Here is a 288358-nt window from a genome sequence, read left to right on the forward strand (position 1 = left end):
AAAAAGGGTGGTGCTGCCAAATCTAGAGCCCCCGGTTATCCAGAAGCATACAAGCCAAGATAAAGCAGGAAAAGAAAGCTTATAAAAACAAAAAACTGCGCTTGGTGGAAATCTAAACAAAATCTAAAACAAAAACAGAATTACCTGGAAAAACTCAGCAGGTCTGGCAGCATCGGCGGAGAAGAAAAGAGTTGACGTTTCAAGTCCTCATGACCCTTCGACAGAACTGATTGAATGTTAAAAGAGGGGTCTGCTGCCAAAGAAAGCTTATGACAGTCACAAAAGATTCAATACTGTAGAAAGCCTAGAGGAGTGTCGAAAGTACAGGGGTGAAGTAAAAATGGAAATTAGGAACTCAAAGAGAGGATACAAAAAATATTGGCAGGTAAAATAAAAAAAAATCCTAAGATGTTTTACCAATACATTAAGAGCAAGAGAATAGCTAAGGAAAAGGTCGGGCCTATCAGAGATGTACATGGTAACTTGTGCGTTGATTTTGAAGACGTGGGCAGGGCTCTCAATGAGTACTTTGTCTTTGTCTTCACTATGGAGAGGGATGGTGCAGACATTCTAGTTAATGAGGAGGAGTGTGAAACATTAGATACAATAAGCATAGTGAGAGAGGAAGTACTGGAGGGACTGACATCTTTGAAGGTGGATAAATCACCAGGGCCAGATGGATTGTATCCCAGGCTGTTAAAGGAAGCCAGGGGGGAAATAATGGATGCTCTGAGGATTGTTCTCCAATCCTCACTAGATACAGGCAAGGTCCCCGAGAATTGGAGGTCTGTGAACGTTTGTATCTTAAAAGGGTGCAAGGGATAGGCCAGAAAATTATAGGCCGGTCAGTCTGACTTCAGTGGTGGGTAAATTACTAGAAACAATTCTGAGAAACAGAATAAACTGTCACTTAGAAAGACATGGATTGATCGGGGATGTATTGTTTTATTAGGGAAAGATCATGTCTTACTAACTTAATAGAATTTTTTAAGGAAGTAACAAGGAGGATTGATGAGGGTAGTGCAGTGGATGTTGTCTACATGGATCTCAGTAAGGCATTTGACAAGGTCTCACATGGCAGACTGGTCAGGAAAGTGAGATCTCATGGGATACAGGGGAAGGTGGCAGGTTGGATCCAAAATTGGCTCAGTGACAGGAAACAAAGGGTAATGGTCAATGGATGTTTTTTCGAATGGAACACGGTTTCCAGTGATGTTCCACAGGGCTCAGTGTTGGTGCCCTTGCTGTTTGTTGTATATATCAATGATTTATACTTAAATGTGGGAGGCATGATTGGGAAATTTACAGATGACGCAAAAATTAATCATGTAGTTGATGGTGAAGAGGATAGCTTCAACTCCAGAATGATATCAGTGGTTTGGCTGAGTGGGCAGAGAAATAGAATCCAATCTTGAAAAGTATGATGTAATGCATTTGGGGCAGGCAAACAAAGCAAGGGAATACTGAATAATGGGAAGTTATTGAGAGGGGTTGAGGCAGTGAGAGACCTTGGAGTGCAAGTCCACAGGTCCCTGAAGGTGGCAGGACAGGTGGATAAGATGGTAAAGAAAGCATATGGAATGCTTTCCTTTATTGGGCAAGGTATTGAATACAAAAGCAGGGATGTCGTGATGGAACTGTATAAAATGCTGGTTAGGCCACAGCTGGAATTTTGTGTACAGTTTTGGTCACCACATTACAGGAAGGACATAATTGTTCTGGAAAGGGTACAGAGGAGATTTATAAGAATGTTGCCAGGGCTTGAAAATTGCAGCTATGAGGAAAGATTCAATAGGCTAGGGTTGTTTTCCTTAGAACAGAGGAGGCTTAGGGGTTATCTAATTAAGGTATACAAAATTATGAGGAGCTTAGATAGGGTAGACAAGAAAAACTTGGTTAAGGTCAATTACCAGGGGGCATAGATTTAAGGTGATTGGTAGAAGGACTAGAGGGGACAAAAGAAAAAGCTTTTTCACCCAGAGGGTGGTGGGTGTCTGGAATTCATTGTCTAAGTTGGTGGTTGAGGCTGAAACACTTAACTCATTTAAAAGGTGCCTGGATCTGCACATGAAGTGCTGTAACCTGCAAGGCTATGGACCTGGTGCTAGAAAGGGGATTAAAATAAGTAGCTAGTTTCTTATTTTTCTTTTCGGCTGGCGTGGGCCCGATGGGCTGAATGGCCTCTTTCTGCACTGTAACTTTTCTGTGGTTCTATGATTCTAAACCAACCCTAGCTTTGTTAATCTATCCTGGCCACTGAAGTCTCTCATTCCTGAAACCTTAAATCAGTCAGATGGATGTAACTGCACTCTTCATAATGGTATTGTCCAGTGTTTTTTTTAAAATTCTCACTCCCAGAGGGGAGTGTGCTCTTTATTGAGGAGGTATTTCAGTGAAGCACAAGCAATTTGTTGAGATTTACTTCAGAATGAAGGATATCGGTGAGGTTATGGTGAAGAATCCTTGATGAAATATGTGCAGTGGTACCAGGAGCTTCACACACAAGGAAGACCATCATGAGAAGCAGCGGTTCATTATTTTCAATGAGTGATGCTATTTTATATGGTTCTCCACTACTCGATGAAGTGTAATGTTTGATTCTGCAGATAATGAAGGTTGTAACAACAATAAGGGAGGCTGCAGCCACAGCTGTGTGTTAACTGACGGAGGGTATCAGTGCGAGTGCCCTCGTGGATTAATGCTATCAGAGGACAATCACACCTGTCAAGGTAATTCCAGCCACACTGGTCTCACTTTTACATCAGAGGGCATGTATAGTATGTTGTAAACTAGCTACACACGGAATGGGATTTTAGTGAGCACAGCAGTGAAAGGTTGTGCTTATTTGCTTTGCCTCAGTCCTTCTTCCACACCTTAACCCAGGGGTTCCCAAACTGTGAGTTGCAACCTCCAAATGGGGTCGCGGGATGAGATTTTGCAGTTACGAGCTCCAAGGCAATGATGGCGACCGTGAAGCTCAGACTGAGTCTTGACAGCTGTGAGGTCCCTTTAAAGGTCTGTTTATTTGTCTGTTGGTGGGCATGGCTTAATCATCAACTCCCCTTGTCACTCCAACAACCCGGCTGCCCCCGGCTGGTCAGCCGCTCATCTCCCCACCCCCAATCACCAGCTTTCTGTTCCCATTCAACAATTTGCCCCACACCCACTCAATTCTCTAACCCTCCCACCACCTGCCCCCCAACAAATGATCAAACTGGGGTCACATGAAGTTTGAGGCATTAAAATGGGGTCACATTGGGAAAAAGTTTGGGACGTGCTGCCTTAACCCAATGCCATGATCTTACCTCTTGTTTCTCTCTTGTCTCTTTCGGTTGCCAGTGCCTGTGCAGTGCAAGTCAGAGTCAATTGAAGTGGCTGTACCTAAGGATTTGGTAGGCGGCTTGGAATTGTATCTACTGAATGCATCATGTAAAGCACTTTCCAATGGGACTCACGCCAACATCAACTTTAATCTCAAAAGTTGCGGCACAATCATTGAGGTAACAACGGGAAGAATGTGGCGCAGTGGTAATGGCACTAGACTAATAATCCAGAGGCCCAGGATAATTCTCTGGGGATATGGGTTCAAATCCCACTAAGGCAGCTGGTGGAATTTGAATTCAATTAATAAACCTGAAATATAAAACTAGCCTCAGTAATGGTGACCACGAAACTATCATCCATTGTTGTAAAAACCCATCTGGTTCACTAATGCCCTTTAGGGAAGGAAATCTACCATCCTTATCTGGTCTGGCCTACAGCAAAGTGATTGTCTCTTAACTGCCCTCCAAACTAAGTGGCTTGTTCAAGGGCAATTAGGGGCGGCCTTGTCAGCGATGCCCATATCCCATGTAGGAAAAAAGTGCAAACTAAATCCCTTTCACAGAAATGATCAGGTAGACCCTGTACTGGGTTTATATATATAATGTATATTATATATAAACCCACTACAGGGTTTATATAAATATTTTCTTTTCATCCCTTTCCTTACAGCTCTATATTGGTATTGGTTAACCCATACCTAACCAGCACTACCTGTGCTCCAGATCCCAGGCTAACTGTGAGCAATGCCATGGGAGATCCACTAATTCCATACCTAAGTAGCACAATCTGTGCTTCAGATCCCAGGCTACCCATGAACAATGTCACCGATGATCAGCTTTGAATTTTCTTTAGGGAAAATGTTTGGGCTATAAATGGTCGCAGAGGGAGGAAAGTATTAGTTGTTTTAAGGTTTGTGTTTTTAACCCTTTCCTCTAGGTTGTGGCTGATAAGATAATTGCAAGAAACACACTGACCGGTATTCCTAAACAGACTCCAGGCAGTAATGGGGATGTAATCATCCGGACCAGTAAACTAGTGATTCCCATCACCTGTGAGTTCCCCCGCCAGTACACTGTGTCTGAGGGATATGTACCCAACCCTGCAAATTCTCCACTGCAAATCATGGGCAAAAACCATGGGCTCTTCCCCTTTGCTCTGGAGATCTTTAAATCCAAGGATTTTGATGAGATTTACAAAGAGACACCTCCAGTTCTCAAACTCCGAGACTCGCTGTACTTTGGGATCGAACCTCTCATGCATGTGGATGGGCTTGAAGCATTAGTTGAGAGCTGCTTTGCCACCCCCACAGCTAGTAGTGATGATATCATGAGGTACTACCTCATCAAGGATGGGTAAGTACCAGACGGAGCCAAAACCTTTTACAAGGGTCCTGATTTTCACACGACTACCAGTCAATTACTAGAAATGGATGAATGTTCTTAACAATGTTTCTAAAGCACCACAGTCTCTACGGATTTTAACAATTATCAGGTTATCTATCTACGAAAGGCTCTGAAGAAAGGGCATGGGAATGGGATTAAATGGATAGCTATTTCACAGAGATGGCACAGGCACAATGGGCCAAATGGCCTCCTCTTTGCTACAAAATTCTATGATTCATTCCTCCTAAGTTGAATGGGCTCTTATAATTGGGAATAATGTTGTGGATGTTCATACTGAAGGAAAATGAAAATCTCCCTGATAATGAAGTGAAAAACGACTTGCATTTTTCTTCTATGTAATAAGCGTCCTGAAAGGCTTCCAAACAGACAAAAAGGGGCGTTTAGAAATAAGAAGAGTTGAGCAAAATGCCAAAAGCTTGAAGAAAGTAGCTTTGAGGAGTTCTTAAAGAGAGGAAACGAAGGAGCAGGGAGAGGGGTTTCAGAGAGTGAAGCAAAGATGGAGCCACTCATAGTCAGGCTGGGGTTGGAGGATAGATGGGTGGGGTCACAGGGGCCACAGTTGGAAGTTGGAATCCCATGAGCTGGAGGAGCCTGCAAGGGTGAGGGGGAGTATGGACAGATTTGTAAAGTTGACAAGGATTTCAATTCAATATACTGGGGAACTGGGGGCAATGAAGGTTGGAGAAAACGGTGAGCAGGCCTACGTGTGGGACAGGTGGAAGCAGTGGAGATCTGAATAAGTTAAGTGTTTGTGTAAGGTGGAGCTTAGGAAGTTAGCCACGTAAGCGTTGGAGTTAGACATGAGAAAACGAGAAGATAAGAACTTCCCCCTTGGAGATTAAGCAGATGGAGTAGAGTCCATGTTAGGGATACAGATGATTTTACATGGGACACAGAGGAGCTTGATAGATTAAATGATAGTTTTCCTGTACCCTTAAGAGACAGGTACGTAAATTCTATTAGATCAGTGGGGATCCGTTGAAGCTATGGGCTTCCTCATCAAGGTAAAACTTGGCATTTTGATCATTCTAAATCAGCCAATGCGTGTTCTGATTCACTGTATAACTTTGCCCTGATTAATTCAGCTACTTGGCTATCGAAAGAATGTTCTTCCATTGCCGAACAACAAATATCCCATATTCTCCAATACAAGCTCTAACAGTATAAAATCTGCCAAGTCATGGGAGGCCAACTCTACAAACTCATCCACCAAGCTCCAGACTAACTCTACATGCCAAACCCTGAGGGCAGATTCTATACACCCACCTGTTTGGCCAAATAACCCAGACAACCAACCATGAGTAAGATGAACTAGATTTAAGTCCATGAGGCTTGTTAGCCTGAGTATAGCAATTGAAGACAGTTGGATAGTTTTTTTTTATATACTAGAGTCTAAACAAAACCCTTGTTCCTGGTTTCATAGCTGTATCAATGATGATACCGTCAAACAAGAGACATCCACAGACCATCTAGCAAAACATTTCTACGTTCCTGTCTTCAAGTTTGTGGGAAAAGACAATAAGGTAATAGTTTTGCTCACAAGAAATGTGAAGGTTTAAGATGCACCCTGAGTTTTAACTGATGGAGGATAATACATATCCTGAACAACCAGAGGAGTGTGGAGCCTGTGACATCCTGTCACACTCACTCAGTCACAGGAGGAGAGTGTGGAATCTGTTACACTCTTGTCCCATTATTTCTGGTTAAAGAAGGTACGGATTTTGTCTGTGAGTGAGATCAGGATAGGGATTGCTGATTTCAGTGAGGATCATGATGTGGATTGTGATTTTGACAGTGACATGGTTCAGATCGAGTTTGAGGCCTGCAAGGCATTGCTAATTCTGAGCCAGGTTGTGTTTAGGGCTTTGCACACCTCCCACTCAGTCTCACATCATGGGAGACCAGATTGGACACTCAAGCAGGGAAGACAATGTGGCCAACTTAGATCGATCCCAATTATTGATTATTAAAATTAATAACGAGAAAATTGGTGCGGCCCCTTGAGTGAATTGTGTACAATTGTGTACAAGGAATGATCTCAAGGCTTTAGAAAGGGAGCAGAGGAGATTTACTAGAATGGCAGCAGGGATGAGGGACGTCAGTGACTGGAGAAGATGGGATTGTTCTCCTTAGAGCAGAGAAGGTAGAGAGAAAATTTGACAGAGGTGTTCAAATTCTTGAAGGGTTTTGGTAGAGCAAACAAAGAGAAGCTGTTTCCAGTTTCAGAAGGGTAGAAAGCCAGAGGACACAGATTTAAGGAGGATGGTAAAAGAACCTGAGGTGACATGGGGAAGAGAAAATTTACACACCGAGTTTTTTTGATATGGAATGTACTGTCTGAAAGGATGATGGATGCAGATTCAATAGGGGCCTAAAAAGAGAGAATTGGATACATACGTGAAAGGAATAATTGTAGTTCTTTGAGTTAGAGCAGGGAAGTGGGACAAATTGCATAGCTCTAACAAGAACACGATGGGCCAAATGGCCTCCTTCTGTGCTGTATCATTTTATGATTGTATGGATTCAGGCACCCAGCCCTGTGCATCTAACTCACTGATCAGTCCTCCCACTGACTGAGGCTCCGCCGGAGGGAGAGCCCTAACTCATGAAATCTGCTCCCACAAATGGGTCTAGAACTGAGGTTGTGGCTATGCACTGACGCTTGATCTGCTCACTCTGTAGAAAGTGTTCCTGCACTGCCGAGTTCTGGTGTGTGGGGCCTTGGATACTGCTTCGCGGTGCTCACAGGGCTGCCGCAGACGGATGCGCAGATCCATCGAGAGGGAGGATTCAGGTCACCTGAGGGATCATCTCCTCAGTGGAGGTCCAATAGTGATCGACACCGAATAATGGAACTTGGAGCATCCGGAACATTCTGTTTACTCCTTTGAAGAGCTTTTAATTTGTGCATTATACATAAACAGCAAAAATGAATCATTGCTTTTTTGTAGTGAAACATATCCACTTTGTTGTCTGGTATTAATGAAAAATAACTTTCTTGTAATACGTTCAGGACACTAAATGAATAAATATCACACTGCAGCATAATGTTTAACAGTAAATTTTGAATACAATGCCTCAGTGATAGTCAAGTGTAATTGCATAACTTTAATAAAGTCACCCCAGTATGTTACTTCAAGCTGTATTTGGAATCAAATTCATTGATAACAAAACATCTTTCCTCTCCTTACTCCCAAAGCTCAGACTTCTTGCTCTCTCCACCTGATTCCCACTATACTGATAATCACCCAAATTCCCTTTCTGGCCCTTGTGTTGTGAGGTTCCGGTCTTGCCTATAAGTCATAGCCAGAGATTCACTTGTATTGGCTTCTCCTCCCATTCCTGCTCCATTACCTTGGGAGCCCCTCATGGATTTATCCTTGGTCCCCTCCCGTTTTTGACCTACATGCTGCTTTCTAGTGATATCATCCAAAGACATGACATCAAGTTTTACATGTATGCTAATGGCACCCAGCTCTACCTCATCACCACCTCCCTCAACACTCTCCTCTGCTGATTTTCCAACGTTCAATCTTGAAGGAGATGAAATGTCTTCCAATTGAACATTGAGAAGACCAGAGCTACTGCCTTTAGTCACTGCCGCAAACTCTATCTCCAAACTATCAATTTCACCTCCCTGCCTGCTTACAGCCTCAGATTGAATCAGACTATTTGTAACCTTAGTGTCCTATTTAGTCCTAAGCGGAGCTTCCAACCCCATATTCTCTCCATCACCAAGACTGCCTACTTTCACCTCCATAACAATCATATGTTTTCCCTTTTAGGGTACAAATTACCATAAGCTCTGACCTTGTTTAAATGTTTAACCAAGATCAGCACCCTCTCTGCACCATTTAACATGTGCATTGATTATCATTGCAACCTTTTTATTTCTGCCAATAATTACTAAAATTTGATGGTCAGAATGTGCCCTAGATATTTTCTGAAGTTTAGATAATGTTTCCATTCACATGGTAACAGTAGGAAATCTTTGTGGCCTTGATCTCATAATGTATCCATAACACATAGGTTATACAGCAACTTCATGTTCTCATTGCTCACACACACACTCAGGCTAACATGCTCACACATACAGGTGCACTCATTCCCAACATCACCGCTGGGTGGGGATATACCAAGACAGAAGAAATGTCCCAACACAGAATAGTTTCAGTGTTATATAGGCGCATTGTTCCCATTTCAATAGTATTCCTGTCACTATTGTATTGAGCCACATTTGCAAAGATTTAGTTAAATGCCAAAATATTTGGTTTGGCATAATTTTGTTCATCCTTAAAGGGTTGCCTCCACCTACCCCCTCACTCATCATTACAATATTGCAGCTTTGTGTTCCAAGCCCAAATAAATGGCATGGATTTGATGGGCTGACTGACCTCCTTCTGTATCTTAATAATTTTATAATGACTCTATGAAACCATGCAGGTGAAGACGGTCTGGAAATGGAAGCCAAATCATGGTGACCAACCAACCTGCACTGTTTTACACTCAACAGGGAAGATGATTTGTAACACACACACACAAAAACACATGCACACGCGCACACATGCATGCGCACACACGTATGCACACATACACAAATACACATATAGGCACACAGACACACACATGCACACAGATACACACATACAGGTACACACACATATAGGCACATAGACACACACACATACAGGCACATAGACATGCACACACAGATATACACGCACATACAGGCACACGCACACATACACAAACATAGGCACATAGACACACACACACAGACACACACGTTCTGTGACACTCAGTAAAACAAGTTTGTTCCTGTGGCTTCATGTTACAAATGGCATGTGATGTATCCTGTACAGTAAACTGGGCTCCACAGATCCTGGAGGGGTCCACCAGGTCGTCAGGTTTTTTTAGGCAGGCACATTTAGCATATCGAGAATTCTACCTTCTTTGTTTGTTCATATCTGTTGACTTTTCAAGCTGCTTATTTCGGCTGCTTGTGTCAGCTGACAGCAGCCACTGTGGGATTAATCAATTTACAATCCTCCAATCTATCATCTCCGTCACGCAGATATTGTTCCGGTGCAGCAGCTTGGTTATGTTAAAGAAGTTGGGCAAATATAATCGGATGTTGTTAGAGTGCCTTGTGGCAAAGGATGGGGCGATGACATGTGGAAGCCACTCACTGTGCCATGAGGTGAGTGAATGTGGAGTTGTCCCCATGTTCCTCATATACCATTCCCAGCCATGGCACGGGCACAAATTAGACTGACTTCCAGGATAACCTTGGATATTGCCTGAAGATATTGATTAATGTCAGAGGGCACAAATCAGAGAACAGTCTACACCCACACTCTTGGAACAGTGCATGGCACAAATAAGGGGAAGAGGAGAGAATAATGTTAGAAGTGGAGGCACAATGTGCATGTGAAAAATCAAATAGCCTTCCCTGACAATACTGGTCGCTAAAAACTGTTCCAAAACATGTGGCAGTAGGTAGTAATTGATGCTTATGAATTGACATGGAATTATTGTAAATTATAAACCTGCCACATATATGATGGGCCAAATGGCCTTCTTCTGTGTTATATCATTCTACGAAAAAAACATGAAATAAATAATTTACATTGTCAGTAGGTAGCTCCAGTGTTGTATGTACAGGTGACAGTGAGGACAGTTACAACATATGTACATGGAAAGTCATGTAAAAAATATGTGTAGTCACAGAAAGGGAGAGTCACATTGTATGTACAGGCACAAACATACGGCATCTTTATCTTCAAAGCTCGTCTCTTTCCTCCTCATTGCACAAGCAGGCTGCCCTCTGACTGTTCATGAAAGGCTTGCAACCCAGGGTCCAGACTGCGTTGAACATGGTATCTGCCACCGATTCACAGGCTAAAAGAAAGAACTTCCATTTAATTGGTGCCTCTCATGACCTCATGATGTCCTGAAGCATTTTACAGCCAATGAAGTACTTTTGCAGTGTTGTCACTTTGTAATGTAGAGGACAGGACAACCAACTGGTGCACAGCAATGTGCTGATGACCAGATAGTCTATTTACTTAATGGTGTTGGTTGGAGGAAAAATATTGGCCAGGACAATGGGGAGGACTCCCCAGCTCTTCTTTAAATAGTGCCGTGAGCTCTTTACACCCACCCAAGAGGGCAGACAGGGCCTCGGTTTACCATCTCATCCATCAAAGATGGCACTTCCAACAATGCAACACACCCTCAGCACTGCACTGGAGTGTCGACCTGGATTAGGTGCTCATTCTCTGGAGTGGGTCTTGAACCCATGACCTTCTGATTCAGATGAGCATGCCACCCACTGAGCCATGACTAGAGACAGAGATGCAAGAAACTGCTGGAATTCTGAATTATAAACAAACAGAAAAGTTCTTGTGAAAAGTCTACGCCCAAACATTGTTGATTGTTTACTGTTCGTATTCCAAATACTGTCTGTTTTCTACACCACTGGTCTTTAACACCACACCCAATACTCCCATAAGCATCTTTGTGTCACTATCGTAAATCTCTGCAGTGGCTGAATCTAGTTGACATGTTTCCAATGAAAATACTGACCTTCAACCTTTGACACAAAGCCCAAACTTTTCTTGAGGTCGGAGCAGATTCCGTAGAGGCACCAACGGAACTTGGCGTCACACCGGTACTTGTTGGCTCCACAGGTGTCGTAGCAAAGATCGAGCTGGTTACAACACTTGGTCATGGCTGGTATTCCCAAATCGAGCTGGATAAACGGAAGGAAAATAATAGTAGGGTCAGCTTGAAGAGTCTGAAGCAAAAATTCTGCTTGGACTTCCCACAGCCAGGAACTCAACATCTTGTGAGAGCGGTTGAATCTTAGCAACAATATGTTCTGGAGCCACATCACTGTCAGCTGTTCTCACTAGAGCATGGGTCAGTCACAGAGTTAAGGATCTCAACAAGTGATGCAACTGTATGTATCCATCGAACTCCTCATGTCTTAGCCAGTCAATCTGACCACAAGCGTACAAAACCGACAGGTCCATCAAGCCTTCCCCACACATAATGGTCAAACCGTCATAACTAAACGCTAAGAGATACTTCAAAACCTCACCGTCTACCTCCAACACCTGCAGCCATGTAATCTCCTGGGAGTCTAGTGGAGATATTTATCACAATCCATAGTTGACCAGGTCTTATTCTCTATTTATGGATGTAGGCCACACCCATCTATTTTTGATGAAGTCTGATGAAAGGTCATTGACTGAAAGGTTAACTCTGTTTCTGTCTCCAGAGATGCTGCCGGACTTGCTGCGAATTTCCAGTATTTTCTGTTTCTAATGACACATTTACTTTGTACACTTCCTCAGTGACAAAATTAAAATGAAAATATTCCCTTGAGGGTGGCTGGTTCTGTGGACACAGGGACACGTGTCCAACACTCAAAATAATGCCTCTGCCTCCATTGTATCATTAGGAGTTTGTGAACTCTGTCTCCCAGTGCTCTAGAGCAGATGCAACATTGAGAAATCCTCTACATCAGTGCAACGGTAACTAGATACATGCAGGGCACCACTGCAGCCAAAGGTGTGGGAACCATAGTTGTTGTTACAATTACATCTATCCCATAATTCACAGCTTCATGCTGACGTGCCACCGGGCACACCTCCTCCATTGGTGATGGGCTGTGACTGTCTCTGGGTCGGCTGGGAAGGCCAATGGGGAAGGTGGCTCATTGTTCCAGTGGCGAGTGTTATAGCCCTTGGCGGGAGCCTTTGCCATTTCCTGGGGTCAGGGGAAGCGACCACTGTCATGCCTTCCCCCTCATGAGTGGTGGTGGGGGGGAATGGGGGTGGGGGCGTGGTGGGGGTTGCGGGGTGGAAACAGGCACCCTGTGCTCCCGGTGTGACTGTCGACCGGGGTGGACTGGCCTCTGTACGCTCCACGACGCCGAGTCAGAAGCGCCACAAGTTATTATTTTTTTTCTTTTTATTCTCGTTAGGCGAGGGAATCAAAGGTTATCGGGGGTTGATGGGAATGTAGAACTCAAAACACAAACAGATCAGCCATGATCTTATTGAATGGCGGAGCAGGCTTGAGGGGCTGAATGGCCTCCTCCTGCCCCTATTTCGTATGTTTGTAAATACTGATGGGCACAACTCTACTCAGCCTGCAAGAACTGAGTGAATTTGACCTCAGCACCTACTTCCTCTGATTGGGAAATCCAGAACTGGGGGGACAGACTCTCGAAACTAGAGCTTCACCATTCAGGTGTGAATCAGGAAGCAGTTTTTCACATATATAATAAAAGCAAAATACTGCAGATGCTGTGGGAGATGTGAAATAAGAACAGAAAATGCTGGAAACACTCAGCAGGTCTGGCTTACCTGTGGAGAGCGAAACAGGGTTAACATTTCAAGTCCAATATGACTCTACTTTGGATCTTGCCACTTCTTAAGGGTGATGAAAATCTGGAATTCTGCTCCACAAAATTACTGGATCAACTGAAACTTTCAAGACTGAGTCTAACAGGTTTTAATTAAGTTAGGACATTAAGGGATTATGGCTGGATGGATATTAATTGGAGTTGAGGTGCAGATCAGCTATGATCTAACTAAATGGCGGGGCAGGTTCAAGTGGCTGAATGGTCTCCCCCTGTTCCTGTGTAACTACCAAACCAACCAATATTTAACCTAGGAAACCAGAAATGGGCAGTGGTTATCACAATGACAACCTGGTTACCATCAGAAAACCTTGATAGTTATTCAATGACAGAACAGAACCTGATTATACTGTTGAAATTTCATCAACATTATCTACCCAGAAATGTATATTGTGAACCAAAATACACAATAGCAACATAAATGGGTGTATATAACACATCCATTGATATATATATGGAGCTGGTGTATACAGCATCGAGCCTGCTGTATATAATGACCACATTTCCATGGCTGCATGTACCGATCCCTGCCTGGGACTGGTGGACACGGTGAGAAGAGACAATCCACATATATATAGAGCCTTCCACATCCCAAAATACTTTGCAGCCACTGAAGTACTTTTGCAGTGCGGTCACTGTTGTAATGTAGGAAACACGGCAGCCAATTTACACACAGAAAGCTCCTACAAACAGCACTAAATGACCAGATAATCTGTTTTAGTGAATTATTGGTTGAAGGTTAAATATAAGCCCAGCTACATGGGATAAGTTCCCTGCTCCCCTTTGAATAGTGCCAAAGCAATCTTTTGTATTCACCTGAGTTGGGAGATGGAGACTTGGGGTAGAGTTGTCTCAGAATTGCACTAAGTGAGGTAGCGGGTGTGAAAGACAACATTTTACCTGCTGGCTGCAATGGCGGGTTTTTGTACTGTACTGTCTGCTTCCTGCCGCATTAATTATGCAGCCACAGGAAACACGCCATCTCACTGGCGGGCAGACTCTGAATCGCCCGCCACACCGTTACCTCACTGCTTCCTCACTCTGGGTGCCATATCTAACCTGCAGCCACCCACTCAGTTCTCGATGCTTGCAGCCCAGGGCTGCTCCAGTGAAGACATGGCCCTGAAAGCCAAGAAGATTTCAGTGACCCATCACTGGGATGCCTTTTGGAAACCCATCGTGATGTCCTCCACCCTCGTTCAGGCCGCAGGGCGTCCAGCAGTCTCTCCACTCCAGCTTGGTAGGCAATGGCAGTGGTGGTTAGTGCCAACGCTGCAAGAAGAGGTTGGCCATCCAGTGCAGAAACCGGATGAATGATCACATCTGTGCCGCCAGGGTAAGACAACCAGCTCATCACTCCAAACTCACACACTCACAAGCCCATCACACACTCACTGACATCTTACTGCCAGCTCAAGGGACATCGCTACTCACTCCCTCACACACGCACCCTCACATGTCCATCTGGCCTCATCTCCTCTGGAGACTGCTTCCTCAGCCCTCACAGATCAATATAGAAACACAGAAACTAGGAGCAGGAATAGGCCATTCGGCCCTTCGAGCCTGCTCCGCCATTCATTATGATCATGGCTGATCATTCAACTCAATAGCCTGCTCCTGCTTTCTCCCCATATCCTTTGATCCCTTTCACCCCAAGAGCTATATCTAACTCCTTCTCGAAAACATACAATGTTTTGCCCTCAACTACTTTCTGTGGTAGCGAATTCCATAGGCTCACCACTCTCTGGGTGAAGAAATTTCTCCTCATCTCAGTCCTAAATGGTCTACCCCATATCCTCAGACTGTGACCCCTGGTTCTGGACTCCCCCACCATCGGGAACATCCTTCCTGCATCTACCCTGTCTAGTCCTGTTAGAATTTTATAGGGTTCTATGAGATCCCCCCTCATTCTTCTGAACTCCAGCGAATATAATCCTAATCGACTCAATCTCCTCATATGTCAGTCCCGCCATCCCAGGAATCAGTCAGGTAAACCTTCGCTGTACTCCCTCTATAGCAAGAACATCCTTCCTCAGATAAGGAGACCAAAACTGCACACAATATTCCAGGTGTGGTCTCACCAAGACCCTGTACAATTGCAGCAAGACATCCCTGTTCCTGTACTCGAATCCTCTGGGTATGAAGGCCAACATACCATTTGCCTTCTTTACCGCCTGCTGCACCTGCATGCTTACCTTCAGCGACTGGTGTACAAGGACACCCAGGTCTCATTGCACATTCCCCTCTCTCAATTTATAGCCATTCAGATAATAATCTGCCTTCCTGTTTTTGCTACCAAAGTGGATAACCTCACATTTATCCACATTACACTGCATCTGCCATGCATTTGCCCACTCACTCAGCTTGTCTAAACCACACTGAAGCATCTCTGCATCCTCCTCACAACTCAGCCTCCCACCCAGCTTTGTGTCATCTGTAAATCTGGAGATATTATTTTTAGTTCCCTCATCTAAATCATTAATATGTATTGTGAATAGCTGGGGTCCCAGCACCGATCCCTGCGGTACCCCATTAGTCACTGCCTGCCATTCGGAAAAAGTTTATTCCTACTCTTTGTTTCCTGTCTGCCAACCGGTTTTCTATCCATCTCAATACACTAACCCCAATCCCATGCGCTTTAATTTTACACGCCAATCTCTTATGTGGGACTTTGTTGAAAGCCTTCTGAAAGTCCAAATAAACCACATCCACTGGCTCCCCCTCATCAACTCTACTAGTTACATCCTCGAAAAATTCTAGTGGATTTGTCAAGCATGACTTCCCTTTCGTAAATCCATGCTGACTCTGTCCGATTCTGCCACTGTTTTCCACGTACTCAACTATTAAATTTTTAATAATGGACTCTAGAATTTTCCCCACTAGCAACGTCAGGCTGATTGGTCTATAATTCCCTGTTTTCTCTCTGCCTCCCTTTTTAAATAGTGGGGTTACATTAGCTACGCTCCAATCTGTAGGAACTGTTCTAGAGTCTATAGAATCTCGGAAGATGACCACCAATGCATCCACTATTTCTAGGGCCACTTCCTTAAGTACTCTGGGATGTAGATTATCAGGCCCCGGGGATTTATCGGCCTTCAATCCCATCAATTTCCCCAATACCATTTCCCTACTAATACTGATTTCTTTCAGTTCCTCCCTCTCACTAAACCCTGTGTTCCCCAACATTTCTGGTATGTTATTAGTGTCCTCCTTTGTGAAGACAGAATCAAAGTATGTATTTAGATGGTCAGCCATTTCTTTGTTTCCCATTATAAATTCCCCTGTTTCTGACTGTAAGGGACCTACATTTGTCTTCACCAATCTTTTTCTCGTTACATACCTACAAAAACTTTTACAGTCAGTTTTTTATGCTCCCCACGAGCTTATTCTCGTACTCTATTTTCCCCTTCTTAATCAATCCCTTGGTCCTCCTTTGCTGAATTCTAAACTGCTCCCAATCCTCAGGTCAGTTGTTTTTTTCTGGCCAATTTGTGTATCTTTTTCTTGGATCTAATACTATCTCTAAGTTCCCTTGTAAGCCATGGTTTGGCCACCTTTCCTGTTTTACTTTTGCACCAGACAGGAATAAACAATTGTTGCAGTTCACCCATGTGCTCTTTCAACGTTTGCATTGCCTATCCACCATCATCCCTTTAAGTAACATTTCCCAATCCATCATAGCCAACTCGCGCCTCATACCATCGTAGTTTCCTTTATTAAGATTCAGTACCCTAGTCTCAGGATCAACTATGTCACTCTCCACCTTGATGAAGAATTCTATCATATTATGGACATGTGTCCCCACACACGCCCTATGATACCTCCTTCCCCAGTACAGCCCTCGCTCCGCAGCCTGTCCCTTGCCTGAGGCCACTTCTCCCCTTTCCCCAAGCAAACCCTGGCCCTGCAGCCATTGAAAAGACACCTTCGCCTTAAAGCTGGTCTGGTAGGTAGAGACCTGCTAAGAGTGATGTGGTGCTGTCTGTGAATCCTGGCGCTAGTGACTGTGAGTGCTGCCCGAAGCAAGGTAGGCAAACAAACCTCAAAGTCCCGAGCGACGTCAGCCTGCCAGGTGCATGTTGCTTATAGACAGTTGTGAAACATGTCGGTGCACAATCACACCAATATGCCCAGGTGATCTAGCATGGAGGGATGATTCTGACAAGCAGGGCTTATAATGAGATGCTAAAGTATTGAAATTAGGTTCCTGATGAGCGGAGGTGGGAAGCGAGGTCCACCATTGGCGGTTGGAGCAGAGGGTCGCAAACTGATTTTATGATGATATAAAACTGGATTTTTGCGAGCTTTTCTGCTATTTTCCCCGATATTTTCTGCTCCCACCCGCTATGACACCCACCGCAAAACAGGAGCAGATGATTCCGTCCTTAATATATCATCTCATTCGCTCCGAAGTACAGCACTCCCTCTGTACTGGCACAAGATTCAGGGTTATAATGCTGCCAGAGCGCACCTACTTAAAGGCTTTAATATCTAGTCCTGTAACCCACCATCTCATGTCCCCACATGATTCATTGGGACCATAATAAATAGTCACCAATGCTACCTGAGGCATTTAGACATCCGTTCTTAACTCAAAGAGCTCTTGGGTCAACTCAATCTGTCCAAATCCAAGTCTTCTTTCTTGACAACAACACAAAACATTGCTAATGAAGTGAAATCACTCATGAAAGATGCATTGATATAAACTTCTGGAGGTCAGCTGTGAATTTTAAAACTAACATGAGAACAGTCCCGGTTGGAGAGGGAGGGCAATGAAAATTCAAAGTGGTGAAATCTTTATTGAAATCATTTTAAGGTTGAAAATTCAGAGTGAGTACAAACATTTTTTAAATGTATTTTGTAATAAACAAATCTGGGGTTTAACAAGAAGCGTGAGCATGGGAAAAATAAGGCTTGACTTTAGCTCCTTCTAGATTCCTCAGTTCTCACCCAAAATTTACTGATCCTTAAGATGTGGCAGAACTGAATGATTGGATTGTTCTGTCTAATTCCTCAATAGCAATGCTGAGTGTTTTTTTTAACATAAAACACCAGATTGACAGTTATAGTGCACATTTGTATAAAAGGTGACATTAGGGGGTGTATCATTCACGTATTGAACATATATAACATGGGAGCTGCTTGTCACGCGGGTAGGAGGTATACATGGTGTGAGTGGCCAATATATTCTTGCTTCACTCAACTTAGATGCCAGAAAATGGAGCAACACCTTATTCCTGCTACCAAAAGAGCCTGTCCAACAGTCCCGAAGATTAGTAGCTCGGAAAATTAATTGGCTTTTCCATAACTTTGGCTCCAGCCTTACCCCACTTCCAATACCTCCTATTTTACCTCCAGCACCTCCTATTTAAAGGCTGCATGGTAAACTCTCCTTTACTGTTTGGCCACCTGTCATAAGCCCCGCTTGATTTTTCTATCCACTGATCTCAGTGGAACCCACTCCACTGATTGTAGGATTGGATTTTAATCCTCACTACCTATTGGAGCTACTTGTTTCCAGGAGTAACACGTGCAGGGGGATATCACTCGTTAATGGCAACAATCGGAACTGGAGGAAAATCCTCTCGCAAGCACATTGAGCTGCGTGACTTGTGGCGCAGCCCTGGGACCATGGTGAATAAATTCTCTCTGTTATTATGTGGGGCACAAGGGCAAGTTTGGCCACGAGTTCCTGGAGTTTGAGTTCAGGTCGGACAGTAAGAGTTGACTGGAACGTCTGGAGCTCGCAGTGTGGCTGTGAATCCGGAGCCGGTGGAGGTTAAGAGGTGACAGAGGGAAGGCCAGGCCCAGGGACCCAGGGCTCTCAGTGCTGCTGCTGAGTGTTACTGAGTCACTGTGCAGCAGCAACAACAGCAGTGACCCTCCTGTACAGCTCCCTGGCTGTTTAAAAAAAATACAGACCTTAAAACTCCCTGCACACAGCTTTCTCATAAACAGGGTAGTTCAGGGTCTTTGAAGCTCAAGGTTCCTGGGATCTAAAGCTGCATCAATATCTCCTAACACCCTGTCACGTTTGCCTACTGAACATTAATTCCTCGGCAGTGATGGCCTGAGGGTGTGAAACACAGTATCGTGTTTGTATTCCCTGCTGACATCTTTACATGGAATTTACAGCACAGAAACAGGCCATTTGGCCCACCTCATCTATGCTGGTGTTTATGTTCTACACAAGCCTCCTCCCACCCTTCTTGATCACACTATCAGGGTAACCTTCTGCTCCTTTCTTCCTCATGTGTTTAACAAGTTCCTTGAAAGTATTTATACTAGAATCATAGAATAGTTACAACACAGAAGGAGGCCATTCAGCACATTCTCTTTGCGTCAGGTCTCTGCAACAGCAACTCAGCTAGTCCTACTCCTCCACCTTTACCCTGCAGCCCAATAAAAAAAAATTCTCTTCAGATAATTATCCAGTTATCTTTTGAAAATCACAATTGAATCTGTCTCAGGTAGTGCGTTCCAGATCCAAACTACTTGTTGCATAAAGAAGATTTTTCTCATGTTGCCACTGATTCTTTTGTTAATCACCTTAGGATTCTCGATCTTATGTCGATGGGAACAGTTGCTGCCCGTTTATGCTATCCAGACCCTCATGATTTTGAACACATCTAACAAATCTCCTCTCAACCTTCTCCAAGGAGAACAACTCCAGCTTCGCCAATCTATCCACGTAAATGGAGCCTCTCTTCCTTGGAGCCATTCTTGTAAATCTTTTCTGCACCCTTTCTAAAACCTTCACATCCTTCCCGTTGAGGCTGAATCAGTGTTTTATGAAGGTTCAAAACTTATTTGCTTTTGCACTCTGAGCCCCTATTTATAGATTCAGCGTAATTCATTAACTGTTTTCTCAACCTGCCCTGCCACCTTCAGTGATTTATACACACATACACCCAGGTCCCTCCTCTCCTGCGTTTCTCTTAGAATTGGACCCTTCATTTTACATCCTCCTCTCCTCGTTCTTCTGACCAAAACGTATCACTTCGCACTTCTCTACATTAAATTTCATCTGCCGTGTGTCTGCCCATTCTACCAGCCTGTCTTTATCCTCTTGAAGTCCATCAAGATCCTCCTCACAGTTCACAAAACTTCCAAGTCTTGCATCATCTTCAAATTTTGAAATTGAAATTTGCAATCTAGGTTATCAATATAAATCAAGAAAAGCAGTGGTCCCTCTATATCCCATCCCCCAGTCAGAAGTAAGTAAAATTTTCTGTAATTCGTGTTTTCAATAGGCTTGAATTACATAATTAAACTGTTGCATAATGAAATTTTAGCAATACTAAGACTAATGATTCAAAATGCCACATGGTTTGAAATAAAATGTCTACTGGCACTCATATTATCACTTAAAAAGCATAATTTTACTGGAGACTCAAATGATTAATACATAGGAAAACAATGTAATTGTAGATTTAGAAATGATATGGCCAACACATTTTCTTGGAGTTTCTGCATCTCAAAATTTGGCACGACACTCCTGATTAGATTATGTGACAGAATAAATTTATGAGTAATCATTGCAAAGAGATGAGTATAAAATGGAAGTTGTGTTTTTAGTACATACAGTGTCTGGTACCTTGAGTCCAAGGAAAGAGGAGCTACAGCCATTTGGTTCAGGGGCTTTATAGTCAGGTCTTGGTAAAGGTGCCTTCCCTGGATGGAGAAAGAATGTAGTGAATGGTACAGTTTATACAACTAGGTAATCTTCGCACACTTATAGCTCAGTTCAAAATCCTCTCAGATCCATTTTACCTTCCTCCTCATTGAACAACAACTTGCATTTATATAGCATTTTAACATAGAAATATGATAAACAGAAAAACGCCCAAGGCACTTCATAGTTGTGTCGTCAAACAATTTATGACACCGAGCTACATAAGGAAATATTTGGACTAATGACCAAAAGCTTGGTCAAGGAGGTAGGTCTTTAAAGAGGATGGAGAGGTAGAGAGATTTAGGGTGGGAATTCCAGAGCATAAGGCCTAAGGCAATTTGAAGGCAGGACTACCAGTGTTGGAACAATTAAAATAAGGGATGCACAAGACATCAGAATTAGAGGAGTGCAGAGATCTCAGGAGGTGATTACTGAGGCAGAGGAGGCAATTGAGGGATTTGAAAACAAGAAAAAGAATTTTTGTTTCAAAATGTTGCCAGACTGGGAGTCAATGGTCAGCGAGCACGGGGATGATGGATGAATGGGACTTGATGGAAGTTAGGATTTGGGCAGATGAGCTTTGGATGAGCTCAAATTTATGAAGGTTGGGAAGTGGGAAGCTGTTCAGGAGACAAAAGGCATACTTTTTATCGACAGAATAGAAAAGAACTGAAGAAAGACTTCCATTTATGTAACATCTTTGTCACGTCAAAGTAATGCACACTAATACTGATGTAAAATGTTATGACTGTTGTCAAATGTGGCACTCGTGCACAAAACCTCACAACCTACGTTAGGATGGATGTCCATTAATCTGCTTTTAGTGGAGGAAGGAATTTTGGCCAGGATATCAGGAAAGCGCAATTTTCTTTAAGTAGTGTCATGGGATCTTCAACATTCACCTGAATCACCAGAGGAGACAGAGCCCTGATTTAACTTCTCATCTGAAGGACAGTGCTTCTAAAAATGAAGCTCTCGTGCAGCGCTACAGAGTCCACGCTGATATGTGCTTATGCATCAAACAGATATATACATCCAGTACTTATACAGTCACAGGCACTCTCACATACACAGTTGCAAACACAGATGTCTACATGTGCACATGTATTAAACTAAGTCAACATGTTACTCATGTATAGATAATTATTCTCACACACACATTTGCACAAACATAAGCACAAACTCAGTTCCTATGCTTTTCATTAAGAATATTTTGCACTTCTCAAGTGATTTCTCACTTTGCTTTCTATAATCACATTTTATTAGTATTTTGTAACATTTCCCAACTTTTGATTTATCTCATCTTTGGGTTCTTTAACCCTCAAACACAAATGAAAGCCTTTTCAGAGAGGTTAATGATTAATCAAAAAATCACAGAGAAATTCCAAACCAGAAAATGAAGGAAGAGATCAAACACAGAGAATTGCATTTTTGTTTGGTTTTTAATTTTTCTGTTGAATTATCATTCTCTAAAACACAGTAATTCCCAGAGCAGTACAGATCATTTTGTTTCTCTTTTTGATTGTTGACTTTCTGTGTCTCACTGCTGTTTTATTTGGGCAGGTTTCTCTTCCCTAGTTCTGCTTCTGGCTTCCCATTACTTTTCTAATGTTCCCTAAATCCTCTTTCATTTGCCTTCCTTGCACTTTCTCACCTGTAATGATGCCCGGGGCATATTGTTACCTGATTACTCTGCCTCACACTTACCATACCGGCACTTGTACTGGCAGACTCCATTCTTGCCACCAAGGAGCTCCAGGAATGAGTCAAAGTATCCGTTTATGGTCTCGAAGCTGTCTCGGATAGATCCAATGCCCCAGTCTGAGTTGGCGCTAGAGTCATCCTGGTTTGCAGTGGTGGCGTTATTGACATCCTCAGCCACAGTGAGGGCCAAGCACAGTACCATCACTGCTCCTCCTCTCATAGCTAACAAAGCTGGTTAAACAAAGAGGGGTGGAGAAGATTGAGACAAAGCACATGCAAAGCTCAGAACAAGACACGTATGTTCCACACTACAGCACAAACTCTTTCTAGTCACTCTCCAGGCTGGACTTTTAACCTTCACGTTTTTATCTGGGATGAGCTCACTGCTTTAATAGTCTAAAGGGCGCTCTGAGTGGAAGTTTAGTTGGAATTTGGTCCCAACTCAGACACCTTGGCTTCATTATCATGGCCTGTGTACTTTAAACACCAATAGGCAGGCCCGTATCTCATTTGTGTCCAAATTTCTAAATATTAATTACCTTACAAACAATATGTAGCAATATGGGGCAAAGTTACCTCAAAATTCCAAACTGCAAACATTCTTTGTATTCATTCAAGGGACATGGGCAAGTCCAGCATTTATTGCCCGCCCCTGCTTGCCCTTGAGAAGGTGATGGCAAGCTGCCTCCTTGAACCACTGCAGTCCATGTGGTGTGAGTACACCCACAGTGGCAGCTTGATGCAACTGTGGGTCAACCACATTACTGTGGGCCTGGAGTCACATATCGGTCAGGCCGGATAATGATGACAGATTTCATTCCCTGAAGGACATCAGTGAGCCAGATGGATTTTTACTCTAATCCACGAGTGTCATGATCATGAGACTAGTTTTTAATTCCAGGTTTATTAATTAATTTAGATTCCCCCAAAGATTCACCTGTTCAATCCTTAATGGACAAGATCACATCAAGGAGTATTTGAATTTCTGTTTTGACTACCCAGTTGTGCAACGCGCAGGGAAACATTACCAACCTGGTGTTTCCAAACCAAACACACTGAGAGATTTTCTGTTTGCATGCTGCTCTGGAGAAGTTAGGTACAGGTTGACAAGTAGGCCAAGTGTGGCTCCATGAAATAATGTGAAATTCAATGAGTGGAACTGACTCAATTATTGATCCACAGGCACTTTAGACAGGAAATGTTCGAGGTGTCTCATTATTCCTGGCTCAGGCATCTGTAGCATGGGATCTCAATTGATGCTGGGCAGGTGCCAATTTCTGGGTATCCTAATGAACACATATAAACTAGTGTAATTGAAGCACTTCTCTGGAGGGAAGGTTTATATAGAATAGGGAAACCAATAGAACAAGTAAGCAATTATAATATTGAATTGCTGCAGCAGTGTGAACATTATCGTGGCAGTGTCTGTATTTATAAATTAAGTTTTTAAGCGATGTTAGATGCCCAACAGTAGCATTGTTAGATGCCACTTCTGTGTGGCAATACCTCAAGTGATTGCATTGCTCTGGATGGTTGATTTTAATATTACACTCAGTCGCTCAGGCTGTGACTAAGAGGATGTATGTGACTGACTGGGCAAGCAAAGTGCAAAGGTGTGGTGAAGTGCTAAGGCCATAGTTTGAAAGAAAAAACAATCAGTACCCGTTAATTAGGAAGCCTTGAATGAATAGATTTCAGGCTTTGGATAAGGAACACCTATTGACACAATGCCAGCAATCTTGAACTCCTTGACTTGGAACCCAATTCACTTCTCTCCGCCCATGCAGCCCAACTGATGTGGCCAGGGTTGGACCTTGCTTTCCTACCTCCCTCGTCTGCCATTAACATGGTAAACAGATTCTAACCAAGTGATGTAACGATCACTGCTACAGGTTTTCATGTCTGGAATCTATATTGGTATCTTTCCAGCTTTGCCTTAGTGCTCCTTTTTGACTGGATATAAGAAGCTGTAAGAGAACAACTCAGTGTAACCCATTTGCTTAGCATTTCAACATAAGGTGAAATCAGAACTTGTGTGCAATGAGGATTGCTTCCTATCATTTTGCAACAAAGTCTACTGGGAAACTTTCACCTTAAAAAAATAGTTCCCAGGATGTGGGTGTCGCAGCTAAGTCCTGTGCAATTGCTCATCTCAGAGTGGCCCCTAGAGAAGATGGTTGTGATCTGCACTCTTTTTGAACTGCTGCAATCCACCTGGTGAAGGTGTGCTCCCACAGTGCTGTTATAGAGAGAGTTCCAAGGTTTTGACTCTGTGACGATGAAGGAACAATGATATGTCAGCTTGGTCAGTGCATGACTTAGAGGTGGTGGTGCTCCCATGGACCTACTGCTCTTTTCTGTCTAGATGGTGGAGATTGAGAATTTGGAAGGTTTTGCCCAAGAAGACTTGTGATGTTTGAAAATGAATGCATATGGGGTCATCCCCAGATGCTACCTTTATGAATTTTGAAGCATTCTTATCCTCAATGTAAACCTTAGTACCTGCTGTATGAACAGCATCGCCTGATAAGCACAGTTCTAAAAGGTAAGGCACCTAGTCAGCACTTGCAAACAAAAAGATCAATGGAATTTGCACCCTGCTGCTTTTCCATTTTACAGAAATGCCCTATCATATTGAGTACAGCTGTCATTAAGCCAAAATCAACAGCAACTTTGGAATTAAACAGGGTTAGTTTAATTGCTGTACACTCTAGAATGGACAATGTTCCAGAAAAGATATACATTAGATTCTTGTGCTTTACATAAATGGTCATTGGAGAGAAGGACATTTTCACAATCATCTTGTATAAGTTAAGTTAGGCCTCAAATCGAACACTTTTAGGCAATTTTACACACTGTGTTTTAGAAAGGATATTGAAGCTACAGAAAGTATGCAGCTTAGGTTAACTCCAATAATACTTGAGATACGAGTATCTAGTCAGTATGAGATATTTAAGATCATTGGATTGCAATCATGGAGCAGAAGGAATTTGGGAAATTGTCAATGAGAACAGTTCAAAATGTTCAAAATTATAAAGTGATAAATAAGCCCAGAATTAGCATGAAAATTTCAAAGGGAGAGTTAGAAGATCTTTTTCACACAGAGAAATTAGAATATAGAAAGAAACATGCGGCCACTGAAACTGAATCAATTAGAAAAGTTATTTTCCCTATGCTACAGTACCATGTATCATACCTCATTATGTCCATTATAAGTAATAAGGTTTGTATATTGACATTCTGATAGCATTGCTTTCCTGGTAATATGTCCATGATCATTGGATAACCTTGCAATAATTACGTCACAATTGTTAATTCTTCAGTCATGTTAGTGATATGCCTTAACATCAGAATTTAGTAATCACCAATAGCATTGGTTGGAAATGGGTTAGCACTTCCATTGCAATAGCTAAATGTCACATAAACCTGGTAAGATTCTAGTGCACTAGTGACACAAGGACTGCTTTCTACATCTGAGCGTCCTTCCCATTGTTTGCTACCACAGTGACTGCTGTCAAAAATAAACTTCTCCCAACTGAAGTTATGTTGCAGAGTATGATCAAATCAGGAGAGATCCCAAAGCAGTAATCTGAATTTGAGCTTTAGATGACAGATTATGATAATTAGCTATCTCTGTAACCTCCTCTAGCCCTACACCTTCCAAGACCACTGTGCTCCTCCAATTCTGGACTTATGTGCATGCTACCATTTTCATCGCTAGCAGTGCCTTCAGCTGCCTAGACCCTAAGTTCTGGACTTCCTCTAAATGTCTTTGCCTCTCTCTCCTCTGTTAAGATTCTGCTTTAAACCTGCACCTTTGCCAAGTTTTTGGTTGCCTGCCCCAATACTTTATGTGACTTAGTGTCAAATTTTGTTTGGGAACACTCCTTGGGATGTTTTACCATGTGAAAGCCATATTGTTAAGGCTCGGCATTAATTGTTGCTCAGGAATCGTAGTCTCTGAACTGCGAGTAGAGATTGTTGGGATTTGTCTGACGCAGGTCAACACTTGGACTAATGATGCAATCCAATCTCTCATTGAGATCAGTGCTTGGCTGTCTCAGGTCTCCATTGTTCACTGGGTCTGCTATGGGAATACGGCACACAATCTTTCCACCTCTGGGATTTGTGCTTGAATCCAGCCCAAACTGATGAATGTCTCCCCTTCGTCCATTAACTCTCAGGAATCCCACATGAAAAGAGCTTGCGGTAGGGCCAGGGGAGCTACTTGCAGGCTCTAACCCAAATTAAGAGGATAAAATAACAAGTAGGACATGCACTTTGTAAAACAAGAATACCTGAAAGGACTTTGTACTTTAAAGTTTCAATTAGTTTAATTGTTGTTTATTGCAGGGTATGAAAGAGAAGATAAAATACTGCTGTAGGTTGAAACTTATATTTCAACCACCTAGTAAAATTGACCTTTGACAGGCATGCCCATGTTAGCAAAATTCTACTTGCAATGGTAGCAATTAAGATAATGGGGACTCCAACTCACCTTAACCTTCCCATCCCCAGTGAGTGCACCTGGTCTCCACTTGATGGCAGAGTTGAGGTTGGATTCAGGATCCTTCACTATGTGATGAATGCCGGATTAGGTATTATCACATGCAATGTTTCCCGTGTTACAAAAGTGACTACACTTCAACATTGGCGATGAAACACTTTGGGATATCCTGAGGTTGTGAGAGGCTGTATAAATGTAAGTGATTTTAAATGATTTAAAAGAAAATTGTCAGTAAATTTAGCAGAGATCATTAAAATTTGAAGTCAACAATATACATTAATGTACCCTAAAACATCTCAGGACTGTTTAAACGGAGATCTGTTGGGCAACAAGGAAGAAGCAGGCGCGAGTTGGGAAATTGGTGTTTGAAAGCATTGTTAAGAGCAAACTTTGAGGAGGTGGGGAGATGTGACATGCAACGAGCATAAAGGAGCATTTCAGAGTGATATGTTCATGTGAACAAAAAGATTCTATCACTAATGTAAAGTGGATAGGGAGGGAGAGAAAATACAAAAATTAGAGGGTGCAGTGATTTTGGAGTGGAAAGGTTTTGAAGACTAGGACAGTAATTTTGTAATCAAATCATAGAAGATCAGGAGTGGACACTGCTAAAGACGGAGGCTGGGATCTAGGGTTGTCAACTGTGATTAAGTATATTCCTGGAGATTTCATCACATGATTTGCCCCTACACTCCAGCCATTATGTACCCAACACATCAAATTTGTAACCCACTGCCTTCCTATGCCAATTGGAAAGCGAAAAGGCACCTTTCCCGATTGGATGATGCTAGAACAACCTTCATCCACCACCCCTCCCCTCGTTTTCAATATTTCTATCTGGTAAAGAGAAATGTTCAAAAAAAATGACACAACAAAAATCAATCTTTTTTAATGTCCCAATGATTGTTCCTGAGGTTTGCAGACATCAATCCTGGTGATTGACCTTCAATTCCTGGGGACTCAAGGCCAATCCCGGAGGGTTGGCAACCCTACTGGGATCTTGTGCAGGCTCCATCTGCAGTTTGTCATGGTGAACAGCACAGCAGGGGAAGTATTACACTGGACTTTGATACCAGCGTTATTTAAGCTGCGCACAGCCTTTTGAGGTTGGCAGAATTCCCTTGGGAATGGGGAGGGAAAAGAAAAATAATCATTTTATTTCACACTTCCGTACACGTAAAATAAAAATTATGCAAAGGATTTTGCAGTTGACTAACCTAAGAAATAGTAGTTTTCTCCTTCCCTCTTCAATTCTACTCCCCTCTTCCACCACCTTGCCATCCTGTTAAGTTTTTCAGCATTACAACCCATTGGTCTAATTGATTTCACTCAATTGGTGGCGTTTTTTGCCCCCACATCAGATGGTTGTTGGTTCAAACTCTGTCACATGGATTTGTTCACTAGGCCCAGGCTTCTGTAGGAGTGCTACATTTTGGATTAGATGTTTAATTGAGACCCTGCAGGTTAATTAGCTATCCTGGATCCCGTCACATGATCCAAAGAAATGCTCTGAACAATTTCCCCCCCCTCAGCAAAAACTGATTTACCAAGTTACCCAACTGATGATTGTGGTTTTGTGCCTTGTGCTGTCTTTATCTACATAAGTCTCACAGTTGAATAAATATGAACAAACTTGGATTCATGTAGCAACATCTACATTCGTCGGGACACTCCAAAAGTACTTCACATACAGCCGAGAACTTTCTTTTGAGCAGTCATTGTTGTTTTGCTTGATGGCAGAGTTATAGCCAATTGACATACAGCAAGGTCCCACAATGAACTGAATGACCAGCTAGTGTGTTCCTGGTGGCATTTTTGAAGGATAAATGTTGTCAAAGATGCCAGGAGAAATCCTGCTCTTCTTTAATAGTGCCAGGGGATCTTTTATGCCCATCTAAGAAGGCAGACGAGGCCTTGATTTAACACCTTAGCTGAAAGATAGAGAGTAATTTATAGCATACAATGTGCTTTGAAAACTTTCGAGCATGTGTTAAGATGCTATATAAACAGGGGTTTTTCTTTAGGGTGCAGCCGAGGCTTAAATGTTCTGCATCAGGAGCTCTGCAGGATGTATGAACACAGTTAGAGGTGAAGAACTGACCACTGCAATTACTTTCCACTCCAATTAATAAATTGTGATTTATTGTTGCTATGCCGCTTGTGCTGTGAATTTCCTCCATCTTGAGTCTTTGGAGTATGTGGTTATGCCTTGTCAAAGGGAGAAGACAGGACTCGTGGCAACTCTCAACCCTGCAGACAGCTCCCTTCTGAGGTGTGTACTAATAGATTTGCTTAAAAGGCAGGATAGACTGCCAGTCCACTGGAATTAGATGGGTTAAATGGCTTTGTCCATGATTAATAGTTAATACATCAAGCCCATTGCATCTACAAGGGGCAGGTGGAAACAAGGTACACATGCATAGAGGAGGCTGGAATTTCTGTGCAAGTCAGTAGCCAAAACCTGCTGCTTTAATTAATTTCCTAGCAATTAATTCTAGATCAGGGTTAAGTGGACATCAGCACCACTGATGGCTGCCACTCTTACCGTGCAAGCTGTACTGTCCGATGTAGGTCTTGAAAGAGGAGTGTCATGGATGGCACTCTTGAAGATATCTGTGAGCTAGGATGTTCCTTCTGATAGAGGTTAGCATCAATCTGGAGAAAATTATGTTTAAGTTTTAAAAAAATAGGAATTGTTGTTGTCATGAAGTGGGCCACGTTGCATTTTATGCTAGTAATACTTTGTTCAAGTTATAGCAAAATAATCTGGCTAAGATCAAAGTAAACCTTTTTTTTGTTCCATTCCTTGGTACACAGCCCTATCCACACGGTAACTGTCCAAACAATCAATTCCAAATTCCCAGGAATGTGAGACTCAGCAGTTACAACTCGCTGCATTTTTACAACCTCTGCACTTTAAGTTAATAGAGCCTCCCCTAGAGCTGTTCAAAACGCAAAATGAAAAGTCTGTTTGTCAAAAGTAGCAGCTCAATGTGCTCAAGGGTCAATAAAAAAAACTCAGTAAACTAAAAGGGAAAATGTCACCTCTGCAGTGATACTTTATTGAGAACCTTATTCAAGTGCAACAGAAAGGAAAATAAATTTGAGAGAGAAGACACTGAATTCAGATGTGCAGGGGCAACAATTGGTTAATGTTCTAGAATGTGAGAAAACAAAACACACATCTATCTTTTAGACAACACTGACTTGACAACTTTTCTCACTTCGAAAAAACCCTCAACTGCATTTCATGGGAAGGAGGGAGGGAGCGCAGGTAGGAAAATAACCTGTAAATGTATGGAGTCAAAATTCCAGTGGCTCCTCTTCATTGGCAAAAGAGAGATGGAGCAGGACCCAGGTGTGCTCAAAATCAACAAGGAGCCTGGACTAAATTGATGGGACAGGGCAATTTGCACAGTTGCAATAGGTTGTTGGCACCTGCAAGGTTTACTTCACTGGTACTCATTTGATGGGTCTTTGTACAGTGGATCAATCCACAGCCACTGTACCATAAACCACTTGGGAACATCATACCAGGTCCATAGGGGGTTCGGGTAAAATACAGGAGGGAAAAAAAAGTCTTTTGTTTCCAAAAGGAGCCAGTTGCTCGGACAAAAACGGGAACTGTCTACTCCTGGATTGGCGGCTACCTTCTCCTAGAGTATTTCTTGGTCCTTTCAAAGAGACAAGTCAGGACTCGTGGCAACTCTCAAACCTGCAGACAGCCCCTTTCTTGGTGTGAGCATTTGGGGAGAAATTTAGTGGCAGTTGGACAATCTGACTGTGGGCCCTCCGGCCTGTATAAGGTCAGAATCTGGAATCTGCACCCCTCTTTTCCTCACCTTGGGACTTCTCCTTGGCACCGACAGTTCTCCTGTTGCTGCACTGAGCGTCTAACCCAGGAGTAAAATCAAATGAGTTTTTGTTTTTTTTTTAAAGTAAAAGGTGAAGAAATTGTGCTGATTTTAAACGGGCTGTTTCCTACTTTTAAAAGTTATCTGTGAAACATCAGCTTGTGTGCTGCTCCCTGTATAGATCCAGTTGCTTTCCCTCTCACATCCTGTCCACCTGGCAGGTTTGGCACCCACCTCACTTGGATCAAGCAGCTCTGGATTGTGTTTCGTCCCTAAAGCAGCAGTTTATGTGGTGTGCTGAGTTGGACCCACGTCACCAAAGCCAAAATAAGACAATAAAGAAAATGGTATTTTAAGAAAACTGAGATAAGGGCTGATTTTATTTTAAAATAAAAGATATATAAATACACATTTCTCCAATTGACAGTACAGAATAAACGCTTTTCCTCTGAAAAAGATTCACCTGGGAACTTGATTGTTGCATTTATGCTATTCCGTCATTCTATTCTTCACCCCCCCCCCCCCCACCCCCCACCGCCACCCCCAACCAGTTCTTCTTAAACTTTTCACAGTTTAGAAGTTCTAATTTTCATTCTTCTTCACACTTGTTTATTTAAAAAGTTTACCCAGTGGCTGTTCCTTTTAAAACATGATTATCTGGGTAAATTAGGAAAGAGAGGGAGAGGAGCAACAATGCTTGTGAAATGTATATTTAAAAAAAAACAGAAAAAAGATACATATCCAGTAACAAATCAGTATTTCTAGTAAGTACACAATGATCACATCTTTACTGAATGATTTCAAAGATGCTTAAAGCAAAGGCACACTCATGTTGAGGACCCAACTGATTCTTGATGTTGGAATAATGAATCGACATTGTCACACGACACAATTCACATGTTTCAACGGGTTTTGCTGGAGGTGGTGGTGAACAGTTAGAAAGAGCAGCAGTAAGTGACAACGAATCACACGGAGAGAGCAAATGTTAGCAGTGATGTAGCATTCTGTGCAAAACTGCATCAAGTCTTGCATTCTTGAGTATACCACACATATATTACTGGTATCCTCAAACATATGGTGGAATGCAGTACAAATACAGCCACCTTATTTAAATAAATAATTGCTCAGCTATCTCCCTAAGTGTGAAACTGAAAATCTCCGACATTACCTTTTCTTCAAAAAAAAACCCCCCTAAATCAATGATTCATTGGAGTGCTCAACAGTTTCTTGAAAAGCTTCAAGATTCAGATGATTTTCTTACATTTAATAAAAGGGAATTAGGTACTGCTAAATCCAACACTGGGGCTTTTCAGTGAACCGTGTGACTTCAGAGGCCCCATCTACATCATTGTACGTACACTAAACTAGCAAACATAACTACAAAAACTCAAGTTTGGAAAACGCTTGATTAACCAGGATACCTTGTGAAGCAAAAGCCCTGCTCTTTCAGTGAGTGATGCATTTCATAAGAGCAGGCCAAATTCTGAGAAGCAGTTTCAGATAGAGTTATTTCTGAAAGCCACATGATGCAACAGGTGCCCAAAGAAAGCATACTCCCGAGGAATGACTGCACAATCTTTGCTCTCAGCAATGATCTCGTGCGTGCTGAGGGTGCAGCTTCACATTGGAATCTCAGGATTGTGAAATCACCCCTTAGAAATCAATTTGTTGAAAGGAACCGAGTATCTTTAGCAAAATTCTTTTTTCTTCCAAAGACCAAGGAGAAATACAGTTTAAGTGGAAGATTTAATGAATGCAAGAAACATTTCCAGTCTTGTAACCGGCCTGGCTTGCTTGAATCAAACCTGTCAATGGAAAGGGTTATAAAACATGAACCTTTCTGCTCAGGTTTTCATTATGGTGGTGAACAGAAAGGTCTTCAAGTCGGGCTAATTCTTGGCGGGGTGGTGGGGCAAGAACAGTGAACAATGTTGAGTCGAAACAGTAACTGAGCTGTAGTGTAAGTGGTGTGGACACAGGGAGGATAATTCACATACACTGTAAGGCATATCAATCAAACTCTGACAAGTTACATCTTCTTCGGAATTCCTGCCCACGTTCATGGATCCACTTATTTGACACTGAAAAACAGCCAATTGGACACATGTCAGTAAACATACTGCCCATTTCCTCACTGCTCCAGCAATTCAGACCCACCCTCAAGGGACAAACTACCTCTGTTCATCCCATCATTATAGGCTCTATTAAAAATCTACAAACAAGTAGCCATATGTGTAGATAACTCTAAAACAGCCTTTATAAATAAAGGTTTAGTGTGTGGCCCAATAATTCATGTAGTGAGGCCCCTTTTTAAAAAAAAACACAAAGCAGAAAGTTCAAAACCCAAAATGCAGTTTTGTTAAACTTATTCAATGAGGGCTCACTTGTCCTTTTGTAAAAAAAAAATCATTCATGAGATGTAGGCAAGGCCAGCATTTATTTCCCATCCCCAGACAACTTTGCTATCTAGCTGCAGCCACTGATATGATGTTTCTGTTGCCTGACAGTTCATTTACACATGATAAAATTTAAAAAAAACCACATGTAAACAATAATTCTATTATACATTTGATAATCTAATCCTTTTTAGCTTTTCATCCATGAACATATAGGAGACAAGTACGAACAGAATACTCAGTGGGGAAATACGAAATACAGAATTTGACATGAGATGTTTCATAATTACCTCATGAACAAGTCACTGAATTGTTCTCACTCTTAAAGGCTGCAATTCATATAAGGAAGGTGACAGAGGAATGGTTATACACCTAGGGTGTATTTTTACCTCATGTTAATCTTAGAAACCACAAAACTATTCAAGAAAATGTGAATTTGCTTTCATTTATTTGAAGAATTTTATCTTAGTGGTAAGTTGTCTGAGTACATTTTCACATACACACTGTACAGTGTATTCTAAAGGATACAACACTGGGTGAATTCTTCGCAGCATATTTTAAAAGGCGTTCACTCCAGATGTACAGTAGCCCTTGACAGAGCTGCTACTATATTTGCCTATGGTTCATAATTCATGGCTGGTCCAGCTGTGGGAAGTTGACAGGCTGGGCTGTTTTCCCATCTTCCAGGTGGTCGACAATACATTGACCTGGATTCTGGTTTGGGCAGTGCGGTGGGGCTTGGGGGGTTGTGGGGAAGCAAAGCAATCAACATTTGCAGACAACACAAAAACAGGGAGCATGACCTACTGTGACAAGGGCTGTAAGCAACTCGAAGAAGCCAAGTACAGGTTAATACATTGGGCAGATAGATAGATGTCAGCTAAAATTGAATGCAGATAAATGCAAGGCGCTACACTTTTGAAGGAAAAATAAGGAAATGTAAAACCATAAAAGGATTGGAAGAACAAGGACAATGGCGGGGGGGGTGCAGTTATTCAGACAGACACTTACTAGTTGCTAAAATTGATTTAAACAAAACATATGCAGCCCTTTATTTTATATATGGGGAATAGAGTATAAAAGTTAGAATACTGCTTCCAGTTTTGGAAGCCATACTTTAGTAAAGATATCAAATAGAATAAAAGAATATTTGTACTGTAGAAGGAGGCCATTTGGCCTGTCATGTCCATGCAGACTCTCTGCAAGAGCAACTCAGCTGGTCCCACTCCCCTGTTTTCTCCCCTTAGCCCTGCAATATTTTCTGGTTGGAAAGAGTCTATAAGAGATTCACCACAGTGATAATTAAAACCTATCAGGATCGACAGGAGAAACTGGGACACCTTTTTACTAGAAGAGAAAAAGCTTAGTGGAGACTTGTTCGCAATTAAAAGAGGCTCTGAAATGGCAAATAGGGACTAAGAAAAGATTCTATGGGTCACTGAGTGAGTGAATGGGTAAGAGTTTAAAATCATCAAAATATAAGAGGGAGAGATCAGGAGAAATTGGCATTTTTACATTTCCCAATATGTCACAGGTGATTGTGGGGCCAAAACGGACCAACCGCAATGGCTCCAATTACCTATTTTTGTGACCCAGGAAATGTCAGGTTCCAGTATGCTGAGACAGGGAGCTCACTGTTTTTTTGCTACTGTCCTGTGTACAATCAGCCAACAGCATATCATCGATATATATAAAAAAAATACATGGACTTTAATCTTCTGTTTCTTCCTTCTGTTCAAAATGTCTGGGATGTACTTGAAAACTGGTTACAGTGTGATGACTGAAACCAGGAGCTCTGGGGAAACTGTAGGCACTGAACTTCAACCTGGCAGTCTATGATGCAAAATTCATGAGCTGCTGTTTCAGATTCAACCCCATTACTTCTACCTCCCTTTTTATTTCTCTTGACCCTGTTTCCTTCCCTTTTTGTCACAGTCAGCTCATTCAAAAACTTTTGTTGTGCATACCCTGGTCCACTCGCTTATTATTCTTGTCCTTGCTGACCTACATTGAGGTGCTGTGGGACCATGAGTGAAATTGTTTAAAATCTTCTATAACCTTGCATCTTCCTGGCTTGGTGACCACCTCTAGCTCCACCACACCCTGTTCCTCCAACTCCAACACTAACTTGTTCCTCTTGAACTGCCTCCCTCCCTTTGCCCCATGTTCTGGAATTTCTTTCCTAAGCCCCTTTAACTCTCTGCCCCTTTTTTTGGCTTAATGTCCTTGTCATGAAGAGATATTAATGTCTATAATGTTATTGGAAATTATTTTTAAATTGCAATTGTAGTAGGGTCTGTGTCCATTTGTGTGTGTGTGTGTGTGTGTGTGTGTGTGTGTGTGTGTGTGTCTTAATTGGATTAAAGCCAGCTAGTCTGGGTGCTTTGATGTATAGTAGTTTTGAAATGTTAATTAGATAAAAGTAAGGAGGAAAAGATAAAGAAAATTTGCATTTTTAAAGAAACCATTCAAAAGAATGGGTGAAATCTTGCACCTAGCTAGGAGGTGCCAAGCAATGTGTTTATATTACTAATAAAATTGGTGGAATGAAAGGATTATTGTTAGGAGAAGTAAAATTTAAAAACCCAGTAATACAATGAAAATTTACATTCAAAGGGGAAGCGAGGCGTAAACAGAAAGGAGTTTGTATGTATAAGGCAGAAGTATGTAAGGTCTAACCAGCCTCTAAGCCTACAATTGTGCAAAGGAACCAAATTACAAAGTTTTTGAATTTGTAAGGTTGAATGTGCTTTGCCTGATGTCTATTTAGAGTTTGTGGGTTATTGTTGCCTTGGTGAAGATTTACCTGGGAGTGATTAATTTGGGGATTTGTTTAAAAGTTATGGTAGTAATTTTAGACATGTATGTGTTTAATTTGTTAACTTAATAAATGTTTAATTTAGTTTTATATAAAAACCTCTTGAGGCTCGGTGGTCTTATTCCTGAATTCAGAGCTGCATCTCAAACATACCAATTGAAAATATAGGTTATGACAGTTGTTCAAGTTTCACTCAGATTTAAACAACTCAACCTTTACCAACTGCTGTGTCATAACAGACCTGCTTTTTGTACAACACCTCCTTGAGATGCCTTTGATGTTTTTCTATGTCAAAGACACTATGTAAATACAAGATTTTGTGATTCTAGAGAAAAAGACTGCTGGGGTATGTGGCCTTTGACAAAATAGTTGTTTTAAAGGAAATGACTATGGTGTAAAAGTATGTGCAGTGTTTCACAGTCCCTTGTCGAGTTCCCACTATTACTTTTAAGTATACAGTAAAACCTGGGAATTATTCAGAACGGCAGAATAACCTTTGATAATTATGCAGCATAATATATATGGCTAACACTCAGCCCAGCTCCTCCAAAATTGATGTGAAGCATACTCACCCCATTTGTTTCCAACTAATACTGGACAAGCTGCATGCCGGGTGCTGTAATCACCTTCCCCACTGGGAAAAAGGTTGTACCAAAATACTGCCGTGCCCTGCAATATAAGCACCCAAAAGTGTCACAACATTAAAAGCAAATGAACTGATTAACATACACTGTGAGCACAACAATGGTCTAAAAGAATGCCTACAGATTGTGCTGAATACACTTGTGAAGGGTAGCTGACGAATTCTTTAAACAATCTTGAAATCAAGATAGAATGAGCCCCACCTGGACTTCACACTCTTGCACTGTTTTGATAAAAATCACATCCAATTTTTGACTGAGTGAGCAAATTAAGCAGATTGGTCTGAATTTTGATTACTTTTCCATGAAGGAAAGATCAGCAGTATCAGGACTGCAACAAAGCACACATCATTTCTCGACACACTTGCAGCACCAGTGTCAGTTTAATGATCTGTGAAGACTGCCTTGCTCTTTTTAAATAATGAAGCAGGAATGACTAAGGGGGGACGTCTCCACCACAAGCAAATGGCATCAATTATATCTGGGCTCACACTTGCCTGCACTTCTGAGGGTGTACACCATTAGTGGAGATTTGACTTAGATGCCAAACTAAACCTCTGCCTGCTGCAGTGGATCAAATGAATGTTAAAGATTCCATGGTGCCATTCAAAGAAGAGAGAGTTTCCCGGCATCTTAACAAATGTCACCATCAACAGCATGAACTGGCCATTCGTTCCATTGCTGTCTGCAAAATGCCTCCACCTCTTGCTCCATTAATAGCCAGTGCACTTCAGGTTGGTACTTTATAGATAAATTCCTTTGGAAAGTTTGAGATGATTGAAGCCTCTAAGTAAATGCAAGTCTTTCTTTTCTATTTATGTTTAAATACCCAGTGCGTGCTTAAAAAACCAAAAAACACAAACTGGTAAAAAAGGGAATTATTTTAATGCTAGAAGAGCAGTTCCAACTGACATTGAATGTGCTAATTAAAGGTCAGCCAAACATTGCATTGCAAGAACAGTTATGTATTCAAAGCTGCCTTGAACGTTCCTCATTCTCTCTCCATATTACTTCCTCTGATGTTGCCCCTTACTTAAGGGAGAACTAAATTTACTTTTGTATAGCATTTTTCACATCCTCAGGACAGTCCAAAGCCTATAAATTAAATACCAAGCCTGGTCACTATTGTGATGTAGACAAATGCAACAACCTGTGTGTGCAAGCAAGGTTCCAGATTATCTGTTTGCTGAGTGTTGACTGAGGCAGAACTGTTAACCAGGATTTTGGGAGACATCCCCGGTCCTTCCTCTTCAAATAGGCTTTGCATTCACCAGACCAGGCAGGTGAGCACTGGTTAAGTATCTCAGCTGAAAGGCAATGCCTCTGATAATGCTGCACTCCTTCAGTGCTGCTTCCATTATGTGCCCAAGTTCTGACCTGGAATTTGAACTCTCAACCTGCTGACTCAAGAGATGAAAATGCCACCTCATGCTCTCCAACTCTTGATACCTTGAATAAAGCATGATTTTCTTGGCTTAGTTCACACAATGCCACATCTTTGCCAATCATGTTGTGATAATGAGTAGGGTTGAGAAGAAAGTTTAACTGGCTCACTAATGCTTCCCCCACACCAGCCCTGCAATGGCCTGGATAAGAATACAAACTCATCATTTGGAAAAATATATCATAAATCTAAGCCCAAACACTCCGTTATCATCCTGCTATGTGTTCTGTTCCTTAATTCCATGGTCAGGTTATTTTTCAACATAGTTTCTTTCATCAGTGCTACAAGAATTGTAGTCCAAACCAGTACCTCTTTCACTGTGACAGTTTTCCTCTCTGAGCTTACTGTGATTTTAAAAAATTCTTTCATGGCATTTGGGTGTCGCTGGGGAGGCCAGCATTTGTTGCCCATCCCTAAATGCCCTTGAGCCAAGAGGCTTGCCACATCATTCCAGACAGCGGTGGGTCTGGAGTCACTTGTAGACTAGCATATTCCCTTCCCTAAAAAGGACGTTAGTGGGCCAGATGGGTTTCTACAACAATCGACAATGGTTTCATGGTCACCATTAGAGACTGCATTCCAGATTATTAATGAATTAAGATTGCATCAGTTCTTAATGTTTACAAAATGCACTCTTTTACCAATATTATTGATTAATTAAAGAAGTATCAGATATCAATTGGAGGGTCAAAAGGCCTCAGTTTGTTTGCTATAGGTCCATTCAGAAATTTGCTTTGTGGAACCCGTTGATCAGTAGGTTCCCTTTAATTACACGAATCCAAAATTCTACTCATCTCATTTGGATAACATTGAGTTAAACAGTCAAGGGTGGTGAACGCAGGGCAGAAGAGAAGACAGACCTCAAATGGCGCAACAGAATTAAGTGCAATGAAGAGGAACAGTCTCCAAGTGATTGAGAACGTGCTCAGGAGAGAGTGTGGTTATGTGCATGCAAGCATTGTATTGTGGAAGGAGAGATAGAAATCAAATCTAATACCTTCTGTGGCCACACTGCTGCTCCTACTTCAGGAAAGACTGTGGCTCCTCCAGCTGCTACATCACTCATCTAGCAGAATAAAATCAAAGTTAGAGCATAATGACTACAGAAAATATCTCCTGAACAGCACCAAATTCAATGAAAGATATTTAATAGATTGTATAATTAGTGTCAAGCCACAAATAAAATCTATTGAACAGCCAGAATGTTATCTCCATCTCAGATGTCTGATATTTCTTAAAGCATCAGGATCACTTGACGTGTCCTCTATGAAATAGCAATATAATTACAGAATGAGGACTGAAACCTATCTGCCTGCTCTGGTCCCACTGTCCCATGCCCCCCAACCTTTAATCACATTCATTAAGAAGCTATATCCGACCATGGCTCTTTAGGCTGAAAGCCATATGTTGCACATATACCACATTACCTATTTTCCTCCCTTCCCCCCACTTTCACACTCAAAAAAAGAAACAAGCAAGGCATGATGCTTTGTACCTGGTTCTGCATTTGATGAAGGGGCCTGTAACACTAGGTTTCAACTGCTACTCAAAATGAGCTTTATTGCCAAACACTGAATTTAAATTACCTGACTTTGCACAATTCACAGTAAATTTTGCCTGGAGGTCTTAGCAAGTTTACTTCTTAGAAGTTGAAAGGATACAAAATGTGTGTGTGTGTCTAATGTGTTACAGGTTACTGTGTGTCAAAGTGCACATTCTTGCTGCCTTAAATTTATTAATTGCCATATGAAAAATACTAGTCATCAAACTACTAGTCTGGAGGCTGGATTAAAGCCTGCCTGACACTGATGAATGTCAAATTGGTGCGTCCTCTCTTCAATTCTAGAGTATGTTCCCCTGTTGTCTTGAAAGAAGAACAAAGTTGCATTTACATAGCTCCTTTCAAGTCCTCAGGATATGCCAAAGCACTTCACAGCAGTGAACTGCTGTAATGTAGATAAACACAGCAGTCAATATGCTCACAAATTGATAAATTAGATGAACAATCAGCTAATCTGTTTTTCCCTACCTCCTGGGATGGTTGATAGGTAAATATTGGTCAGAACACCAAGAGAGCTCTTTCTGTTCTTCAAATAGCACCATAGAGTTTTTCACTACCCACCTAAACAAACTATGGCAAAAGTATAATAATTTTCATAATATTTTTCTGGTTCATTGTAAAGTAGGTTTATGGGTGTGAGTATAGTTGGGTCTGTCTGTGTGATTTAATTACATTTGGAGTCAGGTTGACTGCAAGCTGGAAATCATCAAAAGAAGCTAGGTGCAGAAAGGTGCTTGAAATGCTGAGTAAACATGGATGCTGGCTTAGCGTGTAAGGTGTGAAGAGAATTTGCAATTTTAGATAAATGAAAGGATTGTTTGGATTTCAAAGGGATCTTAGTCTGTTTACAATTAGCTAGCTAAGTAAGGCTAAGGAATTGGGTTTATTTTTCCCAAAGACAATAGTGGCAGCATGAAAGTTTTTATATTATGAGGAAAATACAGTTTCAAAGACATATGGAACAATAGAATTTACAAATTAAAGAAACATATATAAAGGAGAATGAAAAGCTATGTGAGGAGAGGGCCATGTAAGATGAGGGGAATAGACAGAGTGGACAGGATAAAATTGTTTCCCTTGATGGAGAATTCTAGAACCAGGGGACATAGATTCAAGATAAGTGGCAGGAGTAGGGGGAACATGAGGAAGAATTTTTTTACGTATTAGGTAGTGGGTGTCTGGAATTCGCTGCTCAAGTCAGTGGTAGAGGCAGAAACTTTAAACTCTTTTAAAAAGTACCTGGATCTGCACCTTAAATGCTGTAAGCTGCAGGGCTATGGGCCGGGTGCAGGAAGGTGGGATTAGAAAAGGCACCTGGGTGTCCTCGGGCTAACGTGGACAAGATGGGCCTTCTGTGCTGTAACTTTTCTATGGTTCTAAGATCTAACAGGAGTGCATGAAACAGCTTTCAAGAAGCTTCCAGCCATTTGTGCATAAGTCTGCTATGTAAAGTGACTGAAGTTGGGGAGTGACTGAAGTTGGGGAAGGCATTTGAAATTCCACTGTCACATAGGTATTGTGTTAACTTGCTGGTTTTGTTTGAATCTAAAATCTATTTTGGACGGTTGCCTTAAAGGGGGTGTATATATAACTGGGGGTCAGGTCAATTAGGAATTTTAGGATTTGTCATAGTAGTAATTCATTCTAGTTTATGTAAGTTCTTGAAATTTTTTTATTTTATTAACGGATATTTTAATTTAATTTTACGATCTCTAAAGGTTTTGGTGGACTCATTATTTCTGAATTCAATGCACACATCTTCTTGTAATAAATACAAATTACAAAACCGTGTTGATAGCGCGACCAAGTCTCTGTCGTGGATTTGGTCCACCTAGCACACATAACAAAATACATGGGGCTTTGGTTTAACACCTCATGTAAAAGACAGAGCCAGCTACCACTGAGCGAAGCTGCAACAATCCCTGGCCAAGAGAGCAGTCATTTAACCTTTTAGGCACTTCTTAGGGGCACAGTGCAGAATGATGACTCTGCCTGTACTCTTTAGGAAATACATGTAGCCTGAACTGGCGCCAACAGTGGGCTCCTTAAGTTTACTCTGCCTTACCTCTACAATCTCTTCTGGCCTTACATCCCAGCTCTCAGTTTCTTCCAACTCAGATTTAGCTATTACCAGTGTAGCCCCTGCACTCTGGAATTCCCTTCATGTCCTTATCTCCTCGCGTGTCTTACTTATATTCATTTTCAAAAAGGCAACACTTCAGCTATACCTCTCATCAATTGCCCAACCCTCTTACCAAACGTTTGCTTGATGTTGAATCCCTTTTTTTTAAGTCTATCTTGGGATAATAAGGTGTCCTAGAAATGCATACTGTAGAAAGTTAAGGATACAATTTGTGTCCTCACGCTGGAGCACTAACTCCCTGCATATCAAGAATTCCAGAGACCCATCCTAGGATCTTAAATGCAGTTTTGCACTTGAAGGAACTGGCTGCACTGTTGAAACATAAAAGCACCTACAGTGCAGTAGGATTCTGCTGAACTTCTGATCTCAGCAGTACCTCTGTGGGAAGGTGCAACCAGAACCAGGTGTTCTACTGGATGAGGTGGGATGAGGGAGAAAAATAAAAGATTAAAATAAATGGTCAATCCTTTCCCACAACTGGTTAAAATGCCAAAAACACTTTTTTAAATGCACAAACTAAATATACAACAGCTATTTTACAAGAAAACAAACCCTTGCTTGAAACACAGACAGCTTAATCACAATTTTTAATCTTGTGACTCCAAAGCAACACACAAACTAGATCATGAGACCATAAGACATAGGAGCAGAAATTAGGCCATTCGGCCCATCGAGTCTGCTCCACCATTCAATCGCTGAATTAATTGTTCTCGTTCAAATCAAGTGAGTATCAGAATGAATTTTACTTACGTAAAATAACCAGGTAGCAATCCTGTTCCCAGTCCCCAACTCTTTGAATGCATCAGGTTCATCTTTCTATTTAAAAAATAAGAATGTTTCTGTTGATGCAATGTCAGTAACATCGGCCATGAAATTTTACTGTGCCAGTATTAATGATGACATTGCACTTACGTACAATTCTTTTCTCTGTTATTGTAACAGAAGCACCAACCCATAAATGCTTTGACAAATGGATTTGTCCCTCCAACATTAACAGCAGACAAAGCAATTCCATAAGCATATTAGATGTTTGCACATTAATTTTTTTGCAGACCTCAATTTGTGGGTGATTGTGATTCTTCCCAGTAGCACATTACAGAGCAAGCCAACTCTAGCCATGTGTTACATCTGGTATGTTTCCAAGTAACAGTCAATACTAAATTAAAGTAAGGTTTGATTCTGCCTTTCTATCCTATCTGCCTCTAAGCACTCTACATAGTTTCCAAATCTCCCCTAATGATGAGGATGCATTGTTTTTAACCTTATTATTTTTCCTTGCACACTTCTCATTCAAGTCAAGTCAACTGTGCACTTTAATTTCCCTTATGCTGAAACCTTCCAGACATGTTGCAGGAGCTCCATTTCAATCCAACTATGGGCATCTTCAACAATCACAATAGTTTATTGGCCTTAGTGTCTAAAGTCACTATTTTGGAGACATGTCAGAGAAGTGTCCCCTGACTGGAATACGCAAGATAGCCATCAGGAGTCTCATGCCCACAACAGATAATCAGCAAAACAGAGAATGGGGGGCTATACAGAGCTTCAGCCTCTTACTGTTAGTGCAGCTGGGGTGTAAAATACAAGCACTTACATGTTAATAGCCTCCTTCTGTGAAATATACCATCCGCACTTTCAGCAAATGATAATTTCACTCTGCAATATGCAAATTCCATCTTAATTTCCTGCCTCTACTTTCTATTTCATATTCATTCGATTCAAAAAGATAAACACAATTGCTCCATATAATTCTGAAATCTTCCTTCAAATATATTTAACGCACAAATTATCAACCTACATTTTTTTTCTGCATCACAAATGACACAAAAGGTCAACTAAATATTTTTTCAATGCTTGTTCTAGCTCAGAAATTGTACCAAACACCCAGAGTACAACTTTCTTCAATTCAATACAAATATTCTTCTTCACCATAACATGTTCACAGCTATTCAGTAGAATATCTTAATATATTAAAAATAATATATTGTCACTCTTTTCCTCTAAGGATATTGGGCTCAATAAATCTTCTACCTGAATATATCAGAACAGTACACCTAGTGCACCCTGACACATACTCTAGACGCCACATCTTGGCACATCTGCAGAACAAATCAGCAAAACGTCTGAACTGCAGCCTGAAATTTACCAACATTTTTCGCAGAACAGGGATGGGAACAGAGCATGTGACTAATGTGCTCCTGCATTGTGTTGCAGTTTTAAGGGAGAACGTCCCAGTCATATACATCCAAAACAAAAAAAGACCTAAACGAGCAAGATCATAGGAACGATAGCGCAAGTGCCTGAATTCTAGCCAAGCTTTACTTTATCAATGTATTAATCACGTATGTGAGCATTGATACAGGATGGATTTATTGATCAATATAAAAGATCTATCACTGAGCCATGAAAAATATCTCATCAGAAAAGCGAAGCTTAATATAACTGTGAAGAATCTTTTGATAAACAGAGAAGTTTAACAGATCGTAAGGGTCAAATACTGTATTTATCTCATTCTTTGGTCAGACTGCATTGGGTTTTAATTGTCAAAGGGCTTCTCGACAAGTTGCAGTTCTCCTACACACGTTTACCACTAAGACATTGGAGTGTCAATGAAGTACCTTCAGTACTGCTATAGTCAGAGGTTTGATGTGCAGGGATTGATAATACATATCAAAATACTCTCATAAAACAAGAGTTATGTCAACTTTATGGCTAATACTAAATTTGAACTTATAGACATTTCCACTTTACTGCAGCAAAAGAAAATCAACAATCTACACGCTTTTCTTTCCCCTAATTTCATGGAAAGATTCCTTCCCTAATTTACCAAACAATCTTGTGCGCACTGAATTTGTTTATATTGGTTCTTGAATTTTGTGATGGTAAAGCCATCACTCAGCATGCAGTGATTTAAAATAATTATATATTGATCAATCAATAAGCTTTCCCCAAATGAGATTCCATGACGGAAATGAGGTGCTGCCTTATCATGCAACATTAGGGCTAGTCTATTCACGCAATCCTATTATAAAAAGCAGAATGTTTTGGAATAGTCGTAACTTGCCCGAGCAAAGTCATGGTGGGGCTCATACTGCCCTCCCACGCCATAATTAGCCACCTGAAAAAAGAAACAGACGGAGGAAAAAAGAGAGCTGAAACAGCAATAACGCACTTACCCGTCCAAAGTCAAAATGAGGCTCGTACTGGCCCCCAACCCCATAATTGGCCACCTATAGCAGAATGAGAAGTCAGACAGAACTAGTCAAATGCTCAACATTTCACAAGCACTGAGTACTATTCAGAGGTGTACTGTACAACGAAAAGGAAGTGTATTCACAGACCACATCAGCAATAATGACCTATGGTTTGGCCAACAGTGTGTTCAAATTGAAATTAGGACTTTTATTTTGCATTGTGTTTTAATTCCACTAATATTAGCAGGTTAGAAAACTGTACAAACATAATCCAAAAATGGCATTAAATGGAGCAGAGGATATTACACATGTCCAGGGTTATATCATGGCAGCAACTGCGTCTTAGCTTGGCTTTCTTTTGTGTCAAAAAAAAAAATCAGGAATAGGATAAAAGACAAGCTTATTCCTTGTTAAGCGATCCCAAACAAACTGCAAAGAAGAACATTGAAGTCCTGTCAGAAGACGCTGAACCAACCACGGTTTAAAACATTCACGATAATGATGGATTTGGGCTTGAAGCAAAATAAATTCACAAGAGATGAGCTCTTGCTTTCTCATGTTTGAAATTACTGTATAATCTTGTTTTCCCATTTATTTTAAACAGTTTAACACTGATTGGAAAATCTAATCCACATCATCAATGCACCAAAATCCTTACCTGTGTGTTGGCTGTCATTGATGAAATATATCCTCCTTCCATCCCTTCTCCTTTCAACCAGGGCATTGCTATCAGCTGTTGTCTTGCTCCTCCAGCCAGTGATATTTATATGGAAACTCACCCTGCAACTTCAGTCCTGGCTGCTGTTGCTAGTTTTAAATCTTCTTGTACCTACCTTGCTTGGCTGCCCCTAATTTTAAAACCATCAACAGGAGCTGGGGCTAGGTGGGAGCACTGCTGTTTAAACATCACAGTGCTGGATGAGCAGGGCAGGAGAGAGCACCAACAGTTAGGAAGGTGCCACTTTTGGGTAATAATGTTAGCCCACCCACTTTACAGAAGTAGTTCTGTTAGAACGGAAACCGGAAGGAGACATGTCCCATGTACAAGGCAACCCTTACCTTCAGGGATTAACAGAAAGCATTTGCATGCTCAGGGAATTAAATTAGAATCTAGTCTAGTAAAATAAGTGTTTCTTGAGGTTGTATAAAGAAGAATATTTACAATTTTTGTTACCACTTGTAAGTAAACAATCCTAAATAAATGCTATGAGCATGGGATCAGATGTTTAGGTTTGTAAGGGGCTTTCATGAAAAATATAAATTTCTGTGGAATTCAGCTTAAGCCACTGTTAGTTTATAGTTTGAAAGTCTTAGACTAGACTTTTGTTACTAAAACTAGGGACAAGTTTCCTCCACATTAGTAATATTGTACACTTAATGGAATGATTTCCTGTTTCTGGCAAAACCATAGCTTAAAAAAGACAGTAAAGGCCTTGCCTCTTTGTTGATGTCGCTACTAACAAGAGTTTCCCTTGTGGGAACACTGAGCCACATGCCATTAGAGATGGCTGCTATAGATCGGGAGTAAGGTAGTATAATTAATATGAAAGTGAAGGGAAGTGAAATCATTATTTTACTTAGTTTAATTCTAAGTAATAATCTGGGTTAACTTCTTCCAAAACCTTAATAATCTGCTTCTTTAAAATCACCTCCTATATGGGCTGAAAAACTTAAGCTTCTTCAATCCTTTCTCATAGTTCAGACCTCTCACATTAAGGACTAGCCTATATGCTTTCTCTTATTTAAGGCCTGGATCATTAATCAAGGTGCAATGTGCGCAATGTACTATATAGTTTAATCATACCTCCTCTGGTCACTATTCTGGCTGTATACTTGAATATCCTATAGGCCTTGCAGTGCCACATTGGTTGGACATGTTTAGTGTCAACTCTACCAAGACATCTAGGTCTATTTCAACTTCATGCCTAACCATTTCAACAATATCCCTGAAGCAGGCATGCCACCTGTTTTCCAATAATATGTGTAGCATTTTACACTTGGCTGTATTACATTTTGTCTAATACCATTCTGCCCACTTACATATTTTGGTCATCTCATTGTGTAATTGCTGAGATGCTGCTGCCTCACATTGCACAGCTCCTCCTAGTTTGATATCATCACTTGACGATTTTGCTTTGAGCTTCTGAATCCAGATCATTTATGTACATTGGAAACAATTGTGGTCCCAATACCTTGTCCTGAGGCAACCCACTCAGTTCTTCCTCACCTCCAGCCCACCCCAACATTACTTCTCCAAAGGATACATGTAGTTTCCTGCCTTTTATCCAGTTTCTTATCCATTCCCAAAGTTTACCTTGAATCCTCACAGTTCCATGAAGGCAGTGCGATGCTTTAAGGATTCAATTAGCATACCTTGATCAACCAATGTAAATGTGGTATTACAGATAACAAGATTCATTTTAAGTCTATTTAAAAGACAAATTATTTTCTATCAGGATTACATGGAGTTATAAGGTTCATTTAGGGAGAATATTTGGTCTAAATGAAAAGTTTAATCAAACATCTCTTCTAAAAGCCTTCTGCTGTCTTAAGTGCACTTCCTTCACAAGTGGTTTTGGTTTAACTAACAGAATGAAATTCAAAGTTTACATAGAATCCAATAAAGTGCAATTTTATGATAGTAATTTGCAGAAGGATAAAAATCTGGTCTGAACAGAACTTCTACCCCTCCCAATTTTCACCTCATTCCTGCTGAAACAAGTTGTTCAAGCATTTCCTATCAAAAAAATCACAAGTAACAGGTTGTAGAATCCATCGCTTTTCTAGCTGATATTAGAAATCATGCCTCCCCTTGAATGGTTGCATCAAAAATGCTGAAATTGTGTGTTAATTTCTTGAGCCATGACCTGCGTCACAAAGTTTTGTGCCCAAGTTCAGCCACCAGTGTGGTTGTAGTGATTAGCAACCTACTGTGTAAAATCAAGGGGCAGACTCACCTATGGACAGTGCAAGACCTGTTGGAGTAAAGGTGTAGAGTAATAGAGGAGGCCTCCAAGCATAGGGGAAAAAAAAATACTGCTTAATACACAGAACTCAACTTTACAAAACAGCAGCTGTCATTTGGACTGCACAGCTTAAAAGGACGTATGAAAAATCCTAACTCCACCTATCATCCTGGCTACTAGAGCTGGGAAGAGAGGATGATACCCATAATCTTGGTTATTAAATTGGGAGCTCTACCCTTCATCTTGGCTATTAAAAGCAGGTGCTGGAGAAGGTGGGCAAATGCTACCTAAGACATTAGCATTGTTGTAGGTGGGGAGAGCAAGGACTCCTTAGCAACTGAAGTTTGCACCACTAGCTAAGATCATATCTACTGAAATGAGAGAGATGGTGGAAATACTCAGCAAATCAGGCAGCATCTGTGGGGAGGAAAACAGGGTTAATATTTCAGATTGATGACCCTTTGTTAGAATTGGTCTGGTGAAAGGGCAGCTGCCTGACTCGCTAACTTTGTTCTCGCTCAGCAGCTGTGGCAGCATGCGTGGAGAACTTCCACCATTTTCTCTCTTGATTTCAGTTTTTCAGACTCTGTAGTGTTTTGCTTTACCTTAGATATTGAAATTAGGGGACCTAAATCACAGACAAAAGGCTCTGCCACATTTTTGAAACCAGGTGTTGCTCTACAATGGAAAATTTGGATTTGTAGTATTATATTCTGCTTTATTTTTCTTAGATAGGCACACACTCCACCTGGCTATAATGGTCATTTCGATTGGGATAAATGCCCGCCTCTCTATTCATTAGGGTCCAATTCCATTTCCCAAAAACGTTTTTGCAAACACCTACCTGCAGCTCCTCTGCTGTGGAAACATCAAGGCCTGTGAGGTCTTGTATTCTCTGGTTAATACGATTAATCACTGGGTCTTCATATCCTGACAGCCATGCACTGAATGGAGGAAAAAAAAATGGTTTATCCAAGGTTGTACATTATGTAACCTCAGCAGATGCCCTCGATGTATCTGCCACGAGCATTCTGATGTCCTATTTAAAGCAACATCTTAAAGTTATATATCCATGAATATTTGTACTACATAGGCTCAGTCTGCATCTGTCCTAAATGCGTAACAGCACAAAAGTTATCAAATGGAGTAGTTTCATAAACAGTATCAGCAACACTGCACCCAATAACTTAAGATGTCTCCGGTATACTTTTTCTTTATTGGCCACTGCCCCACCTAGGGGGTGGTTTGTCTACAGAATGAATGCAGCTGCCAATTCTTTCCCACTCACCCACGCATTATTCCACAACTGGCCAACAAGAATATGGGTTCTTGAGCAATAGAAGCCAGGTGGGGTCACTTTCAAACACGCATATGTCTCAAGAATAACAACGATGTTTCATTCTTAGCTTGTTGCAACCACAGATAAGATTCAGCCAATACTTAAAAGAATAGCCTGGTAATGTTGTAGTGTTAGCCAGGTGGTCTTGAATTGTGGGGTCCAAAATAGATTAAGCGCTATAGTAATCACCCCTCTAAATTAACATTGCACCAACCAAATTAATTCTACAAACCATTACAATTCCTTATCATGGAAGAATTAATTGTTCTTTGTTAGTATTGTTCAGCAGTGAAGTTGCTGTGTTGCTGCTTCCCAGTCAACATTACAGAATATATCGAATCTCAAGCAATTGGATAATACTCGTTTTCTGGCTATATGCAATAGTAACAGAACCTGCTTAAAATTAATGTTCAATTACAGTTAAAAAAAAACAAATTCCATGCAAAATACTTACCTATAACTACAGTCGAAATGTAATTAAGTTACTCTCTACTTCTGCACAATGAGCTGCATGTGTTTATTAACTCAATTGCAAGATTATCACCTAGGCGTCAACCTTGGCATAGAGATAGCATTCCTGCCTCTGAGTCATAAATTTGTGACTTTAAGCCCACAACAGAGCCTTGAGCAATAATAATCTAAATTGGTACATCAGTGCAGCATTGAGGAAGTGCAGTGATGTTGAATGAGGTGTCAAATCAGGGCCCTCTCTACTCTTAGAGGCAGACATAAAAGATTCTAAAGCACTGTTCAAAGAAGAACAGGGGAGCTCTCCCAGTCCCTTGGACGATATTTATCCATCAGCTAACATCACGAAAAACAGATTATCTGTTCAATTATCCCACTGCTGTTCGACAGGCTTTGCTGTCGGAAAATTCGCTACCGTGGTTCCCATATTACAACACTGACTATGCTTTAACAGTACTTGTTTGATTGTGAAGTGTTTTTGAGACATCCTGAGGACTAGGATCATGCAAGTTCCTTCCTTTACATATCAATGGAAACTAATACCTCAACTGAAACAATATGCAGCCATTACCAGCACAATGACCAAGCCTCTTAGGCGCTATGGGCTGGATTTAATACTGTCTGTCGCAACAGGACATGGTGGACGGGCCCGCTTAATCCCTGGGGAGATCAGTGGTCAGTGTCCCAGCGGCCAGAAAACCTTCTCCGCTTAAGTTGGAGGGCAGAAAAGGCTGACACAGGATTCTTAGCTGCTGCCACCAATTGACAATTAGGCTAATTGGTAAGCCAACTGATATCCATTATCCCTGAGCCCAATCACGATTAAATGAGGAAAAGCAAATTACCGTAGATGCTGGAAATCTGAAACAAAAGCAAAAAATGCTGGAAAATCTCAGCAAACCTAACAGCATCCGCGGAGAGAGAAACAGAGTTAATGCTTTGCGTCCGTATGGCTCTTCTTAAGAGTCTTCTTAAATGGGGCCTTCGATGGCTTTTCCACACCCTCAGAAGGCTGCCCAGCAAACCCTACTGGGTTTTGTCAGTGAACCTCTGAGATGAAAGTGAGGCCCTCGTAGTTCGGCACTCTGTGTCCGATCGTGGGACCAGGCACTGGGGAGTGGGGCGGTGCTGAAAGCCACTCTTCCCACCAAACTCCCCTGCTTCCCACTCCCGTGACACCTAATCCAGCAACCCCCATCCTGCTTTGGCTTATCTTTGATCTGTGGTTCCCTGGCAGTCCTTGACCACTGGTGGTTGCATTACCATCAGCAGCCATTGCGCCTGCTGGCAGCATGAGGAGCTGCCAGCCTCTGATGGGCTGGCAGTTCTCCCCAGGCGGAACTTCGGCTGCCAGGGACCCCAATCTCCCGGTGGTCACTTAAATGCCTGACGACCTCTTCCTTCTCATCGGTCTCCTTCACGGGACTGAGGCGAGTTCCCCGCCAGCTTCCCGGTCAGTAGGCAAGACTCCGATCAGCCCGACAAAATGCCAGCCTTTTTTTTTTAATTATAAAAGAACACGTTCATTTCACACAGCTATTTTGCATTGTTCACTCTGAACCAGACTCTGCCCCTTGTACCGTCCTAACAGAGACATTGCAAAACAAAGAAAGACAGGCAGCATTAAATATTTTGATTACATTAAAAGATGCATTACAGGCAAATATCACGTAAAAGGTATTTGTAAGAGGAGCTTCTGAGGTACTAGGAGTTTATAGTACACTGGTCTTATCTAAACTAGAACCACTGAGGATAAAACATTCAAAGGCAACCGTCAAAAATGTGTGGATTCTGTACAGTAAAACACGTGCTAATATAAATAAATAGCTACTTCACCTCCATTTTGAATTGACCTTGGAACTTGAGTTACGTGTGGTGAAAATCTGGGGGCTGGTTTGAGGGGGGTGGGTCAGGCGGCCTTTGGATATTTTAGGAAACTTCATCCACGGGCGGGATGAGGTTTCCGACGTTCATTTTTTAAAAAAATGTACGGACAGAATTTTCATCTTGTATATGTTCAGGTGGCTGATTCTGATGCGTGGGCACTTATCCCAGAATTCAAAATCTGTTCTTATTGCATTTAAATTCTTCGGCTCCCTGAGGCAGCTCTCTGCCTTCAGGGAGCTTCCATTCCGCGCTCGCCCACGCAGATGACAGCGCTCACCCTCCTCCCACCCCCAACCCGGCAGCGCCGAGCTTCTTAGTGCATGTAAAATCGCAGTCAGGGGCCAATCGGGGGAGGGGGGGGGCTGTTTCCCGGCCGCTCCTGAGCCCGCCTGCCATGCCCACTCAACTACCCGAAAATCCTTCCCATGAAGTAGGTTAACATTTCTATTGAAATAGGACTTGCATGTCCAAGCTATGTCCAAGGCTATTAGCTTGGCAGTCCAGGCTATAAAGGCTAGATTATACTTGTCAACTCCGGACTATATCTACTTTTTTTTCCTCGCTCACATTGTAAAGATCTATTGGCTTATTGATAGATAAATCCACAACATCAGGACCTCCTTGTATACTCAAAATTGAGGTACAGCATAGATTCAAGCATCAAAAGTAGCCCTGAGGACAACTTATATTGCAAGTAAAAGTGGTTGTGGCACACAAATGAATTTAAAGCTGTGTGTTGGAAGGAGGAAGGAAAAGTAGCAAAATTAACATAGCCAGAGGAAAGGAAATGCATATAGCAGGTTTCTTTTTTCAACAGATGCCTACAGGGAAAGCAGTCTATGATCCTATAGACTCAAACTATAAATAACACTTGAAGGGGGAAGGAAGGTTTAGGGAAAACGCTTTCCATTCAAGTACTCTCACAGATTGTTTACATTTGCAAGAAAACAAAATCGGAATTCTATGTCTCCAACCAGTGATGCACATGGTTAGTCAGGTCTTTCCATCTGACCAGTTCAAAGGTGCAGTCTAGAGGTTGGCTAGATGGTGGTGCAGGAGAACGCCAACAGTGTGGATTCAATCCCCGTAGCGGCTCAGCTAGTTCTTGGGGTCTACCTCCTCACCTTGCTCCACAGTAATATCATGGCTTGAGCCATGATTAGCAACTCTTGGATAATGAGGATGCTACATGGAAAGAGAGACATAAATGTAGTTACCCCTGTTTACTACGGAGCTTGTGTGGGATTTTTGCAATCCGTGAGGGTGAATAGGCTTGAGGCATTTCACAATGCCAAGAAAATGAACACACCTTTATCAGAAAATGTTAATAAAACAATAATCAGTTTAGTATTTTTCAACATGGAATGCAGGTATCCACTAGACTTTTTTTTTAAAGACAGCCGTTTTAAAAGGCTATGGGTTCTATTTCAGTTACATTTAACAGCTGTTTAAAGTACTTCTTATGCTTCCACAAAACCTGAATTGCCTGTATATAGCAGAGTACAAAAAAGCAAAATGAACTTCTGCTCAAATTTTTCTGTGCCAACTGCAGTGCACAATGCTGCAATACAAATTAAATTATTTCCCATCTGTAACATACATGCAACAGACAGAAACTCACACATATCAACAGTCATCATACGTGGCAAATTATTCACCATCCTGAAAATATATTCAAGCACTCTTTGCAATGAAGTTAGAGAGCAGCTCATAAAGGCGCCACAGATTCAACTGCATGCAAGCACTTAAATGGAGGGACAGGATGAGACAGGTCAAGAAATCTGAATTTAAAGCAGTTGTAAACAAAAAGTAAAGGCTCTAATAAACTGCTGGGGTTCTGCTGAATTCTTACTGGTAAGCTACCAGGAAATGGTCTAGTTGCAGCAGGTCTCTGATGTTACAAAGCAAGTCATTAATTGGCTGTAAGGAGGTGGAACCTACGCTCATGTATTATCAGGTAAACGGGGTTAGGGAAAGAAGAGCCAGGAGTTCCCACTTCCCTGGCTCATTTCTGAGCTAATGCATTATTGAAGATTGGTGTGCCCAGTGAGATGAGATGCAATGATCAATGCTGAAAGGACAGTTTAACTGTTTATGAGCCTGACAGTAATGTGCTCTGATTGAAAGGGTAATGGGTGATGGTATGTTACAGATCACTCAAGGGGCTTGAGCTGCTGTGGCAACATGCACTTTTACTTGCATGTTGCTGACTGGAGCTATGGATAGTGATGGTGGAGGCTCCAATTATCTTTCCATCACATGGCTGACTAGGAATCGCCTCTACTCTTACTGCCTGCCATTGATGTATGTTGGGAGGATTTGCAGGTTGATAAATCAACTTGTTTGGCCATCAGGTCCTGCTGTGAGACTTGAATCCAGAACTTCTGGCTCAGAGACACGACCCACTGCACCACAAGATTTCTGTGGATAACAGGTAGCTGACTGTAAATACAAGGCAGTAATCTCATCAAAGAGGTCTGATGGCCTCCAAACTGAGACTGCAACTTAAGTAATTTATAATTATCTACAGAATACTGAAAGGAGATGTTCTCCTTGAAGATACTCAATAGAGGATATAGTAGTTTGTTATATTTTGTGTTATCCAGTAATTTGACAGATGGTTTTATTCTGGGATCTCATGGTAAAGGTGGTTGTGGGTGAACTTTGTCATTTCTGTCACATTAAAACACTGATAAATTACTGCAAATTTACATAGAAAGTTTATTTATTTTTTAACATGGGTTACCAGGGCAACTGCTTTGTTATGAGTGACTTAAGCAAATTTTGTTTTTTATTGCATGGCGTTCTGTGATTTTAACTGGAGTTTTTGGGTATCGTGTTCAAAGATTCTTATCCTTTTCATGAAACGTACAAAATCAGTGGTTTTGACGACTGTCCCCAGGTGCTTTTCCCGTTCTTCAACTTCTAGTGCTGGTGGGAAGTGAATGGCAGTTTGTTCTAATTTCCCCTCACCTCATCATTTTAAAACAAGCTTTTGGCTTTAGAACTCAATTTGGGTGGATGACTGCAATCTTGGAAAATATTATGAGGAAAGCAATATTATGAGGGGGGGGGGTGTGTGTGTGTGTGTGTGTGTGTGTGCGCGTGTGTGGTGGTGGTGGGACAAGTAGAGCTGGATAAAGGGCCATTGATAGGTGGAGATAACCAAAAGATGTCACAGACAAAAGGACAAAGAGGTGTTGAAGGTGGTGATATTATCTAAGGAATGTGCTAATTAAGGATAGAAAGATACAGATAGCCCTAGTGGGGGTGGGGTGAAGGAATCGATAAAGGCTAAAAGGTACAGATAAAACAATGGATGGAAATACATTTAAAAATAATGGAAATAGGTGGGAAAAGAAAAATCCTTATAAATTATTGGAAAAAAAAGGGGGGGGGGGGAAATCGGAAAGAGGGTGGGGATGGGAGAGACAGTTCCTGATCTAAAGTTATTGAGATATTCAGACCGGAAGGCTGTAAAGTGCCTAGTCGGTAGATGAGGTGCTGTTCCTCCAGTTTGCGTTGAGCTTCACTGGAACAATGCAGCAGGCCAAGGACAGACATGTGGGCATGAGAGCAGGGTGGAGTGTTAAAATGGCAAGCGACAGGGAGGTCTGGGTCATGTTTGCGGACAGACCGAAGGTGTTCTGCAAAGCGGTCAGCCAGTCTGCGTTTGGTCTCTCCAATGTAGAGGAAACCGCATTGGGAGCAACGAATGCAGTAGATTAAATTGAGGGAAGTGCAAGTGAAATGCTGCTTCACTTGAAAGGAGTGTTTGGGCCCTTGGTCAGTGAGGAGAGGGGAAGTAAAGGGTCAGGTGTTACACCTTCTGCAGTTGCATGGGAAGGTGCCGTGGGAGGGGGTTGAGGTGTAGGGGGTGATGGAGGAGTGGACCAGGGTGTCCCGGAGGGAACGATCCCTGCGGAATGCCGCCGGGGGGGGGGTGAAGGGAAGACGTGTTTGGTGGTGGCATCATGCTGGAGTTGGCGGAAATGGCAGAGGATGATCCTTTGAATGCGGAGGCTGGTGGGGTGATAAGTGAGGACAAGGGGGACCCTATCGTGTTTCTGGGAGGGAGAGGAAGGTGTGAGGGTGGATGCGCGGGAAAGCCCTTCTATGTTCTAGGAAAGCACTTGATTAAGTCTCTTTGAGGCCATGCTTTCATATTGCCAGTTTGGCTGGGACAAACTTTGCCTGGGTGTTAATGAAGAGGAAGCAGTTGATTCTGCCGAGTCCTACCTTTTCAATGCCCTGTTCAAAGTAGTTCCATGTGTGGGATAGGCATGCTTGGCAACATGTGCATAACACGGCTTCTCGCCATATTAAATGGCATCTGCTATTTATAATCGCACAGACTAAGCTTCTCTAAATCAGCCCGGGAGCTCTTAATCTGTATCTTATTGCCAACCTTTGCAGACACTTTCATATCATTTGAAACTTTAATAATGGCATAATTAATGTTTTTCTCTAAATCACTAATAAAAGTAATTGGAAGTAAAGGCTAAGGGCATAGAAAGCTGCACTTAATTTCAAAGTCCAAAGGCCGTGGATTGAATTTGAGTTGGTTTGTCATTACAGTGCATGCAAACACCACTCATATTCAACAAAAACTTGCATTTATATAGTGCCTTTAACATAGTTAAATGTCCCAAGGATTTTCACAGGAGCATTATCAAACAAAAGTTCTCTCTTTATCTGCCTCGGAGTCATTAGCACAAGTGAACAAAAGTTTGTTTAAGAGGTAGGTTTTAAGCTAAACCTTACAGGAGGAAAAGTGAGGGAGAGAGGCAGAGAAATTCAGGAAGTTGATTCCAGAGCTTTGGACATAAGAAGTGCATAGTGTGATTAAAATATGGCATGTATAAGAGGCCAAAGTTGAAGATCTCAGAGGGTTATAGGGCTGGAGGACGTTACAAAGATAGGGAGGTGGGAATCAAAGGAATTTGAAAACAATGATAAGAATTTTAAAATTGAGAAATTGCCAGACCAGAAGCCATGGTGATGTGATTGATAGAATTACCAGAATGGTTCCTGGGATGAGAAACTTCAGTTATGAAGATAGATTGGAGAGGTGGGGACATTTCTCCTTGGAGAGAAGAAGGCTAAGAGGAGATTTGATAGAGGTGTTCAAAATCACGAGGCGGCTGGATAGAGTAAATAGGGAGAAACTGTTCCTGCTCATCAAGCGATCGAGAATGACAGGGCACAGATATAAAGTGTACTAAGGGATATTAAGGCAAAGGTGGGTATATGGATTTATACCACAGATCAGCCAAGAACTCACTAAATGGCAGAATTACAGAGAATCACAGAATTGCTACTGTGCAGAAGGAGGCCATCATGTCTGCACCAGCTCTCCAAATGAGCACCATGACTTAGTGGCATTCTCCTGCTTTTTCCCTGTACCCTTGCACATTGTTTCTATTCAAATAATCATCTGTTGCCATCTTGAATGCCTCGAATGAACTTGCCTCCACTACACTTCCAGCCAGTGCACTCCAGGCTTGAACCACTCGCTGTGCAAAAAAGTTTTTCCTCACATCACATTTGCTTCTTTTATAAATCACTTTATATCTGTGCCCTGTCATTCTCGATCGCTTGACGAGCAGGAACAGTTTCTCCCTATTTACTCTATCCAGCCGCCTCGTGATTTTGAACACCTCTATCAAATCTCCTCTTAGCCTTCTTCTCTCCAAGGAGAAATGTCCCCACCTCTCCAATCTATCTTCATAACTGAAGTTTCTCATCCCAGGAACCATTCTGGTAAACCTCTTCTGCAATCTTTCCAATGCGATCACATCCTTCCCATAGTATAGCACCCAGGACTGTACACAATACTCCAGCTGAGGTCTAACTAGTGTTTTACATGAGCTCCGCATAACCTCCCTGCTCTTGTACTCTATGTCCCTATTACAATGCCCAGGGTACTCTATGTTTTATTAACTGCTCTTTCCATCTGTCCTGCCACCTTCAATTATCTATGCACATATACACTCAGGTCTCTCTGCTCCTGCACACCCTTAAGAATTATTTTATTTTGTCTCTCCATGTTCTTCCTACCAAAACAAATCACCTCACACTTCTCTGCTTCATCTGCCACTCCACCTTGTCTATGTCCTTTTGAAGTTCTATACTGTCCTCCTCACAGTTTGTAATGCTTCCAAGTCTTGTATTATCCGCAAACTTTGAAACTGTCCCCTGCACACCAAGATCATTAACATATATCAGGAAAAGCACAGGTCCTAATACCGACCCCTGGGGAACTCCAGTACAAACCTTCTTTCAGCCTGAAAGATATCCATTAACCATTACCCTCTGTTTCCTATTACTCAGCCAATGGTGAACAGGTTGGAAGGGATAAATGGCCTTTCCCTGTTCCTATGTTCCTATAAGTGAATGAGACTTAAGATACGGTCAGCATTGCTTAGGATGAGCTCAAGTTTACTTCTGATCCTTTCAGGTCTGCCGTGTTGCCTCCATCACAACAGTGGGTACACTTCAAAGTAACTTATTGGGTATGAAGCCTTTGCAATGCCCTGGTGTCATGAAAGGCGCTACAGAAATTTAAACTTGTCCTTTCTCGAACAAATGAGGTGATATGTGTGTGAACAAGAATCCAGGCTTCAGAAGGGACCAAGGAGGAACGTTGTGATAAATGAACAACCAACATTAGAGAATGCGAAGCTACTTTGGTACAGGTATACTCTCTCAAAACTGGCACCTCTGGGACTGAGGCCGTGCTAGATTTTGCTGAACTTCAGGTCGGGCACTTTGGGCAATGGGTGGTTCAGGCCAAACCGGGTTGGGTGAGGACAACGGTCGCTTAGAGCATGGGAATAGACTGGCGTGTAAGTGGTGAATGGCATAACAAGTCCACCGCCATGTAATGCCTAGCCGAATTGTCCAGGTAATTTCTTTTTAAACTGAATAAAATATTTTTAAAAACGATGCATGGCACTTTCTAAAAATGTCAGGTTTTCTCTGGATTTTAGACAGCTGGTCTTGAGAGACTGTACCTGGTAATAATAAAGCTATATGTCAAGTCACAAGACACCAGGAAGAGAGAGAATGGCAAGAAAAATTGTTCACATCACTGAAGGCAACGCTGCTATAAGTTAAACTTCTTCAATGAACTATTTTGTTTACTTGCTTGTAAATGTTATTTTTAGACCTGACCCTTCCCAAGCAGACTCCACACCCTGTAATTACAGTGCATGCTATTCCTCTGGCCTGTAATATAAAAAAAGAATTCACAGAGCTTTTCCACATTTTTCAGCTACAAAAGCCAAGCTCTACTTTAACAAGTCTGATCTAGATTTCATGGAGCTGCTGTGCAGAATTTTGATGCAAACTTAAAAGAAATAAAAGAGAAAGGAAGCTGGTCATTTTATTCCCATACATATGAAGTTCAGGTGAACTATTGGCAAGGCAGCTCCAGCTTATGACTAGCTGCAACAGAAGGTAACTAATTTCAGCTGATGAAGTCATAGGTTTGTTAGATTGCCTTAGCACTCTTGCCTAGGCAGGATTGGGTGTGGGACGAAGAAGCAAAGAACAGCAATGGCCCCTACTTCTTTCTCCATTTTCAGAGTGCAATGTAGAACATTTGTGGCAAACTTTGCAACCCAAAGCAGTGGTTTTCAAACTAGTTTCTGCACGTGGCAGCTGCCTGCAAAGATTGACACACTCCCAAGGGATCCACTGTACTCACCTCTGAAAGACTGTCTGCCAGCCAACAGAAAGCTGTCCTTTCACAGCAGAAAGCATTACGGTACAGCACCAGAGTGATAACTGGAGGTGCTGTGCGTGTAGCACATAGTACATCCAATTCCAGGCAGACAGAAATCTGATCACTTTTCAAATCTTTTAGGATCTCTTCTGTCCTTTGTTCTGGACACAACCACAAATGCAAAGAGTTTTGCCATACCATATTTTAGAAAATCTTTTACAGGTCTCCTGTTAATCTTATCTTTTTAAGAGAGAAGAGAGTTCCAACCTGCCCAATCTTTCCTGATAAGTTTGATCCTCTTAATACTGGTAACATGCTTTTAAATCTTTTCTCCACTTTCTTCACAATTCTTTTTGTAGATCGAGATCGAGACTAGAAAGGTATGCAACATTGCAAATGTGGTCTAGTTTTAGATAAACTTAACATTACCTCCCTTTGTAATCTATTCCTGGGATGAGAAGGCTGTCTTATGAGGAGATATTGAGTAGACTGGGCATTTATTCTCTGGAGTTTCGAAGAATGAGACGTTTCATGGACATGTAAAAAATTCAATGAGGGAATGACAGTGTAGATGCTGAGAGGCTGTTTCCCGCAGGTGGAGAGTCTAGGATGAGGGGTCATTGGCCTAACCCTGACCCCTTTAGATCTGAGTTAAAGAGAAATTTCTTCACTCAAAAGATTGTGAATCTTCAGGATTCTCTAGTGTGGCTGTGGATGTTCAGTAGTCAAGTAAGTTCAAGGAAGCGCAATAGATTTTTGGGTATTAAAGGGATCGAGAGATTACGGAGACAGGGTGAGAAGAAAGTAGAATTAATGTAAAAGTTCAGCCATGATCTAATTGGATGGCAGAGCAAACTTGAGGGGCTGTATGGTATACTCCTCCTATTTATGTACTCATTCCTCTAGCAAAAAACATGCCAGGCATCTTAAACAAGGTTAATCATTTGTTTAGATGTATATTTAGCTGATCTAACAGGAGTGGTTGTGTGTGGGGAAAACTCAGCTTAGACTGAATGCCACTTTTGCTCCAACCTCTCAAACCACCACCCTAATAATTTTCCACTCAAGTTGGACTACATGTGCAGGGAGTCAGCAGGAAAGTGGAGATGAAGTTCAAGATCAACTGAATAGCGGAGCAGGCTCGATGGGCTATATGTTCTATTCCTGTTCCTATTTCTTGTGCACTCACAGCATTAATTCTGTTCTCAGCAGATAGGCATTTTAAGACGACTGCTAACAGCTATAACAAGCTTCGGTGGACAAAAAACAAATTCCAATAATTGTAAAGCCTGAGCTGTGAAAGAAGAACACTTAAAATTAGTGCCCCACAAAAATAAGCATTTTGAAAACTACATTCTTCCTTCACTGTAACATAGTACACAAGAGCCAAGGATGCTGCATTTGAGGTGTACATTATAGGGCACAATTGACCACAATATACCAGTAAGGGCAACACGATGCAGCAGGAAAAACACAGTCTTATAACAATATGCAGATATTCATGTTTGCATGCTGGTTGTAATCAATCTGTAAACACATATGAAAACACATTTGCAGATTTGCTACAAGATTAGAAAATATCAGATATTAAAAAGAGTTAAATAATAGCAAGGTACAGTGGATTACATAACAAGAGGTCAGAAATGCATGATTTATACCAATATTGTTTATATAAGTGGAGTCATCTCACTATGCAAACACAGCAAGTGGCATTATTGCAGAAAAATAGTTAAAAATATTAAAGGGAAAAGTGAACCCCATTGAGAAACTAGTTCTCAGAATGTATTTATATTTAAAGTTTCAACTCACTGATAAGCAGCAGTTTTAGTTTCTCCAATCATAATTCACCTTTATTGAAATTCCACCTTACAAACAACTATTTTCTTGCATCCTGTCCTGACATCCCTAATGCTCATGTGGCTCTGGAATCTGTTATTCCTGGCATTGGATGCAGTTACTATGAAGGTCAACAGGGCTTTCAGTAGCTGGAAAAAAAATCTGCACCATAAATCACAGAGGTGCTGGAGCTGCTCACGCCATCAATATATGTGCTGAAGGCCTATCCCAGGTCGTTGAACTGTTAAAGTGTACCTCATAGCTTCCCCTTACCTTTTGGAGACTCTGTAGGTTGCAACAGTCAACTGGCCAGTCAGAGGGTCATGCACTGTGGCACGCTTCAGCTAGAGAGAGAAAGGACAAATTTAATCCTGGAACAGCCAGATCACCACTTGTTAGTGGAATTCTGGAAGCCTCCGATTGGTCAGGATATGGGAGAGAAAAGGAAGAAGGAGCAAGTATTATATCTGGGACTGAGTTCCAATTCAATGTCCTTTCATTTTTAAAGGTTGGTTTTCTTCAAGTTCAAGGTGAAGATGGAGGGGAGAATAATGGGTGATTGCATCTGTTTAAGCTGCTTGCATATACTAGAACCACAGGTTCTAACTGCATGTTTTGCATTTCATCGACGTGTTGACAATTCAGCCCTGCTCTTGGTAATCACCTTTTCCCCAGCTACACGTCGGTGGATGCCAGTTTCCAAACATGCATGGTTTGAACAAGATGCAGCAGCTTCACTGTGAAGAGGAGCCAACACAGCTCTCGCTTACCTTTTGCTTATTCTGTAATGAGCTGTCTCCAACACTCCAGTTATTGGGTTAGAAATGGTGGCTCGTCTCAGCTGTGAAGCCAACCAATCAGAAAAACAGAAACATTATTACCAACTTGACGGAATGTAGAACAGGACCAATCAGAATCCTTCCAGTGAAAAAAAATAGTCTATTACTCTGGAATGATCACCCTTGGGTCATTCCTTCACAATCTCTGGCTTGTGTGCATGCAGTTAGTGGTGGCAGCAACAAACATATCTTTGTAAAACTGAAATTCTCAGAAAGCCAGTTTGGAGCATGACTAACAATCACAGCACTTGTGCTTCTCAAATGACGTGAATAGTGGTTGGCTTAGTAATTTTTCAATTCGCCCATTAGTTTACCATATAAGCATGCACCAAAATTCTTTTGGTAACTAATACAAGGGCAAGTGTGATTTCATGTTCAAATGAGGCTAATGTGCATCAAATATGATTTGTGAACACATTTCAATTTCTTTTGACCATTTAAACTACTTCAAATGTTGCATTATCAAAGATTTTCCCTGCCTCTTGGCTCAAAAGTTCAACAAGACAGTTCAAATCCAATCCTTAATGGCTACTGATTTACAGTACAAATCATTTTTATTAAATTCATGGGCAGGGTGTGGGAATCACTGCTCATCCCTCATTGCCACTGAAAAGGTTGTTGTGAGCCACCTTCTTGAAGCCAACTGAGTGGCTTGCTAGGTAATTTCAGAGGGCAGTTAAGAGTCAACCACATTGCTGAGAGTCTGGAGTCACATGGAGTCCAGGCGGGGTAAGAATGGCAGAGTTCCTTCCCTAAAAGGCATTAGTGAACCTGATGGTTTTTATGATAATCTGATAGTTTCACAGTCATCTTGACTGATACTAGTCTTTTATTTGAGATTTATTTAATCAGCTAAATTAAAATTCCCAGCTGTCATGGTGGGACCTGAACTAATATATTCAGATGATTAGTCCAGGCCTCTGGATTACTAGTCTGGTAATGCCTTATACTATGCAATTACTATGTCCTATAGAACTGCAATTTATTCTGCATTAATTGCCATTAAATGAGCAGTCTCATTAAGGAAGGTCAAAAGATGAAGGATTTCAAACATGGGTTTTAAAGCCAAGGTTGTATGATTTTGTGGCAAGTACATATTTCTTCCTGCAGAATAGAAAAAGCCTTTCTGTGCTGTCTGAAATGGTTGCACAGAGACTGACAGAGAATTAAGAAACATCACTCCACTCCGGACTTGTGCAGATCCTACACTATTCCATCAGTTACACAAATAGAAGCCAAATGCTCACCTGCAGGGTCTTAATCACATAATCTAACACAAGAGGGTGAAGATCGGTCGTTTACTAACACTTATTGGGTTGAATTTTGGGTGCGAGATACTGAAAATGTATGTTTCACTGTCTTTGTTAGGGATGGGGTTAAAAAATATATTTAAAACAATTTTCTGTTGCATTGACGCCATTTCAAAGACAGCACAACATCTGCACTGGCTTGGCCAAGTTCATTGGAAGGATGATGGCTGTATACTCAAAGATCTGTGTGGCCACTGGGTCACAACTTTCTTGGCTTTCTTACTTCCACCACAAGGACACCTGCAAGTAAGACATGAAGATGGTGGACATTGACACTGAAATTGAGACACAGTTGCTGACAACCGTGACTCCTGAAGGCTGACTATTTGGAAGGGCATTGGAAAAGGAAATGAAAAGCTTAGCTGGCTGACAAGAGGCTCCAGAGAAAACAGAGGCCAGCAAATCATGCACCTCTCAGTGCCCTGGTCTTCCTCTGCAGCAAATGCAGCAGAGGCTGCCATGTCAGAGTGGGGCACCTGAGCCACACCAGGCGATGCTTAACACAAAGTTGATCATTACAGCACAAACCGCTGTCTCACAAGATGGAAGGTTGCCACTGAATGCTCTCCTTCTCAGGTTTCCCCATACAGTACGTATCACTGTCCAAGAAAGCAGGGCAGTGATCTGCACCCAGGTCTTGAATCAATGTAGCTCTGATGTCCTGTGCCCACATGGTTAGTTCAGAGCAGCTGCTTTCAGAAGTGGCCAAGGCTCAACTTGACCTGCTGGTGGGGAGCGTGCAAACAATGCAGGAGGGCCTTCCAAGTGGGGAGTGAAAAATAACACACAGTAGATTTTGTTTAAGGGCAGATCACCCAAGTTTGCAATTGGCATTCTGCAACAGAGCTGGTGAACTAACACACTAAAGACACCTCAGAATAATGTGATGTCTTACCCTTGGCTTTGCTAACTCTTTCACTCGCTCAATTTCCTGGTCAGAAATGATATCAATATAGCGGATAATTCGAGGTTTGTCCCATTCATCCTGCTGTTTCACAGGCTTCAGAACGTATGAAGGATTTCTGTTTGCATCTGAATAACGGCAAAAGAGACTTTTCTGCCTTCGAGGAGTCTGCATGGAAACAGAAGACAGGCATTTGTATAGGGCCATGTAACATTTCTTGAAAGGTCTCAAAGCGCTTGATACCTCGATTTAATTTTAAAGTGTGGTAACCATTACAAAGAGAAATACAGGACCATTTTGTGTCATTAAACTGACAAGAAGGAAGGACAAGGTCATGAAAATTTTGCATCAAATACAAAACATTTTGGAGATTGATCCATTCTTTGGGCCATAACTTCTGTGGAGTGGCAATCAGTTGGATTGCCACTCCACTCCTAGTTACTTATACTGAAATGCAGCTGCACCTTTCTCAGCCGACCTTCCGGCTTGAGGCCAGGCAAGAGAAGTGCAGTGCAGTGGGTTCTCGAGGCCTTTAGTCGAGTACAGTGGAATAAGAGGAAAGGAAAACACGCCCCCTTTTTTACCGCACTGGCTGCCGCAAAGCAGGTAATTTTAAAGGTCCAGCCATGTTGAGAAGCCAGGGAGAAGCTAATTGTGTAAGATAAGTGGGTAGACACAGGTGTCAGGTTGCAGGGGTTGGTCAATGGGATGGGTGATTGATAAGTGGCGGCGTGGTTGGTGAGGGTAGTCAGGGATGAAAAGGGCAGTCGGGGTGGGGGTGTAGTCATGGGGAGAGTCCCATGGGAGAGGGAGGATGTATAGGGTAGTTAAGGAGAGAGTCCCATAGGAGGGGTGGGGGTAGAGTAGTCAGGCGTCCCGGGGGGTCGCAAAGGCAGTTGGAGGTGGAGATGGCACTTGAGGGTATGAGGATAGTCAGGGGTGGGGAGAGTAGTCAGGGTTGGGGAAGGTAGTCGGTTGGGGGGTCCTGTGGTGGGTTCGGAGGGTAATTGGGGTCAGTGGAGGGGGTTACAAAAGTTAAGCAGAAGTTAGAAGTGGCTTTAATTTTCTAACTTTTCCTGGTAACTATTCCTGTAAGACAGTCTGAACCACCCAATGGCTGTGATTTAAATCAGAGTATCAGATGGATCTCAATGCAGGGCAATTGCCCAATGGAAGTTTGAGCTTCCCAGGCAATTGCTATGCAATCCTGAGGCGGGGACTTCCATGGGGTGTCCCTCAGCACACCTTTGGGGTACCCACCACTCACCTGGCTGTGACGCCCTGGAGATTGGAGGTTATGGGCTTTTAAGACTCCAACAACAGAGGAGAAACAATGCTATATACATTGCCTACACAACCAGGCTAATTCTCCAAAAAAAGAAATAGCAAAATCAGGCATATCACACAGCCTGGTGCTACTCCAGGGGAAGCTTGGCACACTGACTCAGCCAAAACACTGCAATGTCCCAAACTGAGCATTTTTCAGCAACTTTGTTTCCCCACTTTACTCCTCTATCCTTCCAGCAGTCTACTGATGCTTTGCCCAAATGACCATTCTTCATATGAGTCTAGACAGCAAGTCAACAGCTTATTCAATTGGGGGCAGTAACACAGCTAGGCCCCATCTAATTCTCAGCCAACATCCACACGTCACTGGATAATAATCAGTAATGAGATTCATGGCCAATTCTTCCCTTTTATAGCTTGGCAATAGTGACACATTTGCTGAAAGTTCTGTAGAATACGTGCTTTGCATTTGAAAATAATTGAAAGAATTATTTTCATTTATATAGCATCTTTCACTGCTTCAGGATGTCCAACGACCTCAAGCACTTTAAAACCAATGATGTACTTTTAAGCGTTATCATTGTTGTAATATAGGAAACACAGCAGCCAATTTGTACAAAGCAAGGTCCCACAAATGGCAATACAATAAGTGACCAGGTAATCTGCTTTTGGGTGGTGTTGGTTGGAGGATAAATATTGACAGGTCACCAGGGAGTGCTGTGGGATCTTTTACTTGCTACTTGAGAGTGCAGATGAGCCTCATTTTTTAACATTTCATCTGAAAGATGGCATTGCTTCAGTACTCCACTGAAATGCCAGCCTAAATTAATGTGCTCAAGTCTCTGGAATGGGGTTTGGATACATGACCTTCTGATCCAGAGGTGAAAGTTACCACTAGGCCACAGCTGAAAACGTCCCTTATCTCCTTCATCCATTTGATTTCCTCATTGGTGGAAATCATGAGGAGAATCTGTCATCTTCCTCATTTATTTAGCTTGTGCACATCATGTAATACATTCTATGCAAACTTAGAAGCAAAACACAGGACCTGCAAGTAGTAAATCTCCAGCATCCAGGAACCCTCCTCATTCAAATAATTCACCTACCAGTTTGATACCTTCTCCTCGGCACAACTTTTCATATTTCTGTCTCTCTGGCAGGTAATCCTTTGGGCGCTCTCTCTTTGTTTGTGAAACATCCCCTGATTTGTTTTCTTCGGTCTTCTGGGCCAAGCTTGACTTTTCTTTTTTCTGGTCAGCCATCATATACTCAAAATACCTCAGGTTTCCATTTGCTCGCTGGTGCTCAGGATCTACAACAGAGGTCGGTGTAAGATGGTTCACATAAATTTTATCTGCTACCCAAATTAAGTTAAATACAACTTTGATGAATGAATTTAAGCTCCGCTGTCTAATGATTGCTGCAATTTCACCCCCACCCCATGCAGGAAGCTTTTAAAAACAAACAGTCTTTATTAAAACTACTTGCCACAGTTATATCAGTTCTTGCACCATCGATTAAAGCAACAAGCAGAAGACAATTTCAAAGACATGCAGCTCATGATACCACATTACTGTCCTCTGCTTTTGGGTTTTGCTTCTATGATATATGCAAGGCAGGGCATAAAAGCACAGGATCCATAGTAGATGCACTGGTGTGTAATGTTTTGCACACACAGGCCCGAGTGGCAACTTGATACTTCTAATTATAACTCTTTTACACAGAAAAGGGGAGCAACTGAACCTTTAGGATGTAGATATATGAGTATATTCAGTAATCCTAGAGGGGAGCCATGTTCAAATTGTGTGTGTGTTGGAGAACCAGATGTTGCTTTTGTTGTTTCTCCGATCCATGCTCCCCTTGAATATGGCTTCCCTGCTAGCAACGGTGAATTTAACTCTTTGATTCTTCAAAATATTTAAGTAAGGACTTCAAGACAAAGGTTCAAGCGTTAGAGCTTTACGGTGGTGGTGGTGGTGGTGGTGGTGGGGGGGGGGGGTTCCACATATGTTCCACCCTGTCCAAATAAGTTAAGTCCAGCTACATTTCTAACTGTTTTGGTCACCACCCAGGACCTTGCCAAAAGTAGCGATTCTACATGCATCAACTTTGTCAGAGCATGTTGGAGGTTACTTAACTATAGAGAGGGGATATTTCATCACAGCCCAAGTTTGTCCTTATCGAATGCTTTCTCAGACATACACCTAATAGGAGATATTAATTGGAGCATTTCTCCACATGCCATCCTTTTTTAAGTCCTTTAATAGAACAAAAATCAACTCAATGATGCAATTAATTCCTTAATTCTTCTGGGTGTTTGAATCCAGCATTTCTTTTTTTGCAGACTCCTGTCCTCCTTTGGACTGAATGGTACACACAGTTGATAATAGAGCACAGATTGGTCTTGCCTCAAATCTTAGCAGTCCTTACCTGATGTGGCCTACATGTGACTCCAGAACCAGAGCAATGTGGTTGACTCTTAACTGCTCTCCAAAATGGCTTGGCAAGCCACTCAGTTCAAGCGCAGTTAGAGATGAGCAATAAATGCTGACCTTGCTAGCGAGGCCCACATCCCATGAAAAGAATACGTTTTTAAAAAAATATTGCTGTATGGGTGTTTGCGTTTGGCTTATAGTAACGGCATTGAAATTTATAAACTGCTGTTGGGCATAGCTTACCTCTATGTCAACAAAATACACATTAGCTGTCTCATGCTGACACCACTTTAAAAAGGTAGACAAGTCACCTCTATCTAGAAGAACCACTTAACAAATGCTAGCTGCAAAATTCACATGGTGCTAGAAACAGTTGATAATGAATACTTCTTCCAAGATGCAAAGCAGATTCAGTTAGTTTTTGATTGCAAACCCAACAAGGAATGAGAGTTCATTCTGGCAGGCATTTTAGTTAGTGTCTGACAACTCTTACCATCACAGTTCACCTAAAAAAGACATGCTCTCTTTTAGCTCTACTACAGCATAAATAAATGGAGGGCTCTGTGAATTTGTGATATAAAAATGCTCCTTGAAGAACACGGGTTATTTAAGGTGCTGCAGAGAATCATATGGTTGTTCTGCACTTCTATTGTTTTGTAGCAGATTTTGGAAGCTATAATTTAGGTATCTGACCTGGTTTGACTCTTTTTTCAGTTAATTTTATTTCTTATTAAATCAGACACGCAGTTATATATTATCTGTTAGGTTGAAGAGATCTAGAGTGTACAGTGATAACCTTGGTCATTTCTAGTATACTTGAATAGTCTGGTGTACTAGATTACTTTGGCCACATGAATTATGCATTTAGCTTATATATTAGTCATATTTCCAATTGTTAAGGAAATGAAAGTTACAGATATTAAGTTGCCATTTTTTTCATTGGTATTTTATGATTATAAATGTGTGAATACAGCTTTTCCCATAAGGTGATTTTCAAATAGCTGTAATCCTTTACTGGGTTTCACTTCAAACTCAACTTTTGACAGGACTGTGTCCCATCTTATCTTTACAAACTGTAGTTCTGGAGTTCCTGCATAAGGAACCTTTCACATCATATCCTTACCCAGTTTCAGCAGTCTCTTTGTGAGCTCTAATGCCTTGTCCAGATCACCTTGCTGATACACTGCGTAGCTCAGGTAGTCCAGTACGGTGATTTTGTCAATGGTAGATACCTCGCCAGCATCCAGCTGTTTCAGTGCCTGCTCCATCCACACTTCTGTGTGATAGTAATCTGTATCTGTGTAGGCTACTTTGCCCAGCTCGTAGCAATCTTCTGCAGTGAGTGATGTTTTATGCTTCACACCTGAGAGGAAAAGAGAATCATGCCTTTGCCTGGCTGGGTCAGACAGACAGCGAATGGCATTTGCAAACCGGTTTCCAAACTTCAAATTTAAAATCCTTATCCTTGTGTTTAATAAGCTTTGCATGGCCTCAACCCTCTCATTAGTCACCTCTTGAAAGCTTAAACTTACCCCTCCCCAAACTCTGATCTGCTGATGCCACATCTTTTGTAGTCCCCTCCCCCTGCTTCATCACAGACAACTAGCTGTCTAAGTTGCAATCTTGAATTTCTCCCCTATTTCCTCACCTCCACAAGATGTTCTTTAAAATCTAACTCTTAAATCAAGGTTCCCATTACACTTTGACATTTCTTCCTCCACTGGTTCACTGCCCAATTCCTTTACATCTCTGTGGCACACCTTCGGAGCTTCAATGGTAAAGATGCAATGTAAATGCAAGCCCATGCTTACTGAGAACATGTTGACCATCAATGAAAACAATAATGTTGGTCAATAATACAGAAATACCAGAGAGGTTAAAGAGAATTTCCCATTCGTTTGAGGGAGAGAGAAGTGGATCTAAGACTAGTGTTTTAAATTTAAACGAGGGCAATTATGAGGGCATGCAGACAGAGCTGGCTAAAGTGAACTGGGAAATTAGGTTAAGGGGTAGATCAGTAGAGATGCAGTGGCAGACATTTAAGGAGATATTTTAGAATACTCAGAAAAGATACATTCCAGCGACAAAGAAAGATTCTAAGGGAAGGACATACAATCTGCGGCTAACTAAAGAAGTTATAGATAGTATCAAATTGAAAGAAAAAACATATAATTCTGCAAAGATGAGTGGCAGGTCAGAAGACTGGACAGAATATAAAAAAGTGAAAAATGACTAAAAGGTTAATAAGGAGGGAGAAATTAGAGTAGGAGAGAAAAATATCTAGAAATATAAAAAGATAGGAGTTGCTAAAAGACCATAAGACGTAGGAGCAGAAGTAAGCCATTCAGCCCATCAAGTCTGTGCCGCCATTCAATGAGATCATGGCTGATCTGACAATCCTCAACTCCACTTTCCTGTCTTTTCCCTATGACCCTTGATTCCCTGACTGATTAAAAATCTGTTTGGTTTGAAAGTTCCATTTGAAGACATACTTCCTGACATCACCTCGCATGGCCTGGCTCTCATTTTACAGTTCTCCAACTGCTCCCCCAGCCCCACCAGAGGAAACAGTTTCTCTCCATCCACACTGTCGAATCCTTTAATCGTCTTAAACCTCTCAATCAGATCAACCCTTAATCAGTCTGTGTGACCTGTCCTCAGAATTTAACCGTTTTGACACCAGAAGTCCACTCGACCAGTGTATAGGTAATTAAAAAGGAAAAAAAATAAAGTGAGCCTTGGACCCCTGGAGAGTAAGAATAAGGAATTAATAATGAAAATGAAGAAATGGCAGATGAACTGAATAGATATTTTGCATCTGTCTTCACTGTAGAAGATACAAATAACAACCCAGAAATAATTGTGAATCAGGTGGTGAGGGGGAGGGGGAACTTAAAACAATTACAATCACCAGGGAAAGGGGTCTGAGAAAATTATTAGAACTAAAAGCTGACAAGTCCCCAGGTCTTGATGGACTTCATCATAGGGTCTTAAATGAAGTGACTGCTGAGACAGTAGATGCATTAGTTGTAATTTTCCCAAATTTCCTAGATTGTGGAAAGTCCCATCAGATTGGAAAATAGCGAATGTAACTCCTCTATTCAAAAAAGGAGACAGAAGGCACAAAACTACAGGCCAGTCAGCTGAACATCTGCTGTAGGGAAATTACTAGAATCTATTACTAAGGAGGTTATAGCGGGGCACTTAGAAAATCTCAATGCAATCAAGCAGAGTCAACATGGTTTTGTGAAAGGAAAATCATATTTAACTAATTTATTTGTGCTCTTTGAGGAAGTAACAAGCAAGATGGATAAATCCATCCTGTGCGCTGTACTTAGATTTCCAGAAGACATTTGGCAAGGTGTCACATCAAAGGTTACTATGCAAAATAAGAGCTCATGGTGCACGGGTAACATCTAGCATGGATAGAGGACTGGTTAGCTAACAGGAAATAGCGAGTAGGGATAAATGGGTCTTTTTCTGGTTGGCAAGACATAATGAGTGGAATGCCATAGGGATCCGTGCTCAAATATTTACAACTTATGTCAAGGACTTGGATGGAGGGACCAAATGTATGGTTGCTAAATTTGCTGATGACACAAAGATAGGTAGGAAAAGAGTCGTGAAGAGGACATAAGGAGTCTGCAAATGGACATATGTTAAGTGAGCGGGCAAAAAATTGGCAGATGGAGGATAATTTGGGAAAATGTGAACTTGTCCACTTTGGCAAGTGTACATTTTTGGTCTCCTTATTTAAGAAAGGATATAAGTGCATTAGAATATATTCAGAGAAGGTTGGCTTGGCTGATACCTGGGGGATTATCTTACGAGAAAAGGTTGGACAGGCTGGGCCTGTATCCATTGGAGTTTAGAAGATTGAGAGGTGATCTTATTGAAACATATAAGATCCTGAGGGGACTTGACAGGGTGGATGCTGAAAGGACGCTTCCCCTTGTGGGAGAGACTATTATTAGGGGACACAGTTTAAAAATAAGAGGTTTCCTACTTAAACAAAGATGAGGAGAAATTTCTCTCACCGGGTCCTTAGTCAGCGGGTCATGAATCTTTGGAACTCTCTTCTCCAGAGACAGTGGGGGCAGAATCATTGAATATTTTTAAGGCTGAGTTAGATGCATTCTTGATCGAAAGGAAACAAAGGGTATAGGGATGACAGCAAAGTAGCGTTGAGGCCACAATCAGATCAACCATGATCTTATCAAAGGGCGGAACAGGCTGGAGAGGTGAAAGGTCTACTCCAGCTCCTAGTCTGTATGTTTGTATGTATGTTCATATTTTTATCGTAATTACACTTAGTTCTGTGCAAATGTTAACTTGGCAGTATTTTATTCTGACCTTATTCAGCCACTTTTCACTTCTCCCATCAGGAGGTAAAACTGCTTTTTATTATGTTTACTGGCATGCTAGTGCCGCCAACTCACAACTAACACATATTCAGACAATACAGACGTTCCCTGCCACACATCTTAGCAATGCCCGCAAAGTTACTTCGAACTTGCTACCATCTGCACAAAACCTGCTGTGTCGTGAGCCAGTGGCACCTACCAAATCAAAACATAAGATTGCTGCATACCTGGCAAGTTTCCCCGAGAAATAGTCTCTGCATCGAGTTTGTATGTGTCCTGGAGGCGTATCAGAGCCTTGGCAGCTCCAGTCTGATCTTCATCGTTTGGCAAGTGCTGTCTTTGAATGGTGAGGTTAGAAATGAATCCTGCAGAGACATAGGGCATCATAATTTACACCAGACCAAGTACCTGTAACATGATATTCTGTTCTGGTTCAGTAGAGGGAAGCAGGGAATGAGATGAAATGGCAGGTTAGCTTATTCTCATTCCCCCCTCCTCTGTTCTAATTTGTAACAACTTTTCTTCTGTGAAGGATTTTCTTCAAGTGCTAAGCTACATGCAAAGGCAGTGCAAGTTCATTCATTATCCGTTTTACTTTTCTTCCCTGTCTTCTCCTTCTAAGGCAAGATTTCACCTTTGCTTGACTCTTCAGTGCAGGTTAATGAATCTCCACAGTGCTTCAGTTCAACCATGTCTTTATGACACATTGCCCTCCAAGTCTCAAATGTGCTTTCTGTACTTGGGCAGTTCTTCCTTGTGGAGAGGCCTGGGAAATCTCCACAAATATTATCAATAACCTGCCTGGTTCAACTTCTTTAAAAGGTGCTGTTGCACCGAGAATGGATTCTCCCTCCCTACTTTTGGCTGAACCCCAGATGAGTCAAGAGAGACCAGCTGCACGCTGTCAGGAGAAAACAGCAGAAGTATTAACAAGTTGCTGGGAATTAAAATGGGGGCCTGGTTGACCTCCATCCTCTCGTGCTTGAATTATAGTTTTCAAACTAGAATCTGAGAGATTTCTGCTTGTTTGGAGCTAAGCATATCATGTATAGTGGCCACTCTGGCTCAAGAATTCAATATTTTATATTCTTTTGGGTTTTTACCTACTAGCATGTTTTTTTTTCTGTTGCTCTATATCAATAAACTTTAGTGAAATGATTTCCCGCAATGATACCAGGATTTCCTTTGGGTTGTTGGGATTCCTTTGGGAGTTGGGACAGGGGACTGCATTGAAGTGTGTCAATATTTATAGGGAGTTCGCAGTAAAATCACATTTCCTATAGTCTTACTTGCTGTCTTGTTCCAGAATGTAAAAAGTCAGTTTGGGGCAGAGAACTGAGGCCTCACTATTCCAATGGATTAGCATGCTGGATTACCAATGCAATGTGTTAACCTCAGGTCAAACTGTCCACAGTTTGTACTCTCTTGTTCCTTCAGGACCTCCATTTATCAATGGTAGTTTTTTTTTCTGGATCCTCAGAAGTTTCATTAAGTTAAAATATATTAAGCACTCTCTAGTGGTGAGAGGGCTTTCAGCCAACTTTTGGGTGGGTGGCTCAATTGTTTGTGACCTTGCTCACTTCTCAGCTAATGTCACCCCAAGTCCGTTAAGGAAGCAAGTGCCATATCTCAGACATCAGAATGTGGGAAGCCTAGATACAAAGCAGGCTTGAAGGCGCTTCAGGAGTAAACATGTTCGTTTTAAGTCAACCATGCTTGCGTATGTGGAACTTAATAAGCTTTCGATAAGGAAAGATTGGAATGCTATCTCAACTTTGTTCAGCAGTTGAAGCTGCTCAATGCCTGCTGACCTCAATCACGTTTTTTAATAACACTTCCATGAAAACACTCCATCGCTACAATTCTTCAAAAATATTTTACGGCCACCCAGACATTTTCGATTGAGAAATAAGAATGAAAAGTTCAGACATTAATCTTTCTTGTTAAGTCTTGTATTTGCTCATGCCAGGCTTGCATCCAATTTACAATGTGGTTCGGTCCACTGCCTTTTGCTGCGTAGCCATCTGCCAAATGAAGTTAATTGAAAAGTTTAGTGCAGTAAAACTGCTGGCTACTGCACAGTTGAGTTTGAATTGCCCCCATCACATTTAGAGACTCCTAGCTTTTCTAGTGTAACTATTTTAATATGAAACCCAGCTGTTTTTAACTGGAATTTATTTATTGAATGAAGTGCAGATGTGAACTTGACGTGTGGAGTTGGAGACAAACAAAATAAGGTGCAGGTTCCTTAAAGTTAAATGTTATGAGTTTCTAGAATACACTCTCCTCTAGAGTCCAGACAAAGACCTGATTCAGTCTTGGATGATAATCCTTCAAATGCACTAATGATGAAAGAGGAACTGAAATGAAATTTTGGGCTTATTCCAGTCAGGAAACACTGGTGGGACACCGAACCCATTTATTAAAAATAACCTTTCATAACCTCCTTCTTCTATGACACACACATTTCAAAGCCAGTCATAAACTAAGGATCAAAAATAAAGTTAGTCTGATACATATGTGTGTGTCCTATTCTCCATCAATGCAGAGAGAGAGGCACAGAGTGAAGAGCAAGGTTGTGGATATTGGGCAGGCAGCATTCATCAAGGAACTGAAAAAAAAGCATCATTGGTGGCAGGTCAGCAATATTGATTTCTTTTCTGCAGGAACTCTGGGTGCTAGCAGGCAAAAGGAAGTTGCAAAACATGTGCACATACCTGTTTTTAATCAAATAAAGATGTTTTGATCAAACACGGAAAACAAAATGCCGACACCAACTGGTGCTGGATTTAGCACTGCTGCCATCACACCATGAAACTGTAGGGCATGACTACCTGTGATCTTATTGATTTTAGCTGTGGCATCATGATGAGATTCCAAATATAAACAAAAGAAAGTACAACTAGTGCAAATGTCCTCCAAGGTAACCCTCCCAGCTGCTTCACAGAAATGCTGGTAAACTCCAGCAAAGGAGGGGAAGATGCTTGTTTAAAAAAATGTGAACATTTCACCTTCAAGCAAAATAAAAGTTGCTTTGACCACGTTTGTAACCCTCAGACTTACAGTTTACACTAGAGGTATCAAAGTATTTAACAGATCTGTAAGATAAACACAAGTGCTTAGAATGTAATTGATTTTCATACTTCAGTTTTTGCCAATAGTTTTTATTTTGCCTATTGCGCACAGGTTGTCTGGGGAAGAAAGGGTTGAGGTAAGTGTCCTAATACAATAGGTCGCTGTGAAGAGATTTACAGATTGGATTGTCCTGCTCTCCCAGATGATAGGGATACCAAGAATGTGGGTTTTGTGGAGAAAAATATAAGGGGAAATGAGTGAAGGGCCAAAGAGGAGGAGGAAATGAGGGGGAAAAAAGGACGTTGTTCATTAGTCTGCTCAGAAAAAGTTGATTAGCCACTGACCATCTGACATGTCCTTGAGAACCAAGTTTTCTAGCTCCAACCATTCTGTGTTCAGTCGTTTCATCAATTTGAAAGCATTCACTGGGTGCCCTAGGAACCCTTCTGGATCTTTGGTGGCTGTCTCAGTAAGTCTGTCCAACTTTTCCGCCCACCTAGTAAGATTGGGAAGAAACTGTTAGGACCTAATTAAACATTTATTGATATTATTATACGTTAACACACATCCCGATGGTTTGGTAAACACATCAGCCATACACAGGGAAGAGGAAAAGAAAACAAAAGAAAAAAATAAAGCACTGGAAGATTGGGAGCGAAATGCTATTAAACAAAGAAAATTGGTTACCGTTTGATTTCACCCAGTTTGCTCTCTTCTGCTTTAATGTAGTCTTTCAATGATGTCACCAGATCTTTCTCGGTGTATAGCAGATCCGTCATCTGGCCTGCCCAAAGACAGCAAAACAGATTTACCCAGGAAACTTTACATAAAAGAGTAATTTCATTATCCGAGCAAGTTAACAAGATTTTTCTATGAAACTGAAAATATTCTTTGTTTTTTTTTTAAAAAGTTCACACTAAATTATTTTGTAAACCATTATGTTAAAAAATACTTTGATGCATGCAGGCATTTTGAAAGCTGCAAAAAGGGCATTCACTATTCAAAGACAAGGGACAGATTGGCTAATTATCCAACTCACCCCAGACTGCCTGAAAAAGCAGTGCTGCTCCCATTTGCAATCAGAAGGATTCAAAGATATTTTCCTGTGATTTTCACATTGCTTCTCACCCCACCCAAACTGATGCTATTTCCTCATTTGGAATAATAATATGGAATACTGTCATGGTGTCACTGTTCACAACCATGCAATGCTCTGGAATCTTGATATTCTCTGTTTTCAGGCTTGAGGCTGATAGAAATTCTTCTTTCATAGGAACATACGAATTGCAAGATGAGAAAAGACTAAGGTTTACCTAATTCACCTTCTACTATCCTGGTGGTCGCATGATACAATGATAATGGAGTAATTGACTAATCACAACAATCAATCTCTATCAATTAATCTATAATAGATCCAGACATGACATGAGACAATGAAAAGGCTTGGCCTAAATAGCCAAGTGGTTATGGTACTGGGTTTGTAACCCCAAGATCAAGAGTTCAAATCTCACAATGGCAAAACTATGAAACATGTAACTTCATCTGAAACAGATGGAAACAGGTTTGTACTCGAAAGAGTATCAAGAGTTCAAATCTCACAATGGCAAAACAATGAGACAATGAAAACCTCCAGTGGTGGAAAGCTTTGAAACCATAGTCACTTTTTCCCCTCCCAAGCATGCTGGGCTAGTGCATCATTTGTTACATTTATAAGTCACACCCAATGAAGCCTAAGAATTAACATTTGGCCTCGGATTAACAGCTTTTTTTTTTACATCGGGGATGAATTAATGATGGGGCAGATGTCTCAGTTTGACACACCTTGCTCTGCAATTAATTTGACAATTCCGTAAACAGTGGCTGCAACTTTTGCTTGGAGTAACAGAACAATGATGGCACCAGAAATATGGAAGTACTCAAAAAGAGAGGATCCAGTAATGTTGTTTCCATCACACTTCAGGCCAATTTCAATGCTTTGAGATTTGCACCATCCCAGCTAAGCAATCACAGATATACAATCCATTCCCAGGCTGCTTCTAGTGGCACTTTGTAACCAGCCACAAGAGGTACCCAAGATTTAGTTCAGAGCAATTCCCTTTCATTTGACACATCAATCCAGATGGTGTAGGAGGTAATAGAATGACTTTTTTTTAAACAATAGTGAATTTATTTTGTTCATTACCTGGATAAAGAAGTGCTTTAAATTCTAGCTTCTTTCAGATAACACAGACTACTGTTTTGCTTTAAGTTCTAGGACTGTTTCTTCTTGTCTTAGTTGTGCATAGCTTATATAGCAACTCTGCTGGTTAGAGTAAATGCACTGGGACAGCTACATTAAAAATGCAGATTCTTCAGGTCTCATGTACAAGTAGATTAAAATTAAAATGAGATCGCCAACTCTGTCCTATTACCCATGGCTCAAGTATTAATTAAGCAATAACACCTTTTAAAACAACCACTACTTAACCCAAATAGGAAAGCTTGCACTTACCGATAGATGTGAAGAAATCGTTATGAGCTCGTGAGAGAGAAACCAGGGCTCCTAGCCCTAAAATGCACCAAATCTTTATATATGCCATGGCTTGGTAACTGGGCACTGTACTGCTACTCTACAATGGATAAAATAAACAAAAAAAGAGCATAATCATTTTAGAGGAATCGAACAAATCAGAACAATGGTTAGCATGAGTGAGCTTTAAGTGATATGGAAGTTATTTTTGTGCACAATAGGTTGAAAATTTGTAAAATGAAAGCATCTCCCTTCCCATTTTCAATGATACAGCCACAAAGAGATCAGCGAATCACACATTTTGACATCAGTGCAATTCATAGAACGGTACAGCACAGAAAGAGGGAGACAGTCTGCCAATTATGGCTATCTAGTTAGTCCCACTTCCCTGCTTTCACCACAGCTCTACAAATTTTTCCTGTTCAAGCATTTATCCAACTTCCTTCTGAAAGTTGCTACTGAATCTGTATCCACTACCCTTTTAAGGCAGGTCATTCCAGAACATTCTTCTTTTCTTCAGGAGCTATGTTTTACAACATGGGTGATCATGGCTCTCCAACTTTCACGGTCCTTGATAGCAGCCAACACCTTGGTGTTGCTCTCAAATCTTATACTTGTTCTGCTTCTTAAACTGTCAGTGTATTTCTTCCTTTGTCTTCCTCTTGCTCTTCTACCCTGGATTTTGCCAGTCACTCCCAGTTATTCTAGTTTCTGTCTCCTAAGTACGTGCCTAGAGAATTGCAGTTGTCACTTGATGATCATCTGCAGAAGTTCTTCTTGTATGTCTGCTTTCCTCATCAGTTGTGTGTATCGTCCAACTAATCCTCATCATGCATTTCAGAAACCACATCACTGTTGCCTTTAATTAACAATTGCATAAATGTTTTACTCCTCATATTGCACCATCACCCTCCCCCATTCTTTTCCCAATTACCTTTAACTTACACAAGTGTTTCTCAAAATGAGATACAGGATATTAATTTGATTCAGTTGCTGGCATCCTCGCCTTGAAGTCAGTCTCACTTGAACACTTTAGTGATCACTGCTTTAAACTGAGGAAACTTCCCTGCTTAACAGGCAAAGGCTAAAGATTATTAGTGGAATATGAAGAAAAACCGACAGTAGGAAAGGATTAACAGGCTTCAGGACAGTCTGATTAACCTGTTCTTTACAAAACACAAGGAGAATCTCAGTTCAATAGTTAGGCTCACACTTGTATAGTGTGTTACATTACTGAAGTTCCAGGCTTTGAATGAAATGTTAAACCTAGGCCATGTCTGCTTTCTCTGGTGGTTTCAGGTAGATGTTAAAGAGCCCATGAGCACTATGGAAAAAAAAAGCAGCGAGTCCTCCACATTCAATTGGCATCACCAAAAATGTGTAAGTCTGGCCGTTCAACATATGCCATGCATAAATTGACCCAATTGCTTATATAGCAAGCTTATGCTTTTCAAACAAATGCAGACTGGTTGTGCTTTGAGAGATTTAACAAAGCTGTATGATAGTACACAGGTTTACAAGCCAGAAACTACAAGCAGGAGGGTTGTGTTACAACAGGCGTTCGTGTGCACAGGACAGCATGTGATACAACACTTACTGAATGACTGCCTTTTCTGAAATACACAGCTATAAAGAGAGAAGCAGCTGCAGTGGACCATACATTTTGTTCACAATGCATTCAATCATCAGATATTCAGCTCGTTAAATTATCCATGTAATGCTTTCTTGTTGAAAGTGTTGATAAATAACTAAGTCCTGCATTGGGAATTTGGGGCATAAACTGGTGATATTGCACTGCAATAACTGGAGGTGCTGCCGTTGGGGTGATATTAAATTGAAGCCCTGCTAGCCTGCATACTTAAACATTTAAAAGATCTCGTAATACTATTTGAATAACCTGGTTATTCGTCTTATTGTGGTTTCCAGGATCTGGCTGCGTGCACAATAAATAGTTGCCATATTTGCTGAATTTTACATTAGCTTTTATGTAGTAATTAATTATATACAATATATAAAAACTTAAACATTATCTAGTGGCTTGATCTTATGAACATGAGTATATTTAATAACTCCTTTATCTATGCCATACTCCCAGAGGTTATACTTATCCCTTAAATTACTTGTACTAGGATAAGCGGTTTTCACTCCGTTTTGCCTATAATTCTCAATCTAAAATTACTCAGAAGTGATGACAGACCTTAAATCTCACTTCCCACTCTTAGGAATGTAGCAATTATATGCTCAATATCGAAATGTTTAACCTCCTTATACTTAAAAGATTCGAATCAAATTTCTAATTTAATTTACCGTAAGTCTTGCATTATGTAAACTGAATTATTTCCCAGTAAAACATTACTGGTCAGGGTTGAACCAATGTTCAGAGATTGTACTTGAAATAAGCCAACCCCAGTTGAAGGCTAATTGCTGCTGCTCCAGAAAGTTTTCCTGTAGATTGAAAGCTTCCTACAAAAATCTGGCTCCTCTCCTGGAGAAAGAAGGAGGGCAATCTTTCTTCCTCCTTTTTAATGCACGCATTTTCAAAAATGTTTTTCAGGAGTACTTTATTGTGGTTTTCCATATATATTTTGCCAAATCAAATGCATCTGTGGCATGCACTTCGCAGGTGTGACACACGGAATTGTGACAGAAGTAGTCAAACCAAACTTTCATTATCTGGTAGCACCCTCGCCTCAGAATGAGAAGGTAATGAGCTTAAATGCCACTCCAGAGGCTTCAGCACAAAATCTGGGCTGACACACCAGTGCCATCCTGAGGGAGTGCTGCACTATTGGAGATGCCTTCTTTCAGGTAAAATGTTAAACCAAGCCCATCCTGCCTTGTCAAGGAGCAGTAAAATATCCCATGGCACTATTTCAAAGAAGAGCAGGGGAGTTATCCCTGCACCCTGGTTAATATTTATGCCTCAATCAACATCACTAAGTTAAACAGATTATCTAGTCATTATCACATTAATACTTGGGGGAGCTTGCTGTGTGTAAATTGGCTGTTTGTTTCCCACATTACAACAGTGACTACACTTCAAAATTACTTGGAAACGCTTTGGGATGTCCTGAGCCTATGAAAAGTGCTACGTAAATGCAAAAAAATCAATAATTCCCTTGAACAAATGATGTTCAGAAAGTAGAACATGCAGTACTCATAACTGTTTTTATTCACACACTCACATTTGTTACTGACACAGTGAGCACCTAAAATTGTAACAGAATGCATCACTAATAATTACTGATAGCAAGGAATGATTTTAAAATTAGAACACACAATGCCATTTGAAGCTCTCCATAATATTAATCCATTAAAATTACACTCAAGTATCTATTATTCTGCATGGAAATTGTAATTCACTCCTGTCCACTCAAACAAGTATGAGATTCACAGCATAGTTTAGCTGAGAACATTGTAGATCATGTTTACGGGGCTGCTTTTTATAACGCCAGTAATGCACTTAACAAATGAATAATTAACTGAAGCATTAAATGGTGTCCTGAGGATGTTATGTGCATTTCATAAATGTAAGAAAAAGGACAAGCATTTATATAGTACCTTACACAATCTTAAAGCCAAAACATTTTACAGCTAATTAGGTGCTTTGATTTAAGGACAATCACTGTTATAATGGATGATGCGCAAATACCATCTGTTGTATGAAATAATGCATGTTTAATAACGGGATGAGGTTTCTTAGCTGGTCCCAAATATTTCTGAAACACACCACCAAGAAACGGTATTAAAGCTAGGAGTCAAAACCTTCATCAGAGCTCGTAAGATAAATAACTTTTGCTTTCTATTAAAAAAGTGACAATTTACAAGTCAACCCAACTATCATTGCTGGGAACTGATTTTGAGTATTGGATTTGCAGATGCAATACAACTAAAGTCAGAAGTTAAATGCTGTAATACAACAGGCTCAGTGTCACAGACATGTAATTGTCATCAATCACCACAATCGAGATCTAGGTGGGGATTCAGGGCTCAGTTATACTGCCACTTTTGAGTCGATTCAAAACCATTTGCATCAAAGTCAAGGAACAAAAGCTCAAGAATATTCCCTAGCAAACTAAAGCCCAGACCTTCCCTGATGTGATTTTATAATGGGTGCAAGATAACTCCTGCTTAAAACCATTATTTAAAAATAGGAACAAAGCTGCAATTCCGCAATATCACAAGATTTTTGTTTAGTCAGGGAGGATGTTAACTGGAGATCAGGCAAATCTACAGAGTTGTGAGAAATGAGATTAAAAGAAAAGGGGGGTACATTATTTTGGGGATCCTGTGCACTTTCAGGCAGCCAAGTGCATACACCTCTGCCAATGGAACTCAACATGAGGCAGCCAGAGTCACTATCCCCGTTTTTCTCCCTAAACTTCTTGGTCTCATTCTACAGTGAAGATAAGGAAACAACCACATGTGGAAATTGACAGTTTTGCGATCCCCATGGGGAAAACTGTAAATGAAAATAACCAAATTTACTAAACAACCCCCAAAAGAAGAAATTACCAACAAGGTTTCACTTTTTGTAAGTTATATTTTAATACTATTCAGAACCATTGCAAATTAATCAGGAATTAACAGGCAAATGATTCTTCAAATAAAAAGGTAAATTTCACTTTAAATAATTGGTACAACAAAGATACATCTTACGCAACCACCTGCATCACTGCCCACACAAATGTGCCACTACAAGACTTTCTAACTCAACTGATTTGTCCCTTGAGTCGCATTCAGTGGCAGGTACATTCCATCTGAGGTCCCTGGATTTGGTTAGCACTGACATTGCGCACATCCAACAACCCTCTCTTCCCTCGGGTCATGTCGCTTTCCAGAGTTCTTTTACAGCCAGCCAATTGATGGCACCCAGTTCTTGATCTGGTCCTCTGAAACAAACTCTCAGCTCTTTCCCATGTCTGAGCTATTCGTAACACTTTTTAGGATTCAGTCCCTTTTAGCTTGCTTGTAAATAGCTCCCCCAAGAGCTTTTGGAATTCTATTTTTCTTCTTACTACCAAACAGAAAACTGACCTTTTCGTAGCTTTGCTGGCTTCTCTTCACATGTCCCTCTTTCTGTCTCTGTCTGCTTTCTCTTTGTGTTTGCATCTTTATGTTGATCACCTTCACCCTCCAGCTCTTCTACTTGTAGCTCTCCTGTGCCTGGCCCCACAGATTTTGTATTTTAACTTCCTTCATATTGGTTCTGCTTCCAGGTCAAGGGTTGCCAGGTCACATTGACCAGTTTTACTTATCCAAAAAAATGACAATTGATGCAAACTCTTAAAAAAGTCCTTTTCAAACATTCTTTAAAAAATTCTCTATAAAAAATTACAAATTTTCCTCACTATACTGCTTCTGGGTCAAAGGTCGTCATACAGTGCCCATCCTTGTCCACATCTAAATGGCACAACACAGTGAAATTCTAAGGCTGTTGGAATCTTAGACACTAAGGCCAGAATTTTCTGGGTGGCAGGTGCCACACATCAGCGCTTAAAATGTCGTGCGCCGACATCGGGCGAGCGTCCTGATGTGTCCGCACGCCATCGCGATATTTAGCTGGGTGGGCACACGATGAAGTGCGACGTGCGTCCGCCATTAATTAAAGGGTTTGTTAAGGCCCTTAACTCAACAATCGACTGATTTTGAGGCGCCCATGCAATCTTCGGCTTGGCGCACAGATGCAACAGGCAGGCGAGTGAGTGACTTTCTAACAAACCTCATCCACGGGCTGGATATGTGGGCTCAGTGGGGTTGTCAATGTTTTATGTGAAGTATTTATTGCAGCAAGTATTTTAAACTTGCCTGTGTGATCTGAAGCAGTTCAGAACCAATTCCAGCAGCTTTCTCTGTACTTTGAAGCTTCAGCTCAGCACTTTGCAGTCGGGAATCTTTACCGGGCCTGGAATTTTCCGGAGGCCTCCCTTTAGCCTGGGTATGGGTTCTGACATCTCCACTGGAGGCAGCTCCTCTGAGGAGGGAGGGCTAGAATAAGGAGGAGGCCAGGAGTGGACAATCAGCCTCCAGGGGAGCCACCTTTGGGAGGCCAGGCGCAGGCACAAGGGGCGCAGGGCCAAGAGGTTGTCCAAGGTGGAAGGGGCCGCAAAAGACACCACTATCCTGCTGCCAGGGTTTACAGGCGGCGAAGCAGCTACCTCAATATGACTGAGGTGCAGTGCCAAAGGAGGCTCCGAATGTCAAGGGAAACAGTCAAGTACATCTGTCAGATGATTGGGCCTGAGATCTCCCCTGTGTGGGTGAACACCCCATGCCAGCAGCTCTGAAGGTCACAGTTGCCCTCCACTTCTATGCATCTGGCTCCTTCCAGGGCTCAGTGGGTGATCTTTGCAGTGTCTCCCAATCAGCTGTTCACACTTATGTCAAGCAGGTTACAGACGCTCTGTTCAGACGTGCTTTGACCTTCACCCATTTCCACTGCGACCAGGCCAGCCAGACACAGTGAGCCAGAGGCTTCGCAGCCATTGCTGGCTTCCCCCGTGTCCAGGGTGCTATAGACTGTACACATGTGGCCATCAAGGTGCCAGCAGGTGAGCCCGGTGCCTTCGTCAACAGGAAGGGCTTCCACTCCATGAACGTGCAGATAGTGTGTGATCACAGGATACAGATTCTGGCAGTTTGTACAAGATACCCAGGCAGCTCCCACGACGCCTACATCCTCAGACACTTCCAGATGTTGGGGCTCTTCAGTGCTGCGCCTCGGCTGGATGGATGGCTGCTGGGTGACAAGAGCTATCCCCTCAGAAGGTGGCTCATGACACCTCTCCGCTACCCAAGAACAGAAGCTGAGGAGCGCTACAATAGGAGCCACGGCTCCACAAGGGCTGTGGTGGAGAGAACCATCGGTCTTCTCAAGATGTGCTTCCAATGCCTGGACGCTCAGGGGGCGCACTCCAGTACCCCCCAGATCGTGTCTCTGTGATAGTGGTTGCATGCTGCGCTCTGCACAATCTTGCGCTGGAAAGGGGGGACACAGTTGAAGATGAAGACCTTGACATCGTGGATGCGGCTGCACACAATGACCCCAGCAGTGGCTCAGAGATTGAGGAAGCACAGGGCAATGATGAGGGGCAGCACGCCGACCCGCAACTATATCAAGGAGGCAGGGACACCCAGGACACTTTAATCCAACGAACCTTCAGCTAGCTCCTCACACTTGGATCAGCAGGAGCAGCATTGCCTGGCGCATCCATACACGGCACTTAAGTGCTACATCTTCCACTTCATCAGCTGCAACTAAGTGCTTAGCACAGATGCAGCACAAAGGAGACAAATGTTGACTTTATTCCCATCCATCAGATGGTGCCACAAAAAACAAAACATTACTCTGATGTTGACAAATATAAATTCCCTGATCTCGGGGCAACAGAAAAGCACCAGTGAGAAACCTGTGGTGTGCCTAACGTGCCTTATGCTTATGTTTGCGGATGCCTCGTCTTGGTGCCGCCCCATCGCTCGGAGTGGCTTGTGAGACAGCTGCTGACTCTGCTGTCCTGTTGGTGTCGATCACCTTGGCGGACGTTCTGTGGCCTGTGGAGCCTGAGCTGGCCCCACCTGGGCAGGGGGGGAGAGAGTGGCCCATTCCAGAGCTGGCACCTCCCCAGTTGACACAGCCTCAGCGAATGCAACAGTCACTGGCAGAGGGGCAGAGGAGCTGCTGCCCTCATCTGGAGCGCCCTGAGAGGAGCTCGTAGTGACGACAAACAGCTGCTGCTGCACTGACATGAGGTCACATTGAATCTCCCTGCTCACTCTAGATGGATGGGCACCGAGCTGGGACACTTGGTGCCCAGAACATCTCCCACATTGCCAATGACCACCTGTGGCCATTAGCGCTGTGAGGGCTTGCAGATCAGAGCGTAACCCCATCAGAAGCGGATCAATCCATTAGAAGCCCCTCTCCATGAGAGTCGCCAATCTCTCAATGGAGGAAGCCTGAAGCTCTGTCCTGAGGTTCATGCCATCACTAACACTCTGCCTGGATTCCTCCACCACAGGGACCAACTGAAGCACACCCTCATGCAACCCTGCCAGATGCTCCTGCGCATCCTGCTGCTTTTCCTGCAGTTGCTGCATGGCTGACATCTCCAGAGGCACATCATCACAGCCGGACTCAGCATGTGCCTGGTCCCCTGCAATCCTCCAGCTGCTGGCACCATTGGCACTCTCTGTCCATGCCATCCCTTCCAGCGATTGTGAAGTGCCCTCTCCACTGCGCCACAGGACACTAGCTGACGTTACATTCCCCACTGATGTGGTAGTCGCTGCGCTGGTGTCTGGCTCGCTGAAATGGTGTAACGCGCGTGCCAACTGATGCCCCTCAGGTGTGGAAGGGGGACTCTGGATGTTCTCCTGGCGGCCATGCGGTGGTGATGCTGAAATTAACAACAAGGACAGCGGATCAGTTAGTGTTCAGTCAGTAACACCTTTCTTCCCTTTCCCCCCAGCCTCATAATGCGCTCAATCTTCAGGAACCTAAGGAGACGAACATTGGTGGGGTGGTAAATAGTCAAGAGGAGGCCCAAACATTACACACGCATACAGACAGGCTGGTCAGATGGCCTAAGGAATGCCACATGGAATGTTATGTGGATAAGTGTGAGATTATGCACTTGAGCAAGACAAACAAGGTACAGGAATACAGGAGAAATGGTAGGACCGTGGAAAGTAAGGACGATTACAGGGACTTTACTGCGCAGGCCCATTAAGGTAGCAGAACAGGAACACAAGGTGTTTAACAAGGTAAAAGCCAGACTTGCCTTTATTAGCCGAGGAATAGAATGTAGGAAAAGGGAGGTCATGTTGCAAGTGCAGAAAACGCTGTCGAGGCCCCAGCTACACTTCTGCGTTCAGTTGTGACCTGCGCTTCATGGGAGGGATGGTATTGGAGTGGGGAGAGTGTAGAGGTTCCTGACCTGGATGTATGCTGGCCTGGAGAGTTGGAGTTATGAGGAAACATTGCAAACACTTGCGACGTTTGCCATGGAGCACAGGAGATTGACAGGTCACATTATTGACCTTCATACCATTATGAGGGGCATAGATTGGGTGGATAGAAGGTAACATTTCCCCTTGGTGGAGAGATGACTAATGTGGTGACATTTATTTAAGTTGAGCACCATGAGGTTGACAGGTGAGGCGCTGAGGACCTTTTGGACAGAGTAATGTGGGATGCACTGGCTGAAAGGGCGGTGGAGGTACAAACCCTCCTAAGATGGAATAAGTATTTGGATGTGCAGCAGCGATGCCCTGGCATGTTAGGCCATGGGGCTAGTGGTCAGGAATGGGATAAGGTGACTTTGGAAGGTGCTAGAGACGCGCATCCTCAAGGGGCTGAGGGATCTTTGTGTATGACCCACATGTCTGACTGTATCAGTCTGTGAATGAGCAGTGTTGCTGCATTAACAATTGCAGCAAACATCAGTGCTTTGGATGGTGAGGAGACAGAGTGGATGGGGCTGTGGGCCTCAATTACCTGGCCGCTGCATCCCAGCCTCACCAACACCTGCCAACCTAGCTGCTTGGCTCCTTTCCAGCGCCATGGCCTGTTCTTCAAATCGGGTCAGTATGTGGAACATGGCCTGGCCACCACCAGTGCACAAACACTCATGGATGTTGTGTGCAGTTTTCGCCTGCAGTACAGAGAACACCATTTATTGGGACTGATTGCTCACGTACTCTGCATGCGCATGCCGCACCCCAACCACAGAGGCCCACCTGAGGCCTCCAGCGGCTCCTGTCCACAATACTGGTGATCAGTCACCAAAAGATGGTACGGTTGCTCCCAAACCCCTCCCACAGTGGCCACCTTGGACACATTCGGCGTCCATCACTTTCAACAACACACGGGTCTTAGCGCCCATGGCAAGGAGGCGCAACTAGGTACGGCACCAAGGCCACCAGATGGCTCTTGGCCACGACACCTTAAGGGTCCTCTTCCACCATCTCATCACCGTCAATAAGACATGTGTTGGAGTTCCGAGTATGTGTCTAGCTGCTTCCGCTGCAAGTTGCCCCCAGACTACTCAAATGCGACAAACACCAACACATGCTGTGGGGAGAACCCATCTTCTCCTCAACCACTAAGACTGATGTAAGCATGGTCACTATCTGCTTGCCAAGCCAGCATGCTCCAAATGCCCAATGCAGTAACGACACTATGATGTGGGGGAGGGGGGGGGCCTCAAAAGCTAAGGTTACCTGCTGGTTTAAATGGCAAATGCAGACATGGTCCTCACCCTTCCAGAGCGCAGCAGATCATTGAAGCACTTGTGGCACTGGGTCCATGATCACCGCACAGCATCCATGGAGCTGACCACCTCCACCACCTCCTGCCAGGTCCACTTCGTCATGCGAAGGGGCCTTCCTCCTCCCATCCTGGGGAAACACAACCTCTCGCCGTGCTGTCAACTCCTCAACAAGGGCAGCAAGGCAGGCATCAGAGAAGCGAGGGGCACATTGGCCCACCCCCCCGCTGGACTACCCTGCAGCCTGCCCTCCTCCTCTGGCCTGCTAGCCACCGGATCCTGCTCTGCAGACCCCCTGCAACTGGAGCTGGACATGGTGATCAGCCTAAAGGAGGCTGCCTGGCCTTTCTTTATACAGGGTGCTGGTTCCCCATTGGAACCGGCGATCTGCACACACCTGCTGCAATTTTAAAAGTCCCGCTCTCCATGTGAGTGTGAAATGCGCTGGGCAGGTCTTAATTGGTCCGCCCATGCAAAATGGCTGTGCAGCCCCGATCAGGTCCGCACCCGCCCAAAGAATGGAAAATTCAGCCCTAAGTTTGGTCCACAAATTCACGCTGTCTGAGGGTATAGAATTTCAACTGCTGGAAGGTGAGGAACTTCACTGGGACAAAAAATGCTGCATCACATGTTTTTTGATACATATAAATAGGGGCGTCCAAATCTTACCATTGAGATAGTTATTGGCTTTGAAATGAAAGAAGCTTGAATTAAAGATTGTATGATCCAATCATCACAGTTCATCAAGCTGGTCTCAAGTTCAAAACATTCTTTGTTATATACTCTCTTATATCCCTTAATCACTTCTTTGGCCAAGATCTATCCAGCTCCTTCCTAACTTTGCTAAAATTACCAATTCCACTGTCCCTTTGGGCACTGTGTTCCTCATATTCCCCACCTTCTGTGTGAAGTAGTGATTTCTAAATGCTCCATTATCTTCCCTCTTCTGCAACTAAGACCACCACTTAGGATGATTAGTGATTATGTTAAACAGTTCAGTAGGCCACATTTGTCTAGATCAGTTACATCAGATATGGTGCTTTTAGCATCATCACTCCTAATGGCCTAGCCATACTCTTGGACTTTTCACACCTTGAAAGGAAACAAAATGAAGTGGCAGTAATGTTATTGAAAATGAAAATCTCTTAAGCTGTCATTTTCTGAGCAATCTGAGAATATTGATATACAGCATTTGTAGTACACAAGTCTAAAGGGACTTTTGCCAACATTAAAGATGTTCATCTGATGTTCTTGTCCATTGTTTTAATAAAGGAATTAAGTCGTTCATTTTAAATCATCCACTACTATTGACATCAGCTGTTATTAGACAATTAATCTTTTTGAGTCTTAAATGCTTTGAATTATATCAGCAATTACATAGTTCATTAAGTCACTGAGTATTAGCAAAGCCACAATCGATCTTAGCACCAAGAGTAATTGCTGTGATTTTCAGTTAACAACCTGAGCTTGTATAGCACCTTTAATGTCGGAACTGTCCCAAGCCACTTCCCATGAGAGAAAGCAGATAGCAGGCAGGAATGAGGAGGGGAGGAATAGCAGAGGGAGAGACCATTTGAAAAAGATAATAAAATGTAGCCCTTTACATTTGGAAGGAGAACTGCAGGAAGTAAGGATATGGTGGCAAGGGAGACCATTGTCAATGTGAAGGAGAAAACACACAAGGCCACAGTTGGAAGATTAGAAAGCGCAAGCTGGGACGTAGAGTGCAGAAGGAGGCAGGCATAAGTTATAGAAGTAATAAAAGTACTGATTAAAAAAGAAAGCAAAAAAAAAAAGTTAATAGTTCTGACAAAGAGATTTCTCTCTGTAGATGCTGCTTGACTGCTGGAGTGTTTCCAGCATGTTGAGGTACTAGCTGTGGCTCAGCTGGTAGCACTCTTGTTTCTGTGTCCAGGTCTTGAGCACAAAACCAAAAATCAAGGTTGACATTCCAGTGCAGTACTAAGGGGTGCTGCACCATCGCCGGTGCCATCTTTTGGATGAGATGTTAAACCGAGAGCATGTCTGCCCTCTCAGGTGGGCGTGAAAGATCTCATGGCATTAGCTCAAAGAAGGGGAGGGGAGTTCTCCCCAGTGTCCTGGCCAATATTCAACACTCAACCAACTGGACTTAAAGTATCCAGTTATTGTCTTATTGCTGCCTGTGAGAGCTTCTATGGGCAAACTGCCTGTCACGTTTCATACATTACAGTGACTGCACTTCAAAAGTACTTACTTAGCTGGAAAGCACTTTGGGACATCAGGTTTGAACAGTGCTAAATAAAAGCAAGTCTCTTTCTTTTCCTGTTTTTCTTCAGGTTTCCAGCATCTGCAGTGTTTTGTTGTTGAAAGTCATTAACATTGGGAAGCAAACCAACCTAAATTTTGGTGATCAGAGAGCAATGGCTGCCAAATACAAAGTGGCACTGGTGAACACTTCTCTCACAGGCCACATACATGTAAGTAAACACAACTGCTTTGTTACACACTGCTTGCCCAGGAAATGTTCACATACTTCACCTGTGCTTAGATTAGGATATTTTTAGAAGCAAAATATACTATATCACTAGGAAGGTTCCAAAGAAGAATCATATTTGACTTGAAATGTTAAATCTGTTTCTCTCTCCAGAGATGCTGCCAGGCCTGCTGAGCATTTCCAGTTTTTATTTTAGGTTTCCAGCATCTGCTGCTTTTATCATATTACATAACACCGACTGCTCCCTTTCTGACATTACACTAATACAGCATTGTGGTACTGAACAGTCTTTAATCTCAGTGCACACAACTAATTCTGTATTAGCATACCAGCATTATGGAAGTGAACTCAAAACAGCAATGGGCTAGATACAGTTAAATTGAAATAAATTGTGTCAATGTTTTTCTTCTCTCTCTCGAATCATTCATGCGCTACAAAATGAAGTTCTGATTTGCTCAGCTCCTGTTTCATGCAATGGTGCAGCAGTGACACATTCTCAGTTAGTAGCCCTCGTGTCTACGTGTATTGAAGAGTGCTGCACTGTGCAACAGAAGAGAATTATTACAGAAAACATGCCACAAATCCCTTGGGATCCCTGCAACATGAGGCCACCCCTCCTGTGTGAAGCATTCAATGCTTATTTGCTCAGTCTTGAATTAGTGATTAACATGTAGGAGAGGAGATGTGACTAACTATGAAAAACTTTGTGTTTGCTTTCAGCCAAACTGCTTTCCTTGGGGGTTGGGGGTTTGTTGTGTAATATGTGGTTTCGTTAAAGTGGGATTTCACAGACTTTCAATGGAATTTCCCTCTACCCCAGTTCAGCACATCCCTCAACAGACCTCACAAAAATTCAAACATTATCCATACAGAACGGAGTGTTTGATTATCCATAATGTTTCAATTTGGGCCGGGTATGATACCCAGAACTTCAATGACATGAAAACGCAAGAGGCCATTCTTTGTTTTAAAAGAAAACTGGCTAAATATTTGTAGCAGAGGAAAACAAAAGGCTATGGAGAAAGAGTAGGCCAGTGGACAAGTTTTGGTACGCTCTTCAATAAAGATGGCAAGACACAATGGGCAAATGGTCTCCTGTGCTGTGAACTTCTACTGTTCTATGACTGTCCCCGAGCTCAATGTTACAGTTTCTATGCACTGGCCCAACCAAGTTTGTCAGTCTTTCTAGATGATAAAGATTCCACAGGCAAATCCAATACTGATAGTTTATTGAGAAAACACAGTAAAATTAAACTGACATTTCCATGAATGAATGGAGAATTCACAGAGTCCTGCCATCTATTTCACACAATGCTAATAAGACTTTGGATTGAGGCTTTAAAAACTGGCAATAACATTCAACTGAAATTAATTGGATTCAATCTGGGAAAAAAATTGATAATGAAAACACAAACGCAGTCACACAGGAAACAGCCAAAATTCTATTTCACTAGGAAATTTCAGGTCAACCCACTGGGAGACAAATATTTGTATTCATAATACAGCAAGGTACACTTTAATGAGTGAGCTAGAAGCAATGTACCCATTAGAGTACAGAGTATATCAGTCTCAGTAGAGAGGGTATTTTACTTTGGTATTCCATTATAAAGGCCTGTTATAAAGGATGAGCTAGTGTGCAGGTTGCAGAGTGCCATCAGCACCCTTTGTACATCATTCTCTGCAACTGGCAGTATAAGCTCCTACCAGCAGTAACAAGGTCAAACTAAAGTTACTCTCCTGACAAATAAATCAAAGCTACACAAATGTGTGTCAACTGTGCAAAGCAACAGCTGTACAAGCATTCTACAGTCTAGCATTGCAATAAAAGCAAACTCACATTGAGTTACAGGTCACATTGTATGATACCTATGCATTCCACCCTTATGGTGAATGGGAGACAACTCTGTGTGAATATTACTTCATTTAGTCACACCCAAAATTAATTTTTTAGAACAAACTGTAACCTTGATAGGAAATGAAAAAAAAAGTTAGATTCAAATCAAATGAATTACACTGAAGTGCAGTGACTATTGGCTAAGTGTAGTTAAAAGCAGCAGCCATTTTGCACACAGCAATATCTTACCAGCTGCTTTGAGATGATTGACCAGTTAACTAGTTTTTTAAAAGCAAAATACTGCAGATTCTGGAAATCTGAAACAAAAGCAGAAAATGCTGGAAAAACTCAGCAGGTCTAACAGCATTTGTGAAGAGAGAAACAGAGTTAAGGTTTCAAGTCCGTCAAACTCGAAACGTTAACTCTGTTTTTCTCTTCCCAGATGCTGTTAGACCTGCTGAGTTTTTCCAGCATTTTCTGTTTTTGTAACTAGTTTTTTAGTTTGTTGTTGATCGAAAGGAATATTTGCTCTTTGGATTTTTAACATCTGCCAAGTCTTTGGTTTAATCTCCTACCTGAAGGAGAGCACCACTGTGCAGTACTTCCTTCAGTTAACAACTAGAGCGTACTATGTTCAAGTTTTTGAGTGGGTGGAGCAAGTCAAGAGACAAGTCAAGTAAATCAAGCTGACACTTGGAAGGGCATTGTATAACAGAAAACAAGTTTTACTGTAATGTCTGCGAGGGCACAAACAGTGCTGAGTGGGAATGTGAGTGAAGAGACTGCCCCCAACAGAGACTGACACTGCAGGATAACATTTTCTTTAATCTCCCAGAGCCCTGACACTATATGATAAGTACATGAGGGAGGAAGGAACAGAGGAGGAAAGAATAGAGGAAGATATGTTAATGGGGTTATGGTTGATGATGTAAAAAGAGTGGGAGGAGGCTTTGACCAGTTAGGCTGAATGGCCTGTTTCTGTGTAATTCTATTACATACAGCTCTTCCTTAACAGCCCTGTCCCCCATAACACCAACCCCACTTCACACACTATCTGCAGCAACAAACTCCTCTGTTGAGGAAAGCCAGGACAAGGCGCCACAATCTCAAAATTAGAGCCAGACCATTCAGCACACATTATGGGCAGTAGAAATATGGAGAACTCTTTCCCCTTCAAAAGGAAATGGATGACAGATGAATTAAATTTTCAAGAGAGAGAGAGAGAGAGACAGAGATAAGGGCATCAAGGGATATGAAACAAAGGTCAGTAAATGGAATTAAGATGGAGAACAGCAATGGTCTAACTGAATGGCAGAACAAGTTCAAGGATTTGAATAACCTATTCCTGTCCTAAAAAGCCTCCACAAACAAACACTAGCATGGTTGCCTGCTAAGAGGAGCTAGTCAAATATCTCCTCCACATAAAAGAAATTTATTTTTCAGTAGAACCTTCCACTTTAAAATCTCAGGATTGGCCGAGTCGCCAATGAAACAAACCTTCTGGCCTTCAAGCCCCAACATAGATATTTGGGTATGCAATCTAGGCTGAGACTCCACTGCAGCACTGAGGAAGTGCTGCAGTATCGGAGGTACCATCTTCCAAATCAAGTGTTAAACCAAGGCCCTTTTTGATCTCTAAGGTGGACGTAAAAGATTGCATAACACTATTTCAACAAAAGCAGGGGTTTACCCCCAGTGTCCTGGCCAATATATATGCCATGATCAAAATCAGAAAAACAGGTTATCACATTGCCGTTTGAGGGAGCTTGCAAACTGGCTGCCATGTTTCCTACATTACAACAGTGACTACACTTCAAAAATACTTAACTGGCTGTAAAGTACTTTGGGATGTCATGAGACCATGAAAAGCACTCTCGAATAATGAGGCTTTAAAAAAAAACTGTAGGAAAGGAATACCCTGTAGCAGTACACTATTAACACTGCACTGCAGCTTTGAATATATAACCCAGGAAACTGAATTCAGATTGGATTATACAGATTTAACTCAAAGGTAGAGCAGCTCTTCAGTCTAGCACCAGGAGGAAATCTTAAATTTTCAACTTGTGAATATTTTAATCCTCATCTGCTCAAACACTTTGTCATCAATGCCTGGAGTCAGCATGGCCCAAAAATTTCAATTTTGCCTTTCTCACCAAGATCCTGGCCACTGTTAGCATAGCTCCTCGACTCCAGAAATGAAACTGGGTTCCAGAGAAATAGCTTGGCTTCCAAAGCCAAAGATGAAACTTTAATCCTGTTTACTTATTTTATATTTTTGAGGCTGCTGTAATTCTCATTAATACCCAAAACCCAGAACTGTTCCTTTGTTGAACTAGTCAACAAAAAAAAACCAAATACAATGACCAAAATTTGCAGTATGAAATGGACACATTATTTTTCCCTCACTTCATTATTTTGCTTTCTCCCTGCTTTGCCCCTAGATAATTTTGCTGACAGAAAGCTTTCTTATTCAAGTTCTCCATGTTAAAATGACGAACTGACTGCAAACAGCAATGCAACTTGCCAAACTAAATCAAAAAAAGCTGTACATTCAATGAAACCACAGCACAATGCCTAACTCAAGGAATCCATCTGCAGGCATTACACAAAGTAGGGCATTGTTGGGATATTCTTATAATAACAAGGATGCAAAAAAAATCAGTGCTTTTTTAAAAAAGGCTCAGACAACTCGAAACTAAGTTTCTGTGGTACAAATGTTATCCTGATTAGTCACAGCTTCTATGGATCACTATTAGATTATGACAGGACTAATATTTAGCAATGACCTTAACTCCAACTGAATCTTGATTTTAGAATTTACCATGTCCTGGAAGCCAAATTTCATAAGAAAACACCATTATGTACAAATAATGCAAGCCAAAGTGGTTGCATTTTTTAAATTCTTTCATGTGATGTGGACATTGCTGGCAAGGCCAGCATGTGTTGTCTGTCCCTAATTGCCCTTGAACTGAGGGCTTACTAGGCCATTTCAGAAGGCAGTTAAGAGTTACTGCTGTGGATCTGGAGTCACATGTAGGCCAGACCAGGTAAGGATGGCAGATTCCCTTCCCTAAAGGACGTTAGTGAACCAGATGGGTTTTAATGCCAATCGACAATGGTTTCATGGTCATCATTACTGAAACTAGCTTTTCAATTCCAGATTCTTAATTGAATTTAAATTCCACCAGCTGCTATGGTGGGATTTGAACCCTTGTCCCCAGCTTGGGCCTCTGAATTACTCATCCAGTGATGTTACCACTAGGCACTTAGAAAGCAAAACCTTGTCAGGCCCAACAGTCTGCATTGCAAATGAACCCAAGTGATGTTAACTGAGAGGTTTTCACTCCCAATCGATTTATAACAAGAGCAGGTTGCCATCTAATAAGTGTGTTCATAGTTTATTTCAAAACTGAGTATCCTCACCAATTGAACCTAACTTATCTACTAGGACATATTAACAGTTCTTCACATGATAATCAATCTTTTTTTATACTGATTGAAAAAGCATGCTGCCTCCAGCATCAGAATTGCACAGTCAATTCTTGCATGGTTTCTTTACATTGGTGGATTAAGGGGGTCAAACTTGAATGATAAATAGCATCAGGTGCAGAGCTCACTCCATGTAACAGGTAAGGCCATGCAGGTTACACATTGTACATTTTGGAAATGCACAAGACCAAGCAAATGTGGAATGGGGATGATGAGGGGTCTTAAAGACAGAAAGAGAGGGGTTAAGGGTATATGGGGGGAAAGCAGAGAATACCATAAAGAGGGGAATGAAATTAATGGACAGAAAAGGGAGGAGGGGACAGGAAGGAGAAAAAAATTTGTATTTAAATCTCATCTTTCAGAACCTCAGTTTGTCCCATATTGCTTTGTAGCCAATTAAGTATTTTTTCAAGTTAGTTACTATTGTAACGTAGGAAACATAACAGCCAATTTGCACAAAGCAAGACCACCCCCCCCCTCAACCACCAGCAATGCGATAAACAAGCAGATCATCTGTTTTTAGTGATGTTGGTTGAGGGATTACTATTGACCTGCAAACCAGGGAGAATCCCCTGCTCTTCTTCAAAATAGTTCCATGCGATCTTTTACATTTACAAAGAGTAGACAGGGCCTCAGTTTAACATCCTTCCAAATGGTGGGCCCTCAAACAGTGCAACTCTCCCTCAGTACTCCACTTTGTCTCAGTCTACATTTGTGATCAAGTCTCTGAAGTGGGACTTTAACCCACAACCTTCTGATGCAGAGGCAAGAGTGCTACTGGTCCACAACTGACACTCTAATGAAAGTAAGGGAGAAGGGAGAGAATCTTTATCACTGATCAATCCTTAGTTAGGTAGACAGATCTTGAATTGTTATTGGTGCAATCAGTTGTTAAGGTGTTTTCAGTTCTGAATGAGATTCTTCTGCTCCCATGTAGTGTCAAAGGTGACATCTTCAGTCTAAAAGCAAAATATCATTTTGCTTCAGATCCCAACAAATTAGGTTTCCAATCCATGTACAGTAGATATTTCTTTTAAATTTCAGAATGCTTATAGGTTTTCCCTTTCTCTTCCTTCCCCCAACCCATGAATTTTCATCTTTCTCTCTCTCAGGTTAGCATTCAGCCTGTTGTCAAGCCCCTGTGAATGCACAGCTGTAACCAGCCCATAAGTCGATTGCCCAGGTCTGTGGAAAACTACTGTTCCTCATTTCATACAGCTCTACTGATGTTAATGTGCTCTCTTCTCTCCCTCACATACATCCCTAACAAACTGTAACACTTTTATTTTCTTGAAATATGTGCCTAAACATTTTGATCCCCTGCACATTTATTTTCCTACTGAGAATTTTAATTCTGACCCTTAATACTCAAAGTCACGGTCCAAGTCAGAACCTTCTGAAAAAGGGACCTCAGTGTAAAATTACAGCAAGAAGATAATTTAGATGCTCTGAGTAAAAACCAGATAAGTTACAATTACATCAATTCAAAAGGAAATATGTAGTTATGGTGTATAAATCAATACTTGCAAAAGCAACAGTATAATTCACATTAATTATAAAGACTTTACTTAAAAAACACGTCTGGTGCAGCTCATCTTATACCTTCCTGAAGTTATGTTTTATGCTTCTGCCATTATATCATATAGTTTGACCCCACCACCTCAGAGTGACCAGACCACCTGCTCGAATGGCTCAGTAAAGTCAATTGCGAACCAAGATGAGTAGCAGTTATGTGAGCTGATGCAACCTATTATTTACTTTTGGCCACACTTTGGTTCAAAGGAGAGGTGCAACCAAGGTAAATGGAATTTGAACCAGATTAACTAGTTTTCCATCTTATTACTGCTTGTGGGACTTTGCTGGTGCAGAATGCCTCCTGTGTTCATTATATAACTACGCACTCCAAATAGTATTCCATTTTTATGAAACATCTTGAGGTGTTTCAATGATTTAATAAGGTGCTACATAAATCCAAGTGTTCACTATTATATGCAGTGAAAATCCAGTTGTAAAGCACAAGCAAGTTGGCAATAAGACTCTCTCAGCTTCATGCTTCCAATACTGTTCTGGCTGAAAGCAAGGTCAAGTCTCTAAAGCAGCATTTTGAAATACCCAGCTTTCCAGTCTCCTCACCATGAAGCACTTACAGTTAAAGTAAAATGAGTAAGACAAAGAATGGCTTGCATCTAAATAGCAACCCTTCACCACCTGTGACATCCCAAAGCATTTCACAGCCATTGAAGTAATTTTGAAGTGTAGTCACTGTGGGAGATAGGCTGTTTTCACATCTATCAATTCCAGTCTGGAGCTACACACCAAACTAGCTGAAAGCTAACTTGTTCTCCCATATTTTCCCCCCTCCACTTTGATGCACCCCAGATCTACACTTATTCCTTTTTTAAAAAAAAAAATTAAATAAAAGATTTCTCTCCCTGCTCTTTTATCGACATTCAAGTCTCTGTGTAGGAGCAAGCTTTCTTCTCCAGCTGGGTTAAACTGCATACATAAAAGTAAAGATTCTGTCTTAAAAGTAACCAATTAAGTAATAATAAATACAGTCTGGACTAAGGGCTTCTTGCCAAACATGTTATGAATGAACTCAAGCGATATTGGTACACGATGCATTGGCTGACCTAGGTCTTGCAAGTTTCCTATCTCTTTCTTCCACACAGGTGCAACTTTTCAAACAGCACAGTGGAAAACTACACAAACTCAAACGCACAAGTGGAAATATTAACATGATTAACGAATTTAGTTTGAAAGAGCTGTATTTATATAATGCCCCATCACTGCATTCAGAAACATCTCTAATGCATTTGTTGTATTTTAACTTATCTGAAGTAGGGTCACGGATGTTATGTAGGCAACCAGCAGAGTAAGATCCCATAATCAGCGATGAAGTGGAATCAGCTGGTCTGGTTTTGGTAGCGTTGGTTGAGGGCAGAATGTTCGCCAGGGCAGGGAGAGAACTCCCTGAACATATCATCATGGGATCTTTAGCACCCACTTGAACCAGCAGATAGGACCTTGTTTTCAACAGCTCATCTGAAGGATGGCATGTCCAACACCGCAGCACCCCTTCGGGACTGTACTAAAATGTTAGCTTTGACTCGGGTAGGGGTTTGACCCCACAACTTTGTGACTCAAGATACAAGACTCCTATCAATAGAGCCAAGCTGAATCATTTGTGTGATCAAAAAAATTATGTAAAGTCATGTCAATAAACACAGCCATTCCACTTCTGCGAACATAGATTTATAATTAACTTAATCCTCAAATCTGAGATGTATTTTAAAAATTAGCAAAATGCCTGATTTTTCAACCAGGGGGGCATTTAAGAAAAGTGACCCAAAAAAAAGCTCCGTGAATGTATAACATGCTATGGCATGTTCAAGGCACAGTTAGACAGATTTTTGATAGACAAGGGAGTCAAGAGTTACGGACAGGAAAGTGGAATTGAGGTCACAACCAGGTCAGCCGTAGTCTTACTGAATGATGGAACAGGGCTTGAAGGGCCAAATGGCCTACTCCTGCTCCTAAATCCTACATTCCTATAAACTCAGTGAGATTGCAACTTGAATGGAAAAAAACTGAGGGGTAGGGGTGGGGGAGAAAAAAACACAAAATAAATTCCACAATGAAAGGAGGTGAATTAGTTAAAATTAGTTAAAAGCCAAATTATTTTGTGCTATCTACTGTTATGGCACAGCCAATGGTAAATGCTGAGTTGTTCAAATCCCAGGGGGAAACTTGAAACAACTATCACAACTAATTTTGCCAATTTGTATGTTTTGAGATGTGGGCTTTGAATTCAGTAGTAATAAGACCACTCAGTCTTATAGGTTTTTTTTTTACAAAACTAGATTAAATATTTATAAACAAGAAAAATGATTTTAAGCACATACATATGTCTACAAATTATTACGATAACGTCTAAATCCCCTAATTAATCTAATTCCCAGTTACACTTTCAATAAGGCAACAGTAAGGCACACAGATTTTAAAAGACCCAGGCAAAGAAACACGATACCCTGAACAATCCAATTCAAAGTGAGTTTTCTTAACTTCAGTTCATTGTAGACAGCAGCTTGAGGCATAGATGCTTAAGGCTTTTCATATACACACAGCCTTCGCTCCTTTCTACATATTTTCCCCTTTGAATGCAAATTCTCATTGTTTCACCATGTCTTTGGACTTTATCTTTCCGATAATAAAAATCTTTTAGTTCTAATTTTACCAGTAATCTTTGGGAAAAATAAACACTGTTTCTGAACTTCACCTGGCTAAGTGACACATTTCACCCCTCCTTTGAAAACAATTTAATCTAGTTTATTTAAAAATCCCCTTTTACACCTTACATTCTAAACTTCCCCCATGTTTACCTACTTAACATTTCAAACCTAGCTCATCTTCTAATACATCAAAGCCTTTAGATCAGCTGCCTTTAATCCAATTAAGTCTCTCTCTCACACATACATATATATAGACACAGATACCACTATTTCACAATAAATTCCAATAATATTATATCTTCCTGACACTACCTAGCCAGGAAAAGAGCTTTTGTCTACAATGCTCTAACTGGACCCTTCACACGCTTCTACATTCAATATTTTGCAGTTCAGCTTGTGGGTCTCCTCGGTCAGTACATCAGACCCCCACACTGCTGAAACTGACTCACTTATTCCAACAGCAGAACTGTTGACCTAGGAAACTTGGATCGCTCTGCTGTCGGAGCAGCATTTTCTTTCTTAAAAGTGCAGTCTCAAAGCATTTAAAACTTAACAGCAGGGAGTGGGGCTCTATGCCCACTGCTCTGCAGAGATTTCCATTAATTTCTTCAATATTCTGGTGGTTCTTCGGTTCCCTGTTTAAATGAGCTGATTTTATTTTCAAAGTAAAATGAACAATATTCAGAATCAATTTAGCCATTCATATTCCATAACAGTGATTACTGGTTTTAAACTATATAATTTCAGCACATAATACAGACATGCTCCATTACTTAAGTTGTTTTAAAGAGACTAGATGGGCCTTTATGTACGTAATCAATCCCATCATGTTTTAATTTCTATGCAACAATGCTAACTATAAGGGGAAACAAGAAATATAAAGCAGCCCTAAATCATTGGAGACAAGCCGGGGGAGGATAGCTTGCAAATTTAGACCCAGCTCCTTTTTAAATGAGGGTTTTTATCACTGAGAAGCTAAATTAAATTCACAAAAATAAGCAGTAATGCAACGTGGCTCGTCTCCATGGAGGGGGGGGGGGGCGGGTAGAAGTTCAACAATTCTCAAAATCTGAAGATGACAGAAAGCAGCCTTTCCTACTGCTGCAGATGGTGTGAAGTGACATCGCTGTGTGCAGCCAAGCCCAAATGGGCTGTGTGGGAAACGTGCAGTTTTTAACATCGCCCAGGGTCAGAAGGCGTGAACAGCACTTGAGGGGGAAAAAGTTGCCACGTACTCTACCTCCTCCAAAGACACCCCCCTCCCCCCCAACACCAGAACCCAGAATCGAACCTTGGGGAAACTCCTTCATACCCCAAAAAAAGTAGGTAACCGTTACACAGCATGCCACTGTTAGTATAATGTTGCAACATAAAAATGTTAAATTTACAATGTAATTTATATTAAATGCAAGAAAGAGCAAAATACAATAAACCTAACAAGCAGTTGAATACTTTTTCTTTCTCGTAATGATATGGTGGAAAAGTTTGCAAACTACCCCCCAATAACCAAGAAAAATAGTTCCCTGAAAATGCTAAGGCTGAGCTTACTAGCTAAGCGCGCTGCTGGAAGAAGCAAACTTTTTTTCCCCTTGAGTAGCTAGAAGTTATTTTAGTCATTTATTTGACATTTGGGACGAAGTTGCGACGACACGCGATGTTGGGGACGGGGAGTTCGAAGTGTAACTTCTTTGCGATCGCCAAACTATCCAAAAACAGTTTTATAAATGTTAAAAAAATTCTACTGACGTTGTTCCGAGAGGGACCAAACTCAACGGCACTACGAGGGAACCACGGCTGCTCAGCTACACCCCGAATTAGTGATTAAATAGTGACTAGAGCAAGGAGGGGCCGGAGAGAAAGTTTTGCGAGATTTACCTGCTTTAAGCGGTAGATACGTTGCTGTTTGAAGAGGGTACCGTGGGTGCGAGAGGCGAGCTAGGACAGAACACTCACTAATAGCTCACACAGAGCCTCTTCTGCATGAGACTGTGGGAGGGAGCTACTCACTCAGTCCAGCAATTAACCCTTTCACATGCTTTCCAATTTCCAAGAAAGGGAGAAAAATATTTTATGTGGGTCAGTGATGTGTTGTTCACAAGAATAAAAATAGAAAATATTGGAAATAATCAGCAGGTCTGGCAGCATCTATGGAGAGAGAAACAGAGTGACCCAGATTTTCATCCCCTGGTCCGGAGCGCAGAGTCAGTTGATTTTCAGGCACAGTGTTCTGGTCTGGGGTGCGGACTGAAATTAGGAGTCATGGCAGGCGACTCCGGAACAAATCCGCAGGCAGGCAGGTGGGCTGGGTGTAAAGCCTGCCTCTGTACCCCAGCACGATGTTTAAATAAAAAGAAACGAAAAACATTCCTCCAGACATACTCCCTGTGCTCCATCCATGCCAACCTATGACCCCCCACCCACGTCATGGCCCTCACACCCCCACACCAACTTAATGCCCCTCCCCACCCCATTGCCGACTTCATGCCCCCACCATCCGTTACCCTAACACCCTCCATGCCAACTCACCTAGTATCTTTGGACAGTTCCTTGACAGCTTTGACACTCCCCAGATAGTTTTGACAGATTTGACTGGTTTGACACTTCCTGGATAGCTCCTTAACATGTCCTGAAAGCTGGACATCTCCTGGACAGCTGGGCACCTCTTTTACAGCTTGACATTTCCAATGAGTTTGTGTGTAAAAAGTACATAATCATGTTCAGTTTTAACAATCCCAAAGAGTGCCTTATCTCTCCCAACGGTGTCCCAGAACCCTATCCAAAGGGGTACCTTAGCCCTCCAAAGGGATACCCTGGCTTTCCATAAGAATCCACCAAGTTCAGACCTCCTCTTACCTGCTCTAATCTGCACACTCTGGATTCCACACTCCTGTTCTTCCAAAATCCCAATTCTGTGGAGCCAGCTTGTAACTTAAATAGCCAGCAGCCTCCATGAATTGCACATGTGTGAGCCCTGGATGATTCCAGTCCCGCCCCTGCAAAGATGGGAACTGCTGGGTTCGGGGGCAGGACTTAGAAATTTTTGGCCATTTCCGGGATTTTCACTCTGACATGGCGAAAATCCAGGCCAGGATTAATGTTCCAGGTTGTTCACTCATCATCAGAACCGAAACATTAACTTCATTTTTCCCTCCACCAGCTGCTGGCAAACCTGCTGGGTATTTCCACCAGTTTCCATTTTTAATTTCAGATTTCAGCATCCGTAGTATTTTTCCCCCAAATACTTTTGCTGCAATTTGAACTGATTCCTACAAGTCACAAATGGGATGCTCGTGTGTGAATCCTATGTTTGTAGAGGTCCTTTGACAAGTTGATGGGCTGTCAGAGTTGGAATAACAGTCTGATCTGGTCAGGCAAGCCTGTTATATTTCCCTTCTGAATTATTGTATGGGTATGTGCTAGGTAATTTTAAAAAGGTGATGAAAATAGATTTCCTGGGTCTCAAATGAACATTAAAAATAGGAGCAGTAGACCATGCGGCTCTTTGAGCCCAGTGCACCATTCAATAAGATGATGGCTGATCTTGGGCTTCAACTCCATTTTCCTGCCCACTCCCCATATCCCTTATTCCCTTGAGACACCAAAACTCTGTCTATCCCAGCCTTAAATGTATTGGACAGAGAAGCATCCATAACTCTCTGGGGTAGAGAATTTCAAAGATTCAATACCCTTTGAGTGAAGAAATGTCTCCTCATCTCAGTCCTAAATGATTGGCTCCTTATCCTGAGACGCTGCCCCATGTTTTAAATTCCCCAACCAGTGGAAGCAAACTCTCAAATGGCATGAAGTTTGGCTCAGTTGGATGCCCTCTTCCCTTTAAGCCAGACAGCAGCTGGGGTTTCTGTGATTTTTTAAACATATGCAGCAGAAAATTGGTTAAAAACAACAGGCAGGCCTACCGAGAGATATATAAAAATAAGTATTAATGAGAATCAAGAAATAGCAAAGGTATTCAATTAAATATTCAGTCTTCATAAATTAATCTGTAAACAAATTTTAGTTCAAGAATCTGCAGCATACCTAAACATCAGTATTGCACATGTAATGAAAGAGTTAAATCCACACACTGCACAAGGAACAGAAAGAATATTCCAGAATCCTTCAGGAAATCACAAAGGAAGCAGACGAGGTCTGCTTAAGGTCTGGCAAATACTTTTAAGAAGTACTTCAAAAACTCAAAAAATGGAAGATAGATGGATGTTACGCCAATATTCATAAGAACAAATGAAGCACAAAGTTAATTCTAGCCCAACACCAAAATAGGAGAAATGTTCAAAAGTTTTAATGGAATGCTCTCGATTTAAATCTAAGGAGCAAAAGGAATCAATGCAGACTTAGAAGCAACAGGCTATGTATTACATAATTTGTTAATTCTTTCCGAAGGTAATTTAAGTTAATAAACTGGGAATATTATATTATTTTAGGTTTTCAGAAGGTAGTAAGATTCTTAAAATGAGCTTCTAAAACTTTCAAAGCTTCTGGAAGCAACGGAAAATTAGCTTATTCAGCTGGAAACTGGCTTTAAATAGAAAGCAGAAGGTGGTGGATAAACAGAAAACAAAACTCTGAGGACCAGTCCAGTTTCACTAGGTACTGTGCTTTTCACAGGGCACAGAGCTATTCACATCTATACTATTTAATATATTGGAAACAAGTGTACACAGCTATTTCAGATGTTATCTGGTATTATTGACTCAAAACCATTAAAATGCTGGATGATTCTTACCTGAAACCCGAAATTGAAAAGCACATTCCCAATTGAGAATTTCTCTGAGCAAACAACAATCCAACCCAGAGTGGTCTGCACCAGGGATTATTCAACAATCGCCCGGCTTACTGTGAGCAATGCCAAAGGCAGTCCTGGTAGTTATGGAAAGCAGGGGAAGGACAGGGGCTTCTTGGAAGATTATAAGGTTATGTGACTAAGTGACCCAGTATTAAATAGACGGACACAGGTCACACAAAGAGCCCCAAATTAATGGGCTAAGGAATGGTGGACAGACTTTATGTACTACATGAGTGCATGTACTATTTTACATGAGCCGATGGTAAGATTGGATGGAGCATTTTGGGGAATGGGGCACCTTAACCTCGAGTTACTATTAGTAAGTCAGGTACAACAAAACATTCTGTATCCTGGAGTACCCATTAGACATGGAAACTTCCAGCTATGCGTCATGAATTTTTAAAATTAATTCACAGGATCTGGGCATTGCTGTCAAGGCCAGTATTTATCATTCATTCCTAATTGTCTTTCAGATGGTGGTGGTGATACAGATTAATGGAAAGAGAGATTGGGTCAAGCATTTTAGAGCACTGGGCATCTTGACCTCAAATTAAAATGGTTAATTAAATACAACTAAAAGTTTGCATCACGTGCTGTGCCCATTAGTCACGGGCAGCTTCCAGTTAGCTAGCAGGAATCATGTACCAGTATTTCTTTACCTGGGCACACACCAGAGATCAAAACTATAATAAGCAACAACTTGTACAGCACTTTTTAGGCTTAAGGTCTTTCAAAGCATTTCACATGACTGTTACCAGACAAAAACTGACACCGAGCCAAAGGAGACATCATGTGACCAAAACGTGGGTCAGATAGATTTTAAGGAGTGTCTTAAAGGAGAGGCAGCAAGGTTTAAGGAGCAATTTCCAGAGTTTAGAGTCTAGACAGCAGACGGACTGGCGAAGAAATATGGGCTGCACGAGAGGGTAGAATTGGACCAGCGCAGTGTTCTGAGTGTTGTAGAGCTGGAGGAAGCTCCAAGGATGGGAGGAGGTGCAGCATGAAGGGATTTAAACAGCAGAAATAAATTTTGGCCAGTTCATTGGGTGAACTTCACTTCCCTTCGTCCAATAGTACCATGAGATCTTTTATGGCCACCTTAGTGGTGAACAGGGCAACATTTGAAAGATGGCATTTCCAGCATCACAGCACTCAATCCAGGCTGACATCTCAGTGTGGTTTCTGGAGTAGTGTTTAAACCCAAAGACCTCTGGTTCTGATGAATGGGAGATAGCAATAAGCCAAAAGAATCAAGGCTGTTATTGAAGAGCTGAAATCCCTCGGGGTGTTCCACATTACTAATTACTTTCTATTGTACACCAGAGGAACCAGGAGGAGAAAGAAAGCAGGAATTAAATGGCGAAGACTAAGCAGACAGCCCACAAACCCACTGGGGGTAAAGTTCCCCGCAAATAGCTGGCCACCAAGGCACCCCAGCTATCAGTGGCATGAAGAAGCCGCACTGCTACCAACCCGGTACCATGGCTCTGCGGGAGATCTGCCACTACTACAAATCCACCGAGCTGCTGATCCACAAACTGCCCTTCCAGCGCCTGCTGTAGGAGATCAAGACTGACCAACCTGCGCTTCCAGAGCTTGGCCGTCATGGCCCTGCAGGAGGACAGCGAGGCTTACCTGGTGGGGCTCTTCAGGGACACCAGCCTGTGTGCTATCCACGCCAAGCAGGTCACCATCATGCCCAAGGATATCCACCTGGCCCGACGGATCTGGGGAGAGCGGGCCTGAGCTAAAAGAACCCATTCCCACCCTTCCCCCTGGCAAAAAATATAACTACTATTGTGGCACAGGGTTAGTATGTTAGCATCATCAAGCAGCAAACATGAGAAAAGACCAGCAATCCTCACCCTATCCATGCTACACTCCCCGAACTAATAATCCTTAAAACTAATTTATGGGGAGGCAAAAAAAACACAATCCGTAGCCAGAAAATCTCTGGGAAATACCTCAACTCCCTAAGGCAACTGTGACAGGGCCCTGAACCGTGTCCGGCCCATCTCCCGCGCATCCGCCCTCACACCTTCTCTCCCTCACAGAGCCTTGATAGGGTCCCCCTTATCCTCACTTATCATCCCACCAGCCTCCGCATTCAAAGGATCATCCTCCATCATTTCCGCCAAATCCAGCATGATGCCACCACCAAACACATCTTCCCTTCACCCACCCTGGCGGCATTCCGCAGGGATCGTTCCCTCCGGGACACCCTGGTCCACTCCTCCATCACCCCCTACACCTCAACCCCCTCCCACGGCACCTTCCCATGCAACTGCAGAAGATGCAACACCTGACCCTTTACTTCCCCTCTCCTCACCGTCCAAGGGCCCAAACACTCCTTTCAAGTGAAGCAGCATTTCACTTGCACTTAATTTAGTCTGCTGCATTCGCTGCTCCCAATGCGGTTTCCTCTACATTGGAGAGACCAAATGCAGAATGGGCGACCGCTTTGCAGAACACCTTCGGTCTATCCGTAAGCATGACCCAGACCTCCCTGTCGCTTGCCATTTCAACACTCCACCCTGCTCTCATGCCCATATGTCTGTCCTTGGCCTGCTGCACTGTTCCAGTGAAGCTCAACGCAAACTAGAGGAACAGCACCTCATCTTCCGACTAGGCACTTTACAGCCTTCCGGACTGAATATTAAGTTCAACAATTTTTATCACATGAACTCTCTCTCCATCCCCACTCCCTTTCCGATCCCCCTTTTTTCCAATAATAATAATATCCACCTATTTTCATTATTTTTAAATGTATTGCCATCCATTGTTTTATCTCTACCTTTTAGCCTATTTTGATATTTTGATCCCTTCCCCCCACCCCACCCCCACTAGGGCTATCTGTACCTTGCTCGTCCTGCTTTCTACCCTTAATGTCACCTATTAGCACATTCCTTAGATAATATCACTACCTTCAACACCTCTTTGTCCCTTTGTCTATGACATCTATTGGCAATCTCCACCTATCACTGGCCCTCTATCCAGCTCTACCTGTCCCACCCTCCTTAAACCAGCTTATATTTCACCTCTTTTCCTTAGTTCTGTTGAAGAGTCATACGGACTCGAAACGTTAACTGTCTTCCTCTCCACAGATGCTGTCAGACCTGCTGAGTTTTTCCAGGTATTTTTATTTTTTTTTTGGATTTCCAGCATCTGCAGTTTTTTGCTTTTATCTGAGCAAACTCCAGGTTGGCCATAACCCTCCACTAACAGATGCAACTAACCTCATGTGCCCTGAATATATTTACATGTAGATAGCCATCCCTCTGCTTCGATCCAGGCACAACATCATTATGCTTTATTCTAGTACAAATGCAAAATAACGCAGAGGTTAGAAATCTACATAAAAATAGAAAATACTGGAAATACTCAGCAGGTCAGGCAGCATTAGAGGTCAAAGAAACAGAGTTAACATTTCGGGTTAGTGTCAGAGTAGTTCTGATGAAAGGTCATCAACCTGCAACATTAACCCTGTTTCTCCCTCTGCAGATGCCGTCTGACCTGCTAAGCATTGCCATTGTTTTCCATTTTTCCATGCTCTTATTCAGGTTACCTCTGCCAATGTTCTGTTTCTGTCATTATCTCACTGCCACCTGTATTATTGTTCTGCCAAGACACAAAGGACATTTTTTTTAGCAAAATCCATTATATTTTTCAAGAATGTTTCAGGGTAGGATTCATGGTGTAGCATAGCCATGCCAATGATAGGGGCGAGTATGAAAGTCAGCCAAACTCTTTCAAACGGGAAACAAAAGTTTGGTCACGTTTCAGAATATGATGCAATGCAAGACCACAAAATACGCACTGTTTTAAATTAGAAAGATTACATTTCATTATATGGTGGGAGGCAAAAAATTAGAAGTTTTAGCATGCAACAAGCAAACAAGATTGGGAGGGTAGTGAACAGCATGAATAATTGGGTAGGGTACAGACAGAAATTCTATCTTCAAGGAAGCATTTCCAGCACAAGCAGTCTCTTAGAATTGGAGCCTGTGAAACAATGACACAATCCACCAGATTTTGCTGCAGATCTTTATCTTGTTGTGGCACCTGTTAGAGAACTGCTTTATTAGGGTTCCCCTCACACTTTCACACCCCTTTTTACTTCTTCTCACAGTGTCTTATATTAAATTCCCGAGCAAAGGATAGAACTAGAACCACGACACATTTTTATAAGCATTTATTTACAGAGATGCAGATTACAAACATGCACCTCCTAACCCAACAACCACCTGTTTCAGTCTGTTCCTATTTATAAAAGCACAAGTGAATCTCCAGTTATGCCGACCACCTGTATACAATTAAGCACAATTAATATACAACTGGCATCTTATGCCAGTGACAAGCACAGCCTGAATATATGGCTGCAATCACAAGACCTTTTGGAAAGCTGTCAGCACTGTCACCAATGGAAATATGACAACTTAAATTAAACAACTGTGTTATACAGAAAGGCACTCCTGGGGGTTTCATAGGGCACAAGGAAAAACAAACACCAAGGCAGAGAAGGTAAAAAATACGGCAAAGGTTGCCTTTTTATATTTAAAAGTCCAGCCGATGATAGGAGAGCTGCAGATTCTCACCTGAAATCTCTGATATAATTATGTCTTGGTACAATGATAAATTATGGAGGTCTTGTAACACAGTAGGTAGCATCCCTGCCTCTAAGCCAGAAGCTCCAGGTTCAAGTCCCACCCCAGGACTTGATGCCTGAGGAAGATGCATTTTTAACGTGGCCAAACAGGTTGAGTATCATCCTGCAAATCCTTCCAACACACGCCAATGGCAGGCGGTAAGAGTGGGAGAGATTCCTGATCAGCCATGTGATGGAAAGGAATTGGAGCCTCTAGTCATAGCTCCGGACTACAACAGGCATTCAAAAAGTACATGTTGCCACAGCAACCCGGGCTCCCTGAGTGAACTGTAACATACACCACATTATGATAAATGGCAAGGAAAAGTTGCAAAGCAAATGGGCTGGACACTAAATCCGACCTCCCAACCCGTCAGTGATCACCCATTTAGATTCTGGACCTCTTACTCTCTCATCTTGCATCCTTGTTAGTAGTGATCATGAGCCTTAATTCCATCAAACCCTAACCACACCTTTAACACCTTACCACGGAGTAAAATTGATTTTTAAAAATTCTTTCACAAGATGTGGCTAGGCCAGCATTTTTATTGCCTATCCCTAATTGCCCTTGAGAAGGTGCCTTCTTGAACCACTGCAGTCCATGTGGTGAAGTACACCCACAGGGCTGTTAGGGAGGGCGACAGTGAAGGAGTGGCGATATATTTCCAGGTCAGGATGGTGAGTTACGTGGAGGGAACTTGCCAGGGGTGGTGGTGTTCCCATGCCTCTGCTGCCCTTGTCCTTCTAGGTGGTAGAGGTCGTGGGTATAGAAGGTGCTGTCGAAAGAGCCTTGGCGAGTTGCTGCAGCACATCTTGTAGATGGTACACGCTGCTGCCACTGTGCATCGGTGAATGGGGTCCAATCAAGCGGGCTGCTTTGTCCTAGATTGTGTCAAGCTTCTTGAGTGTTGTTGGAACTGCACTCATCCAGGCAAGTGGAGAGTATTCCATCACAGTCCTGACTTGTACCTTGTTGATAGTGGACAGGCTTTGGGGAGTCAGGAAATGAGTTACTCTCTGCAGAATTCTGACCTGCTCTTGTAACCACAGTATTATATGGTTAACCAAGTTCAGTTTCTGGTCACTGGCAGCCCCCTTGATGTTGATAGTAGGGGATTCAGTGGTGGTAATGCCATTGAATGTCAAGGGGAGAAGATTGGATACTCTCTTGTTGAAGATGGTCATTGTACTTGTGTGGCATAAATGTTATTTGCTGCTTATGAGCCCAAACTGGAATGTTGTCCAGGTCTTGCTGCATATAGGCACAGACTGCTTCAGTATCTGAGGAGTTGCTAATGGTGCTGAACATTGTGCAATCTTCAGCGAACATCCCCACTTCTGACCTTATAATGGAGATGGTGATTGGTGAAGCAGCTGAAGATGATTGGCCCTAGGACACTACCCTGAGGAACTACTGCAGTGATGTTCTGGGACTGAGATGATTGACCCCCGACAACCAGAACCATTTGTGCTAGGTATCACTCAGTGGATAGTTTTCCCCTGAATTCCATTGACTCTTAATTTTGCTAGGGCTCCTTGATGCCACCACTTGGTCAAATGCTCTCTTGATGTAAAGGGCAGTCATTCACCTCACCTGCGTATATGCTCTGGAGTTTAGAAGATTGAGTGATGAACTCTGAACTGAAAATTCTTCAGAGGGCTTGACAGGGTTAATGCTGAGAAGTTATTTCCCCTAGCCGGAGAGTCTAGACCAAGTGGTCAGATAAGGATGAGGGGTCAGCCATTTAGAACTGATATGGGGAGAATTCTTTTCACTCGGAGGGTTGTGAAACTTTAAGAATCCTCAGAAGGTTGTGCATGCTCAGTCCTAAATGATCTCAAGGCTGAGACTGATAGAATTCTGTGCACTAAGGGAGTTAAGGGGTAGGGTGAGAAAGTGGAATTGATGCAAAATTTCAACTAAGATCTTACTGAATGGCAGAGCAGGCTCGAGGGGCCAAAGGTCCACTCCTGCTCCTATTTCTTATGTTCTTACTCCCTCTCCCATTGGACCTTTCACTTGATAGGTCCCCTCTTTGTGCAGGGGGGGATTACTGAGTTGGCAAACAGCATAGTTAAAAAATTTTTATACACAGTGATGTTACACAAATATACATTAACACCAAGTGCCTGGAACAAACTAAAGAACGTAAGTTAGCCCAGTGCTCAGAAACAAGATAATAGGATTGTTTTGGTAAGGGAACTTGTATGTCACTGACAGTGGTGACAAAATCTGACACCTGTGGGGTATTTAATGTTTAGTCATAGTTTACGGCAACGTAGAGAGGTCATCCTCAGAACTGATTTTAAATTCTTAAGTGGCAGTATAATTCTGATCTTCTGTAGTTTATCTCTATGGCAGGATAGGTGTCGAACAAGCTGCACCATGTCTCTTGGTATGGCACACTGGGTGTGCAAACAGAGGGATGCAGAACCTGATTTGAAATTGGAAAAATCAGAATGAAGAATTGAGAGGATAAATTTCTCAAAACTGAATGAGAATTTATTTTTATTCATTCACGGGATGTGGGCTTCGCTGGCTAGGCCAGCATTTAATGCCTATCCCTAGTTGCCCTTGAGAAGTTGGTGGTGAGCTGCCTTCTTGAACCGCTGCAGTCCATGTGGTGTAGGTACACCCACAGTGCTGTTAGGGAGAGGGTTCCAGGATTTTGACCCAGCGACAGTGAAGGAACGGCGATATATTTCCAAGTCAGGATGGTGAGTGACTTGGGGGGTGGGGGGAGACTTGCAGGTGGTGGTGTTCCCATCTATCTGCTGCTTTTCTCCTTCTAGTTGGTAGTGGGTTTGGATTGTGCTGTCTGAGGAGCCTTGGCCAATTCTTACGGTGCATCTTGTAGATGGTACACACGGTTGCTACTGTGCGTCAGTGGGTGGAGGGAGTGAATGTTTGTGGACGTGGTGCCAATCAAGCAGCTGCTTTGTGCTGGACAGTGACCAGCTTCTTGAGTGTTGTGGGAGCTGCACTTAACCAGGCAAGTGGGGGATATTCCCACTCCTAACATCTAAAATAAATCTAAAAAGATGAAAACAAATTTCTCAATCTTCCAACTGGAGTTAATTGGACAACTTGTTTATATTCTCTTCCCCGTCTCCTAACTGTTATACCTATTTTGTGACAGTTTTGTATTGGTTGTTCACTGTGCAGTAGAAGAGGAGGGGGGAAAGTTCTGGTAAATCCTACCTCGGCCTTGTCTCTGTGGCTCAATCCTTCTCCCTCACTGGGGCCTCCTCTGGCCTCAGCCCCCGCTCACTTCACTGTCACACTGCAGCCCAGAGAGGCGGGCCTCCACCCTTCTGTCGCCTCCCTCCCTCGGCCCAAAGGCAGGCCCCGCCAGCTCGACTCCCCTTTCCCTGGGCCCACCTCCTCCCCTTTCGTCCTGGACGTGCCGCTTCTCACATATTCCACTATCCTCAGCCAACAGCGGCCAACATGACCTCCGAGCGTCGGGGGGCGCTGCGGGTGGACATCCGGCACTCCCAGTGCCAACGCCGCTCACTATGGCCTCCGAGCACCGGGGGGCGCTGACAGGCAGCGCTCCTCCGCTCCCAGTGTTATTGATCTTAATGACCTCCGATCATCGAGGCGCTGTGAACGCGCAGATGACCACAATTGGAATGATATTAATGAACCCAACGGTACCCACTTATTTCAACAATATGACGTCGCAGGTTCCTTATAGTTGCTTTACTATTTTAGATGGCTCGATGTTTAGAGGGATTTGTGGATTTTAGTCTAGGGGAACCCATCTTGTTCTCCCCTCCCTCTCGTTGACAGGCAGCGGGGATAAGGGGGCTCGGCGTTGCCCCGGGAAACGGCTCCGGCTCCGGCTCCTCTCGGCGGCTCCGAGGCTGAAACGGAGACATTGCGGGGGATCCGAGGGCGGTGAGGAGTTGGTTTTTCTTTTAAATAAAGCGGCCTTGGGCAAATGGTGACCCCCTGGACCGCATTGAGGATCTCCTACCATCCCCCCCCCCCCCCACCAAACCAAACACACCGAGGCCTTTGCGCTGTCTGTTCCAGTGTCTGTCCCACTGTCCTGTCTGTTCCAGTGTCTATCCCACTGTCCTGTCTGTTCCAGTGTCTATCCCGCTGTCCTGTCTGTTCCAGTGTCTGTCCCACTGTCCTGTCTGTTCCAGTGTCTGTCCCACTGTCCTGTCTGTTCCAGTGTCTATCCCACTGTCCTGTCTGTTCCAGTGTCTATCCCACTGTCCTGTCTGTTCCAGTGTCTGTCCCACTGTCCTGTCTGTTCCAGTGTCTATCCCACTGTCCTGTCTGTTCCAGTGTCTGTCCCACTGTCCTGTCTGTTCCAGTGTCTATCCCGCTGTCCTGTCTGTTCCAGTGTCTGTCCCGCTGTCCTGTCTGTTCCAGTGTCTGTCCCACTGTCCTGTCTGTTCCAGTGTCTGTCCCACTGTCCTGTCTGTTCCAGTGTCTGTCCCACTGTCCTGTCTGTTCCAGTGTCTGTCCCACTGTCCTGTCTGTTCCAGTGTCTGTCCCACTGTCCTGTCTGTTCCAGTGTCTATCCCGCTGTCCTGTCTGTTCCAGTGTCTGTCCCGCTGTCCTGTCTGTTCCAGTGTCTGTCCCACTGTCCTGTCTGTTCCAGTGTCTGTCCCGCTGTCCTGTCTGTTCCAGTGTCTATCCCACTGTCCTGTCTGTTCCAGTGTCTGTCCCACTGTCCTGTCTGTTCCAGTGTCTGTCCCGCTGTCCTGTCTGTTCCAGTGTCTGTCCCGCTGTCCTGTCTGTTCCAGTGTCTGTCCCACTGTCCTGTCTGTTCCAGTGTCTGTCCCACTGTCCTGTCTGTTCCAGTGTCTGTCCCGCTGTCCTGTCTGTTCCAGTGTCTGTCCCACTGTCCTGTCTGTTCCAGTGTCTGTCCCACTGTCCTGTCTGTTCCAGTGTCTATCCCACTGTCCTGTCTGTTCCAGTGTCTGTCCCACTGTCCTGTCTGTTCCAGTGTCTATCCCGCTGTCCTGTCTGTTCCAGTGTCTGTCCCACTGTCCTGTCTGTTCCAGTGTCTATCCCACTGTCCTGTCTGTTCCAGTGTCTGTCCCACTGTCCTGTCTGTTCCAGTGTCTATCCCGCTGTCCTGTCTGTTCCAGTGTCTATCCCACTGTCCTGTCTGTTCCAGTGTCTGTCCCACTGTCCTGTCTGTTCCAGTGTCTGTCCCACTGTCCTGTCTGTTCCAGTGTCTGTCCCACTGTCCTGTCTGTTCCAGTGTCTATCCCGCTGTCCTGTCTGTTCCAGTGTCTGTCCCGCTGTCCTGTCTGTTCCAGTGTCTGTCCCACTGTCCTGTCTGTTCCAGTGTCTATCCAACTGTCCTGTCTGTTCCAGTGTCTGTCCCACTGTCCTGTCTGTTCCAGTGTCTATCCCGCTGTCCTGTCTGTTCCAGTGTCTGTCCCACTGTCCTGTCTGTTCCAGTGTCTGTCCCACTGTCCTGTCTGTTCCAGTGTCTGTCCCACTGTCCTGTCTGTTCCAGTGTCTGTCCCACTGTCCTGTCTGTTCCAGTGTCTGTCCCACTGTCCTGTCTGTTCCAGTGTCTGTCCCACTGTCCTGTCTGTTCCAGTGTCTGTCCCACTGTCCTGTCTGTTCCAGTGTCTGTCCCACTGTCCTGTCTGTTCCAGTGTCTATCCCACTGTCCTGTCTGTTCCAGTGTCTATCCCACTGTCCTGTCTGTTCCAGTGTCTGTCCCACTGTCCTGTCTGTTCCAGTGTCTGTCCCACTGTCCTGTCTGTTCCAGTGTCTGTCCCACTGTCCTGTCTGTTCCAGTGTCTGTCCCACTGTCCTGTCTGTTCCAGTGTCTATCCCACTGTCCTGTCTGTTCCCAGTGTCTGTCCCACTGTCCTGTCTGTTCCAGTGTCTGTCCCACTGTCCTGTCTGTTCCAGTGTCTATCCCACTGTCCTGTCTGTTCCAGTGTCTGTCCCACTGTCCTGTCTGTTCCAGTGTCTGTCCCACTGTCCTGTCTGTTCCAGTGTCTGTCCCACTGTCCTGTCTGTTCCAGTGTCTGTCCCACTGTCCTGTCTGTTCCAGTGTCTATCCCACTGTCCTGTCTGTTCCAGTGTCTGTCCCACTGTCCTGTCTGTTCCAGTGTCTGTCCCACTGTCCTGTCTGTTCCCAGTGTCTGTCCCACTGTCCTGTCTGTTCCAGTGTCTGTCCCACTGTCCTGTCTGTTCCAGTGTCTGTCCCACTGTCCTGTCTGTTCCAGTGTCTGTCCCACTGTCCTGTCTGTTCCAGTGTCTGTCCCACTGTCCTGTCTGTTCCAGTGTCTGTCCCACTGTCCTGTCTGTTCCAGTGTCTGTCCCACTGTCCTGTCTGTTCCAGTGTCTGTCCCACTGTCCTGTCTGTTCCAGTGTCTGTCCCACTGTCCTGTCTGTTCCAGTGTCTGTCCCACTGTCCTGTCTGTTCCAGTGTCTGTCCCACTGTCCTGTCTGTTCCAGTGTCTGTCCCACTGTCCTGTCTGTTCCAGTGTCTGTCCCACTGTCCTGTCTGTTCCAGTGTCTGTCCCACTGTCCTGTCTGTTCCAGTGTCTGTCCCACTGTCCTGTCTGTTCCAGTGTCTGTCCCACTGTCCTGTCTGTTCCAGTGTCTGTCCCACTGTCCTGTCTGTTCCAGTGTCTGTCCCACTGTCCTGTCTGTTCCAGTGTCTGTCCCACTGTCTGTCCCACTGTCCTGTCTGTTCCAGTGTCTGTCCCACTGTCCTGTCTGTTCCAGTGTCTGTCCCACTGTCCTGTCTGTTCCAGTGTCTGTCCCACTGTCCTGTCTGTTCCAGTGTCTGTCCCACTGTCCTGTCTGTTCCAGTGTCTGTCCCACTGTCCTGTCTGTTCCAGTGTCTATCCCACTGTCCTGTCTGTTCCAGTGTCTATCCCACTGTCCTGTCTGTTCCAGTGTCTGTCCCACTGTCCTGTCTGTTCCAGTGTCTGTCCCACTGTCCTGTCTGTTCCAGTGTCTGTCCCACTGTCCTGTCTGTTCCAGTGTCTGTCCCACTGTCCTGTCTGTTCCAGTGTCTGTCCCACTGTCCTGTCTGTTCCAGTGTCTGTCCCACTGTCCTGTCTGTTCCAGTGTCTGTCCCACTGTCCTGTCTGTTCCAGTGTCTGTCCCACTGTCCTGTCTGTTCCAGTGTCTGTCCCACTGTCCTGTCTGTTCCAGTGTCTGTCCCACTGTCCTGTCTGTTCCAGTGTCTGTCCCACTGTCCTGTCTGTTCCAGTGTCTGTCCCACTGTCCTGTCTGTTCCAGTGTCTGTCCCACTGTCCTGTCTGTTCCAGTGTCTGTCCCACTGTCTGTCCCACTGTCCTGTCTGTTCCAGTGTCTGTCCCACTGTCCTGTCTGTTCCAGTGTCTGTCCCATTGTCCTGTCTGTTCCAGTGTCTGTCCCACTGTCCTGTCTGTTCCAGTGTCTGTCCCACTGTCCTGTCTGTCCCAGTGTCTGTCCCACTGTCCTGTCTGTCCCAGTGTCTGTCCCACTGTCCTGTCTGTTCCAGTGTCTGTCCCACTGTCCTGTCTGTTCCAGTGTCTGTCCCACTGTCCTGTCTGTTCCAGTGTCTGTCCCACTGTCCTGTCTGTTCCAGTGTCTGTCCCACTGTCCTGTCTGTTCCAGTGTCTGTCCCACTGTCCTGTCTGTTCCAGTGTCTGTCCCACTGTCCTGTCTGTTCCAGTGTCTGTCCCACTGTCCTGTCTGTTCCAGTGTCTGTCCCACTGTCCTGTCTGTTCCAGTGTCTGTCCCACTGTCCTGTCTGTTCCAGTGTCTGTCCCACTGTCCTGTCTGTTCCAGTGTCTGTCCCACTGTCCTGTCTGTTCCAGTGTCTGTCCCACTGTCCTGTCTGTTCCAGTGTCTGTCCCACTGTCCTGTCTGTTCCAGTGTCTGTCCCACTGTCCTGTCTGTTCCAGTGTCTGTCCCACTGTCCTGTCTGTTCCAGTGTCTGTCCCACTGTCCTGTCTGTTCCAGTGTCTGTCCCACTGTCCTGTCTGTTCCAGTGTCCTGTCTGTCCCACTGTCTGTCCCACTGTCCTGTCTGTCCCAGTGTCTGTCCCACTGTCCTGTCTGTCCCAGTGTCTGTCCCACTGTCCTGTCTGTTCCAGTGTCTGTCCCACTGTCCTGTCTGTTCCAGTGTCTGTCCCACTGTCCTGTCTGTTCCAGTGTCTGTCCCACTGTCCTGTCTGTTCCAGTGTCTGTCCCACTGTCCTGTCTGTTCCAGTGTCTGTCCCACTGTCCTGTCTGTTCCAGTGTCTGTCCCACTGTCCTGTCTGTTCCAGTGTCTGTCCCACTGTCCTGTCTGTTCCAGTGTCTGTCCCACTGTCCTGTCTGTTCCAGTGTCTGTCCCACTGTCCTGTCTGTTCCAGTGTCTGTCCCACTGTCCTGTCTGTTCCAGTGTCTGTCCCACTGTCCTGTCTGTCCCACTGTCTGTCCCACTGTCCTGTCTGTCCCACTGTCTGTCCCACTGTCCTGTCTGTCCCACTGTCTGTCCCGCTGTCCTGTCTGTTCCAGTGTCTGTTCCGCTGTCCTGTCTGTTCCGCTGTCCTGTCTGTTCCGCTGTCCTGTCTGTTCCGCTGTCCTGTCTGTTCCGCTGTCCTGTCTGTTCCGCTGTCCTGTCTGTTCCGCTGTCCTGTCTGTTCCGCTGTCCTGTCTGTTCCAGTGTCTGTTCCGCTGTCCTGTCGGTTCCGCTGTCCTGTCGGTTCCGCTGTCCTGTCGGTTCCGCTGTCCTGTCGGTTCCGCTGTCCTGTCTGTTCCGCTGTCCTGTCTGTCCCGCTGTCCTGTCTGTCCCGCTGTCCTGTCTGTCCCGCTGTCCTGTCTGTCCCGCTGTCCTGTCTGTCCCGCTGTCCTGTCTGTCCCGCTGTCCTGTCTGTCCCGCTGTCCTGTCTGTCCCGCTGTCCTGTCTGTCCCGCTGTCCTGTCTGTCCCGCTGTCCTGTCTGTCCCGCTGTCCTGTCTGTCCCGCTGTCCTGTCTGTCCCGCTGTCCTGTCTGTCCCGCTGTCCTGTCTGTCCCGCTGTCCTGTCTGTCCCGCTGTCCTGTCTGTCCCGCTGTCCTGTCTGTCCCGCTGTCCTGTCTGTCCCGCTGTCCTGTCTGTCCCGCTGTCCTGTCTGTCCCGCTGTCCTGTCTGTCCCGCTGTCCTTTCTGTCCCGCTGTCCTTTCTGTCCCGCTGTCCTTTCTGTCCCGCTGTCCTTTCTGTCCCGCTGTCCTTTCTGTCCCGCTGTCCTGTCTGTCCCGCTGTCCTGTCTGTCCCGCTGTCCTGTCTGTTCCAGTGTCTGTCCCACTGTCCTGTCTGTTCCAGTGTCTGTTCCAGTGTCCTGTCTGTTCCAGTGTCTGTCCCACTGTCCTGTCTGTTCCAGTGTCTGTCCCACTGTCCTGTCTGTTCCACTGTCCTGTCTGTTCCACTGTCCTGTCTGTTCCAGTGTCTGTTCCACTGTCCTGTCTGTTCCAGTGTCTGTTCCACTGTCCTGTCTGTTCCAGTGTCTGTCCCACTGTCCTGTCTGTCCCACTGTCCTGTCTGTTCCAGTGTCTGTCCCACTGTCCTGTCTGTCCCACTGTCCTGTCTGTTCCAGTGTCTGTCCCACTGTCCTGTCTGTTCCAGTGTCTGTCCCACTGTCCTGTCTGTTCCAGTGTCTGTCCCACTGTCCTGTCTGTCCCACTGTCCTGTCTGTTCCAGTGTCTGTCCCACTGTCCTGTCTGTTCCAGTGTCTGTCCCACTGTCCTGTCTGTTCCAGTGTCTGTCCCGCTGTCCTGTCTGTTCCAGTGTCTGTCCCGCTGTCCTGTCTGTTCCAGTGTCTGTCCCGCTGTCCTGTCTGTTCCAGTGTCTGTCCCGCTGTCCTGTCTGTTCCAGTGTCTGTCCCGCTGTCCTGTCTGTTCCAGTGTCTGTCCCGCTGTCCTGTCTGTTCCAGTGTCTGTCCCGCTGTCCTGTCTGTTCCGCTGTCCTGTCTGTTCCGCTGTCCTGTCTGTTCCGCTGTCCTGTCTGTTCCGCTGTCCTGTCTGTTCCGCTGTCCTGTCTGTCCCGCTGTCCTGTCTGTCCCGCTGTCCTGTCTGTCCCGCTGTCCTGTCTGTCCCGCTGTCCTGTCTGTCCCGCTGTCCTGTCTGTCCCGCTGTCCTGTCTGTCCCGCTGTCCTGTCTGTCCCGCTGTCCTGTCTGTCCCGCTGTCCTGTCTGTCCCGCTGTCCTGTCTGTCCCGCTGTCCTGTCTGTCCCGCTGTCCTGTCTGTCCCGCTGTCCTGTCTGTCCCGCTGTCCTGTCTGTCCCGCTGTCCTGTCTGTCCCGCTGTCCTGTCTGTCCCGCTGTCCTGTCTGTCCCGCTGTCCTGTCTGTCCCGCTGTCCTGTCTGTCCCGCTGTCCTGTCTGTCCCGCTGTCCTGTCTGTCCCGCTGTCCTGTCTGTCCCGCTGTCCTGTCTGTCCCGCTGTCCTTTCTGTCCCGCTGTCCTTTCTGTCCCGCTGTCCTTTCTGTCCCGCTGTCCTTTCTGTCCCGCTGTCCTTTCTGTCCCGCTGTCCTTTCTGTCCCGCTGTCCTGTCTGTCCCGCTGTCCTGTCTGTCCCGCTGTCCTGTCTGTCCCGCTGTCCTGTCTGTCCCGCTGTCCTGTCTGTCCCGCTGTCCTGTCTGTCCCGCTGTCCTGTCTGTCCCGCTGTCCTGTCTGTCCCGCTGTCCTGTCTGTTCCAGTGTCTGTCCCACTGTCCTGTCTGTCCCACTGTCCTGTCTGTTCCAGTGTCCTGTCTGTTCCAGTGTCTGTCCCACTGTCCTGTCTGTTCCAGTGTCTGTCCCACTGTCCTGTCTGTCCCACTGTCCTGTCTGTTCCAGTGTCCTGTCTGTTCCAGTGTCTGTTCCACTGTCCTGTCTGTTCCAGTGTCTGTCCCACTGTCCTGTCTGTCCCACTGTCCTGTCTGTTCCAGTGTCTGTCCCACTGTCCTGTCTGTTCCAGTGTCTGTCCCACGGTCCTGTCTGTTCCAGTGTCTGTCCCACTGTCCTGTCTGTTCCAGTGTCTGTCCCACTGTCCTGTCTGTTCCAGTGTCTGTCCCACTGTCCTGTCTGTCCCACTGTCCTGTCTGTTCCAGTGTCTGTCCCATTGTCCTGTCTGTTCCAGTGTCTGTCCCATTGTCCTGTCTGTTCCAGTGTCTGTCCCACTGTCCTGTCTGTTCCAGTGTCTGTCCCACTGTCCTGTCTGTTCCAGTGTCTGTCCCACTGTCCTGTCTGTTCCAGTGTCTGTCCCACTGTCCTGTCTGTTCCAGTGTCTGTCCCACTGTCCTGTCTGTTCCAGTGTCTGTCCCACTGTCCTGTCTGTTCCGGTGTCTGTCCCGGTGTCCTGTCTGTCCCGGTGTCTGTCCCGGTGTCCTGTCTGTCCCGGTGTCCTGTCTGTCCCGGTGTCCTGTCTGTCCCGGTGTCCTGTCTGTCCCGGTGTCCTGTCTGTCCCGGTGTCCTGTCTGTCCCGGTGTCCTGTCTGTCCCGGTGTCCTGTCTGTCCCGGTGTCCTGTCTGTCCCGGTGTCCTGTCTGTCCCGGTGTCCTGTCTGTCCCGGTGTCCTGTCTGTCCCGGTGTCCTGTCTGTCCCGGTGTCCTGTCTGTCCCGGTGTCCTGTCTGTCCCGGTGTCCTGTCTGTCCCGGTGTCCTGTCTGTCCCGGTGTCCTGTCTGTCCCGGTGTCCTGTCTGTCCCGGTGTCCTGTCTGTCCCGGTGTCCTGTCTGTCCCGGTGTCCTGTCTGTCCCGGTGTCCTGTCTGTCCCAGTGTCCTGTCTGTCCCGCTGTCTGTCCCGCTGTCTGTCCCGCTGTCTGTCCCGCTGTCTGTCCCGCTGTCTGTCCCGGTGTCCTGTCTGTCCCGGTGTCTGTCCCAGTGTCCTGTCTGTCCCAGTGTCCTGTCTGTCCCAGTGTCCTGTCTGTCCCAGTGTCCTGTCTGTCCCAGTGTCCTGTCTGTCCCGGTGTCTGTCCCAGTGTCCTGTCTGTCCCGGTGTCTGTCCCAGTGTCCTGTCTGTCCCGGTGTCTGTCCCAGTGTCCTGTCTGTCCCGGTGTCTGTCCCAGTGTCCTGTCTGTCCCAGTGTCCTGTCTGTCCCAGTGTCCTGTCTGTCCCAGTGTCCTGTCTGTCCCACTGTCCTGTCTGTCCCACTGTCCTGTCTGTCCCACTGTCCTGTCTGTCCCACTGTCCTGTCTGTCCCAGTGTCCTGTCTGTCCCAGTGTCCTGTCTGTCCCAGTGTCCTGTCTGTCCCAGTGTCCTGTCTGTCCCGCTGTCTGTCCCGCTGTCTGTCCCGCTGTCTGTCCCGCTGTCTGTCCCGCTGTCTGTCCCGCTGTCTGTCCCGCTGTCTGTCCCGCTGTCTGTCCCGCTGTCTGTCCCAGTGTCCTGTCTGTCCCGGTGTCCTGTCTGTCCCGGTGTCTGTCCCAGTGTCCTGTCTGTCCCGGTGTCTGTCCCAGTGTCCTGTCTGTCCCGGTGTCCTGTCTGTCCCGGTGTCTGTCCCAGTGTCCTGTCTGTCCCGGTGTCTGTCCCAGTGTCCTGTCTGTCCCGGTGTCTGTCCCAGTGTCCTGTCTGTCCCGGTGTCTGTCCCAGTGTCCTGTCTGTCCCGGTGTCTGTCCCAGTGTCCTGTCTGTCCCTGTGTCTGTCCCAGTGTCCTGTCTGTCCCACTGTCCTGTCTGTCCCAGTGTCCTGTCTGTCCCAGTGTCCTGTCTGTCCCAGTGTCCTGTCTGTCCCAGTGTCCTGTCTGTCCCAGTGTCCTGTCTGTCCCAGTGTCCTGTCTGTCCCGCTGTCTGTCCCGCTGTCTGTCCCGCTGTCTGTCCCGCTGTCTGTCCCGCTGTCTGTCCCGCTGTCTGTCCCGCTGTCTGTCCCGCTGTCTGTCCCGCTGTCCGTCCCGGTGTCCTGTCTGTCCCGGTGTCCGTCCCGGTGTCCTGTCTGTCCCGGTGTCCGTCCCGGTGTCCTGTCTGTCCCGGTGTCCGTCCCGGTGTCCTGTCTGTCCCGGTGTCCGTCCCGGTGTCCTGTCTGTCCCGGTGTCCGTCCCGGTGTCCTGTCTGTCCCGGTGTCCGTCCCGGTGTCCTGTCTGTCCCGGTGTCCGTCCCGGTGTCCTGTCTGTCCCGGTGTCCGTCCCGGTGTCCTGTCTGTCCCGGTGTCCTGTCTGTCCCAGTGTCTGTCCCAGTGTCTGTCCCAGTGTCTGTCCCAGTGTCTGTCCCAGTGTCTGTCCCAGTGTCCTGTCTGTCCCAGTGTCTGTCCCAGTGTCTGTCCCAGTGTCCTGTCTGTCCCAGTGTCTGTCCCAGTGTCTGTCCCAGTGTCCTGTCTGTCCCAGTGTCTGTCCCAGTGTCCTGTCTGTCCCAGTGTCTGTCCCAGTGTCCTGTCTGTCCCAGTGTCTGTCCCACTGTTCTGTCTGTCCCAGTGCCTGTCCCACTGTTCTGTCTGTCCCAGTGTCTGTCCCACTGTCCTGTCTGTCCCACTGTCCTGTCTGTCCCACTGTCCTGTCTGTCCCACTGTCCTGTCTGTCCCACTGTCCTGTCTGTCCCACTGTCCTGTCTGTTCCAGTGTCTGTCCCACTGTCCTGTCTGTTCCAGTGTCTGTCCCACTGTCCTGTCTGTCCCAGTGTCCTGTCTGTCCCAGTGTCTGTCCCAGTGTCCTGTCTGTCCCAGTGTCTGTCCCAGTGTCTGTCCCAGTGTCCTGTCTGTCCCAGTGTCCTGTCTGTCCCAGTGTCCTGTCTGTCCCAGTGTCCTGTCTGTCCCAGTGTCCTGTCTGTCCCAGTGTCCTGTCTGTCCCAGTGTCTGTCCCAGTGTCCTGTCTGTCCCAGTGTCCTGTCTGTCCCAGTGTCCTGTCTGTCCCAGTGTCTGTCCCAGTGTCCTGTCTGTCCCAGTGTCCTGTCTGTCCCAGTGTCTGTCCCACTGTCCTGTCTGTTCCAGTGTCTGTCCCACTGTCCTGTCTGTCCCACTGTCCTGTCTGTCCCACTGTCCCGTCTGTTCCAGTGTCTGTCCCACTGTCCCGTCTGTTCCAGTGTCTGTCCCACTGTCCCGTCTGTTCCAGTGTCTGTCCCGTCTGTCCCGTCTGTTCCAGTGTCTGTCCCGTCTGTCCCGTCTGTTCCAGTGTCTGTCCCGTCTGTCCCGTCTGTTCCAGTGTCTGTCCCGTCTGTCCCGTCTGTTCCAGTGTCTGTCCCGTCTGTCCCGTCTGTTCCAGTGTCTGTCCCGTCTGTCCCGTCTGTTCCAGTGTCTGTCCCGTCTGTCCCGTCTGTTCCAGTGTCTGTCCCGTCTGTCCCGTCTGTTCCAGTGTCTGTCCCGTCTGTCCCGTCTGTTCCAGTGTCTGTCCCGTCTGTCCCGTCTGTTCCAGTGTCTGTCCCGTCTGTCCCGTCTGTTCCAGTGTCTGTCCCGTCTGTCCCGTCTGTTCCAGTGTCTGTCCCGTCTGTTCCAGTGTCTGTCCCGTCTGTTCCAGTGTCTGTCCCGTCTGTCCCGTCTGTTCCAGTGTCTGTCCCGTCTGTCCCGTCTGTTCCAGTGTCTGTCCCGTCTGTCCCGTCTGTCCCGTCTGTTCCAGTGTCTGTCCCGTCTGTCCCGTCTGTTCCAGTGTCTGTCCCGTCTGTCCCGTCTGTTCCAGTGTCTGTCCCGTCTGTCCCGTCTGTTCCAGTGTCTGTCCCGTCTGTCCCGTCTGTTCCAGTGTCTGTCCCGTCTGTCCCGTCTGTTCCAGTGTCTGTCCCGTCTGTCCCGTCTGTTCCAGTGTCTGTCCCGTCTGTCCCGTCTGTTCCAGTGTCTGTCCCGTCTGTCCCGTCTGTTCCAGTGTCTGTCCCGTCTGTTCCAGTGTCTGTCCCGTCTGTTCCAGTGTCTGTCCCGTCTGTTCCAGTGTCTGTCCCGTCTGTCCCGTCTGTTCCAGTGTCTGTCCCGTCTGTTCCAGTGTCTGTCCCGTCTGTTCCAGTGTCTGTCCCGTCTGTCCCGTCTGTTCCAGTGTCTGTCCCGTCTGTCCCGTCTGTTCCAGTGTCTGTCCCGTCTGTTCCAGTGTCTGTCCCGTCTGTTCCAGTGTCTGTCCCGTCTGTTCCAGTGTCTGTCCCGTCTGTTCCAGTGTCTGTCCCGTCTGTCCCGTCTGTTCCAGTGTCTGTCCCGTCTGTTCCAGTGTCTGTCCCGTCTGTCCCGTCTGTTCCAGTGTCTGTCCCGTCTGTTCCAGTGTCTGTCCCGTCTGTTCCAGTGTCTGTCCCGTCTGTTCCAGTGTCTGTCCCGTCTGTTCCAGTGTCTGTCCCGTCTGTTCCAGTGTCTGTCCCGTCTGTTCCAGTGTCTGTCCCGTCTGTTCCAGTGTCTGTCCCGTCTGTTCCAGTGTCTGTCCCGTCTGTTCCAGTGTCTGTCCCGTCTGTTCCAGTGTCTGTCCCGTCTGTCCCGTCTGTTCCAGTGTCTGTCCCGTCTGTCCCGTCTGTTCCAGTGTCTGTCCCGTCTGTCCCGTCTGTTCCAGTGTCTGTCCCGTCTGTCCCGTCTGTTCCAGTGTCTGTCCCGTCTGTTCCAGTGTCTGTCCCGTCTGTTCCAGTGTCTGTCCCGTCTGTCCCGTCTGTCCCGTCTGTTCCAGTGTCTGTCCCACTGTCCCGTCTGTTCCAGTGTCTGTCCCACTGTCCTGTCTGTCCCATTGCACTGTCTGTCCCACTGTGCTCCTTTACCCTCCACAACTCCAGCCTGCTCAAATCTTTGCCTGGAGCCTGTCCCACGTTCAGTCTTTCTCATCCACTTTGGCTTCCCACTTCTTTCAATGCATCAAGTATAAAATCCATTTAAATCCCCCAGCTAGCTAGGCTGCCCACCCCCTCACCACTCCCCCCAGCACTATTTCCCCATTCACCTCCATTACTCTGACTTGTGGTGTGTTGTGCATTACCTCCCTCCCATTGCTAACTTTATCTGCCTTGAAATAAAACCAGAAAATGCAGGAAAAACTCAGCAGGTCTGGCAACATCTGTGGAGGGTGAAGCAGTTAACGTTTTGAGCCCATAGGACTTCTTCAGAGCTGACTCAAAATGTTAACGCTGTTTCTCTCTCCACAGATGCTGCCAGACCTGCTGAGCTTTTCCAGCATTTTCTGTTGTTAATTTAGATTTTCAGCATTTGCAGTATTTTGCTTTTACCTGCCTTGATTCCACTTTTTGAAATCTCTCAAAACCCCCTTTCCCTCTCCCTGTCCCTCAGTAAAAACCTTCTTGCAGTCCATGTTATTAATCAAGATTTCGATCACTCCTAGCTGCTCCTGTCCCCATGGCATCTTGTGTTTCCCTTGTACTTAGCTATGAAATGCCTTGGGATGTACACTTTACTGAAGACCATATATAACATGTTGTCCTCATTTTGTCTTTTGCCCAATTGTGATTGGGAGTGTTAAGCCATCAAATGTGTCCCAAATATTGGTGTGGCAGGTTATTTTGTACTGACATACAACAACATTATGCTCTTACATAGGACTTTTATGTAGGAAAGTGAGTGACACTGAGCAGGTGTTTGGTGTCCTTTGGTTTGAATATACAACTCGCATGACATGTTACCTCTTCAGTGCAACTATAGTTTGGTTTCACATTAAACACAATGCACATGAAATGCGTTCTTCAGAAAGTAATAAGTGCAAATTTATATTGTGATGAATTACCTGATTAAAACTGATACTTATTGATTTTTCTCCCTGAGTTCTCTGCCTAAAGGCAGGTCCAACCCACAGTGCCAACACGGATACGGTAAAGAGGCAGGTCCCAAATCCACCCCAGCAAGAACGGGAATCGAACCCTATACTGCTGGCGCCAATTGAATCCACACCGGCTGCCTAGCTCCACCACCCCCTCCAACCACAATGAATTCCATTTTTAATGGAATGCCAGAAAAAGTTTTTAAATTGCCTGTTTCTGTATATAGGACTCGGTGTCTTTTTCCACTTAATTCTGTGGAATTGCAGCATCTGTGATTCTGGTGGAATCCTGGCAATATGATACAGTCTAGGCAGGGGCGTCAAGTATCTTCTGACTATGCTTACCTGCCACAGATTTGAAACTTGCAGCCTTCGCCTCATTTCCCATTGCTCTCAGTAGTCTCCTTGAAAATACATTTTATTAAAATGATGCTGTAGCCAGGGATTTAAACAAAGTCGTAGAGTTGTTCTATAGTTTGCTTCAGATACCTGTCAAGCTAGTTTAAAGCTGGCACATCAGCATGAAATGGGGAAGCTAGCAACACAAACTCCAGAATGAAGCGTGTATGTATACTGGTGGTGATCAGATTTACACTTAGGTTATGCATTTGGAAAATAGTCGCTTGGTAGATCAGAACTTGAATATTGCTGTAAAGAGAGACATGTTGTTGAAGCTTTTCTCCATGTTGATGTTGCTTTCTCATGGCAACCCTGGCTAATCGGAGTCGACTTTCCAACCAATCAGCACCCTTTTTTTCTTAGCATAAGTTGTTGTGATTGTTTAGAATTTGGCATTCTTGCATTTGTCCAGATGAATGCAAGACAAAATGCTTCAGCAACATGTCTCTCTTTTCAGCAAGATTCAATTGGAAAATTGATTGGTACAAATTAAATTGTATGAAAGCCAATGTACTTTAATCAGATGGTTAGGGAAAACTCAGTAATTAATTATGCTTCTGGATTCTTGTTCTGAACTGTGCCATCAATGGAAGGTGAGGCATTACCTCATAGTAAGATAAGGCAGGTGATCCTTTCACTCCTATTTTTCACACCTATTTTGCTTGCTCTAAAGGGTTCTTTGTATATGGGGTTTGACTCAATTCTATTTCCTAACAGCTTATGTTGCTTTTTTGGTGCCCGGGAGAGACTGGAGGGACTTAAATCACAAATTCTGAACTGGAGCTACCAACAGAAAGTGATGCCTCTCTTGAAGAATTTCAACACGTCGGCCATGCAGATTTCCTGCAGATTGGTTTCAAATTATGTCAGTCGGATGCGGTGAGTGTCATCTCTTTGTCCTCCCATTTATTTATTTCAAGTATGTGTATTTTCCTGCTCATTAAGTATAGAGGTGTCAATGGTGAATGAGAGCGCTGTTCTATGTTCTGCATGTAGTATCAAATTGGGCTCTCTCAGATAAAGCAAAGCACATGTCAGATGCAAGGTAAAATTGCCTCCACCATGAGCCAAAAACATGTCAATCCAATTTCTGGAGAATTCCATATTGCACCCATGTAAATGTTTCCATTTCCCGCTCTAGCTACCCTTTTGGCCTCGGTCTCGTCAAATTTTTAGTTGCATAGTGAACATCTTCCCACTAATAAATAACTACAAATATCTGTCATGATCTCATATAGGACCCTTACAGACCTCAGAAAGAATCTGATTTAGATCCATCACTCTGCTCCCTTCCAGTTTCCATACGTGAAACATCAGTGTGCTAATCCATGGCTCCAGTTTGGCCTAGTTATATTGCAGTATAGATCCAAGAAATAAAAAATGGTGCTACATTGTCTGAGGGTCCTAGCGCTCTGGAATGAATCCCATTCCTGATCTGACATGGATTTAACTGTTTCTGGGTGCCATTTCTTCCTGAATGGCTGAGAAAGATCTTGTATTATATAACTTAAAAACATAAAATCCTGGAAATATTCAACAGCTCAAGCAGCAACATCAGTGAAAGAAGCAGAGTTAACATTTCAGGTTGATGACCTTTCATCAGAAATGATAATGCCTTTTGCCTCCTCCCAAAGCACTCTACAACCAGTGAGGTACTTTTTGAAGTGTAATCACTGTTGGAATGTATGATGCACGGCAGCCGATTTGTGCACAGCAAGCTTCTATAAACAGCAATCTGACAATGACCAGATAATCTGCTTTTTTTTTTTAGTAGTGGCGATGATTGAGGGATAGATGTTGGCCAAGACACAGGGGCCCTTGCTCAACTTCAAATAGTGGCCTGGGACTCTTTACATCCACCTGCAAGGGAACACTGTGGGGGTGCCACATTCAAAAGATGGCATTATCTGACAGTACAGTGCTCTCAAGTAGTACACTGGAGTGTCAGCCTAGATTATATACTCAAGTCTTTGGAGTGAGGCTTGAGCCGACAACCCCCTGACTCAAGCAAGTGTGTCACCAACTAAACCACATTTGACACCAGAAGGAAAGCACCAATGAGCCAGAGTGCAAAACCGGCTCCACGGGGTAATACAGGTAGGTGAAGTTGTTCAATCCTTGGGGTTATGTGTAACAAGAACAGATATTTTCCTGGTTTTTAGCCCAAATTTCCATGCATTTTCTTTCCTGTAGTAGGTCCTCGTTCATGTCACATCCACTTCCCACCAAGAGGAAAGCTAGCAAACAGTGTCCCTGCCAGTACCACTCTTTTACCATTCAGGATCTCACAGTTTTCCCTGCCTATGTTTCTGTCATTTTTGGGGGCATATTGAGTGTGCACATAATACCTTTAAAGTCAATGGCAATTCGGGCTGCCCCAAAATATGTGCATTTGGAAATTTGGCAAAAATAGTTTGTTATACAGTACATCTGTAGGATCTGTCAAGCATCTGATGCTTCTTGTGGTATGCAAATTTTTAACCTCACCTCTAGAAACATGGACTGACTATTGTAGTTCATATATGAAATATATTCTTTTTGAATTGCAGCTACCTGTTTGAACTAAAGGAGGACGATGAAGCTTGCCGGAAGGCCCTGAGCTCCGGAGCCTTCCTTCTCTTTCATAGTCTCTCGCCCCTTTTGCAGAGGAGGGAGAACAAATTCACAGCGCCATTTGTGACAGCCTCAGGTACAAATGCTGCAGAGCAATAGGCACCTGGGGGTCTCAGAGTGGTTTAACTTTCAAAAACCGAAAATGGGTGTCTCAGAGTGGTTGGCCTCTAAGAGATTCATTCTCGAACGTAAAACAACATCCCTCTCCTCTTACATTGGACAACTTTTCAACAAATTATTCAGCAAGTGTTTTGGGATAGGAGAATCTTCCTCCCTCTTCATCAGCTGCCTCAAAACATTTATAGTGTTGACAAAACAATGTAGGACCTGTCCAAATATCATACATCAATGATCATGTACTGCTGTTAAAATGCCCCAAATTGGTATAAGCAGAATCCCACTATTCATTCTGGGTTGCAGGATTAATACAGGATCGCTAACTTGCAACTTTGGGTGGTTCTTACACTTAGGAAAAGGAGGAGGTCATTTAGAGGGTTGTGAATCTTTGGAACTGAGATCGATAGATTTTAGATCTTTTTTTAATTGTTCATGGGATGTGGGCATCAGTGGCAAGCCCGACGTTTATTTACTCATTCCCAGTTGCCCTTAAGGGGGTGGCGGTGAGCCACCTTCTTGAACCACCACTTTTTCTATAGTGGTTTGATACGACTGAGTTATATGTACTAGACCATTTCAGAGGGTGGTTAAGATCAACCACATTGCTGTGGGTCTGGAGTTACGTGGAGGGCGGACTGGGTAATAAATGCAGATTTCTTCTCTGAAGTGAACCAGAGGCATTTTTATGACAATCTAGTGGATTCATGAGCGTCATTATTGATGCTAGTTTTTTTATTCCAGGTTTATTAATTAATTGAGCTTAAATTTCCCCAACTGCCATAGTGGGATTTGAACTTGTGTCCGGGGACCATTAGCCCAGGCCTCTGGATTACTAATCTAGTAACATTACTATTATGCTACCATCCAGCTGATCTCTCAGGGAATCAAGGGATATGGGGATTGGGCAGGAAATTGGAGTTGAGGTAAAGATCAGCCATGATTGCATTGAATGGCAGAGCAAACTCAGGGCCAAATGGCTACTCCTGCTCCAATTTCTTAGCCCCTCAAGCCTGTTCCCACCATTCAATGAGAGCATGGGTGATCTGTGACCTAACTCTAACGTGTAGAGTAAGCCCCACTCTTGGTTCAGTACCTTCAAATTTATCTCCATGAACACAGAAACAGTGCTGTTTTAAACAAGGTATTTTCCCTTCCAGAGCTGAACAGAATTTTGCAGAAACTGAATCAGAAGGAGAAGTATATGGAAGAGTCAGTGCTGATTGGCTGTACAGAGAATCATGTGCCACAGTTTGCTCTTGATCTAGGTAAGACTATCATGCAAGGGTCTGTATTCAAAATGAAGTTAACCTTATGGACAGTAACACTATAGTATGCAGCTTTACTGCACTGCAATACACAAAATGCGATTGGAGTTAAATGTATACACTCCTTTATTGACTCTCATTGTAGAACACTTTTTTAAGAAACAACATTGTACAGATCTTGATATTTGCACTGTACTTTGATACAGATGGGTCAAATTACTTTATTCGCATTCATACAACTCTGTTCCTTCTCCACTTACATACACATTTTACTTGAAAGGGTGGTGGAAGCAGATTCAATAGCAACTTCCAAAAGATGTAGGATAAATACTTAAGGGAAGAAAATGGCAGAGCTATAGGGAAAAAGGGGAGTGGGACTAATTGGGTAGCTCTTTCAAAGAACCCACACAGATGGTGTGGGCCAAATGACTACCTCCTGTGCTGGATTATTCTGTGATATACCTCTCCTGTTTGCACCTTATGTACTGTAATCAACCTTCTTGCCCAAGTCTCCTCCATCAAAATGCATGTTTTCTTTGTATTCCTTATCCAACTCACCTCCCTTCCCTGCTTGTTCTTTGTTCACCAAAGTCCATCCATCCTTGCATTGAATCCTTATTTATTCCTTTGTTTCAGTTCCCCTCTCAACTGCTCCTTGTGAGTTTCTCACTGTCACAACAACCTGAAACATTATTAAGTAATGACATTTCAAAAACACTAAAAGCTAGAAAAACTTACGACTCCTAAAATGCCTCTGCCTTAACACGGTTGACGATGGATAATGTTCCTACTTGTGCTTTTAACTTCAGGTAGGATTGAAAAGGCCAAAGCAGAATCACTTCTGAAGGGTACATTTGTTGATTTACGGAAAGCCTTCTTCCTCTTGGCTGGAAAGGATGCACCCTTGCTGTCCCAGGTAGAACATAAGCTTCAGCAAACTTCGAAAATAAAAGAATTTTTTTCACCCATTATGTCCATTCAGGAGCAAGCGTCAGGTTTAGACATTTTGCTGGAACACAAACACATTCACCTGGGAGTGTGTGTGGTAAGCACACCTAGTCTTACTGTATACTGACAGAGTTGGAGGGGTGTCATGTCTAGGCTGCATATTTTACATGTTTTGCAGCATCTTGGTGCCTCTCATTAATTTGGTTGTATTTGGAACATCTTCCAGTGACTATAAAATTGAGCTGGCAGATCCATCATATTTCTAACAAGGCCACTGGCTTACAGTAGTTTTTGTATCTTCACACTCTTCTCTCTGAGACTAGTGTGAAAGTAATGATAGAGTTCACTGGCTGACTAAGAGTGACGTGAACACTTTTTCTACCATTCTTTATATCAACAAATAGGAAGGGTTTTCTGGGCTCCCACAGCTCATTTGATGGTGGGGGAGGCGGGTGGGGGGCAGTGTGGTTGGGGTGTGGGTTCCCCACTCCCACATCCCAGAATCCTGAGACCAAAATCTGTTCTCCACTCTCCATTTCAAACTTTAAAAAAAAATTCAAACAATGTGGACATCACTGGCAAGGTCAGGATTTATTGCTCATCCTTTTTTGCCATTGAGAAGCTGGTGAGCTGACTTAGCCATATTTATTCATTCATGGGATGTGGGCATTGCTGGCTAGGTTAGCATTTATTGCCCATCCCTGATTGTCCTTGTTCAGAGGGCATTTAAGAGTCAACCACATTGCTGTGAGTCTGGAGTCACATGTAGGCCATACCAGGTGAAGATAGCAGATTTCCTTCCCTAAAGGACATTAGTGAACCAGATGGGGTTTTACAACAATTGACAATGGTTTCATGGTCATCGTTAGACTTTTAATTCCAGATTTTTTAGTGAATTCAAATTTCACCATCTACTGTTGTGGGATTCAAACCCAGGTCCCTGGGGCATTCCCTAAGTATCTGCATTACTAGTCCAGTGACAATACCACCATAGTGACAATACTTCTATGCCACTGCCTCCCCTCAGAGTACAGTTATGAGTCAACCACATTGCTGTGGGTCTGGAGTCACAAGGAGACCAGTCTGAGTGATGATGGTAGATTTCCTTGCTAAAGGGCATTAGTGAACTAGATGGGTTTTTTAGAACAGTCCAGTGGTTACATGGTCACCATTATTGACACCAGCGTTTTTATTCCAGATTTATTTAATTAATTGGATTCAATTCACAGACTGCTATGGTGGGAATTGAACTCATGGCTCCAGGTCATTAGTCCAGGCCTCTGGATTACTACTCCAGTAACATATAGCAAATGAATAAGTCAGATTCCTCATTTATCACTTAGAATTCAGGGATTTTAACCTTTGGTGATTGCATTCTGCGATTCTGATTTATTATCCTCTTAAAACTAAATCAGTGACATTAAACAGCACTACTGTGCAAATCAGCAGGAGGTCAGATGAATCTTTATTGCAACTTATTGTAATTATTTGTACACTGAAATTTTCATAATTCTGCAATCCTTTTATTATTTTATACTTTATTTTTATTTTAATGATTGTCTGTAACTATGTTTTGACTTATGATTACTTGTTTTATTTGTATCATCATCACAATTTGGTACCTGTCGCCATGAAGATTTTTCAATAAACCAAGAGTCATATGGACTCGAAACCTGAACTCTGTTTCTCTCTCCGCAGATACTGTCAGACCTGCTGAGTTTTTCTGTTTTTGTTTTGGATTTCCAGCATCTGCAGTATTTTGCTTTTATCTATCCATCCATCTTTATTACTGTGAAATTTCGACGTGTGATTGTCTCCTTTACTGATAGGCAGTTTTGGTCTCTGCTACAAACTATTGACAAATGTTTGCTGTCTGATTTTATCAGCTTTGCTTTATGTTTAACAATGACCTTCTTGGGTTTGCATTGTGCATTCTGGGGTTTCAGTCTGGACTTATACTTCAGGTCAGACTACCTGTCTAGACGTGTTGAGACAATAATGGATGTATTTTAGGCGCAGGGACTTCTCCGCTGGCACAGCACACATCTCTACTGCAGTAGAACAGGACGCCCGACACAGAAGAATGTATCAGGCAGTAAACGTGTCTGTAGCACAGAAGAAATAATCTACTACCCACAGGTAACCACTGGAGCATTCAGCTAACTTTATCTGACTTAACTTAATTCTTTCTTCGTCTTCTCGCTTTGTATAATACACCCTGTATTCCCACTGTGTACATTATCTTCTTGTACCCAAGCTCTGTATAATATATTAATATACTAATTTTCTTGCTTTGCCTGACTTAATGGTACTTATAATGCAATCCAGGGTCAATTACCACTCACTTCCCTCTCAGGTTATGTGACCCACAACCCTGCCTGTTTCTACCAATCAAATAACTCGGATTAGCGAAGGAGCAGCAGTGGTTTTGAATAATTGTTACTGTTTTTAAAAATTTCTACATCAAAGGCAAAAATTTCCACAGTATATAACATGTCTTCCTCCTGACAAGGCACTTTGTGCAACTGTTTGTTTAACAGGCGTCTCCTGTGATTATCGTGCTGGTATCTGATGGAATACAGTGCCTTCTGGCACGCCAGGAATCATTTCCTCCTGGAATGTACAGTGCCCTTGCTGGATTCTGTGATATTGGTAATTAGCCTTTCTTACAGGTAATGTAATGTGCAAGATTGTGCAAACAAAAGGTAACCAGTTTGATTTAACTGTGAAGTATACCTGTCTGGATGGGTTTTTGTTCCATAAATCATCTGAATTATTTCCAACAGCCTTTTATAATCTGTTTGTGAGGAGACACTGTAAGGTAATCCTTGATGCTACTCTTGTGGAAATGCCTGGACTCTGTTTGGCTTCTCACTCAGATAGCATGACTGATATAGAGAAAATGACATGTACAAGGAATTATAGGCACAGAATCACAGCACAGATACAGGCCATTCGGCTCAACTGGTCTATTCTGACGTTTATGCTCAGAGTCCCTGCTCCTCCCTTTATTTCATGCTTTAAGCATATCCTTCAATTTCTTTGACCCTCATGCTGTTTATCTATGTAAGATTTCCCAGGTTCAGGGGCCACAGATACCGAAATAGGCAGTCGACTAGTCATAAGTAATTTTAAGATGGTTTATCAAGTTTATTAAGAAACAACAGTTTAGATATGATACATTAACTAGTTAGGCAGAAGAAGTATACAACCTGCAACAGCTTGTGTTAACAGCATTCTGCTCTCTAGTCGAAATGTTAGGGAACTCTTCCCATGATCTCTCAATCTTCTTCCTCCTCTGGTCCATCTTCCTTCTGAAGAAGCCAGCGAGCACTGCCACCTCACCAGCCAATACCAATATATATACCCTTTTTTCCAGGCTGGTAGCTTACCTAGTGTCAATCATCTAACTAACTATTTTGACCAATGAATACAGGACAGGCACTCAAAATGTCAGGGTGGTTACCACCCCCCCTTGTGTGTCACCTTGCTCAAGGTCAGCTTTTTAGTTTACATCTTGCTGAGGGCCATACCCAGGCCCTTTCTAAACACTTTTGTAGATAAAGGGGTACATAAGACACCATCCTACCAGCTTAGGAATATCAACATGACAGCCTGAATAAGATTGATTAGAGGTCAAAGTGTTTAGAAATCCTTTTTCCAGAGAAATCAATGCTGTTTAGGAAATCCAGTAAAGGCTTTATATAATGCAGAAAATGTCTGTTTATTCAAGACCCTAACTTCTTACAGCTCCCCCCCTTTGGGAAGGAAATATCCTTATTGACTTCTCGCAACTAATTTTTAAATAAGTTATTTTTAAAATACAAGCTGTTTCCCTAATTTCTTGATTACCTATCATAGATAACATACTAAAGCTACTAGAATTATCTGATTACTTGGTTTGGAATTCCCTACCTGCAGATCTTACATGTCTCACCTTTGAGAGGGAAATATCCTTAGTGCAGGATTTTTCAGGCCTGCCCACCACTGGGATCATCCAGTCCTGCTGAAACTCAGTGGAACTTTTGGCTGGCCTGTCACATCCCCCACAGCGGGTCCCACCAATGGCAGGGCTGGAAAATCCCAGCCTTATTCCTTTGCAGGAATGCTGCTAATATCTGGGGCTGTTAGCATATAAGTGCATTTCTTATATCTAGCTTCTCCTCAAAACCATCAATGTCATTTGCCTCAGCCATTCCTTATGATGTGAGTTCATCATTCTAATCACTATCTGAGTAAAGAGGTTACTCCTGAATTCTCAATTGGATTTACTGGTGACTACCTAATATTTATGGCCCCTGGTTTTTGTCGCCTCTACAAGAGAAAACATATTCTCCACCTCTATCCTATCAAACTCATAACCTTTGATGTCATTCTCTGCCTTCTCTTTTTGTAGAGAAAAGAGCCCCAGCCTCTTCAGCCTATCTTAATAAGTATATCCCGTCAGTTCTGGTTCCATTCTGTGAATCTTTACTACAGTGCCTCTATATCATTTCTATAATATAGATACCAGATTTGTGCACAGTACTTCAGGAATGATCGAGGCAAGATTCAACACAAGTTAAACATAGTTTCACTGCTTGCCAGTTCTCCCTCTCTTTCTCTCTCTCTCTCTCTCTCTCTCTCTCTCTGGAAATAAACCCCAGTTCTTGGTTTGCTTTTACTTGTCATCTTATTAACCTGCATTGCCACTTTTAATGATTTGTGTATCTGTACCCCTAGATCCCCTTGCTCTTCTACCTCATTTAAATTTTTAATATCCAAACAGTGAGTCCTTTTTACTCTTGCTTCCAAAATGTAACACCTCACGCTTAGCTCTATTGAATTCACTTGCCAACTACATGTCCACTTTGCAAGCTTATTAATGCATTTTGTTGCAGCTTTCTTTGGTATTCACTGTCCCCCAAATTTGGAGTTGTTGGCAAATTTTGAAATTATATTTCTGTTACCATCTGGTTAGGAACTGTTAACATTTTTTAAAAATCCAAATATTTTGTTTAACCAGTAGAACTATGCCACAAGATTTCACTTTTTAAACAAAACAAACTTTATTGTAAATAACTTAATCATATTTGCTTTAATTCTTTTAACACTATAGCACTCAGGTTTATTTATAACTTCCTCCAAGCATTCTCTTATAAGATACAGGCCGGGATTTTCTGATCCTGCCCACAGTGGGGATCACCACAGGGAGGATGGAAAATTTGATGGACCAGCCAAAGGTCTGTTGACTTCGGGCAGGAACCGAAAAATTCTGTCCACAATCGTAAAGATATTTCCTTCCCTAGGGACCACCCATAAGTATGCCACAGTCCTCTGGAAACTATCTTTAATTCTCCTCAGCTCCAGCTATTCTCAGAGATAGAACTTTCATTTATCACCTGTTGACTGTTGAGGCCTCAATCCCTTGTTCTGGTTACTTTTCAATATTTCCAAGCTAATTCAGCTAATTACTTTCATTTGCAATAAGACACTGAGGTCCACTGTAGATTATTCCATTAGCTACAAATTAGGCAATATTGCAGTCTCTGTTCCCTCATAAGATTCAAATTGAGATGAAGCCTTACCCGAATTCCATACATCAGTGGTGACATTACTTCTTTACTCTGCTTGCAATACAGATCTATCGAACTGTCATTTACTCTGGCTAACTTCTCTTAGGGAGCTGCAAACTGCACAAGGTCCAAACTGCAGCTAAAAACTCTCTCAGCAAACACCCAGATCACCCAGATAAATTGAAACCAGAGAAACTGCCTAAGCTCCATCCATTTCCACAATGACTAGCCTGCTCTGGACTGTCCTCAAACAAACCTTTAAATTAATTATCCCTCGTTTATAATTTCTTCTTTGATCTAATGAAATAAACAGGTTTTACAACCTTTCAGGGTTCACTGAATATTTTTAAACTAATTTAGCTCTATCTCCCAAAACAAAAACATCTCCCTGGATTGCCATTACAACAGGCATTGCAGATGTCATGTCTCCAGCTCTTTAGCTAAGTAAGCCCACCTGCTGTTATATAGCTCTATCTCTTCAAACCTAATTAAACAAACATGGGTCAACTTTTGAACTGCCATTTCATGAGGTATTCAGGCAATCTCTAAAGCCCAGCATTTTACTTACCTTACCTTTCTAGCTTTTAAACTCTTAAGCCAATATAATCCTAACCTTTTAAGTGTAATAGGCTCCAAGCTTGCTTTAATTATCCCATTTTCTACAGTTTAATATGAATTCCCAAAACTAAAAGTTAAATGCCAAAACACATGAACCATGAACTGGATATTCACAAAACTTCCAATTTCTGAGCCCAGATTGTTTATGGAATCTAACCATCGTACTTAGGAAAAAAGAGGAAATCTGAACAGAGAGAAAGAATGAGAAGAAATGTTAGAAGAGCAAAAGCGGGAGACAGAATTAATTGATAGACATAGGAAGTGAAAACAGAATGAGAAAAAGGCAAGGAGACAGTGGTGTAGCGATAATGTCACTGGTCTGGTAATGCTGAGGCTGATGCTCTGGGCTGAACATGGTTTCGAATCCCACCATGGCAGCTTGGAACTTCAATTCAATTAATAAATCTGGAATATAAGACTAGTCTTAGTAATGGTGACCGTGAAATCTGCCATCCTTACTTGGTCTGGCTTACATGTGATTCCAGACCCAAGGCAACATGGTTGACTCTTAACTGCCCCCTGGAATGGCCTAGCAAGCCACTCAGTTCAAGGACAATTAGGAATGGGCAACAAATGCTGGCCTTGCCAGCGATGCCCAGATCCCATAATAGAATTTAAAAATATTAATTGTGAATACAATGTTATACAGATGCTGCATGCGTTGATTCACATTTTTGTGTAGGCACCAAAGTCTAACAAAAAATTTGAAGAGGACTTTTATGCTCCTCTGTTTGTTCTCTATCATCCCCACACACACACACACCCCCCACAGCCTCAAATCACTGACAGGTCACTTCCAAATCAAGTCCCTGTGTAACTGCTGACACACAGTAAATGTACTAGAGAGTGACCAAAGTACATTTTTCCTCACTTCCTGTAGAAAAGAGACCCAATTGCGTTTTAGTACACAATCCCCTGCCAACCAAGTCGACACGAGAACATCTCGCACTGGCCGGGCACTGGTGCACGCATACTTTCAGACTGATTTGCAGCAATTTATTTTTCCTCACAGATTTATAATTCACTTTTCTCACCTCTCCCAGGGGAAACTGTGGAGGACTGTTTGCACCGGGAAGTTGCCGAGGAAGTTGGTTTGGACGTGTCCTCATTTGAGTATTCTGCATCCCAGCACTGGCCCTTTCCTAATAGCTCACTGATGATTGCATGCCATGCATTGGTGCAACCAGGGCAGAACAAGGTAAATTGTGTTCAGATTTGTGGAGAGCAGAGAAAGCAGGGTGATGATGGCTAGGATTCTGCAAATTAACGTCCTGATCACCAATGGCATAAGGGAAACCAAGAAAAATTACTGTACCTTCCCTGAAATGTCTTGTTTGTTTGTATGATTGTTTTGTGTGTTTTATATTCTTTCATCTTCCCTTCTATACTGCTGAATAGGACACCAAACAACCACACCCAGTGGCTTTGCCAGTGCTACTCTATAAGCAATCACCAGCAGGTAACAAGAGAGGCTAAGGTTGACTCCATTTGCCTTGATCTCTCTACCAAGGGCCTTGCCTCCACTTAGAGTCTCTTAAAAGCTGAGAAGAGGAACTCACTATAGGAGGATGTGTGGGCCTGATGCAACATCCTCCTGTCTAAGACACGTAACATTGGAGCTTGAATGCAATTCACTGCTTGAAAAGAGGGAGCTGGCAACTAAGTTTTGTGATCAGGTAGCATTTGGATTCTCCAAGACCTTCACCAACATTTCTTATATTCTTTGTAAGAAGGAAAGACTTGCCTTTATATATCCTCAGGACATTATGACCAATGAATTATTATTGACGTGTAGCCACTATTGTAGTGTAGGAAATGCAACAACCAATTTGCACACACACAAAGCTCCCACAAGCAGGTTGAGGAATATTGGCCAGGACACCAGGGAGAAACCAGCACACCCCCACCACCCCCCCACTCTTCTTCAAAACAGTTGTATGAGATCTTTTACTCCACCTGAGAGTAGATAGGGCTTCCTAAAGATGGCCCCTCTAATGGTCTAGTTAAAATTTGTGCTTAAGTTTCTGGAATGGGACTTGAACCCACAATTTTCTGATTCAGGAATGAGAGTGCTACCCACTAAGTGAATGAAGATAACATCATATCTATGAAAAATATTATATACACTTTACACACTTTTCTAAACATACCATCATCTTCTAATGTATTCTTTAATGAGCTCTCTTTCTCTCTCTCTTCAGATACCATGCCTTAAGTGTGCATTGGTGACCATGGGCCTCCATGTTAATCTTGCTCTGGAGGGGTGGATCACCTTCGTTGGTGGTACCTTCATCAAGTTTGCGAGGCTCTTTAGAAGATTGTTCTTTGTCTACATCGATCTTTCTCATCAGCGTCAGGCTTTCTAAATCATGATTTATTATTACGTACCCAAGAAATTCCAGCTGTCTCTTCCTTATCTTAGTTGGCAGAGTTCTTTTGATCTCAGATTTTACTAGCACCTCTTCATTGGTAGTGTGACTTGTCCAAGGTATCTTCATTATTCGCCTCACAAACCACGATTCTGCAGTCTCAATTCTTCTCTGCATTGCTTCACTGATTGTTCAACACTTGGTTCTGTATGTCAAAATTGGTATGATGTAACACTCCAGGATTCTCATCTTTGTTTCCATGTTTTGAGTTGATCATAAACTTTTTCACTTTTTGAAATGCATCTTTGGCCATTCCAATCCTTCGTCTTATTTCTTGGTCGCACTTCCATCCGATGTTAATGTACTTCCTAGGTAACAAAATTTGTGCACCTGTGTGATCTTTTCATTCTTCACTGTAATCTTGCATTCTGTTATGACTTTTTTTTGGACACTACTAGACATTTTGTTTTCTTATTATTTGTGCTCAGCTCTTCTTGCTTTCACTCAATACTCTTTCCAAAACTTTTTGCAGTTTCTCTGCAGAGTCAGCAATAAGAATAGTGTCAAGGGCGTATCTTATATTATTAAAGTTGTAACCTCTAACTAATAATCGTGGAAGGTCTTCAATCTCTCTAAGAATATTTACGTTATACAAATTGAATAAATCTGGGAGAAAACACACCCCTGCCTGCTCCTTTTTTAATCTTCACAAAATTGCTTAGATTGTTCTCAACCTTTACAGCTGCAATTTGTTCCGAGTAAAGGTTCCTTATCATTCTAAAATCCTTGCCATCAAGGTCAAGAGACTCTAACTTGCTCATCAGTTCTTCATGTTTCACCTTATCAAATGCCTTACTATAATCAATAATCTTTATTTAAATCTTTTATGACACCTTCTGATAGCATGCGTACCATAAAGGCAGTATTTCTCATTTCTCTATCTTCTACAAAACCACATTGAAGAGTTTAAATTTCTGGCTTTATCTTGCTCCTGGCCCTGTTCATCAGTACTCGAAGAAGGATCTTAGTAATGTTACTCATCAGACAGTGCAATCGAGTTTACATTGAATTGCCCTGGGCATCTTAGGGAGTGTATGAGGAATTGAGTATTTTCCCCTTTTGGCACCTACTCTGAATGGAGCTCTCCGAGGCCAGAAATAACATGAGTTGGATGTAGAGCAAAACTTTTTCTACAATGCCAGAACGAGAGGTACAGATCTTAACTAGTCCAAAGCAAACTTTGGATTGATGTTGGAAAGTTGTTCTTCACTAAATGTGATCATGTCTCGGAACCGGCAAGCACGTCATGAATTGGGAGGGCGAGGGGGAAGTTGTGTTTTCTTCTAAGTGAATCAGCTAAGATGTACCAAATCCTTTCGGTTCATTCTTAGGATGTGTGCATCACTGACAAGACCAGAAATTTGTTGCTTATCCTTATTCATACTTATCTTGAGTGATCTAATATTTAAGTTTTAAATCTGTTAAGATTTACAGTCAAACTCTTAACTGAGCGAACATTTTGAGGATAATGAGCAGCTAGAGAGAAATGCCAACATCAAATTCACAAACTGATTGGAAATCCCACTGAATCTCACTGAAAGCACAGATATGGGGCAAATAGTCTTTAAACGGAGAATCTTTCCCTTGTCAGCCAATCACCACAACTTTCTGGGCAGAATTTTCTGCCTGTTGGGTGGGTGGGCCCGACCCAATCTCCGGCAGACGGGTAGACGATCCCCGCCAGAGAAGCGGGCCGTGCCACCATTTTACATGGGCCAATTAAGGTCCGATGGGAAGCGCTCTGCACTCCCTGTGCGGGCAGGGGGATTCCCCAAAAGCGAGAGTGCGCTCTTTCGCGCATGCGTACGAAAGAGTGCACATCTCCCTGAGGCTAAGTGCTGCCTCAGGGAGATTGCTTACACTTTTAAAAAGATTAAAAATAGAAAAAAAAAAATTCCCTAACATGTGCCCCTCATGTGACAATGTCACATGAGATGGGACATGTTCATAATTAACATAATAACTTTATTAAAAATTTTAACAATCCTGTATGAAACCTCATCCCGCCAGTGGATGAGGTTTCATGTTTTTTCTATTTGCCGCTGGGGCTCCTGGCCAATCCGACAACCTTGAGGTTGGACGGGCAGGTTCACTAAGTACTTTAATTGACCTGTCAATGGCTTCAATTGGCTATTGACAGGTCAGCGGGCCTGGAACTGATTTTGCTGCGCTCCCGCCTTCCTGAAAATTTAAATGAGGCGGGATAATGTTGGGGGTTCCACCCGACGTCATCCCGCGTCATTTTACGCGTTGGCGAGCGGGCCCCGCCCCCTGCACGCCAATGGCAAAATTCTGCCCTCTAAGTCAATCACTAGTCATTAACACAGCCAAATAAATCACTGACAGACAGGCAACCAGCTAATTTTCAATTATTTCTAACCTTTAACCAATTGCAGACCTGCTTTTGCTCCTGCATCTCCTTATTAGCTCTAGAGAAGTTCTGGAATTATTGTTGTATTTGACAATTCATTTTTCACCATCAGTGTTGTAATTTCCACATTACTGACATGCATTTTGTTATGGCTGCAGATAGACCTGAACCACTCAGAACTTGAGGACGCCCGCTGGTTTGATGCCAAAGAGCTAACAAAAGCTTTAAAACGTAAACAGATGACTACAATGAAAGAAATGAGAGATGTTCCATTCTGGATCCCACCACCTTGGGCTGTAGCACATCAACTAATCAAGGAATGGACTCAAAGGCAGCAGCCATGCTGAAGTCACTGGAATTGTTGGGACTGTTTGATGCATGGGCACTGTTTTTATAACATGATTTGCATGTAATGTGGGTCAACTATTAATGAAGCCAATGTAAAAAATGCATTGTATCAAACTTTTTTATTTATCATTTATAAAGAGGAATATTTGTCTCCTGTGCATAGGTGGGGACATAGAGGGAGAGGAGAGAAGTGATCATTGTGCAAATGCATTATTAATATGGATCCTAAATGGATAATTATAAATAAAACTCCAGTTATTGCCAATGTGCCTACTTTAAAAGTAACATGCTGAGATTTTTAAAAGGGTTTGAAAATGTTTAAGCTAGATGTTTTCCCAAAGTAAGTTTCCTTTTAAAAATTAACCTAAATATGTTCATCGTGAGTCTGAAATCAGACTGTGGAATATGAGAAACTCTGGAATGAGATGAGGTATGTTGCTAAAATCTATGTAAATTACTACTTATGATTTTAATTTTCTTGGAGTTTGAGACTAGTTGTTTCAAAGGAATGCTGGTAACATATAGGTATGATGATGTGTGATTGAAATCATTTTCCACACATTTTATCTGCATCAAGAATTCAGGTAATTACATGAGAAATCTGAATCATTTGAAAAAAAGTCAAGATTGATATTTTGTACTGTAAGGACTGAATAGCAAAGTGCACAATTTAAGCAATTAAAACCAGTTAAAATGAAATTCACTGAAATATTTAAGCAAATGTTATTTATGATTTTTTGATAATGTCATAATATATTAAAATTTACATTCTGAGATTCCTTTTTTAACATCTCAATATCTCAGTGCTTAAACACTTTAGACCATAAGACATAGGAACAGAAATTAGGCCATTCGGCCCTTCGAGTCTGCTCTGCCATTCAATCATAGCTGATAAGTTTCTCAACCCCATTCTCCCACCTTCTCCCCGTAACCTTTGATCCCCTTACCAATCAAGAACCTGTCTATCTCGGTCTTAAATACATTCAGTGACCTGGCCTCTACAGCCATCTGTGGCAATGAATTCCATAGATTCACCACTCTCTGGCTAAAGAAGTTTCTCCTCATCTCTGTTCTAATAGGTCTTCCCTTTACTCTGAGGCTGTGCCCTTGGGTCCTAGTCTCTCCTACTAATGGAAACATCTTCCCCACGTCCACTGTATCCAGGCCTTTCAGTATTCTGTAAGTTTCAATCAGATCCCCCCTCATCCTTCTAAACTCCATCGAGTATAGACCCAGAGTCCTCAAATGTTCCTCATATGTTAAGCCTTTCATTCCTGGGATTGTTCTTGTGAACCTCCTCTGGACCCTCTCCAGGGCCAGAACATCCTTCCTGAGATACAGGGCCCAAAATTGCTCACAATATTCTAAATGTGGTCTGACCAGAGCCTTATAAAACCTCAGCAGCACATCCCTGCTTTTATATTCTAGTCCTCTCAAAATAAATGCCAACATTGCATTTGCCTTCCTAACTACCAACTCAACCTGCAAGTTAACCTTAAGAGAATCCTGGACTAGGACTCCCAAGTCCCTTTGCACTCCAGATTTCTGAATTCTCTCCCCATTCAGAAAATAGTCTATGCCTCTATTATTCCTACCAAAGTGCATGACCTCACACTTCCCCACGTTGTATTCCATCTGCTACTTCTTTACCCATTCTCCTAAACTGTCCAAATCCTTCTGCAGGCTCCCCACCTCCTCAATACTACATGTCCCTCCACCTATCTTTGTATCATCTGCAAACTTAGCCAGGATGCCCTCAGTTCCTTCATCTAGATCATTAATGTATAAAGTGAAAAGTTATGGTCCCAACACTGACCCCTGCGGAACTCCACCAGTAACCGGCCGCCATCCTGAGAAGGACCCCCTTATCCTCACTCTGCCTCGTGCCAGACAGCCAATCTTCTATCCATGCTAGTACCTTGCCTCTAACACCATGGGCTCTTATCTTACTGAGCAGCCTCCTGTGCAGTACCTTGTCAAAGGCCTTCTGGAAGTCCAAGTAGATAATATCCATTGGCTCTCCTTTGTCTAACCTACTCGTTACCTCCTCAAAGAATTCTAACAGATTTGTCAGGCATGACCTCCCCTTGATGAAACCATGCTGACTTTGCCCTATTTTACAATGCACTTCCAAGTATTCTGAAATCTCATCCTTAATAATGGACTCTAAAATCTTACCAACAACCGAGGTCAGGCTAATCGGCCTGAAATTTCTCATCTTTTGACTCACTCCCTTCTTAAACAAGGGGGTTACATTAGCGATTTTCCAGTCCTCTGGGACCCTCCCTGACTTGAGTGATTCCTGAAAGATCACCACTAACACCTCAACTATCTCTTCAGCTATCTCCTTCAGAACTCTGGGGCATCCATTTATCCACCTTCAGAACTTTCAGTTTTCCAGCACCTTCTCCTTGGTAATGGCCACCATATTCACCTCTGTCCCCCGAATCTCTTGAACTTTGGGGATGTTACTCGTGTCTTCCACCATGAAGACTGACGCAAAGTACCTATTCAGTTCCTCTGCCATTTCTTTGTTCCCCACTACTACTTCTCCAGCGTCATTTTCCAGCAGCCCATTGTCCACTTTTGCCTCTCTCTTACCCTTTATATATTTAAAACAACTCTTGCAATCTTCTTTTATATTACTGGCTAGTTTACCCTCATATTTAATCTTCTCCCTCCTTATTTCTTTTTTAGTTGTGCTCTTGGTCTTTGTAGACTTCCCAATCCCCTGGTTTCCCACTGCTCTTTGCCGCATAGTATGCTTTCTCTTCAGCTTTTATGCTGTCCCTGACTTCCCTTGTCAGCCGTGGTTGCCTCATCCTCCTTCCTAGGGATGAATTTTTGCTGTGTCTCCCAAATTACTCCCAGAAACTCCTGCCATTGCTGTTCCTGCTAGGTTCATCTTCCAGTCAATTCTGGCCAGCTCCTCCCTCATGCCTCTGTAGTTGCCTTTATTCAATTGTAATACCATTACATCTGATTCCAGCTTTTTCCTCTCAAATTGCAGGGTAAATTCTATTATATTATGGTCACTTCCTCCTAAGGATTCCTTCACCTTAAGCTCCCTTATCAAATCTGCTTCATTACACATGACTTTCTAAAGTGCAGGAGGCTATCACAAGGATGAGAAAGGACATTCAACCTGTTTAAGCTCATGTACGTGAAAGTTCCAGCCATGATCATGATCAGAGTGCACTGTTAATTGAGTGAGGTGGGATCAGGATGGAAAGTAAGGACTTCTAAAATTTCCTCAGGTAGCACTGCCTCTCTCTTTTAAGTTATCACAGTACCTGTGAGGGGTTAACATGTGTGGGTGGGTTGAAACCGTAAAGTGACACACCCATGGGGTCCTCCTGCCCTATCTTCTTACAGGCTGTCACAACTGGCCAAAGAAAACTTGTGGCATCATGTAAGAAAAAGCTGCATTTCTTCACAGCAACAGAAGTAAATTGACAGCCTACTGAATCCTGCCCATAGATAATAGAATGCAATTAAAATACTTAGCTTTGCAAATAAAATCGCTTTATTTTGTGTTGAATATTTTGAAAGTAATTTAGGATAATGATTACCAAGAAATGTAGTGGAGCACTAAATAGTGTTTAAAGTCACTTCTACCAGAAATAACAGGGCACTTCCAATTCAGTACAATTAGCAATTAGCATGTTTGATGAGTTGTTTTATATGAATGACTGAGCATCACTTCAAAAGGTTCTAACAACAAGCCTGGTTTGTTACATCGTTGAAAGCTGCAATCCCTGAAGCATTAGATAATACCTATGAGGTATACGCAGTCTGGAATATTTGGCACGTAATGTGCTCTTTTATATGTACCGTATTTCATTGTGTAAGCCTGACCTTCAGTGTTCAAACTTAAGTATTGGAAATACAGCCCACACCATGTCACAACTGCCAGGCTTGGTAAATGCATCTCAACTCCTGTACAAATATAGTATCCACTTGCTGAAAAAGAACAGATCCCTTTAACTGATAATGTAAGACACATGTGTTAGAAACTGATTGAGTTGTGAGCCACCTTGGAAGTGAAATTACTATTTGAAATTAGGACAAAACTGATGCAGGATTCATTGTCTAACACTTTAACTACTCCCAAAAATCATGTATATACTCTAGACCTTCACTGGTATACGTAGTAAAAGCATTGATATATATCAAACCCCACATCATACTATAAACACAGACTAAGTTGCCTGTCCCATTTTAATTTTTATTTATTCATGTTGTTTAGTTTTGTGGATTTAATTCAATTTAGTCTCCCTCTCTAGTCTTTCTGGACCAATTAACAGTGTTAATAGAGAGGGATGAAACCTGCAAACAATAGCCCTCCCTTCATTTGGAGAATTATGTAGATGCTTGGTGTTTTATTTTTCAGTCAATCACCTATTCTATGCTCGAGGAAGTAGGTTTTTGAAGGTGGTGGGAGAGAAGTAGTAAAATGTTGTTCCAATCTCCATAGACACCAACAACTTTCAAGAAGAGATTTGAATTCCCAGTGACCAACTCAAAAGGATCACCTGACAAGATTTCACGCTTTAAGACTTTTACGCTAACAAATAAACTAAAATCAAAATTGAATAAACATTACTTAGCTGGCAATTAAAACACTAAACTACAGAAAAGATATCCCACCTTTATTCCCTAACACAAACAAAAACCTCATGCCATGTTTATACTTTACACTGCACTCTCTGCAGAATTGTAGTTTTTACAGCAACCAGTCCGAAATTACTCCCAGCTTCCAACAGGCTTGCTTCACCCCATTTAGCTGACTCATAGCACCCAGTGTCTGTCGAAAGTTGTTTCCCTCAGTTTCTGAGAATCCCCAAAGCAAGGTCCACTCTGACTCCTTCCATCAGTCTTGCCAAGGTTAATCTTCCAGTGTCCTTAAATCTTCACAGGTCCCGTCTCTTCGACCAGAAAATATGTGCCTACCAGCATCCTGCCTGGTGGTGAATAGAAAAAGCCTTTCTGCTATTCACAGCAGCTGCTGTTTTTTTGTCTGTCTGTCTCTCTCTTTCTGAGACTCCCTCTCTCTTTCTGTCCAGAGTCACTAAGCCTGGCAGGAGTGGGGCCAACTGTCTTTTCTCCAGGTGTGTAAACTTGGCACCTTGCTTTCAATGGAGCGACCTGGGCCCCTGTCCCCATGGCAATCAGATCACTTGCTTATCGGCAGGCAGAACTAGTAGGAGGTTGCATGCCCTTCACTGTTTTACCTTGAATTGAAGGAGACTGTTTGAAAGATAACTATCTTATAAAACCTCACGTTTGTAACAGTGTTTCTGGGGGACAGAGAAGGGGATGCACAACATTGCTACCATATATTTGAATTCAGTCAGCATTGAACTTGCTTGTTGTATGTAAAGCAGTTGGTGATGTTGGTGATAGATGTGGGATAGATGTGAATCATCACTAAATGGAGCGAACAGCAACTTTTAAAGAAGTCAGGAAGCTCAAGTTATAAGCATAAAGTGAAGAAAAGACAAATTGAGAGAGAGAGAGAGAGAGAGAGAAAAGGCCATTAATTTGGCTTAAAATTCCAACATTACTATGTTTCTTGATTCTTACATATCTTATGTTATAGCACTGATTACACTTCCAAACTATTTAATTGGCTATGGGACTTTTGGAGATAGTGAAAGGTGCTATATAATACAATTTTTTTTTCTCTAATAATAACTCTCTCCCGATTCAGTTAAAAAGTCTGTCAATGAGGATGCTGACAATTGTTACTGTTTTCCTGATCTGAGGAACTTCCAGCCAGAGACTGCACTCTTAATAGTTGAATCTTGACTTAGCCAGTGAGAATTCTTGAGTAGCCTGTGGACCCAAACCTTTTGACCTGTGTGCACTTTGAGTATTTACTGAATACAACAGTTTAGACTTTAGATGTCACGCAGCTGATTTACGGTATCAGGCACTGAACTTCTACAAGGCTTTTGTTAAAATGTATTTGAACTATCCATTATTTATGTGGATAATCTCCTTTGAGAAAATAGCTACCAGAAAATAGTATTATTTAAATAACTAGCATAAAGAAAGTCTTGATTTTATATTGTGCTTTGTCATGTCTCTCAGAAAGTCCCAAAGAGCAGTACTTAGAACACATCACCTTGAAATCCAATGAGAAACATGGCAGCTAATTTGCAAGCTCTCATGTTCTGCCATGAGCTGAACTGATCATGGAGGCACAGTGTCAGGGTAAGGGATCAATCATTTAGGACTGAGATGAGGATAAATTTCTTCACTCAATGGATTGTGAATCTTTGGAATTCTCTACTCCAGAGGGTTGTGGATGCTCCTTTGTTGGCGATACTTAAGGCAGGGATGGACAGGTTTTTGGTCCCTCAGGGAATCAAGGGATATGGGGAGCCGTGGGAAAGTGGAGTTGAAGCCCAAGGTTAGCCATGATTGCGTTGAATGGTGGAGCAGGCTCCACAGGCCATATGGTCTACTCCTCTTCCTATCTCTTGTGTTTTTGTAGAATCCACCCCAGCATTTCATCCCATATCACCAACCTTATTTGCTGTCTGTCACTTGTAAAACAACAATATTATCATAATCCTTCACTTTTCTATTAATTCAAACATTGCGCTGCATCTTACCTATGTCGGGCAGAGGCAGGTGGCGATCAGCTGCACGCCACCATTTTACATGGGCAGGACAATTAAGGCCCACCCAACGTAATACGCAGCCAGTAGCGCCCAGCGCTACCTGTGCGGGAAGGGGGAGGAGGGAGAGTCGGGGTGTGACTCGCATGTGCGCAAAAGAGCGCAGCAATCTCCCTGAGGCACGGAGCTGCCTCAGGGAGGTTAAGTTGGTAATGAAAATGTTGAATAAAAGACCTAAAGAGTTATTTAAACATGTCCCCTAATGTGACAGTGTCACATGAGCTGGGACATGTTTGTGCATTTCGAAAATTTGTTTATTTTATTAAACCTTCAAGAAAGCTCATCCCGCCCATAGATGATGTTTCCTGAAAAACATGAAGGCCGCTTGGGCCCTTCACCTGCTCACCAACCTTAATTAACGTTGGACGGGCAGCGCTGTTAATGAGCTAAATTACTTTCCTAATGGCCTTACTAGGCCTTTGACAGTTCGGCAGGCGCGCAGCCGCCTCCAGCACGTGCCCACCGAACGCAATATCGGAATGATGCGTGATGATGTCAGGACATACGCCCTCGTGTCATTTTATGCATCAGCATGTTGGGCCCACCCCCGATGCCGATGGCAATATCCTGGCCATTGTGTCAGGTGGAGTCAAAATATAAATAATAGATACAGAAAACTATCACTTAGCTGCTCCAAGCTATTTGTAGCCACTGAAACAATCAAAAGAACTCTGTCAATATTTTAAGACAATTGTTCATAGCATCTACAGTAACTGCTGACCTTCTTAACATACTGTTTTAATTAAATCCTCTTGTTATCTTATTAACTCTGCTGCTCCGTGTGACCTCTGCGGCATCAGTGATCACAGGTTTCATCTTTTTACCGAGGCAAAAGTGGCAGCCCACAGTTTTCCTTTGTTACACATTTTTTATTAAAGCTATTCTCTTGCTGTCGGCATCGCTGGCATTATGGTGTCAGCCATCAACAGTGTCAGGACTGTTGCATCAGAGTCTAAAAGTCATGGGCTCAAACCCTACTTCAGAGATTTAAGAGCAAAATCTAGGCTAACATTCCAGTGCAGTGCTGAGGGAAGATTGCACTGTTGGGGGTGACATCTTTTGGCTGAAATATTAAACGGAGGCTCTGTCTCCCCAGTGTCCTGGCCAATGTTTATCTCTCAGCAAACAGCTAAAATAGACCAGTTCTGTTGAAGGGTCATGAGGACTCGAAACGTCAACTCTTTTCTTCTCCACCGATGCTGCCAGACCTGCTGAGTTTTTCCAGGTAATTCTGTTTTTGTTTTAGCTAAAATAGATCATCTGACCATTATCAATGTTACCTTTAAGCTATTTCTGCAGCTGAGCAGAAATTCGGAATGTACAGTGCAGTTAACTAACAGACTACCACAACCAATGTTCCCCTTTAAGGTCACGCACCTATCTTAAAGGTACTGTGCAGTGCAACAAAAAACTGCATATAATAAAGAAAAAATAGAGGGAATATTGGTCACTGTTACATGGCTGACAATGGGAGCTTGCTGCGTGTAGATTGGCTGCTTTGTTTCCTGAAGTACAACAGTGATTATACTTCATAAATATTTCTTTGCCTATAAAGTGCTTTGGCTTTCTTTGCCTATAAAGTGCTTTGGAATGTTCTGAGGTTGTGACAAGTGCAAGAGAAATTCAAGTTTTTCTTATCCTTCTCCCCATTGAAGCAATTAACTCAAATCCCATTTCCTGCTCTTTTTTCATGGTCTTTGATATTTTTCATCTTCATTTCTATACATATTTCTGTCTCAGCTTCAATGGTCACTGGATCCTGAGAAGCTTCTCCTAACCTTCCTCATTACTTCTGCTATAGACCAGTCCCACTTTACAGCTTTTTATCAATTCACCAACCAGTGTCAATAATCTGTCACTATTTATACTATCAATTGCTTTCAGAATTTCGAATTTCAGAATTTCAGTTAGATTCCTCTTTAGTAATTTTGACTTGTGAAATCTCACACTGTAATGATATTTTCCCTTCCATGGTAACATTCTCATACAGCTTCCCCTTGACTCCATTATCCTTTCTATAATGGGGTGCCCAAAGCATGCAACATAGTGTAACTAGTTCTGTCGAAGGGTCATGAGGACTCGAAACGTCAACTCTTTTCTTCTCCGCCGATGCTTTCAGACCTGCTGAGTTTTTCCAGGTAATTCTGTTTTTGTTTAACATAGTGTAACTGTTCACCTAACACTGGTAATTTCAAGTCATGTCTTCTTTGTACTCATGTTTATTTCATACTTTAATTCTCTCAGTCATATTGAATTCTACATATTCTTATCTATCCAGTTACATCTCCTCTGGACCTGTCCTTTGTTTCTATATTTATCACCTCTGTTTGCTCTGCACTATTATCATTTGTGTCATTCAATCACTTCTACCCTATCACACACACCTCTCTTTTATTTTTCTCTTGAACCCTTTTCCCTGGCCCTGTATCCCTTAAAGAACTATTCAAGACTATGGGCCAAATGCTAGTAAATGGGATTAGGTAGGTAGGTCAGGTGTTTCTCACGTGTCGGTGCAGACTTGACAGGCCAAAGGGCCTCTTCTACACTGTGTGATTCTGTGATTCTGTAATCTAATAAAAAAGGTCTCTGAACTGAACTCCGCTTCCCTCTGCACTGATGCTACCTGCTGAGTATTTTCAGCGTTTTTTGCTTTTTTATTGTGAGTTCTACATACTTCGACAAAAGAAAAATACTTTGGATACTGGAATACTGAAATAAAAAGAGAAGAAGCTGGTAACGCACAGCAGGTCTGGCAGCATCTATGGAAAGAAAAACAAAAGTTAATCTTTTAGGTTGGTGACCTCATATGAGATCCAGAAGAAGTTAGAGATTTAACAGTTTATAACTGAGTACAGAGGAGGTCTTGTGGCATGTATCCCATGTATCTTGTATCGCTGCCTCTGAGCCAGAAACTCTGGGTTCAAGTTCAGCTTCAGGACTTGATGACCAAGGAAGGCTCATTAGTAACGCGGTCAAACTGGTTGCGCATCAACTTGTAAATCCTTCCAACATACTCCAGTGCCAGGTGGTAAGAGTGGTCGAGGTTCCTGGTCAGCCACATAGAAAGAAGTTGGAGTCTCTGCCATTACTATTCATAGCTCCAGGGCTACAACATGCATGTAAACCACAGCAGCAACTCCACTCCTCCGCGGAGGCCGGTTGGTTCATTCAGCCAGATGGCCGGTGTTGGATCAGGTTGGTGCAATCCCCATTCTGGCTGGGATGGATCCGGGAACCCCTGCCTCCTTGCTCTACCTGTGGTGGAGGCTGCAGCACCGTGGATCGGATCGGACCTGCCAGAGAACTCAAGGAGAAGAATCAAGGATGGTGTCGGCGGAGAAAGGTGGGTGGGGCTCTGTGCATGCTTGAAGCCGTAAAATCTCCAATTATTTCCAGCTCTGATGAGAGGTCATCAACCTGAAAGGGGGCCAAAAAAACCTGGAAGCAGAAACAGCAATGATTTCAAAAGGAGATTGAATGGACTCTTGAAGGAAATAAACTGAATCGAGCTGGAGGGTGGGACTGACTGGATTGCTCAGTGGAGGGCTGGCAATGACTCGCTCGACTCCTTCTGTGCTGCAAATGACACTTTTACTCTTTGAAGGGTCAACACTTGCTGCTCTCTCCACAGATGCTACCCGATGCGGAATGTCTTTCAGCATTTTCTCTTTTTATCCCATGCTTACCCTTTAATGTCGAGCTGTCCTGCAGTCCATTAACATTTAAATGTGGAAGGGGTTGCCACAGACTCATTATTAAACTCTGCGTAAATTTAAAAAGTTCAAGACAACACAATCAGTTTGCAACTTGGTTTGATACTGCACTGTGAGACAGGCTCTCCCATATATCTTTAACCGCTCTCTACTGAAGTCAGATCAGCCTCTGGAGTTATATGGTCACCAGCTTTGGAAACCATGCGCAGCAACAAAAACGTAAGAACATAAGAAGTAGGAACAGGAATGGACCATAGCGTTCCTTGAACCCGTGCCCCCTTTTAACAAAGTCAAGTCTGATCCTTGACCTCAACTCCATTTCCTGCCCAAGTTCCCATCTTCCTAATCTTCCCATCTTCAGTTCTGTCGAAGGGTCATGAGGACTCGAAACGTCAACTCTTTTCTTCTCCGCCGATGCTGCCAGACCTGCTAAGTTTTTCCAGGTAATTCTGTTTTTGTTTCCCATCCTCCTAGATTGTCTTGGTGCCTGAAAATCCTTTGCTCTCTGTCTTGAATAATCTCAATGATCCACAGCTCTCTGGTGTAGAGAATTCCAAAAATTCACAACTCTGAGTGAAGAAATTTCTCCTCATCACAAAGGCCGACCACCCCCCCCCATCCTGAGACTATAAGCTTTTAATACTAGGCTCTCCAGCAATCTGGCAATGCTAAAACCCACTCGTTCTATGCTCTGACCAATACCATATTTTCCCAAGGAAATTAAGAAAGTGCTGGAAATACAAAACAGATCCATTAACAGCTGACGGAGAGCAAGAACTTGCATTTGTCTAGCGCCTGTCACAACCACCTTATGTCCAAAAGTGCTTTACAGCCAATGAAGTACTTCTGAAGTGTAGTCACTGTTGTCATCTAGCCTAGAATAAGCAAAGAGGACAAAGCTGTTGGGTGGGACCTTCTGAGGCTGTGAAAGGCGCTATGCAAATGCAATTCCTCGTCTTTCCTTTAAATATTTATACCTTTTTGTCAAGTTCACACCCAAAATGGCTATGGCGTAATCGTTGTGTACTTTGAACACTTTATGTTTGATTTCTGATTTCCAGGGCCTTTTTTTCCCCCTCTCTCTCACTTAAATGCAGGAGGGTTTATGGTATCCGGTGGATCATTGACTGCGGTGCAAATAAAGGTTTATGCAGATAGTTCAGGCTCGCCTCTCCTCTTCTCCCCTGGCACCGGCACAGACGGCTGTGTAGTTAATTTTTAATGTGACTCCTGTTGGACCCTCCAGGATGGAAGCCGCAGTTCCTGCGGAGGGGACGGGCGGCAGGTGCCGGCTGCCAGCCTCCTGGGCTCTCTACATGCTCTGCTCCGGCTTCTCCGAGTTCTTCAGCGGCGTCTTCATCAACCAGTACCGCTTCAACTTCCCCGCTTTCATCGCCCTGTGCCAGGTTAGGACAGCCAGCGCCGCTTACAGCAGCCTGGGAGTTGTAGTCTTGGCCATTGTACCCGAATCCATCGCCAGGGCTACGATTCCGCACCTATCATCAACAAAACTGCTACTTTAGGGATTGACTCCCCCGGTTGTCCTTTTATAGAGAACCATAGAACGATACAGCGCAGAAGGAGGCCATTCTGCCCACCATACCTGTGCAGGCTATTCAATTCATCTCGCTCCTCTGCTCTTTCCCCGTGATCCTGTATTATTTTTTAACCCCTTCAAGTCTTTACAATGGGGCTTCTTTTTACCTTGAATCACTGTTTGGTGGTGATGGAGTAAGTCAAGCTTTGTTTTTATTATAAAAGATAAAAGAAGAGTCATACGGACTCGAAACGTTAACTCTGTTTCTCTCTCCACAGATGCCGTCCGACCTGCTGAGTTTTTCCAGCATTTTCTGTTTTTGCTTCTGCTTTTTATTTTAATGGCTTGTAGAATTTTTACCCGTTTTACTGGGGTCACAGATATTTTGCTTTGTTGCCTCTTGGAGTCAGGGACGAATTTCCCTGCATGTGCTCATTTTTTTTTGGCTTTCAGCATTACTAGTAGCTTTCTTTTTATTCATTGATGTGATGTGGATGGTTGTTTGGCATGGTCAGCAGTTATCGCCCCACGACCCTAACTCCCGCCTTCTTGACCTGCTGGAGTCTATCTGCTGCAGGTACTCTGGAGATCAGTGCAGCTTGAGGTTGCTCTCTCCAGTGTACAGGATGGGAAGTGAAAGGTCTGCCGGCCTTTGTTCACCTGGTTAATGTTTGTATGTCAGTTCTTTAAGTATTGCTGTATTGTGCTGTGAATGAACCACCAACTCTCACTTACTTCCAGCGATCAGCTATTTTGCATGTCCAAAAAGAATCTAAATGATACCTTGTACTGTAAAAACAATTACATTTGAATCCAGAGGATTCGTGGCACTTTGGCAGACACCAGTACAAACATGACAAGAGTTTGATGAGTTGCTCAGCTGCTAACACATTTGGCTATAGCTCCACTCTAGGAATTAGGGTTTCACAAAGGGTGCAAACTCTCCAGTGCAGTATTGAGTTACATTAGCAAGAGTTAAAACAAGTTTCTGGATGCCTATCTGAAGACCAGGTAGCCTCCTAGTCTTCTGGCCCACATTCCTCCCTCAACCAAGACTAAGAAAAGCAGATTAGTTGGTGATTCATCTCATTGTTATTTGTGGGATCTTGCTCTGCACAAAACAGCTGCTTAATGTATTTCACAGTCATTGCATTTTGAAGTCATTTATCGCATACAAAATCCTTTGAGACATCTTGGGAGGCATGCAAAGAGTATATAAGTACAAGTTCTCCTGTATGATATTATTTCACTGTGTTATCCTTTGTTAGGCTCTGCTGACCATTGTGGTGCTGCAATTATTGAGACAAGCCGGACTGTTGAAGATCCAACCATATTTACTGGAGAGTGGAGAGATTTTCCTGCTCCCTTCCATTTGCTCTGGTTTTCATTCAATCCTAACTCTGTGGGCTGTGACCAGCTCCAATTCCATAGTCTTCACATTCATCCAACGGTTTACACCCCTGGCCACCTTGGTATTCTTGGAAACATTTAACTTGAAAAAGAGAATCTCCTTCAGCAATGCTTTTTTGGTGCTGCTGGTCACTTCGTGCTCCATTTTTGCAGGTAAGATGTGATAAAGATTAAACCATGCTACTTCTAGCATAGCTTCTGTACATCACCGTACTTCAAAGTAATTCATTATATGTTAAACTTTTGTTGTATAAATCTGTATATAAATACAAGTCTGTATTTTCAAACCCTACAGCCTAACTTAATGTACATCCTACCTCAACACCGTTTCCTAGACCTACGCCCATTTGTATTTTTGACTCAGCTGCCATCCCATTTCCCTCTCTGCTCCATCCTCAGTGGCAAAGCTTTTCATCTTTGTGCTGTTGCATGTTGGAATGTCCTTCCATAACACCAACACCTTACTATGCCTCTCCCTCAAAGGTCTGCTCACAACATACCTTTTCGATCAAGCCTTCATCACCTTTCCTCAATCATGCTCTGCAGTATCTCAGAACGTTAAAGGCACTATTATAAGCATTGTGAAAAATGAAGTTAAAAACAGAAAACACTGGTAAATATACATGTCCACCACCATATCCAAAGGAGAAGATAAGTTAACATTTAACTTTTCATGATGGTCTGACATTGACCTCTCTTCCCAATCCTCTAAAAGGATCTGTGACCAAAATGTTAACTTGACTTTTCTCTTTACAAATGTCAACCATAATTTGCAGTTATCTTTCTTTTTAACTCTACTTAAAATTGCCCTGAGGCATAAAGTCACCTCTTCCTATTCAATCAATAAAATATTGCCAATCATTAACCAGACAGGTTAGATTCCATTGCTTTTGTTTGTCCAGTTGAGGGCAATACAGGGGAAATATTTTGTCCTTTGTGGCAAGTGCCAAATTTCTCTTTGTACCTCATTCCAGTGATTTAAAAGGATAATGAACCCTTTTTCAGCAAGGTGTGTAACAATGAACCACGTGTCACTGAAGGGTGATCCACACCAACATTTTTCTCTCCAAAAATTGTGAAAAATCGATCAATAAATGGTTGTGTATGTATATGGACTGTTAAACCTCCTGTTCAAGAGCACTTCCCTCCCTTTGATCCAGAAGATTTGTGAAGACCACAAGAAGTCAGTGCCAACATGGTTAAGATTAGTTATTGTTGGTCCCTAAAATTATTTTAATTTATGCAAGAGGTGACTTGAATTCACCAACAGATAAGAATATGTTGCCAGAGAAATGACTAAGAGCTGTAGGTCTTTGGAATATTGGGAGATTCTGATAATAGCATAATTATGGATGAGGAAGGCCATTTGGCTTATCTTGATTCATCCGTCCAGGATGAGCCCCCTCCCCCACCCCATCCCATCCCAGCATCCAAGTGAATGATTCTAGGGTTTTGATTTTATCCGAGAGCCCATTCCATGTATTGATTACTCTGTGCATAGAAGAATCTCATCAGTCCAAAATTTGCCTGTTTACTCTTGTCTATTCATGTAATTTAATCTTATTTTCTTTTTCCATTCTGTTATTTTGGATACCTCCTGGAGGATCACTTCCTTTCAAGGCTAAAAAGCTCAAGTGTCTCCACTTTTTCCTCATAAGTCAAACTTTTGATGCACGGGATCAAAAAGATGGCCCTTTTCTGCACTTCCTTTAGCAAATGTGACCAGAACTAGACACGGTTCTCAAGATGTTGGTAGATAGAAGCACTATGCAGTTTGATCGTGACTTCCACTGTGGAATTCCACTGGTCAGCAATTTATTGGTTTTGTTGACTGCTGCCTAAAATTGGTTACACATGATTAGTGGTGTGTCTAAGAATCTTGGGTTTTTTCAATTCCATTATTAGTTATTTCAACACGGTTCACAAGGTGTGTGTCATTTCCCTTTCAATGTGCAGCACTTTACAGTTCCCTTCATTAAATTCATACTACAGAGCACAGCGTATCTCCCAGCTGCAATCTGCCACTGGCAACTGCTAAAGCCATGTCCTGTTGGGAAACGGATTTATTTTGAGGAATGTGAAAGGTCAGGGAAAAGTATCTATTGCCACATCTTTATCCTGCTTTCTAAATATGAACTATTCTAATATGTTCCTGCCTAGGGCTTCAGATTTTCAATGATGAAGTTGTTGTGTATATATATGGACTGTTAAACCTCCTCTTCAAGAGCACTTACCTCCCTTTGATCCAGAAGATTTGTGAAGATCACAAGAAGTCAGTGGTGGATGTCTATTACACCTGCACCATTAATAGCTGTCCACTGCTGTTGGTGTACTGCCTTCTCCATCCAGATACTCCTCAGATCTTCCCTTCAGGCAGCTGGTCCAGTCTGATCTTTTTGGGCTTTTTTTGCTTGGTGTTGCTCCTGGGGTCTTTGCTGAATTTCCTGGTTTTCCTGTGCACCTTGCTGAGCTCAGCACTGACAATGAACATGGTTGAGGTCGCAAAGACAAACATACTGATGCTGAGGAATATTGTTACACATGAATGGACTTTCTCACTCCCGCTTCTCACCAGTCTTCTCATCAGTATCAGTGGAGCAGGCATCTATGTGTACAAAAATTCTAGACAGATAAATACAGGAACAAGGAAATGTGCAACGGAAATGACCATTTGAAAACTTCTCAGTATATTACAAGTATTGGAATTTAAGTTAATGGATAATTTTCCTCTTTGTGTCACCCGAGAGTGTTGATTTATTGCTGGTTCCATGTCTACAATTCTCCAGTGTTCTGTCCAACTTACCACACAAAAAATCGATATTGATTTGTGGAAAGTTATCCAATTTTAGAAAGGCTTGAATTCATATAGCAGCTTTCACAATCTCAGGACATCCAAAGTGTTTTACAGTTAATGGAATACTTTTTTTTATTGTATTGCAGGAAACAAGGCAACTAATTTATGCACAGTAAGCTCCCACAATCATGTGATAATGACCAGATATATAATTTTTAGTAATGTTGATTAATGGATACATTTGGTCAAGAAACCATGGAGAACTCCCCTGCTCTTCCTTGAAACAGTACCATATGATCTTGTAGGTCCACCTGAGAGAGCAGATGGTGACTCAGTTTAATATCTCAACAAAAGAAAGCATCTCCAACAGTGAAGCATTACCTCAGTACTGCACTGAAGTCTCAGCCTTAATTTTTGTGCTCAAGTATCTGGAGTGGGGCTTGAATGCACACCCTCTGACTCAAAGAGGCAAGAGTGCTACCCACTGAGCCACAGCTGACTAAACATCACAGGCTCAATGCACCATTGTCACTCAACGTTCACACACACATTTTCCGGCAGGGATCACTAGACAGCTATCAGGAATAGTAACTTGCAAATTTTTTCGTAAGATACAAAGACCAATCCTATACTGCCAAGAACTAAATCAGCTTGAACCTGGGACATTCTTGGCCTGTATGTCTCCTTTAATTCACTGGAATGGATAAAAAGCCATCGGAGCAACATGTTCTAAATAAGCTCCTGCCATCTCATTTTGTACTTTCAAAATCTAGCACCTTGTTTAGTTCAGAAAAGTTACTGACTTTGTCCTTTTCCAGATATTTTAGAGCTGTGCTGAACCCAGCCTTTGTACATTAAATGCAAATTGTTGTCCTTTATTGTTACACAGGGTAGTTGTTAAAAATGTTTTTTTCATTATAATAAACTCATCTGTTGCAGGAGTACCATCAGTGTTTTTTGTTCTGACTCCTACCTCTTACAATGTTTTCCCCTCCAGATTTCAGAGTATAATTTAACAGACACTGACCACCCTCCTTATGGAAGTGACCATCCTCCATGCCAGAGTCTAAACAGCCAGAATCAGCAGTTTTTTACCCGTACTTTGCAACCCATCCAATTCTGACCAACCCTACAATAAGGAGAAAGAATCTTGGTTAAAAACAAAAAACTGCGGATGCTGGAAATCCAAAACAAAAACAGAATTACCTGGAAAAACTCAGCAGGTCTGGCAGCATCGGCGGAGAAGAAAAGAGTTGACGTTTCGAGTCCTCATGACCCTTCAACAGAACTAGAACTAGTTTTGTTGAAGGGTCATGAGGACTCGAAACGTCAAGAATCTTGATTAGTTTTGCTCCTCCCTAGCCCAGAGAGGTGCAGATTTTTAAGAGTCCTTATAACCTTTCCTGCTGTTGACCTGTGCAGATTTTCTTGCACACTACAGTCTGATTAAAGGGTTTTATAAATACTGAAACTGTAGACAGTAATTTGAATGTGGCAAAGATGTTGCAAGATCAAGGGGTTTAAAAAGAGAATTCCAGAGCGTGGAGATGTGATAACTGAAGGTTTTGTAACTGATGGCAGAATGATAGTGGCAGGGTGTGGATATGACAGAACAGCAAGCAGGCCAGACTAAGTGTCAAACTGAGACTTCTCAGATGAGATCAGTGTAGCTCAACAGCACTGGATGTATTTACCCGATTAAACATCAGGGGTCTGCATAGATTCTTATTGCAAATAAAGCGATGAAACATTATGTTACACAAATTGGTCTTTTGAGGGCAGCCCTTCACTTTGCTTTCTAATTATTATTGAATCGGCTTCCAGCCATCCTTTCAGGAAGTGTATTCCTGATCATAACTTGCTGTGTAAAAAAATCAATCTCATCTTGCCTGGGTTCTTTGGCTGATTACCTTAAATCTGTATCCTCTGATTATCAGCCCTCCTGCCACTAGAAACAGTTTGTCCTTATTTACTCTATCAAAACACATCATGATTTTAAACACCTCTATTAAATTTCCCCTTAACCACTGCTTCTTGAAGAACAATTCCACATTCTCTAGTCTCTCCCCACAATTAAATAATAGCGATCGTCTATGCCCCAAAGGATCACAGATCTGCATCTCTCTACTGCTCCGCCCAGTACATTGGAGCTTGTGTACTCTGCTGCCATGCTATCCTCATACCTCACAACCAGAGAAATTACTGAGAATAGTTGTGCAGCTTTGCGGTGTCAGAGACATCCTATAGAAACGCAAACCACAAACAGCTGAATGAGAAATAAAAATGTTACTGACTCAGTACACCACAAGTTTCTCAAAGGCAATTCGGGATGGGCAATAAATGCTGGCCTAGCCCACATCCCATGAACGAAAAAAAAATGCATGTAAAAATACACACTGCCACAGCAACTCAGGGTTCCTTGGCGGGGGGGGGCGCTGGTTGGCTCAGTTGGCTGGACAGCTGGTGTGGATCAGGTTTCTGCCAACAGCATGGGGTTTGATCTCTGTTCCAGCTGGGGTGGATTCGGAAACGGTCTCCTTGCCCTGCCCATGGTGGAGGTCACGGCGCTGTGGGTCTGGCCCGTCTTCGGGCAGAGAGCTGAAGATGACGATGACTGAGGTGACAGTGCATTGCTTTATAGAGAAGATGGTAAATTCAAACTCTTGTCTATTTGTTCAGATGAATCCAAATCTGCCTTCAACCAAAATCACCAAAAACAAGTTGACCAGTCGTTTGCCTCATGGTTTTTTATGGGATCTTGCAGCACTCAAATTGGCTGCTGCATTTGCTTGCATATCAACTACATTTCAAAAGCAAGTAATTGTTTATGAAAGGCTATGAGATGTTTGGAGAGTGAGGTAATAGCTCTGTTCCTAACTACATGATTTGTCAAGTTCTCTTAAAGTTCCCATCTGGTTCACAAATGTCCTTTAGGGAAGGAAATCTGCCAACCTTACCTGGTCTGGCCTACATGTAACTCCTAACCCACCACAATGTGGCTGGCCCTTAACTGCCCTCTGAAATGGCCTAGCAAGCGACTTGATTCAAGGGCAATTAGGGGTGGGAAACGAACACTGGTCTCGCCAGCAACACCCACATCTCCATGAAAGAATTTAAACAATTCTGATATTTGCATTTATTTACAATGACAAAAATAGTTTCTGCAAGATTTCATGGAAAATTTTAAAATATAAAAAGATGTATTCTCTCTCAGATTCTAGTCCTAAACAATAGTTTGCTTTTAAAGTATCTGAGTTTTCCAGTTTATGGTAAATCTGAACTGTTATTTACAGCACAGCCAGCCTTAAAGGCTACTTGACTTCAGTGATGGCACATTAATCATGGTGAAGCTGTAGATCTTGGAGCAGTGATAAAGAATTACTTATCATAAGTACCACAGCAGTCTTTATTTGTCCTGGTTATCTGGGAGTCGTATCCCCATGCTTTGCAGGATGTTAGAGGCAGGCCCAGCTAGGCCGGCTTGTGAGCTGTACGACTCTAATAGGTTCTCCACCAGATTCAAGTCCACATCCACAGGCAGAATCTTCAAATTCCCTTCAGAGTCAGTCTCCAATTCACCCTCTGCTTCTTCAGTTATATCAGGTCTGTCTGAGCCAACCTGTGAGGGCAAGAAACAGAAAACTGCATTTTGTGGCACAGGAAAAGTACGACACATCACCACATAGGCTTTAGAAAACACGTGCTTTGAGTCTAATGGTGTATTCGTACTGAGCTTGTAGCAACAATATTAATTACACCGGTACAGTACCTTATTATTATAGTCTGATTCCATCCTAACCAGAAGAGAACTCTGCATGTCTGCGCTAATAGGGATTATATCTGCACTTTCCCATTTAGACAAATTCTGAGTAGACTCATCTATAAAGATGAGTCTACTCACCGAGGGATCATTTAAGGATTTTTAAGATTTGGAGTTGTACTCCATGCAATGTTAAACCTAAAAGAATTGATACCAGCTCCCTCAAGAAAGGATGGGAGGGGTCTTCAACCCTATCTCTCGAGTCAGGTTAGAACCATACACCAGAATTATACTGCACATTTAGCATCAGCAAGCAGATGGTGGCCCTCTTGGAAGAAATAAATTTAGTGAGCTGGTGAGGTGGAAGAAAAATTACATAGTAAGAAGGGGCAAGAGTTCAATTAGGAAAAGGTTAGGAGTGAGCTGGGACTGGGACGAATTTAGAGGCAGTAATGTAGATGATCTCTATTTTGTTTATGATACCATCAGCTCCTTGCATTTAGTATCAGCTTAAGTGAGGTTGGGGTGAAAAATCACAGAACATGATCATTTGTGAAGAGGAATTTGGGTTGTTCCTACTCTTCACAATGGGGATTTGGTTATGGAAAGGGTGCTGGGTAGGTGGTGTTGTAGAACTCGAGGTGGTCAAGCCAAGTATATTCCTTCTTATGGCCAAAACACTCAGGGCAGTTGAATGGGGGAGCCCTCAAAGTTGGAAATACGTGTCACTTCTTGTGGACAATAATTGGAAAATCCAATATTCTGGTGTCCTACAAATTCTTTTAAGCTCTTAAACAGACAGTTCATAGTGCTATTTGTAAACCTGTGTACTTAAACTTATATTTTAATACCATTCCTAACACAAGGCAAGATATTTTGCAGTACCTTAATGGGAATGTGGACAATGAGTAGAAAAGGGAAAGGGAGAGGTTTAGGAATTCAGACTGGAAGCAAAGCTGATGATAAAGTTAGGGGGCTTTTGAAAGTTGAGAGTGAGGTGATAAGTCAAAAGGCTTTGGGGGAAGACCTCCAGACAGCATGGCACTAATGATGGAGTGGAGGTGTCTGACACCACTGGTGTCCAAGGAGAGTAGGGGACAAATGGAGTCAAAGATCTATTGTCCAGTACAAGTTATAATTCAATTTACTATTTGAGATCAGAAAAGGGAACAGAATGACTTTTGGGGTCCACTTGATACTTGGACCACCATTAGGCAGAGCCGATAAGGCTGTTAAAAATGACAGGGAGCAAGATGTTACCAATCTAGTCTTGGTGGAATGCTGTGAAAGTCTTGTTTTCCAGTTGCAAGAATCTAAATATGAATAGATTGTCTTTTGCACGGCTAACATACCTCATCAGTGATTTTAGTAAAGCTTTTGCCAATATTTGTGCTTGCCAGCTCCTGGTCCATCTGCTCCATGTAGTCTCGGATATTCTCAAGAGTCTCTGCAGCTGACATATCCTCCTCTAGTTTGCCCCCTTTATTGTCAGACTCTGCATCGCTGTCCAATAAATCATAATCCTCTTCCTCATCAACATCATCCGAATCAAGCTCATCTGATTCTACCCCTGTAGTCAAGGCCACAGAAAAATCAATTAAAAAAAAATGCATTAATATGGCACTTTTCACGACCATTGGACATCTCAAAGCGCTTTACAGCCAATTAAGTATATTTTTTTGAAGTGTAGTCACTGTTGTAATGTAGAAAACACAGCAGCCAATGTGCACGCACATAAACAATGTGATAATGACCAGACAATGTTTCAATGATGTTGATTGAGGGATAAATATTGACCAGGGCACCGAGGATAACTCTCCTGTCCTTCTTCGAAATAGTGCCATGGGATTTTTTTTACATCCACACGAGCAGGCAGGTGAGGCCTCTGTTTAATGTCTCACCCAAAACACATCACCTCTGACAATGCAGCACTACATCCATATTGCATTGGAGCATCAGCCTTGATTTTTATGCTCAAGCCAGGAATAGCACTTGAACCCAGAACCTTGTCATTCAGGAGGCGAGAATGCTACCAACTGAACCATGGATGACACCATTGCCACCATGGCTGACAATGCAGGACAATGACCTCAGGTAGGAAGAAAGATTACATAAAAAATGGAAAGGTCAATTAGCATGCGGAAACGTAGGTTAACATTTCAGTTTTGATGATGGGTCTGCACCTGAAACATTAACCTGTCTTTTCTCATTACAGACATGACATTCACTTGAATGGTTAGATGTGGCCTCACACGTCTAGTATGAAGATGACACTTCCCATGCTGCATATTCCTACCTAGGATCCTTTCCAAAGCACTGGTGAAAGAGTTCACATCAAATTGGACTTGGCTGGCAGCTGAAGATCTGAAATTGAGAAAAAAAATCACAATCACAAATGGTATCACAGCAGCAAGAACTTTATAATGCATTGTAAATGGACTCCATTTGCAATATTGCTTTAGTAACTATTTTCAAAGAACAGTACAACAAACTTAATGTTTACTCAGTAAGATTGGGCATCTGAAGCTGGAGACAGCCTTCCATTTATCGGCCACCTAACGGCTCAGTATGTACTAATCCATTTGGCTTTGCATGTGGGAGTCGGGCCAAGTGTGATCTCCATGTGAAGTTGGGATTAGACAGCAGAGATAATTGGACCAGATCATGTGTAGATGTAATTCAGTCTCCAAGTTAAAGTCACTTGATCTATTCTTATCTTTATATAATACTTGCTGATTTTATAGGTAAATAGTTAATTTAACAGGAATTAGGAAAGGAGTGGGGTCACAACTTGAGGTCCCAGATATCACCTGGAAAGGATGGAAGAATGGGAGCTGGGACACTTGGGATAGGTCTCAGATGGAGGAAGTGGAATTGGAGAACGCAAGTGAGCATGGGCGAGAAGAAACAGAAGGTGCTGCACTTTGGAAAGACATGAGGGAAAAAAGTCTGGGTGCCAGCAGTGTCAGCTGAATAGACAAATTGCTGGAACAGAGGGTTAACTTGGTTGGGGATAGTAGGGATGGGGGGTTTGCAGTGGGAAAGGGGAACCATCATAGCAGCTAAAAATTGATCACATTTTTCCCAAATGGTTTGTGCAGCTAAAAATTTATCAAATTTTCCCCAAAAAGTTTGTGCTGTTTTGTGCCTGGGCCAAGACCAGAAACATGATTGGCCTGTGTGTTATGTAGTTAGCACAGAACCAACATTCATCTATATAAAATCACAGACCAATGTTACAGTTCACTGTAGTCTAGTGCAAAATTTAAAACAATATATAATTAATAATTAGGCTCCATACCGTGGTATCTCTGCACCTTCATGTGAGGACACCTTTGAGACAAAAGCTTTCATACTCTTGGTGACGTCATGCAGATCATAATCCAGTTCCTCCTCCTGTCTGGCAGAATTCAACAGTTTCCTTCCTGAGGCCTCCTCCAGCATCTGATCCAGCTCCTCTGGTGAAATATCCAACCAGCTGTCATCTAGGCAGGCGAAGGAATCAAAAAAGTGAGATGGAGACACGCGGGAGCCATCTAACCAGAAAGAAGGTGGTCACATGGGACGTTCATACAAATGCTCCCATTAATAACGGGAAGGGTAAAAAAGCTTTGTGAAGCAACATCTAATTCCAGGGCAGGAGGTGTTTTCCATGAGCATTTTCACCCCAACCTTATTAATGAGAGAAGGGAGGACAGAGCAGGCTGAGCCTGGAGGAGTGAGAGAACACAGGTGTCCCTGGCAATTGAAGTCATGTCAGGGCATCGGAAAGATAACAGCAAAACAAGGCCTCATTTCAGATTTCCAGCATCCACAGTATTTTGCTCTTGTCCTGGACCACATCCCTTTAATTAAGGAACTTCACTGCAGTGAGCATTTACTTTCATTACACATATTGTCTTACCAGGTCTGGCCACAAACTAGCTACAATATGTATAAAAATGAGAAAAGGCCATTTAGCCTATCCTGACCTATCAAGAAATACTGAGTTATTCCCATCATAATCTCCAGCTTTTTAATTCATTCCAGGGTTTCATCCTTCACTAAAATATCCCTAGACAATATCATATATTGGTCAATCTGTGGGAATAATTTCCTGGCAACAGTTCTATATTTGTCTTTTGCCAGTTTGAACCTGAAATGAGCTCCTTGTCCTAATGGTAATGTAATTTGAAGCTATGTTTTAGATTTACCTTTCCTTTGCTGATTGCTATCTTGTAGATCTCTATAAAGCCTTTTTCTAGCTACCATATTTCCGGTTTCACTAGTCTTTGTCATAACTCCTAAGGGCCAATTTCATGGCCCATCAGTGTCTCTGGAGTTTTAATGTCCACCTTGTGTCTCAACTACTGAAGCTGTGGTTTGACTGCAACCCTAAATTGTTCCTTTGACTTACATAGCATAATCAGACTGTGGCCTATGATGTGAACCTCTCAGGTAATGTTACTCAAATGTACCCACCATCCTCGGGAGGTAGACTGTCTCCTTCTTTCTGTAGTTCTTCCACACTGTAGGACAGAGTTTGCAAAAGCTGCAGGACCTGTTCCCCTGGACTTAAGGCAGATGAACTGAGGAGACCAGAAAGAGCAAGTATGACTTTTAAAAACAAAACTAAAGTTAAATTATTTTTGAGCAAGTAAGACATCTGATGCGATGCCAGTTAAAATGCATAAAATTAGAAATGATTTATCCCTTGGGGCTATAACTGAAAAGTTGGTGTAAATAATTTAGAATTAGTTTAAGTGGGAACAATATTCCACGTTTCCATTGTGCTAGCATTTAGGAATAAAATTAATACTCCATCCAGACATAAATAAAATATTTATATTTGCAATTCATGATTACTATATATTAGCGCAATGTTTTTTAAACTTTCCTGTGAGGGGGTCACTTGTCCATAATGGCACAATTCCAGGGACCCCTGCAATACAGGCACACTCCCAGGGATCCTCTGTCTTAAGTTCTGAAAGACAGTGTCTGTTCCCAAAAGAGAGGTAGTGACGCTGTTCCATAAAATGCTTTTTTTTTTGCGTGTATTAACATACAGCAGCAGAGTTAGCGTGTTAGCAACAGATCCTGTTAGTGTCTGGAGACTCCCTGTTTCAATCCAGTCAAAAAGAACACCTAATGAAAAATGTGCTTTGGTAAATCCATAATTTACTAAGTGGAGAAGATATGATGTTATATTGGGATACTCACTGTCTTAAATGATAGAACATATACTTCAGTCTTGCTCATTTAAAAAAAATATTAATTTACGGGATGTGAGTGTCACTGGCTGGGCCAACATTTATTGCCCATCCCTAATTGCTCTACAGAAGGTGGTGGTCAGCCGCCTTCTTGAACCATTGAAGGTCATGTGGTATGCCCACAGTGCTGTTAGGGAGAGAGTTCCAGGAATTTGACCCAGCAACAGTGAAGGAACGGTGATATAGTTCCAAGTCAGGATGGTGTGTGGCTTGAAGCTGGTGGTATCCATGCATCTCTGCCCTTGTCCTTTTAGGTGGTGGAGGTTGCGGGATTGGGAGGTGCTTTTGAAGAAGCTTTGGTAAGTTACTGCAGTGCATCTTGTAGATGGTACATAGAGCTGCCACTGTGCATCGGTGGTGGAGAGAGTGAATGTTTAAGGTTGTGGATGCGGTGCCAATCATGTGCTTTACTTTGTCCTGGAAGGTGCTGAGTTTCTTGAGTGTTGATGGAGCTGCACTCATCCAGGCAAGTGAAAAGTATTCCATCACACTTCTGACTCGTGCCTTGTAGATGGCGGACAGGCTTTGGGGAGTCAGGAGATGAGTTGCTCTCCGCAGAATTCCCAGCCTCTGACCTGCTCTTGTCACCACAGTATTTATATGGTTGGTCCAGTTCAGTTTCTGTTCAACAGTAACCCCAGGATGTTGATAATGGGGGATTCAGTAATGGTAATACCATTGAATGTCAGGGGTGGGGAGGTGGTTAGATTTTCTCTTGTTGGAGATGGTCATTGCCTGGCACTCGTGTGATGCAAATGTTACTTGCCTCTTGTCAGCCCAAGCCTGAATATAGGTTTTGGTGCACATGGACACGGAGTGTTTCAGTGTCTGAGGAGACGTGAATAGTGCTGGACATTGTGCAATCATGATTAAACCTAAGTTTGAATTTGCAGCCTGAAATTGATATATGATGCCCTATGAAGGTGGGGCAGAGATATTAGGAAAGTAGGAGCATACGATGGACCAATGCTCAAGGTGTTAGTTTGAGTTGGAGTATCATGTATGTCTAACATGGATCAGCACTAAAATTAGCCTTAAAGTCCCTCTTTGGCCTTCCTGTACCCTCTCACTGCAATCTTTTCCAGCATCTATCCTCCTGCCAACTTTGACCTACTGTGTGCCCCTCCCTTCCCAGCATCTATCCTCCTGTAAACTTTGATCTACTGTGTGCCCCCCCCCACTTCCTGATATCATCTCTGTCGGTACCTACAAAGCCTTGCTCTAAACCAACCTGTTAGACAAAGCCTATGGTCACCTCTCAAAAGACCTATTTCCCACTTCCAGCTCAGTTGTCTCTTAATCCCCTTGAAAAGCATCTCAAGTTGTTTTCATTATATGAAAGGTAGTATACAAATGTTTCTGTAATTATGTCAGCTTTCAATCAATGTTGAAATCCTTCAGGGCTTTGCTGTAGTAAACACAGCTGGGTGAGACTTGCCAGCAAACAATCAAATCACGAATAGCAAAAGAACAAAGCAATTCATAATTCTGCATCAAATTTAATCATTTCTTTACAGATGCCTTGTTTGGTAATTAATCTCAGGAATTTACTTAAATCACAGCCAACTCAGCAATTTTGGTCATTTTTTTCCTTTATTCTTTTATGGGATGTGGGCATCACTGGCAAGGCCAGCATTTGTTGCCCGTTCCTTACTGCCCTTGAATTGAGTGGCTTGCGAGGCCATTTCAGAGGGCAGTTAAAGGTCAATCACGTTGCTGTGGCTCTGCAGTTACATGTTGGCCAGCCCAGGTAGGATGGAAGATTTCCTTCCCTAAAGGCATTAGTGAACCAGACAGGCTTTTACAACAATCAATTACAGTTTCATGGTTACTATTACCAGGACTAGTTTTCAATTCCAGATTTTATGAATTGAATTTTAAATGCCACCAGCTGCCTTGCTGGGGTTTGAACCAGTGTTCACCTGGTTCTCTGGATTACTAGTCCAGTTACGTTACCACTACGCCCCTGCACATGCATTGTCGGTTTGTTGTAGATGGCACTTTCATCTGTTAGTAAAACACTGGCAGTGTAAAGAAACAACTCTGACATGGTGGGTAACTGTACACCTTCAAAATGGGGGAGGTTTCCACAAGTGGCCCTGTCCGTAATTCCAATAGAGAGTATGAAGTTTTTTGTCAGTTGTCAAAGGAAACAGCTCAATTGCTCCCACTGTTCAAGTGTACAGCAAGACTGTTATTCAAATGTCTGGCTTCATTCCAACAAGGGAGATGCTGTCACCAGATAGTGAGCCATATACAAAAGCAGTAAAACAATTGTGTGTGCAAACACAACAGCTTAGAAACTACACTCTAGATGGGTGAGAAGCAGTTAATATAAACAAAGAAGCTAACTCATGAATATGCAATGCACTGGTCTTGAGTTTATCCTCTACATCAGAACAACTGCATACACAGAAAGAGCTCCTTGGTCTGCAGCATTGAGTGAGTAGTTTAAGTTCATTCATGTTAACGTAAGCATGCAGAGCACATTATCTTGTACTGTACCTTTTAGGTCTGGAAACAGAATGTTGGAAGTAAATCTCTGCCGATCGGAGCAATTCTCTGTACTGTGCAGAACCCTCCAGTTCTCCCTGTCAGACACAAAAACACAATCTGTTCGGATCAAGCTGCTATGTGTAATAAAACCAGCCATTTCAAAGTTAATGCACTGCCTGACTTGTGGGAGGGTTCAATTTATTATCTTTCTGATTTAACATTGTTCTCCAGCTAGGGCAGTGAGGCCTGTTCTGCTAGCTGTCAGACTTTTTTCTGAGAAGTGTCATTCAGTTGTGTTTACTGCCCAAGCTGTCTCAGTAGAAAAACTTTGAAGGTTACAAATGGGCTTTAACTGTATTTTATAATTTTAACATATTTAAGAATCTATCGTTGAGTGAAAACCTTCAAAGACACTGTTACTAAGGAATCATGGAGGCTGCTGGGACATGCGAACATCGTAGCTCAAGTTGGGTTCAGGGGATTTCACATTCAGAAACTGCTTATGTAAGGAGCACGTAGGAACAGGAGTAGGTCATTTGGTCCCTCAAGCATGTCCTGCCATTCAATGGGTGAGCTGTACCTCAGCTGCGCACAGCCACCTTTTCCCCATATACCTTGATACATGTATCCAACAAAATCTATTGTATTGATTAGGGAATACCTGCTGGTGTCACTGGGTGACAACGGGAATAAGTACAGAATATGCAGCTTGGGTAGATCAATTCAATATTTTGTCATTTACACATTTCTGTACGGCTTTGCTCCAGCTGATCTCTGTAACCTCCTTCACTCCTCCAGCTTTCCACCCAAGTCCTTGCTCTCCTCTGAATCTGGCATCCCTCACCAGGGCCAGGAATAGCAAAGCCTTTAGTCACCTCAGCCTTGCTCCTTGCATCACCCTTTTTCTCTCTCCCTCTGCTATCTGTCCTGCAGCTTTAAAAACTTCTTCAAAACCTACCTGTTCAACCTTGCTTTCAGTCATCTCTAACTCTCCCACTACTACACGCCTTTTATTTCTCCTCTGGGAAGCATCTTGGGGTGTGTTCCATCTACTATAAATGCAAGTTGTTGTTTATGTTTACCGAAACCTGTAGGAGGCCAAATTTATATTTCAGCGCTGAATACAATGTAATACAAAAGGTTCACTAAATGGCATTTGAACATTTAAGTTGTGCACTGCTGTCACCTGCTGGTAAGAATCAGAGACTCTGAGATTTTTTTTAAGCAATAATGAGAGATTCTTACTTCATACTAATGGTCAAATGCTCTTGCACAGCTGGGTAACTAGACAAGGAATTATTCAGTTTCGCAAGAGCTCTATAGAATTTATATAGCATCGTCAATGTAGAAAAATATGCCCCTAGCTGCTTCACAAAGGTTTTATGAAGAAATAAACAGTAAGCTAAAGAGAATTGCAGTGACCAAAATCTTGGTTGAAAATGTGGATTTTAAGAAGGATTTTAATGGTGGGGAGAGATGGAGACAAAGAGAGGAGAGAGGGAGGTGGTAAGGCAGAGGGGTTTATGGGAGGGATTCCAGCATAAATGGCTACCATTGGCAGGAAGGGGGTGGGGGGAAGATGAGGAATGAAAAGTTTTTGAAAGGGTGGGGAAAAAAGAGGGAAGTTGGAGGCCTCAGTGATGTGGGTTTTGGCAGTGGGGGTGGGGTGGTGTACATATACACATAGACAGATAGAGAACAGTGAGGCAAATGAACAAACTTAAACACAGTATCTCAAAGTTCAAGCAGGGGAGTCAATGAGGATCTGCAAGGATGGGGTAATGGACATGTGAAGTTTATGGAGTGTGAAGGATGAGAGAGGCTGGCCAGGAATGTACCGGAATGGTTGAGTCTGGAGGTGATAAAGTTATGGATGAGTTTTAGAAGCAGGTACGTAGACAGGTGATAAAAGTGAGATAAATGAAGGAGGTCTCTGTGACGGACAGGACATGGATCAGAAAACCCGCTCAGGACTGAATAGAGCCTTGAGGTTATGAACGATCTGGCTCAGCTTAGACAGTGGCCGAGGAAAGGAATTGAATCAGTGGCAAGGGAATGATGTTTGCAGTTGGTATAGCTTTAATCTTGCCAATGTTCAGCTGGAGGAAATTATTGCTCATTGGAAATTATTGCTCATTGGAAATGATATTGTCAGACTAGCAGTCCGACGACACATAGGCAATGGAGGGGTCGACAGAGCTGGTGGAGAGATGGAGCTGGGTGTCATCAGCATATATGAGGAACTGACTCCATCTCCAGTGACTCCCACTCTTGGAAGCAGATGACGTCGCCAAGAGGTAGCCTGCAGATGAGGAAGAGAAGGTCCAAGGATAGATTCTCTGGGGACTCCAGAGGTAATAAGAATGCAAAAAAATCAGATCAGGAGTATGCCATACAGCTCCTCGAATGTATTTGTCATTTATTAACAACGTGTTTGACCTTCTACATGAACTTAACTTTCTCACCCTATCCCATTACCCCTTGATTCCCATAGTATCCAAAAATCTATCAATCTCAGATTTGAATATTGTCATCAACTGAGACATCTGGAGTAAAGAATTTCAAAGATTCACAAGCCTCTGAGTGAAGAAATTTCTCCTTAGTACAGTCCCAAGTGGCTGACCTCTTTTCCTGAGTCTATAATGGCTAATTCTAGATTGTCCAGCCAGAGGAAACAGTGTCCCACATCTGATGAAGGGTCATACGGACTCAAAACGTCAACTGTATTCCTCTCCGCAGATGCTGTTAGACCTGAGTTTTTCCAGGTATTTTTGTTTTTGTCCCTGCATCTACCCTGTTTGCCTTGGAAGGGCTTTATACGTTTCAACCAGATCACCGTTTTTTCTAAGTTTTGGATGCGGTGGTTTGATGTAACAAGTGGTGCATGTTTCACTCAAGGCATCACAGGTTGTCAGGCTTCACAAAGAGGTTGGTGTATGAAATAAGAATCACATGACAGGAGGGCTATTCTGTAGAAGTGGTATTCTCAAATGTGACCTCCAGGTCAGTTTAACTTGATTAGATACAGATTGTCGTTTTAATTCAGTACTAATGTGTCTGTGTTCACATCTGAGCAGAATAAAGGCATTTATCCTGCTACCCCACCTAGAGTGTGTGTGATGTGTCATTGGCCATCAAAAGTAAAAAATATTTCATCCTCACGATGGACATCCCTTCTTTTGATGTGATTCTTTACCTACTTCTGAAATTTTACAAAAAAAACTTAATAAGAATTATTGTGCAAGTTATTCTACATTCAACCAGAAGTTAAATATGCAGCTACTTCTCTGACAGAATGGCTCTATGTTTAGAGATAGAACAAAAGAAAGGCTTGCATACATGTTTCACCTTTTGCAATGTCCCCAAGTGCTTTACAGCCAATTAAATAGTTTTTTTTAAAGTGTAGTCACTGCTATGACGTTAGGCTCAAGAAAATACTTTGGCCCCTTGTTACACTTTTCTTAAGCCAACTGCTATTTCACCTGCCTGTTTGTTCAACAAAAAAAAAAACCGTTGCAGATCTGGGGGCAACAAAATCCAGGGGCACAAGTGCAGAGGTGGGGGAGGGTAGCTGAGTTAATCTCATAAACCCTTAAAAACCCATGAAATGGATAGTAAAATTCTGACCAAGATTAACTGCAACCTACCCCAACAAGCTGAGGTATAACTCTCCAGCAATGCCATTACTGAAGAAACACTATTGATGACAGCTCTAGACCTTACCCTGAAATAATTGTTCTTCTTTAGACTGTTTATGAAGCCTTCCCAGAGTGGGTCACTGGAAGTGCTGCCTCTCGTCTTAGAACTAGGCAAGGGCTGCGAACACTTGGAACAAAGGATCTCAAAGCCATGGGCCTAGAAGATGAAAGATAGAAAATGGGAGTGGTATAAATGTGAAAACAGGTTTAATGGTATAATTAAGGATTCAAAAACCCTATGGCACAAAGAAAAAAATAAAACAGTGCAGTAAACAAACCATCTTCAAAAGTCAGTTGGCCACCTTAACTGGTCAGGTAGGGCATAATTTGAGAGTTGGGTAGGAGGTTTGAACTCAATTGTCTCCTCTTCCATCTCACAGACTTCTAGTAATTCGAGCGAAGATGATGCTGGGGAGCTAATTAGCCAAATAGTAGAGGCTGACGAAGAGAAGATTAAAATTAAAAAAACATTAGAAAAAGCATGTTTAATTTCAATGTTTTTAATTCGGGGACTACAGATACTAGTTGGGGAATCTGATATTTGAGCATTCTCTGGCAGGTCCTTTTAAAAAATACCATTTAAATGAGTTTTGGATTAATGTGAAGCACAAATCCTCTGAAAGGGAGGTGGGTAGCTCTTAAAGTCTTTAAAGGCTTTAGAAAAGATAAATAATAGAAAATTAAATGGAGACTGAGGAAAACAAAATGGGTACTGATGGATGAGAGAAAGTGAAACTGAGGCATAAAGAATCAATTTTTTGAGTGATTATCAAAAACTTCCTTTCAAACTTACCTATTAATGATTCACGGATGTATTCCTCATGGAATTTATAGCACAGCAGGAAGCCATTGGGACTTGTACTGGTGCTAATTCTTAAAAACTGGTTCTCTCCTCTAGTCCATTTCCCTGCATCTTTTTTTCTTTCTCTTCAAATACTAATCTAATTCCATCCACCTAGCAGCACCATAGTGCTGCCACTGCACCACCGAATTGTTACTTAAATGATTCCAGGTATTTTGTCTCCACTATTTTCATTTGTTCAAGGTACTGATCACTCTATGTGAAGAAGCATTCGTGATATTAGTCCTAAATCTGCCTTTTACTCAAATCCCATGGTCCAGCTCTTGAAACTAACGTTAATATTCCAGACTGATCACTTTTGTACCCTTAATATCTTGATTATCCATGAAGATGACCTCCCACATATTTTCTTTCCAAACCTTAAAAGATCACATTTCTCCAGGTTTTCCTCATAACTAAGAGTTCCCAACACTCTGGAATCTTGTGGCTCTCCTCTGTACCAGCTCCAGTATCTGAAAATATACCCCCAGCTAGGTGATTACAACTGAATGCAATATTAAATGTCAGTGCTGACCAGTTTCTCCCCCTGCCCCTTCCCAGGGTCTTTCAAACAATAACCAGATTGCTCACCACAGCAAGCCAGTCTGACTGTAATTTTTTTTAAACAGCAGCAGGGCATGCAAAGAATCCTAAAACACCCATTTTCCATATTACCTACCAGTTTCATGCCCAGTGCATGCGCTTTGAAATGCTGATCAGATTGTGCTGGTAGGGTATAGCCACTCCGTCTATCTGGCATGAAGTGCTGCTGCTGTAATTGGGCATACAGACATTTTGTAAACGTCACCTAAAATGAAATGCAAAAGGACATTTAACATCCAATTCTGCTTTGGGTAATAATTTCAGAAGTACACATTTATTATGCTTGTGTGCAGTGCTTGTAATAAACGAATAATTGCTTCCTATGTGCACCATGCATAAGAAATGTAAGACATAATTTATAAACCGTACGTTACCTGTCCTACACTACAACAATGACGACCCTTCAAAAGTACTTAATTCACTGTAAAGCGCTTTTGTCAGTCATGAAAAGTGCTACATAAATGCAAGTCTTTCTTTTTCCTCTGACCCATCACACTATATACACCCATGAACCAAATCTGATGGTGCAATAATTTCTACAGTTTACAGTGAAGGCCCTTACCAGAGTCATTACACGGGTCTTGGGGAGAAAGTGCTTAAAGGGACGGCAAGCACGTAGGTCAATAGGATCGCGCAGGTAGAAGGCCTGGATGGCAGGTGCCAACAGGTCAGGACGATGCTTCAGCACAGCAGCAATACCAGCTGGAACAAAGCAGTAAGCGTGCTGTTGGTCAGCATGAATCTTTTCTGGGTAACTGCAGAAGATAAAGTAGTACCATTTAAGACTTAAGTAATGAGGGCTGAAAGGGTCAAAGATTTGCAAGGTAATTATAAATTGCATAAGAAAGAACTCTTGTGGAGCTGCATCACATAATGTAAGAGATTCCAATCATCAACAGAAAAAGCACAAGTCCAGAATACCCTTTGTACAGAAGCGGCTCAAAGTTTTCCCAACAGGCTAGTTTGTGGCTGTCTCTGAAAGTGTGCAGTTTTGCCTTTGAAAAATAGAATTTCTACAATTAGCTGTGTTTGCTTTCCTGAAGCCTTTGGTGAGAGAGGGAAAGAATTGCCAAAATGCATTTTACTGTTTTAAGATTTAATTAAGATTCAGAACCAATTTCAGTTACCTTTGAATGCGTCTCCTTATAGCTTTGCGAATGGCTTCTGCTGCCAGGCACTTATCAGAATGAGTAGTGAGCAAGTTGAGGGCTTGCAGAATGGTGGGATTGCTAGCCGGTAACCAAGAGAGTTCCCCTGGATTCTGAGGGATTGGGATGATGTGCAACTCTCCATGATAGAAAAAAACCTACAAAGCAGCAGAAATAATAAAATGCAACAGAGGAACAAAATTCTACCAATAGAACTACAAGCTTTGCATCTGACGCACTGTCACAGGACAGAAAAGTAGAGAAATAATTGAAAGGAGTTATGTATCTTGAATGATGCCACTGATCAATTGATTAGATAACACTTTGTATCAGGGTATGTTTAAATCAGTTAATCTGGGTATGCTTAAAAAATAAGGTACAATCCATCAACTGCAGCAATGCCTCAGGGCAACTGCTATTTTCTTAAAAATATTAGTCCAGTATAAAAAAAAAATCAAGAACTAACAGGTCTTTACAATTTTCTGGACTTTTATGGAAGTTTCTATATCCGTTGAGGCCTAACATGACTTAAACCACCCTATAAAACTAAATTAACCATTCATCTCATTGTTGTTCATGGAATTGCGATATGTGCAAAATGGCTGCAAGGAATCCCCATAAAACAGTCACTGTACAAGGTGTCATAGAAATTCTAGGCTGGGGAGAGATGAGCAGAGGAGAAATGCATTTTCAATAACAGAGCCATACTTGTGCTACAGTCATACTGATGTTTTAGAAGTCCCCGAGTGGCACTTTCAACTAGTTAGTTGATGAATTAACTGCCTGCCTACAACAGAAAAATGTCTTCAGTTCATCCAGGGCAGCTATACTGGATTCTCAAAACAGGAAAATGATTTCTCCCATGTGTTTCCCCCGATATCTTAAGAGTTCATAAATATAACAAGTCTAAAAGTAAATGGTACCATTATGTAGAGTTAAATGTGTGTTTTTTTTTAAAAAATCGGGCAGTTGGGAGTGGTGGATGAACGCTGGCAGGATGATAATGCATTTGCTTTTTGATAAACTTTTTCCATGAATTAAATGACAATGTTTCTTTTTCTATAGTCCATCTGAAACATGGCGGAGAGGTATACACTCCCTCAGGTCAAAGCTCTTCACAAATCTAAAAGCAGAATACAGTGGATGCTGGAAATCCGAAATAAAACATAAAAACTCAGTAGATTATGGCAGCATCTGTGGAGAGAGAAACAGAGTTAATGCCTCAGGTCTGCAACCTTTCATCAGAACTGGGAAAAGTTAAGAGATAGAATGGGTTTTGAGCAAGGGTTGGGCAGGACAAGGGCAAAAGGTAGTGGCCTCCTCTACCTTGGGGAGGCCTAACACAGATTGGGTGGCTGCTTTGAGGAACCCCTCCATTCAGTGCATAAGCATTCGGTGCTTCGGAGCTTCCAGTGGCCTGTTATTTTAATTCCCCACCTTGCTCTCATGTTGATATGGGTTGTGACCCACCCCCCCCCACCACCCCCCGCAGTGGGATCACAAGCCAAGATTTTGGGGGCTGTAAGCTCAGAGACAGCAATAGCTGCCATGGAGCTTGAACTGATTTCTGATATCAGCGAGGCCTTTTAAATCGTCACGTATTTTTCCATTGGGCCTGGCCTAACGGACTGCTCTCTGAGGTGCGATTGCTGCTGCAAAAAAAGCTTGCGGAAAGGTAGGTTTCTTTTATAGAAACCCTGCCTTTTCATCAATTCCCCCAACATTCAACTCCTGCTCCCCCACACAACCAATGAAGCCTCCACCGCCAACCCCCACTACTGCTCAACAACTGAAGCTTCTCCCCCAACAGCACCACCGCCCCCCCTCCATCTCAACAGCTATTGTACCCACTAAATTTTCACTCTGGGGGATCACATGACATCTGAAGCATTAAAATTTGGTCACACAGGGAAAGGTTTGGGAAGCATTGGTTTAGACACTTTACAGCCTTCCAGACTCAACACTGAGTTCAAATTTCAGACAACAATCTGAGCTCCATTATTGTTTCCTTTTCTTTGCTTGCTTCATTTTTTTTTTCTCTAATCAGCAGCACACCTGCTCGAGAGACTTTTTTTGTTTCCTATCTTGTACCGTTCTCTTTGGCCCTGGAAAATTGGCTCTTCTGTCATTCAACTTCTCCTGACTTAGGACTCTCCTATCATAGACTTTACTTATGTCACCCACCCGCACAACCCCCTGATCAAAAACTATTTCATCTCTAACTTTTCCCAAATCTGATAAAAGGTCACAGACCTGGAATTTTAACTCTTTCTCTCTCGACAGGTGCTGCCACAACCTGCTGAGTTCTTCCAGCATTTTCTGTTTTTATTCAAGGCTCTTCACAAACTTGATTTAAGCTTAGTACAAAAAGCTGCATGACTTCAGAACAAATACATAATGTCAGACAGGATTGCAATGGCTGATATAGGCCATTGCAATTCAGGCCATACAGACTCATTTTAGACTTTATTTCCAATTTAAACAAGGTTGTCCAAAATAGAAGATTGCTTTATGGTCCAGAAAGGAGAAGCATTGAGGCTAAACACTCTCCAGGCAATTTCTATTATCTAAAGAGACAATGAGAGTGCAATGTAATTGGTTCCAGTGTCACAGGTCTTGCCAGAGTTGGGGAAATTAGTGTTCTCATTTCTGACTACTATCCAGTAAGGACAGATTAGGCCCAGGAACAGCCACTGCATACACAAATTGCAAAGAATGGCAATTTCAGTGTGGCACTAGATGGTCCAATCTGACTCATCACCTGTACAGGGGAGAAAAATGGTGAGGAAAAAAGTGCAGGCTTTCTTACCCGGTTTGCACTCGTGTCAGGGTTCAACCATTTAGGTAAGTGCTCAGCAGCCTCAATCAACAAGAAGTCGCCATCATTATCCTCAATACTACGCACAAAAACAAAGATTCAATATAAAATTGAAATACATGTGAAACCTGAATAAATTATATTGTCTCTTCCTCTGGAGCTACTCAGAATGTATTGGCTTTTTAAAATTTCAATTTTGCAACAATTACCCCTAAGGGATTCCATACCTTGCCACAAACTCAGGGAACTCCTTGGTGACCTGCTGAATAAGGTACACGATCAACCATTCATCATCTACATTATCACCGAAGTTTGTGACACCACCGATATGGGCAGGAATGTCTCCTAAAAAGAAAAGCTTTGCATTATAATATAAACATATTAAGCCATGGTACAGTAATTGGCTCAGAATACTAGTGGTGTGTACTAAAACCAAAACATTTAGCGATGGATCACTGTATATAAAATATAGCAAAAAAGAACACAAATGGGAAATGAGAAAACATCATTCAACACTGACATACAGGTCTGGCTCAGGAGCTCAGCTTCTGTGCTTCTCTTCTTTTTCCTACCTCAGACACGTGCCTTCTAAATGAAGTAGAGTTTTCTATCTTTCTTTCTCTCCCCTACTGAAGCCAATGGCTCTTCCTAGGAGGATATGATACCATGGGTAACTGAGCTCCTTCACAATTGAACTCTCTTCACTTGTGAACTTGGATAGAAAATTCTGAAGGAATATTTGACTCTGGATTCATTACAACCAAATTTGATTATGCCCCTTTCTGTAAACCACACTTCAGCACTTCTAACAGTTATGGCTGGAAAAATAAGTTGGACACAATTCTTTCCACATCATTAGTCCAGGCACATGGCCACTAATGCTATCCTGCCTGAAGCCAACCATCTCACATCTTACACTTTATATAGTATATTTAATGCAAAGTAAAATATCCCAAGGCACTTTACAGAGTAGAGTAAGAAGAATGGGTTGGTAAATGGGGGACAGAGTTTAGGAGCAGTGACTAGGACAAAAAGGTAAGTTTTAAGAAGATTGTTAAAGAAAGAGCGAGAAGCAATGAGGAAATGACATTTAAGGAGGGAGTTCAAGAGTACAACATGAAAGCAACTGACACCTCGGCAAAAAAGGGGGGAGCGGAGTTTGGGGGGTGGGGGGGGGGTGGGGGTATGGGCGGGGGAAGCGAGATGCACAGGAGGCTCGTGTCACAAGATCAAAGGACATGTGAGGGAAGTACAAAACCCAGATCATGAATCAAACCTGGAACCTTTCTGATCTTTATGCTCCATTGCCACATCATGGAGGCATTGAATTATCACATGGGTTCAGGAACCCTCGCTTCAAATTCAGGGAATAACTGTTTAAAAGTGGCTGCAGGGAAAATAAACTCTACTGAAGGTAGATGCTGAACTTGACTCTGAACTGGGTTATACTTCAACTAGCAACTGATGCTCAACTAGCAACAGATGCTCTCCAGTATCTTAGACAAGTGTCATTCTTCATGTGCAAGTGCTATCAGAAAGCCACCAGAGAGGGTCATAGCCACTTTTGCCTGTCTTAATACTTTAGGCGGGGAGGGGTGGGGGGCAGTCACCGGATAACTATCAGTGTTTTAGTACCTAAGGCAGCAGGATGGAAAATAATTGGACAGTGTTCCCATTTCTAATTGCTATTTCTATTGCCTAATTTTCCTATTAACCACAGAAAGGAGCAACACCTAGAAAGACAGAAAAATGGCATGAACATGATGTGCAGTCAACAATTTGGAAATGAATTTTTATGAAATTTGAAATATTTTCTCAAATTCCCTCCACTGTCCTTTGCTCTTGTGTCTTATGCTTGAACCCATTCTACTCCAGTCAGAAGCTTATCTTTCAGTCACCACCAATACTCCTGCTCTTTTGCATCATGTTCCAGGAGCTCTTTATTGTGGTAATTCTCTCCCATCCTTCAAACAACTAGCAAATAAAATAAACTGGAAATGCCAGAGATTTGAAAAAGATATTGGAAATGCCCTGCAACATCTGTAAAACTAGATTCAAGTTTCAAAAGCAGACTCTTGCACATTAACCACTAAGAAACAAGATTGTCTGGTCATTTATTTCAGTGTTTGTGGGAGCTTGCTGTGTACAAATTGGCTACTGCATTTGCATACACAGCAACTGTGACTACACCTCAAAAGCAAATTATTGGTTGTGAAGCATTTTGGAACATCCTAAGAAAATTAAATTTGCTACAGAATTGCAAGGTCTTTTTAAATACTGATGTATCAGCAGTGTACCTCACTGCCTCAAACTTTACCATCCCATGCTCATGGCTCTTCTCTTCCCCTTTTTGAACCGTTCCAAGGCAATTGTCTAGGAAACAAACACTGTATAAATGCAGGTGTGTGATGATTTTATTTAAATAAAACCACAGACATAGAGGGTGAAGAATCTATTGTATATAGGTATCTTCCATGACATTGAAGACAGGCAGTCAGGGCCATTGCAATCCTCTAGTGAAGTAGGGTTAGAGGCATAATTGGATTATTGCCTGCAGACGTATTTCTGTCTCTAATTTAAAGTTATAACTTGTGCTTTTTTTATAGTATATTGTATATTCCTACACTCCTTTATAATGGAAACTACCTATGTCATTTTTTTCACAGTATAATATCTTGCTAGTGTTGATACTGACACCAGGGCCACTAAAAGGAGGGTGTGCTGATCGTGTGATACATCTACCATAGGGAGCTATCTATAAGAATGCGAACATGTATCATTGAAGTTATTCACATTAAGGGCACACATGATGTAAGATGTTATTAAATAATTCAATAGAAATGTTTATACACGGGGCCACAAGGTGGTTCACTGTAGGGGAGAGGTGTGTCGGTGTCAGGGGTCCTGGGGACGGTGCACTCACCCCGGGCCGGTGTGTACTGCAGCCTGAAGGCCTCATTGTGCCATATGTAGCCGGCACAGAGCAGGGCTAAGCGGCCCACGATCCCCTCCAGCTGCCGCTCCAACTCAGCCCGGCAAACCCCGGGGTTCTCGCCGCCGAGGTAATAAAGCCTGTAGCCGACAGTGTCCTGCGGCCACTCGCTGCGCCGCTCCTCCAGCAAACTCTCCATCACTGGTACTGCCAGCCGCCCCGAGTCCAACACCTAATGTCTTCCCCCCGCCCCCGGTCCGACACCTAATGTCTTCCTTCCCCTCCCTCGGTCCGACACCTAATGACTTCCCCCTCCTCCCCCCCCCCCCCCCCCCCCCCCCAAGCCCCGGTCCGAACCTAAAGTCTCCCCACCCCCTCGGTCCGACACCTAATGTCTTCCCCCCGCCCTCCCCCGGTCCGACACCTAATGTCTCCCGCTTTGCTCAACGGCTTCACGCGCAACCATGGAGGTCACGCGGCCCGTGCCCGGGACGTCATCCAGCAAAAATGACATCATCCGCATCCTGTCGGTGACGTCACAGCCACTCAATGCGCATCGAGGGAAACAACGGTCAGATGCAAATGTTTTTAAACTCCAAGCGGAGAGCAAAGTACATCGGGATGTGAGCGAGATTTCATATCCGTCCCGGTTAGATATTTTTAAATTGTTGTCGCCCGTGAAGATTTTGATATGTTGAAGGTCCTAGAGAAATGCAAGTTGTTGTTGTTGTTGTTGTTGTAGTACTTCACAAATCTCCAAAGTTGACTGGAAGATGTCCAGAGGGCGACGTCTGCTCGGCCCTCCGTGTACCAGGTGTGGAAATGTACATTTCATTGAGAAAGTTATAGACCAGGAGATCACCAGGACTGGAAAGGGCGGAAGAGCAGAGGAGGCATCATGAGAACATAAGAAATAGGAGCAGGAGTAGGCCATTCGGCCCCTCATGCCTCCCCCCCCCCCCCCCACCACCACCCCCCCACCATTCAATAAGACCATGGCTGGTCTGCCCCAGGCCTCAACTCCTCTTTCGTGCCACCTCCTCACAGCCCTCGACGCCCCGATATTTCAAAAATCGATCTACCTCCTCTTTAAATACTTTCAGTGATCTCGCCTCCACAACTGTCGAAGGGTCGTGAGGACTCGAAACGTCAACTCCTTTCTTCTCCGCCGATGCTGCCAGACCTGCTGAGTTTTTCCAGGTAATTCTGTTTTTGTTTTAGCCTCCACAACTGTCTGGGGTAGAGAATTCCAGACATTCACTCCTCTCTGAGAGAAGAAATTCCTTCGCATCTCAGTTTTAAATGAGTGTCCCCTTGTTTTGTGACTATCATCCCCTAGTTCGAGATTCCCCCAATAGTGCAAATTGGTTGTAGCGGTCGCATCTCTGGCACCGAGGCTGGACCCTCAGCTCAGAAAGGAGGGAGGGAAAAGAGGAGAGCAGTAGTGATAGGGGATTCGATAGTTAGGGGGACAGATAGGAGGTTCTGTGGGAGAGATCGAGAATCCTGGATAGTCTGTTGCCTTCCTGGTGCCAGGGTCCGCGATATCTAGGATCGAGTTCTCAGTATTCTCAGGAGGGAGGGTGAGCAGCCAGATGTCATGGTCCAAGTAGGGACCAATGATGTGGATAGGAAGGAGGAGGAAGTCCTGCAAAGAGAGTTTAGGGAGTTAGGTGCTAAGTTGAAGGACAGGACCTCCAGGGTTACGATCTCAGGAGTGCTACCCGTGCCACGTGCTAGTGAGGCTAGAAATAGGAGGATAATGCAGCTAAATACATGGCCAAGGAGATGGTGCAGGAGGGAGGGCTTCATGTTTCTTGACAATTGGGCTCTGTTCCAGGGAAGGTGGGACCTGTTCCGATGGGATGGTTTGCACCTGAACTGGAGGGGGACTAACATCCTTGTGGGTAGGTTTGCTGGTGCTGCTCTGGAGGGGTTTAAACTAGATTTGCAGGGGGAGGGGATCCAGAGTGTTAGAGCAGATAGTGAGGTGGAGGAGGATAAAGGTCAAGCGAGGAATGCATGTATAGACAGAAATCAAGGGTCCGTACGTGATAGAAATGTTCTCAGGTGCATCTATTTCAATGCAAGGAGTATTGTCGGAAAGGCAGATGAGCTTAGGGTGTGGATTGGCACGTGGGATTATGACATTATTGCTATTAGTGAAACTTGGTTGCAGGTGGGGCAGGACTGGCAGCTCAATTTTCCGGGGTTCCGTTGTTTCAGATGTGATGGAGGGAGAGGGATGAAAGGGGGAAGAGTGGCATTACTTGTCAGGGAAAATATCACAGCTGTGCGTAAACAGGGCAGCCCAGAGGACTCGTCTACAGAGGCCATATGGGTGGAGCTGAGGAATGGGAAAGGTGTAACCACACTAATAGGGTTGTATTATAGACCGCCCAACAGTCAGAGAGAATTGGAGGAGCAAATTTGTAGGGAGATAGCAGACTGATGTAAGAAACAGAAAGTTGTGATAGTAGGAGATTTTAACTTTCCACATATTGACTGGGATTCTCATACTGTAAACGGGCTGGATGGCTTGGAGTTTGTCAAATGTGTTCAGGAAAGTTTTCTAAATCAGTATATAGAGGTACCAACAAGAGAGGACGCAATACTTGATCTCCTATTAGGGAAGCAGACAGGTCAGGTGACAGAAGTATGTGTAGACGAACATTTTGGGTCCAATGACCACAATGTCATTAGTTTTAAGCTAATTATGGATAAGGATGGGTCTGGTCCTCGAGTTGAGATTCTAAATTGGAGAAAGGCCAATTTTGTGGAAATGAGAAAGGATCTAGGAAGAGTGGATTGGCATAAGTTGTTTTCTGGCAAGGATGTGTTCAGTAAGTGGAAGGCATTCAAAGGCGAAATTTTGAGAGTGCAGCGTTTGCATGTTCCTGTCAGGATTAAAGGCAAAGTTAACAGGCATAGGGAACCTTGGTTTTCAAGGGATATTGGCGATCTGGTTAAGAAGAAGAGAGAGGTGTATAGCAGGTATAGGCAACAAGAAGCAAATGAGGTACTTGTAGAGTATAGAAAATGTAAGAAAATATTAAAAAAGGAAATCAGGAAGGCAAAAAGAAGACATGAGGTTGCTTTGGCAGATAATGTGAAGGTAAACCCGAAGGGTTTCTACAAGTATATTAAGAGTAAAAGGATAGTAAGGGACACACTTGGTCCCGTTGAAGATCAGAGTGGTCGTCTATGTGTGGAGCCTCACGAGATGGGGGAAATCTTAAACAGTTTGTTTGCATCAGTATTTACTCAGGAAACTGGCATAGTGTATAAGGAAGGAAGGGAAACAAGCAGTAGTTTCATGGAACATATAGAGATTAAAGAGGAGGAGGTGCTTGCTGCCTTACATCGAATAAAGGTAGATAAATCCCCCGGGCCTGACATGATATTCCCTCGGACCTTGAGGGAGACTAGTGTAGAAATTGCAGGGGCCCTGGCAGAAATATTTAAAATGTCCTTAGCCACGGGTGAGGTGCTGGAGGATTGGAGGGTAGCTCATGTTGTTCCTTTGTTTAAAAAAGGCTCCAAAAGTAAACCAGATAATTACAGGCCAGAATCTGATGTCAGTAGTAGATAAATTATTGGAAGGTGTTTTGAGAGATCGGATATATAATTATTTGGGCAGCCAAGGGCTGATTAAGTATAGTCAGCATGGCTTTGTGCGTGGTAGGTCGTGTTTAACCAACCTTGTAGAGTTTTTCGAGGAGGTTACCAAGAAAGTAGATGAAGGAAAGGCTGTGGATGTTGTCTACATGGACTTTAGTAAGGCCTTTGACAAGGTCCCACATGGGAGGTTAGTTCAGAAGGTTCAGACACTTGGTATCCATGGAGAGGTTGTAAACTGGATTCGAAATTCGTTGTGTGGCAGAAGACAGAGAGTGGTAGTGGATGATTGCTTCTCAGACTGGAGTTCTGTGACTAGTGGTGTGCCTCAGGGATCTGTGCTGGGACCATTGTTGTTTGTTATCTATATCAATGATTTGGATGATAATGTGGTGAATTGGATCAGCAAGTTTGCTGATGACACTAAGATTGGAGGCGTTGTGGACAGTGAGGAAGGCTTTCAAAGCTTGCAGAGAGATCTGGACCAACTGGAAAAATGGGCCAGAAAATGGCAGATGGAATTTAACGCGGAAAAGCGTGAGGTGTTACATTTTGGAAGGTCAAACCAAGGTAGGACATGCACAGTAAATGATAGGGCACTGAGGAGTGCGGAGGAATAAAGGAATCTGGGAGTTCAGATACATAGTTCCCTGAAAGTGGCGTCACAGGTAGACAAGGTTGTAAAGAAAGCTTTTGGCATACTGGCCTTCATAAATCAAAGTATTGAGTATAGGAGTTGGGATGTTATGGTGAGGTTGTATAAGACATTGGTGAGGCCAACTTTGGAGTATTGTGTGCAGTTCTGGTCGCCTAACTACAGGAAGTATATCAGTAAGATTGAGAGAGTGCAGAGAAGATTTACTAGGATGTTGTCGGGTCTTAAGGAGTTGAGTTACAGGGAAAGATTAAACAGGTTAGGACTTTATTCCTTGGAGCGTAGAAGAATGAGGGGAGATATGATAGAAGTTTACAAAATTATGAGGGGTATAGACAGAGTAAATGCGATTAGGCTCTTTCCACTTAGATTAGGAGAAATAAACACGAGAGGACATGGCTTTAGGGTGAAAGGGGAAAGGTTTAGGGGGAACATTAGGGGGAACTTCTTCACTCAGAGAGTGGTGAGTGTGTGGAATGAGCTACCATCTGACGTCGTAAATGCGGGCTCACTCTTAAGTTTTAAGAATAAGTTAGATAGATACATGGATGGGAGAGGTCTGGAGGTTTATGGACTAGGTGCAGGTCAATGGGACTAGCGGAATAATATTTCGGCACAGACTAGAAGAGACGAATGGCCTGTTTTCTGTGCTGTAGTGTTCTATGGTTCTATGGAAATGTCTTCTCAACATCTAACCTGTCAAGCCCCTTCATTCTTTTAAACTCTAATGAATGAAGGACTAACCTGTTTAGCTGTTCTTGATAAGTCAACCCCTTCATCCCAGGAATCAGCTTAGTGAATCTTTTTTGAACAGCCTCCGATACCAGTATATCTCTTTCTTAAATATGGGGACCGAAACTGTACATAGTACTCCAGATGCAGCCTCACCAACATGCTGTACAATTGTAACGAGGCTTTCCTATTTTTAAACTCCTACCCCTTAGCAATACAGGCCACAATCCAATTTGCCTTCTTGATTACTTGCTGCACCAGCATGCTAACTTTTTGTGTTTCATGCACAAGAACACCCAGATCCGTCTGTGCTGCATTTTTTTTGGAGTCTCTCTCCATTTAAATAATAGTCTGCCTTTTGATTCTTTCTACCGTAGTGCATGACCTCACACTTTCCTACATTAAATCCCAACTGCTAAGTTTTTGCCCACTCACTCAACCTATCCATATCCCCTTGCAGATTCCTTATGCCCTCATCACAACATGCCCTCCCACCTATTTTTGTATCATCAGCAAATTTGTATACATTACACTCTGCCTCCTCCTCCAGGTCACTAATGTAGATAGTAAATAATTGAGGCCCCAGGACTGATCCTCGTGGCACTCCACTAGTTATGTCTTTCCAACTTGAAAAAGACCCAAGAATCCTGACTCTCTGTCTTGTGTGCTAACCAACCCTCAATCCATGCTAAAAGCAAAAAACTGCGGATGTTGGAAATCCAAAACAAAAATAAAAATACCTGGAAAAACTCAGCAGGTCTGGCAGCATCTGCGGAGAGGAACACAATTAATATTTCGAGTCTGTATGACTCTTCAACAGAGCTAAGTAAAAATAGAAAAGAGGTGAAATATAAGCTGGTTTAAGGGGGGCAGGGGGAGGGTAGAGCTGGATAGAAGGCCAGTGATAGGTGGAGGTAACCAAAAGATGTCATAGAAAAAAAGACAAAGAGGTGTTGAAGGTGGTGATATTATCTAAGAATTGTGCTAATTAAGTGTAGAGAGCAGGACGAGCAAGGTACAGATAGCCCTAGTGGGGGTGGGGTGGGGTGAAGGAATCAAAAAAGGCTAAAAGGTAGAGATAAAACAATGGATGGAAATACATTTAAAAATAATGGAGATAGGTGGGAAAAGAAAAATCTATATAAATTATTGGAAAAAATCAATCCATGCTAATACATTACCCCCAATACTGTGAGCTCCTAACCTTTTATGTGGCACCTTATCGAATGCCTTCTGGAAATCCAAATACACTACATCTGCTGGTTCCCCTTTATCAGCTCTGTTTATTCCTCAGAAAACTCTAGCAAATTTGTCAAACATGATTTCCCTTTTACAAAACCATGTTGACTCTGTTTGATTGTGTTAAGTTTTTTAAATGGATCATTTAGAATTTAGATTTAGATTTTATCATTTATCATTTGGATCACATCATTGAGTCCACAGCACAGAAACAGGCCATTTGACCCAACTGGTCTCTACCAGCATTTATGCTACACATGAGCTTTCTCATCTCACCCAATCAGCATAATCTATTCCTTTCCTCCTGCTTATCCATCTGCCCCCCTCCTTAAATGCATCAATGCTCTTCATTGCAACTACTCCTTGAGATAGTGAGTGCTAATTGTATACAGCTATCCCTCATTTAGCACTCCTAATGTGTTCTTGAAAAATAGTGTGCAAAATGAAAATGCGCTAAACCAAAACCTTTTCCCAAAATGAAATACATATTAAGGGTGTGTTACGTTCCTGACCTGTAATTTTTACATTAAAAACCTATTGGCTGCCTTGAACCTAACTGGCCCTAAAATCCTCTCACTAATTTACTACTTTTTCTACTTACCTCCCACTTGCTGCATTCCTCCCACTCGCTGCCCCTTTCCTGAGGCCTTGCTGACAGAGGGGGTTGGAGAGGGAAGCAGCAAGGGGACAGTGGTAAGCAGTGAACAGGGGGGAGAGGGAAGCAGCGAGCAGGAGGCATGCAGCGATGGGGTCAGGAGAGGCAAGCAATGAATGGAAGGGAGAGGAAAGAGGTGAATGGAAGGGAGAGGGCTGCAGCGAGAAGGAGGGACTGAGGGCATTGGGAGAAGGAGTGAGTGAAGCGGCAGTGTGTTTAAAAAAAAAAGTACTGAAAATGCGAATTTACAACATGGCACCTGGAGCATGCACAGTAATCGTGCTAAAACAAAACTGGAGGCAGCGCTATTCGGATGAGTTCCCTAATTTACAAACAGCGCTAAAACAAAAATGTGCTATTAGAACGCACATTAAATGGTGGATACTTGTATTAATTGTATTTAATTATATACAGGTTGTGAGCATTAACTGGGGGTTCACTGGCGCTCCTATATCTTGAGTTGGTCTAAGTCGAGTGGAATGCCTGAGGTGGCAGCTGCGGCTAAGGGCAGTACATCCTGCAAAGCATCGAAGCAGTCGCTAACTAAAGTCACCAAGAAGCCGCCCAAGAAGCGGAGGAAATCTTGCAAGCAGAGCTATCCCTCTTATGTGTACAGGATGACATGAAGCTATTAATGTATATAATATTTTGGAACATATTTTTCTTTTAAAATAGAGATTTAGTCTGTGGGTATGTCTTAACTGGATTAAAACCAGCTAGTCTGGGTGCCTTTGATGTACTAGTTTGAGATGAAAACAGAGAGGTAGTTTGCATTTGCATTTTTTGAATAGAGCATTCAAGAAGTGGGGTGAAAAAATGATGCTTTTCTAACAGCTACCAAGCAATATGTTTAAATTACTAATAAAATTGGTACAGTGAATGGGGTTTCGTTGTTAAAAGGTAAAGTTCAAAGAGACTGGTGAGACAATGAAAATTTGAATTTGATCAGTGGTGGTGGGTATAACTTCAGTGGTTTTTGGGTGTGCAGGGCAGAGGCAATGTAAGATCAAAAGGCAGCTGCAAGCCTCCATCTGGCTCCACAGTGGAAAGTGAAAATGCTTTGCCTGGTGTTTGGTTAAGTCTATGGGTTGCTGTTGCCTTAATGGAGATTAGTTTGGGAATTTGTTAAAAGTTATGATAGTAATTTGTAGCCATGTGTATATATATTTTAACCTGTGTAAATTAAATAAATGTTTCAATTAGTTAATGTAAAGCCTCAAGGACTAGTGGTCTGATTCCTGAGTTTAGAGTCACATCTCAAACATAACACTTAAAATCATTGGTTATTATGGTTGTTTAAATTTTCCCTCTGGGATTTTTAAATAACTCTGCTTTACCAGCTGCATGGGTCATAAGGATGCTGACCCAGGTCCACTTGGAAGAAAAAAGTGCATTCTACAGGAAAGTCGGGGCTTGATCTGGGACCGTTTTCTATAAAGTATTAAAACTCTTATGTCTGCATGAACTTTCTTTCCAATTTACTGTTAAAATTCTTAATCAGATTTTTATGTCAATAGTTAGCATTGAAACTGTTTATGTAATCATTGGGAAATAAATGTAAACTGTTGCCTGTAGAGAGGTAGTTGCAGGTTCTGGCCAGTAGACAATGCTGTGGAGCAAGATTCTACCCACACTTTTACCATCTTGTACACAGAAAAATGTATTTATTAACCCACTCGGCAATTTTCAGGCAACTGAAATATTAATCAATTGAATATTGTCTGAAAGGAGAACATGATTATGGTGGATGGAATATTTGCAATATAAGGACTACAGATGTCCAGTAGTTATTTGTATTAATTTATTCACTAGACTTTTATTAATTTTAATAGTAAATTTATTGTGCTGATATAAAGTAATTTACATAGATTATATCTGCAGCTATATATATCTCTAAGCTCTGCTCTTACCTCTTCAAGCATAGACCAAAGTTCAGATCCTCATGCATTTGTCCAACATGGAGGTTAAAAAGGCCGTAGTCTGTTTGGTATTCTTCACAGTGATGTGTAGCCAGGGAATTTCATTGGGTAAGAAATACATAAGGATTCCTGACAGTGAATTGCAATGCAGCAATTTGATTGTAAAGTTCAGATTACATCCATGACTGCTGTCAGCCTGAATCTCATGGTTTAAACCCAAAGACTGGAACACAGCCTTTGGTAGAAATCCATTACTGTTTTTGTGTTTAACCTGGGGACCTCCTGGGTTAAACCGTTGGTGTTGAGTTTGCCTGGTACACAGCATTGGACTTGGACATCAAACGTTGTGAGGTTTCCTGTCTGTCTTTACCATGCTGAAGGCTAGTGTTTGTTAAGTAGCTAGGGAGAAACTCTGCAGCTTGGGAGAACAGCTAAGAAAAGACATGACCTAGAGGACAGGTATGTGAACACCTTGGGTTGCAGAGAACCAAGCAGTTACTGAAGCTCTGCACTTCGAGTGATTGAACCACATTGGGTATGTATCCATACTGTAGTCAGAAGATCATAGCACGTTCACACATTTTATGATGTGTTGTGCTGCTCTCCATGTAGTTCGAGAGGAACCCAAACCCACTCCTGCCAGTTGTACAATGATCAGTTAGTGCCTTTCTACCTTTGAGGAGGAGATACACGGGATCAATCTGGCGTTGAGTTAACTCTATGGTGGCATGCTACTGCTAGGAGATTAGAACCTAGTTGAATCTTTGTGGAACGTGAGTCAAACATTAACCTGACATCAAGCAAAAAAAAATCATTAGACTTGTTAGAGTAATAGAGCACCAGTGAGTGATCAGAGATGGATTCTTGTGAGGGCAGCATTGGCAGTCCTCCAGGAGAAAAGGCAAAAATTAATTAGAAATACACCGACAAGGATAGAATGTCTAATAAAAATTCCCTCAATGAAGAAAAATCACCTGTAGTGATGAATGATTTACAGGTGAGGGGTAATAGCCACAGATTAAAACAAATAATTCATGGATTTACTAGTTCGTTGGACACCAAAAAGTGGACTGCAATAATGAATTTTATTTTTAATCTGTATTTTTAATGCACTATGCATTTCCTTCTCACTCTAGGGCTCTCTGTGACATGCACCGTTTTCCAGCGAGAACACTTTAACCACTTTCAGTGCTGTTCTCTAATCTGCTGCTAAACAGAGTGTTCAGCAGATAGCAGAGATAATTGTAGGTAATTAGTAGTAACTGCAGGGAGCCCTGAGATAGTGTTCTCAGCAAAAACAGAATTACCTGGAAAAACTCAGCAGGTCTGGCAGCATCGGCGGAGAAGAAAAGAGTTGACGTTTCGAGTCCTCATGACCCTTCGACAGAACTGTTCTCAGCATGTTGGCGACTTAAAGGAAGAGGAAGGAACTTTCATTCATTTAGCACCTTTGATGATCTCAGGATGTCCCAAAGCACCTATGAGATGTTTGTACATAAAGCAACTTAATATAATGGAGGTTTTGCAAAAATCATGTCCATTTTACCATTTACATCTACCATGGTTAGTTTTAAGACAGAAGAAACAGCGCATTTCACACCCTCAGGATGTCCCAAAGTGTTTTACAGACATTGAATTACGTTTGAAGTGTCGTCATGTTTTGTTAGCAAATGCGATAGCCAATTTTATAGACAGCAGTGAGATAAATGACCACTTAATCTGCTTTTGTTGGCACTGATTGAGGGATAAATGTTGGTCAGGGCACCAGGAGAACTCCCCAGCTCCTCATTGAATGGCCATAGTTTCATACATCTACCTGAGTAGGCAGACAGTACCTCGATTTAATGTCTGATCCAAAAGGCAACAATTTGAACAGTGTATCATGCTCTCAGTGTTAATTGTATATCAATTGTGCTTAATTATATGCAGGTGGGGGGTATTAATTAGTGTTTCACTTGTGCATATAAAAAAGTGGCATTTACTGAAACTGTGGTGTGGTTGAGTTAGGAGATATATGCTTATAATGTTTCACTCTGTAAATAAATGTAAGACTGAGTAAAGATTGGCTCCAGTATCATCCTTCACCAACTGGCTATCTGGAATAGAACATCAGTACTATACTCAAGTGCATAATGTGGCTTGAGCTTCTTATTCCTCTCCAACAAAAGGATAGTGCCATTATCTTAGGCAAGCCTTTTAAGCTTGAGAAAATGTTGACACTAAAGGCTGAAGCAGTTTCTACACCTCACCATGGGTACCATTACTGTTGGTATGAGAGACTTTAGAATTGCTTTATTGTGTCTACTGTTTACAGGGGAAATGGGTTTGAATAATTTGCACCTGCATGGGCCAAAAAAAAATTTACAAAAATACTGCCATTGGGGAGGTTATGTGGAGTCCATAGTGATTGCTTTGAGAGTGGGTTTGAAAGAGGGCGGGTTCCCGGAGAGAGACTGGCTGGAGGAAAGAAATTAGATGGCGTGGGAGGAGAGGAGTAGAGGGAAAGACTAAGGCCTGAATTTTCGCTCCTGTGTCACGAGCACAGAGTCGAGACAACTCCTGGCTCCACAAGCCTGGCTTGGGAAAAAGTGCCCCTGCAGTTACGATTTTCAGTCCAGGGGGTGGGTGAAAATGGGAGTTGAGATGGGCAACTCCAGAAAGAGTTTGAAGGCTGCCGGGTGCGGAGGTGGCCTGGGCAGGAGGTCTGCTTTGATGCTGTGGCACTTTGTTAAAGATATCAAAAAATGAAACAAAATCACACCAGCCATTCTTTGACTATATAATGAAAACACAAAGTAACATCCAGTGTCTTGACTGTTTGTTCTTGCACATACCCTCTGGACTCCTATGCACACGTCCAAAACAGGGGCTTATGTATTGCCTAGTTGACAGTGCAAAAAAAAAACACGTCTTTTTTTCTTTTAAGAATGTTGATGAACCAGCTGTGTGTTCCCAGTATTTTCAACATATTCTCATTTCATTTATAACTGAGATCGCACAGGGGTGTCAGAGTTGAATATCTTTACCTATTAAAACAAAATGGGGCCACCTTGGGCCAAGGGAGGGAGGAAAAGGAGTACAATTTTCAGTTTGACTTGTTTGAATCTTGCATGTTGTCAGAATGTAAGAATCTGTGGCCAGGACTGACAGGCCCTTTCAGCTAAAGGGTGAGTCGTGACGTCAGTGGGGAGAAATGGAAAACACACCAAAAGGAGAAGTGACATTTTGCTTTTCTTTTACTTGGTAGCCACAGAACTACAGATCAATCAAGCCTTGGTTATTCTGCACAACACTTTGAGCCAACACAATGTCAGTATCCTCTACCTGTCTGACTATTGCCATAAGGTAAGAAGGTATTTAAATAGTTGTTTGACAGTACAGAACTTGAGTATTGCTGAAAAAATTTATCAGAATACCAAATGTAAAGGGAAGAACAATTTATACTCTATGAGAAGAGAATGCTGATTAGTTGGTAAGTGCAAAACTCAAAACACAATGTCTAACATTAGATGTGATTCCGCAATTGGACAACATTTGCTATATATCCCTTGGTGTGCTAAGAATTATGCCGACAACCAATTTAAGGTTGTCAATCGGACTTGCATTTGCATGTACTGGAAGCTACATATATTAATACGCAGCGTCTTGTTCTTTGCAAGCAGAAGTAAATTGTACACACATTGCGCCTGTTTCAGCTAAACAAAATAACTGACAGAAGCTCACTGATTCATTCCTCAGGGCAATGCCTTGACCAATCAGAGCTGCCTGGTTTAAATTTCAAACAATGCTTGGCAGTTAACTGTCAGTCACCACCAACTGGTGCATTCTCAATGGCAATGTCTCTACCAATCAGGGTCCACTTGCCAATCAGTCAGCATGCTCCTCTCATACAGTATAAATTGTTGTTCCCTTTGCATTTGGAATTCTTGTGAATTGTCCTGATGAGCATAAGACGAAAAGCTTTGACAAAAAATGTCTCATTTTTTCAGCAATACTCAAGAAGGTGTTTGTCGATGCATTCAAGCATCACCTGTAACGTATACCTGGGCATTTACCTGGCAGCAGCAATTTCTTAGGGCAGAATGATTGATTGATGAAGTCGTTGTACTACTGTTTGATGCACTAGGGCTACATTTCAGCCTGTCCTGTTTTATGCAGGCTCTAATTTGCATGTGATTTTTGGAAATAATATATAGATTAGAAATACTCTGTCACTTGACACACCTTGCTTTTACTACTTAAGCATCTCATTGCCAGCCAATGACTTGGATGTGTAGTTTTCATTTATTCATGAACTACAGAAAACTGACTATATACAGCAAATTTATGAACTAGCAGAGTCTCAGAACTCATGACCAAAACTACAGTAAACAAAACCTCCTGTAGTGTTCAATTATTTTTTGTTTGATTATGCAAATCTGTTTGCTATTGATGTTCATTGTGTCTGATTGGTTAAGCCTGGGTGTGGACTCAGAGAAAAGTAAACAAACTCTAGAAGTTGCTGGAAACCTGAACTGTAAGCATGGAGCAGGTATTTTAAAGCACTGTGAATAAAACCTGTTACAGAACCTGGTGTCATCTCTGCATAGCTCTGAGATAGGAAATATATGACATCTTCCGAATGCAGGAGGATTATTTCTCCAGCAAAATGCAATAAGTGGAGGATATCTACTCAGTGTCAATAACGTGCATAAAATCAATCAAGTCACTTTCAACGGTGTGGTATCGAGGCATAATTGACAGCAGAATTATCAATCATCTCCATTCTGGCCAGGAATAGTGGTATCACTGCAGGCAGCTGAAAATTTATTAGATGGTTTAATTTTCACAATTGGTTCACTCCTGGTTGGCTCAAGATCACTGCTGGCAAATAGCATCCTCACTGGGTGTGGTTGTCTCTTGGGCTGGGGCAATAGTTTGTGACTTGCCAAAATCCATTCTAGAATGGAGGGGCTTTATTTTCCTCTGTTCATCTGATTGCTGTTTACAGGATGATGCTGACATAGGGCAACTGCCACACTTACTTACAGAACAAATTCACAGTGCTCCAAATAGTAATTCATTGGATGAAGCACCTTGACATGGTTCAATGTGAAAGTCACTATATAAATGCAATTTTATTCTAATTCATAGGAATATTGGAAAGTATTGCAGCAGTAAGTAACATTGTTGTCTATCTGACTGGTCCTAAAGTACAAAAACAGAATGCAGGGTTCACTCTATATTCTTTATGGTATTTTTTTCACAAATGCCTCCTCAATATTCTTGAAGTTATCAGCTGTCATTATATCTCAGGCAACCTCTTCCATGCATTCATCATGTTCAATGTGAACTGGTTATGTCTGATCCATTATTTCACTTTCACTCCCCGAGTTTGCTTTTTGGTCATTCTTGGGCCATGGCAAACAATTTCCCCAAGTTTAACCTGTCAATACTCTTAAGGATGTTGAACACCTCAACAAGATTCCAGTTCAGTCTTAAGCTCAGTGTAAGAAAGCTCAGGTCCTGTAGTCAATTCCGGTAGCCGCTTCCTGTAGTCTCAACTGCCTGCATTTGGCAGAGATACCAACAATAAGTTGTCAAGCGTGAGATTGTCAGAGACTTTGTAGCAATAAACAAGTCCAAATTTTGGAAGCAGCGTGACTACTGAAGCAATTTTTACCTATTCTATGAAAGAACTATAGTGTATGATCAAAATCTATAAGAACAGGAGTGATAATACAAATTTATGTGGCAGCGTTGGAATCACAGAAGAGGTTTGTTTATCTGATTTGCTAATGCCACCTACGTTCTGTGAGGGCTTGAGTCCATAACCTTCTGAGTTAGAACTGAGAGTGCACCCAACTGAGATTCATATACACAATGGTGACTGTTGCACTGTAAACAAGTGGCCAATGAATATTTCTATGTTGGGAGCAGTGAAGTTAAAAAGGTTATGGTTACTGGAGAGTTGATAAAAACAGACTGAGTAAGTGATAATATAAAGTGCACAGGAACAATAAACTGATGATAAATAAAGTTTCCATGTAAACAGGCTTTTACTGTCACTAGGTAACCTACATGCATAACCTAAGGTTATATCAAATGAGAGATTGTAGAGGTAAAACATCATTGCGCATGAACTTATAAAATGCATTTATAACATATGATTTTAGCATCTTAGCCTTAAGCTGTGAATTCTCTCTCTAAGCCTCTCTGCCTTGTTGCAGCTTTCTATTTTCAGAAGCCACCACTAAACTTACTTCTTTGCCTCTACTAACAGACACCTACCCGAACTCTCCTTCCTTTGTTGCTCAGCCCCTGATCACAACTATGTGAAATACTGAGGTGTTTTACTATGTTAAAGATGCTTATCAAACAGATGTCATTGACCTTGCTTCAAATAGCAGAGAATCTTATCCTGGTGCAGAATAAAAAGTCTCTTTTGTGAAAAGACCCAAGCATTGGCTGATTCTTATGTAAGACTTATACCTCCCAGTGTCATAAAGCAAGGAAAAAAATTTCAGACAGAAGGTAACTAAGCACAAGAATATTAGTAATATTTTTTGCATGTGTCCCACTTATTGTTTTGTTACCTTTTTGAAGGGTGCGGAAGAATTGCAATTCCACACTGTGTCTTTTAGGTTCCCCTTCAGCAATCCCACATGCTGCTGATTTAACATGGAATAACAATCCTTGGGACCCATAGAGAGATTTATTTTTCACATTAATGACCACATGTTACTTTGCCCCCCTCCCCTTGCCACCCCCAATCAAGCCGTGGACAAATACCTAGAAGAGGAAGGAGCAACTGAAGAGCAAATTAAAAGAAACCTACAGTACCTGATGGCAGCCACCAGGTGGTGTGAGAAGCTAGCTATTCTGACTGAATATTTTTGTTCTGCAGATATAAAAACAAAAAAACTGCGGATGCTGGAAATCCAAAACAAAAACAGAATTACCTGGAAAAACTCAGCAGGTCTGGCAGCATCGGCGGAGAAGAAAAGAGTTGACGTTTCGAGTCCTCATGACCCTTCGACCCTTCGACTCGAAACGTCAACTCTTTTCTTCTCCGCCGATGCTGCCAGACCTGCTGAGTTTTTCCAGGTAATTCTGTTTTTATTTTTGTTCTGCAGTCTGACTTGCTTTTTATATGCCACAAACTATTCTGAGTGATCCATGCCTGAATACATACTGATTAAAAGCGCTTCTCATTTACTGTTATGTAGGATTCTTGATCTAGGTAGGAAATAGTTTCCCATATTTGTTTAATTTTTTTTGACTTGTGCCGTTGAAGGTCATGGGTTCAAGCCCCACTCCAGGACATGAGTGTAAAGGTCAAGGCAGAGTTGAGGGGCAGCTGCATTGTCAGGTTTTGCATTGCCATCTTTCGGATTAGACTTTGGCCTGAGATCCATTGTTCAGATGGATGTTAAAGATCTCATGGCACTGTTCAAAGGAGAGTGGGAAGTTCTCCGTGTCCTGGCCAACACTCCTCCTGCAACCAACAGGGCACATAAAACTGAAACAAGTAACTAATTAGTTTATGGGTTAAAAACAAAAAAACTGCGGATGCTGGAAATCCAAAACAAAAACAGAATTACCTGGAAAAACTCAGCAGGTCTGGCAGCATCGGCGGAGAAGAAAAGAGTTGACGTTTCGAGTCCTCATGACCCTTCGACAGTTCTGTCGAAGGGTCATGAGGACTCGAAACGTCAACTCTTTTCTTCTCTGCCGATGCTGCCAGACCTGCTGAGTTTTTCCAGGTAATTCTGTTTTTGAATTAGTTTATGGGACTTGCTCTGCATAAAAGAACAGTCACTTCATTTAAAATATATTTGCAGCATTTTGAAAGGTTTTGGAAAGATATGAGAAATCCCTATATTACACATTGCCCGCTGTTTTATAGGGTATCCAGAACCATAGAGATATAGAGCACAGAGGGTGACCATTCAGCTCATTGTGCCTATGCTGGCCCTTTGCTAGAACTATCCATGACTAATCCCAATGTCCTGCTGTCCTCACAAAGCCCAGCTTTAAACATCTGCTTCAACTACTTATCCAATTGTTCCTTAAAAGGTGTATTCATTCCTGCTTCAGCTATTCCCTGTGGTCAACCATTCCATACTCCAAAAAATTTCTGAGTGAGCAGGTTAACATCCACCTGAACTGGCAGACCAGAAGGGTCTCAGTTTAAAAAAGGTGGATCTGACAATGCACTTCCCTTGGTTTGTGAATGTAATTGAGAACCAGGATCAATTTATGCCATTTTGCCTTGCATTCGTTTAAAGACAAAAGAAATTAACCCCCACACCTTTCCGTAGGCCAGTTAGAGAGGTTCTGACTGAACTAAAAACTGTCTTAGCTGTTAAGATTTTAATAATTATAAGAATCAATTTGCTTTTAGATACGCACCCCTGTTGGAATAAAGTAGTTAGTGCTGTTTTTTTGTTGTTTGTTTGTTCAGTGATCAGTGTTTCCATGACCTCTGGACCTTTAATACAAACAAATGATTCTCAGGCAGCAAATTATGGAAGATGTAGACATTCACTAGAACATAGGGGCATGGAGATAGCAGGAGGTCAGTTAGCCCCTTGAGCCTATTCCAGCATTCAGTGAGATTTTGGCTGATCTGCGACCTGACTCCATATACTCACTTTTAGCCTATACCGCTCATCAAAAATTCAGTTTTTACATTCACAGTTTTTAAAACAAACAAGTGATCTAGCATCAATTGCCATTCGCAGAAGAAAGTTCCAAACTTCTGCTGCCTTTTGTGTGTGAAACCGTTTCCTAATTTCACTCCTGAAAGGTCTGGCTCTAATTTTCAGATTTACACCCCCACCCAACCCCACCCCACCACCCCTCCCCTCCTTCCTCTCAATTCCTGGACTCCCCAGCTACTAGAAACAGTGCACATCTATCTACCCTCTCTGCTCCCCTTAATATCTTGAGAAATTCAATCAAATCACCCCTTAACCTTCTAAGTTTCAGGCAATGCAACCCCCTTGGCGGCTTTCCACAGGGATCGTTCCCTCCGGGACACACTGGTCCACTCCTCCATCACACCCGACACCTCAACCCCCTCCCATGGCACCTTCCCATGCAACCGCAGAAGGTGCAACACCTGCCCCTTCTCTTCCCTCTCCTCACCGTCCAAGGGCCCAAACACTCCTTTCAAGTGAAGCAGCATTTCATTTGCACTTCCCTCAAGTTAGTCTACTATATTCATTGCTCCCAATGCGGTTTCCTCTACATTGGAGAGACCAAACGCGGACTGGGTGACTGCTTTGCGGAACACCTTCAGTCTGTCCGCAAGCATGACCCAGACCTCCCTGTCGCTTGCCATTTCAATACACCACCCTTCTCTCATGCCCACATGTCCGTCCTTGGCCTGCTGCATTGTTCCAGTGAAGCTCAACGCAAACTGGAGGAACAGCACCTCACCTTCTGACTAGGCACTTTACAGCCTTCCAGACCTAATACTGAGTTCAACAATTTCGGATCATGAATTCTCTCCTCCATCCCCACCCTCTTTTTGATCCCCCTTTTTCCAATAATTTAAATATATCTTTTACAAATATATTTTTCTTTTCCCACCTATTTTAAAATTTATTTTGATCTATTGTTTCATCTCCATCTTTTAGCCCATTTCGATCCCTTCCCCCCCACCCCATCCCCATTAGGGCCATCTGCCACTAGCTTGTCCTGCTTGCTACCCTTAATGCCCCCATTAGCACATCCTTTAGATAATATCACCACTGTCAACACCGCTTCGTCCTTTTGTCTATGACATCTTTGGCAGTCTCTTCTTGGCCTCCACCTATCACTGGTCCCCTATCGAGCTCCTCCTGTCCCACCCCCCTCTACCAGCTTATATTTCATCTCATTTCTATATTTTTTAGTTCTGGTGAGGGGTCATACGGACTCGAAACATCAACTGTATCCCTCTCCACAGATGCTGTCAGACCTGCTGAGCTTTTCCAGGTATTTTTGTTTTTGTTCTAGATTTCCAGCATCCGCAGTATTTTGCTTTTATCTTAGTGTTTAATTGACTGCCACCTCTCTTCAAGGAATGCCTACCTTGAAGAAGTATTGCTCTTCTCTCCGATAGGATTTCTGCCTGTCTCTTTTGCCCTGTTCACCTTCATTGCTTTCCATTTCTCTCCTGGTGTTTGACAAGGTGTTTACTAAAACTCGCTTTCACAGCTATATTTCATTCCTCAGTGACTGTCTCCTTCCCAGACTTACCCCATGTGGATTTCAACTGAAGTTCCATCCCTCATGTTTTGAACCCACCCAGGATTACAGGTTTCTCTGGGACATACAACGCTCCTCGGACTGCTGTTCTTGTCGCATTCTAAGATCCACACTCAGTGCCGTGTGCTACCATATGAACACACTCAACCTCTCCCTTCAGCAACACCAATGCACCCTATCTCTAAGCTGTCCTTGCCCCCAGTTTCATTTTATTCTTTGTCTCATCTGACGCCTCAACAAGATTCTTTGTCTCTTTCTTTCAGATGTAAAGGAACGCAAGCTCCAACAACTCATCAACACCAACACCCATCCAGGACCCTCCACCCCTGCCCGTCCCTTTGTCCCCATCCCGTCTTCCAATCCCAGCCCTGGCCATGTGCTCACCATACACTCTGACCTTCCCCTCTCCGATGCTGAACGTTCAGTGCTCAGCAAAGGGCTCAGTTTCATACCCTTGCGCCCTCACCTCAATGAATTTCGGGCTCGGCACGATGCTGAACTCTTCTTCCGCCGTCTTCGTCTCCGGGCTCACTTCTTTGGGCAGGAGTCCGCTCCCTGTTCAATGGATCCTTTTACCTGCCTCCAATATTATCCCTCCACCTGGACCCCTCCCTCTGGATTTTTACCTGCTCTTGATCTTTTCATTGAGAACTGTTGGCCTGACATCAGTCCCCTCAATTTCTCTGCTTCTTTCACCCATTCTAACCTGTCTCTTTCTGAACTTGCCTTACTCCATTCTCTCAAGTCCAATCCTGACTTTGTCATCAAACCCGCTGACAAGGGTGGTGCTGATGTTGTCTGGCGCACTGACCTCTACCTCGTGGAGGCTGAGCATCAACTCACAGACACTTCTTCCTACCTCCCCCTAGACCATGACCCCACCACTGAACATCGAGCCATTGTTTCCAGGACTGTCACTGACCTCATCTCCTCTGGAGATCTTCCCTCCACAGCTCCCAACCTCAGTCTCCCAACCTCGGACGGCCCGCTTCTACCTCCTATCAAAATCCACAAACTGTCCTGGCAGACCAATCGTGTCAGCCTGTTCCTGCCCCACGGAACTCATTTCTCGCTATCTTGACTCCCTTCTCTCTCCCCTTGTCCAGTCTCTTCCCACCTACATCCGTGATTCCTCTGATGCCCTATATTATATCAACAATTTCCAGTTCCCTGGCCCCAACCACCTCCTCTTCACCATGGATGTCCAATCCCTCTACACCTCTATCCCCCACCGGAGAGGGGTGGGGGTGGAATTGTCACCCCCTTTGACATCTGTGATTTATAGTTTACCTCCCTATGTTATCGCTTCTATTTTGAATGCTTTGCCTCAATATTTCTTCTTGTATCACTTGTACCTTTGCAAACGATAATGGAAAGGTTGGTTGGTGTTTGCTGCTGCAGCATAAGGTCCATTAGCACTTGTATGTTCTTTTATGCAGCAGGTCATGGGAGAATTGTCAGCTGCATCTTTTTGACAAGACAAAAAAGCACCTTTATTTTCTAACTTTAATTAACGGCAATGTGATTTTTAAGCCCTCAGGTAAAATATTCTGGAGTGAATTCAAACAAAGCATGAAAAACTGCACCTCTTGTCTCTTTTTGAGTGAAGAGAATGAAGAAATGACTATTTTTTACACTCCAATTGACAACAGCTGTTGGCACCAAATAAATGCTTGAGGCTTATGCTTGAGGATTTTACATTAAGAAATTAACTTCTGAGAGAGATAATAATTCTCCATGATGGCACAATAACTACTCTGGAGTCACAGCAGATTCTTCACAGCCTCATAAAAGCAGCTTAACTGCCTCCTGTGTTTCACAATGTCATTGTGCTTAAAAGGATATTTTTAATCAATTGAAAACTTGTTTTGGTACTTCATTTGTCAATTGTGATATAGCAGGACATATAACAAGGAGCAGCAGGTTACCAATCTGTTAGCATCAAGATGATGACATGCATAACTTGTGACTTTTCCGCTTGGAACAGAGCCCCTAGAATTCCTCAGCACCTTAATCTCAAACTCTGCAACACTCTGTGGCATCTGGTCCCAGGTTTGGGGAAATTTCTGTCTCCATAAAATTACTTCAAGCATTCTATTAAACGTGGGCTAAACTGGTGACATTTGCTTAGAAAAATTGGCTGATTGAAAGTTTAAAAGCTGTCTCCTGTGTGTAGCATTTGTGTCTCCATGGATACCTCCACTGTTTATAGTAACACCTACCACCTTTCCTTAACCAGATGAGGCAGCTAGATGTTACTTGGCAGGTAACCAATGCCTGGTGTTGTAACACCAATAATGGTATACCAATACGAGTGCTGGATGTACCAGTTCCAAGGGGTCCAGTACCATAGAACCATAGAAAAGTTACAGAACAGAAAGAGGCCATTTGGCCCCTCTTGTCCTTGCCAGCCCGAGCCCACCCAGGTGCCCTTTCTAATCCCACCTTCCTGCACCCGGCCCATAGCCCTGCAGTTTACAGCACTTAAGGTGCAGATCCGGGTACTTTTTAAAAGAGTTTAGAGTATGTAGTGCACCAATATTTAGTGTCCTGGGTTGAAATGGTGTCATTGACCTTCAAGACCTGGCTCTAGAGTTTATGTAAAGACAGCTATTAAGGAGTTGAGATTAACTGAGCTACCTAATGCACATGCATTTCACACTTTGCACATTCTTACTGCAGGTTAAGTGTGCAAGGCGTGAAATACATGAAGTGCAAATCAATGGGGATTAAAAGGCTGGTTTCAACTGACACCCATTTGGACACAACACTCCACACTGGCGTTGGAACATTGTCAATTTGAGACAGTAAGCTAGGGTTCCCTGAGCTAGGAAAGAGCTGTTTCCGAGAGGAGCCTGTGGAAATAAATAAGATGCTTAAGAGGCATTGCTTTCAACTACGCCAGGACAGGTGGGTGCAAGGTCTGGACTGTGAAGGGAAATTAAGAACAAATGTCAGGAGTTATTTCTTTACATTGGAAGTTGCCAACAGCCGGAAAAGTGGTTCCAGGAAGGATGGGTGAGGCTGGGACTCTGGGCTCATTTAAGAAATAGCAGGATGCTGCAATGGTGAAGCTTGGGGGTTCCAGACCCTGACATTATAATAATACCAAATGGAAAATCTAGGCTGTGGTGCCATGGGATGATTGGACACTTTGATCTTCCACTTGTCACATCAACTCAGTGTTCTCCGATCCTATTCCCACCTGCAGAGTTCTCTATCAGACACTGAGTAGCCGTGGAACTGGTGAGTCTAGTATCTGCTCTCAGGCACTGCCCTGTTCCACAGCATTGTAATAAGGATTGTAATAGGGATTCAGGTTTACTATTTTTGTCTGTGTTTGCCACTTTGGTTTTACAAATCACAAAAAGTTAGTATGCAGGTACTGCAAGTAATTAAGAAGGCTAATGGAATGTTATTCTTTATTCCATGAGGGATTGAACGTAAAAGTAAGGATGTGATGCTTCAGTTATACAGGGCATTGGTGAGATCGCACCTCGAATACTGTGTGTAGTTTCGGTCTCCTTATTTAAGGAAGGATGTAAACACATTGGAGGCGGTTCAAAGGAGGTTTACTAGATTGATACCTGGAATGAGTGGGTTGTCTTATGAGGAAAGGTTAGACAGACTGGGCTTGTTTCCTGGAGTTTAGAAGAGTGAGGGGTGACTTGATTGAAGTAAACAAGATCTTGAACAGCCTTGACAAGGTGGACGTGAAAAGGATGCTTACTTTTGTGGGTGAGTTCAGAACTAGGGGGTGCTGTTCCAAAATTAGGGGTTGCCCTTTTAGGACAGAGATGAGGAGAAACTTCTCTTTGAGGGTTGTGTGACTTTGGAATTCTCTGCTTCGGAAGGTGGTGGAGGCGGGGTCATTGAATATTTTGAAGGCAGGGGTAGATAGATTCTTGTTAGGCAAAGGAATCAAAGGTTATCGGGGTTAGATGGGAATGTGGAAATCAAAACACAAGAAGATCAGCCATGATCTTATTGAATGGCAGAGCAGACTCATGGGGCCGAAAGGTCCACTTCCTATTTCTTATGTTCTCATCAGGTAATCAGAGGCTGCATGGTGGGAAGGGAGCAGCATTGCACCCCCTTTGACATCTGTGATTTATAGTTTACCTCCCTACATTATCGCTTCTATTTTGAATGTTTTGCCTCAATCTTTCTTCTTGTATCACTTGTACCTTTGCAAACGATAATGGAAAGGTTGGTTGGTGTTTGCTGTTGCAGCATAAGATCCTTTAGCACTTGTATGTTCTTTTGTGCAGCAGGTTATGGGAGAATTGTCAGCTGCACCATTTTGATAAGACAAAATAACCTTTATTTTCTAATTTTAATTAACGACAATGTGATTTTTAAGCCCTCAGGTAAAATATCCTGGAGTGAATTCAAACAAAGCATGAAAAGCTCCACCTCTTGTCTCTTTTAAGATGCCACTTAAAACCACCATCTTTGACCAAACCTTTGGCTTCCTATTCCAATGTCTGCTTCTTTGGCTTTATGTCAGTTGGTTAGCCTGATTATACTCCTGTGAAGCACCTTGGATGTTTTATTCCTGTAAGGGTACAAAAATAATGCAAGTCATCAAAATCTATGTTAAGAAAAATGGCCTTATACAGTGCATCCTCAATTTGTTTTAAAATGTCAGTTTGGATCTGTGACTGTACACTTACTGATTGATGAGGATCTTGGATTCAAAACTAACAATAGCAGCTTGTATATGTAATCTAGGCTGATACTTCACTGTAGGACTGAGGGAGTGCTGCATTGCGAAAGGTCCTATATAAATGCAAGTTCTTTCATTTAAAGTGCTTCACAGCCACCGAACTACTTTTGAAGTATAATCACTGTTAGCAGGCAAGCAATGTATTGTCATAAAATTAGAGCTTTATTGCAAAATCATCATCTAGTAGAGACAGAATGTGCAGTGGTCAGCCGTGGAACATGGAAGTTATCCAATTTGTAAGTTTGATAGACCATGGCATTTAATTAAGTTCCAACACCAGGGCAATGATTATTCTTAAGTACTGTGGTTTACGACAACATATTTTGTAATTGGGTTGGTAATATTGAATTAATAGATGGCAACAGCTGTGTCATCTGATAAAATATTAATATTGCATCAACAACTCTACATTGCCCACCGAAGCAACAACTTTATTGTTCGTGAGCCTTTTATGGGTCTTTTATCTTTATTACGATGCACGTTATTTAGCAATCACCAAACTGTTAGCATGACAAAAACAGAAAATTGCTGGAAAAACTCAGCAGGTCTGACAGCATCGGTGGAGAGAGAAAAACAAAATTAACATTTCAAGTCTGTATGACTCCTCTTTGGAGCTGAAGAAAAGTGGGAATGTGATTAAATTTATACTGTTTAAGGGGTGTGGGGCAGGTGGAGCTGCATAGAAGGCCAGCGACAGATGGGTACATAGGAGGGATTGACAAAGATGTCATGAACTAAAGGGACAAAGGAATTGTTAGTGGTAATGGTAAAGGTATTAATAGTGGCATAAAGGTAAGAAAGCAGAATGTGACAGATATCTGTCACTTGTTCCGTGTTGTTCTTTCACACAATGCTACCCTTGTACTGCTATAATCACTTTGTGCTTTCTTACTTTTATGCCACTGTTAGCACCTTTTCTTAGCACTAACCACTACCATTAACACCCCTTTGTCCTTTAGTTCATGACATCTTTGTCAATCTCTCCTTTGTCCCCTCCTATCGCCGGCCTTCTGTCCAGCTTCACCTGCTCCACCCCCTTTAAACAGTATAAATTTCATCACATTTCTACTTCTCTTCAGCTCCGAACAAGGGTCATACGGACTCAAAATGTTAACTTTGCTTTTCCCTCTCCACCGATGCTGTCAGACCTGCTGAGTTTTTCCAGCCTTTTCTGTTTTTGTTTCAAATTTCCAGCATCTGCAGTATTTTGCTTTTATCTTCTATTAGCATGACAACCCATCCACAAGCTTCTGTCATTTGCAGAATCCCCTATGCTGCCAGTTATTCCCCAAGAGTTGATGACAGTATTTACTGTTGAGTCTGCAGCTTGTGGATTCTAGCTCCATTCTATGATTTAAGCATATCATAATTTGCGCTATCATTTTGAGATCGATAGACTTTTGTGGCAGGAAGGTATCAAGAGATTTTTTTTTTATTCATTCATGGGACGTAGGTGTCACTGGATAGGGCAGCATTTATTGCCCATCCCTAATTGCCATTGTTCATAAGACATTTAAGGGTCCACCACATAGCTATGGGTCGGGAGTCACATGTAGGCCAGACCAGGTAAGGATGGCAGATTTCCTTCCCTAAAGGACATTAATGAACCAAATGGTTTTTATGACAATCGACAATGGTTTCATGGTCATCAGACTTTTAATTCCAGATTCTTATTGAATTCAAATTTCACCATCTGCCATGGTGGGATTTGAACGCAGGTCCCCAGAACATTACCCTGGGTCTCTGGAACACTAGTCCAGTGACAATACCATTATGCCACCTAAGCAAAGGTGGTTAAATGGAGCTGAGGTGCAGATCAACCATGATTTAATTAAAAGAGGCTCAAGGGGCTGAATGGCCTACACAGCTTCCTGTGTAGTATTGAAGGAATACTACATTGTTGGTAGCACTGTCTTTTGGATTAACCAATATTAACTGATGTCCTCTCTAGCAGCACTACTTGAAGACTAGGGAGTTCTCTAGAAAAATAGGTAATGGGGCAGAAGAGAACAAATTTAATGCAAGACTGGTGGCATTTTAACTTTAGGCAACAGAAGACTTTGAGTTCACAACATCACAAATAAATACAAATGCCCAAGGTCATTTGGCCCATCCGTCTATTAAAGCCTACAGTTTCCTATCAACACAGTCTCCATCCATCTCTCAATTGGTTTATAGTCTGGTAGTCCCTTTGACACTTTGGCCACTTGTTAAGTGAAGATGAATTTCCTTTTATTATTCCTAATGTTTTTCTTTTGCTAGCTTTAACTCAATGCAGCAGACAGTTTTTACAGCGTTGAGATGAATAGCCAATTATTTTTGCTGGCTGAGGCTAGGACTTCTGTAGAAATCCCTTTCTCTTTTGCAAATAATACCTAGAAAACTTTTGCATCCACCTTGTCTTGGTAATCCACTTCTCACAATCTAGGCCACTCAATGCCATTTTCCCCTGTATTCCTTATCTGCCAGTTTGTTCTTTTTGCATTTCCTGAGCCTGGAGGTTAGAAGGGATTGTTCTTAGTGCAGTTACCTTACTGGTGCATAAATTCTAAATCAGAGAATGAAGAACCGTTTGTATCATCAACTTGAGAGGTGGTCACATTAGTACCTGAAACCTGTTCCATGTTTTCTGCTTTCACTGCATTTTTGCGGTATAAGTATTGCAGGTTCATGAACATGAAAATACTTCGGGTAGCCCTGAGGTTGTGAAAGGTGCTATAAGTCTTTCTAATGTCAATGAATCATCGTTGAATGAGTTGAAATATGAGAATGGGGGTATTTTTAGGCTTAACTTCCAGCCCAGGCAAGTAATTCAAGGCCCACATGAGTCTGGTGAGGCTCCATAGTAAGTAATTGTGTTCTTTAGAAAAGTACAGCCCCAATTTACTCAAAGGTAGGTTTCTCCATTCCCACTCCAATTCCCCCCACACCACCCCACTGCCTCTCAACCCCATGCTCCTGGTGCCAGGATTTTTGGAATAGGAAATGTCTTTTTCCTTCTGTGCAGCCACCTTCTATTGCAAGACTTGTTCCAGCTCTCAATGGACTTAAAATCCTTCCTTGCTTCAACACCAATCTCCGGACCATGCATTTAGCTATTAGTCTTTTGGGTTAAGTAATGCCCGCAGGCAGAAAGAGTACCTGTCTTGAGGTTTTAACTTTCTTCCTGGTTCCTGCTGTACATTCCTTCCTCACTTCTACCTATGTCCCTACCTAAAGTGGCAGCTCACCCAACCATTCTGTCATTCTGTCAGTGCATTCTTTGACTTTCATCCATCCTGGCACCACAAAAGCAACATGGTGTTCTGAACGTCTGGGACAGAATTTTCTGCCTGACGGGTCCACACTGCCATTTCACCCAGGCGGGCCAGTTAAGAGCCGCCCAGCGTGAATCGTGGCTCCCAAGGACAGCGGGAGTGGGTGGTCAGCGGTGGGACTGCAGTGACCACCGGGTCCAATGGTGACCCGGGCGGCCTGTTTTAAAAAGCTGCTGCAGCCTTTCAAAGGCTGTGAATCACCCAGTGGAAGGGCTCCCCAGGACTGCTGCTGGTGAGCAGGCCAGGCAGGAGGGTAGGGCAGGGGAGCACTGTGCCCCTCGTTTTTCTGACGATTGCCTTGCTGCCCTCTTTGAGGAGGTGGCAGCACGGGGTGAGGTCCTGGTACCCCAGAACGGGAGGAGGAAGCCCCTCCAACATGACCAAACGTGCCTTGGGGGAGGTGGCGGAGGTGGTGAGCTCCTACAATGTGGTGCGACGCACCTGGATCCAGTGTCGCAAGCGCTTCAGTGATTTGTTGCGCTCACGCAGGGTGAGGACAATGTTGGCATTGGTCACTTAACCCAGCAGGTCGGCTTTTCCCCTGGCACACCACCATCACCATCCACACACACACACACCACAACCCACAACCGCCCACCCCCCCCCCCCCCCCCACCCTGCAGCCCAGGCACAAGTCTGAGTGTAGGGACTGCGTTGAATCATTGACGGTATGTGTCCCTTGCTGGGTGGGCCAGCAGATATTGCCCATGCCGAGGTCACCCTGAGAGGGTGGTGAAGAGATGGGTTCTGCCCCCGCAGCATGTGTTACACTGAGACCCACACATTACTGTTTTGGGGGCAACCTGGAGGAGCTGCACTAGGCTAAGTGCTGGAACTCCAGGACATGTCAAAGTCAGGGTGATGACATGCTGGGAGGGAGTTTCAAAGTGGCTTGGCAATGTTCGATCTGCTGTCCTCTGCGCTCTGCGTGCTTGCGCCTCCTTGCTATGGAAGGTTAGACCGTGTGGTGCCTAATGTGATGTAGGCAGCATTTGGCCAAGGGGGTCGGGGACAGGCCTAGCATCTTTGTGTGAGTGTTCAGCAGCAACGGGGTGAAGAGGCACTGGAGCCTTGATATGTCCCACTCTGGTTGGGGTGGGCCGTCCGTGAAGAGAATCCAGATACAAGTAGCACTAATCAATGCCCTTCTCTCCTTTCCAGGAGAAGAATGCACAAAATGCCACCGAGTGGGTGAGGACTGGAAGAGGGCCGGCCCAGTTAGTGATTGTCAGCCGCTTTGAGCAGGAGGCCCTAGATTTGGAGAGGCGCCATGTGCCCAGGTCCAGCTGTGTCAGTGAGGCTGGGGTGCCACGTGCAGGTATGTTTGTCCAGCAGTTTAGGTCACCATTGTTCTCCCAACAGCCATGGCAGTGTTGAATGTTCAGTGATTGGAGTTTGTAACATGGCTTGACCATTGCTTATGGAAGGATGAGCGCATAATGATCCAGGGGACAGGGATGCACATTGACATTGTCTCCACATTAACTGATCCAATGTCCTTGTTCTTCCTTTCAGCATCAGCAGAGCAGGGCCGAGAGGAGGAGAAGCAGAGGCTCCCTCTCACACCTGAGGGCTCTGAAGTCACGGACTCACCAGCATCACACCATCTCTGTCAGGCAGGCACCAGCAGATACTAGCACCTTGGTGGGAGTTAGAACATTGGCTAGTGTCCTGGGGCACAGCAGTGAGGGCACTTCACAGTTGCTGGAGGAGCTGGCAGAGACTGAGAGTGCCCATGGCGCCAGCAGTCGGAGGACTGCAGGGGACCAGGCACATGCTCAGTCGGTGCCTGATGATGTGCCTCTAGAGTCGTCCGCGATGCAGTAAACGCAGGAAATGCGGCCGGGTGTGCGGGAGCATCTGGTGGAGATACATGAGGCTATGCTTGGCTTGGTGTCCATTGTGGAGGAGTCTATGCGGACTATCGCCAATGCACTGAGCCTCATAGCCAAGCGCCATGCGTCCTCCACGGAGAGAGTGGTGACTCTGATGGAAATGCTTCTCCAGGAGACCAATCAGGGCTTCATGGGGATGTGCTCGGACCAGCAAGCCCTCACATTGGCATTGACCTCAGCTGGTCAGTGCCAGTGTGGGAGACGGTGTGGGCACCAAGTTTCCCAGCTCACTGCCGATCCATCCAAGATGAGCAGGGAGGTCCAAAGCGACCTCACGTCGGTGCAGCAGCTGCCTGTCGTCTCTGTGGGTTCCTCTCAGGGTGCTCTGGATGAGGGCAGCAGCTCCTCCGCCCCTCTGCCAGTGACCATTGCATTTGATGAGGCTACAATGACTGGGGAGGTGCCAGTTGTGGAACTGGCAGCTCCCTCCCAGGCAGGGCCAGCACAGGCTCCATGGCCAGAGGACAGCTGCCAAGGTCACCAAGGCCAACAGGACAGAGTCAGGAGGCTGCTCAGATGCCACTCCCAGCGATGGGGCAGCACCAAGATGTAGTACCTGAAAACGTAAACACAAGGGACCTTAGGCACACACGGGTTTATCACTGGTGCTTTTGTGTTGGCCCGAGATGAGGTCTTTATGAGTTGGTGTGATTTTTAACACCTTTGTCATTTTGTTTTCTTAAGTTCCTTTGGTTGTAATATTACATTCAGACATGTCACCATGGCTGAGGGTGCCTCTTTTCTTCTGCAGGTGGTTGGTTACCAATAATGTTATGAGTGATTTGTGGGACATTCAGCTTTATTAACAAGGCCCTTAGTTACTGTTCCTATCCAGGCAGATTTTGCACTTCGGTGTCAATTATGGAGCCTGCAGCCCAGGCTTGTCCTGGAAGTTCATATGTTGTGTGCTAGCTGAAGCTTCATTGGATTAAAGCCTCCTGGGTGTGCCTGCCTCCCTGGAGTAGTCCCGGGTCAATGTCTATCCCCTCAGCATTTCCCTGTGTGTGCTCATCCTCGGACTCACTGCTGGACTCATCATGTGCAGCTGCAGCCACTGTGTTGACGTCTTCATCATCCACAGCGTCTCCCCCTTTCCAGCGCAAGATTGCGAAGAGTGCAGCATGCAACCACTATCAGTGACACACGATCTGGGGGGTACTGGAGTGCACCCCCGAGCGGTCCAGGCATCGGAAGAGCATCTTGAGAAGACCGATGGCTTTCTCCACCACAGTCCTTGTGGTACCGCTGCTCAGCTTCTGTTCTTGGATGGCGAAGAGACGTCATGAGCCACATTCTGAGGGGACAGCCCTTGTCACCCAGCAGCCATCCATCCAGCCGGGCTGGAGCACTGAAGAGCCCCGGCACCTGGGAGTGTCTGAGGATGTAGGCGTCGTGGGAGCTGCCTGGGCACCTTGCACAGACGTAGAATCAGCATCCTGTGGTCACACACTATCTGCACGTTCATGGAGTGGAAGCCCATCATGTTGATGAAGGCACCGGGCTCACCTGCTAGTGCCTTGATAGCCGCATATGTACAGTCTATAGCACCCTGGACACGGGGGAAGCCAGCAATGGCCGTGAAGCCTCTGGCTCACTGTGTCTGGCTGGTCTGGTCCCAATGGTAGTGGATGAAGGTCAATGCACGTCTGAACAGAGCGTCTGTGACCTGCTTGACACAAGCATGGACAGCTGATTGGGAGACACCACAAAGATCACCCACCGACCCCTGGAAGGAGCCAGAGGCATAGAAGTTGAGGGCAACTGTGATCTTCAGAGCCACTGGCATGGGATGTCCACCCACACAGTTCATGGAGATCTGAGGCCCAATCATCTAACAGATATAGTTGACTGTCTCCTTTGAGAGCTGGAGCCTCCTTTGGCACTGCACCTCAGACATATTGAGGTAGCTGCTTCGCCGCCTGTATACCCTGGCAGCAGGATAGTGGCCTCTTCCCTGGCCCCTTCGGCCTTGGACTACCTCTTGGCCCTGCGCCCCTTGTGCTTGTACCAGTCCTCCCAAAGGTGGCTCCCCTGGAGGCTGAATGTGCACTCCTGGCCTCCTCCCCCTTCTAGCCCTCCCTTCCCCCTCAGAGGAGGTGCCTCCAGTGGAGAGTTCAGCTCCCATTCCCAGGCTAAGGGAAGGCTTCCTGGAACCTACAGGCCCCAAAAAAGATTCCTCACTGCAGAGCGCTGACCAAGCAGCTAGGATGCATTTTGAAGTATTGCAGATCACACAGGCATGTATCAGTAACTTTGAAAAATCAATATTTGACTGTGCACACTCGCGACCCCACTGAGCCCTCTTATCCCGCCCGTGGATGAGGTTTATACAAATATGTCCTCCTCGCCTGCCCCATTGTGCCCGTGCGCTGCCCTGAAGATCAGACGGGCGCTGAAAAATCGCTGTCGATTGGTGCCTCAAGGGCCTTAAGTGGCCCGTTAGTTAATGGCCGGCGTGCATCGGATATCATCGCATGCCCGCCCAATGAAATATCGCGATGGCGCGCGGTGACATTGGGATGCTCGCCCGACGTCACCACGTGTCATTTTACTTGTAGGCGTGTGGGTCCCACCCCTGCACGTCAATGGGAAAACTCTGGCCCTGGTCTCACACACACTGACATACTTGGCTAACCCTGACTGAGTTTTCCAATGCCGGATATGGAACGGCTACAAAGACACATTTGAAAGGAAAAAAGAAACGAAATGTTTTAAAACAAACAGAGCTATTGTATTATTAAATAGGATTTTTTGACCTCGGTAATGGCTTTCAATAAAAATCTTTTTTAACGTATGTAGAGGGATTTGTCTGTTCCATCTTTGCTCAGAACCACACCTTTATTGCCCTTGCATTTAACCTTTCTGGAGAGCTGAAAAGAGAGGATAAAATTTAGCTACCAGTGAAATCATATTATGTAAGGAGAGGTTGACACTTGATTGATAGCCTCGGCTACTCTGACCAACTGATAGCCATCAGTCCCTGCAGCCTCTGCAAACTGCTTTTTGCAGATAGTATTCCTGTGCAAGCTGTGCTTGGAATTACTGCAGACAGAATAAAGAAGGTGTACAACCACTTCATCAATAAAAGGGCAAGCCTTGTGTTTAGACCTTACCACAACTCTAAAACATTGTAAACTGCTTCAAATACTAGAGCACCGATTTTAACTTAACCTGCTCAGCGGGAACTGGACCAGTTTGAGTTGGACGTTTGTTTCGTACTCTGCCTAACTTTATGCTCTATTAATTAAAATGCAGCTGCAAATTGGGCAGGATGCAAATCGGGCTCTTAGCCCAATCCCACCCCGTCCTTGGCAGGTCACAGCCAAATTTGGGCTCCTGAATTACTTTGAAGTGCAGGTGATTGCTATTATATATGAAAATTTAACAGCTATCTTGAAGTCAGCAGGATCTTCCAACAGCACTGAGCAACCTTCAGCAGAACATAGTTTAATGTTTTATTCAAAGGAAAACACTTCCAACAATGCTGCTCTGGTCACTGTAGGTAGTGTAATGATATTGTAAATACATTCAAAAGAAACATGTTTAGTGGGCCGTTACACTTGCAGGATAATTTTCCGAGTTCATGTTTGAATGTTGCCTGTAAGCCTGTGGGTTTGTTTGTGTACCTACATTTTAATGAGGCTTTACAACCCTTGAAGCGGTTTAAGGAAGGTAAAACAAAGTAGGGAACACCTAGCAACAGGGGGCCCCTAGAGACAGAGAGAAACAGAAAAGCAGTTCGAGTTCAGTTGGTAGGACCATTCGACAGAAACAGCCAGAGCAGGCAGTCAGGGAGCAAGCCCCAAAAGAAAAGCAGAAATCCCCAGAATCAAGGGAGTGGGACAAAAGAAAATCCCAAAAAACAGTTAAGTCAAGGAACAAGAACAGGAATCGGGAACAAGTCCTGTTCAGTGGAAGTGAAAGCAAGAAGCAGAGGGAAAGGCTCTGAATTAAAGAGAGAAACCTGCTGGAAGCAGACTGAAGGCAAAGTAGGCTTGCGAGAAGTCAGAAGATCCAAAGAGACAGCCAAAGGTTGGTGACTCCTTACTACAGACCAGTGAAGCAGTGGTTCTGTTGGCATGGATGAATGCCTCAGAGAGTGCATGGAAGGCGAAACTTGAACGCATGTGGCCTATCCAGGAGAGAAGAACACTGGAGGGAGAAATTGAATCCCTGGAGGTGGACTCCTGTTGAAGATGCCTGAGAAAAAGTGGCGTTTGGGAGGAGATTCCAAAGCAAGTTCTTCGAGCATTGAGATTGGAGACCCTTGTGTGAAAGACAGAGTTCAGTGAGACCGGTTGACTCACGGTGTGACAAGCATCTGCGGGGAGTTGATGAGAAATCCATAGCAAATGTTTGGGGTGGCATCTGTCACTTGGTTTCAGAGTGTGCTGTGTCTGATCGCAAGTCGTCATGGTTTTCTTGAACCATGGTATTCACTGTGAACATTAGAGTGTAAGATAGCTTTTGTAACTTGTGTTATCCTCATGAATCTATATATTTGTAAAGGTATAGTTGTGGGTGAAGGAGTATTGTAATATAGTTTATAATTTCTTGTTTAATAAATGATTTATTCTTTTGTTAAAAGTTCATCAGCTGACTCCTGTGACTCTGTTCAGTAGCCACCCTCCATGTTTCTAAATAAAAAGTAAAAGTTGAGATCAATCAAATCATGTTCCAGCTTGGGATCTGACTTGTCCAATAATAACATCAGCTGGGATCAAAACACAACCACATTGCCATGGGTCTGGAGTCACTTGTAGGCTAGACCAGGCAAGGATGGCAGATTTCCTTCCCTAAAGGACCTTAGTGAACCAGATGGGTTTTTACAACAATTGATATAGTTTCATGGTCATCATGACTGAGACTAGCTTTCAATCCCAGATTTATTAATTGGATTTAAATTCCACCAGCTGCCATGGTAGGGATTTGAACCTGCATTGCCAAATCATTAGCCTAGACTTCTGGGTTACTAGCCCAGTGATATCACCTCTACACTACTCTGACCCAAAGGTAAGAGTGGAGTGCTACAAGAGTGAATATTTTCATTTCCATTGTATAAAATCAGAATTGGACCAATCACTCCACGTTCACTGGCAATACAGAGAATCTCAATGTAGAAAATCATGCTCTATTCACTCCCATTGGATAGTATTCTAGTAAAAACCAATCCACATTCAGTGAATGGAATTCCTGGTAACAATTTAAAATATTCACTTTTTGCTGAGAGCACAGAATTGTTTGGGCAGCTCGAAATCCTCTATTATACATTGAACTCTTTAAATTGTAAGAATCATTTTAGTATTAATAGGTCATTTAGACTATTTTGTAAGCACACATTATTGAACCGTTGCTAAGGTGTGAATATTACAAATTTGTCAGTTTTAATTTTATCAACAGTCGACTGAATTCATAATTCAATATAACATTTCTTGGCAAGCTGGTTATGTCAGGATCCATTCATGTTTGTACTGATGTACTAGTTTAGGACAGTTTGAAGGGATTTAGAATTACATTTACATTGGCAAGGTTCCAGTGGTTACTGAATAATGAGGGTGCTACAGTGATCTGTTGGATGAATAATTAAACAGATGAGCCTTTGGGAGGCTGGGAATCAAGGACCATTAATCTGCTACAAAGTGTGCGTTTGGATTAAAGAGCAGTATGTTTAACCTTTTGTGGGCTACAGTTGTATTTCCATACTGAAGTCTCAGTTCTGTGGAAGGGTCATGAGGACTCAAAACATCAACTCTTTTCTTCTCCACCGATGCTGCCAGACCTGCTGAGTTTTTCCAGGTAATTCTGTTTTTGTTTTAAAACAATTTAACTGGATGTTCACCTGTTCTACTGATAGATGCCATGAGTTCAAGGTTCTTGACATGAAACTGAGATCTTGAAATATTAACAGATTTGGAATTGTTTGCTATTTTCACAGATGCGTTAACACATTTCTTTTAAGTGATATGGCTCCTCTGTTAAAGTAGAAATTGGACATGGATATGTTAAATGTTCATCCACTGATGTTCAAAGAATTGCATTTCAAGGCAAACCCAAGATGAATGGCTGAGTTTCAACCAGTTACAATGACTAAGTCAATAATATCATCGTTGTTGGCATCCTTCCATCTATGAAAGATGATGGACACGCAGCAGAAAAATCCATTTCAGATGGGGTGGCTTCATTTGGCACGGCTTTGCTGATGGCTGAAGAGGCCAATCTTTGGGAGGCAGGTTCTGTTACAAGTGCCGCACATGAAGCTGCCAAGTGTCACTGTGTGTTGTTGCTTCCGGTATTAGAATCTGTGTCCAAGTCAATAACTTACACTTAATTTGTAACTTTAATGGAACAAAACCTCCTAAAGAGTCCACAAAGGGGCAATCAAATGCTGAGCAGGAATGAGGAGATGATTAAGGCAGTTGAAAGAAGAAGGAGAGACTTGCGTTTTTGTAGCACCTTTCACAGCTCCAGGATGTCCCAAGTGCCTCGTAGTCAATGAAGTACTTTTTGAAGTGCAGTCAATTTTACAGCTTAGGAAATGTGGCTGTTGCATTGCACACAGCAAGCTCCCAGAAACATCTATGTGATCATGACCAGATAATCTGCTTCATTGATACTGCTTGAGGGATAACTTTTGGGCAGGACACTGGGGGGTGTTGGGGTTGGGGGGGCGGTGGGGGGGGGGGGGTTGTTGAGGCGGGTAGTTAACTCTCCTACTTGAATTTGAATAGTGCCATGGGATCTTTTATGTCCTGAAAAAATTCAGCAGGTCTGACAGCATCTGCAGAGAGGGATACAGTTGACATTTCGAGTCCATCATCAAAACTGTCTGTTCATCTGTTCTGATGAAGAGTCATATGGATTCGAAACATCAACTGTATCCCTCTCCGCAGGTGCTGTCAGACCTGCTGAGTTTTTCCAGGTATTTTTGTTTCTGTTCTAGATTTCCAGCATCCGCGGTATTTTGCTTTTATCTTTTATATCCTGCTGAGAGGACAGTTGGAGCCCTGGTTTAATACCAATTCCAAAAGATGGCAACTCTGACAGTGCAGCACTTCCTCACCACTGTGACGGAGGGTCAGCCTAGATTATGGCTGGGACTTTCCAGCCCCGTTGTGGGCGGGACCCACCGTGGGTGGGGTAGTGCCCCAACCGGAAGCCCATTGACTTGCGGTGGGACCAGATGATCCCAGCGGTGGGCGGGTGCAGAAAACCCCGCCCAATGCCTCTGGAGGGGGTGAAAACAATCAGGAGAGGCTGAGCAGGGTCCATAGCAGTCTTCATGACTGTTGAGATGTGAAGAGAACTCCTACTACCACTGGCTGCACATTCAAGTAAGTTAACTTATCTTTTTGCTGGCTGGCCGTGGAGGGCCCTTTCTGGACAACTGGTTAGGCCATATGTTCACTTGGTTATCCTGAGTGCAGCAAGCCCAGTGCCGGCTATGTTCAGCGCTGCCCAATTTCAAGAAAGTGTCCTTAAGCAGGAGAAGACGCTCTATTTGTAATGGGCTTAACACTTTTTTTAAGCAGGGACCCTGGAAGCTTCTCCTTTGGCCTTAAGAAATATGGCGGGTAGTGTGAAATGTGTGCATGCATGCCACTTATCACACTGAATGCTTAGGAGCCTCAAATATGCACAGTGTCAACAATTTTGTAGCCATCGATTCCTTTGGTATCAATATGTTCTGTTTTGGCCGCCATGCTAAAAGGGCGATCTATATGGAATTGAAACTGTGCAGAGAAAAGCAACAAAGTGATGCCAAGTATAAATGAGTGAGCTATGAAGAAAGCTTAGCAAAACTAAAGCTTGACAGCTTAGAAGAAAGGAGGTTAAGTGGGGACCTCCTCAAGTATATAAAACATTAAATAGATAATGCAAACGCAGATTATTAGTAAGTCAGGAAAGTAGGGCCAGCGGAAATAAATGGAAGTGAGTGAAAAGATCATTTTTAAAAAAATTATAACGGAGAACCTTACTCACTGTGATTAATGCTTGCAATAATCTGTCAAGAAAACAGAAGCAAAAGAACAATTATGTGTTGGGGAAGTAGGACGCTAGAAGGATAAGTTCAATGGAATAGTTAGAGTATGTGAGAGATGTACTTCATTGGAAGATTTAAGGTATGTGAGGTTTGAGCTACGATGGGAGAGTTAGGGTTTTGTGAGGACTGAGCTTCAACAGGTTGTATAGCCCTTGCTTATGCCTGACTGTTATTGTGTTCTTGCACAGTTGGAATCAAAGAATTGTTACCTGTGGAATGTGATTGTGTGATGCAGATCATAATATTAGATTGATACCCTTGAGTTTTTCTTTGATGATCTCAGTGGGGTCAGAGATAATTTTCACAAAACTTTATCGATAACTCTTTGTTGTTTGTGATTATTCAACTTCCTCAGAACATTAAATAAAGTGGACAATGCAGTTTGTACAAAGTTTGCCGGAAGGAATGTGTCTATTGGTCCAAGTGGTTTTGACTTACTCCTTATTGAAATTTTTTACAAGAGGATGATGGTGATGAATGAAGTACTTCAGCTTAATTGATCTTACCATTATGACCCTATCATCTTTCTTCCACAACATGAAGCTGTTCCTTAAACAAGTATGGGGTCCTAATCTTAACAACTAACCATAACAACCGATTCCAAATAACTGTTCCATGACATTTCTCTCCAAATCACATTTTACAGACACAAAACAGCTTTCTTGACCCTAATCCTATGCCCTCTTGACCCTGCTTTTTTGCCTTCTTGACCCTACATCTGTGCATTTTTATGAAAGCAAGGATGAACAATATCAATTTGGTAATAAAATGAGAGATTTATATTCAATTTTGTAATTGTCAGAATATTCTCATTTTTGCAACAGTTCCATTGCAGTTTGAATATTAATATTTTCTCCTGCGTTTTAGCTGAGAGAGTTATTTGATCTGTTTTATGAAAATGGGTGCAACTCCATTATCTGAAGTAAAACAAGGAAATGCTGGAAATGTGCTCCCCCAGCACCGGAAATGAGAAAAGACAGGTTAACATGTCGGGTGAAAATCATTCATCAGTACTTTGTTTTCAAAGGAAGCGGAATCTGGTCATTGCTCTTTTGGTTTCAGCCAGATAAAGGTCCTTGTACCACAGAACAGAAAGACAAATGAGACTGAGGGCAGGGAGGAGAGAAGCAGATCAGTATTGCTTCAGCAGTTCTCAATGAAAAGGTCAAAGGAGGGCAAGAGTCTTGAGAGTCATATTGTTAACCATTGTGAATTCTTGAGATCACAGTGTTAAAGGATGATGGTAACATTTTTTTCTTATTTTCTCTCCTAGTGTCTCTACTAGCTTCTGATATGGGCAGGAGTCCAACAAGGAGACCATCCCACAAATGCTAGTGCCATTGTGAGTGTCCTGTTCCCCCTGACGTTCCAGATTGTTACTGGAGATGAACACAACTACTCTGCAATTTGCAGGTACCAGAGAGGTTATGTTTGCATGTCCTACTATACAATTCCAATGGCTATCTTCCTTTGAAACCATGAATCTGTTATAACTCTCTTTAACACTTGGCTCCGGGGATTTGACCATCTGCCGAGGCAGGTGGTTTTCAGCTCACCACCATGTTGATGTGTGTTATCATAACAAAGCTGCTCCAATGTCAAGAGTAGCTTTATGCTGTTTGCTGCATTATTATGCTGATAAATTCAGATGAGGAAGGCCATTTGGCCCCACCTCCTTTATTTCCATTGATACCTTGGATACTCTCATCACAATGTCTAACTGCTTCTTAAATCACTGCAGAACTTTTTCTTCACTCAGTTACGCAGGTATTGATTAATCATTCTGTCAAGAAACACTCCCTGAATTTGCCCTTCACCAATTTGTGCCTGGGATTCTCTCATTCTGCAGTTATAATTTAATCCATAATAGTGTTCAGGATGACCAATTTCTGTTCCGCTGAATACTGTATCTTGTATACCTTTATGAGGTAGTTTCCCCTTCATCTCTTTTCCAACCACCTCTAGTTTTCCTCTATCTTGCTTTCCCTTCTATCATCATGAAACTTTCAATTTTTAAAAACTCCCTTTGACCTTCTTTAGGTTGTGTTGGAGGTGGAAACAAGACTATGCTTTTCAAATTTTCTTTGGTTGAAATGGTGATTTTGATCAGCTTGAAAGCCCTGAGATTGGAAATTAAACCGGGTGCATCAGAGATGGAATCGATCCTTGATTTCCTTTAAAGAATAAAAACAGGAAGAACCTGTACCAGCAAGTAAACTTTTCTGTGGCCCAGAGCTTGACAGCTTTCAAATGTGGTAACCTGTCTGCAGTGCTGCAAGGATTAAGTGACGTCCAGCTATTATGATTAGATTGTCAGTGGTGGAAAATAGAACATTGTTTTGCTCTGAATTTAAGTCACTTTCAGGTGAGGAATAGCTTAGGTTGTTTGCAGATTAATGTTCCCTCTATCATGTTCCAACATCATCGTCAAACAAATGGCACTACGACATGAGTATGATGTTTCCAATTCACACCCCAAATACCCTAATGACTCCAATGAGGGCAACTGTTCACTGTTTCTAACAGTGACAGTTTTGTGACATAGACTTACATCCAGTTTGTAGAGGAAACCTTACTTGGCTGAGAACCAATCTGTATTTCATCAGTCTGGCTGTGATTAGACTCCTGGGCCAGAAGTGATCATTTCAGCAGAGTGCGATTTCTCCATTATTACGTATGCTGTAGCATTGTGCTATGATTCTTGAATCTTAACAGCCCAAATCTTCTGATCAGAGTTGGAACTGCCATGTCCGACACTAATCAGACTGAAAACTACCCACTTACCTGGATATGTTTAAAAAGGCCAGACTTCTGATCCACAATGCAGAAGAACACCCTCAGTGCAGGAATCCATGAAGAGAGCAGCAAAGAGAATCAATGCAGAATACACGCCCTAACTGCGATAAGGCAAATTTGAATGTCCAGCTGGTTAATGGATGAATGGATGAATGAATGAAAGGGGAGGGTGGGCAGATGTGTGAGGTAAGCGGGTAAGTGGAGGGTGGCAGGTCAATGAGTGGGTAGCTGGGTCAGGGGTTGACAACAAGGATAGTTGGGTCAGTTAGGGGAGAAGTCGGGGGATTGGGGAGTCGGGGGAAGAGTTGGGGGGGTCAGGGGTAGTCGATGGGTCGAGGGAGGAGTCGGGGGTCAGTGTTTGTGGTTGGGTGGTCAGCTGTATAGTTACTTAGGAATTAGACTAGGATTTTTCTGCCTAACCTTTCCTGGGTAACTATTCAAGTAAGTACTGTGGAACTCTCTGAAGTCTCTGACTATAACTAAGAGTCATTGTCTGAGTTCCTGACATGCATCTTGAGTTGCACATCTGGGACCCGCCCAATGAGCAAAAAAATCTCCCCCTGCTCTCTGATGACCTGGAAAATTTGGGCCAACATTGAAAAAAATTCTTTAAGCTCATTGCCCATTAGTAAAATTGCTTTTTACAAATACACTTGTACAATATATCCCTACACTGGAGCGGAAAGCAAAACAGCTTCCTGGTCATGTAGATGAAATCTCAAGAGGCAAAAGCAGAATGAGGAATCCCCCTCCCTTCAAACCAAGATGTTTCCTCTCTGTCCAAGCCATTAATGGTGCTTCAGGTACAAATCTGAATGTCATGAATCAACAGCATTCAAAATGCAGAAGAAAAATACTACAGATATTGGAAATCTGAAATGCTGGAAATACTCAGCAGATCTGGCAATGTCTGTGGAGCGGGAAACAGAGTTAATGTTTCAGGTCGAAGACCTTTCATCCGAACCAATCCAGCTCATTGACCTGAAATGTTAATTCTTTTTCTGTGTTAAGTGTACAACCTAGACTTGAGGTGCCACTCTAAAGCGTGATTTGAAAACTTGGCGAGCAAATAAGTGATGCCCAGAAGAGCTACCATTCTACACTGCTTCAGAAGGGCTGGCACTGAGGCTAGATGGAAGAGTGTTTCAATTCCAACCAAAAGAATTTGTCACCTTGATTACCATCAACCCAAAGTGACTGCCTCCTTCATCCTCTCTCTTTTTCCCATTCCATAAAGTGTTGAGTTATGTTCTTTGCAGAAGTTAGCAGTGTAGTTTCAATGAATGATAGTCAGAATAGTTGAGTATGGAAAGGGAGAGCTCTTTGAACTGGTAATGGTATCTAATTGCAAACTTGAACATTAATGATTGAAAATGAAGCAGGAACAAAGCCTTTGGATGCTTTTTCCAGTAATTTACCAGATACAGCTGTTTTAAACCCTCTCCAGCAAATGATGGTGGCTTGTAATCTATTATTAATCATTTAAATTAACGAAAACAAAACCTTTTAGCTGTCTTATGATAGAGGAAGACAGCAGTGATTTTTGTATCAACGCTTATTTGCTTTGTTTTTAAATGATTCTGATTCTTTTAAAATGAAATATAAGTCTATAAATTAATGTTTATGATGTTAATCTATGCTGAATTGATTTGCATGACATCTCTTTGTTTGTAATTTTAATGAGGCATCAACTTGCTTTAAATAAACTCCAGTCCAGTACTGAGGGGGTGTTTTGTATAAAATGTTGATCTGAGGCAAAGTTGGTGGATGTTGCGAGAATTGAAGAAAAGCAGGAAGTTTTCCCAATGTGCCGGCCAACATTTCTTCCATGAGTAAAATCACCCACCATCTCGTAGCTTGTTGTTGGTGTACAATGGTTTCTATGTTTAGCTACCAAAGAAGTAGGATTGCCACCTGTGATTAAGCGTATTTCCGGAGATTTCATCTCAACTTGCCCCCATGCTCCATCCATTCATCAGCCAAAACATCCATCCTTGTGACATATGGCCTTCCTATGCCAATGGAAAGCAAAAAGACTCATTACCCAATTGGATGATGCTTGACTGTCAGCCAAATGCCGCCCCCCCCACCGCTCCATTTTCAATATTTTTATATCCTGTAATGAGAAATATTCAAAGACAAAGACAAAAAAAAAACTATCTTTTTTAATGTCCCTATGATTTTTCTCCAGGGTTGCACACAGCGAGTGATCTTCAATTCCTAGAGACTCCAGGCCAATCCTGGAGGGTTGGCAACCCTATACAGTCACTGTACATTTAAGTAATTCAAACTGTGAAGCACTTTGAGCTGTTTTAATGATAAGCTGTTACATAGATGAAAATCTTCCTTTATATCACACATCTATCTATTTAAGAATCCCTAATGCTTATCACTATTTATGAAATATTTTCCTGAAACAAGATAAAGGAGCCACCTGCTGGTTATATTGTTACTCTGGCTTGCTCATGTTTAAACGTAGCCTCAACAAATATGAACTAAACATTGTTTTAAATTGAGAAAAGATCAATGTTTGCCAACATGCTGATGGGTATCCAAAATAAAATCATTTTAGTCAGTTTTATCACTGGCAGCTAAATATGATAAGAGGAGATTGCCTGGTTCTCCCCTTCTACCAGACAATTATCGGAAATTTGACATTGTCAATCCAAAAAAGCTTTTTAAAAGATAATTGGGGAGTCTCACAGTTTTGGTTAGTGGTTAAATGGACAAGCTTTAAAGTTGCTTTATCTGCTACTGTGATTGAGATATTAATCTTTTGAAGCACCTCTAAAATATCAGAGATGGGAATTGATACAATCATCTTAAGCACTTGCACAATAATATTCATACTGAGTAAATTCAAGGTCACTGTGTTTACTCTGTGTTAATGACCACCCTATTCTCTGATCAAAGGTAAATAGACCAATTTAAAAAGGCAGACATAATATTCTCCAGCTGCTCAATAAAGGAATGGGTGAGATTAAAGGGGGAAAGCAAGTCCACAGGGAATACTTTCTGTTCAGAGCAATCCTCTGCAGTAATTTGAAAAGCCTTGATCAATAATATTGATTTTTAAAAAATCAAATTTATCACCCCCATGGAGGTCTGCCATGCCTAGTGTCCTTGTTGCTAGACCCTACCATGACAGTACTGATAGGGTACATTGTTTATAAAAGCAAAATTCTGCAGATATTGGAAACTTGAAATAAAAAAAGAAAATGCTGGAAATATTCAACAAGTCATGCAGCATCTGTGGAGAGAAAAACAGAATTAACATTTCAGGTCAATGACCTTTCATCAGAACTGGGATAAGTTAGAGATGGGTCAGGTTTTGAGGCAAGTACAGAGGCTGAGAAAGTGGATAGAGGGGGGAAGAACAAAAGCGAGGGTCTCTGCAGGGTAGAAGGCAGGAGAGATTAAATTGACAAAATGACAAAAGGGATGATGGTGCAAGGCAAAAGGGGTTGGTAATGGGACAAGTAAATAAAATTGGGGAGTTACAGGCACAGATTGCCTTGTGAGGTTACAGTGTTGTGGTGATAACAGAGATCCTGGTTTAAGGAAGGGCAGAACTGTGTGCTAAATATTCCTGTTTACAAAGTGTTCAGAAAAGATAGGAAAGGGAAAAAAGGAGGAGGGGTGGTGTTTTTGGTTAAAGAGAGTATTGCAGTACTGAAGAAAGAGGATGTGTTAGAGGATTCAAGTACAGAATCGCTTTGGCTAGAGCTAAGGAATAAGAAGGGTGCAATTACATTGTTCTGTTGAAGGGTCATGAAGACTCGAAACGTCAACTCTTCTTCTCCACTGATGCTGCCAGATTTGCTGAGTTTTTCCAGGTAATTCTGTTTTTGTTTTGCAATTACATTGCTCAGTGTAATGTATAGACCACCAGCTAGTGGGAAGGATATAGAGGAACAAATCTGCAAGGAAATTACAGAGAGGTGTAAACATCATGTGGTAGTTATAATGGGGGACTTTAATTACCCGTATATAGACTGGGATAGTGGTAGTGTAAGGGGCTGTGAGAGACAAGCATTCCTAGATTGTGTTCAGGAGAATTTCCTAAAGCAGTATGTGTCCAGTCCAACAAGAAAGGAAGCACTGCTAGACCTGGTTCTTGGGAATGAGATGGGCCAAGTAGATCAAATGACAGTAGGGGAACATTTAGGGGACAGTGATCATTGTATCATAAGATTTAGGATCACAGCAGAAAAGGATATTGGTCAATCCAGAGTAAGAATAATCAATTGGCACAGAGCAGACTTCAATGGGGCAAGAATGGAGCTGAGCCAGATAGACTGGAACCAAAGGTTGGCAGGAAAAACAGTAGCTGAACAATGGACTACCTTCAAAGAGGAGATGGTTTGGGCACAGTCAATGTATGTTCCCTCAAAAGGGAAGGGTAGGACAAACAAACCCAGAGCTCCCTGGATGACAAAGGAGATAGAAATTAAGTTAAAGAAGAAAAAGTGTGCTTACGACAGGTGTCAGATAGCAAACCGAGGAATACAGAAGGTTCAGAAGAGATGTGAAAAAGCAAATACAGGAAGCAAAGAGGGATTATGAAAAAAGACCGGCAGCTGACATAAAAACAAATCCCAAAATATTCTATAATCACATCAATGGTAAAAGGGCGATGAAAGGAGGAGTAGGGCTGATTAGGGACCAAAAAGGGGATTTAGCCATAGGGGCAAGAGACATGGCTGAGGTGTTAAATGAATACTTTGCATCTGTCTTTACCTACGAGGTAGATGCTACCCAGGCCATGGTGACAGAGGAGGAAACTCAGTCACTAGCAGGGTTTAAAATTGATAAGGTGGAGGTATTGGATAAACTGTCGATACTTAAAGTTGATAAGGTACCGGGACCGGATGAGATGCATCCAAGAATATTGAAGGAAGTGAGAGCGGAAACTGCAGAGGCACTGGCAATAATCTTTCAATGTTTCCTGGATTTGGGGGAGGTGCTGGAGGACTGGAGAATTGCAAACATTACACCCTTGTTCAAAAAAGGTTGTAAAGATCTGCCCTGCAATTACAGACCAGTCAATTTAACTTCCGTGGTGGGGAAACTTCTAGAAACAATTATTTGGGATGGAATTAATAGTCACGTGGAAAAATATGGATTGATTCGGAAGATCAGCATGGATTTGTTAAAGGAAAATCATGCCTAACTAATTTGCTGGAGTTTTTTGAAGAGGTATCAGATATGGTTGATGAAGGCAAGGCTGTTGATGTGGTGCATATGCACTTCCAAAAGGCATTTGATACAATGCCACATGACAGACTTGTGAAGAAAGTTATAGGCCTTGGAATAAAAGGGACAGTAGCAACATGGAAACAAAATTGGCTGAGGGATAGGAAACAGGAAAAATGGGTATTTTTCAGGCTGGAAGAAAGTTTGTAGTGGAGTTCCCCAGGGGTTGCTATTGGGACCCTTGCTCTTATTGATGTATACAAATGATCTAGATCTTGGTGTGCAAGGGACAATTTCAATGTTTGTGGGTGGCACAAAATTTGGCAGAATTATAAACTGTGAGGGTAATGTAAAACTTCAAAAGGACATTGACACATTGGTGGAGTGGGCAGATAGGTGGCAGATAAAGTTGAATGTGGAGAAGTGTGAAGTGATACACTTTGGTTCAAAGAACATGGAGAGACAGTATAAAATAAAGGATACTATTCTAAGGGGTGTGCAGTAGCAGAGAGACCTGGGTGTATATGTACATAAGTCATTAAAAGTGGCAGGACAGGTAGAGAGAGCTGTTTCTAAAGCATGCAGTATTCTAGGTTTCATTAAAAAGGGCATTGTGTACAAGAGGAGGGAGGTTATAATGAACTTATATAAGACACTGGTTAGACTTCAGCTGGAGTATTGTGTATAGTTCTGGGCGCCACACTATGGGAAGGATGTGAACGCATTGCAGAGAATGCAGAATAGGTTTACAAGAATAGTGCCAGGGATGAGACACTTCAGTTATGAGGAAAGATTAGAGAAGTGGGGACTGTTTTCCCTGGAGAGGAGAAGGCTAAGAGGAAACTTGACAGAAGTTTTCAAAATAATGAGGGGCCTGGATAGAGTAGATAGGGAAAAACTGTTCCCGTTTGTAAACAGATCGAGAACCAGAGGGCATGGTTTTAGTGTTTTGCATAAGAAGCAAATGTGAGGTGAGAAAAAACTTTTTCACACTTCAAGTAGTTAGGATTTGGAATGCACAGCCTGGAAGTGTGCTGGAGGTAGGTTCAATTGAGGCATTCAAGAGGGCATTAGGTGATTATCTAAATAGAAACAGTATGCAGGGTTATGGGGAAAATGCAGGAGATTGGTATTAAGTTAAGATGCTCAGAGATCTGCTGCAGACACGATGGGCCGAATGGCCTCCTTCTACACAGTAACAATTCTGTGATTCTGTGAAGAAACAAGAGATTGGTCTAGAGAAGGCGCTAAGGGCAATGGCAGAATTATAACTAATTGCTGCCCTCTTCAGAGATGCTGTCTGACCTTCTGAGTGTTTCCAATATTTTGTGACTTAATTAATTGATTAAGATTGGTTTGAGTGTGAATCTGAAACAGTCTGATGCTCAAATAATATGTGACTGGGCATCCCTGATCCCTTGGCAATGACATGTTGTTATGTGGTTGAGCTGGACTGGGTTGGCAATCAGGGTTTTTCAAACTCACAGTCCCTCGTGGAGCTGATCTGCAAGATGTGGTGTTCCTCCATGCTAATTACATCACTGTCCCTCCACTTGGCAAAGTGCCAGCTCCTGCTCACTTTTTTCTTCATACTGATATTTCTGAGATCAGGAAGCTGGCAGACTTGAGACAAGCACTTGAGCTTGTGCCCCTCCTGCAGTGAACGGTTTCCAACATTAACAACATAGGAACAGGAGGAGGAGGAAGAGGCATAATGATAATGTCACTGGACTAGTAATCCAGAGGCCCAGGCTAATGTTCTGGGGATACGGGTTCAAATTCAATGAAGAAAAAGTCTGGAATTAAAAGCTGGTCTTAGTAATTGTGACCATGACCATTGTCAATTGTCATAAAAACTCATCTGGTTCACTAATATCCTTTAGGGAGGGAAACCTACCATCTTACCAGGACTGTGCCACTTGAGACTCCACAGCAATGTGGTTGACTCTTAACTGCCCTCTCAAATGGCTGAGCAAGCCATCCAGTTGTATCAAATTACTGAAGAAAAGTCAAAAAGAATGAAACTGGACAGTCCATTTGGCATTGACCTAGGCACCGGAAACAACACTGGCAAACCCAGCCCTGTTGACCCTACAAAGTCCTCCTTACTAACATCTGGGGAGTTGTGCCAAAATTGGGAAGAGCTGTCCCACGGACTAGCCAAGCAAAAGCCTGACATAGTCATACCCACAGAATCATACCTGACAGACAATGTCCCAGACACCACAATCACCAGCCCTGGGTATGTCCTGTCCCACCAACAGGACAGACCCACCAGAAGTAGTGGCACAGTGGTATACATTCGGGAGGGAGTTGCCTTGGGAGTACCTAACATTGACTCAGGACTCCATGAAGTCTCATGGCATCATGTCAAACATGGGCAAGGAAAACTCTTGCTGATTATCAAATACCACCACCCCCACCCCCTCAGCTGATGAATCAGTGCTCCTCCATGTTGAACACCACTTGGAGGAAGCACTGAGGGTAGCAAGGGCACATATATACTCCAGGTGGGGAACTGGGTGATGAGGGAGCCAACAAGAGGGAAAAACCTACTTGACCTCATCCTCACTAATCTATCGGTTGCAGATGCATCTGTCCATGACAGTATTAGTAGGAGTCACCACCGCACAGTTCTTTATATTGAGGATACCCTCCATCGTGTTGTGTGGCACTACCACCTAAATGGGATGAATTTCAAACAGATCTAGCAGCTCAAAACTGGGCATCCATGAGGGCCTGTGGGCCATCAGTAGCAGCAGATTTGCTTTCAACCACAACTTGTAACCTCATGGCCCAGCATATCCCCCACTCTACCATTACTATCAAGCCAGGGGATCAACCCTGGTTCAATGAAAAGTGCAGGAGGGCATGTCAGGAGCAGCACCAGGTATGCCTAAAAATGAGGTGTCAACCTGGTGAAGCTACAACACAGGACTACTTGCGTGCCAAACAGCGGAAGCAGCATGCGATAGACAGAGGTAAGCGATCCCACAGCCAATGAATCGGATTTAAGCTCTGCAGTCCTGCCACATCCAGTTGTGAATGGTAGTGGACAGTTAAACTACTAACAGGAAGATGAGGCTCCACAAATATCCCCACCCTCAATGGTAGGGGAGCCCAGCACATCAATGCAAAAGAGAAGGCTGAAGCATTTGAACCAGCTTCAGCCAGAAGTGTCGAGTGGATGATCCTTCTCGGCCTCCTCTTGAGGTCTCCAGCATCACAGATGCCAGTCTTCAACCAGTTCAATTCACTCCATGTGATATCAAGAAACAGCTGAAGGCACTGGATACTGCAAAGGTTATGGGTCCTAAGAACATCCTAGCAATAGTACTGACGATGTGCTCCAGAACTAGCCCTGACCCTAGCCAAGCTGTTCCAGTACTGCAACACTGGCATTTACTCGGAAATGTGGAAAATTGCCCAGGTGTATCCTGTCCACAAAAAGGGCAAATCTAACTCGACCAATTACCATCAGTCTAGTCTCGATCATCTGCAGAGTGATGGGAGGGGTCATCGACAGTGCTATCAGGTGGCACTTACTCAGCAATAACCTGCTCACTGACACTCAGCTTGGGTTCCGCCAGGGCAACTCAACTCCTGGGAATCTCGCATAACTTCACTCGAATTGAGTGCCGTTAGCGAACGGTGTGGCAAGACTGAAGAAGGGAGGCAGGCGACGGCTGGAAATGGGGGGTAGGATGGAAGGGTGAGGTGAAGGCTGGACAGGAGAGGCAGGCCTATGAGGGAAGGGTAGGGAGAGTGCCCGGTGAAGTTGGGGGGTGGGTGGGGGTGAATGTCAGGTGAAGTGGGTGGGGAGAATATCCAGGTTAGCGCGGTGAGGTGTCTTTGAGGGCAGGTTCTGTGTCGTCTACAGTGGTGTCCTGGGGGGAGAACTCAGCATGACAGGAGGAGACAGTCGCTGACAGAGGCAAGAGTGGGATGCGGCAGGGAGGCAGATTCGGGGTAAGAGTCTGGTAGGTGATTGTCTCATTGGGTGGGTCATGGAGGGGGTCAAGACAGGGACCTTGGATAATGGGAGGGTGCAGGCTCAGAGTGGGCATAGGGACGGTAAAGGGAATCGGCTCTGAGGGGAGGAAAGGCATGTGGAGGTGGATCATGATGGGGCCCAAGGTAATGGGAGGTGCAAGGGTGACAGAGGGGAGAGGAATTGAGATATTTGGTGTCTGGTGATGGGGGAAGTTGGTGGGTGACAGAAGGAGGGTAGAAGGTGGTGGATCGAGTTTGAAAGGTGATTTTTCCATTTTTCCAAACTGACCTTGACCACACAGTTGGTCAGTTAGTGAGACCCCTCAAGGTGGGAGGAGGGTCCTTTTGGGTGGGTGGAGTTCAAGGTCAGCACATGCGGCCAACTAAAGGGCCAGCCTAATAATTATGAGGCAACTTGGACGTCAAAGATGTTCACTTGTGTTCTCCTCTCTATAGTGAAGCCTGCATTGCAGCAGGTTTGTTCCTGACTGACAGGTCTCATATCATCGAGATCTCCGCAAGGTGTGGAGCTACTGTTCATTCTGGGCCATTTGCCATCTGCTGCACTCAGAGGCAGGGATGAAACGAAGGAGGGAGGTGGATGCCTCCAAGGGGCACAGCTGGTGGAGGGCAGCCAACCCGCAACTCCCAGATGAATGGTCATGGCTGACAAGGGGTCATGCGGTTAGTCTTTCTATGCAATGGTCTCTCTATAGAGTTTTGAGGGTAGTAGAGGCAAGCAGAAAAGTGTCCACTTGAAGCTTCTTGCACATGGCTGTCAAAGAGCAATATCTCCAAAACAAAAACAAAAATACCTGGAAAAACTCAGCAGGTCTGGCAGCATCTGCGGAGAGGAACACAGTTAACGTTTTGGGTCCGAATGACCCTTCAACAGAACTAAGTAAAAATAGAAGAGAGGTGAAATATAAGCTGGTTTAAGGAGGTGGGGGGGGGTTGGTGTGGGGGACAAGTAGAGCTGGATAGAGGGCCAGTGATAGGTGGAGATAACCAAAGGATGTCACAGACAAAAGGACAAAGAGGTGTTGAAGGTGGTGATATTATCTAAGAAATGTGCTAATTAAGGGTAGAAAGCAGGACGAGCAAGGTATAGATAGCCCTAATGGGAGTGGGGTGGGGTGAAGGAATCAAAAAAGGCTAAAAGGTAGAGATGAAACAATGGATGGAAATACATTTAAAAACAATGGAAGTAGGTAGGAAAAGAAAAATCTATATCAATATCTCCATAAGCCTTCATGTATGAACGGGAGGAACACCCATCCATGGCCCTCCAAGATGTCCTTTATCTGGAAGGGGTGGGGTGGAGTTACCATGTCTAGACAAAGGCCAGGTGAAGGGCTTAGCACTTGCCTCTTTGCTTTGAAATGTAATGGACAGGCTGACTTAATGTATCATTTCAATTTGTTCACACATCTACTGAGGCGTCGATGCTGCAGGCAACCCTGCCTTGGTAATGGCTCTCATCCAGATGAGGAGAAAGAGGGTCCTTCACAGGTTGGCACAGGGCCAGGAGGATCAAGGGCCTGAGCAACAAGAGGCACCGGGGCCTTGATAACATTAATAGGCTGGCGCATACGGACCAATGCAACCATGGCCTAACCATGGGTGTATCTCTGGTCATGCTGTTATCTAGAGATGGGCAAAAGGCTCTTGTGTGTCCCGGGTTCTGGTTGCTCACATCTGCCATCTTCTCCAATATAGTACTGCAGGAGTAGTGTGGAGCTCCTGGCCTGCAATGAGTGAATGTTTACCTCGGTGCCTTTACATATGGCTCCAGGACCTTTGACCCCATGAAGTCACAGTGGGGCGGGTGACCTCCTGCCTGTCCTGCCACGAGATTCGCTGAGCTCCTTGCAGATGCATAATTAATAAGCTGTAAAGAATCTGGAAAATCACGCGTGTTCACCTGCCCGCCACCCGACTTTCCTACCTGCCACCCAATAGAAAATTCCACCCTAAGTTTCATTTCATCTGGCTCTAATTTTTAGACTATGCCCTCCCAGTCCTAGACTTTCCAACCAGTGGAAATAGTTTCTCTCTCTCTACCCTCTTTGTTCACCTTTAAAACTGTAATCAGATCAGCCCTTTTCAATCTAATCTCCAGGGAATGCAATCCTAGTTTTTGTATTCTCTCCTTGTAACTTAACCCTTGGTGTCCAGGTATCATTCTAGTAAATCTCCACTGCACTTCATCCAAGGCCAATGCACCCTTCCTAAGGTGCGATGCCCAGAACATTTTTTTATTCTTTCATGGGATGTGGGTGTCACTGACTGTAGGCCAGCATTTATTGCTCATCCCTAATTGCCCTTGAGAAGGTGGTGGTGGTGAACCGCTCGCGGTACTCTTGGTATGGTCTAACCTGGGCTTATTATAACAGAAGTATGACTTCAGTCCCCCTTGTGTGCTAGTCCTCTAGATACAAAGACCAGCATTCTATTAGCCTTACACAGATAATCCAAAAGCTTGACACAATATCCTAACTTTATAATAAAAATCAGAGTGCACTGTTACAGAGTGGAATTGCTGTGAATTTGGAGAGCAGGAATTTCAGGGAGGAGGGAAGGGAGGTGATTTTCTCTTTTTCTTTCTCTATCTTTCTGAGCTTGCAGGAGACCAAGGCCAGAATTTTACAGCTCTGTTGTGGCAGGGACGGGACCGTAAAAAGTGGTGAGCCATTCTAAACTCTATTGACTTCGGCGAGGCCATAAAACCCCCCCGGTGTAAAATTCCGTCCCAGGAGTTGAAAAGCTGCACAATGGGGCTGAGTTTTAAAAACATCCAAGAGTGACATCACAGGAGGAACACAAGTTCATTGGTTGGTGAGAAACTGCTGTTAGGGAGGGTCTTCATTTAGCTGAAAATTAGAAAAGCACATTCTTCTTAAAAGAAGGAGCTACTTAGATTTCAGTAAGAAACACAAGCAATAGGGAAGTAAAGTTAAGTCAAGGCTAGTAAAATAAAGTAGTTTAAGTCAAACAGAGTAAAATAAAGTTAACATAAGGAAAATAAATTGAAGCAATGGCAGGACAGTTGTGTGGAATGTGTGGCCTGTAATATGTGGGAAGTCGTGGATGCTACTGGTGTCTATGTAATAATGTGTGCAGGAAGTGTCACCGGCTGCAGAACCTTGAGCTCTGGGTTTCAGAGCTTGAATGGCAGCTGGAGTCACTGTGGTGCATGCGTGAGGCTGAGAGCTACGTGGATAGAACATTCAGAGAGATGGTCACACCACATCTGAGGAGCCAGGAGGCAGAAAGAGAATGGCTGACCACCAGGCAGTCCAAGAGAACTAGGCAGCTAACGCAGGAGTCCCCTGGGGTCCCGCTCGACAATTGTTTTTCCATTTTGGATACTGGTGAGGGCTTTGGCTCCTCAGAGGAGTGCAGTCAGTGCCAGGTTTGTGGAATCACAGGTGGCTCTGTTGTACAGGAGGGGAGGAAGAAGAGCGGAAGAACAGTAGTGATAGGAGAGTCGTTTGTTAGTGGAACAGACAAGTGTTTCTGTGGCCGTAGACATGACTCCAGGATGGTATGTTGCCTCCCTGGTGCTAGGGTCAAGGGTGTCATGAAGTGGCTGCAGGATATTCTTCTGGGGGAGGGTGATCAGCCAGTGCTCATGGTCCACGTTGGTGCCAATGATTTAGGTACGAAAAGAGATGAGGTCCTGAAAGCAGATTTCAGGGAGCTAGGAAGGAGATTGAAAAGCAGGACCTCTAAAGCAGTAATCCTAGGATTACTCCCAGTCCCATGTTTAAGTGAGGATAGAAATAGGACAATAGAGTGATTGAACACGTGGCTGAAAGCTGGTGTAGGAGGCAGGGCGTCAGTTTCCTGAGGCATTGGGACTGGTTCTGGGGAAGGTGGGACCTGTACAAGCTGGGCGGACTACACCTGAACGGGACTGGGGTGAATATCCTCACATGGAGATTTGCTGGTGCTGCGGTGGGGTGCAGGGTAGGGTGGGTTGTTGGGGTGGGGGGGGAGCGGTTTAAACTAGATTGGCAGGGGGCTTGGAACCTGAGGGCAAATTCAGAGCAGGGAATGGGGGATGGAGAATTAGTGAGTGACTCTGAAAGACAGAAGAAGCACAGGTTAAAAAGTGTGCAGCACAGGAATTTGGCAATGTTAAAAGGTGTATATGTAAATGCAAGGAGCATAGTAAATAAAGCTGATGAGCTGAGGGCACAGATAGATACATGGCAGCATGATATCATCGCTATAGCAGAAACTTGGCTTAAAGAGGGGCAAAAATGGCAGCTCAACACCCCTGGATATAGAGTTTTCAGAGAGGATAGGGAGGGGGAGAGAAAAGGTGGGGGTGTAGCATTATTGGTTAAAGAATCAATTACAGCTGTGAGGAGGGATGAGATACTAAATTAAGCATCAAATGAGGCTATATGGGTTGAGCTCAGAAATAAAAAAGGGGCAGCCACATTGCTAGGAGTGTACTGTAGACCCCCAAATAGTGGAAGGGAGTTAGAAGGGCAAATATGTAGACATATTTCTGAGTGCAAAAACAATAGGGCAGTGATAGTTGGAGACTACAACTACCCTATTATCAATTGGGATACGAACAGTGTGAAGGGCACTGAAGAGGGCACAAAATTCTTGAACTGCATTCAAGAAAACTTTTTTAGCCAGCACGTAACAAGACCCAATGAGAGGGAGAGCAATTCTAGATTTAGTCTTAGGAAATTAAGCTGGGCAAGTGGATGACCATTTTGGATATAGTGACCATAATATAGTTAGATTTAGCATCATTATGGAAGAGGACAAAGATAGAACAGGAGTAAAACTTCTAAATTGGGGGAAGACAAATTTTACAAAGCTGAGAGGTGAACTGGCGAGAGTGGGGTGGATACAACTATTAGAAGAAAAACTGTGTTAGATCAATGGGAGGTATTCAACACCAGGATTCTATGGGAACAGTGTAGACATGTCCACACAAAAAAAGGGTGGTACTGCCAAATCAAGAGCCCCCTGATTACCCAGAAGCATACAAGCCAAGATAAAGCAGAAAAAGAAAGTTATGGCAGTCACAAAAAACTTAATACCATAGAAAGCCTAAAGGAGTGTAGGAAATACAGGGGTGAAGCAAAAATAGAAATTAGGAAAGCAAAGAGAAGATATGGAAAAATATTGACAGGTAAAATCAAAGAAAACCCAAAGATATTTTATCAGTACAGTAAGAGCAAAAGGATAACTAAGGAAAGGGTAGGGCCTATCAGAGATCTACATGGTACCTTCTACATTGATGCTGAAGATATGGGCAGGATTCTCAATGATCACCTTGTCTCCGTCTTCACTAAGGAGAGAGATGATGCAGACATTCTAGTTAAATAAGAAGAGTGTGAAATATTAGATACAATAAGCATGATGAGCGAGGAAGCACTCGAGGGATTGGCATCCTGTGGATAAATAACCAGGGCCGGATAGATTGTATTCCAGGTTGTTAAAGAAAGCCAGGGAAGAAATAGCAGATGCTCTGAAGATCATTTTCCAATCCTTATTAGATACATGTGACGTACCAGAGGATTGGAGGTCTGCGATCTTGTACCATTATTTAAAAAGGGTACGAGGGATAGGCCAGAAAATGATAGGATGGTCAGTCTGACTTGGTGGTGGGTAAATTATTGGAAACAATTCTGACAGACAGAATAAACTGTCACTTAGAAAGGTACTGACTGATCAGGGACAGTCAGCATGGTTTTCTTAGGGGAAGATTGTGTCTTACTAACTTAATAGAATTTTTTGAGGAAGTCACAAGGATGATTAATGAGCGCAATGGATGTTGTCTACATGTATTTTAGTGAGACATTTGACAAGGCCCCACATGGCAGACTGGTCAGAAAAGTGAGATCTCATGGGATACAGGGGAAGGTGGCGAGTTGGATCCAAAATTGGCTTAGCAGCAGGAAACAATGGGTAATGGTTGATGGATGTTTTTGCGAATGGAAAACGGTTTCCAGTGGTATTCCACAGGGCTCAGTGTTGGGACCCTTGCTGTTTGTTGCATGTATTATTGATTTGGACTTAAATGCGGGAGGCATGATTGGGAAATTTGCAGATGACACAGTAATTGGCTGTGTAGTTGATAGTGAAGAGGGTAGCTGTTGACTCCAGAATGATATCAATGGTTTGGCTGAGTGGGTGGAAAAGTGGCAAATGGAATTCAATCCAGAGAAGTGTGAGGTAATGCATTTGGGGACGGTAAACAAAGGAATGGAAAACTCAATGAATGGGAGGATATTGAAAGGGTTAAGGAAGTGAAAGACCTTGGAGTGCATGTCTACAGGGTCCCTGAAGGTGGCAGGACAAGTGGATAAGGTGGTAAAGAAAACATATGGAATGCTTTCCTTTATTGGGCAAGGTATTGAATACAAAAGCAGGGATGTAGTGATGGAACTGTATAAAATGCTGGTTAGGCCACAGCTGGAATTTTGTGTACAGTTTTGGTCACCACATTACAGGAAGGACATAATTGGTCTGGAGAGAGTACAGAGGAGATTTATAAGAATGTTACCAGGGCTTGAAAATTGTAGCTCTGAGGAAAGATTCGATAGGCTAGGGTTGTTTTCCATAGGACGGAGGAGGCTGAGGGCTGACCTAATTGAGATGTACAGAATTTTGAGGGGCCTAGATAGGGTTGATGGGAAAGTCCTGTTTCCCCTAGCTGAGGGGTCAATTACCACCGGGCATAGATTTAAGGTGATTGGTAGAAGAATTTGCGGGGACCTGAGGAAAAGCTTTATCACTCAGAGGGTGGTGGGCATCTGGAATTCACTGCCTAAATTGGAGAGGTTGAAACGCTCAACTCATTTAAAAGGTACCTGGATCTGCATCTGAAGTGCTGTAACCTGCAAGGCTATGGACCAGGTGCTGGAAAGTGGGATTAAAAATGAGTGGCTATCTTTTTTCTCTTTTTATGGCTGGTGTAGACATGATGGGCTGAATGGCCTCTTTCTGCACCATAACTTTTCTATGGTTCTAGGAGCACTGTGGCCCTCACAAGCCTTGCTGTTAAGTTAGTGTTTCAGCAGAAAAATCAAGTGCTGCATCCCCATACACAAGGAGGATATATTTATTAATCATTGAGGTTCACGTGCAAGTGCTTGACATGCTGTCAATCCAGGGGTGATTCCGCTCTCCTGCTGCCAGAGGAACTGTGCTCACAGAGACTGAGTGTTGGTGAGTCAGACTTACATGTTGTGGCACCACCTTTGACCTGTACCCCCTTTGAGCATCATTCTCCACTGGGAGCATGGGATTATGGAATCATACCTTGGATTCCATGGTGCTCTATTTTTAGATAACTGTTTCGAATAACCAGGTTGCTTCTTGCCTAAAAGCAGTATACGAAGGAACTTTGACCTTCGGCAGCCGTATCCTAAAATTCCAAAGGCGTCATTCAGCCTTGGTTTTGTGGCAGCATTCTTGTCCCTAAGTCAGAAGGTTGTGGATTCACTTCCCACTGTGGAAACTTGAACACACGGCTGATGCTTCAGTGCAGTACTGAGGGAATGCTACACTGTCAGAGATGCTGTCTCGTGGATGAGAGGTTAAATCGAGGCCCTGTCTTCTCTCTCAAGTGGATGTAAATGATCCCATGGCACCATTTTGACGAAGAGCGGGGAGTTCTCCAATAATTATCCCTCAACCAATATCATTAAAACTGATTCTGCAGTCGTTATCACATTGCTGTTTGTGGTAACCATGTTTCCTACACACAATAGTGACTACACTTCAAAAGCACTTTGGTGGCTGTAGAGCACTTTGGGACATTCTGTAGTTGTAAAAGGTGCTGCATAAATGCCAGTGTTCATTTTTCTATAAATCATAAAATTGCTGGAAATACACAGGATGTCCCCAAAGGATGGGTTAACATTTTAGGTGCAAATTATTTTGTCAGAATTATTGTGACAAGGGTCTAACCCGAGCTCGGATGAATTAACTGTAGCCAAAGTACTAGCCTATCTTTTGTGTTTCCAGTATTTGCTTGTTTATTTCCCCTTTTCTCCAGATGCCAAATCCCCTTTGGACAAAGTGTTTAGAATATGATCCCAACAGTGGCAGGCCATGTATTGATGTCTCCCAGTTAATAAAATCTGATGTTGTAAAACACAAAATCCCTCCAGCCTAAAGACTTTGCAAGGTCTTATTAAAAATTTAGTGGATACAGAGGCGAAACAAAACCTCAAACAGTTGTCATTTGCAAGGTATTTTTTTTCTGCCTGTATTTATAAACATTCTGAATGAAGTAGACACGAAGATTGAAAATCTCATTTTGGGTCAGCTTTAGCTGAACTTTGAAAGCATTGGATTTCTCTCTGCCCTGTTCTTGTCTGGGACTGGTCCAGCATATCATCTTCAAATCAATGCATAGCTCCCTCTCTTGTTTTAACCCAAGTATCTATCGACTGATGCTCACACAAAAAGAAACTCAGGCTGACCTGATCATATAATGTATCTGCCAGGAAATCAATACAGACAATTTTAAAATAGAAGGGACATAGAAAAATGCCTCACAGCTGAATGAAACCTTATCTTAACTGGAAGGAAATAGTCACAAATGACCGGGGAGCTTTGAAGGTGGTACTCCTGAGCTTGTTGAATCAGAATGCTGCTGTTTGCTCTGAGTTAGAAGGTCATGGGCTCACACCCAACACCAAGGCTTGAGGACATTATCCAGTTGACACATCGGTGTCATAATGAAGGAGTGCTGCATCGTCAGAGGTGCTGTCATTCAGATGAAATATTAGGCCAATGGCCTGTCTTCCTATTCCTGCCATTTAGATGGATATTAAGGATCCATTGGCACTATTTCGACAAGGGCATGGAGTTTTGTTGCCCTCTCAGTATTCCTCTCTCGAGCACCATCGCCAAAACAACTCATTGCTGTCTGTTGAATCTTGTTGTGCACAAATTGGCTGATGAGTTTGCCTGCATAACAGCATTGATGAATGCAAAGTGCATCAAATACTTCAGGTTACCCAGATGATATTTAGACATTGGATAACTGTGAGTCTTTATTTTACAGGTGTACTGTCACTGTTGTGCTGCAGTGAAATCATTTCCTCTCAGAGCGATGCAAAAGTGACTATAATTCTGGAGTTGGTTCCTGGTGAGGGGTGAGCACACACACACACACACACACACCCCACCCACCCCCTCCCCACCCCGGGGGAGATAGCCACGTACCACTGGGGTTTCACACTACAAGGTGTAACTGAATTTTAAAACACTTTTCTTTTTTGGCATCGGGGTTGAGGGAGGCAAAGGGTGAGAGGGAATGTCCGCAGAGTTTTTCAAATTCTTGTACAGTTTGGTTGCCATGTCTATAATATTTTTTGCACTTTAAGCGAGAGGGAAACATTGAGCAGACGGTGTTGTGCATTAATACTTGAGTTACAGAGCAGCATTATTAGAGACCATGGAGCAAACTATTAGCCTTCCTGAAGTCCAATAAGTTCCATACTGTATCCACTGGTGTAAATTCATTTCCTCAGCCAGACTTTCACACCCTGCACAATGCTCTGTTTGCACAATAACATGTGAGTTATCTTTAAAATGCACATTATCATATATCTCAGAATTCTAACTACGTCAGATAACAAACCAACAACAACTTGCATTTATACAGCACCTCTAATATAGTAAAATGTACCAAGTTGCAGATGACAAAATGCTTGGTCAAAGAGGTAAATTTTAAGGAGCATCTTAAAGGAGCAAAGTGAAAGGGAGGTGGAGAGGGTTAGGACAGAAATTCCAGAGATGTGTACCTCGGCAGCTGAAGACACAGGGCGGGATTTTCTGTACCCTCCCGCTGCCGGGATCTTCCGGTCCCGCCGCAAGTCAATGGGCTTCTGGCTGGGGCACAGGGGCTGGAAAATCCCGGCCACAGCCTCAGAGGTGGAGTGATCAAAATCTGGGAGGCAGGGAGTTACCCCAGTTTCCTGGCCGCTCTTCTTCCATTTCTTCCATTACCGACCCCTACAAAACATAATTAATCACTTAGCCTCATTGGTAGTTATGATATCTTTCTGTGCACAACTTGACTGCCATATTTACCAACATAACAACAGTCAAAACTATTTATTGAAGTAAAGCGGTTTGAGATGTTCCTGTGAGAAGGGATGAGGTGCTCCAGAAGTCTGTCTTCAAGCTGGAGATTTATTGTATTTGCTAAAAGCAAAAAACTGCGGATGCTGGAAATCCATAACAAAAATAACAATAAAAGTACCTGGAAAAACTTAGCAGGTCTGACAGCATCGGCAGATAGGAACACAGTTAACGTTTCGAGTCCGTATGACTCTTCAACAGAACTAAGTAAAAATAGAAGGGAGGTGAAATATAAGCTGGTTTAAGGAGGGGTGGGACAGGTAGAGCTGGATAGAGGGCCAGTGATAGGTGGAGATAGCCAAAAAATGTCATAGACAAAAGGACAAAGAGATGTTGAAGGTGGTGATATTATCTAAGGAATGTGCTAATAGGTGACATTAAGGGTAGAAAGCAGGACGAGCAAGGTACAGATAGCCCTAGTGGGGGAGGGGTGGGGGGAAGGGATCGTAAAAGGCTAAAAGGTAGAGATAAAACAATGGATGGAAATACATTTAAAAATAATGGAAATAGGTGGGAAAAGAAAAATCTATATAAATTATTGGAAAAAAAGGGGGGGATGGGAAAGGGGGTGGTGATGGAGGAGAGAGTTCATGATCTAAAATTGTTGAACTCAATATTCAGTCCGGAAGGCTGTAAAGTGCCTAGTCGGTAGATGAGGTGCTGTTCCTCCAGTTTGCGTTAAGCTTCACTGGAACAATGCAGCAAGCCAGGGACAGACATGTGGGCATGAGAGCAGGGTGGAGTGTTGAAATGGCAAGTGACAAGGAGGTCTGGGTCATGCTTGTGGACAGACTGAAGGTGTTCCACAAAGCGGTCACCCAGTCTGCATTTGGTCTCTCCGATGTAGAGGAAACCGCATTGGGAGCAACGAATGCAGTAGACTAAATTGAGGGAAGTGCAAGTGAAATGCTGCTTCACTTGAAAGGAGTGTTTGGGCCCTTGGACGGTGAGGAGAGGGGAAGTAAAGGGGCAGGTGTTGCACCTTCTGAGGTTGCATGGGAAGGTGCCGTGGGAGGGGGTTGAGGTGTAGGGATGGAGTCCTTACAGGAAGCGGGGTGTGAGGAGCTGTAGTTGAGGTAGCTGTGGGAGTCGGTATTGTATTTGCTGTTATTCCTGAGCATTGCCACTGGGTGGCAATATAATAAAATCTGTGCATTGAAATCTGACTGAATGTCTAACAGAGTCAGGAATGGGCAGACAAAATTGGGTAATTGAACATATTTGATTTTCTTTAGAAAAAGCCTGTATAGAGTTTCAGATGCTGCCACATTAAACTAAATTCCATTGATTAAAAGCATGATAATGCTGCATTGTGCACAGAGCAAAACCCTGCTACATGAGATTTTAAATGTGTTGAGGACTGCATTGAAACACCATGTTTAGCAATCCCACTTGTGTGTTTTATTGTGCTGAGCAGAAAACCAGGCCTTTGGTGTTCTTTATTTCTTTCTTCCTCTCCTTCTCTCTTTCCTTCTCTTTCTTTCTTTCTTTCCCTCTTTCTCTTTCCTTCTATTCCCTTCCCTTCCCTTTCTCTCTCTTTCCTTTTCTTTGTCACTCTCTTTCCTTCTCTTTCTCTCTTTCCTTCTCTTTCTCACTTTCTTTCCTTCTCTTCCTCTTTCTTTCCTTCTCTTTCTCTCTCTATTTTCTTCTCTTTTTCTCTCTCTATCCTTCTCTTTGTCTCTCTCATTCCTTCCCTTTCTCCCTTTCTTTCCTTCTCTTTTTCTCTCTTTCCTTCTCTTTCTCTCTTTCCTTCTCTTTCTCACTTTCTTTCCTTCTCTTTCTCTTTCTTTCCTTTTCTTTCTCTCTCTATTTTCTTCTCTTTTTCTCTCTCTATCCTTCTCTTTGTCTCTCTCATTCCTTCCCTTTCTCCCTTTCTTTCCTTCTCTTTTTCTCTCTCTTTCCTTCTCTTTCTCTCTCCCTTTCCTTCTTTGATCTCCCTTTTAAAGACAGCAGATCTTTGCCTTTCAGCAGCACTCTGTGTTCCACATCATCTCAGCCATTTGTTCGGAGAGATTTTTCTGGTTGAACTTTTAATTTGCTTAGCTCATATTCTAACATGGATCGCCTTTTCCAGACTCTCTGACTAGAAGAAATCATAATTCCCATTCTATCCTGTCAACTCCCTTCACTGTTTTAGATACTTCAAGCAGATTGCCCCTTGACCTCTTCATTGCCAAGGAATATAACCAAAAATCAGAATATTACCAAGTTTTACCAGTTGTTCAACATTGCTAACACCCTTCATCCCAGGTATCATCCTGGTGCAGACATGTTGGATATTGTTAAATTTGCATGATAATTGTGTTGCAGGCATTTAAATAATAAACCATAACACTATTGTTACAATCCATGCAGGCAAGTCCTCAATCTGCATTATTTGTTCTTTATTTCTGCTTCTCTCAGTGTATCAGTTTGGTAGCTTTCGAGGCAGATGGCTGTGTGTTCAAACTCGTGTTAGGACTTGAGTACATCATTTTGGCTAACATTGCATGACTGAGAGAGTGCTGCTTTGTCAAAGTACTGTCCTTCAGGTGAAATAATGAACAGAGGTTATTGTGTTGGTTCAGAGCTGTTAGTGATCCCATGGCAATATTCAGAAGTTTTACCAATCTCCTGACCAGCATTTATCCCTCAGACTGGTTGTTCATTGCAGTACTGTTTGTGATATCCTATTTGCAAAATGGTTTCCATCTTTATGACGAATCACTGCACATTATTAGATGTAAAGTGGTTTGAAATATGCAAAGATAATATCCAAATACAATCTTTTTCCTTCCTCTGTCAGAATCTCTTTATCTTCCCCTCAGTCTATAGAGCCAGGATCTTTAAGAAATCCCAAAAGCAGTTTGTTGAAATATTGGAAAAAACATGTCACCTCATTCTTCAGTGAGTAAGTTCAGATACACAAAGCAGAGCTGTTGACTGGAATTGATTAAAGCCTTGTTTAAAAATTACAGTCATAATTCAATGATCATGAATCTTGGACTATTTAAAAAGAAAAAAAAACTTATTTCATTATTTGACTTTGAAAGTGAGATTGACAGTGCAGCTACAGTCTGGACATGGAGAACTTCCCTTCAATTAAATAAAGAGGCAGGTTGGTTATTATTAATTGATTTTAATGTAAATTATAGGTTATGATTAATCACATTATGTTTTTGTATAATATATGGCCATATTAATTGCTAGTGCTCTAGTTCAGTGTTGAAGACCAGCCTTGAGTAACAGGGCAGGCTGAGTGCAGCTCAGCACTGCTTATGGGTCATTGAGAGCTAGTCAGCTACATTCAAGTGGGTAGCACTCTTGTATCTGAGTCAGTAGGTTGTGGCTACAAGCCCCACTACTCAGACTTGAGCGCTTAATGTAGGCCTACATTCCTGTGCAGTACTGAGGGTGTGCTGTACTGTCTTTCAGATAAGATCTTGGGCACTCTGGATCACTGTAAGGGATTGAAAGCTGTTGGAAAGTCATGGCTGCCAAAGGGAGAGAACAGGCTGCCTCCAAGATTAGACACCTCCCTCGAGCGCCTACTGGAAGCAGTGGAGGCCCGCCATGAAGTCTTCTACCCCAGCTCTGGGTGAAGACCTGCAAGCAAGGTCACCAATCCAGCATGGGAGGCAGCGGTAGCGGTTCTCAGTGCCAACACCTTGCAAAAGAGGACAGCCATCTAGTGCCAAAAGGGGATGAATGGTCTCCTCCGTTCTTCCAGGGTGAGTCTTCTCATCATCCTCAACTCACACACTCATAAACCCATCACACATCCACAGGGCCCTCACTCAAGGCCACTTCAACGGACATCACCATTCACTCTCTCACACACCTTCATTGTTCTCATCCTGGCCGTGGGACCACTTACCACCCACAAGTGCCAGGCGTACTTATCATCTGGCTTGGCAGGCATCCTGATACACTCTCTCCATCTCTATTCATGCAGGACAAGCTGACATACAACAAGAGGGAGAGGTCGCAGACTGGTGGAGGAATGCCTGAAATCAATGTCCTTGTCAAGAAGCTATAATAATGTTATTAGAATTTTTTTAAAAATAGAGTTCTAGTGGGGTCTGTGTCTATGTATATGTGTGTGTGTGTGTGTGTGTGTGTGTGTGTGTGTGTGTGTTAATTGGATTAAAGCCAGCTAGTCTGGGTACTTTGATGTACAGTAGTTTTGAGATGTTAATTAGATCAACATAAGGAGGTTAGAAGGTAAAGTGTAAATCTGCATTTCTTAAAAGAAACCATTCAGGACTGTGGGTGAAATCTTTCACCTAGCTAGAAGAAGCTAAGCAATATGTTTTTTTTCACTAATGAAATTGGTGTGATGAAACAATGCTGTTGTTAGAAGAGGTAACGTTAAAAGCCTAGTGATACAATGGAAAATTTACATTCAAAGAGAAAGATATTTGTAAAGGAGAAAGGAGATTGTGTATCAGGAAGAGGCATTTTAAGATCCAATAAGTGTGAGAAGCCTCCAGCCTGTAATCCCCAAGCCTGTTTGCAAGGACCCAGAGCTGAAAGAAACTAATTTTGAGTGTAGCTGTCCAGGCTGTGCTTTGCCAGAGGTCTGTTAAATCTGAGTTTTACTGTTGCCTTACCAGGGGTCTAATTGAGAGTCAGATTAATTAGGGGATGTTTCTGTTATTATAGTAGTAATTTTGTAGATATATGTATGTGTTTACAATCTTTCTTAAAAAATGTTTAATTTATTTTATAAAAAACCTCTTGAGACTCGGTTGTCTTATTACTACTGACTTCAAAGCCCACATCTCGAAACATACAAATTGCAAAAATGGATTATGACAGTTATTTCAAATTTCCCTCTGGCATTTGAATAACTCAACCTTTACCATCAGCTGTGTCATAATAGTCCTCCCGGGCTTTGAAAATAGAGCCATCCAGCTGGCCGGCAAGGATCTGAACTGCTCCAATGCTGACAGTGAGGATCCAACAGGGCAACATTCATCAGACAACAATGCTGCGAGTGATGTGTCCTGTTTCACAGGCCACTGCCGTGCACTCATTATCTCTCCTTGCTTTCATAGGCACATCTGGGAAACAGCCAACATAGTCCATGACCCTGGCCCTCCAAACAAGCCCCGAAGAAACCCCTGAAGAGGAATCAGAAGGCACCCTCCTTGACCTAGGCAGCTCCAGCTCCACAGGCCGAGGAGAGTGCCACTGCCACACAGCAGGACCCTGAAAACAGGCCAGGGCCCTCCAAGTCTTAGCTCTCCAGACAATGCCTGCCAAGGTCATTCCCGACAGGGCTGAGCAGTCAGCAGGCTGCCTCCAGCTCCGCTGTGGATGTTCGGGGAGCACGGGGAGCAGAGTTAGGAAAGTTAAGGAGAATTAGTTGCACAGCCTGGGCACGGGTGTTAATCACTTGTACATAATATTCACTATTGTAAATAAACTCTCAAGAATGTCTTCCTGCCTATAGCTTCTTGTTCTGATGAGTCCTGTCTGTGTCACTCAGATGTGAAACCTTTCTGTGCAAGATAAAGGCAGTTGTTTCAGCCCAGGGCCTCTTCCAGGTGCTTTGTGCGGCCTTCAGACCAAAGTGATGGTCCAGCCTCACACTCCCTGGACACACTATTGATACCTGTACCTCGGCGGTGCTGGTCATTGCTGCCAGAATGTCTTGGGCAGGCGTCACAGAGTTCCGTCATTCTCTGTGTGCTCTCAGCACCTTTAAGCTGGGGCTGTCCCCCATCTCTTCAGCATCTGTGACCGGTAATGCTGTGCTCCTGAAGGGGTCAGGTACTGAAGGCGGACAAAGGATCAGGTGCTTTTAGAGTTTTATGGCTGCGTCTCTATGATATGACCCTGATCACAGAGCGCAATCGAGCTGCCCTCGGACACACAGGAGTCAGACATTCACAGAAGCTATGTAAAGATCTATGGTGTGTCTTCACTGCATGACACCAAATCCTGCAGCAAGTGGCAGATGTGACTGACCAGTTCCCTAGATTTGCGCAGCCTTCAGCGACACTGGATGTTGGTCATCTGCAGGAATGGAAGGCAGCGTCTATAGACCCTGGGTCTAGCTAGGCACTGACCAGTGAGGGCTCGCTGTGGCTTTTCAGCAACATGTGTGGGAGTCCCGCCCGCCCTTTCTTTCTGAGGGTGTTGCTCCTCCCTCTGTGCAGCCAGGCACCTCTGTTGCTCTCTTCTCCTCCGCTCATCTGCTCATCACCGCCGCCTCCACTCTTTGTAGGCCACCAGGCATGCAGCTAGTTCACCAGGCTCCATGCTCCTGATGTACTCCTCCTGCAGGATGAAAGAGAGAGACACGTAGGTTAGCTTGGGTATACTAAGGACATCTCTTGGTTAAGTTGAAGGCCCCTTAATGCATCCCAGAGAGTGTTGGCCACCACTTGGATGGTCAGAGTTCAGTGTGCTGCATGGCTGCCCGAAACCTCAACCACCTCTGCCCCACTCCACCTGACCAATTGGCAGCAGCTTTGCCCATTGGACTGCAGGCTGTGCTCTCAGCTCAGGCACAGGCATTCTCCTAACGCCCACTGCAGGGCTGCGCTGTTAGCTTGAACTATGGGGGAGACTGGTCCAAACCGGGATGATGATGTTGCGAGGGGCTGTGAGCGCCTCCACCAGTGACTGCTTCATGGCCCAGCTTCAGCAAGGAGATTGTACAACGTACCCAGTCGTCCAACTGTTCTGCAGTCCATTAAAACGCTCATTAGTTTGTACTCTGTGCCCGAGTGGTGAAAAGCTCTGGAGCACTTGGTGGCATTTACATGCTTCTGTGTTGTTTGATAAGCTAGAAGCCCGATTCCAAGCCTTGTCAATGTGGCTGCGTCTGAACTGTCTCAGCTGCAGAGGAATGATCGCTTTATACAAGGTTTCCCTAATGCGTGGCCACTTCCCTACCATCCCCCAACCCCCTACCCCGCATATGCTTGTGCACCACCTTCGACTGCAGGGCAGCTCTTGCCCTCCCCTCACCCCATCAACGCACCTCAACCTTGAAGCCCAACAGGCGACCCGGGCGAGCGCTGTGCAACATTACTGTGCACTCACCTCCGGCTTCCCCTCAAAGTGCAGCCCGCCAAGTGCACACCTTATATAAATGCTGCTGTGAACTGCATCAGCGTGCAATCATGCCAACGTGGGTGGATGATCCAGGGTGGGGAGCTGATCCTGGAGGGCTGGCCGTATAATGATATGCCGATGTATTACAATGAGGTTCCCGATGTCCGACAGTGGGAAATGCAGCCCGTCATCGACGGTTTGAGTGGACGATTGCAAACTGGTTTAACGACGTCATGAAACCTCTTTCTGGTCTTCTTGCTATATTTCCCGCTCACGTTCACGCTCACTCTGCCAAGCATGCCCGACGCCAGCAGGCACAGAAAATCCCGCCCTTTAAATCAGCGAGAGTTTGCCCCCTTAGGCACGTGTAAAAGATCCCATGGATGTATTTGAAGGAGAGTAAGGGAGTTCTTTTCCACATTCAGGGTTCTGATGTAAGGCCATTGAACTGGAGCATTGACTCTGTTTCTGTCTTTGTGGATGCTGCCTGGCCTGCTGAGTATTTCCAGCGTTTTATGTTTTTGTTTCTGACTTCCAGCTTCTTCAGCATTCTGCTTTTTGATTAGTTCTCTGCAGTGTCCTGGCCAATATTTTCCCTTCAACCAAAATCACTAAAAGCAGTTTACCTGGTCGTGTTTCTCCTTGCTGTTTATGGGACCCTAATGCGCGCAAGTTGTTTGCTGTGAAAATTTCAAAATTGAGACAGACTGGGTTTTATTAGATAAGGGTATTAGCAGCAATGGAACTAGGGCAGTAAATGGAGCTGAGACGCAGATCGATTATCGAATTGAATAGTGGAAGAAGCTCGAGGGGCTGAATGGCCCACTCCCATTCTTATGTTCCTATAAGACAAGGAAAGGTGATTAGGCAAGGTGTTGATTTACATGTTTAAGTACTTTAATAGTTCTCGGAGTTGTGGGTTAAATAAAAGTTTTCTAGGCTAGTGTTTTAATCTGCTTTGTGCTCCCTACAACTGAACTGGATCTGAAAAGTGTCTGAGCTGTTAGGGATGGGACCTTCGGTAGCCTCTACTTGTGTCCAGTTAAGGGGAATGTTGGTTTTCTTGATTGTTGACCCATTTGGTTTCTACATGTAATGGAAAGGTATGATGAGTTGGGAGTCAGTTGGCATTTGTAGGAACCTTGTTGATGGCCCACTGAATGTTAATTCCAGGTTTTATAAGAAAGAGCTTGCTTTTATAGATTTTAGGATGTTCCAAATTACTTCTCAACCAATGGATTATTTTTGAAACACAGGCATTATTGGGATGTTGGATGAAGGAGCAAGAAATGGATGTTATCAGAGATTCAACTGGGGCTTGTGCAATTGTTTCATTTTAATTTAGGAACTGCATTGTTAATAAGTTTTCTTTATGTCAGGGGTAATTCCAGTTATGGTGACTTATTATAGTTCAAGTTGGAGAAGTCTTTTAGGCTAAAAGGATGCCTGGCCTGGTTCTGGGCTACCCCTCTCATGTACTGTCTCCTCTTAGAGATTCCACTTATTTTGATTGGGGGATCGAAAATTATTTAAGCACATGCCAGAAATGGTGTGTTGCAGCACTAGCCTCGGGTTGGTAACTAGACAAAGTGATTTTCAGCAATAACACCTAAGTTATACTGCAGGCTATGAGTTATACTCTTAATGGTCAAGAGGATGTTTTACAGAATGTTACCGACAGATATTTCCAGGATAATTCCCCTGCTCCTTTTCAAAATAATGCCATGGGATCATTTATGTCCATCTGCGAGGGCAGATGCGGCCTCAGTTCAACATCTCATCCAAAATACCTCCAACAGTGCAGCACTCCATCAGTACTGTACTCGGAGTGGCAGCACTGATTTTGAGCTCGAGTCCTGAAGTGGGACTTAAACCCAAAATCCTTCTGACTCGTGGTGAGAGTGCTCCACTGAGCCACAGCTGACACTAAGTTTAAGTTGAAATATAACCGCAGCCGGAATTTACAGGTGATGGGAATCGAGTTATGATTGAACAGCGCAATGTTGCACCCCTGAAGTAGCAGAATGGTAAGCCTGCCAGGCCTCTGCGATGGATGTTTTTGGACAGTGCCCAAAGCATAACTCACATCTAAAAGGTCGTGCACATATGGTCTGCGTTGTTCAACTCTTTAGATAGCATTCATCAAATACAATTTGCTGGTGCTGCAGTTGTCCATTTGCTTTGCATCACTCTAATGCACCATTAAAGCTACAATTTTTACTTTGACGTTTTGTTTATTTTAAAAAAAGCTTTTAAATATTTTTATTTCCTGAGGGAATAAGCAGTAAACAAGCCAGTCAGTCTTTGGTTATTTTAATTGTTTGACTCCGTTAGCAGGTCTCAGTAGCTAGATTCTTGATTCTTGATCAGAAGTTTGCGGGCTTATTTGAGCTAGGAGCCTGGGCTGATGTTCCAGTGCAGTTCTTTCCTGTCAGAGACGTGTTTGCCTGATTGGATTTTAAACTGAGACCTCATCTGTCTGTTCAGTAAGAAGTGTTACATACTTGGAAGGAGAAGAAGTAATAAATGCAAGCCCCAATTTTATCCCCCACTCTAACCCCGGGAAAGGCAGAAAACAGAGGCCTGTATCTATTTTTGATATCCACTGTGACAGGTTCCTCACTGACCCTTACTGGTACCAAGCAAGTCCTAGAAGGCCTCGAACTCATTCGTTGCTTTCTGGAATAATTGATCTTGTCTTTTGTTCGCATGACGATTGTTTTCTAAAAGCCTGCCTGGGAGCTTTTGAGAAGAATGTCATGAGTCTGTTTTCATTGCTGCCTTTGGACTGTTAAATATCCCATTGCAATATTTGAAAAAGAGCGGGGAGATGTGCTGTCAACAGTCCTTCATCAATCAATATCCCAAAAATGATTAATCAGCCTCTGATCTCATTGAGGCATGTGAAATTTTGCTATGTGCCAAATGGCTGCTGTGCTTATCTATATAGCAGTGAAGCAGACTGGATACTGTGATGCAGTCATGGGCCCGAATTTTTCAGGTGGTGGGTGGGCACAGTGGGAGCGGGCAGGGGTGGTCGGGGAGCTGAATGCTGCCATTTTACTTAGTGCTACCTGTGTGGGCAGGGGGAGGAGGGAGATTCGGGCCAACGCTCTTTTGCGCAAGCACGTGAAGGAACGCTTCAATCTCCCTGAGGCACGGAGCTGACTCAGGGAGATTGAATTGATGTTCAAAAAATTAAATAAATGGTTGAAAAATTTATTTAAACATGTCCCCTCATGTGACTGTGTCACATGAGATGGGGCATGTTCTTATATTGAGGAGGAAAATTTTATTTATTTCATAAAAGCTTTGGGAAACCTCAGCCCGCTTGTGGATGAGGTTTCCTAATAAACGCAAGGGCCGCTTGGCCTTTTCACCTGCCCGCCGACCTTAAGGTTGGACGGGCAGCGTTACTAATGGCATCAATGACTTTCTTAATGGCCGTAATAGCCGTTTACATATCGATGGGCGCGCAGCCGACTCCGGCATGCACCTGCCGAACGACATAACGTGGGACTGTGTGATGACGTTGGGACGCACGCCTGAAGTCATTGCGCGTTATTTTACGCGTTGGTGCGTAGGACCCGCCCCGCAAGCCGACTGAAAAATCCTGCCCATATTCTCAATTATTTGGACTGGTATTAAATGAGAACCTGTCATGCACCGTTTGTTAATGTTAAGTTTGCACTTTTGAAACCTTCCCAAAGACCTAATTATGTATAATACAAAAATGTAGGTGTCATTTTGTTGCCATAATAGAATCTAACAGCACGGAAAGAGGCCATTTGGCTCCATGTGCCTGTATTGACTCTTTGAAAGAGCTATCCAATTTACACCCACCTCATTTTGTCCCCGTAACCCTGCCAAATTCCAAGTTCAATTGCCTCTTGAAAGTTCAAACGGAATCTGCTTCTGTCACTCTTTCAGGTTGTGCATTCCAAATCTTAACACCTCTTTGTGTGAAAAAATGTCCTCTCATCATGGATATGCTAGCAGTTTGAGATTTGCAAGCCAAAATTTTCTGATTGCATATTGCCTCTAATTTTCACAGCGTAAATGAGAGATCAAAAAGACAAAATAAACAAAAAGAAAAAAAAATCAGAAGTTTAGAAATGCAGAGCAGATTCATCAATATCCGAAAAGGAAAAGATAGGTTAATGTCGTGGATGCAGCTGGAACTTATCTCTTCTTTTTATTGATGCTGATGGTCTGCTGTGCATTCTGCCATTTTCTGTTTTTATTTCAGATTTTCAGCTCTATCGTTTAATAATTTCTATCAAAGATCTGTAACTTTCATCTTTGAGAAATACTGATTCAAGATTTAAAACCCTATTAAACTCAGAGCCCTGCATATCATCTTAGCAAATTCCCTGGATTCTATAAAGTGTAACCATGCTTTCCATGTTTAAGATGCTAATTTTAACTCTTTTCTCTTTTAATAGTCATCATGACTCATATGGAGGGTTTGGTCATTACTTGATCTGGGTTCACAGTGCCTCAGTCAATGAGTCAATGCGTGACCTCTCATGCAGATACATCACAGACCAAGCACCTGTTAATAGCTATTTGCGTGAGTATACTTAAGAACATAGCAATGCACATGCTAGAGAAACACTGCCCAAGCCCATTTGTCCAGCTCAAAGTTGACAAAATACTTTACAATACTCTTACACCCTTGTCAAAAGGAATAATCTCACTTTTCTTGGATCTGCTGACATTATCCATTAGGTATAGTTATTGCTGCAATCGGGTGGCATCATGATCAATTGATTATCTGTTCCTGTCAAAAGTGATTTTTTAAAAACCTTATACTCAATTTTACCCATTTTAATGTCACCTGTTGAGAGTCAGCACTAAACAAAGCACCCATTCTTTGCAGAGAACACACTATGCAAGGTGTTATTTTGATGAACTCAACCTTGAACTTCACACACTTGACATTCAATCATTGGGATGAAAGGGGAAAACTCTTTTTAAATTGAATGATGTTTCTCAATTTCCTAGCACAATTAACTATAACTGAGAGCATGGAACTGACCCACTGGTAGCTGGGGCTACATCCTGATGGACCTTTGAAGCTTTTGACAGCAGTCTAATTTGAGTATAAATTATGAGTTATCTAACATCCACTTCTTCTTCCAACATCAACTCTCCTCCACATAGTATAACCATGTCTAAGTCTCCATAATGATAGTTGAACTTGAACATAGCTGAAGCAACACCCCTGCATTGATAACATTTGTAAATTTGTTTGTCTTTGGGTGAACAAAATTCCTGTTAACCTTAATGTTCCTGTGAACCCTAACTGCTTCAGTTAAACCTCACTGCACCCCGTAACTCTCACTGTTCCTCTTAACCCTCAGTGCTCCTGTTAATTGATCACCGCATGCGCTTCTATTTAACATTGATGTACCATGTTAAACAGTGACCTGGTTTCACTAAAGACATGACCATGTTGATCTTTTCACTTCTTCTAAGTGTGAATTAACTCTGAAGTTGATGTTTAGAGCTGATAATTAGGTCACCTAAGACATTTTTTAATGCTACTCTTTGAGAGAAGGAATTTAAAATCAACTAATTGAAGTGCATTAAAATATACTTTACAGATAAAAACATTAAAGAATAAATTAGGTTGCATTAGAATTAGAAGCAAAGTTAAAATAGTTGATATAGGGAAAGAAGAAACCATATTGTGGGCTAAGGTGAAGTGTTTAAAATGTATTCAGATTTAAAAATTGTATTTTTTGGGTAGTAGTGCATTGATTTAACATCAATGAAAGTGTATAAAAATAGGGAAGTGTTGTTGCAACTGTACAAGGCATTGGTGAGACTGCACCTGGTCTGCTTCACTTGAGGAAGGATGTAGTTGCATTGGAGGCAGTTCAGAGGAGGTTCGCTAGATTGATTCCAGAGATGCGGGGCTTATTTTATGAGGAGAGATTGAGCAGTTTAGGCCTATATTCGCTAGAGTTTAGAAGGATGAGATCTAATTAAGGCGTATAAGATGCTAAATAGGATAGACAAAGTAGACGTGGAGCAGATGTTTCCCCTTGTGGTGCATTCTAGAACGAGAGGCTATAGTTTTAGGCTAAGGGGTGGTAGATTTAAATCAGAGATGAGGAGGAATTACTTTTCTCAAAGGGTCGTGAATCTGTGGAATTCACTACCTCAGAGTGCAGTGGATGCTGGGACGCTGAATAAATTTAAGGAGGAGACAGACAGATTTTTAATTAGTAACTGGTTGAAATGTTATGGGGAGAGGGCGGGAAATTGGAGTTGAGGCCAAAATGAGATCAGCCATGATCGTAATGAATGGCTGGGCAGGCTCGAGGGGCTGAATTGCCTACTCCTGCTCCTCGTTCTTATGTTCTTATGTAATAATTCAGACCTTTGAATATATTGAATAGCAGGTTTTGTTTCAACTGAACACTGCTTTAGGTGCCCTGATATTTCTTGAAATGTTGGTAAGCCACAGAATTAACCAATTAACATTCAGTTGCTTTTTTTCTTTGTTTTCATAAAATTGTTTGAAGACATGCTTCTTAATACTTTTTGGGGATTCATATAATGTCACTACGAAAGTATGAATTAAATTTACATTTGTTAGTCCCTATATATTTCCAAAATATGTATACATCACACCAGGGCAGCTTACTTCTGTGTAATCACCAGTGGCTAATTTCTATTGGATTTGTTTTGTAATCTTGCTCGAATGCTCCCATACACATTAAGTCCATTGTTCAAATTGTCCAACTTGTGTGAGGATATTTTTGAATTATTGTCGAGGTTGCCTGTAGGTTCATGTCCTCTGTGCATCTAAAGTTATGATTTCCCTCCATATTTTTCCCTTTCGTACCTTCTCTTTCTCTCGCTCCCACCTTGACCCCTACCCTCACTCCATCTATGACTCAGCCTGGATGTAATTCCTCCTTGGGCAGAATTTTGCCCTTGGCAGGTGGGCTCGGCGGGGGCTGGCAGGGGGAGGCCGGTCAGCTGACCATTGCCCGCGATTGGCACCGCACCGCGATTTCACGCTGGCCGGCCAGTTGAGGCCTGCCCAGTGTGAAACCCAAGCGGCAGCTCTTAGCGCTGCCTGTGTGGTGGGGTGGGGTGGGGTGGGAGAGTGCTAACCAGCCGAGCGTAAACTTCATACATGTGCGTGAGCGAGCGCTGCATAATCTCACTGAGGCACGGAGCTGCCTCAGGGTGATGAAGAGATATAAAAAAAATTTTAAAAATAAAAATGTAACAAAACATGTCCCCTCATGTGACTTTTTCATATAAGCAGGGACATGTTATTAATGAAAAATTAAAATTTTTATTTTATTTTTATTTGTTTTTGGGAACCTCATCCCACCCGTGGATGAGGTTTCCAAAAAAATGCAAAGGCCGCTTAGCCTTTTCGTTTGCCCGCTAACTGTTAGGTTGGACGGGCAGCGAAAACTTTACGTTAATTTATAACCTAATGGCCTTTAAATTGTCGGCGGGAGCGCTGCCAGCTCTGGTGCGTGCCTGCCGACCGAACTATCGCGTGACTGCGCGTTGACGTCAGCACGCTCAGCTGGCGTCAACACGTGTCATTTCACACTCGAGTGGGTCAGGTGCACGAGCGAAAATTTCTGCCCTTAGTGTGCCCGCCAGTCCAGATTTTGAGTTGACCGTGGCTTTCGGTCAGCTTTTTGGCAGCTCTTCGATATCAAGCAGTCAGTGGAGAGTCTCTGCATGACAACTTGTGATTCTGTTATCATTGATTTATAAAGACCAAGACTGCTCCTTATCATCTCTTTTCTGAGTCTACGACCAGAGACATAGTCATTGTTTGTCCTTAGAATGTGTCCTACAGGAGATGATACTGAAATTGATTATCTTTGCTCTTTGAAAATGAGGACTATTGACACAGAAAGCCCAAAACAGATTGATGCAGTCTGTGATGAGGATGGGAAATGTTAGTTCAGCTGTTGGTTACTGATAACAGAACAAACTGCCGCAGTAATTAAGCAACTGGACTTTATCATGAGGCTATAACCCTTGAATCTACAAGCTATTGTGAGTTTGTGCACGGACAATTTCTTTATTGAATGAGAGTGGAGCAGCTGATTTCGGTGTCCTATGACACATCCCACGTGGTGTGAGATCTGGATCCAAAAAATAATCTCCCAAATTAACTTACTGTTCTTTCCAGGGGTCTCCACTTAAACCTGTTGTCATCACGATGCACATCCTTACTTTTAAAAGAAAGAATTGCCGGTATTCATACCTGTAAAATATAGGCTGTAGCGTTTAGTTAAATAAAGGTTCTCTCGCTCGCGCACATGTATGAAGTTTGCGCTCGGCTGGCTAGCACTCTGACAATGCAGTTTGAGTCACATGATAAATGTGTGCAATACACCGGTCTCCATTGGTTAGTGTCTTTTGGTGCAAATTTGACCTATCTTTCCCTTCAGGTGCTGATGTTGTGCATTTCCAGCATTGTCTTCAGATTTTTAACATTTGCAGTTATTTTTCTGCTAATCTCTGATAACTGCTCGTGTCATCACAGGAACATCTTTGATATTTGTAAAAATGGCCAACAATTCTGTAAATATTGTGCAGAATAACACCAAATGGGTGTAGTAACAGACACCCTTAGGGTTTTGCTTTTCTAATTTGCGCCTCCTTCAGAAGATCAATAAACCATGGTCCTGTTTATGGATGTTGAAGATCCCATTGCAATGTTCAAAGGGCAGGCGGCTCTTATAAAAAATATAAGAACTAGAAGCAGGAGTTGGCCATTTGGCCTTTCAAGTTTGCTCTTCCATTCAATAAGGCCATGGTTGATCTTCTGTTTCAACTCCACCTTCTTGTACTTGCCCATACCTTTTAATTCCTTTAGTATCCAAAGATGTACTGTTCTCTGCCTTGAATATATTCAACAACAGACCATCCACAGCTCTCTGGGGTAGAGAATTCCAAAGATACACAACCCTCTGGGTGAAGATCTTTCTCCTCATCTCAGTCCGACTCCTTATTCTGAATCTGTGACTCTTAGTTCTAGACTCCCCAACCTCCCAGCATCTACCCTGTCGAACCCTTAAGAATTGTATTTGTTTCAATGAAATCACCTCTCATTCTTCTGAATTCTAGGCAAAAAAGGTTTCAACTACTTAATTTCTCCTCATAGGACAATTCCTGCATCCCAGAAGTCTATTGATTCTTCTGTTATCCTGCCCAACATCTTTGCTTTAACCACCACCACCCAAACACTTGGCTGATCACTTCACCTCTGTGCTATTTGTGGCTCCGTAGACTAGCTTATCTATATAACAAGTGAATGGACACCATAAGTAATTCACAGCATATGAAATAAAAAAAAGCTTTGCTACTTGCCAAAGAATCTCTGTCTCATATACATCAACATAAAAGAGAATATTTTGTGCACATGCATCATTGACTGAGCCTCTGGGTGGACAAGGGAATTGTTCCTCTGGCCTCCGCTGTCCTGATGTGGGTTATTTGCTCCTTGCCTCACTCAGCTCCCCCACTCCTGCCCTCCAGTGTCCCCTCCCAACTCTATCCACAGTTTCCCCTTGGTGCCAATTGACTCTTGGCACAAGTCGCATCTAAACTTGTGGGAAAAAGCTCACATCTCAAATATCTGTTGATTGGGACACCTTGACAATTCTATAATACGCTTCAGTTCTCTCCCTTCAGCTCTCTCATTTTGTAACTCGGTGATTCCTATAGCGATTGTGTGAGGCTGAAAAAACTACCGGAATTCAGTCTCTTAATGATTGATTGCCCTTGCCGGTTCTAAGATGCTGATTGATGGACCTGTGCTATTCTGGTTTTTATAGCCAGTAGCAAAACTGCACTTTACAATGATGTAATGTTAATATCACCATGGTAACATGTTATAACAGAGCAGTAAAGAATTGGGTAATTGCTGAATGCTCAGTGCAGTAGCTTTGAGTCTGATGAAAGTTCTCCATCTCATCACCCATTCAGAACAGTACATTCTAGCACCATAACACTTGAGGACATCACAAATTTACCAACTGACCAGCCTAACAGGTTTTCTATGTCCTGTGTGTGGGTGGAGTTTAGTTGAAACAGTCTTGGATTGTAGGTGGTCGTGTTCTGTTTCTGCCATGTTTCTGTCACATGTGACTAGTTAGGAGCTTCCATGCTGGAGAAATGTAGCCGATAGAGGGTTTTGTTTCTTTCTTTTGGTCGTCCAGGCATCTTGCACATACAAATCCATCCCAATGTTTGAGCTCCCAAACCAAGCTACTGAGAAATCGACAAGTCGAATTTCTGGCTGTCCATTATGGCTGCGTTGGCAAGCTTCCTGCTTGACCAGCTGGAACCACACTATCCGTTAGGCTATTAGCTTGCAAAGTTATCTGAAGCAAAGTGTGTAGAACAGCAATCCCCTCTTACAGGTTCACAGCACCTGTGGGCCAGGCTGTCCAGCCAATCATCAGCAGTGTCATGAGCCTTGCTTGATTGAAGATTACAACTGAAGGTTGACTTTATCCAAGCTTTCATTGGCAGCTGTGTCATTTTGGAATCACCCTGACCCCCATGCGATCTCACTGGACGTGTGGATCTCATTCCATTAGCTGCACCCCATTGTATAAAGGGCCAAACTCTGGGGGATCAACTAGTCTTGTAGACCCAGGACAATCCTGTTGGATTAAAAGCTTCAGTAAAGTTAACAGAGGAAGAGCTGTCCCAATCCAAGAAGGTGGCTCACCATCAGCATTTTGAGGACAATTAGGGATGAGCACTGACCTTGTCAGTGACACTCACATCCCATGAAAGAATAAACAAAAAAAACCCGCCTGTGCCCGGAGGCTGGAGAGATTGGGGTTCTAGAAGCTGGAGCAGAACCTGGTTACACTGGGATTGTACTCAATTTGGTCTTTGAAATTTCATCGGAGAACCCTTGAACAGAACTTCTGCCCATGTCTCCCCCCCCAATGGCAAGAAGTCAAGCTGCAGGAAGCTCCTGGACTTCCCTGGGAAAATACAGAAATTACTAGAATTCAGACTTGTCCAGAGCTGGTGTGGCTCCGTTTGAGGCTTCTTCATGGCTCCAAAATCTTATTCGACTGGGGTGGGTTTTGTGGGGAGTTTGGTGGTGGAGGATTGGTTACCATGTCTAGGACAGAATGACTCCTGGTGGAGCTCAAGATTGAAATGTTTCTCTTATGGCCTGTTTAGGTCTTAGGGCCTCAGGCTGAGTGGCTAAGGGCTGTTCCACATTACAAGGGCAGCCAGGCCAAGCAGTGACAAGTGCCCTTGCAGACACCCATGGTCCTAGGTTTGGGGTTAAGGTATGTTGGCGGAGCAGGCTGCCCTGGAAGTTTGGGTCTCTGCATTCTACAGTGGAGTCTAGTTTGTCCATGGAGACAGGCTCATTAGGCCAAGTATAAAATGAAGGTTAGATGTTATGCATGGGGAGCCTACTTGTTGTGCATGGGGAGCCTACTCTAGAAGCAGCAAGAAGATCCAGATAAGGTCAAAAAAATCCCGCGGATCGGGAGTTCAGGAGTTCACCAAGGCTCTTTCGACAGCACTTTCCGAACCCATGACCATTACCGTCTAGAAGGACAAGTGCAGCAGATGGATGGGAACATCATAACCTGGAAGTTCCCTCCAAGTCACTCACCATCCTGACTTGGAAATATATCTCCGTTCCTTCACTGTCGCGGGGTCAAAACCCAGGGACTCCCTCCCTAACAGCACTGTGGGTGTACCTACACCACATGGACTGCAGCGGCTCAAGAAGGCAGCTCACCACCACCTTCTCAAGGGCAATTAGGGATGGGCAATAAATGCTGGCTGAACCAGTGAAGCCCACATTCTGTGAATGTATAAAAAACAGTTAAGAATCCAAGCTATAGCTGCTAAAAATTGAGTTGGCTGCAGGTGTACCTGAGCACGGACTTTGGACTTGGTTATAAACCAGGGGAAAGTGAGGAAGGGCACTTATTACTGATTATACAATATATATGAACATATGATTCAGTTTTTGGCAGAACTCCAGGTAAATCTGATAGGAAAGGTGCCTTTTAGAACTCGCAAACAAAACAAAAAACGCTGGAAAAACTCAGCCAGTTTGGCAGCACCTGTGGAGAGAGAAACAGAGTTGACGTTTTGAGTCCAATATGACTTCTTTGGAACTCAGTTCAGCTCTGAAGAAGTCATATTGGATTCGAAATGTTAACTCTGTTTCTCTCTCCGCAGGTGCTGCCAGACTGGCTGAGTTTTTCCAGCGTTTTTTGTTTTTGTTTCAGATTCCCAGCTTCTGCAGTATTTTGCTTTTATTTTAGAAATTTAACTTCTTTTGTGTTGTTAAGTTTTCTCTTTAATTGGGTGTCATTCAAAGACAGACAGATGAAGACTGTTACAACAATGTTGTGTTTGAATGCTCAATGATGGAGCCCTAAAACAGGGTATACTATCAGGTAGTAAAAACTGTCCCAGTCACCCTGGATAGAATCTGTCCCAGTAGAGAATGGAACAGTTTCTGAGATTCGTGGGCCAGATTATCGAGACTCAGGAGCTGGACATGGCCCTTGATTAGACACCCCTGAATCAGTACACTGATGGATTGGCAAGTATATTGTTTTGATTCGGATACTTGAGAATGTGAGGGAGGGTGCAAAGAGCTTGAATTCCTGAAGTTTGCAGTAAGTTATTGGAGGTATGAATATGGTTGGATTCAATGAGTTGGATCAATGACTTGGAAACCAACCTGTGTGTTACATTGTTCATTTCTGCATTTGTGACAGCTGACACAGCTTAAATATCGAAAAGCTGAATAATAAATGAGCTAAGGTTGGCGAGGTTAAGTTGGGTATTAAAGCATCTGTCACTGTGACAAGTATTTAATGGTTGGATGATTGTGTGACATTTTTATGACATTCAGGCACTAAATCAGGCTCTAGATATTTTCAAAAGTCAAGCTGTTTCTCCACTGATACTGTAAATACAGAAGGAGGGATAGCTACACGAATAAATGAGACCACCAAATCCTTTTAAGAAGGAATTATTTGGATATTACTTTTTTCTCCTTAATTTGCTTAGTGTTTCTTTTTGAAGTATTTTACATCCTTCCATTCTTTTGTAAATAACATTACATTCAATTATATATTTCTCTCTGCTTTGCTAAATTGATAGCTTGCCTCTCAGTCAGAAGGTTGTGGGTTCAAGCCCCACTCCAGAGAGTTGAATATACGATCCAGGCTGACATATCGGTGCAGCACTGAGGGAGTGCTGCCATGTCCAAGATGCCGTTTTTTTGGCTGAGGCATTAAATTGATGTTTAATGAGTTTGTTGGCCCATTGACAGAAGAGCCAGGGGAGTTCCCCAGGTGCCCTGGCCAATATTCAAGTCTCCAACACCACCAAAAACAATTTACCATGTCATTTATCTGATTGCTGTTTATGGGAGTTTGCTATGTGCAAAACGGCTGCTGTGTTTCCTACAATACAACAGCGACTCCACTTCAAAAATACTTCATTGCTTTTAAAGTGGGTCATCCTGAGGCTGAGAAACGTAATATATAAATGTCAAGGGGAAAAAGAATGTATCAGCTCTCAGGGCACTGACAAAACTGCACGGAAGGTGCATGAGAACAGCCTCAATTCCCTGTTGGAGAGAGTTTGCTGTCTGTTTGTAATTTAGAATGATACAACCTTGATTAGTATTCAGTATGTATACGCAAATCCTTTCACTCTGCCATACTTTAATCAAAAATCAGTACTGTCTCTTGCATCTTCAACAATGATAATAGCTTGCACAAAAGATGACAGAGCATTTACTCCTATTATAAGATGAAAACAGACAGGAAAGGCCATTTGGTCTAACTTAGCAGATTCATCTCAAAACATGAACCTACAGTTCCCCCATCAAAGTGCCTGATTAGCTCTTGAGCCATTCTCAGGGTTTTGGCTCCACTGCGCTTTCCCGTGGTCTATTCAATTTATTCTAAGTGTGGATCAGTGTCTGCACAAGGAAAGTCTTCTAGATGGCAGTCTTAAGTTTGCCTTTTGTCATATCGTGCTACTGGTATGGTTTAGCTTGAGGTACTTGAGCTCAAGTCATGCTCGCTTGGGCAAGCATGAGGTAGCGCTGAGATCCATATTGAGCTTATTTTGTTTTGCATGAGTGCAATATCCATGCAGTCTGTCAATGTACATTGCCACTTCAGTGTTGTGTTAATAATGCTCCAGATTGTTGCCTTAATAAATGCAAAGCTTTTCATGATCCATCCAATGTTCACTGGATACCGGAAAAATGGAATTAAGCATTTACATTATTGTTTTTATAGATTTGAAAAGTTTTACCTTTTGTACAACATTGTAGTTTGTATTGTGGTTGCCTTTAGGGAGCATTTGATCTCATTGCTTTGTCTTATACCAAATGGCTTCTGATGCGGCAGTCATGACACTTCAAAGTACGTATGTGAACTGCTATGTGATGTTTCAGAGAGACATGGTGCATCGTGAATGTGAGTCTTTTTTGAGGATAAGATTCTATAAAATGGAGATGTTTTGTAAGATGTGATAATGAATAAATGGCCATAGAGGAATCAACATCCTTTTCATTCTTGGATGTCTGAGCAGAGCTAACATCTGTTTCCCAACATACCAAAGGTATGTACTTGAAGAATTGATATATTGGATAACAGGGATACAAGCTGCAGCCTCCTGGTTTAAGTAACTTATAGTTTGGATCTGTATCAGATGAACAATTAACTGAGTTGAGAATTACATTACACTGAATGTACAACACAGAAACAGACACATTCTAACTATTCTCTGGGTGCAGAAGCTTTTGTTGAATTCCCTATTGGACTTATTAGTGACTATGTCATAGTACAGGTCCCTAGTTTTGGTCTTTTCTAAATCTACCCTATCAAACCGTGGAGGAAAGAACCCCAGCCTATTCAATCTTTCTCGATAGTTATAACAATCAACTTCCTAATTAAGGACCACTCTGCAGTTAGAGTTCAGCACTACAGACCTAGGGCGGAATTGTCTGGTCCCATTGGCGTCGGGTGTCATGGTGGGCATGAGCGGACAATATGGCAAGAAGGCCAAAGAACAGTTTCATGCCATCGTGAAACCAGTTTGCGATCATCCACTCTACCCATCAATGGCAGTCCGCATTTCCAGCGCCGCACAACAGGAACCTAACTTCAATATTTTAGCATCTCGTTGTAAGCCTTGCTCGCCGGAATCATCCCCCCACGTCAACTTTACCGCCCACGTCGGTGTGACTGCAGAACACTGTGCTTCACGACTGCCTTTAAAAGGGTTGCACCTGGTGACCTGAAAGTCGAGGGGAATTTGGAGGTGAGTGCACACAACCTAGCGGAGCGCTCGCAAACATCACCCGTAAGACATCAAGGAAGAAGCGCCGCTCATTCGGTGGGGGCACAGGCAAGTCGCTTTTTCCCGGCTGGTTTTCAGTGTGGTACCGGGGCAAGGGTCCCAGTGCAGGTCAGGCCGTGGATGGGGCAGGGGTGTGGTGGGAGGTGGGGGGGGGGTAGCGATGCAGCACAGATTGAAGGAAGTACACAAGCACATGCTGGGGTTGGGGTTGGGGTCTGGGGGAGGTTGGTGGTTTTTGGGGGAGGGGGGCAAGGCAGCACAGACAGACTGAAGGAAATATTGAAGTACATGCCAGGGTGAGGGGCAGTGGGGAGAGTGAGGGAAGCGGCCACGCACTTGGAAAAGCTTCTCAAAAGTGAACATTCTTCCACAGCTGAGACCATTCAGCTGCAGCTCCATTGCCGCGCTGGGAGTCGGGCCTCTGAAGCTTTTCTGCTCCCTCAAGCAACACAAAAGCATGAAAGTGCCACCAAACGCTCCAGAAATCTTCACCCCTCGGGCACAGACTGCAAATTAATGTGCGTTTTAGGGAGCAGCAGAACAATTGGCCGACTGGACAAGTTGTACAATCGCCTTGTGAAAGGCGGCCATGGTGCTGTCACAGGTGGAGGCGCTCAGAGCCCTTCGCAATGTCTTTATTAAGGTTCGGACCTGTATTCCTCATGGTTCAAGCTAACAGTGCAGCCTTGCAGCGCGGGTTAGGAGAATGCCTGCACCTGAGCTGAGAGCACAGCATGCAGTCCAGTGGCCAAAGCTGCCGCCAATCGGTCAGGGGAGTAGGGCGGAGGTGGGTAGGGATTTGGACAGCAATGAAGCGTACCACACACTGGCCATCCAAGTAGTGGCCAGCACTCACCTGCATGCGCGAAGGGGCCTTCAGAATTAACCAAGAAAGGTTCTTAGGACACATGTGCTAACCACACGTCTCTCTCTCTCTCTCTTTGATCCTGTGGGAGGAGAACAGAAGGATCATGGAGCCTGATGATTTAGCGGTATGCCTCATGGCTTATAGGGCGTAGAGAAGAAGGAGAAGAGAAAAAAAAAGGCACCTCCCTCAAGGTGAAGGGGTGGCAGGGCCTGCTGCTCAAGCAGCTGAAGATCCACAGCTCGTAGGCTGCTGGCTGGCGTTTCGCTAGGCCCAGGCTCATACTGCGATCCGGGCTTTGGTGGAGCAAACGAAGACATATTGAAAATGAGGTTCGGTGCCTCAACAGGCCGGTGGAGCACTGCAATCCAGCCCATCAAGGGTATTGTGCATCATCATAGCTTGCTGCGTATTACACAACCTGGCACTGCAATGGGGGGAGGACCTGGCTGAGGAGCTGTACATATCCTCCAATGAGGAGGACTTTGAAGGGGTTGATGGTGATGAGATCTTCAAAGCTGAGGATGCCATTGCACTGACCAGAGGAGGCAGGTGTACTTGGGAAGCCCTCATGGAGATGATGACGAGATACAGTGAGGACAGTCCTGATATCCTCACCTTGCATCTGTGAACGTTTGACTTGTGTGTGGCTGATGGCAGCACACATACCCTCAGTGCTCAGGCTCATGTTATGGAGACGCAGCGAGGCCCTAATAGTCACTAGATTCCATGAGAATGATGACAACATGCAGAGAGGACACTCCATAGATATTCATATGGCTTCTGTGAATGTCTGACTCCAGTCTGAGCTCATTTGTGCTCTGCGATCGGGTCATGAAGACACAACTGTGAAACTTTAAATGCACCTGATCCTTTTTCACCCTTCAGAACATGGGCCTTTCAAGAGCACAGCATCACCAGTCACAGATGCTGAAGACCTGGGGGGCTAGCCCCACCTCAAAGGTGTTGAGAGCACACAGAGAATGATGGAACTCTGTGACGCCTGCCCACGATATTCTAGCAGCAATGACAAGCTCCGTCAAGGAGCAGGTATTGCTAATGTGTCCAGTGAGTGTGAAGCTGGACCACCACTTTGGTCTGAAGTCTATGCACTGCACAGGGAAGAGGCCCTGGACTGAGGCACTTGCCTTTATTTTGTACAGGAAGGTTTCACATCTGATTGACACAAACACTGCTCAACATGGCAATGAGTCATAGACAAGGAGATATTCTTGGGAATGTATTTACACCAGTCGACATTAAGTACAAGTGATTAACACCCGTGGCCATGTTGTGCAACTAAATCTTATTGATCTTTCTAACCCTGCCGCTATGTCTTGGTGCACCCCCGACATTCACAGTGGAGCTGGAGATGGCCTGCTGACTGCTACAACCTGTTGTCTGTGATGACCTTGGCAGACGTCCTCTGGAGGGCCCCGGCCTGCTTTCGGGATCCTGCTGTGTGGCAGTGGCACTCTCCTCAGCCTGTGGAACTAGAGCTGTTGGGTCACAGGAAGAGGGGGTCCGGATGGGCTGGACACTCCCGGAGTACCTGGGTGGATAGCCCCTGGATGTGCACCTGCTGATCCTCCTCCCTATGGGTGCCCATGGGCCCCTGGCTGACTCCTTGAGGAGAAGGCGTGGCTGGAGTGAGATCGGGCTGCCTCGCATCCCTCTCATGTTGACACTGTTGGATGCCTGCAAGTGCCTCAGCAATGGAGTGCAGCTCCTGCAGTATTGTAGAACCAATGTCCTGGACCAAGGTCTCCATGGCGGCCACTATCCTACCACTGTTGACCTCGGTACATTGGCATGCTAGCGCTATCACCTCAGACTGGTGGCGGATGGACACCTCCATTGTGCCTTGCAATCTGAGGGGTGCAGCAGACATCCCTTTCCGGTGTTCCCAGCTTGCCTTTGCAGCTTCAGCTTCTGACTCAGTCGCAGCAGGTTTCTGGCCTCCAGCAGTACTCCGAGTGCACGAAACCTGGGAAGTCCCTGCCTCCACCTGCTGTGGATCAGACAGTGCGATGTGCTCACCAGATTGTGACCCCGAGGTTACTCTAGAACTAGGTCCCACTGAGTTGTGAGTCTCTCTGCTGGTGGAGGGTGTGGGTGAGAGCTGTGATGGGTCTTCAGTTAAGGTCATCAGATTCTTTTTCTGAGGTGTCTTCAGGGCTTGAGTCGAGGACCTGGCTCTTGGACCCCTTCAGCTGCTTCCCAGATATGCCTGCGAAAGCAAGGAGAGATAATTAGTGCATGGCAGGGGACTGCGGAACCGGGGAAGTCACTCACAGCATGGATGTTGTAATCCAGGATTCTCACTTGGCTGAGCCCTGCCAACCTCATTGGCAGCGCAGGAATGGTCCAGATCTTTGCCAGCCAGCTGGATGACTCTATTTTCAAAGTCTGTGAGAACCTCGATGTCAGGCATTCCTCCGCCAGTCTGTGACCTCTCCCTGTTGTTGTGTGCCAGCTTGTCCTGCATGAATAGAGATGGAGAGAGTGTAAACAGGATGCCTGCCAGACAATTAAGAGGGCAATTAAGCCCATTAACGGTGCAATTGTCTCTGATTTTGCTTGATGGGCGAATCGGCCAGGCGGCCTTTACATTTTTCATCAAACCTCATCCAAGGGCGTTATTAAATGAAATAAAAATAAAAATCTGTGGACAGCATTTTTATCATCTATATGTTCAGTTGCCTGATTGTGACGCTTGGACATTTTTTTCCCGTTTTTCCAAACTTTTTTTCATGGTTTTTGTGACTGCGGCTCCCTGAGGCAGCCACCTGCCTTCCGGAAGCTTCCTCTCAGTGCTCGCCGGCGCCCACAGAAACGTCACCGTCCACCTTCCTCCTGCCTCCACCTCAGCAGCGCCGAGCTTTCCAGTGCATGCTTGATGCTGGCTGCCCGTTAATTGGCCAGCCAGTGTGAAAGCGTGGTCGGGGGGGGGGGGGGGGTGCGCAGTCGTGATTGGCGGTCCGTTTCCTGACCGCTTCCGGGCCCACCAATCACTCCTGCTGCTGAGCTGAAAATTCAGGCCCATGAAACCATTGTGCATAAAAGCAAAATACTGCGGATGCTGCAAATCTGAAACAGAAACAAAATAGCTGGAAAAACTCAGCAGGTCTGACAGCATCTGCGAAGAGGAACACAGTTAACGTTTCGAGTCCGTATGACTCTTCAACAGAACTAACGAAAAATAGAAATGAGGTGAAATATAAACTGGTAGAGGGGTTGGGACAGGTAGAGCTGGATAAAGGGCCAGTGATAGGTGGAGGCAAAGGAGAGATTGCCAAAGATGTCATAGACAAAAGGACAAAGAGTGTTGAAGGTAGTGATATTATCTAAGGTATGTGCTAATGGGGACATTAAGGGTAGAAAGCAGGATGAGCAAGGTACAGATAGCCCTAGTGGGGGTGGGATGGGGGGAAGGGATTGAAATGGGCAGAAATGTAGAGATAAAACAATGCATGGAAATACATTTAAAAATAATGGAAATTGGTGGGAAAAGAAAAATATATTAAAAAAAAATTATAAATTATTAGAAAAAGGGGGATCGAAAAGGGGGTGGGGATGGAGGAGAGAGTTCATGATCTAAAATTGTTGAACTCGATGTTAAGTCTGGAAGACTGTAAAGTTCCTGTTCGGAAGATGAGGCGCTGTTCCTCCAGTTTGCGTTGAGCTTCACTGGAACATTGCAGCAGGCTAAGGACACACATGTGGGCATGAGAGCAGGGTGGAGTGTTGAAATGGCAAGCGACAGGGAGACCTGGGTAATGCTTGTGGACAGACCGAAGGTGTTCCACAAAGCGGTCACCCAGTCTGCATTTGATCTCTCCAATGTAGAGGAAACCGCATTGGGAGCAGTGAATGCATTAGAATAAATTGAGGGAAGTGCAAGTGAAATGCTGCTTCACTTGAAAGGAGTGTTTGGGCCCTTGGATGGTGAGGAGGGGGGAACTAAAGGGGCAGGTGTTGCATCTTTTGTGGTTGCATGGGAAGGTGTCGTGGGAGGGGGTTGAGGTGTAGGGGGTGATGGAGGTGCGGACCAGGGTTCCCGGAGGGAACGATCCCTGCGGCGTGCCGCCGGGGGGAGGGGGGATTTTGAACGGAAGATGTGTTTGGTGGTGGCATCATGCTGGAGTTGGCAGAAATGGTGGAGGATGGTCCTTTGAATGTGGAGGCTGGTGGGGTGATAAGTGAGGACAAGGGGGACCCTATCATGGTTCTGGGAGGGAAAGAAAGGTGTGAGGGCGGATGCGCGGGAGATGGGCCGGACATGGTTGAAGGCTCTGTCAACGACCGTGGGTGGAAAACCTCAGTTAAGGAAGAAGGAGGACATGTCAAACGAACTATTTTGGAATGTGGCATCATCAGAACAGATGCGACGGAGGTGAAGGAACTGAGAGAATGGGATGGAGTCCTTACAGGAAGCGGGGTGTGAGGAGCTGTAGTCGAGGTAGCTGTGGGAGTCGGTAGGCTTGTAATGAATATTGGTGGACAGTCAATCACCAGAAATTGAGACTGAGAGGCCAAGGAAGGGAATGGAAGTGTCAGTGATGGACCATGTGAAAATGATGGAGGGGTGGAAATTGAAAGCAAAATTAATACATTTTTCCAGGTCCAGACGAGAGCATGAAGTGGCACCGAAGTAATCATTGATGTACTGGAGAAAGAGTTGTGGGAGGGGGCCGGTGTAGGACTGGAACAAGGAATGTTCTACATATCCCATAAAGAGACAGGCATAGCTGGGGCCCATGCGGGTACCCATAGCCACACCTTTTATTTGGAGGAAGTGAGACAAGTTTAGGGAGAAATTGTTCAGTGAGAGAACAAGTTCAGCCAGACGGAGGAGAGTACTGTTGGATGGGGATTGTTCGGGCCTCTGTTCAAGGAAGAACTGGAGACCCCTCAGACCATCTCGGTGGGGGATGGAGGTGTAGAGGGATTGGACGCCCATGGTGAAGAGGAGGCGAATGGGGCCAGGGAGCTGGAACTTGTTGATATGATGTAGGGTGTCAGAGGAACCGCGGATGTAGGTGGGAAGAGACTGGACAAGGGGAGAGAGAACGGAGTCAAGATAGCAAGAAATGAGTTCCGTGGGGCAGGAACAGGGTGACACGATCAGTCTGCTGGGACTGTCCTGCTTGTGGATCTTGGGTAGGAGGTAGAAGCGGGCCGTCCGAGGTTGGGAGACTGTGAGGTTGGAAGCTGTGGAGGGAAGATCTCCAGAGGAGATGAGGTCAGTGACAGTCCTGGAAACAATGGCTTGATGTTCAGTGGAGGGGTCATGGTCCAGGGGGAGGTAGGAGGAAGTGTCTGCGAGTTGACGCTCAGCCTCTGCGAGGTAGAGGTCAGTGCGCCAGACAACATCAGCACCACCCATGTCAACAGGTTTGATGACAAAGTCAGGGTTGGACCTGAGAGAACGGAGTGCAGCAAGTTCAGAAAGGTTAGAGTGGGTGAGAAGAGTAGAGAAATTGAAACCATTGTCAGTTGTTGTTGTAAAAACCCATCTGGCTCACTAATGTCCCTTAGGGAAGGTAATCTGCTGTTAAATGCTCCCTGTGATGGCCAGGCAAGCCACTCAGTTGTATCACATCGCTACAAAGTCTCAAAAATAGGGAATGAAACCAGACGGACCACCCAGCATTGACCTATGCACCGGAAACGACAACGGCAAACTCAGCCCTGTCGACCCTGCAAAGTCCTCCTTATTAACATCTGGGGGCTAATGCCAAAATTGGGAGAACTGTCTCACAGACTAGTCAAGCAACAGACTGACATAGTCATCACCATGGAGTCATCCCTTACAGATAATGTCCCAGACACCACCGTCACTGTCCCTGGGTACATCCTGTCCCAATGGCTGTGGTGTTGAAGAACACATGAGCACATTTTTTTATTCTGTCATGGGGTGTGGGCATCACTGGAAAGGCCAGCATTTGTTGCCCATCTCTCATTACCCTTAGTAGCTTCTTAGGCCATCTCAAAAGGCAGTTAAGAGTCAACCACATTGCAGTGGGCCTGGAGTCACATGTAGGCCAGACCAGATCAGGTGAGGATGGCAGATTTCCAGATGGGTTTTTACAGCAATCAAAGATAGTTTCATGGTCACCATTACTGAAACTAACTTTATATTCCAGATTTATTAACTGAATTCAAATTCTACCAGCTGCCTTGGTGAGAGTGGAACCCATGACCCCAGAGTGTTAACCTGGGTCCATGGATCACTAGTCCAGCAACACTACTACTACTACGCCACCACAAAACAAATGCAAAATACAACCTGAGAGCAAAACTGGAGTTTTCAACCTTAACTGATCTCAGAGATGCATTACCATTGATAAATACATTCCAATATGTAGTTTCCCTTAATTAAGTGATGAGGTGAAGTTTGATCCTTGCATTTTTAATTTGGTTTTGGCAAGCTGGTTTGTTTTGGCTGACAGACAGAGTGATGCAGTGACAAATGGTGACCTTCTGCAATTGATTATTTAAGACAAAGTAATGTTGGGCATTGCTTTATTGCATGTTACAGAGCAATAGCACACCTTGTTAACATTCTAGGGTAGAAATTGAACAGCACCTGAAACTGAGCATGATTGTGACTGCACACAACAGCACGCCAGAAAAGAGGAGCCTGAAGAGGTTCCAATTGGTCCTCAAGCTTCATTTTCATAATTCCGGCAAGCTTGTGGGCACCACGTGGGCAGCTCGCGATTTGGGACTGAACCAATTTTGGCTGTTGCAATTTAGGGAAGGAAAGACATGGACTGATAGCAACCTGCAGATGTTATGTGGAGCCTAGAGGAGCATTCATGCTCCTTGCAGCTTCAAAAGGAAAGATTCCTGAAAGTTTTGGTCCTTGGTTTTGAGCAACTTCCAGACATTCTTTTAATAAGGGCTAATAACACTACTCAAAACCTGGAAATACGAGTGAATTTAGGGATTCAGATCAGAAATGAATACAAGAACCAATATGGTTTCAACGGCCATCAGGGCTGTAGATAAAATAGGGCATCGACCATTTAGATAAAGGCAAAATAGTGCGGATGCTGGAAATCTGAAACAAAAACAGGAAATGCTGGAAAAACTCAGCAGGCCTGACAGCATCAGTGGAGAGAAAGACAGAGTTAAGTTTCGAGTCCGTATGATTCGAGAAGAGTCTGAAGAAGAGTCATACGGACTCGAAATGTTAACTCTGTCTTTCTCTCCACTGTTGCTGTCAGGCCTGCTGAGTTTTTCCAGCATTTTTTGTTTTTGTATCGACCATTTAGTGTTGGTCTGAGCACCTGGTGGGGATCAGACACAGGCCTCTGCCCTGCTATATTAGTTATTGCTGTGACCGTATCATATTCATAACACCCCAATTTTTTCTGCTCCTATGACCACATATTTTTGGAAATGATCCCCTAGCACTGTCTTGTGACAATATTATTCTCCAGTGACGATTTATGAAGACTTTTTTGCCTCTTGCCTCTTTTAGCATTCACTGAAATTCCATCAAAAACATTGATTTTCCCCGATATTATTTTAACGCTAGGATTAACGCAAATTGCAAGAATACCGGTGTTAGAATGAAGCCAAGTGGAAAATTTGGGCTTTGGAGTCTTGAAGCTGAGGTCTAAATTATAACGTGTAGCTGCACAGGGCTTGTATGGAAGTAGGCCTGTAGTGTGGAACTCCTAGCACAGGTACTATAAGGTGCTTAGTTGAGGAGTGATTCACTGTTTTTTCAGTAATTTAAGTGTTAACATAATGTGGATTTACCAGAAGTTATAAAGGCCAGATTTTATGCCCATTGACCATGAATTAACAAAAAGCCAAAGGGTTCTACATTCATATATTCTATGTATAATGCATTCCAATCTCTGTTATTCAATATATTAAGTTTTCATTATGGTTGAGGCTTCAATACATGTTCCAATATATCTGAGTATATAGTGTAATTTAATTGAATTTTGGGGTTCAGTAATGCCCATAAACAACTCAAACTTTAATCTATTTTTTATGATGATATGTGAACACTTCAATTAAATTATATTCATCACTTACTCCCAAGGTTGCCCACAATCTCTATGGCCTTGTTCAAATATGAATGCATTTGCATGAAAAGAATGGATTGACGTCTTTGTTAAAATAGTGGACAAAGAACTTCCATATGAACATGTTAAGCATTCGTGTGCTAATATTTGCACAGCCTAATTTCAAAACTACTCAGTCTTTGTTCTGATCCTTTCATTGTAATGATGTTCATGTCACAATTTAACTGCATAATGGAGATGAAAAATGAAGGGAAACAAGGAGTCAGCATAATCTGAGAATGAGCTGGTGCATCAGGAATCATTTGTGCTAAGAGTTTATGGTCCTACTGTAACCTGTGTGTGTACCTCTATTAAAGAACATTAAATGGTTAACAGCAGCAGCATGTTGTACAGGGTAAAAGGGTCGACAGGTCCCTTAGAGCCATTGAGGGAACCTGCAGAAATCTCTTTCTCTCTCTCAGCAGTCCCCTCCCCCACACACTCATTTTCCTCCGGTGTACACCAAACACAGCTAAGTGTTGGCTGGCTGCTTCTCACAGATGAAGGCCTGCAGGTTTCCAGCTCAAGTCCAATTCCCCCGCTCTCAGCTAATCAATAAGGCATCCAGCTCAGATAACGGCTGAAAGGAGCAGCTAATTTTGTACTGTCCGCCACTCAATAATGAAACATCAGCTGCTGCCTTCTACTTTTTCAGTCTTAGCCAAGTGACAAAGTGTATTAATTCTGCAGTTACTGCCCCTTCAGATTTAATAGATTATCCTCAATTTGTAAAGGCTCCACCAGTGCTAGCCTCCCAAAAGGCACGTCTGCAGATTTTATTTGTCAGACTTGATGTTCTGAGTTATGCTTCCTTCTGGAAAAAGTGATCATACCAATTTCCACATATAATAACTGGGCACAAACTGGTGTATTCATCATATTTTACAAAGTGCATTTAAGTTAATTTTCACATTCCTGTTAATGGCTCACATCCATTTCACCAGTGGCGCTTTACTATATAATAATGGACTGACCATGTTTTGGAATTTCAGTGGCTCATTAGTGCAGTAATTTTTCTTTTGACTCTTAGGATGAAGAATAATCTGTGGTTCAAGTTTTAAATTATTAAAGAGGAAATATTTCAGTCCTTATCCCATGATGTACTGCTCCCCAATACTTTGATTTCAAAAGTGTTAAAATGCCAGTTGTATTGACTCCGGGAGGGAACATTTTCAGATGAATTGGCAAACTTAGCTCTGTTGCTAACACGTTTCTCTCTGTGTGAGAGGTTTAAGCTGACCTTCCAGTGCAGTACTGAGAGAGTCCTTCATTGTTGGATGTGCAGCTCTTCAGATGGTATGTTAAGTTGAGGCCCCATATGCCTGTTCAGGTAGAAAGTGAAGATTTGCATAGTTCAAATTAGAGTATATAGATATATATATATATATGTATATATCATTTTTTAATGAGCCCCAGTCTTTCAGATAATACAAGTTGGAGACTAAATAAAAATATCTACATGGGACATCAAAGTTATTTTTCAGGTAGCATACTGCTGACGTTTTGGCTGGGAGAGCTGTGCTATGATTGCTTGTACTCTCCGGTCCCTTCAGATATCTCCAGTACCCCTGTTTGTTTTGTGTCAGACCCTGTATAAAATGAATCAAATGGGGAAACTCTGCCCCATATCATAGAGCGCCCAAGGCTCTTGAGTGAAGTTTGGACATTTTGGTTTAAAATCTATCCTTTGTTCATCTATTGCACTGTGATAAAAACAGCTCCAAAAGCTTTTGTGAGATTTTGATTGGTGTCAATCATTTGAATGAGCAGCAACAGCCTTGGTTTAATATTTTAGAAGGATGGTACCTCTGACAACGCTGCACTGCTCTTCCAGCCTAGTTTATGTTTCAGAAGCCCTAGAGTGGGGTTTGAATAATTTTCCTGTGATTTCTGAGCTGCTGAGACAGGTCATGGCTGGGCACTAATGAGGTGTTAAACTCATGATTCATACAAATTGCTGCCCCAATATATTGAGATTATTCTTTCAATGTGGAACATGTGATTGTCTAAATTACTAATTTATAGTATATGCTCACGCATCAGCATTGCAACTGAGTTAATCAAATCTCTGTCTGTAAATGCAATGCACTGTGCACTTGGCCAGGCCATTGCTGATTCCTAATGACTGATTCTTGGTGTAATGTCCTACTCATTCAAACTGGGATAGCTGGCCATTATCCATCACTGTTGTTCTTTGCCTTAATCAACAATGAGCAGTGCACTCACTCAGTTCACTTAATCAGCATTCCCCATTGTTTTGTGAACTTCATGCCATAATGGGGAGCTCCCAGTTTCTGTCTTTAATGCATTAAATTATCATTGGAATTTGGAAATAATGGACTTAAAAGCAAATATCAGCTGAATCCTGGTTACTGAAATTTACTAAATCATCTGAGGGACTCCAATATAAGGCAATATGCCTGTTTCTTCCCATACAATATGTAGATAAATGCTCAAATTCTTTGTTAGTGACATATTTGAGGATGGACACAAATCTGAACTTCAAGTCCAAATATCTTTGAATTTCACTGATAATAGAAACATTTTTTAAGCACCCAATTAATCGTTTACCTTCTGCCTGGACGACGTAGATTTCTGGGATGTTTAGGTCTCCATACAGGACAAAGGTTGAGTAACCAGAGTTATGACTTGTTGCCATAGGAATCCTTTTATGTTGCAACAATGTTTCTGGAGTCAGTTCTCACATCTTTTGAAGGAGAGTTTTAATGTCTAATTATTACCATCTGATAAATATCTCACCTGAAAGATTCAACAGTTCAAGTAATTGAGTTCATCTATTTCATGGTCTGTTAGTCCAGAATCATTAACATTTCAATCAGCCAACTTGAATCTTTAGATATATTGGTACTTAATTAATTTTGGTATAGAGGTGTTGACACAGCCAAAAATAATATATTCAGGACAAATGAAGGGAATCCATCAGGATAGACAACTCCCATTGCCATTGATTGGTTGTGGAATTAGTTTTTTTAATTCATTCATAGGATGTGGGGGTCACTGGCAAGGCCAACATTTATTGCCCATCCCTAGTTGCTCTTGAGAAGGTGGTGGTGAGCTGCCTTCTTGAACCACTGCAGTCCATGTTGTGTAGGTACACATACAGTGCTGTTAGGAAGGACACAAATTTGACCTTGATATTCTGTGGACGTGAATTACAAACACTCTTGGTGGATGTTTCTGGCAATTTTTCCCCCTTTTTTTCCTCCTTTCTGTACAAATTTTGACCTTATGGTGAGATAGAAGACACAGGCACCATTCCACAAAGTGACCTTTATTTGTGAGTATTGACCATAGAAGGGATCACTGCTAAACCCAATCCTGTCCTCATTTGATGACCACATGTAAGCTATCCATCAGAGGTTGCAGACTGTATTTCCCTTAATCCACTGCAGCTAATTATGGTGCTGCTACCATTGCCTCAACTGAGATCAGTTATCTGCATGGATAATTACTGGGGAGTCAAACTAACCCTTTCAGACTTGCATGTCTTTAGTTATTCACTGGATCAACTCGCAGAGTCATTAGGTAAACTAGCACCCTCTTGTGCCTTACCCTTCTTCATTAAAATGTTTTGCCCTTCCAGCAGAAGTGTCTGGGATATTAGCAGCAATTCTCAGTGTTGGAACTAGTTGAGGGTCCTGGGTTTGCGTGGGCAAATGGTGGGACTGTGGTGGCAATTTTATCAGCAGTGGCCAATTAAGAAGCCACCACCGGGATTGTCATCCAATTAAGGGCAGCAGCCTGCCTCGCTAAGCTGCTGGCTCAATCAAAGGGCAGTGCCACCGATAGAAATAGCCTTGCTGAGGCTGTAAGAAGGAGAGGACTCTGCCGTCTTGAGGTGCCCTTGAGGAAGTGATAAAAGATTTATTTCTGTGCTGGGGCCAGGCATGGGCACCTCTCCAGTGGCAGCATTGGGGCTGTGTGGGCCAGCCATTGCCACTGGGGGCCCCAATTTTTGGCATGGAGCTTCCAAAAAAGGAAGGCACCCCCCCCCCTCCACCCACCTCCCCCAATGGCAGGCATAGCACAACTGGAGTCAATGGGAATCAGGGGGGAAACTCTCCACTGGTTGGAGTCATACCTAGCACAAAGGAAGATGGTTGTGGTTGTTGAAGACCAATCATCTCAGTCCCAGGACATCACTGCAGGAGTTCCTCAGGGTAGTGTCCTCGGCCCATTCATCACCAGGTGCATCATCAACCTTCTATTGTAAGGTTAGAATGGAATGTTCGCTCGTGATTGCACAATGTTCAGCACCATTCATGAGTCCTCAGATACTGAAGCAGTCTGTGTCCATATGCAGCAAGACCTAGACAACATCCTTGGGCTGATAAGTGGCAAGTAACATTCATGCCACACAAGTGCCAGGCAATGACCATCTCCTACAGTAGAGAATCTAAGACCATAAGACATAGGAGCAGAAATTAGGCCATTCGGCCCTTCGAGTCTGCTCTGCCATTCAATCATAGCTGATAAGTTTCTCAACCCCATTCTCCCACCTTCTCCCCGTAACCTTACCAATCAAGAACATATCTATCGCCGTCTTAAATACACTCAATGACCTGGCCTCCACAGCCTTCTGTGGCAATGAATTCCATAGATTCACCACTCTCTGACTAAAGAAGTTTCTCCTCATCTCTGTTCTAAAAAGCCTTCCCTTTACTCTGTGGCTGTGCCCTCGGGTCCTAGTCTCCCCTACTAATGGAAACATCATCCCCACGTCCACTCTATCCAGGCCTTTCAGTATTCTGTAAGTTTCAATCAGATCCCCCCTCATCCTTCTAAACTCCATTGAGCATAGACCCAGAGTCCTCAAACGTTCCTCATATGTTAAGCCTTTCATTCCTGGGATCATTCTCATGAACCTGCTCTGGACCCTCTCCAGGGCTAGAACATCCTTCCTGAGATACGGGGCCCAAAATTGCTCACAATATTCTAAATGTGGTCTGACCAGAGCCTTATAAAGCCTCAGCAGCACATCCCTGCTTTTATATTCTAGTCCTCTCGAAATAAATGCCAACATTACATTTGCCTTCCTAACTACCAACTCAACCTGCAAGTTAACCTTAAGAGAATCCTGGACTAGGACTCCCAAGTCCCTTTGCACTCCAGATTTCTGAATTCTCTCCCCATTCAGAAAATAGTCTATGCCTCTATTCTTCCTACCAAAGTGCATGACCTCACACTTGCCACATTGTATTCCATCTGCCACTTCTTTGCCCATTCTCCTAACCTGTCCAAATCCTTCTGCAGCCTCCCCGCCTCCTCAATACTACCTGTCCCTCCACCTATCTTTGTATCATTTGCAAACTTAGCCAGGATGCCCTCGGTTCCTTCATCTAGATCATTACTGTATAAAGTGAAAAGTTGTGGTCCCAACACTGACCCCTGCAGAACTCCACTAGTCACCGGCCGCCATCCTGAGAAGGACCCCCTTATCTCCACTCTCTGCCTCCTTCCAGACAGCCAATCTTCTATCCATGCTAGTACCTTGCCTCTAACACCATGGGCTCTTATATTACTGAGCAGCCTCCTGTGCGGCACCTTGACATTCAATGGCATTACTATTGCTGAATCCCATACTATCAACATCCCGGGGTTTACCATTGAACAGGAACTGAACAGGACTAGCCATATAAATACTGTGACTTTAAGAGCAGGTCAGAGACCGGAATTCTGCAACAAGTAACTCACCTCCTGACTCCCCAAAGCCTGTCCACCGTCTACAAGGCACAAGTCAGGAGTGTGATGGAATACTCCCCACTTGCCTGGATGAGTGCAGCTCCCACAACACTCAAGGAACTTGACACCATTCAGGACAAAGAGCCTGCTTGATTGCCACCTTAAACATTCACTCTCTTCACCACGACCACCAGTGGCAGCAGTGTGTACCATCTATAAGATGCACTGTAGCAGCTAAGCAAGGCTGCTTCGACAGCACCTTCCAAACCCACGACCCCTACCACCTAGGACAAAGTAGCAGACACATGGAAACACCATCATCTGCACGTTCCCCTCCAAGCCACACACCATCCTGCCTTGGAATTACATCGCCATTCCTTCAGCTATTGCAGAGTCAAAATCCTGGAACTCTCTTCCTGACAGCTGCAACAGTTCAAGAAAGCAACTCACCACCACCTTCTCAAGGGCAATTAAGGGTGGGCAATAACTGCTGCCCTAACCTAGCCAGGCGATGGCCACACTCCATGAAAGATTAAAAAAAGGCTCGCCTCGGTGCAGCTAGCAGACTCCTCACAGTGGGGCAGGCCCTACCAACACCGGCAAAATGTTGCCTTTTCTGACGCTTCCCCCCCACCTCACTCCTTTTGCTGCCATCTTACCACCTCTTCTGCCTCCGAGCCAATTTCCAAAGCTCTGAGAAAAATCCTGGCCTGTGTGTTGGAGACATCGGTGTTCCACACGTGCAATAGACTCTGAAGTTACAAGAAGAAAAGTGAATAAAATGGAGACAATTAGGGGCATAAATTTGCATTTCTGTTCAGGAAGGTGACAAATGGATATAACACCATTCAGCTCAATGGCTGAAATAGCTTTTTAATGAATGGCAAATTTCTTCATCTCAATATTGTGTTCAATTTGGATGATGCATAACAAAGCAACAGGAAAGTGAGGTCTGATACTGTGTGCACTCAAGGGATAGTGAGCTTCTTCTGTCAGGGTCTTTAGCTAATGCAATAAATGTACAGTATTCCTAATCTACCATCAACATGGCTTTTTCAAATTAAGTTACAGCCACATGTATCTCCAATTAGAGATAATGGGCCTGCAAATATTTTCTGTTTCTCATTGATGATGTTTTGATTTTCAGAAAAAAGATTGAATTTCTCAGAAACAAGCAAAGGCATTTTTCTTTTTCAACCTTGATTGCTTGCTTCAGAATTTTACTTATAATATTTATAAATGACAATATTGTTTATTCCCATGACCTTTGTAAAGAGAAAGAATTCATTTATATATCACGCTCTCAAAAACCCCTGCGATTCTCATACCGTGAACTGTATTTACATTTTCATATGACAAGATAAGCGAAACAGCATTGAGATGAATGAGAAGCTGAAGTAACATTTAGTGATATTGGATGAGAGAGGAAAGGTGGGGAGAATTCCCTGTTTTCCTTCTTAAGTAATCAGAGAACCTGAAAAACTGGACCGGACAAACAGAATCTTGTCCTAGTATCCCATTCTCAGGACAGGTACTCCCTCAGTACTGCACTGGATTATGGACTCAAAACTCCTGGTCTCGGACTCAGACTAATAGTAAGTAAGTAATGAACCACAATCCACAAAGGACCATAGGCATCTCCCTCCATTAGAGAAAAACTTTGGTTTTATATATAGCTTGAGCGGCACCACTCCACAAGTAAGTGAGGAGACAGAACTCCGCAAAAGTGGGGCAAGGCAAGGAGACAGGCCTCCATGAGCTACCTCAGCTGGTAAAGGGATTGAACCTGCATCATTGGCCTCATCATATGTCACACTCTAGCCATCTGAGCTAACTTATTCAAATGAAAAACATTTGTGATTCAGAAATGCAAGTTCTATCAACTGAGTCAAGCTGACATTGGATCTCATTGGATAAAATTGGTGCAAAATATTCTTGTAGTGAATGGACAGCCCCTTTCCAATGATGTGAACTCACTATGACAAAGAGCAACTTTACCCCAATCTAACTTTTCCAGGTCTGAAAGGGTTGACATCCCAAATATGAAATTACCTTTTCTCTTTTCAGATGCACACAGTCCTCCTGTGTTTTTCTAATATTTTCCACTCATAACATTCACTTTTAAAGTTTTTTTTCCCTTCTGCTCATCTGATCTATCTTAGATTGAAAAGAGTTAAATGTAAACTAATGTAATGTGTGTTGACCTTTTCCTTGGGAGATTTTATTTAACTACAAGATTAGAAGTGAATAGTGAATTGCTGTTGATTGTGTTTTTTATGCAGTCTCGTTTCTTCCTCCCCTTCTCCCCAGGCTATCATTACCCAGGAACTTTCAACACTTCAATTTGCTCGATCTGTCAGAAGCCTTCATGCTGGATCAGACTTTAATTTACTGTGACCCTGTAAATATTGTGAAGTAAAGAGATCTATAAATGTATCTGGATATCCGTGTAAGTTGGCTGAATTTGTAAACCGCCAATGGCTTCCTTCTTCAGGGAAGGAGTTGTGAGTGTTTTATGTCCTCTGCTTTCCAAAAAGAAACGAGGAAAGAGTATCATAAATTCTGAATTGCCAGTGATGGCAACTTGCGAATGTTATTTTAGGTGAAAAAGCTACATGCTTATCAAGGTGAATTGTGCCGTTCTTGAGTAATGGAGTGCATTTGCCAATCTTGCCATCTGATGCCAACACCAAGCACTTTGTAATAGTGGATAGCGTAGTCAGCTGCAGGGCAAGGCTTTATTTTGCTTAACAACGGGATGATTGCTTCTAATCACTGAGTGTTAATGGCGTTGTCAACATTGGTTTCCTATGTTCCCTCATTCTTTCACCACTGCTGTTCTAAATCTCTTGCTTTGCTGCAGGACCTTTCTCTGTGCATCACAGGATCTCAATGATGTATTTCCGACACAGGAGAATTCAAAAATTAAATTGTTAATTTGCTGTTATCTGTGAGGATTTGTGCTTGTTCACAGATATACCTGATGGAGGAAAGGAACAGTGTAGTTGGATGGCTTGTGGTTGTCTTCTGCCTGAACAAGATTATTGTTACCAACATCCCACAGGGCTATTCAAAGTAGGGCAAAGTTCTCATGATGGTTCAGCCAACATTCCTCCTCAGCCAGCCCCACCAAAAAATGCTGATTAACTGGTTATTCATATTGTAGCTGGTTGGGGAACTGTGATGCTGCTGCCTTTTCCAAATGAGAAGTCTCCATACTTCAAAACAGAATTATTTGTTTTGGAAAACCTTTCAGCTGTTTTGACAACCTGAAAGATTCCTTTCTTCCTCTCTCTCCCTTTTTTTTCCCTCGCTCTTTCTCTATCCCTCCCCTTTCCCCTCTCATTCTCCCCCTCCCATTCTCCCCTCTTCTTCCTTCTCTCTCTCCCTCCATTGCTGCCCAATTTCTTGATTTATGTTCCCAGCAGTGGGATGCATGCCAGGTCCATGCATGAGGATAGCCAAAGTTGTCATGTTGCCAAGCTAGGCATGTTGATATGCTTTATTGTTTTTATTTATCCTTTCACAGATGTGAGCGCCTCTGGCTAGACCAGCATTTATTGCCCATCCCTAATTGCCCTTGAGAAGATGGTGGTGAGCCATCTTCTTGAACCACTGCAGTCTATACGCATTAGGTAAACCCTGTACTGTTGGGAAGGGAGTTCCAGGATTTTGACCTGGTGGTCCATCTGGTTTTATTCCTTTTCGACTTTTCTTCAGCGATTTGATACAACTAAGTGGCTTGCTCGGCCATTTCAGAGGGCAGTTAAGAGTCAAACACATTAATCTGGGGCTGGAATCAAATATAGGCCAGACCAGGTAAAGATGGCAGATTCCCCTAAAGGGCCAAATGTATTTTTATGACAATCAGTGACAGTTTCATGGTCACCATTACTGAGACTAGCTTTTAATTTCAGGTATGGTTAATTAAATATAAATTCCAGCAGCTGGTGTGATGGAATTTGAATACCTGTCCCCAGATCATGAACATCTAGATTACTAGTCTGGTGTCATTACTACAACGTCATTCCTCCTCCAATGCCAGTGTAACTGCAGATACTGCACTTGGGGTTAGTAAACTTTGCTGAGCTCTAATGATTTAAAAACAAAAAACAAAAAACCTTTTTCAGATTGGTTAACAGACTTTCCTTAAAATGCGTAACCATTTCACGTTTTGCTTTCCAATGTATAATTTACGTTGCTTTACGGATTAAAAATTATCTTCATTAAAATTCCATCCTGCACCCCTGTTGTTCCAAACCCGAACAGCCATCTCCCAATCCCAGCTCTTCACCTCAAGTTGGCCAGTGTGTCACAATTTTATTTCGAACATTTGAAAAGACCTGATTATCATGCTATCAGATCTTCTCCACCTTTTGAAATTTCATCAATAACAATTAAACAGCAGCTCCCAGAAACCTCCAACTGGGATATGAAAAGGAGACCAAATGTAGCATTGAAGATTTGAGCTTTGAGGAGATTGGGAGAAGTAGCAAGGTGCCTTGAGGGAGTCCATAGAGTGTGGGGTGTGAAGGGGAAGCCTCTGCTCCTTGAGGTGAAGAGCTGGGATTGGGAGATGGCTGTTCAGGTTTGGAACAACAGGGGTGCAGGATGGAATTTTAATGAAGATAATTTTTAATCTGTAAATTATACATTGGAAAGCAAAACGTGAAACGGTTACGCATTTTAAGGAAAGTCTGTTAACCAATCTGAAAAAAGCAAAGCATTTTCCTGTGTTCATTGATCATTCACTTAGAGTTTGTGATTAATATGGAGCTGTTGCCAGGGAAGCTAACAAACAATGGGCCAAAAGTGGTAAATGGAAATTAATATCAATAGATCTGAGATGGTACACTTTGGTTAAGAACCATATGTAATAATTAAACTTTGAGCAAAAGCAGGATGATGTAGAAGAGCTAATGGATTTGGGGGTTCAGCTATAAAGCATCATCCAGGGCTTTAAAATGCTGAGGAGCTGAAGATTTAATTTGGCCTGTGTTATGATCTCAGCTGATGTTATTACTGGACAAGTCAGATCCCAGGGTGGAACCTGGCTTGATAGATCCTAACTTTTATTTTTTGTTTAGAAACATGGAGGAGGGCAGTCACAGAGTCTGCTGATGAACTTTTATCAAAATAATAAGGCATTTATTAGACACAACATTACCGTTACAGATACATACAGATTTGTATGGGTAACACAAATTACAAAATCTATCTTATACTCTATTGTTCACACTAACTATACAGTCCCCCATGTAAACAATAGAGACCTGTGGTAAGACACAGCACACTCTGAAACCAAGTGACAGATGCTACCCAAAGCTGATGCTATGGATCTCTCATCAACTCCCCCTAGATGCTTGTCACACCGTGAGCCAACCAGTCTCACTGAACTCTATCTTTCTCCTGAGAGTTTCCAATCTCAACACTCAAAGTGCTTGCCTTGCAATCTTCTCCGAAGCAATGCTTTCAATTGGACGGTCTTCAATAAGGATCTACCTCCAAGGATTTGAACTCTCCTTCTGATGTTCTCCTCCCCTGGATCTCTACATGCATCCAGGCTTTATCCCCCACACACACTTTCAGGCATTTGGCTGTGCCAAGCAGGATGCCACTGCTTCAAAGGCCCGTAGTCAGGAGTCACCCACCTTTGGCTGTCTCCTCGGATCTTCTGGCTTCTCACAAGCCCACTTTGCCTTGATTCTGATTCCTGTAGCTTTCTCTTTTTAATTTGGTGCCTTTTCTTCTGTTGTCTATTTTCAATTCCACTGAACATGGTCATGTTTAGATTCCTGTTCATTTCCCTTGACTTCACTGTATTCCTGGGACCATCTTCTGCCCAACTCCCTGTTTTTTGGGACTTTCTTTTTTTCTTTGGAACCTGCTCACTGCAGCTCCCTTCAGGCCTGCTCTGGCTGTTTCTGTGGAATACCCCCACCAACTGAAATCAAACTGCTTTTCTGTTTTTCTCTGTCTCTGTGGGCCCCTGTTGCTAGGCAACTGTACAGTTTTCTCTGTTTTAACTTCAGTAAACCACTAACCACACCCCCCCCCTCCCCCCCGCCCCTGCCTTGAAACACAGCTCTCCACTTCAAGGGTCATAAAACCTCATTAAAATGTGGGTGTACAAACAAACCCACAGACTTGCAGGCAATATTCTGAAGTGACTAAAACCCAGGTTTCCCCTTTCTTACCACACATAGAACATACAAATTAAAGCTAAAACTTAATCTTAAACTTAAAGCTATAGCTTATTCCTAAAACACACAAATACACATATAACTTACTTAAAACTATCGCTAGTTCCTAATACCTGTGGGCATCAGTCCAGGTCTTAGGCCTCACATTCATTGTGCAGAATATCTAACACCAAATGACTATTACAATCCAAAGTCCCATGAATTGGGTCTATGGGTTACCCATGCCTAGTAAAGGCATTTGAGTGTAGTATATGTACAACCCTGGACATTCAAGGGTTGTAAGCATACAGATGTTCCAGTGATTAGTGGACCTAGACAGTAATCAGTCAAAGAAAGTCACACCATCCTGTTCTTTATTTCATAACAGACATGATCTGACAATTTATACAAGCATATAAGCAATATGAACAACCTTTAAACCAAGGATAAAAACAAAAAAACTGCGGATGCTGGGAATCCAAAACAAAAACAAAAACAGAATTACCTGGAAAAACTCAGCAGGTCTGGCAGCATCGGCGGAGAAGAAAAGAGTTGACGTTTTGAGTCCTCATGACCCTTCGACAGAGGGTCATGAGGACTCGAAACGTCAACTCTTTTCTTCTCCGCCGATGCTGCCAGACCTGCTGAGTTTTTCCAGGTAATTCTTTAAACCAAGGAATCAATGTCAAGCTTTGATCAACTATCATGTGGCACGAGGTTCATCTTTGGATGGGATATCTTTCATCTGGGTGAAACTTAGTTAGGCTGCTTTGACTACAGTAAAGAATCTGCCACAGTGTCCCACTTTTATATGATTTTTGCCAGTTGGGGTGTAAGTTAAAGTCAAGACAAGTCCCACTTTGGCCACAAAACCATTGCTGCGTGAATGATGGGTGGTTGGTTGGGCTGCTGGAAATTGTGAATCCAGGTGCAGCCTTTCCACTGTGTGAAACCTCTTGCCTGTGTATCACAGATTCACAGAATTGTTACATTGTAGGAGGAGGCCATTCGGCCCAAGGTATCCAGCTGCTGTATTTTTAATTGTCTTTCTCAAGGATTTCTCACTATCTCAGCTTTGTTTTCCAACTCAGTTGTTTTTAAGGGCCAAGGTTCTGGTTTGAAGCTTCTCAAAGTTTCTGCACCTTGTTGCCTGTCCTGTTTAAACTTACAAATGTAGCATCCAAATAGGCAAAATTAACCCTTTTCTTCAGGCATCACAGATTTGTCACTTAATCCTATGTGGCTAAATGCCACTAGTCCCTCTATGATATTGGGTGATGACCAATGAGTGCATTTACTGGCAATTCCTGGTTCATGGGAAATAGCATTGCTGTTTGTGGGATCTTGCTATGTGCAAAAATGGTTACCACATTTGCTAATATAACAAGAGCAGTTTGAAGTATTAATTCAAATTATTTTAGCACTATTTTTCCCCTTTGCTATGTTATTTACATTAAATCATTCCATTATTTCTACATAAAAAAACAATTGGATTATTAGAAGTAAGTTAAAATTCGTTGTATGTGAATCCCTTTATGTGTGATAATATACTGCCTCCATGTGGGTCTTCCTTTTACTAAATGGAAATTACAGAGCAGAGAAATGTAATTGTCACTATTGCAGTATTGGGCACTTTCCTGAGAGGTTGGTTCAGGCATCCTTTCTGGGGCAATAGTAGCATGTGGCATTGGAACTGTTCAGTCCCATACCACTGGCATGCTTGATGTTAACACAGGGTGCTGTACTCGTCCCTGAGCCATGGCTGAAATGACACCATCTTGCCCCATGGCTTAATTGATCAACTCAGCCCAACCATGTCCATCAAACCTTCGATCTCTTTACTAATCAGATATCTACTGATATAATGAACCTAATTGAGTTTAATAAACAGAACAACAGCAATTATAGTTCACTACAATACACTGCAGTCTTAAGTGCCATGATTATTACTACAAGGTTCTGGTATGCAAAGTGCTGAGTTGTAAGTGTCAATGAGTTTATTGACAATTGACAGAGTTTTGGGCAAGTGAAAGCTCTCCGATAAACTAAGTCAAAAGCATTTTGATCATGTTCCTGTGAGCGTGTGCAACTATTGGTTATTGATTTGATGGTATTGATGTTACTAATACGAATTGAAGCCAGATAGGTCTCCATTTCTTCATAGTTATGTGTGCGGCTTAATTCTGTGCTAATGGACTGGAGGTTGGGATGCTGTGTACAGCAGTAATTAAAATATCGGGTTGCAATATCATGAACACAATCTGTTTTCTGATCAATAAACAGTGTCGGCCGGCTGACGAGCTGCGAATTACAACTCCCTGATTGCATGTTGGGGGCTATTACATGCCTGCAATGCGAAGTAAATCAATTCAGTAACACTCATGCACTGTCCTTTTGGTTGCAAAACTAGTTTTTCTCCACCTTGTAACTAGCTTTAAAGAAATTCAGAGAGCGCTTGTCTCTTCATTTGGTTGTGGCGGGTAAGTACACTATTTGCATCTTACTGTCGGATTTTAAATTTATGAATGCTTACTTATCCCTCAATCAATACCACAAAAACAGGTTTTCTTATCATTATCTTATTGCTGTTTGGGAAGCACTGCTTTGTGCACCAACCAGCTGGCATATTTCCTGCATTACCACAGTGAATATATTTCAAATGTATTTCATTGCTGTAAAGAGCTTTGGGAAAACTGAAGGTCTTGAAAAGTTCTATATAAATATATATTCTTATCTTTCCTAGATTTAATGGGGGATGTAAAATTTTCTATTCTATTTAAAACAAATGCTTAATTTTTTCAAGGATTAAAGTTTATCCTTGTTGACCATTAACATACTAATGCAGCACTGGGGGAGTGCTGTTTTGCCAGAGGTGCCTTCCTTTGGGTATCAAAAGTGAGCATCCTATCTGCCTATTCTGGTGAGTTTGATGGCTATTAAATAACTTCTGGCTCTCTTCAAAGAGGAGAGCACTTTCCTGGCAGGCTTTCCTCCCTCAACCAATCTGTCATGTAGAAGTTAGTTGGCCATCATCACACTGCCAGTTTTAAGATCTTTTATAAAATGGTTATGAGGGAAATTGTGACAAAAATCATTGCACTTCAGAAGTAATTTCTTGTATGCAAAGTTTCTGAGAGTCAGGTTAAGGCACCAAATAAAAGTTTTTTTTTTACTGTGATCCCGCTGCAGGCACTGGTTAACCAGTTGAG

At 43.2% G+C, this 288358-nt stretch overlaps 6 protein-coding genes across 20 annotated transcripts in view; 3 read left to right on the forward strand and 3 right to left on the reverse strand.

Moving 5' to 3' along the window:
• The window catches only part of oit3 (oncoprotein induced transcript 3), an 82000-nt gene extending 74140 nt beyond the window's left edge, over nucleotides 1–7860 (forward strand). Inside the window, exons 5-9 of the mRNA XM_041176281.1 lie at nucleotides 2607–2729; nucleotides 3340–3500; nucleotides 4261–4676; nucleotides 6151–6250; nucleotides 7410–7860. Of these exons, the coding sequence (XP_041032215.1) occupies nucleotides 2607–2729; nucleotides 3340–3500; nucleotides 4261–4676; nucleotides 6151–6250; nucleotides 7410–7577 (968 nt within the window). The 3' untranslated portion in view covers nucleotides 7578–7860. The remainder of the gene's footprint in view (nucleotides 1–2606; nucleotides 2730–3339; nucleotides 3501–4260; nucleotides 4677–6150; nucleotides 6251–7409) is intronic.
• A 2649-nt stretch (nucleotides 7861–10509) lies between these two features.
• On the reverse strand, nucleotides 10510–22760 carry pla2g12b (phospholipase A2, group XIIB). 2 transcript variants are annotated; one of them, XM_041176547.1, is made up of 4 exons: nucleotides 22544–22760; nucleotides 20759–20835; nucleotides 11316–11481; nucleotides 10510–10628 (listed from the first exon to the last, which is right to left on the reverse strand). In XM_041176547.1, the coding sequence occupies exons 1-4, from the start codon at nucleotides 22758–22760 to the stop codon at nucleotides 10510–10512; spliced, it is 579 nt and encodes a 192-aa protein (XP_041032481.1). The 2 variants fall into 2 exon arrangements, with proteins under 2 accessions (XP_041032481.1, XP_041032480.1); XM_041176546.1 differs by having other exon boundaries at nucleotides 20747–20835.
• An 8838-nt stretch (nucleotides 22761–31598) lies between these two features.
• On the reverse strand, nucleotides 31599–113188 carry p4ha1b (prolyl 4-hydroxylase, alpha polypeptide I b). Of its 9 annotated transcripts, none has more exons than XM_041176491.1 (15): nucleotides 112997–113188; nucleotides 78029–78146; nucleotides 76225–76321; nucleotides 75882–76033; nucleotides 72690–72827; nucleotides 69222–69461; nucleotides 66770–66975; nucleotides 64368–64544; nucleotides 62094–62164; nucleotides 48909–49008; nucleotides 45081–45134; nucleotides 42655–42720; nucleotides 39198–39266; nucleotides 36688–36784; nucleotides 31599–32982 (listed from the first exon to the last, which is right to left on the reverse strand). In XM_041176491.1, the coding sequence occupies exons 2-15, from the start codon at nucleotides 78114–78116 to the stop codon at nucleotides 32912–32914; spliced, it is 1626 nt and encodes a 541-aa protein (XP_041032425.1). In that variant the 5' UTR covers nucleotides 78117–78146; nucleotides 112997–113188; the 3' UTR covers nucleotides 31599–32911. The 9 variants fall into 9 exon arrangements, with proteins under 9 accessions (XP_041032425.1, XP_041032427.1, XP_041032429.1 ...); XM_041176493.1 differs by lacking the exon at nucleotides 112997–113188 and adding an exon at nucleotides 102221–102343; XM_041176495.1 differs by lacking the exon at nucleotides 112997–113188 and adding an exon at nucleotides 102092–102110.
• Nucleotides 101466–143796, forward strand: nudt13 (nudix (nucleoside diphosphate linked moiety X)-type motif 13). Of its 5 annotated transcripts, none has more exons than XM_041176496.1 (9): nucleotides 101466–101667; nucleotides 127474–127635; nucleotides 129306–129445; nucleotides 130644–130751; nucleotides 131561–131667; nucleotides 133713–133838; nucleotides 134240–134351; nucleotides 138916–139070; nucleotides 142831–143796. In XM_041176496.1, the coding sequence occupies exons 1-9, from the start codon at nucleotides 101492–101494 to the stop codon at nucleotides 143017–143019; spliced, it is 1275 nt and encodes a 424-aa protein (XP_041032430.1). In that variant the 5' UTR covers nucleotides 101466–101491; the 3' UTR covers nucleotides 143020–143796. The 5 variants fall into 5 exon arrangements, with proteins under 5 accessions (XP_041032430.1, XP_041032433.1, XP_041032432.1 ...); XM_041176499.1 differs by lacking the exon at nucleotides 101466–101667 and adding an exon at nucleotides 113336–113451; XM_041176498.1 differs by lacking the exon at nucleotides 101466–101667 and adding an exon at nucleotides 113543–113698.
• Nucleotides 143797–152822: 9026 nt separating this feature from the next.
• si:ch211-248a14.8 (solute carrier family 35 member D3) lies at nucleotides 152823–159044 on the forward strand. The gene is made up of 4 exons (XM_041176237.1): nucleotides 152823–153052; nucleotides 154669–154828; nucleotides 156228–156522; nucleotides 158530–159044. Exons 1-4 carry the CDS (start codon nucleotides 152823–152825, stop codon nucleotides 159042–159044), a joined length of 1200 nt encoding a protein of 399 aa, XP_041032171.1.
• Nucleotides 159045–162284: 3240 nt separating this feature from the next.
• Nucleotides 162285–182946, reverse strand: ecd (ecdysoneless homolog (Drosophila)). 2 transcript variants are annotated; one of them, XM_041176633.1, is made up of 13 exons: nucleotides 182700–182946; nucleotides 180004–180121; nucleotides 179768–179855; nucleotides 176938–177116; nucleotides 176373–176565; nucleotides 175887–176015; nucleotides 174392–174523; nucleotides 170678–170763; nucleotides 167385–167491; nucleotides 166225–166408; nucleotides 165220–165287; nucleotides 164276–164493; nucleotides 162285–162782 (listed from the first exon to the last, which is right to left on the reverse strand). In XM_041176633.1, exons 1-13 carry the CDS (start codon nucleotides 182905–182907, stop codon nucleotides 162570–162572), a joined length of 1923 nt encoding a protein of 640 aa, XP_041032567.1. In that variant the 5' UTR covers nucleotides 182908–182946; the 3' UTR covers nucleotides 162285–162569. The 2 variants fall into 2 exon arrangements, with proteins under 2 accessions (XP_041032567.1, XP_041032568.1); XM_041176634.1 differs by lacking the exon at nucleotides 174392–174523.
• Between the last annotated feature and the right edge of the window lie 105412 nt (nucleotides 182947–288358).

This window comes from Carcharodon carcharias, chromosome 28, assembly GCF_017639515.1.
Source record: "Carcharodon carcharias isolate sCarCar2 chromosome 28, sCarCar2.pri, whole genome shotgun sequence".
Classification (NCBI taxonomy): Eukaryota; Metazoa; Chordata; class Chondrichthyes; order Lamniformes; family Lamnidae; genus Carcharodon; species Carcharodon carcharias.

Bases quoted from the DNA above. Each gene is read 5' to 3' on its own strand.
- pla2g12b (XM_041176546.1), bottom strand. From the start codon at position 22,760: ATGAGAGGAGGAGCAGTGATGGTACTGTGCTTGGCCCTCACTGTGGCT. The intron at 20,836-22,543 runs GTAAGTGTGAGG...TTCTCCATCCAG, and splicing joins CCAGTACAAGTGCCGGTATG to GGAAGGCACCTTTACCAAGA. The intron at 11,482-20,746 runs GTATGTACTAAA...CCGTTTATCCAG, and splicing joins GACTCAAGGTACCAGACACT to CTCGATTTGGGAATACCAGC.
- p4ha1b (XM_041176487.1), bottom strand. From the start codon at position 83,158: ATGCAAACACAAAGAGAAAGCAGACAGAGACAGAAAGAGGGACATGTG. The intron at 69,462-72,689 runs GTATGCAGCAAT...TTTTCCTCTCAG, and splicing joins TTCTCGGGGAAACTTGCCAG to GTGTGAAGCATAAAACATCA. The intron at 64,545-66,769 runs GTAGGTGAATTA...GTTTCCATGCAG, and splicing joins GAGGAGAAGGTATCAAACTG to ACTCCTCGAAGGCAGAAAAG.
- nudt13 (XM_041176496.1), top strand. From the start codon at position 101,492: ATGGGCTGTGTGGGAAACGTGCAGTTTTTAACATCGCCCAGGGTCAGA. The intron at 101,668-127,473 runs GTAGGTAACCGT...ATTTCCTAACAG, and splicing joins TCCTTCATACCCCAAAAAAA to CTTATGTTGCTTTTTTGGTG. The intron at 134,352-138,915 runs GTAATTAGCCTT...CACCTCTCCCAG, and splicing joins TGCTGGATTCTGTGATATTG to GGGAAACTGTGGAGGACTGT.
- si:ch211-248a14.8 (XM_041176237.1), top strand. From the start codon at position 152,823: ATGCATGTAAACCACAGCAGCAACTCCACTCCTCCGCGGAGGCCGGTT. The intron at 153,053-154,668 runs GTGGGTGGGGCT...TGGACCCTCCAG, and splicing joins GATGGTGTCGGCGGAGAAAG to GATGGAAGCCGCAGTTCCTG. The intron at 156,523-158,529 runs GTAAGATGTGAT...GTTCCTGCCTAG, and splicing joins TTCGTGCTCCATTTTTGCAG to GGCTTCAGATTTTCAATGAT.
- ecd (XM_041176633.1), bottom strand. From the start codon at position 182,907: ATGGAGAGTTTGCTGGAGGAGCGGCGCAGCGAGTGGCCGCAGGACACT. The intron at 180,122-182,699 runs GTGAGTGCACCG...TTTTCTTTTTAG, and splicing joins GCAGTACACACCGGCCCGGG to GAGACATTCCTGCCCATATC. The intron at 179,856-180,003 runs GTATGGAATCCC...TTTTGTGCGTAG, and splicing joins TTCCCTGAGTTTGTGGCAAG to TATTGAGGATAATGATGGCG.